We start from the raw sequence: 286795 nt of genomic DNA, 5'->3' as shown, positions 1-286795 counted from the left end.
GGCTCGAGGAAGGCGGCTGCCCTGGAGCCTGCGCATCTCCAAGGGGGGGGGGAAGGGTAGAAGAGTTGCAAGAACGTTTCTGATTGGTTAGGAAAGAACAGCTCCCAGAGGAGCCCTCGCCCATTGGCTCGGAGTTGCTAAGGCTGCGGGTGGAAGTGCAGGCCAGGCCTGGCTGGGCATCCTACAGGCGTCGGTCTCTGGGTTCCATCGTCTGATAAGTGCAGAAGAGCCGAATTTTCGAAATGGCGGCGTGAGGGCCCTCAAAAACTTGACAACTCGTCGTTCAATCCCAACCCCGCAGCGCCAGAAGCCTTTGTCATTAAGATTTTCTGAAAGAGCAAAGCAGCTCTGTGAGACTGGTTGGCTCTGGTGACAATTTGCTCCCCGTGGCGCCAGGCTGTTCTCTCAAGCACGCATGGACATACCTAGAATTAGCCTGTCAAAGGTAAAAGTCAAAGTTAATATTCATTTTACATCTTAACAACTTCCAGTAACTTCCAGGTTACGATGCATTGTGGGACGGTTCTTCTCAGCTCATTCAGGTTCTGGCGGGTCCTCCAAATATTCACACAATATAGCTATGTAATGGAATCATTATATGAGTGGGTACAACTGTGACACATCTCACTTAATATAGTTTCAGCTTTTCATATAAGAAAAGTACTTTTTTATTATCTAGGTTTTTTTTTTTTAATAATCTTACTTAGTTGATTAGGGTACAAAGGGTCAAGGGCTAAAGGAAAGTGGGTAATACCATTGTTTCCACACTAATGTCATTTTTCCCCTGTATCTGGGGGTTAGGGGAGAAACAAAGGGAAAAGCCCCACCCAGCCTCCCACACATCCCAGGTCTGGGATGTGAGGCGCGCTCCGAGAGTCCTGCTCAGGAAGTTTTGATGGTTCAACAGGTCTGAATTGCTGCCAATCTCGCTGTTCCAATCGTGATGAAACCTATTCAGAATCCACTGGCTGACAGTCTCTTCATGGTTGGGGTTCTAAGATCAGCAATTCAGTTGGAGGGATCTCCAAAGAAACTTTATCTAAGATGATCCCAAACCTGATTCTTGTGTGAGTTTGCCAGTACAGGGTCCGGCACCATCCGTCACCCCAATCAGTTTATGCTCATGCTGGTCGTTGTACTTGTTGGGTCAGTTCTGTTTCCAGCCCTGTCTTCCACTTGAACCAATGGATGTCGTAGTCCAGCTCGATCCTACCCACTTCATACTCGGTCCTCAAGCAAACCAGTGAGAAAAGTACTTCCTTTAGAGATGCAATGAATTCTATAAACCACCCATTAGTCTATTATTACTTCGTGTTGGTATATCCAGATACCATGCATAACATGGTCATTAGCATGAAATTTTTTCTTGTTCTCCCTATATGGTTTGGGCATGCTACAAATATTCAACCATTTTTTTGCTTCTACCAAATGACGAAATAAACATATCTGTGTAAGAGCTCTTGGTTTTGTCTGTTTGCTTGTTTTGATACTTATTTATTTGAAAACCAGCTTTACAGAGACAAAGAGGAGAGACAGAGAGTGAAATCTTCCATCTGCTGGTTCAAGTGGCCCCAGAGACTGGGGCTGGGTCAAGTTAAAGCCGGGAACCCTGAACGCCATGTGGGTCTCCCTTGTGGATGTAGAACCTCAAGTACTTGGACCATCATGGGCTGCTTTCTTAAATAGATTAGCAGGGAACAGCCAAAGCTTGAACCATTGCTCATACAGGATGAGGACATTGCAACCAGCAGTTCAATCCCCTGAGCCACCAATGCAACCCTCAGAACTGTTAGTTTTGTTATTTCATCAGATAGATTGCTAAATCAAAGAATACATAACTTGATTTATCTAATCATCTTCAACTACTAAATTCAATTATTGTTACGTACTTTCAAATGATTCTGTGAGCAGAAATCTAGTAGAAAACAATTTAGGATAAAAGGGCCATGACAGACTACAGTCCACAAGCCATAACAGGGAAGAGAGGAGGAGGCTTTGGCCTCTCAGAATGGACCAGAAGAGAAGCTGGCTTATATAAAGTTCCTGCTCAGGTGCGTTGAAGTAAATGCAGCAAGAAAAGGCTTCAGAGAGGGCACTCTATCCTGATTGGTTGATACCCCAAACTGACCTCAATTTACTGGTCAGATCTGAATGGCAAAAAAAAAGGGAAAGAAAAGAAAAGAAAGAAAAATGGAACCTTCGGAAGCCTCTCCATCTCAGCAACTGTAAGAGGAGCTTGCCTGGGCACAGAGCACAAGGTGGTTTTTTCCCTCAGGAACACAGCATAGTTAGTCAATGTGTAACTTCTGGAGAGCAAATAGCCACTTGGCTCAATTTGAACTCTAGGTCCATTTCCCACTTAAGATCTGTCTTGAAAGTCCCTTTTTTCCCAGGCTTGCAATTCCAAACAGCTTACTATGTGATATGTTCTTTTGGAAGTTTATATCTTCTTTATGAATAAATGTTTCAACTAAATGTGAGCATCTTAAGTGTTCTTGTTTATGACTATTTGGAGTTACTTCCGCCTCTACGGAGGAATTTTAAAACCTTTTGGACCCTGCCAAGGGTAAGTCGTCCCAGCTCCTAGACTTCTAAATGTTGTCTGGAGCCTACGTTCAGGTTCTCCCCAATGCAAGAACCTGAAGACACAGGTAAAGGTAAGCAAAGAAACGGAAGCTATTTGTGTCCAAAGCAAAGGTACACATTCAAGAGGGAGAGTGAGCAGCCCTCAATGAGGCTTGGGTCTGTTCCTTTGTGAAATCTGGGAACACTGGGCATGGTGGCTGGGCAGGATTTAACCAGACATTTATACTGGAACAAATTTGAGAGGCGATCTTGGGTTCCTCCGATTACCTGCTCTTTTTGGAAATCTCTTAAGTGTGATGGTTTCAGGACCATGATGAGAGCGGAATTGGCAGTCTTAGTGCTTGTAATAGAAGGACATTGAAGTTGGCTACAGGTCATGGCTGCCACAGAGTCTCCAGCCATGGCCATGTTGGTTGTTTTGAGCTGCAGCTGGTTCTAAGGAGCAGTGTCATGGAAAGCGCTGTTTTCTAATGCCTGGAAACCAGGAGTGGTTGGGTGGCTGCAGTGTGGGCTGGGCTACAGTGAGAAGCTGATGATGTTAGCTCTCATTGCTAGCTACCTCCTGGGCTACATCAAAAACACAGACAAGCTCAAGAGCTTAACTGATAGGCATTCAGGCCATGCAGGGCTGCTACTGCTTTGGCGAATAAATGCTATGGTTATTGCACTTCGTGTGTTGAATGCATTTTCTGTGAGATGTGTTCATATGACTTACTCCCTCATTATGCACTATGAGCATCTCCATATTTTTGCCACACAAACGTCACTTCATTGTGCAAAGCCCATAAACAACTGTGTGAAGGAAGGTACTTGTATGTAGGTTTCTGAAACAAGGCTCATCATTTCCTCTGAATATATTCCTCAAGGGGAAAGTACTGAATGGATTTTTAAAATGTTTGACAGGGAGCCAACATTGTGGCGAGGCAGGCGAAGGCACCATTCGTAACACCAGCATGCCCTGTGTGTGTTGGCCTATGTACTGGCTGCTCCACTTCCTATTCTGTTCCCTGCTAGTGTATCTGGGAACAGCGGAAGGTGGCCCATGAGGCCACTAGACCTCATGTAGGGAACCCAGATAAAGTTCCTGGGTACTGGCTTCAGCCTGGCCCAGCCATGGCCAGCAAATAGATGATATCTCTCTCTCTCACACACACACACATCACTCTGACTTTCCGATATGTAAATAAGTTTGCTTTTAAAAGGAAATATGTTTGACGATATACTAAGTTAAAAGATGCGTTATGGGGCCAACATAGTGGTATAGTGGGTTAAGCCACTTCTCACAATGTTGGCATCCCATATAAGCATGAGTTCAACTCCTGGATGCTCCAGTTTGAATCCAGCTCTCTGTTAATGTACTTGGGAAAGCAGTGGACGGTGATGTAAGTATCTGGACCACTGCAGGAGACACAAACAGAGTCCCTGGCTTCTGGCTTGCAGCCATCTGGGGAATGAAGCAATAGACAGAACTCGCTCACTCTCTTTCTCTCAGATATCACTCTCTGTATAGCTCTGCCTTCCAAATAAATTAATCTTTTTTTAAGTGAAACATCGTTTTAATTTGTTCTCCTTTATTGAACTTGAGCAATTTTGTGTTGATTAGCTTTTTGTTCTTTCCATATCCTTTAACCACTTCTTATTAAGATAGTTGGGTTTTTTCTTTGCAATCTGCTAGAGTTTTTTCAATATATTACTCTTATTTTGAAAATTTGAACTCTTTCTCGTATGTTTCAGTGATGTGTTTGTTATTTGTCCTTTTTTAATCTTTAGAAATTTTTCTTTTTGAAAATACAAACTGGATTTTTTGGCAGAGTTTAGTGTACACAGGTTTTGAAAAGACAGATTTATTACATCCAACATGTAGTTTTGAAATGTGTATGCATTGTGGAAGGACTACATGAAGATAATTAGCATGCATTATCTTACCTCCTGGGAGGAAGGATATGTCATGTGTCTCCTAATCTAGTTCAATGTGGCCTTTTGCATGTGTACATTTTGTGTTTTCCATGCAGCAGACTTTAACTGTAGGTAATAAATCAGCTGCTTCCCCTAGCGGATAACCATGCTGCAAACACCGCTTGCTAGAATGGATGAGAAAATGTTCTGTGGGTTTTAAACAACCCAGAGGATGTGAAAGGAAAGAAGGCCATCACCATTCTTCAACTAAAGTCCTGTGACACACAAGATGGATTACTGTCATTTATTCTTCTGTTTTCTGTCTGCAAAACCAGTTTTAAATAGAAGCCCCATTTTGTTCTTTTGTCAATTCCCTTCTTTCATAAAGGAGATATTTGTGTGGTTTCTGATGAGCCTGGAGGCCGCAAAACCACTATCTGACTGCAGTCCACATTACTTGGCTTTGCAGTCAATTATTTTCAGTCTCTTTCCATGTCTTTTCAACTTCCCTGGAAGCAGATAACTGATGCACAAGCTTTCCTTGCTTTTATTTTCTTAGATTTGTTGTGGATTCGTTCAGGTCTGTAAGCTCTCGTTTATTTCAAATATTTCAATTTCAGTCTTCTCAAAACTTAAGGCTTTCATTTTTATCCACTACTTGAGATTCTTATACCCATGATGCTCACACAGGTTTGAGATAATTCTTCCAATATGCATGTCAGAAAATGCATGGAAACCCAGAAGGGCACAGCACGCAGTGTTAAGGCAACGCATGTAGAATGCTCTAGGGCAGAGTAAGAAGGCAGTATGGACCTGTGTTCAGTCACGTAGTATCTTCCCAATAATGCAGACTATAATTGCTTGGAAAATCACAACTCACTTTGGCATTTTGGTTATTTTTACCAAACTCATGTGTACAATTTTTTCATATTATAAGTATTTATAAAAAACAGAAACCGAAACAGACTCACCCATGGATAAACATGCCTGTAACCCCACACATGCGTGTACACAGGATCATTCAAAAAATTCACACAAGGCACAGAATCCTTTAACTGTGTCTTTCACAAACTATTTGAAAGCATGCTCATTATCTACAGCACTTTTATCTCAGGGTTGACACAAGGTTTGTTTAGAGGAGCATGTGAAACATAATTGTAATTGTGCTTGATGTTAGGGAGTACTCAGTACATATTAGCTATTGCTATCATTATATGTAGTTATGTGTGTGCATAGCTACATGTAGCATGTAGCTTGGGTATAAGGAGCTTTTCTTAGCTCTCTCCGTTCACTGTCAAGTCAATTTTGTTCTTTACTTGGGTTCTTCTAAGATCTCTGGTTTCTCCCCTTGTTTCTTACTGGTTCTGAATCAAGGTCAGTCTTAACAAGAGGCCTGCGTTCTAGGCTTTCCAGGGATCGTGTGAATAACAACTGCTCACATATAGATGTAATGCTTTACGGCTTACAAAGAAATTGCCTGTCTTTGACTAAAATCCACATCATGAACAAAATAAAAAGTGGTATTTGATAGTCTCCATCTTGCAGATGATGAATTAGTTTCTTGGGATTGCCCAAAACAAAGTGCTATAGACTGCATGCCTTAAAAAAAAAAAAAGACACCTCTTTTCCTAAGGTTCTAGGATCTATTGGCTTAAAGTCATTGGCAATCGCCTTACAAATATTAGTGTAATAGAAATTTCATTTTAAAACAGACCACACAGAAGGTTACTAATGAACCACCTATTGGCTACACTGCTTCAATCCTATAAAATTCCCTTTTGCCTTCTAGAGAAGAACCTTTCTGACGTTCTAAATAATCGGTTCTTTGAACATATTTTCACTTGATTATTTGGCTTACATAGTAGCAAAAACTGGAGCGGTTTCCATGGATTTGCAAATAATTACCTGTCAGAGCTTCAGGCTCTCCCCAGGAATCCGGAGATTTTTTTTTCTGCATTTCCAAGTAAAACATTACAGAAGCATTATTCTGTTATTTTCTTGTTTTGTTTCTTACAAAATAGGCAACAGTTCAATTTAAGACAAAGGAAAAGAAGTAACAACAATATATTGACTTTTCAAGCAGCGGTTCAACCTAGTCACTGGATGTCAGATGTTCTTATCCTAGCAGTCGTGTCTCGGCTCAGTCCACGCACGTAACCGGAAGCAGCGCGCCAGCCCCTGAGCGTGGAAGCCCTGGGATGTGGCCCATGCCACACGACAGCCGGATGACAGTTTGCTTGTGTTCTGGATGCAGGGCAGCTTTACATGTTCAGGGTCTTTCTGTGGATTTTTTCTGTTATGCCTTTCTGCCTGTATTCATTAGAACTGCTCCCCGTGTGCAAAAGTTATTTTCCTTGGGCCCGGCGGCGTGGCCTAGCAGCTAAAGTCCTCACCTTGAACGCCCCGGGATCCCATATGGGCTCCGGTTCTAATCCCGGCAGCTCCACTTCCCATCCAGCTCCCTGCTTGTGGCCTGGGAAAGCAGTCGAGGACGGCCCAAAGATTTGGGACCCTGCACCCGTGTGGGAGCCACGGAAGAGGTTCCTGGTTCCCGGCTTCGGATCGGCGCGCACCGGCCCGTTGCGGCTCACTTGGGGAGTGAATCATCGGACGGAAGATATTCCTCTCTGTCTCTCCTCCTCTGTGTATATCTGGTTGTAATAAAATGAATAAATCTTTAAAAAAAAAAAAAAAAAAGTTATTTTCCTGTCTTCTAGTCCCATCTACCCTTTCTTATTGACTGAATTAAGTCTTCCATTTGCTTATTGTTTACACACACACATTGTTTTTATTTTTAATTGATATAAAATGAGTAGATTTCACATTTTTATGATAGATTTCGAAGCACCGCCCCTTCCTCCCTCTCTGTTTCCTTCCTCGTGATTGTTTTTCCCAAATTGTAACAATAGCCACATTCACTCACTTCACAGTAATAACTTTAACTTTCCAATATTTAAAAGTGTTATAGCAAGTTGAGGAAGAAGAAGGAAAAAAGAAAATTATATATAACAAAGGTAAACTAAAATGAAAATGGAAATCCTGCTATTACTCCTCAGTATTGATGCTTGCTGTATATGGCAGTTAATTTCCAGCACGCTAATCTCACTTCTAGAGATTACATTTTCTGAGCTCTGTGTGTTATTTGTCACATACATTTTCCTGATTTTTAAAGATTTATTTATTTTTATTGGAAAGTCAGATGTACAGAGAAGAGGACAGACAGAGAGGAAGATCTTCCATCCAATGATTCACTCCCCAAGTGGCCGCAACAGCCGGTGCTGTGCCAATCCGAAGCCAGGAGTCAGGAACCAGGAACCCCTCCAGGTCTCCCACGTGGGTGCAGGGTACCAAGGCTTTGGGTCGTCCTCAACTGATTTCCCAGGCCACAAGCAGGGAGCTGGATGGGAAGTGGAGCTGCTGGGATTAGGACCGGCACCCATATGGGATCCCAGCGCATTCAAGGTGAGGACTTTAGCCGTTAGGCCACCGCGCTGGGCCCCATTTTTCTGATTTTTAAAAAACTGTCGTATTATTGACTTGGGTAAGCACAGGAACCAGGGCGGGGGCCTGTCTAGGTGGGGTTATTTAGGATCACTCTGACTGGGCTGCAACTCCCCCTGGTGTACATGAGGGCCAGTTATGCAGTGGGCCGGGCTGAGCCCCAGCATCAATTGGTTTTCATAGAGTAAGCAGAGGAAGGAGGGCAGAACAAACTGATCAACTACCCCAGCGAAGCTCAACAGCAAATTTCTGGGCAAATGCAGACTCTAGAGTGGACTGTGTCAGCCTATGGACCTTGGAAGGATTTCCTTATCCTTGGAGCGGCGAGCTCAACACCTTTCAGAACTAGCAACCCCACTTCAGCAGAACCCGCAGAACATGCTCCACCTCGGAGACCGTGGGATGACATTGGGTACTGAGGAAGTTGGGAGGCTGGGTGTGGCCTCTCCCCCAGATACAGGAAGAAGAAAGTGTGTAAACAATCGTCTTGCCCACTTTCCCCTGATCCTTGACCCTTCCCAGCCTGATCAACTAGGTAACATCATCAAAAATATCTAAAATAAATGATTGTGACTTTGTGAGCACAATTACTTTATAATGACATCTTTGTGCAGCCTGGCAGGCAGCAGATAGGGTCCTGGCCACTCATGGGAGACATGTGGCGTTCCAGGGCTCATGTCTTCAGCCTGATCCCGCAAAAACTGCTGCAGGAATTTGAGGCATGAACCCGTAGATTTTTACCTGTCTCGCTGACTTCAGATAAAAAGTGAAAATAATGACCAAAATTTAAAAAGAAAATTCTTTTTAAAAAAAGCATGGGGCCCAGCGCGATTGCCTGGTGGCTAAAGTCCTCGCTTTGCACTGGCTGGGATCCTATGTAGGAGGAAGTTTTAATCCCAGCAGTCCTGCTTCCCATCCAGCTCCCTGCTTTGGCCATGGAAAGCAGCAAAGAATGGCCCAAAACCTTGGGACCCTGCACCCATGTGGGAAACCCAGAAGAGGCTCCAGGCTCCTGGCTTCAGATCAGTACAGCTCTGGCCATTGCAGCCACTTAGGGAGTGAACCATCGGACAGAAGATCTTCCTTTCTGTATATCTGCCTTTCCAGTAAAAATAAATAATTTTTAAAAAATCAAATAAATAAGTAAATTTTAAAAGCATGGTATTCCAGAGCATGATGTATCTTAAATTATTCAGTGAATATTTTGTTCAGACTCATTTCCAATGTTCTTGCAGAAATGCTACAATAAACATCAATGTTCATGTATTTTTGTATTATTGCTTGACAGTTTCATGAGAGTGAAAGGGAATTCTATGTGTAAAAATAGAGGGCATTTGGGGAACAAGAAAATGTCTCCTTTGCACTGCTAAAATTGCCTTCCAGAATATGGTACCAACCAAAACTCCTACCAATAGAATGCTTATGTCCCCACCCCCTACTATTTATGAAGACTGTTAGTTTTTAATGTGCTTTTTGGGTCACAGCAGTAAGAATATGTGTTTTAATTCTCCTTTGTTTAATTGCAAATGAGATGGAGGGTTGTTCCCACAAATTAACTGACCATTTATATTTGTATAAGTGATGGTTTTTGTTTCTATTTTTAATTTTTTATTATGAAAATTTGCAAATATGCATAAAAGTTGCACCATGTTTCAGCGATGACTAATACTTTTGCCAGTCCCAGACATCACATCATTAGATAAAGGTAGCAGAGCAGATTGGAAAATGTCGGTCAGGTCTAATTTCTTGAGTATCCAGAATTCTTGTGTATGGAAGTAATGAAAGCGCAGTTGCTGATTTGGCCACCAGATGGCAGAACCCTGGGGTGGAGAGTGGCGAAGCCAGGAGCCTGCTTCGGCAAGGCCGAGAGCCGGGGAACTTGCTTTTCCAATCCTGTTGGAGCAAAGGGAAGTTGGTTAGAAGCACTGTCTTAAAGCTCAGCGATATAATTATATGAGAGAAATATAGTTTATTTTGTTTCTATCAGAAAAATTATCTTTTTTGGGTTTTTGCTTTTTCTCGTTAATTTCATCATACTTAAGATCTCCAAAAGTAATTTAACTGGAATTGAGAATTATTCCAAATAAGTTTACACATGGAAATACATTTTATATTGGTTTTTTTTTACATTCTTAGCCAGTGTGATATAACATGAAACAAAAATCAATGCGAAGGTAACAGCAAAGATTTTTGTTTTATTCCTTTATAGATCATGATTGCGTAGTAGGAAATTGGAAATGAAATAATTTGTAGAGAATTTGACAAAATAAAGATCCAATTGACAAACCTAAGTGTGTCTCTCAGTCAGCGTTATATAGCCTTCTGTGCGAAGCTCCTACATGTCGCACATGAACCTTCCGTCCAGGAGTGGGGCCACCACTGCGGTGTGCGTGCTAAGGCAGGCATCAGCACCCTACATGGGCAGCCTTTCATGTCCTCGTTACTCCACTTCCATTTCAGCCCAGGCAAAGCAGTGGAAGATGGCCCAGGTGTCTGGGGCTCCACGCACCGTGTGCGAGACCCCGATGAAGCCCCTGGCTCCTGGCCCTGGACTGGCTCAGCTCTGGCTGTTTTCGCCATCTGGTGAGTGAACCAGCGGATGAAAGGCTTCTCTTTGTCTCTGCTTCTCTCTCACTCTCTGCAACTCTTTCAAAAAGTGATTAATGTTAAAGAGAGGTTTACTTGATAATGTTGGTATTACATAGATTGTCAGATTTTGATGACCTACAGAAATATATTTTTGCAGGATTAACATTTTATGTATCCTGTTGCTAACCAAGCTGCTATGAATTGTTTCTTTTTCATCTTCTTACTATAAAATCATAATCTCAAATACAGCATAAAATTTTTGCTTTTCCCTTTGCATTGCTTATTTCTCTTTTCCATTTCATATTTCTTTACATTGGCAAGAAATAACAAAGAAATATGAAAATTTTATAATGAATAAGTGAGATTACTAAGTATTAATTACTTAGATTTGACTACTTTAGTTGCCATGCATAATTGATTTTATTTGAAATAATTCTTCATTATGTCTGTTTTAAATTTATCATGTAATAAATTTTATTCATATAAATGGGTGTTGGCATGTTAGTATTTATTTACAGAATTCTATAATTTTTCTTGCTTAATCAATTGATGTGCTTGTTCTATTAAAATTTCCCTTTTATTGTCAGGGTTTTTTTTATCATTCTCTCTGATATTTATTAATATCTTTTATTAATTTGCTTATTTTATTATTTTGTGATTTTGTGATACAGTTCCATAGGCTCTGGGAACTCCCTTTCCTGCTACCCAAATCCCCTCCCCCCGGCCCCGGTCAGTTTTCCTTTATGCAATTAACTTTCGTTGACATCCATGATTTAAAGTTTTAATGTGTTTGGACTAGATTTCTGGAATTTTATTTGTTTTTTTTTTTCCTAAAATCACAGTAATATTTGTCTTTAAAATTTTCTTTTTTTTGGATATCACATCTTGATTGGATTACAGTGACGGAGCTATGTTTAACTCATTAAAAAACTGAAAAATATCCACATTTTCTATATTTTATGTTCTGAAATAAATATGTAATAATTTTACCTATTTCAATACTATCATTATTATATTTCTAACACGGTTCCAAAAAATGGCTTTTTTAAAATTTGAAAGTGCAAATAAATTTTAAATGCTGGTGTTATGGAAAAGATGTGTTATTATTCAAAACCTTAAAGTACCACTTTAAAAAAAAAAGGGTCATTTTCTCCATCCCAATATGTTAAAGACGTCTCTGCCAAATCCATTATAAAGTATTTCTGCCTGGGTGTGCTGTGGGTTCTACTGTTACATAAAGCAGACAGCAGCCTTTCATTTCTCAGCTGTTCTGCTCCATCATAGGAAGAATAGAATGATGTTTGGTGATGGAGCTTCTGAAATCGTACACCAAGTCAAAAGTTGCTGCATATTTGTTTTTGACAAGAGGCTATTGGATTTCTTAGGTGCTGGTAGTAGTGTTCAAAATAAGCCATTGCCTTTCTTACTAGCCAGTAAATTAAAACTATTTCAAAGAAATCTTGCTTGGGAAATAAAAAGAGGAAGAAAAAAAAAAAGGAATCTGACCCTTATTTTATCCAGTTGTGTCTCTTGCCTCTATAAGTAACTCACTACTTGAATCATATAAAGTACATGTAGTGGAGCCAGGGAAGCATTTGGCACAGCGATTAAAACACCACTTGGGAAGTCCACCACCTGTATCGGGCTATTTGGGTGCCTGGGTTCACTTGGTCCTGACTCAGCTTCTGACTTCAGTGTCCTGCTGATCTGTGTTCTGAAAGGTAGCAGGCGATGGCTCAAGTAACTGACCCCCTGCCACCCACATGGCAGACTCAGATTGAGTTCCAGGATCCTACTTTTGGACAGACCCAGCCCTGAGTTCTTGCAGGTGTTGAAGGGATCAAAGAGCAGAGAGAAAATAGTCTATCTCTCTCATTTTTCTGCCTTTTGAGTATATCAGTATGGGTTTTTTTGTGTGTTTTTCATTTGTATTGGAAAGTCAGATATTCACTCTCCAAGTGGCTGCAACAGCCAGAGCTATGCCAATATGAAACCAGGAGCCACACACGCAGGTCTCCCACATGCAGGTGCAGGGTCCCAGGGCTTTGGGCCGTCCTCGACTGCTTTCCCAGGCCACAAGCAGGGAGCTGGATGGGAAGTGGGGCTGCTGGAACAGGAACCAGCACCCGTGTGGGATTCTGGCACATACAAGGTAAGGAATTTAACCAGTAGACTACTGCGCTGGGCCCTTAATTATTATCAGTAATTTAAAAGACCTCTTTTGCAGCCGTGAGGAGGTGGCAAGCATTTGGTGCATTGGTTAAGACATGCCTCATGACAGCTGCTTCTCATGTCAAAGTGACCATGTTCCTGCCCTGCCCTCAATCCTGTTCATGTACACTCTGGGAGGCCACAAGAAATGGATCAAATAGTTGGGTTCTTGCCACTCACCAGGAAAACCTGAATTGAATTCTGACCTTCTGGCTTCAGCCTAACCTTGCCCTAGATGTTGAGAGTATTGGGAGAGTGAATCAGCCAAAGACACATGTCCTCTTCCTCCTCCTCCTTCTTCAGTGTGTGTGTGTGTGTGTGTGTGTGTGTGTGTATACAGATTTACAGAGAGAAGGAGAGGCAGAAAGAATGATCTTTTATCCATTGGTTCACTCCCTAGCTGGCCGCAACGGCCAGTTCTGAGAAGATCCAAAGCCAGGAGCCAGGAGCCTACTCTGGGTCTCTCAAAGGTGAAAGTCCCCAAAACTTTGGCCATTCGTCTCTGTTTTCCCAGGCCATAAACAGGAAGCTGGATTGGAAGTGGAGCAGCTGGAAACATGAACCTGCAGCCATATGGGATGTCAGCACTTGGAGTTGGAGGATTAACCAACTGAACCATCATGCCAGTTCTGGGAGATCTCTTTTTTTTTTTTTAAATATTTATTCATTTTATTACAGCCAGATATACACAGAGGAGGAGAGACAGAGAGGAAGATCTTCCGTCCGATGATTCACTCCCCAAGTGAGCCGCAACGGGCCGATGCGCGCCAATCCGATCCCGGGAACCTGGAACCTCTTCTGGGTCTCCCACGCGGGTGCAGTATCCCAATGCATTGGGCCGTCCTCAACTGCTTTCCCAGGCCACAAGCAGGGAGCTGGATGGGAAGTGGAGCTGCCGGGATTAGAACCGGCGCCCATATGGGATCCCGGGGCTTTCAAGGCGAGGACTTTAGCCGCTAGGCCACGCCGCCGGGCCCTGGGAGATCTCTTCTTATGAACATCTCTTCTATTTCTCCCTTTTGAATGACTTAAACAAATTTAAATTTTTTTAAATAGTGTGATAAATTTCAGATGAATCCTATTGATGAAACTTAATTGTAACCCTCCCATTTTCAAGTGGTCATTTGTCAGAAGGTGATGTTTAACAATTTTCTGCCATGATATAATCCTGTTTCTGTATATTCACTGTATTTCTGTGTCAGTTGTGGCTCCTGAAGACTTAAAATGTGGCTGGTGCAACCAAGGACCAATATTTTATTTTTATTTAATTTCACCATTTAAAATATAAGTCTGAATAGCCACATGTGGTTACTATATTGAATAGTTCAATTTCCCAGCATGGGAAATGTAGTCAAAATGACCACACTAAAAACTCAGATTAGGGGCCCAGCGGCATGGCCTAGCAGCTGAAGTCCTTGCCTTGAAGGCCCCAGGATCCCATATGGGCGCCGGGTTCTAATCCCGGCAGCTCCGCTTCCCGTCCAGCTCCCTGCTTGTGGCCTGGGAAAGCAGTTGAGGACGGTCCAATGCATTGGGGCCCTGCACCCACATGGGAGACCCGGAAGAGGTTCCAGGTTCCCGGGATCGGATTTGCGCGCATCGGCCCGTTGCAGCTCACTTGGGAAGTGAATCATCGGATGGAAGATCTTCCTCTCTGTCTCTCCTCCTCTCTGTATATCTGGCTGTAATAAAATGAATAAATCTTTAAAAAAAAAAAAACTCAGATTAGTATACCACTGAATGCTTGTTCATTGCACATAAATAAAATTCACTTGATGGTATTTTGGCAAATGAAAATCAGTATCAATTTCTGATCACTTCTCCAAAATTAGAGTCATATTTCAAAAATTTGGCTTATACTTACCTCCTGTCTGAGTTACCTTCTTTCCACACCTCAAGAAGTTGCTGCTTTTCCTATCATTGGCATATTTTTTCTTCTTTGTATGATTTCGTTCCATTTTTGTAATTTTTCATCCAACCCTATGGAATCTTTATTAGTTCATTTTCAAGAAGAAAGTAAGTGCTCTGTTTTAAACATTAGGCACAATAACTTTTCCATGTACAGACTGTGGATAATTATATCAAGAAAGTGATTATGAGTAAAAAAATGATTAAGAATAATTTGCGAAAACCTTAATGCTAATCCTAAGAGTAGGATTTGTGTTTTATACCACTGGAAATGCTTGTCGGAAAGGAATCTATTACTACACATGTATACTTCAGTACCTACACATTTTACATTTTATTTCACATTAATATAAAATCTTTTAGAACTGGAGTTTGTAACATTCCTGTGTATGTTGCTCTTTATATTTCTATAGGAATTATTTGAATATATATTTTAAAACTTTGGTTTCAAATGACCTGTTAGGATCTAGGAATTACTTCAGCCAAAAAAAAATTTTTTTTTGAAGGATTGATCTCAAGGGACTAATTTTAGAGAAATTGGAGTAACTGTTTGAATCTAAGCCTTTGTTACTTATTAAACTGTCATCTAAGTCATACTCCTCAATTTTCAGAATAGTAGCTACCTAAATATAAAAAGACAAAAAACAATTTGAAAAGAAATTGTCTGAGATTGGTAACCAGACATTGAAAACACTAAAATATTACACTGGTTGAATACTTACAGGTTCAAACTCAGGTTGGATATACCTTCTTTCTGTCATGGAAGGAAGCAGCTATGAACATTCTGAGTTTGATGGTGGAAGCCATGGCCCAGGGATGAGAGAGGTGGCCAGGAACTCTTCCAGAGGAGCAACAAAGAGCTTTTGCCTCCCTCCGACAGGGTTAGGGTAGCACCTTTATGAAATGTAACTTACTGGGCTGCATGCGATGCCTCAATGGCTCAATCTTCATTTTGTATTCACTGAGATACCATATGGGAGCCAGTTTGTGTCCCAGCTGCTCCACTTCCCATCCAGCTCCCTGCCTTTGGCTTGGGAAAGCAGTCAAGGATGGCCCAAAGCCTCGGGATCCTGAATTCAGTTGGGAGACCCAAAAGAAAGAAGCTCCTGGCTCCCGGCCTCAGGTCAACTGAGCTCTGGCCAAAAGTGTGGCCATCTGGTGAGTGAACCAACAAATGCAGAATCTTTCTCTGTCTCTCCCTCTCTCTATAAATTTGATCTGCCATTCCAGTAAATGCAAATAAATCTTTAAAAAACAATAAAAGAAATGTAACTTACTAGCTTGATCCTTATTAATAAATTAATGATACAAATTAATATTTTCATAAAATGATGTAACAGAAAATAACATAAAATGTTTAATAATCTTTATTTGTTTATGATTATCTTTTAAAATGAAGGTATTATTATCTCATTTTTATAATGGCTAAGGATTTTAAATAGTCTTACTTTTTGATCATTCCAATCATTTTCAGGAGTATTTTGTCAACTTCTGCACATCACTTTATCCAAGTGTTTTAAGCATTAATTTAGACATTATTAAAATATTAGACTTCTTAAAACATTACTTCTTTTGTATTTACTGTCTTTCAATAAAATGCTACTTTAAAAAAAAGATTTATTTTTATTAAAGTCAGACTTACAGAGTGAAGGAGACAAAGAGGAAGATCTACCATCCAGTGATTCACTCTCCAAGTGGCTGCAACAGCTGGAGCTGAGCTGATCCCAAGCCATGAGCCAGAAACTTCTTCCAGGTCTCCCATGCAGGTGCAGGGTCCCAAGGCTTTGGGCCATCCTCCACTGCTTTCCCAGGCCACAGGCAGGGAGGATGGGAAGTGGAGCCGCCGGCCGTGACTAGAACCGGTGCCCATATGGGATCCCGCCACATGTAAGGCAACGACTTTAGCTGCTAGGCTACCGCACTGGGCCCAGAAATGGGATTTAAACATAAGTCTGTTTTGTGGAAAAAAATGTGAAGCTTGTGTAACTGTTTTGTAATGCCTGTTTCTGTGAACTTTTGAGGACATCTCATATTTTCCTGTAAAGGTCCTTAGATAGTCATGTCTGCTGTAAATTAGAACTTCTTTTAACTACATATTTTAAAAAATATGTACTTACATAAGGTGAACAAATTTCATGCTTTCCACATTACAGATTTAAGGGCATAGTGATCCTTCCCGCCCTCCCTCCCCCCGGTCCACATCCCTCACCCAGCCTCCTCCATTATTTCTTTTTTTCCCTAATTTTTTACAAAAGCACACTTTCACTTCACTTCAAAATCACAGGCTTAATACTTCATGTAATTACATATTTTAAATTGAGTGTTGCTGGTACCTACTGTTATTTTATTTTACCTTATTTCTAAAAATTTTACTATTGTTCCCTAAAATGGAAGTTTATTATGTTTTCTATTTTATGTTTTAAGTTCTTTAAAAATGTGTTTATTTATTTGTATTTGAAAGGCATGTTTACAAAGAGGCAGAGAGAGACGTCTCTTATCCACTGGTTCACAGCCGAAATGGCAACAACTGCCGGAGCTAAGCCGACCTTAAAGCCAAGAGCTTCTTTTTTTTTTTTTTTTTCAGATTTATTTATTTTTATTGCAAAGTCAGATATACAGAGAGGAGGAGAGACAGAGAGGAAGATCTTCCATCCGATGATTTGTTCCCCAAGTGGCTGCAACAGCCGATCCAAAGCCAGGAACCAGGAGCTCTTCCAGGTCTCCCACATGGGTACAGGGTCCTCGACTGCTTTCCCAGGCCACAAGCAGGGACCTGGATGGGAAGCAGGGCTGCTGGGGCTAGAACAGGCACCCATATGGAATCTCAGCATGTTCAAGGTAAGGACTTTAGCCACTAGGCCAGGGCCCGGGGCCCAGCCAAGAACTTCTTCCTAGTCCTCCAAGTGGGTACAGGACCCGAGGCCTTAGAGCATCTTCTGCTTCTTTCCCAGGCCACCAGCTGGCAGCTGCATAGGAAGTGGAGTGGCTGGGACAGAAACCAGCACCCAAATGGGAAACCTAAGTTGCAGGGGGAGGATTAGCTGCCAGCTCCGCAATTTTTTTTTTTTTAAAGAGATCCAAAAAGAGCTCCACGTTGGTGGTTCACTCTTGTAGATTCTGCAACAGCAGGAATGATCTGTGTTGGGCTGAAGTCAGGGACTGAAAACCCAATCCAAAAAATAAGGGTGGCTATCTGAGCCATCACCACAGCTTCCCAGTATCTGCAGTAACAGAAAGGAACCAGAGATGGGAACTGAACCCAGGCCCTCCAACACGCTCAGTTTTCTTAATCAGAAATAGTACCCATTTGTTTCATGCATGCTATATTATCCACCAGTGTCTTAGACTCACGGAAATTGTGAGCACTGGTTTATTAAATATAGACAAAAGAATCTTGCCAGCAGAGTGAGAAGAACATTAGCAAATCACACTCCAGAATGTCTTCAAATCTGTTTAAAAATAGCAGTTGCTGCCTAGATTCAGGGATACACAAGAGGACTTCATTAAAGCAAAAGCCATTTTAGGAGTGTTCCAAATACCCTGCCGTAAACTTTTGAAACTTTTGCAAAGATCATTGATTCTGATGCTTTGAAGAGAGAATAAACATTTCCTTACTGATTGTATGAATGAAGAATTTGCTAAATGAATACAAGGAGTGATGCACTATGTCCTGATGATGATGAGCAAAGAACTCAAGGGAGAGATAAACATAAGGTAAAGATCTACCTGCATAAATGCATCATCTGTTCCCAAGAGAACTCAGGGTCATCGCAGGCACTCTCCTCAACGTGCACTTCCTCAGGGCAGGAAATCTCACCCTCGTTAGTTCCATGTGCATGGATTTGCCACCCCAAGTTCCTGATATGTGACACAAATGCTGGAAATAGTCCTTTGGACACATTTGTCAAAATGATGAAAATCTGGGTTGAACAGTGGCTAAACCACTGTTCCGGTTTCAGTTGGATACCTAAGGCTTCTATTGCCAGACCAAATACCTTACACACTGGCAAGTTACTAAATACTGTTTTATTAATAGTGTTGAAGTGACTTCCATAATTCATAACTTTAGTTCCCGAACAGTAGGCACATAGCTATTTGCATTACCAAAGGCCAAGGACTTTCAGTATCCCCACAACCACTTTCCAGCATGTCCAAGCCACACACTGCGTATCCCATGTATACGTCTGAAGCAAAAGCTTCCCTGTGTTAGGACTAAGAAGAACCGCATCAAACTTGGCTGCCAACAGTCTGGGGAAAGTATTGCTTTTTAGAAAAGGGTTAGCGGGCCCGGCGTGGCCTAGCGGCTAAAGTCCTCGCCTTGAAAGCCCCGTGATCCCATATGGGCGCCGGTTCTAATCCCGGCAGCTCCACTTCCCATCCAGCTCCCTGCTTGTGGCCTGGGAAAGCAGTTGGGGACGGCCCAATGCATTGGGACCCTGCACCCGCGTGGGAGACCTGGAAGAGGTTCCTGGTTCCCAGGATCGGATTGGCGCGCATCGGCCCGTTGCGGCTCACTTGGGGAGTGAATCATCGGACGGAAGATCTTCCTCTCTGACTCTCCTCCTCTGTATATCTGACTGTAATAAAATGAATAAATCTTTAAAAAAAAAAAAGGGTTAGCACTGTCTTCACACAAAACTTCTTGATTTTCTACAAAGCCCTGTTAGCTTTGTAAATAAATTTATAATCAGTCCAGTTTATCCAGTCAAGAAACTCAAAACCATCATGCAAAATTCAAAGAAATGTAATTCTGGGAGATGTTTATTGCCCAGGGATTAGAAAGCAGTTCCCACTCTGTATTTGCTGCGAAAGGTTACCGTATGGCCAGCCCAGTAACATCACCGGCACAGACACCATGTGGGCCAGAGCTGAATCATGGTGCCGGCCCAGAATGGCTTCTTCTCTCCCATCACTAATCCCTAGTGGCTGGATTTCACTGGAAGCCAATTCTGCAAGGAATATGGGAAATGGAGCACACAGGCTTCCAACTCTGAGGTTACAATATCAAGGACAGAAGGAAAAGTGGGACACTGAGGCAGTGGAAAAGTGACTGGCACAGTGATACCAGCAGCCATGGATGTGGATGTTACATAATGTTACATCAGTTGGATTTGGCAGAATGGACTGAGCACATACAAAACACTAAACATTCCCCTCCCCCATTCTTTTTGGGAAATCTTGCCGTTGTAGCTCACAAGGAACACGATAGGGAATCAAGGATGGTTGGGGAAGGGGAGAATTGGCAGTGCAGGAAGGGTCCACGACAGAAGCATAGATAATGAACTTGAGAGGCCAACATGGGTTTTGAAAGCCACTCTTATTTTCCCAATGAGAAAACAATGTGTCTTCAAACTTGTTGCTGAGGTAGGCCTACAACAATAGAAATCTTTCCTTTTGGCTAAGTAGCAAAAGCCAATAAAATTTGTAAGAAACCTCACTAATTATATGTAAAGTATTTGTTATAATGGAAGAAGAATGAGTCACCAACAAGGCAAAAGAGTTACGTACATTAGCATCCTTCAATGTCTTCAGACTAAGGGAAACAGCATAATAGAATTATGTTCCCAAATTAATATCCTTTCATATTTCACCCAGGCATATTCACCACAAGCATTTGTAAAAGTCTCATATTACCACCATCTGATACCTGCTGTGGAATCTTTCTAATCGTCCCTCTGTTTCCTCTACCCTCCCTGATTCATAAAGTGCTTTGTTAGCATTCGCTGGGGGTTTGTGGCTGGAATTCTATGACTCAAAGATGAGTTCATGCCTTTTGTGTCGGTTGGCTTGCAGCACATTGAACAAGCAGTGCTGGACAGGACGGCTGCTCTGATGGTAAACACGTAGTGATCATTTCAAAGATTGTTCTGAAAATTCTGCTGTGAAATAAAGCAAACGTAATTTCAAAAATTCTCAAAGATAAAGATATTTGTTACTAAAATGACTTTTCTGCTTGCCAAGGAAGTGTGGATATGTGTATATTCACTTAAAAAAAAAAAGACTTTTGAGACTTTTTTCACCCAGAATTATGAAATGGTTTGAATGATAAAAATTATAATCACTTTCTGCAATTTAATTTTTAAAAACCCACTTGATATCATCTAAGTGCATATTCTATAACCATCGAAAACTAATAATCATGACAATAATGAAACAGTCTCATATACAGGTATTTAGAATGTTTGTTTATGATCAAAGGAAGAATATTTCTGTTTGATAGTTTCCTTCAATTTGTGAAGAATTCTCCCCCTATTCTTCCGAGTCCCCTCAAATGGGCACTTATTTCTTGGTTAAACCTCCTAAGAAAATGCCAGACAGAGGAAATAATAGATTGAGTTCTGTTAGTATGTGTGGCTTACACTTTCCCTTTGCTTGAAGCAGATGGGGTGCATGTTCAAAGCACAGGTGTGGAGTACCCCAAGAGTAGCCAGAGGGGTTGTTTCTCGAAAGACGCGCCTTCAGCTCGGTTCAGGTGAAGGTGGGGCTGCACAGGTTATTCACATAGTGAAGGCCAGCACTGTGGCTTAGGAGTTGAAGCTGCCATCTGTGGTACCAGCATTCCATGTAAGCTGTGTTTGAATCCAGACTGCTCCATTTCCAACCCAGTTCCCTGCTAATGTTCCTGGAAAAGCAGTGGAGAAGGCCCAAGTGCTTTAGCCCCTGCACCCACCTGGGAGACCAAAAAGAAGCTCCTGCCTTCCCTCTGGCCCAGCACAATCAGTTGTGGCAACTGGAGAAAGAAACAGTGGATGAAAGCTCTCTCTCTCTCTCTCACTCTCTTTCTCTGTCTCTCTCCCTCTGTACCTCTGCCTTTTAAGCAAGAAGTAAATAAATCTTTAAAAAAAAAACACACACAAAAAAAACAAGAAAACATTTCCATTCCCATCATAGTTTGCAGAATAAAAGCCTCCAAAGATGTTCAATATGTAATCCTCTGATTCTACGAAAATGTTTCTTCACACAGCAGAAAGGATTGGCAGATGCGGCTAAGGCTCTTGAAATGGGAGATTCCCCTGGATTCCCCAGGCAGGCCGGGTCTGAACACATGGATGCTTAGCAGTGGGGGACCTTTCGCAACTGCAGTCACAGAGAGCTGTGACTGGAAAAAGAGCCAGAGGGAGATGCAGTTCTGCTAGCTTTGAAGAGAAAGAGTCCGTTGTATGAGAGGACACAAGAGGTCTATTTGCCTGGGCTGTCACCAAATAACCAGCCTCACATAGGAACTGCTCACAGAAAAGCCTTATTTCCTTGTGGCAAGTAAAGAAGACAGAGGGGAGGTATACTTCCATAACTAAACCGCCTCCCTGAGAAGCAGTCTGCACTGTTTTTAGGGCAAGGGTTAGCGGGTGACACGAGCTAGAAAAAGAGAGGAAGGGCTCTCCCACTCGTGTGTGAGCAGCATACATATGCATGCTTCTCAGAGGTCTACATTCAGGAAGTGGTGACAATATCCTCCCCTGGGGGGAGACTAGCTGCTTTAATCTGAACCTAAAACACTGAAAACTAATGTCTTGTGAAATGGTACTTACCTTTCCTATATTCATTGTGCTTTAAAAACAATCCTGTTGTTTTGTTTACTTTTACTGTAACTGTTACTAAACACTATACTACTGTGGTAGTACAGGGGAACAAGACAGGTGGGAAACCAGGGGGACAGGGAAGGGGAGGGGTGAACCTACAAAATTGCACTGTGTGGGGGAATAATAATAATAATAATAATAATAATAATAATAATAATGTTAGGGCCCGGTGCAATAGCCTAATGGCTAAAGTCCTCACCTTGCACGCACCGGAATTCCATATAGGCACCAATTTGTGTCCTGGTGGCCCCACTTCCCATCCAGCTCCCTGCTTGTGGCCTGGGAAAGCAGTTGAGGACAGCCCAAAGCCTTGGGACCCTGCACCCGCATGGGAGACCCAAAAGAGCTCCTGGCTCCTGGCTTCAGATGGGCTCAGTTCTAGCTGTTGCAGCTCACTTGGGGAGTGAATCATCAGACACATCTTCCTCTCTGTCTCTCCTCCTCCCTGTATATCTGACATTATAATAAAAATATCTTTTAAAAAAAAGATGTTAGACTCATGTACAATCTCAGCTGTCCTTGATCATCTGCGTCTTATTTAAACAACTTCAATTTTCTTGCTGATTGAAATTATAACTAATATGATTTTAATAAATAAATGTAGATGTAACCACTAAACTGATTTCTCACTTTGCTGGCATGCTGCAACCTTCATTGACCAAGGTCACAACCACCATATGGCAAAGGAGTCCTGATAGAGAGTATTTTGTGCTTAACTTGGTAAAGAAGCATGAACAATTTAAATAATTTCTATATTTAACCTGAGCTCATTGTTATTAAATGTTTATTTACTAGGGCACCAAAAATGCACTAGTTTTTTCAAATTCAACATTCAACCTATTGATGGGTAATACTGATACTGAGAGACCAAAGCTGTCAAGAGCATACTCTAGAGACACTAAAAAAAAGATACAGCCATTGGGTTTTTGTGCTTCATGTTCTGCTTTTCTATTACTCAACTGGATCATTTCTGCTTTTATTTTTAATATTTCCCTTTTTCTCACTTGCTTTTAAGAAATTACCTATTTGGGAGCTGACATAGCAAGCAAATGTATGCCTGTGCCACCAGCATTCCGTGTGGATACCAGTTTGTATCTTGGGTACTCCACTTTTGATCCAGCTCCCTGCTGATGGTCCGGTGAAAGCAATAAAAGACAGCCTAAAACCTTGGAATCCTGCAACCATGTGGGAGACCCAGAGAAACGTCCTACCTCCTGTCTCCCAGCTCAGAGAAGTTCAGGTCTGAATGTTGCAGTCATTTGGAGAGTAATTCAACGAATCAAAGATCTCTCTGGGGCTCAGTGCAATAGACTAGTGGCTAAAGTCTTTGCCTTCCATGTGCTGGAATCCCACATGGGTGCCAGTTCATATCCCAACCTCTCCACTTTCCATCCAGCTCCTCCCTGCTTTTCACCTGGAAAGACAGTGGAGAATAGCTCAAAGCCTTGGGACCCTGCACCCGCATGAGATGCCTGGAGGAGGTTCCTAGCTCCTGGCTTTGGATCTGCTCAGCTCTGGCTGTTGTGGCCACTTTACGAATGAACCAGAGGATGGAAGAACTTTTGCTCTGTCTCTGCTTCTCTCTGTAAACCTGACTTTCCAAGAAAAATATAAACAAACAAAAAAATGCACTAGATAAGGCAAAAATGAATAGGGGCGGGGGCAGGCTCATGGTGCCATGGTTAGGTTGCTGCTAGTGATGTCCATATCCCATGTTGGAATACCTGGTTTAATTCCTGGTTTCACAATTTACAGTCCAGATTCCTGCTAATGTGCACCCTGACAGGCACCATGGTAGTTCAGATATTGGAGTCCCTGTCTGACTTCCATCAGGCCTATTGCTGGCTGCTGCCAGAATTCGGCAAGTCCAATAAGGGAAGGATAATCGCGCTCTGTTTCTCAAAAGAAAATACAAAAACGGAGACCCGGTGTGATGACCTAGTGGATAAATTCTTGTCTTGCATGCATGGGATCCCATGTGGGTGCAGGTTCATGTCCTGGCTGCTCCAATTCCCATCCAACTCCTGCATGTGGCAGTGGAGGATGTCTCAAGGCCTTGGAACCCTGCACCTGTGTGTGTGAGCCCTGGAGGAAGCTCCTGGCTTCAAATTGGCTCAACTAAAGCTGTTGCAGTCACTTGGAGAGTGAACCAGTGGACAGAAGATCTTTCTCTCAGTTTCTCCTTTTCTCTGTAGATCTGCCTTTGCAATAAAAATAAATGAATCTTTAAAAAAATACATAAACAAAATCACAAAAAAATTTCTATCGATTCAAATTAATTTAAAATCTTAATTAAAAGGCAATTTTAAATTATTCTGATGAAACTGGCTTTTCCAGGTATTTACAGTAAAAGGATTTTAAAATTAAAAGTTAGATTTTACTAGCTTTTCTTGTGAAACAACCAACCTCCCACATCATAACGATCTGACCAAAAATTTTAACACCAATTTACATTTCTACTATTGGTGTATTTTACTGTTTTCCTAATACCTGATTTTCAGACTTTTTTTTTTTTTTTTTAACTAACACATTCCATTTTTCCGGCTCACCATCACTACTTCCTGATTCCATGATTCTCCTCATGGAATCCCCAAGGGCCATCGTCACCTTCCCACTATCATCACTTCCATCACCTTCTCTCTTTTCTACTCCTCCAGGTTTTATTTTCTGGTCCATTATTATAACACTCTTTTGCATACACTGTCAACTATCTTACCTCTCTCTTCTTCATGGTGTTTGTGGTTGAACCCCAGGCCCCATTAAATCCAGCACCCTCCCTGTGTCATAACCAGCAGCTAAGTGTGTCTGCAGAAAAGCAACCAGTTACACAGAAGACCCTCACTGCAGGTTGGTGACCCAATCCCCAGTGGGTCTTCTATTAAACCCTAGTACTCTTATCCATTTACTCTCTGACTCTCCTACAAAACTGTCCCATTTCTTCTCCTCTCTTCATTGCTGAAACATCTGCTGACCACTCTGCTAACTTTGCTTCTTGCTTCTCTGAGCACTTGCACAGCTACCAGTGTGTTCACTAGCCTAGCAGGATTAGTAGCCACATATTCTGCTTCTTGTCTGTTACTGTGGCTACCTTGTCCATCCTTCTTCCAAAAGCAACCCCTAAAGTTCCATCCCCTCTTACATTCTTAAGGTCCTTTCTCAATTAGAGACAACACAATAATAAAACACGGGTGAATGAATTGACCTAACATGTGAAACTTGAAATTACTCAAGAATGCATCCAAGATATTGTACTGGAGCCATTGGTAGAGTAGGGCTGTTATTTGCAGAGATTCTGTAAGGCTGTAGGAGAAGGCAGCTTTGCAGAGCACATGACAGAAAGAAAATAATGGGTTTGCACATGTTAAGTTTGCGATGTGCATTGATAGCCAAGCAGAGACGTTGAGTAAGCATCTGGCTGTGCAGCCTGGAGTTCAGGCATGAGATAAACATCTGTGAGTCATCAAGGTATACATGATATTGAAAGCCATGAGACTGGATGAGAACATTAAGGAAGTGAAAGATGATTTATTTTTTAAAAGAACAAGAAGAGGTCTGAAGACCAAACCCACTATAAAGCACCAAAATTCAGAGGGCAGGAACAAGGAGAAGTTGGACAGAAAAGACAATGAGGAAGGAGTGACTAGTGTGGGGACAGAACAAGTGTGGCAGCCTGAAAGCCAAGCAAATAAACTGCCCCCAAGTTCCAAAAATGGCTGTATAATTAAGCTGTTTAACCAGTGCAGACAACACAATGATTTGTCTTCCTACATCAAAATATATTGCAACTGACGATAATTGACACAAAATGCCAGAATTCTTATGCAAATGGTATTTTAGAATTCTTAAAGTCCATTAGTATGCAAATTACAGTTTGAATAATAGCTAAGTATCACTAGCAATCTCGGGATTTGGTTCTTTTCTACATTATTGATGCGAATGCTATTGTTCACCATCAGCAGTGCTTCTTCAAGGCCAGCACCACTTTCCTCTGCTGGCTACTGGGTCTACCACCGCTGTTATTCACGGCTGTGTGGCTCTCTCTTTGTACGCCCTTCGGCTGCAAGGAACTGCCTCTTCTAAAATTATGTATGACCGGAAGTAGCCCATGTCAAAGGACTAAGTGTGGCAGACCTAACTTGGCCTCCTTGACTCAGTTCAGGACACACTAAAGGTCCATTTCCCACCCCCTGAATTCCCCGGAGGATGAAAGAGACTGCAGCTCAAGTTTCACTGGGGTCAGCTTCTCCAGGGGTCTTTCTCCAATAAGTTTCTGCACACAACTCTCCCACCTCAGCATTTGTGTCTAGGGAACCCAGCTGAAACAACAGTCTACCAGAGAGGACACTGTTCTGCAGTACAACTGTGCCATTACAAGATAATGCTAGAAATTATTGTCACTATATACATATATCATTTGTTCTATATAATCCAAGATTTTTCTCATATCTTAGATTTGGCTGGTTGTGGTTGTAGTCAACTGTGCATTTTTTATCTAATACATTTCCAGAAATTGGTGGTGTTTCTAGAGGCTTGATTATATTGACTTTATTATTATTATTATTATTGTTATTATTATTAACTTATTTGCAAGTCAGAGTTACTAAGAGAGGGAAATAGAGTGAGAATCAAATCTTCCATCTGCTAGTTCATGTCCCAGATGACTATAAAAGGTAGGACTGGGCCTGACAAGTGAGAGCCTTCATCTGGGTCTTCCACATCGGTGCCAGGTGCCCGAACCCTTGGGGTATATCCCACTGCTTTTCCCAGGCCACCAACACAGAGCTGGATTGGAAGTGAAGCAGCCAGGAGGTAAACCGGGGACCATATGGGATGCTGGTGTCACAAGTCCAACTTTATCTGCTATGTCACAATGCCAGCCTCCAGATTCACCCTTTTACATCCAGTATTCTGAAATTCTCTCTACTTCTCATTTTCAACCTTGTAAAATGTAAATATCATGCGATGCTAATGGGAAAAGTCCAAGCTTCCCAGGGTCACAGCTTGCTTGTGAAGGCAAGTGCGAATGAATCCCCTCTGTGTCCCACCCCGCCGCTCACTCCTGCACACATGGTCTTGGTATCTGCAACCCCTTCCAGATACACACTTGGGACTGGGAACAATTAACTGGAAAGTCTGTTTACCTGTGTTTGCAGGACTTGACACCAGATGCCTTCCTTCCAAAGCAGAGAATGATTATTGTGTTCTCATCCAGAAAGAAGGCAGCAACACAAGCTCTAGATTATTTGCATGTAGAATCCCATGTTGTAACTAATTTTAAAAGCTATCCTGGCTTTCTTCTGTCAAATGGTTTGATTGTGGAGCATATTCTTTCACCGGCAGCTGGTATCTTCTAAATCAATTAATCAACATGCATTTATCAAGCACCTGCTGTGTGATCAACGTCATTCTCAGAGAATTCATGCTGATTAAATTCTCAGTAAAACAATTAGGAAGCTGTATCTGTTCTTGCTCTGCCCAATCCCAACCCCCCAGCTAATAAAAATGCATTCCAAAATCAAATAAATGCTCTTTTGATAACAATTTACTGTTTTGAATTATCTACACCGTGTTCCCCTCTGTTGAGAGTTGATAACAGTCTGGTCAATTATGATTTTTCTAAGCTAGTCAAAGCAGTTTTACATAAATGTATACATTTGTGCATAATTACATTCTATGTTTCTCCTTTTAAGGACATTTATTTGCTAAGGTTTTGCTCATTTGTTTATAACATTACAAGTAACAGAAACCAGCTTGCGCTGGCAAAAAGGAAAAAAAAAAAAAAAAGATTGAAAATACATTAGGCTGTCTCATGGAATCCGAAAAGCAGAACAAGCAACCATGAAGGGCAGAAGCCAAGCAAGCTCTGGGGACCTGGGCAACAGCTGCTCACAAACCTTCCCTTTGGAATTCTGCCACTAAGGGACTTAGTGCCAAACTTCAATCTCTGTTCAAAAATCAAAACTGGGGCTCAGGGATTGGGGGATGGACGAAGGGGAAATCGGATTGTCTCTGCTGCTCTGATAGGTGTGGTCTGACAGGGTCTCCGTGCTCTGGTCCTCCATGCCCAGTCCTGAAGCCACCAGCCACATGTGGCGTGGCACATGTGAAGGATAGCTAGAATGACTGAGGAAATACATGTTTACACTCCATTTAATTTTTACTAAGTTTATGAATTGAAGCCATACGGCTTATTTTTTTCCATCACACATAAATTTGTTATGTTTTTTTAGTTTTACACCTCACTTTGTTAAAATCTGCCATCTCAATTGAAATAATGCTGCCAGTGTAAAACACCCAGTGGATTGCGAAGACAGTATTTTTTTAAAAGGTCAAGATGTCTTGGGGCTGGCATTATGACAAAGCCTATGACAATGGCATCCCGTGTGAGTGCCGGTTCATGTCCGGGCTGTTCCACTTCCCATCTAGTTCCCTTCTCATGGCCTGGGAAAGCAGCATCAAATGCCTCAAATCCTGGGGCCCCTGCACCCGCATGGGACACTCAGGAAGCGCCTGGCTTTGCCCTGCCCCAGCTCTGGTCATTGCAGACTTAACGAGAGTGAACCAGTAGATGGCCCATCTCACTCTCTGTCTTTCCTTCTCTCTGTAACTCTGCCTTTCAAATAAAACTGAAACCAATCTTTAAAAAAAAAAAGTTGAATCATTTATCTACTCTTTACTTTTAAAAATATAGCTATTATTACTAGCAATATTACTTCTAGTAGAATATTTTGAAGTACGTATGTGGCACATGTGTTTCTGTTGGACCATAATGATTTTGTTAACTACCAACATTTTATTTCTAGAGACTAGGGGCAGTTCTGAAACACTGAATCAAAGTTCTGCACACAGCAACTGCCTCCAAGGGCTCAACAGGGACTTCTGGGACAAAGTAACGTACCCCATCATGGGGTACATCTTTTCAGCACATTTGACCACTTTGTTACAATATTCACAACATAATTAAGGACCATTGAAAGCATGTTAACTCTGATTTTAACATTTGTTGCTGCTGATATTCATCCAAGCAACAGTTTCTGACAAAGCCCCTCTTCTCAGGCACGGCCAACCCAGTAATGAAGACAGAGACAATTAACAGATACGGAAAGCATGCCCAGGCACTAAGAGATGCTCTGTGAATGTAATAGGTGTGGAAGAAGCATGCCAGGGAGTGCTTTCTAACTAGGTGATTAGGCAAGGACTGATTGGGCTGAGATGGAAAGCAGGAGCTGTGAGTCACGTGATTGAGGGGATTTGTTGAGTCTGTTTCAGAAGGCACAGAGAGCCAGGAGGAAGGCAGAGCAGGGAGGCAGGACGGGTCGCCTGAAGCCGGATCATCCACGGCTCTTACAGCAGTCAGTGTGAGGGGATGACCTTGTGCCGCGAGCAAAGAATAGTACCAGCTCATGCACATTTTTGTCAGAATTCCATACGTCCTCCAGTAAGACTCAACAATTTTATGACTTAGTTTTTCCTGTGGAAATTTTCCCTCCTGGTTATTTTAAGAAAGAACAAACTTCACCTCTGTTTTTATTTACTCTCTATATATCTTATGTGGAAAAAATAATTTCTTAAAAAAATATGGAAAAAAAATAATCAAAAAATTAAATCCAGAGTTATTTCCATTCTGAATTAATTTGAATTCTGGAAACTTTCTGTGCCCTCTACCCAAATAAAATGTTCGTATAATATAACTAGGGGATGGAACTATTTAGCTCAGAATATCAGCTTTTATCCATGGCAGAAGAATCCATAATGGTTAAGAAGTCTTTTAAAACTCTTTAAATGCAAAACTAAAAAACCATAAATCACTAAACTTCCTGATATGTTGATAGCCAGATATGGATGCAAAGACACATAAATTTTTTAAAGTGTGCTAAACATGTGCATCCAAGATATATGAGGGGTCTTCCAAAAGTTCATGCAAATGCATGTTATGTAGAAGCTATACATGTCTTTCAAAATGTATGCACCAAAATAAAGTCATTTTTAAAATTCCATTTGCATGAACTTTTTTTAAAAAAAAGATTTATTTATTTTTATTGAAAAGGCAGATGTACAGAGACGAGGAGAAAAAGAGAGGAAGATTTTCTGTCCGATGATTCATTCCCAAAGTGACCGCAACAGCCAGTAGCTGCACTGATCTGAAGCCAGGAGCCAGGAACCCCCTCCAGATCTCCCACATGTGTGCAGGGTCCCAATGCTTTGGGCCGTCCTTGACTGCTTTCCCAGGCCACAAGCAGGGAGCTGGATGGGAAGTGGAGCTGCCGGGATTAGAACCGGCACCCAAATGGAATCCCAGCACGTTCAAGGTGAGGACTTTAGCCGTTAGGCCATTGTGCCAGGCCCATAGCAACGATTTTTAAAGAAACTGTCTTGGTATAAGATAGCCTCTAGAGGTCAGAAAACGTATGTATTTAAAATTGCAAAGTGACTCTTACTTACCCCAAATTACCTGAAGTGTCACTCCTGGGAAGCGCTTTGGAGTTTTGCTGGCAAGTGTCCTTCTCTCCAGAGCAATCAGCTGGACGAGAGTCAGCCTTCGTGGTCCTTTGCTGTTGCTATGGTTCAGACTGCAATGACTGCATCATACCAATAATAAACTATAGTCACACTGCACTGTTATGTAACATGGGAACAAAGTCCCAACCCTGCTGATTGACATGGTGAAGAATAGGATTGTTGACTAACAGTCAACATGCTTTGTACTTCTTGCACTTCTCTCAAGTTTTGCTGCTGGGAAAACTTCATCCTGTTGAAAATATACAAACTATGTCTAGCTAAAATGTGCCAAACAAGCCATGGTGACTCCTGTGGAGCTCACATCACAGAGTAAGGAGCATCTTGACAACTTGTGTTGTTTTTGCTAATGAATAGTTTATCTTGAATATTAAAATGCCACATTCTTCATAGCTGTCATAGCTTAACTGAAGGAAATCATTTGTTTTAAAATTTGGGCAATGTGTGGTCTTGGATTGAATCCTGGAATAGAACATTATTGGGAAATTGGTGAAATCCTTATAGTCCAATGTGTAGTTACTAGTCCTATAACAGTACTGATTTCCTAGTTTTGGGGGAAAAAAAACCAGTCAGGTTAAGGTGTGTCTTAGCGTTGGATGACACTAGATGCAGGATATGCAAGGACTCTCTATTATCTACAAATTTCTATAAATCTCAAATAAATACTGAAGCAACAACAAAAAAAGTATATTTAAAAGACTAAAAAACGTTCAGTATTGTGGCATAGTGAGTTAAGTTGCTGCCTGCAACACCCTGGCTTTCCATTTGAATGCCAGTTCAGGTAGCAGTTGCTCTATCATCCAATCCAGCTCCCTGCTAATATGCCTGGGAAAACAGCAGAAATGACACAAGTCTTTGGGTCCCTACAATCATGTGGAAGACTTGGCGGAAGATTCTGGTCCCTGTTTCAGCCTGGCACAGAAATGGCTGCTGCTGCCACTTAGTGAACCAGTGGATGAAAGATCTCTCCCCTCATTCTGTAACTCAACTTTTCAAATAAATAATAACATTTGAGCAAAAAAATATATATATAACTCTTAAAGCAAAACCTTAGCACCATAGGGGCCTATGCCTACTAATCTGCCTGGGGTGCTGGCATCCTATATGGTGCTGATTCATGTTTGGGCTACTCCACTTCTGATCCAGTTCTCTGCTTATGGCCTGGGAAACTAGTGGAGACACGTGGCTTCCTCCAGGCTCCCAGCGTTAGATCAGGCATTTGGGGAATGAACCGGCAAATGGACCATCCTCTCTGAATTCTCTCCCTCTGCAACTCTGACCTACAAATAAAAGTAAATAAATCTTTAAAAGCTTAAAAACCTCAGCAGGGACTCCAGGGATCTGGATTAAACTCAGTTTGTGTGTAAACAACACAGAGAACCTGGATGCAAAACCATAAAGCCTAGGGACCAAGAATACTTCCAAGCAAGGAGAGTCAAAGCAGGCAGGAGGATCTTGTCTGAGGTTGGGGAATCCTCCAGGTTGAGAATGTAGGTATTCACTAAGTGATCAGAGAAGCCTAAAAAATAAGGTTTTAAAGATGTTTTGGGGGCGGGGGGAGTATAATTGTAAATGATGAATGTAACACTAAAGGAGGCAACTTATAAAGACACTTTTGAAATTGATTTAGACATGTGAAACGTTTGGAAACTGCTGGCTGACCACAACTAAGGAAGTCACTGAAGACCCATAGTCATGAGCCCCATTTTTCTGAGTGTGCTACAAGACTGCGGTGATGGTGATGTTAAAAGGAAGCCCTGCTAAGCTAGGAAAAAGGGACAAGTTCACTGGTCTGAAAGCCGAAAGGCAACAGTCCCCCAGGAGGTTGCTCAGTCTCCAGCTAGCCATCCAGAACAAATGAAGGCCAAGCAACAATGCTTCTGGACTTGAAATAGATGAACTTAGTGTTCCAATCTGAAATAGACACAAAGGAGGGAGGCAGAAAACACACCAGGGATTTGCAAGAGCCTGCAAAATAGGGAAGCCCCCCTCTTTCAAACAACTCTTATTTCTTGCCAATTATAATTAAAATTCATATGTGTGGCAAAAACACTACTCACTGGGATGCATTTAGGAGCAAAACACTATCCACTAGCATACAGTTGGGAGCAAAATACTACCCACTAGCATACAGTTGGGAGCAGGCTGACCATTATAGGAACTACAGGATGGGCAGAGCCAAGATCTGCAAGCTTAAGATAAGCTCTGTGGTGTTAGTGCCTCGGCTTCAGAGTCCCTAGGTACAAAACTGGCACACACACACACACACACACACACACACACACACACACACACAATGTTGAGATTTGTAGAGGGTTTTATTGCCGGAAAACCCAGCTTGAAAACAAAGTTCAAAGTTTAAGGCAATAGTTCCATAACCAAGACAATAAAGTTTGTGGTTAGAGTGGTGCCATCCTGAAATAGGCATGAGAGATTGGCTCCTCATAGGTGCAGATGGTTCCTGGTTCTTCGGTTCCGAAGAACTGATGTTATTTCTAGGCAGCAAATTGAGATGACATTTGTAGGGCCTTGAGAAGCCCCGTCTCCACCTGACCAAGACGAAAATACATGGCCCAAAGTTCCCCGAGTTTAAGACAAGGTAACCCTAGGGTGAAACTCAGTGGTGATCTACACATGTAGATGTGCTAAGTTGGGTTGGATACAATCTTGCAACTGTATGAATGGAAAGATAAGTGTATAAATAATGACAGAGAATTGTAGTCATACTCTATCTTAACTTGGCTGGCATCAGGCTATTTCTCCTAGTATCAGATCTTCTCATCTGGAACACATCATAACCTCACTGACTCTTAATATTCCATTCTCCAGATACTGTGATTAGGCTGGACATGGACATGTGATCCAAGCAGAACTGATCTGAATCCTTTTCTGGAATTAAAATAGAGACATTGGGAGAGAGAGGTCTCTTTCCACTGGGATCCCTGAAGCAGATGAAGTAAGCCTAGAGCTGTGGGCAACCTACTTCTTTGGCAGCCTGGAAGACTGAATAAAATGAGGTCACTACACAAAGGAGGTTGAGCTGAGAAATTGGAAGAGAGGGAGAGAAACCTGATGATATAATTTCTAACTGGGCATGAAGCCAAATCCATTCAGGAAGTATATCTCCTTTCTCCCCTCGATTTTACTCTTGTTGGCTTAAATTGAAGTTGCAGTTCTGTCCATTTCAACTGATCTTAGCACTGTTTTTATTTTTTTCTAAATATAGAAGTATTATATACTCACTATAGTACTATGGGAGACACTTGGAAAAATACAGACAAGTATTAAGAGGAAATCATCTGTTCTTTCATGCTTCAAGCAGAATCAAGGAAGCATTTTAGAGATTTTGGCAGCATTTTGAGTGCTTTGATAGTTGTGACCATGATAAATTTATTTCCCATAGCTATATACTAATTTTTCCATTTTAATTGATAACATTCCCCATGTTTTAAAATTATCTTATAAATATAATTTTTGATAATTTAAAAATACTAAAGATATTTTGGATTATAGATCTAAGAATATTTTCAGAAATAAATTTATAATTTCTGTTAAAACATTTTAAAAGCTCACTCCTGGTCTATTATTAAGGTGACTACAAGTACATACATATGAAAAATTTGTTGGGCCCAGCATGGTAGCATAGTGGCTAAAGTCCTCGCCTGGAAAGCCCCGGGATCCCATATGGGCGCCGGTTCTAATCCCGGCAGCTCCACTTCCCATCCAGCTCCCTGCTTGTGGCCTGGGAAAGCAGTGGAGGTCGACTCAAAGCCTTGGGACCCTGCACCCATGTGGGAGACCCGGAAGAAGCTCCTGGCTCCTGACTTTGGATCAGCCCCGCTCTGGCCATTGTGGCCACTTGGGGAGTGAATCATTGGACAGAAGATCTTCCTCTCTTTTTCTCCTCCTCTCTGTATATTTGACTTTCCAATAAAAATAAATACATCTTTTAAAAAATAAATAAAAAGAAGTAAAAATAAAGTCTATACCAGGCAAGGCAGGACAAATTGGAGAGCTCTCCTAGACAAGCTTTGACAGTGAGCAATTGGATGAATTATCTTAGCCAATGAACTTAGAAGGATTTCCTCAATCTTGGAGCAACAAAATCAACAACATCTCAGAACACTGAAACCATTTAAGCAGTATCCTTGGAACATGCTTCATATTGGGGACCCTGGGGTGGTATCAGTTGGCTATCTCCCATTCCCTGGTACTGATGCGATTGGGCTGCTGGGTGTGGCCCTCCCACCTCCTCGCCCCACTTTCCCAGATAAAGGAGGAAAAAGGAAATTGGACAGTTGTCTCATCCACTTTCGCTCACACCCAATCCTCCCCACCCTGGTTGGTAATCCACATAGGCATGCATCCTTCTAAACAACGCAATTATCATCAGAAATAAAATGATTTTTATTTTAAAAATAGTAAAATGAAGATTGTAAAAAATAAGCAAAATAATGGAGGAAGAAAAAAAAATTTTTTTTTTAAAGATTTATTCATTTTATTACAGCCAGGTATACACAGAGGAGGAGAGACAGAGAGGAAGATGTTCCATCCGATGTTTCACTCCCCAAGTGAGCCGCAACGGCCGGTGCTGTGCTGTGCTGATCCGAAGCCGGGAACCAGGAACCTCCTCTGGGTCTCCCACGCGGGTGCAGGGTCCCAAGGCATTGGGCCGTCCTCAACTGCTTTCCCAGGCCACAAGCAGGGAGCGGGATGGGAAGTGGAGCTGCCGGGATTAGAACCGGCGACCATATGGGATCCCGGGGCTTTCAAGGCCAGGACTTTAGCCGCTAGGCCACGCCGCCGGGCCCAAGAAAAATTTTTAAATGAAAAACATAAGTTTATTTTGGTGCAAAAAGTTTTTGAAATTTGTGCATATGGTGGGTGTTAAAAAAAAACATAAAATTGCATTTTATGTTAAAATTATGCATAAGTTTCAAAATGCTTAACCCAAAAATAAAACTATTTATAAATTTCATTTTCCATGAGCATTTTTGAAGCATCCTTGTCTTCAGCTATGGTTGAGTGTGCTTTGAAAATAAAAAATTTTATGTGTACACCAACATATTTCTTGGTAGATACACTGTATTTCAATAAAATGTTTTGAGAAACCATACTGTTTTATATGCATCTCTCCATACTGAGCATTATTTCTTTAAAATACCATTTTTTTTACCCTATGAAAATACTATGTAAAATAACATAATGTTTTCTAAAATGTTAGTTCCCATTTTTATGAACTGAACAAGTACAGTGCAGGGAAGAATGCAAATGAATATAATTCATTGAGGAAATCTTGCAATTGATTTGTTTTTTGTAGGATTAGTTACTTAAATTTCTGTTGTATGTTCCATCAAATTCATATATTTACTAATACTTTATTTTTAGACATTTAGGTTGTTCTCAAAATTTAGTTTTAATAAAACTGAAATATATATTCATTTATATCTTTCATCATGTTATGGGCTATTTTCTTTGGGTTGATTTCCAGAAACGATGTTACTGAATCAAATTTATTTAGTCATGGGCCAGACACAGTAGCCTAGTGGCTTAAGTTCTCGCCTTGCACACATATGGGCACCAGTTTATGTCCTGGCAGCTCCACTTCCCATCCAGCTCCCTGCTTGTGGGCTGGGAAAACACTCGAGGTTGGCCCAAAGCCTTGGGACGCTGCATCTGTGTGGGAGACCCCGAAGAAACTCCTATCTCCTGGCTTCGGAGTGACTTAGCTCTGGCCATTGTGGTCACTTGGGGAGTGAATCATTGATCTTCCTCTCTGTCTCTCCTCCTTTCTGTATATTTGACTTTCCAATAAAAATAAATCAATTGTTAAAAAAAGAGAGAGAGATTAAAGAGAGGGAGTTTAGTGAAGACTGTGGGAACTGGGTAAAGTGACCCCGAGTTCCTCCTTTTACTCCTGGAGCGAGTTCTTTCCTTCTCTCCTGATCTGTGGTTTTCTTGTGATAATCTTACCTGGCTTTGGCTACAGGGTAAAGCTGGCCTTACAGGTAGTTATATTTCTTGGTGTTTGAGAAGGATTAGTGTCAATTTCATTTTATAAATCTTTGTTAGGGAGCAGGCATTGTGGCATCTCCACCTCCAGTGTTGGCATCCCATATGGGTATTGACTCATGTCCCAGCTGTTCCACTTTTGGTCCAACTCCCTGGTAATGGCCTAGGAAAAGCAGTGGAAGATGGACCAAGTTCTTGGGCCCTTTCCATCCGCATAGGAGACCTTGATGAAGCGTCTGGTTGCTGGATTTGGCTCAGCCCAGCCCTGGATGTTGTAGCCATTTGGGAAGTGAACCAGCAGATGGAAGATTTCTCTTTCTGTCTCTCCACACTCTATATATAACTCTTTCCAATAAATGAATGCATTTTTAAATTTTATTTTTAATACTGTTAACAAAGTTGAGAGGGATGCATACCCTTGCAGGTCTCTGACAATAGTGGGGAGGATTGATACGTGGAGGAATGTGGGAGGTGCAAAAACTTCAGTTTCAACGTGCTGGTGGGTGCTGCAGCCTGATCCAGCCCAGCACACTCCCAGCCCCTGCTCCCATGAGTTACAGATGAGTTCTGTGGTTCAACCTGGTTCAGCCTGTCACCACCCCCCAGTTCTCCACAAACTAGAGGGCGCTGCAGTCCTGCAGAGGTGAGACTACAAGTCCCCTTCCACAATCTGCTCCCAGATCCACTTCTCTTACATCCTGGTGGATGCTATAGCGGAGACTGACATGGCCCTCCTCCATTCCGGCACTCACAAACAGGGCCTGCAGTCTATCCCAGCCAGTGGGCCAGGGTTGATGCTATTTAGCCCAGCCCAGTTATGCTCAGTTGGTGGGTGCCTTGTTCTGACCCAGACATGCCCTCTGGTTTCCCCCCCCTCAAAACTACTCCATCTCAGTTCCCTCACCTCGCAGTGGCCAGGTCTGTTGAAGCCTCCAAAGGTCAATCCTCCCCTATCAAATATGCTGTCAGCTGCTTCCAATCCAGTATGTCCCCAGACCCCCTTCCCTGGGCCATCTGCAGCCCCCAGCTCCACCTCCATCCCTAGCCTTGGGGCCAAGGTGGCATTTCCTGGCCAGGCACTCCCCACCTTACTCCAATATCTTAAAAAAAAAGTCTACACATACACACATATATACACACACACACATATATAGAATAGGCAACTATCCTGGCACATTGGTATAGTTAACACAAAATTGGCATTAACCAGGCCCAGAATGTGTTGCAAGTTGACCAAATCTATCCCAGAAACAAGTCAGAGGAAAACTCTATGAAGCTCAGAAGTCTTTATTCACTAGCCAGCGTTGACCAGTGGACTGTCCCATTCCACCCCACATGAAAGAGAGGAGCAGCTCTGATCAGCCGTGTTCAGGGGTTCTTAAGTAATGATCATCCAATTCACTAAGAAACTATTGGTACATGTGAATCATTGATCAGTCAAGCTTACATTAGTGCACACACAAACTGTCCAGTCAACTGTAGTGGAACACAGATACCCAGTTTAAGTTTCATACACTTTAATCCATTCAATCAGTAATAGTAGCGAACAACAGGTCGTATCAATTCTATTTACAGAAAACAATTTGCGACAATCAGCTTATTGCCTGAAACTACACAAGAAAATCAAGATCTCATCCTGGAATGAGATACTATCTTGTGATAAGCACTCCCACTCCCCTTTCAACATTCCAAAAACCCAAGGTTATGGCGAAGGTCAGGTTATGCACATGTCCCAGAAGTGTTTCAGAAGACTTAGTTTTGCTGTCACCATTTTTTATTGTCTGGGCTGTCACCAGTGCCCGCCAGCTATTAGTTGTTTTTCTCTTCGCAGTCTAACACTTGCTTAGGTACAAAGCAAACCTAGGCAGTTACCTCCAGCTGGGGAAACAAATGAATCTTTAACAAAATGTTCATTAGGATTCACTGAGGTTGCATCTGACTCTGAGCTTTTTTTTGTTGTTGTTGGGAAGTGATACAACTTTTTTTTTTTTAAGATTTATTCATTTTTTATTACAGCCAGATATACACAGAGGAGGAGAGACAGAGAGGAAGATCTTCCGTCCGATGATTCACTCCCCAAGTGAGCCGCAACGGGCCAACGCGCGCCGATCCGAAGCCGGGAACCAGGAACCTCTTCCGGGTCTCCCACGCGGGTGCAGTGTCCCAATGCATCGGGCCGTCCTCAACTGCTTTCCCAGGCCACAAGCAGGGAGCTGGATGGGAAGTGGAGCTGCCGGGATCAGAACCGGCGCCCATATGGGATCCCGGGGCTTTCAAGGCGAGGACTTTAGCCGCTAGGCCACATCGCCGGGCCCGTGATACAACTTTTTATATTAAGTCTATCTTGATTTTTCTATTCCTTTTTGACTCAGTTTGGGTAGTTGGTATGTTTCTAAAATTATGTTCATGGCTCCAAAAGCCATCAAATATGTTGGTATATAATTTTTTATTGTATTCTTTTAAATATTTTTTTTTATTTCTATAAGCTAGTATTTACCCCCTTTTGAAAATAATGTAACTGAGGGCCTAACATGCTTGTATGGGATGTTAGGCATCTCTGTCTGTGTCACCATCAAACCATATAGGTTCTAGTTCTTGTCCCAGGTGTCCCACCTCTGACCCAGCTCCCTGCTGTGGCCTTGGAAGGCAGCAGAGGATGACCCAAGTCCTTGGGTCACTGTACCCATGTGAAAAACTGGAAGAAGTTCCTGGCTGCAGAACGGCCCAGCTCCAGCCTCGTTGGCCATTCGGGGAGTTAACCTAGCCGATAGATCTCTCTCCCTCTTTCCTTCTCTCTCCTCTGTAACTCTGCCTTTCAAATAAAAGTAAACAGATCATTTAAAAACCATGTGAAAGATAATGAAATAAAAATTAAAAATTGAATGTTTTACTATGAAAATGTTCAAATGCATGCAAACATTAACAATATAATAAGCTGGTATATACTCTGCAAGATGAACAGTTACCCAAAACTTCTCGCGTTTCTTCTCATGTCTCTCATGCAACTTAGGAGTTATGAAAGGGCCAGGGCCGTTCTGTGTAAAAGTGAAGAAAAATCTTTTTTCTTTTTAAAAAATAAAAGGTTACCGGAGACTTTTTTCCCTTCCAGCAATCCCTCTGCTTCTTGTTCCAGATTAATTTTCCAATCAAGTTTCTCTTGCTATTGTGTGAATCTCAGCCAACTAGAGTCACCTGGGAGCTTTAAAAATTATGATGTCTGGGTCCTACTCCAGAAGTTTCGATTTTATTGGTCTGGAACATGGCTTGGGCATCAAGGGTTTTAAGTGATTCTAAAATGTTGCCAAGATGGGGAACTGCTACTCTAAGATGTAAGTGCCCCAATTTCTTCTACTTGTTATCTGTAATTTACCTGTGAGGGTATCTTAGAAGATATTTCAGACAGGGGTCAGCACAGTGACAAGGCCAAGTCTTTGCCTGTGTCACCATCATCCCATAGTCACTCATGCGTGTCCCAGCTGCTCCACTTATGATCCAGTCTCCTGCTAATGCGCCTGGGAAAGCAGCAGCAGAAGACCCAAGACCTTGGGCTTCAGGACCCACATGGGAGACCCAGAAGAAAATGTTTCAGACAACAAATGTAACGGCCCCTCGCTGTTGTTTTCCACAGCTACTGAAAAATGAGACTTACTGCATATCTGACCTGGGAAGGCCCTGAATCCCAAGAGGGAGGTTGGTTTGGTTGGAGAGAGGAACACACGCTGGGCCACAAGTCCTGCTGACTTCCGGCAGCTTCTGTTTGAGGCAATAGTCTCAGGGCGGACTGTACATTGGGACCCACTGATGCGATCTATGTGCCTCAGTTTTGCCTCCAAGATTCTGATTTAACTCTTCCGGGCATAGTGATCAATGCAGTATAGGCCAAAACCCCTTGGAGGGGTTGTGAGAACGGGAGTGGCTAAACACCAACGTTAGAATGTCTGATTCAGTACAACAGAGGTGGGGCACAGTAATTTGCAATTCTGGCAAGTTCTTGGGGAATGCTGATGTTGCTGGTTTGGGGACAACATTTGGTTTAGGGTAAGACTCAAGCATCAGACTATTGTGAAAAAAATTCTCCAGGCAGCTTTAATATGTAATTGTGGTAGAAAAATCCCTTCTGTAGCATTGCTTGTTCTTTAATTGTAGGAACAAAGAACTTGCAGAAAGCTGTCCCTCTTGAAAGAGGGCACTTGATATACACCAGCAAATTTCAGAGTCTCTGGGTTAAATACTCTGTGGTGGGTTGGACCTCTGCAAAAGTAAGGAAGGGTTGGATTCAAGTCCTAAATTTTACTTCTGCTCAGTTTCTAAATCATTTCTTTATTTTTTTTTAAATGTATTTTGAGCCCAGCACAGTAGCCTAGTAGTGAAAGCACTCACCCTGCACGCACCAGGATGCCATTTGGGTTCTGGTTTATATCCCATCCAGCTCTCTGCTTGTGGTCTGGGAAAGCAGTCGAGGACAGTCCAAAGCCTTGGGACCCTGCACCTGTGTGGGTACCCGGAAGAAACTCCTGGCTCCTGACTTCGGGCCGTTGCAGTCACTTGGGGAGTGAATCATTGGATAGAATATCTTCCTTTCTGTCTCTCCTCCTTTCTGTATATCTGACCTACCAAATAAATACATATTTAAATAAAAATCTTTCTTAAAATATTTGTTTATTTTTATTACAGAGGCATATTTACAGAAAGAATTTTCCATCCACTGTTCACACCCCAAATGGTCGTTAATTTCCAGAGCTCAGCCAATCAAAAGCCAGGAGCTTCTACCAGGTCTGTCATGTGAATGCAGGATTCCAAGGCCTTGGACCCAACTTCCTCCACTTTTCCAGGCCACAGGCCAGGAGCTGGATGGGAAGACAAGCATCAGGAACATGAATCAGTGCCCATATGGGTTGGCAGCACTGGCAGGTGGAGGATCAGCCAATTGTACCATCACGGTGGCCTTTAAATCACTTCTGTTTAGCCATAAGCTATTCACTTTTCTTTAAAGACTCATTTTATTTATTTGAAAGAGAGAGAGAGAAATATCATCCATCTAACTCCCCCAAATGATCACAGCAGCTAAAGATGGACTGGTGAAAGCCAGGAGAAAGCAACTCTGCCCTGATCTCCAGCACAGGTGGTAGAGGCCCACGCACTTTAACCATCTTCCATTGCTTTCCCAGGCACAATAGCAGGAAGCCAATTAAGAAAAGAAGTAAGGGGCCTAGAGCAATGGCTCAGTGGCTAAAGTCTCGCTTTGCACGCACCTGAATCCAATATGGATGCCGGTTCATATCCCGGCTGCTCCACTTCCCAACCAGCTCCCTGCTTGTGGCCTGGGAAAGCAATAGAGGATGGTCCAAAGCCTTGGGACTCTGTAGCACGTGGAAGACCCAGAAAAAGCTCCTGGATCCTACCTTTGGACCAGCTCAGTTCCAGCTGTTGTGGTGACATGGAGGATGAACCAGCAGACGGGAAGATCTTTCTCTCTGTATCTTCTCTGTGTAACTATCTTTCCAATAAAAATAAACAAAGCTTTATAAATGAAAACAGAAAAAGAGCAAGGCTGGGAAATACTATTCAGCCATTAAAAATAATGAAATTGGAACCCAGTGCAATGGCCCCAGTGACTACATCCTCGTCTTGCACATGCCAGGATCTCATATGGGCACTGGTTTGTGTCCTGGCTGCTCCACTTCCCATCCAACTCCCTGCTTGTGGTCTAGGAAAGCAGTAGAGGATGGCCCAAGGCCTTGGGACTCTACACAGAGGAAGCTCCTGGCTCCTAGCTTCAGATTAGCTCATCTCCATCTGTTGCAACAACTTAGGGAGTGAACTAGCACCTGGAAGATCTTTCCTTTTTCTCCTTTCTATAAATCTGCCTTTCCAGTAAAAATAACCAAACCTTAAAAAAATTTTCTTAAATAAGAATGAAATTAGGGGCCCGGCGATGTGGCCTAGCAGCTAAAGTCCTCGCCGTGAGCGCCCCGGAATCCCATATGGGCGCCGGTTCTGGTCCCGGCAGCACCACTTCCCATCCAGCTCCCTGCTTGTGGCCTGGGAAAGCAGTCGAGGACGGCCCAATGCATTGGGACCCTGCACCCGCGTGGGAGACCCAGAAGAGGTTCCAGGTTCCCGGCTTCGGATCGGCACGCATCGGCCCGTTGCGGCTCACTTGGGGAGTGAAACATCAGACGGAGGATCTTCCTCTCTGTCTCTCCTCCTCTCTGTATATCTGACTTTGTAATAAAATAAATAAATCTTTAAAAAAAAAAAAGAATGAAATTCCACCATTTACAGCAAAATGGTTCCAACTATTTTGCTCCCTAAAATAAGCCAATACCAAAAAACACAAATATCATATATTTTCTCTGCTGTAAAGCAATCTTCATGCAAAATGCAAGATCAATTGATACATAGTTAAATATGTATATACATATATTCATCTAGAGGAATTATATAGAGACTAAGCATGTTGAAAAGTGAAGATACGATGCAGTATGCATTTCTACTCCCAAATAAAAGATGAACTACAGTGAACTGTTAAATATATCTTGACAATATGATGCTGGACTTTCTGCCATTTTCTATACCTACAATTTCGTGTTATACTTAAATAGAATGATAGACTTGTGGCTGTTGCTGAAGAATTATACTATTGTAGTAATCTAAGGGAAAGCAATAGGGAGAGGGGGAACGGGGAGAGTGGAAGAAGAAATCCCTGAGCCTATGGAATGGTGTCATAAAAAATAAAAAAAAAAATTTTAAAAAGGAAGGAGGGCCCATACAGTAGCATAGCAAACTTATCTTCTGCCTGCAGGGCCAGCATCGTATGTGGGTGCTGATTTGAGTCCTGGCTGCTCCACTTCTGATTCACGTCACTGCTTAATGTCTGGGAAAGCAATAGTGGATGGCCTGAGTCCTTGTTCCCTGAACCCACATAGGAGAGCCAGAAAAAGCTCCTGTCTCTTAGCTACAGAGCGGCCCAGCTCAGGCACTGCAGCCGTTTGGTGGGCTTAGCAGCAGATGGGAGCTTTCTGTCCATTCGTCTATGTAATTTCACCTTTCAACAAAACGAATCTTAATAAAAAGGCCTTCTTACCACACAAAAACCAATGCATACGTTAATTATCATGATTATGGTATTTATTTCACAATGGACATGTGTTTCAAGCCACCAGATTTACATCTTAAATGTACTACATTTGATTTTTGTCAATTATATCTCAATAAAAGAAACAGGAGGAGGAGGAAGCGGAAAAAGTGGCACTGAACTATCCAAAATTATGGTTTCAACAATTTTCCCAACTCTTGCTGTTTTTCCTTCACTGCCTTTCTGTACTTGGGATATTTGACTTAAGTCAGTCACTATGAACAACAAGAAATGTGTATGCTTCAGATTGACTTTTTTACTAATATTTGTTTGAAAAATAAAGTGACATACAGAGAGGCTGATCTTCCATTCAGTGACTCACTCCCCAGATGCTGGTCACAGCTGAGTCTGAGCCAGGCTGAAGGCAGGAACCAAGACCCCCCTGCGGGTCCCTCGGGTAGATGGTAGCTGCCCAAGTTCCTGCACCACTGCCGGCTGCCTCTGGGGACCACAGGAGCAGGAAGGGACATCAGTGGTGGAGCTGGGGTGCTATGACTGTCTCAAGAGTTGTTTTAAGTCCCCCGTGTTTTAATGCTGATCCTTCAAACAGGAAATTTCACTATGACTTAAGATATTGTCACACCTAGACTTTAATCCACCTTATGTTTGTTTTCCTTTGTTTTAGGGTGTTTTTTTGTTTGTTTGTTTGTTTTGGTCTACAGCAGAGATACATGCCTAATTGCTGACATAAGAACTTTCTGGTTCTTTCTTCAAATTATTCCACTACAATAAAAACCTGAAGGTTTTTCATAAACAGATACAAATTAACACTGGTCTAAAAAAAAAAGGTGTCAGTATGACATAGCAGTGAATGCCATAACTAAAATAGATTTCTCAGATTAGTGCAATTAATTGAATCTGGAACTGGGGAAAAACAGCTTGTTTACACATTTAATCACCATCTACAGCTATGAAGGTCAGAGGTTTTCCAGATGAATGATGCCCCTGATAAATATATCTCTATCTTGTGGGCAATAAAATGATTCAACAAATGCCATATGCAGTGTTTAGCTCTCAAGGAGACCTACAGCCTAGTTGGAACGCATCCTATTTGCTGTGCCTACTGGAGGGCAGAATGAACAGATTGCCGGTAATAGTTTCCTCCACCTAGTGTCTGCCAGACATGAAGTGCCAGGTCAAGTACTGTCCACACAGTGTTGACACCATTATTTTTCTGCCTCTCTTTACTGAGAGGCTTCAAAGAGGAACAACATGAACAAATTCCAAGAACGCTCTCAGACAACAAGAAAGTGTGGCATTGCATCTGACCGGCACATGGCAATGATTAATCTATAGTGGTGTTCATTTAAAAGCAGAAGATGCGATCAGTTACAATGTTCAGTATTTATCACAGAAGTGCTTTGGTATAATAATTGGTAACTTTTGCCATGAAATTCTAATAGTCAATGTATTATGAAAAGGAATACATTGAAGCAAAATGATTGCTTTTTTATATGAAAGTTAATGGCTCCTTATTCCTGGTAATATTAAAACAGAAGTGAAACAGCAGGTGATACAGTCAAATTTCTACGAAGTGTTCTGGTTGGTTGCTGAGAATTGCAGTAGAAGTAAACAAAATAGACACACCACTGAGTGCGTGTGAATGACATAGTGCTTTGTTACTCAGAGTGTGGCCTGTACGTCTATGGAATCGACATCACTGGGAGTTTGTTTCAAAACTGCAGGTTATTTGGCCTCTTAAATCTGCTGGAATCAAAGATTCTTGAAACTACGATGAAGTCTGTTCTACAAGTACTCCACGCTGGCATCCCATACACATGCTGGTTCATGTCCCAGCTGCTCCGCTTCTGATCCAACTCTGTGTATGGGCTGGCTGGGAAATCAGCAGAGGATGGCCCAAGTCCTTTGGCCCCTGCACCCACATTGGGAGCCCAAAGGAGGCTTCTTGCTCCCAGATTCTGCTTGGCTCTGACTGTTGTGGCAATTTAGGGAATGAACCAGTGGATAGAAGACCTCTCTTATTAAAAATTTATTTTTCTTTGGGCCCAGCATGGTAGCCTCGTGGCTAGTATCCTAGGAGGGAGGTAAGTTGCTTTTATCATGTGTGCTAACCAAAGTTGCACAATTCCTCCTTTATAGTGTGCAGGTTGCTAGAGAGAATGTGGAACTTGGATTAGGTTTCTAAGAAAGACAATTCAAATAATGGGAAGGAACAAATGAATATATGGTGTGAGCAATTTACATAGTGGGTCCCAATGCATTTTACTTGTACATTTCCAAGGAAACCTGAACTCCTGGCACCATCGGCCAACCCATGGGTATATGGCCCTTGGAAAGTTCCTTCCCATTAAAGTTGATGATTTTGCTGTTTGCCCCTGAAGAAATGGAGTACATCTTACCTGCTTGTCAGGCTGCTTTATACAAACACCAAGGTCAATGATGTGAAGGTGGTTTCACTGTTAGAATCCTGTAGTTCAGTTTCCAGAATGTGTCGGGGTGCTTAGACCTCCTTAACAGCCAGAGACCTGAAGTGGTTGAGAATTTTGCACATGTCCTCTTCTGGGGACAAAGGATGTGTTGCGTGGCTGTGCACGTGCGAAGCCTTTAAAAAGCCCTATCTGATCTGCCTGGAATCCATTCAAGTGCTTCTGCTACTTCTGCCTCTTGTATTTTTATTTTTTAAGATTTATCATTTTTATCGGACAGTTAGATTTACAGAGAAGAGGAGAGACAGAGAGGAAGGTCTTCCGTCCGACGATTCACTTCCCAAGTGACTGCAATGGCTGGAACTGAGCCAATCTGAAGCCAGGAGCCCTGAGGCTCTTCTGGGTCTCCCACATGGGTGCAGGGTCCCAAAGCTTTGGACCATCCTGGACTGCTTTTCCAGGCCACAAGCAGGGAGCTGGATGGGAAGCGTTATCGCCAGGACACAAACTGGTACCCATGTGGGATCCCAGCACATGCATGATGAAGACTTTAGCTGCTAGGCTATCGTGCCAGGCCCCTGCATTCTGTTTTAATAAACCTTAGGCATGAGTAAATGCTGATGTTGAGCCGTATGAGTACTTCCAGTCAACTTAAGGTGGTTGTGGGGCCTGTGAAATGTATGGCATGTGACAAGACAGAAAATACACATCATTTTTTTGGCAGAAGCAAATATTTAATTTGGCAGGAAAAGTTGATTCTTGGGCCCGGCGGTGTGGCCTAGCGGCTAAAGTCCTCGCCTTGAAAGCCCCGGAATCCCATATGGGCGCCGGTTCTAATCCCGGCAGCTCCACTTCCCATCCAGCTCCCTGCTTGTGGCCTGGGAAAGCAGGAGAGGACGGCCCAAAGCTTTGGGACCCTGCACCCGCGTGGGAGACCTGGAAGAGGTTCCTGGTCACGGCTTCGGATTGGCGCGTACCGGCCCGTTGTGGCTCACTTGCGGAGTGGGGCATCAGATGGAAGATCTTCCTCTCTGTCTCTCCTCCTATCTGTATATCCGGCTTTCCAATAACAATAAAATCTTAAAAAAAATAATAATAATAAAATAAAGACACGTATTTAAAAAAAGGTTGATTCTTGATTGTGGGAATCTTGGTACAGAAATGAAGGGTTAATTGTATTATTCTTTAAAGTGTCCTGTAGGTATGAAATTTTTGAAATAAAAACTCGTAGAAAGTTAAATCGTATTGGTTAACTTAAGAAATGTTAGCAACTAAAAAGTTAATTGTCATGCGTATTCATTCACCTCTCTGTGTAGAATTATAGAATTTGTCATCTTAAAGGATGGTTTTACTGTTCCTGACTATTTAGTCAAATCTATCCATCTTTTCTTGTGTGCGTGTGTGTGGTTTTTTTTGTTTGTTTGTTTGTTTTGCATGTGATTTTTCCCAATCCATTTGACGAAAAGTTCCTGCTTTGGACAGATGGGGGCCCTGCATTGCTAGGCGGGAAGTGGGCATGAGACTGTGGTGAACGAGCCAAGATAATAATTACCCGGTCAGCTTCCTATGGCGTTTCTGGGTCAGTAGTGCCAAGACCAATAGGCTGGAGTCAGAATGCCAAAATCAGACAGGGCAACGAGAAGAGCAAGCTCTAATTCAAAGTTGATTGATCTAACAAAGAAGGCAAGGCCAAGAGCAGAGGGGGTAGAGTGGGGGACAAAAACGAGCCAGGAAAAATGTCCCCTTAAAAATACTGGAGACAACAATACAGTTGTTTTTGGTTTTTGGTTTTTTACTGACTGGTTCCTGCCACAGCTGACTGAAGGGAGTTGAGTAGTGGACACTAAGAAACTTTTCAATTTTTTTATTAAATATTTATTTATTTTATTGGAAAAGCTGATGTACAGAGAGGAGGAGAGACAGAGAGGAAGATCTTCGGTCCGATGATTCACTCCCCAAGTGGCCGCAATGGCCGGTGCTGCGCCGATCCGAAGCCAGGAGCCAGGAACTTCTTTTTGGGTCTCCCACGAGGGTGCAGGGTCCCAAGGCTTGTGCCATGCTCGACTGCTTTCCCAGGCCACAAGCAGGGAACTGGATGGGAAGTGGAGTTGCTGGGATTAGAACTGGCACCATATGGGATCCTGGGCGTTCAAGACAAGGACCTTAACCATTACACTATTGCACCGGGAGACAACAAGAAACTAATGGGTTTCCCACTAGCCTAAGATTGAATAAACATGCACTTACATTTCTTCTTTTTTTATTGTTCAAGAATTTGCATTTAGTTCTTTAATCTCTTTGGTTAGGAAATCACAAGTTCTGTATGGAAGATATCAGTTTATGTTACACTAGTTTGTTCAGGTTTTATTTATTTTTATTCTTAAGAATTTATTTATTCATTTCACTTGGGAGACAGAGTTAGATGAGGTCTTTCATCTAATGGCTCACTTCCTAGATGACTGCAATGGCCAGAGCTGAGCCAATCCAAAGCTCCTTCCGGATCTTCTGCATGATTTCAGGAACATGAGGACTTGGGCTAACCTCGACTGCTTACCCAGGCCACAAGCAGGAAGCTGGATGGGAAGTGGAGAAACCAGAACTGGAACTTCAACCAGCACCCATGTGAGGTGCAGGCACTGCAGGTGGGGGATTAGCTTGCTGTGCCACTATGCTAGCAGGTTTTTTTTTTTTTTTTTTTTAAGATTTTAAAATTTTTATCAGTAAGTGAGATATACAGAGAGAAGGAGAGACAGAGAGAAAGAGCTTTCGTCCGCTGATTCACTCCCCAAATAGTTGCAATGGCCAGAGTTACGTCATTCTGAAGCCAGCAGCCAGGAGCTTCCCCCGGGTCTTCCACATGGGGCACAGAGTCCCAAGGCTTTGGACCATCCTTGACTGCTTTCCCAGGCCACAGACAGGGAGCTGAATGAGAAGTGGAGTAACCGGGACATCAACTGGTGCCCATATGGGATCCCAGTGAGTGCAAGGCAAGGATTTAGCCACTAGGCTACTGCACCGGGCCTGCCTTTTGCATTTTATTAAAAGGAGATAGATACAGATATATATGAATGATATATATCACTGTATATGTGTGTGTGTATACACACACACACACACACACATATATACACACAGAGACACACAGTGGTGAAGAGCATGAATTCCAAAGTCATGTTTAAGTCCAAATCTTGGCTCTACCATATAAGAAGTATTAGCTACATTACTTAGTCTCTTGATATTCTATTTTCTCCTTTTATGAAATGTGGATGGAAATATTCCTTACTTCCAGCTACTGCACTCTCAGCAAGAATGGATATATTGGGCCTTCACAGTAGCCTAGCGGCTAATGTCCTCGCCTTGAATGCGCTGAGATCCCATATGGGTGCAGGTTCTAATCCCGGCTCCACTTCCCATCCAGCTCCCTGCTTGTGGCCTGGGAAAGCAGTCGAGGACGGCCCAAAGCTTTGGGACCCTGCACCCATGTGGGAGACCTGGAGGAAGTTCCTGGTTCCTGGCTTTGGATCGGCGCAGCACCAGCCGTTGTGGTTACTTTTGGAGTGAATCATCGGATGGAAAATCTTCCTCTCTGTCTCTCCTCCTCTCCATATATCTGACTTTGTAATAAAAATAAATAAATGTTTAAAAAAAATCTTCAAAGAAAATAACATTTTATCTAAATCTTACAAGACAACATGTCAATTCTTCAAGACAAGATGAGCAGTGGGGAACCTCTAGCCCATTGGTGGAGTAACATCCATGAAACCATGTAGTCTGGCCCTGCCAAAGTATCCACAGGTAGGATCTGAAAATCAATAAATTCATAGCAGGCTAATTTTAAAGCTGGTAATTTTCTATGGCCCATGAATAATGTTATAAACATCCAAATGGCCCTTGGCAGAAAACCGTTTCCACACTGGTTCTCCAGGATGATTTAAAATGCATTTTATACATGTGCTGCAATCATTCACAAGGTTCTCCCTTCAAGTCTTTTTGATTGCTTTTTAGTTCTTCATTATTACGTGCAACATTGCAAAAAAACAGCCTTCCTTGTTTGCTGTACGTATGTACATGTTTGTGTGTATCTCCTTTCCTCTGAGCAAATTCCTAGACCTGCCGAGTAAAAATGATGCACTTAAAACAAAAAAAGCAGGCCCGTGTGATGACTCAACAAGCTAATTCTCCCACTTGGAGCACAGGCATCCCAAGGGGGTGTCTCTTCATGTCCTGGCTACTCCATTTCTGATCCAGCTCCCTGTTTCTAGCCTGGGACAGCAGAAAAAGATGGATCAAGTCCTCGGGCCAGTGTCTCCATATGGGAGACCTGGAAGAAGCGCCTGGCTTTTGGATAGGCTCAGAGTGCCAACCTGAGTCTGGCTGCTCTGCTTCCCCTGATCCAAATCCTTGCTAAGAAATCAGGGAAGCAGGCTCTTTCCACCCTTCCACGAGACTCAGGGAGACTCTCAGGCTCCTGGCTTTGGCCTGCCCCAGGTCTGGGATTTGGAGAGTAACCTGGGGGATGGATGATTCCATCTCTTTCTGTCTCCCCCTCTCTCTCCCTACCTCTCCTCTCATCTCTCTGTCCCCTTGTTTTTGTCATTCTGCATTTTAAAAAAATAAATATTTTCAAAAAATTTCAAATCTGTGGAAAATTTTCATGAACAGTACAAAAGAACTTCAGCATGCCTTTCAGCTTAATTCACCAATTGACTTTCTCCATATTTGCTTCCCCCTCTTCAAATCATTTGAGAGTAATTGGCAGACGACAAAAGGATGTGCGTTTTAAAAGCTTTTGATTCACATTGCCAAAATGCAGTCCAGAAAATTCTGCCAATTTGCCTCTCTGAGCAGGGTGTGAAACCATGTCTTCCCCCAGTGGTGTGCTTCTTCCATTCCTGGACAAACACAGTCTTGGTCATGGCAGCTTTAAAATGTTACACATGACTACCTGGAGGGCCAGTCTTTTCTTCTTAAAAACTGTATTGACTAGTCATTCAGGTACATTAAAGAATCACTTCTGAAGAATCAAAACGTTTTTATGAAAAAAGTCTTTAGAAGCTGTGTATACATACTGGAAACCTTCATGATGAAAGTAGCATGTCTGGATTTTAACTCAAATACTACTGGGGAAAAAAAGAAAGAAAGAAAGAAAGAAAGAAAGAAAAAAGCAGGGAAAGAGGTAGAAATATATGAAACAATTTAAGCAAAGTAGTGATAATTGCAGACAGTAAGTCATGAGTCATACTATTTTCAGTATTTTTTTTACTGATTTTATTTATATAAGGTGAGCTAATTTCATGTTTTTCACAAGGCAGATTCAGGAGCATCGTGTTACTTCCCATCCTAACTTCCCTCCTGCCCGTGTGGCCACTCTCCTTCCTTATTTTTTCCTTAGTTTTTACAATGGCAGGCTTTCAGTTCACTTTATAATCACAGGCTTAATCCTCCATTAGCTTAGGAATTCAATAAATGGCAAGTAGAAAACCCCACTGCTCCTTCAGAGTACAGAAAAGAGGTTTATACAACAAGCAAATCGCACAACGTCAATTTTTCTCAGATATCTTGCACTTTTTTTAAAACTGTGCATTTTAGCTACCCCAAATCAGGGACTATTTTTGCTACTCTTATGTATGTTTGGCAAAATAAGGTAATTTCATATAGCAGCCAAAGCTAAGACATAGACCAAGCTCAATAGCTTCTGGTTTATTCTTTCCTTTCCTTTCCTTTCTGCTCCTCCCTCGTCTTTCTCCTTCTTATTCTCCTCCCCCCACCCCAAAAGCAGATCTATAGAAATTTTGTTGCTTTCTCTTCACTCATTCAGGAAGGACAGCATTGTATTATGCTTTTTAAAAATGCATTTTATTTTAAAAAATGCTTTTCACGGGTAACTACATACCCTAGAAATCCCATGCATGTTGATTTATGCAACTCTTACTTATTCTCCCTTACAGCTACAGTGGGTTTTTCAGTCATTACTGCAGGAGTTGCCTCTACATTATATTCAGCGTGGGGTTTTTTTGTTTTGTTTTAGTGAGAAATATGAAGTACATACATCCATTTATCAAAGTACACAGTTCACTGAACTTTCAATAAAACTGAATATACAACTGTGACCACACCCAGATTCAGAAACAGAATATTATCAGCATCCTCCCGAAGTTCCTGCCTGCTCTCTCCTCTCTCTCTCTCTCTGCGTTCCTCCTCCATCATCACAACTAACTACCATCCTACTTCTAAGAGCGAAGATTAGGGGCTGGCACTGCAGCACAATGTATTGAGCCTCCACTGCACTGTTGATATCTGCTGTGTGCCCTAGTTTGAGTAGCAGCTCAGTTCTGCCCCTGGTAGCCGTATAGGGCGTGAACCAATAGACACAAGATCCATCTCTTTCTGTCTTCCTCTCTCTGCTCCGCTCTAGATTTGCCTTTCAAATGAAAAATGAATCTTTTTTTTGAAATAAAGAGTAGTTTTGCCTATTTTCCTTCTATTATCAATGGGACTATACAATACATATTCATTTGTGGCTGGTTTATTTCATTCAATATTATATTGTGTGAATCATTCATATTGCTCTATGTAGATCACCCATTCTTGCCATTGTGTGAATATTGTATTTGTGCACTTTCACCGTGGACAGCATTTGAGTAGTTTCGAGCTTGAGGCAGTTACAAACAGTGCTGTCATGAACATTTCCACATATGTCTTGAAAATCCATATTTCTGTTGAGTATTATTTAAGAAAAGCTCATTGTCGCATGAGATACGCATGTGTTTGTTTTAAGTATTTGCTGCTGAACAGTATCAATTTACACTCCCACCAGAAATATGAGAGCTGCGTTTTCTCTACAGCCTCACCCCATTTGGTATTTCCATTTTAGCCTTTCAGGTGGGTGTATGGTGGGCAGGCCACTGTGATTTCAATTTACAGTTCCCTGATGACTCATGAGGTTAAGTGCCTTTTCATATGTTTATCAGTCATTTGTGTATCCCCTTTTAGAAAGTTTTTTTTTTTTGCCACTTTTCCTATTAAATACTTGGTATTGTTTTAAAGAATTATATATACATATTCTAAATTCTTACTGTCTTAGGTTGAGTTGCCCAGAAGCAGACACTGAGATGAGAATCCACGGCCAGGATTTATTAAGAGAGTGCTCCCTGGAAAAAATGATATGGACATGTGAGAAGCAGGACAAGGAAAGGGAAAAAACCATTCAAAAGTGCAATTTCAGACAAGGTTCCGTGGAGGGTAGCGTCAGTCTGACTCTACAGTATAACTCTGGAATGTTACTTAGGCCTCATGCTTAGTACCACAGTGAGACAGAGAGCTGGGCTTACAGACTCCTGATTCAGACACATGCTACAAAAAGGATGACAGCAGCTGGCATTGTGACGTCTCACGTTAAGCTGCCGTCTGTAATGTTGGCATCCCATGCAGGCGACGATTTGTGTACTGGTTGCTCCACTTCTGATTCAACTCCCTGTGAATGCCCTGGGAAAGCAACCAAAAATGACCCAAGTGTGTGAGTCTTTGTTTTCACATTGGAGACCCGGAAGAAGCACCTGGCTCCTGACTTTGGATTGGCTCAGTACCGGCCATTGCAGCCTCTTTGGGAGTGAACCAGTGGATGGAAGATCTTTTTGCTCTGTCTCTCCTTCTCTTTATAAATATGACTTTCCAATGAAGATAAATAAATCTTAAATAATAAAAATGGTTAAAATGGTAAACTTAAAATCTGTTATATGTGCTGCTAGCACCTACCCTGGCTGCAGAGTAGGAAGTCTGTAAAAGGAGGTCTCTGAATTGCTGCTCAGAAGAGAGGTGCCCGCACCCTGCACACCGCTGGCCCTACTCAGTGAGCTAGAAATAATTTCATGTTGTGCTAAGCCATTGAGTGTTGATGGAATTTTTTGCACTGTCATGCTGCATTCAAATTTATACGCTTGTGAACAAGCAAAACCATGAAATTTTAAGACTGTCCATTATATTTGCCTCAGCAAATAGATTTCTGAGAATTTGTTTTATAGAAATAAGCAGTGATATTTGTGAGCATTGTAGCATTGCTTATAATAGAAAAAAAAACATAGGAAATTAATTATCTGGCCAATAATACAAGACTTCATTAAAATTTTCCTATTGAATTCAAGTTGCATTCTAAAAGCTTAGCTTCTGGCATGCATATTCATTCTGATATATTATTAAACATATGATAAAAGAATAATATACATTCTGAAATCGTGTGTATGTATGTGTGTGACAGTTGGAAGTATTTAGTAGAAAAGAGGGTGGATGGAATTAAAAATTTTTCTTCTTTCATTTTTGCTTTCTCTCTATTGTTTTTATTATGTCTCTGAATTTCCTGGAGTGAAGACTATTTGTACAAGTCACTTATATAAATGTCATAGTTTTGTTAAAATGAATGGTACAGAATTTATCAAAATATGCAATAACAATTCAAGACAAAGATGTAAGTTACTGCACACAACAGTATTTTGTATAATACATGGTAAGTTCGTTTATACATTATAATCACATTTACCACATAAGCAATGCTTTGATTTGGTTTTTATCCTTTACTATCAGCATACTGTTGCAATAGGACTTATGAAGCAATTGAATTTAAGGAAAGGATAATAATAACCCAGAAAGAATAACTCAAAACCTCAGGATAATGCAACGTGTGATTTTAACAAAAGGCAGAGTGACGGAGTAACAGACAGACAGACGTTTTATCCTCTGGCTCACTCCCAGATGGTCACAATAGGCTACTCTGGGCCAGGCTGAAGCCAGGAGCAAGGAGCCAGAAGCCGGAACTCCATCCTCATCTCCCATGTGGGTCAAAGACATATGAACACTTGTGCTATTATCCACTGCCTCCCAGGTACATTTGCAGGGAGCTCAAATGGTTGTGAAGTACCTAGGACTCGAACCGGCACTCCAGTACGGAATGCAGATGTCCCAACAGATAACCTGCTCTATCCCCCAACACTCTGGTATGTGTGTTTTTATATTACCAAACTTAACAACTGCCTTCTACTGTCTCTTTGCCTCTCAAGTTAACAGAAAATAATAAACAGAAATATTTTTAAAATTCAGTGGTAAACTTGTGATCAAAAATCAGCACAAGTTTAAATTGTTAGAACTCTCTTAAAAGAGACTTTTGTTTGTTTTTTTACTTGCAGTCTCACCTCTTCTCTTTCTAATCCCCAAATATAGGGCTGCTAGAATTCTGTTTTGTTTTTAAAAGAAATGTGATATTGTTTTCCTGACTTAAAAAAAAAATACTTTCAGTTATTCCCTGTTGCCTGTGGGATAAAGGCCAAGTTCTTTAGTACAATGCTTGAGTTTCATCTCAACATGACTTCAACTCCGGTTTCTTTGCATCCACCTTTGAAAATGTCATTCTTCAGCCACGTAAAACCGCCACCTGGTTCTGTAAACGTACTGAACTCTTCTATACCTTGGCGCTTTGCTTCTATTGTTCTTCCACTGGAAATTCATTGTATTGCTCTTTGAAGGTCTGGTTCAAAAATCCTTTTCTTTGCAGACTTTCTTTATAGGCCATTAAAAGTGAAACCTTATTTCTTCCTCAAATAGTAGGTACTGGGTACATTGCACCATTTAGAATAATCAGTCTGTATTCCTAAGCAGATTATAAAGTCCCTAAGATTTCATGTGTCAAAAAGAAACATCTTGCTCATTTTTCTTAATCCCGAGAGCCTGGACATGTGTGTACACACTAAATGGACAAAGCCACTAATTAGCAAGTTAACACACTGGCCATCATGCTTTGGATAAAATCATAGAATCACACTATATCTAAGGCATGTGGATGGCACTACTCAACAAACCCAGGAAGCATCAGATGTGAAAAGATCGTTTTTGAAACATGTAGAAATCTTTTGGTGAATGTCAATTTCCTTAACACTTGTGAGGGATATTTTTTAGAAATTTATTTTTATTTTTATTGCAAAGTCAGATATACAGAGAGGAAGATCTTCCGTCCGATGATTCACTCCCGAAGTAGCCGCAAGGGCCAGTGCTGCGCCGATCCAAAGCCAGGAACCAAGAACTTCCTATAGGTCTCCCACATGAGTGCAGGGTCCCAAAGCTTTGGGTTGTCCTCAACTGCTTTCCCAGGCCACAAGCAGGGAGCTGGATGGGAAGTGGGGCTGTTGGGATTAGATCCGACGCCCATATGGGATCCCAGCATGTTTACATTGAGGACTTTAGCTGCTAGGCCGCTGTGCTGGGCCCATGAGGGATATTTTTGTAGTGTTAGTCAAGATGGAGATTCTTTATGGAAAAAGTACAGGGGTATATGTTATTCATAGCTTAAAAGCAGTCCTGGAAGCTTTCTAAGACAGGTTGAACTCTACGTCCCTGCTTCTTCTCTGAAGACAAAGTTAATCTACAATCTAGGTTTGCCCAATGTAGTCAGTATCTGTGTCTTTTTTTTATGTATTTTAAAAAATATTTTGATAATCTTTGCATAGTTAATTAGGGTAAAAAGGTTCAAGGGCTACAGGAAAGTGGGTAAAACTAATATTTCCACATTGTTTCCTTCGTGTATCTGAGGTAAAGGGGGATTTTAAGAGAGAAGTCCCACCCAGTCTCCCACCCACCCCAGGTCCTGGATGTGGGGCATGCTCCAAGATTCTTGCCCAAGTGGTTTTGATAGTTCACCAGTTATGAATCACTGCCAGTCTCGCCACTCCGAGCACGATGAGGTCGCTGAAGAATCCACTGATTGACAGAATCCATCATAGAGTCTCCATTTGCCCAGTATTTCGCTGCCAACATATAGGTGAGGTGGTTGATTGACTTGTTCTTTCTTGTTTCTTTTCTTGGCTAGGGTTCTGAGTCTGCCATTTCGATTGGGGAGATCCCCAAAGAGACTTTGTCTGAGTTATTCCCAGACCATTATCTGAGTCTTATTAATCCGTATACTCTGTCTTTTTTTTTTTTTTTAAGATTTTTATTTTGATTGGAAAGTCACATATACAGAGAGGAGGAGAGACAGAGAGGAAAATCTTCCATCCGATGTTTCACTCCCCAAGTGAATGCAACAGCCAATGCTGCCCCAATCTGAAGCCAGGAGCCTCTTCCTCCGGGTCTCCCACACGGGTGCAGGTTCCCATGATTTTGGGCTATCCTCAACTGCTTTGCCAGGCCACAAGCAGGGAGCTGGATGGGAAGTGGGGCTGTTGGGATTAGAACCATTGTCCATATGGCACCCCAGCATGCTCAAGGCGAGAACTTCAGCCGCTAGGTCATCGCGCCAGGCCCATATTCAATCTTTTCTACCTTTATGCTGACTTCGGCATTCAAGAGGACAATGGAAGAAGAATGAGGCATTCTCTTTGTGATTCTGCCTCAGACGTGAGTGCCACAGTATGTTTAAAAATACATGATGTATACGCCAGTAACGAGACACAGATGATGTTTTGTTAGAGGTGATCATCGCTATACCATCTGCCAGGTTTTGCAGTTGATTAGAAAAAAGAAAGAAATTAGTTTGGCAGGACTTACTCTTTACAAAATCATGTTGATTTTTGCCAATTCCACGTAATTTGATATGCTCTTGTAAACTGAGTAAGAGAAAAATGCTTTCACATTGTACGGCAGGGAAAACATGGTCACTGGCCTTATTACCTTTGTTATAACAACATGTATTGAAGCATAAGTTACGTGGAGCTGTAGTTAATATATGAGATGATAAAGGAGAAAAAGACAGCTGGTTAACCAGTTCAGAACTGCCAAACTCAGAACTGTTTGTAGCTACCACAACATAAGAGATATATTATTGTTATATCTTTAAACTAAAAAAAGGTGTTGAGCTCTGTAGCTAAGAGCAGGATGCATTCTGGGATTAAAACAGCCCAATCCAGAGGGTCATTTGGCCTGGTCATTAAGAAACTCGCATGCCGTAGGGCCCCCGCGGGGCAGCCTGGTTTCTGAAGTCCTTGCCTTGCATGTGCAGAGCTCCCCTATGGCAGCTGATTCGTGTCCCGGCAGTCCTGCTTCCCACCCAACTGCCTGCTTGTGGCCCAGGAAAGCAATCGAGGGTGGTCCAAAGCCTTGGGAACCCAGCACCCACATGGTAGATCCAGAAGCTCCTGGCTTCGAATTGGTGAAGATCTTTTTTCTCTGTATCTCCTTCTCTCCATAGGTCTGCCTTTCCAAGAAAAGCAAATAAATCTTTTTTAAAAAGAAAGAAAAAACAAAAGCCCCAATGCCACAGTGTGTGGATTTGAGATCTGACTCCTCTCTCAGTCTTAGTTTCCTAGTAATGTGCACCCTGGGAGGCAGGAGACGATGGCTCAAGCTGCTGGGTCCCTATCACCCATATGAAAGACTCAATTTGGATCTTCACCTCTTGGCTTATTACTGATCCAGGGAGATCAGTTTACACTGTTCCACATGATGAAATATTGCTCCTTACCTTCAGAAATGCTCATATAAATATTATATATCAATCGCCAAAAAGATTTCCTGGGAAATAAAAAGAAAAATCATAAAAAAAATTGTTCTTCACTGTCACTGTACTTTTAAGGTGTATTAATTACTTTGACAGGAAAAATGAACAGAGAGAATGAGAGGAGAGAGAGGGAGAGAAAAAAAGAATCTTCTACTGTTTCACTTCCCAAATGGCCGCAAAGGCCAGAGCTGGTCCAGGTGCAATGCAGGAGCCTGGAACTCTTACTTGGGTGGCAGAGCCTGTGTGCTTGGGCCAGTCTCCATTATTCCCAGGTACAGTAGCAGAAATGTGGATAGGAAGCGGAGCTGCCTGAATGCAAACCTGTGCTGCAATCAGCACAAGCAGCAGGTTCACTCATTGTGCCAGAACTGTGAGCCTAAATATGTTTATTTGAAACAATTTCTTATTTATTCTTATTTTTAAGATCTATTTATTTTTATTAGAAAAACAGCTCAGATTTAAGAGAGAAGGAGAGACAAAGAGGAAGACCTTCCATCTGCTGGTTCACTTTCCAGGTGGCCTGATCCAAAGCCGGGGGCCAGGAGCCTCTTCCAGGTCTCCCTTGTGGATGCAGGGTCCCAAGGCTGTCATCGACCTCTTTCCCAGGCCACAGGCAGCAAGCTGGATAGGAAGTGGAGCAGCCAGGACACAAACTGGTGCCTATATGGGGTCTTGGTGTGTGCAATGTGAGGATTTAGCCATTGAACCATCACAACAGACCCTCATTTGAAACAATTTCTTTAGTAGTTCACCTTTCCTGCTACTTAAAAATCCACTTTGTTAAGTGAAAGCCGTGAAACTATAATTATTTCAAAAACTCTTTCAATGAACAGGGAGTACTTATTGTAAAGCAAGACCTGCAGGGCACTAATAGCATATATTTGTCAGTTAAAAAGATTAGCAAATTGCTTGAGTTGACAGATCAATTACCAAACTGTGTACCATAAATTTTATGCAAGATTGTTAGATATTTATCTGTCCTCCCTGTTTCTTACATTCATTTAAAAAGATTTGCCATCGACTTGGTGCAGTAGCCTAGTAGCTGAAGTCTTCACTTTGCATGAACCGGGATCCCATATGGGTGCCGGTTTGTATACCAATTGCTCCACTTCCCATCCAGCTCCCTGCTTGTGGCCTGGGAAAGCAGTCGAGGACAGCCAAACTTTTGGGACCTTGCACCCACGAGGGAGAGTGGATGAGGCTCCTGGCTCCTGGCTTCAGATCTGCTCAGCTCTGGCCATTGCAACCACTTGGATAGTGAACCAGTAATGCAAGATCTTTCTCTCTGTCTCTCATTTTCTCTGTAAATTTGACTTTCCAATAAAAAAAAGAGACAAATATTAAAAAAAGAAAAGAATTGCTGTCTTGTGTGGCTATGAGAAAATATACTGAAATGGTTGTAGGTTGTCCCCTTTTCATGGTCCTGGAGCGTCACCTCCCATTCTCACGCTGTGTTTCAGGGATGGACCAGTTTAAACTGTGTTTCTTGTTCTCTGCTTCCCCTGGATGCAGTCAGAGAAGAGACACTGACCCTAAATTGGAGTCTGGCCATTTGTTTGCCTTTCTTCAGCACTGTGATTACAGCGGTGACTCCATACTCCAGGAGCACAAGTCCTGCCCAACAGATCTGCCACAATTCGAGATCTTTCAGGTCAGGTAGTAATTTCCTCCTCTGGCTCCATCATGCCACGTCTGGATGCTTCTCCATGTCCTCTTGGTTCTCTTAATCCCCCACACATGTCTAACTCATCTTTTAATCTCTCTTCAGTTAAACACTTTTAATGCATTTCCTGCTTGCTAGTAGTATTCAAGATTTCAAAAAGTAGTCTCATCCTCCCAGGGGCGGGGAGGGGTGTAATTCAGATGTAACATGCTGAGAGATGAAAAGCAATTTGAATTTTATCATATACTAAGGTAACAGAATTTAGCTTCTAAGCAATTTATTGACCACTTTTGCAATTCCAGAAGATGACTACAAAAGTTAGTTTGAATGTTTAGTTTGTTTATAAAGTTAATTCATGGAGAAGGGAGCAATTCTGTTCTTCAGTTTATATGCAGTATATTTAATTAATTTATAGGTTGATCAACTATAACCTGGGGGCCAAACCTGGTTCACTATATCCCTTTACAAAAGCACAGTATCATTACAACATGGCCAGGCCTTTTGCTATATGTACACCATAGTCTATGGTTAGAATTGAATGGTTGCAACAGAGAATTTACAGCCCACAGAGACTAAAATATTTAGTATGTAAACTTTTACGAAGAGGAGTTTGCCAATCTCTGAACTAATGAATGATATATTTGACATGCTGTTTTTTTTTTACCTCATTTAGATAAAATCTAAATATATACTCAATATGATTATCCTGCGCATATGGTAGCTGAATAAATAATGATTAATGAAGAAAGTGAGAACACACCAACACAAATAGAACTGTGAAACATGTCAGAACGAAGGCAGAGTCACTTCTGTCAAACCCCATCCAAAATGAGTAAGTAAAGCCTAGAGGTCATGAAGGCGTGGATCCATGCACATAAGCCTAACAAGAACTGTTCTGAAAGACGGCTGGAAGCACAGCCTCTGCAAGCCTATGCAAACTACTTCTCTGATGGCATCTGACAGCTATCTGCTTAGGCTCAGCTTCACGCCACCTTCATTTCTGATCCTTATTACCAAAAATTATTGTTTTATATTCAAAATTTTTTAAAATTTATTTTTATTATTTTTAAGGATTTATTTGTTTTTATTGGAAAGGCAAATATACAGAGAAAAATAGATAAAGAGAGAAAGATCTTCCATCCACTGGTTCACTCCCCAGCAGGCCACGATAGCCAGAATTAAGATGGTCCAAAACCAGGAGCCAGGAGCCTTTTTTGGGTCTCCCACGTAGGTGCAGGATCCCAAGACTTTCTGTCATCCTCTATTGCTTTCCTAGGCCACAAGCAGGGAGCTGGATGGGAAGGTAGGGCATGAGTTACAGCCCAGACATGCAAGGTGAGAAGATATAGCCACTAGGCTATCTTCCTGGGCCCAGAATTTCTAACACGTCCACATTGAGCTTTGCAATGTGCCCTGATTATTCCAAAATAAATAAGATTATGCTTTAGAGTTTCTGTTGACAAAAATTGCTACTTCAGCTACACTACAAACCCAGAGAATATATTTTTATTCCTCTATAAGATTTATTGGTCAAATTTTATATATGATCCTGGGAATTTCATGTCTGAGCTTTTAAAAATTGCCAATCTGGTAGATCTGCACAATAATATATTATAAATGTTGTTAATACAAATATATTTTATTTCTATTTATTGACTAATTCAAACTGAGGCATGTTAAACTTTTATCATTGCTCTATTTTCTAATGGCATCAGAAGAGTCACATAGTTCTTTCAAAGATTTTAATATTCCAGCAGCTTTATTTTTAAAAGATTTATTTATTTTTCTTGGAAAGGCAGGTATACAGAGAGGAGGAGAGACAGAGAGGAAGGTCATCTGTCCAATGGTTCACTCCCCAAGTGGCTGCAACTGCTGGAGCTGAGCCAATCTGAAGTCAGGAGCCAGGAGCTTCTTCTGGGTCTCCCACACAGGTCCAGGGTCCCAAGGCTTTGGGCCGTGCTTGACTGCTTTCCCAGGCCACAAGCAGGGAGCTACATTCCATCAGCTTATTAACCTCTGCATAGTAGAAGTAGAATCACACTTTTTTTTTTTAAGTTTCTTCTCTAGATGTTGCCAATTTTTTCAAGTAAAACAAGTATATTGTTTTATGGTGAGAAAAAAAATGTAACAAGTATGAAATATGGTTTCATGAAACATGGTTAACTCAATGAAATAAATATTATATATTTTCTTCTTAGTTTTAGAAACTAAAAATTCCTTAGCTTCAAAATTCATGGAATAGAGGGCCCGGCGGCGTGGCCTAGCGGCTAAAGACCTCGCCTTGAAAGCCCCGGGATCCCATATGGGCACCGGTTCTAATCCGAAGCTCCACTTCCCATCCAGCTCCCTGCTTGTGGCCTGGGAAAGCAGTTGAGGACGGCGCAGCACTGGCCGTTGCGGCTCACTTGGGGAGTGAAACATCGGATGGAAGATCTTCCTCTCTGTCTCTCCTCCTCTCTGTATATCTGACTTTGTAATAAACTGAATAAATCTTTAAAAAAAAAAAAAGAAAATTAGGAAATAAACATATCTAAATTGTAAACTTCTAAAAAAGTTTTGTATGATTTTAGGTTTTCAACAACAGAACAACAAATTCTGTACAATTTATCGGAATGTACATTTTTATATATCTTCCTACTGCTGTCAGCAAGAGTAAAAGATCCAATTATGCTCACATGTACTGTTTATCATTTGTGATTTGTAATATGGAATAGATCAATCTTTTCTACTGTTAGAAGTATTTGTTTTTATTCATGTTTACTTTTGGTCACCTGAAAGCCTGACAATTCTTTGTATGGCTAGTTTCTCACCGATTTCTATTAAATAGAATGCTGTGTGACAAACTAAAGTCATACCATGAACATGTTGTTATTATCATCAAGAATACCAGTTCTGTTGCTTTTATTAGGAGATCTTGAGGTCTGAGTCATGCTTTATCACAACTCTGTGGCCTGTTATTTTTCTACAGTCTTCACCATGAGGCTGGTGCTCATCACAAAGAGTATCTATCTGTTTTATTCGTGATCCATCATCTCTCTGACATAGACTAGATTCTGTTTCAATTAGGCACCCTTGCTGTCTCAAGGGTAGGAGGGGGTGGGTAAATAATAGAGAGGGGAAATAGGCTATCAAGCAGAATAAAGATTGCTAAGATTTATTTATTTTTACCTTCTAAAAATGTTTTGCAGTATTTGTCCTATGTGCACATATTTACTTTCTTCTTTGTCTATAAAGATTCCATTTGCCCAGTATCTTTTCTATTAACAGTATCTTAAGTAGGAATGAGTCACTGCCTATTGCATAGATTTAAAAAATTAAAGGACAAATAATGCAAGCATAGAAGTAATTACATGATAGTCACACCCGTAAGGTGCCTTTCATGGACCAATAGCTTTTAAGATTATTCTATGCCATACCATAGCAAACTAGCTATAGGAATATGGTAGCATCCCATTTAGATAACTTGAAACTAAGCAAAAGCATTACAAGAGACATTTCAGTCCTGTCAAATATCCATGAACGTCATACATGGGAAAGATCAACAGGCCTTCTCTCCAAGATTAATTCTGGGGAGGGGGGAGCTCTGGCCTAGTGGTTAAAACACTTGTTAAGACACCTGCAAACCACACTGGAGTACTTGGGTTTGAGACCCAGCTCCAACTCCAGGCTCCAGCTTCAAGCTAATGCAGACCCTGGAGCACAGCGGTGACAGCTTCAAAGGTCAGGCTTCTACCACGCATGCTGGCTTTCCCAGCCAGCAGCTTCAGCAGTCCAGGGAGTGAGACCTTGGATAAAAACACCCCACTCTCTGCCTCTTAAATATGCAAATGCAAAAGTCATTTTAGATATTAATGATTTTAGCTTGTTTTTAACAATCTTTGCATTTCTAGCACACAGTTGGCTTAGAAGCAGCGAATTTTAGTGGGAACTATAGATATGGTCAGACATAAAACAAAATAGGAAAACTATCTGAAGTAAATTAAACCTAAAAAGATAGTTGTTTGGAGCTTCTGAGTGAATTCTTGACCTTCTTAAGAGTCTCTGAATGTACCATTGTATTAAAAGCATAGTATAATCTTTTAGTAATTGTGATGCTGGAAATTCATTAAGAAAAAGGAAATTAATAATCAGTATATGCTGTCCAATGAACTGAAAGCAATTATGAGGTACTTTTTAGAGTTTCATGAAATCCAAAATCTTCCATTTTTATCAAAATTTCCATCTTCATTAAAATAAAGAATTACTCAGCTGCTGAAAGTAACAAATTCCATTATATATTTACTGAGAAACAAAATATTTTATAATATTTGTGAGTTCCTCTAAATTTGCTCTGGAAAAAAAAGATATATATTTGGCAAAAACTGTCCTGAAGGTCATTTATTTTATGACCTCACTGTCTTTGGGGGGAATTCTTTACTTCTTTTAATTCATTGACATGCAGTAATCTCTGGCTAAGGTCATGAATTAATCTGAAGGAAGACTCTTTGATCTGTTGTTGGAAAGTGCCCACCATTCCAAGGTGGGAAAAAGATGAGAACAACATGACTTAGGAGCAGAGCATGTCAGCCAGTAATGCCACTCAGAGCAAACTGGAGGAAAAAAGCAGAGCCTAGATACAGAGAAGCATAAAGAAGGAGTGGTCAACTCACTCAAAGGTAGGGGACAGCACTTAAATCCTGACAGATGAACGAGAGTTAGACTGGGTGGCCAGCAGGAAAGATTACAGATACTGTGGTCAAGAACGCAGAGAAGAACAACCACAGGGTATATTTTGGTGAATCTGAGTTGGTCCACTTTTCTTAGAACACAGATTCAGGGCATTCGACCAGACCAATTGATTTTGACCTAAAAGGAGGACTTCCTGTCTCTTCCCTGCCATCTTTTTCCAACTTTATTTTCTTGCACAGATAAGAGATAAGGCAGAGCTACAAGTCCAATGGCCTAACCAGATACTTGGAATGAAACCCGTGCACCTGTTTTACAGCAGAGGTATGAGATGTGCAAAGGCGACAAGCAGCCTGCCTAATGGATCTGTTTCTGTATTATGCCTTTAAAATCGTGTTGAGTGATTAAAATATATGCCTTCCACATTCTAAACTACTCTTTCTTAGATCAAGAAGGTCCTTTCAAAAAAATCTGAGAGTTTGAATTTCTTGATGACATTTATTAAGAACCTTGATGAGACTATAATGGTATTCTTTTTTATTTTTGAAGTAAGATATAATTTACATTCCATGCTATTGAGCCATTTAAGACATGTGACTCAATGGCTTTTGGTAGATTCGCAGAGCTGTGAATTTGTCACCGCAGTGGAGTTTATTATACTTTTATTTTCTCAGAAAGAAACCCTGTAACCCTAACGTCCTCCCTATTCCTTTCTTTCCCAGTCTCCCCATTCCAAGCAACCACTAGTATACTTACTGTAGATTTGTCTTTTTTGGACATTTCAAATACAGTTAATCATACAATATGTCATCCTTTGTTACTATCTCTTAGCGTGATGCTTTTGGAGTTTGTCCATGTTGTAACACATCTCAGAACTTCACTCTTTCATACTGCCAAACAGTACTTCATTGTATAGACATGCTGTTTCATTTATTCACTCACCAGCAGATGGCCATTTGGATTGTTCCTACTTTTTGGATATTGTAAACATGGTGTAGTTCAGCTACTGTATTTGTGTGGTTTTTTTACTGTACTATATTATGAATCTGATTAGCTTTCTAAACATGTACTTAAAATTTGTCACAAAGTTCGACAAAGGAGTCCAGTTTCTCGTGAACCTGTCACTTCTTATACTGTAAATCAAGAAAGAGGTGGGTAAAGGGAGATGGTTCTGCCTTTGGTAAGTGGGTAGTGTTATGTATGTAGATAGCCCTCAGGGACAAGCTTGCGTTGTAGCACACAAGGGAGACCCTCTCTAGTGATTTCTAAATGGGATTATGATCCATTCCAGCCATTTAGTGTCAAATTATAAGAGAGATGAGCAAATCACCTAGACCCTAACCAGATGGGTGTGATTGTTTTTAAAAGTCCTCTTCTGCTGGCTTTGATATGCTAAGAAAAGACCACTTCAGGAAAAATAAATGACTACAAAGTACACAACAAAATAGTTGTGCCCTTTGAAATAGTGGTGAGAAACGTCTTCCTAAGTGAAAAGAGGATAGGAAACTTTTGAATTTAATCTTAAAGGACGTTGCAATTCAAAGACCATTACGTTGTGTATAATGTATAGTCCCCCTTTTGCCAGACAGAGAAATTTCCTGATTGTACTCTTGAGATATTATAAAGCGTTTCCAAGACTGCTGTTAAACTAGGGAATTGTGAATTGGTATGTTTTCAAGTAAGTTCCTCCAGACCTCAGTCTGGTCTATAGTTTCCTGTTTTTACAATTAACTCCTCATGTTTCTTCTTGAGAGAGAGAGAGAGAGAGAGAGAGAGAGAGAGAGAGAGTGTGTGTGTGTGTAAAACCTAAAGATGGAAGCATCTGGGCCATCTGGCTGTAGAGGGGAATCCAGATTTCTTTGAGGGCTGGATACTAAATGTATATTGGATAAACAATGCTATCTTCATCCACAACTCTGTGCTAACCCTTCGGGTCACCATCTGCCCTTGCCGTTACTATTCTATGGGTGTTTTATCTCTGGATGAAGTAGGTGGCTCTGTTTTGGGATAAACTTTGGCATAGGTGTGGAAACCTCCATGGTGTCTTCTCAAGTTTATACAAGATTACAAAGTCACATGGCCATTTTGAGCACTGGGCTGCTACTGAATGCAATGCTTCCTTCTTGTTCACTCACACTCTCTCTGCCATTACCCTCCCGGTACAGAGAACTGTGACTAAGTCAGAGTCATCAAGAATAGAAGGGAAAGAATTCGAGCAACGGGGATGATTCAGGCAATGCAAGATCCTACTGTTCTCTCCTAGCCAAATGTCACCTGAAAACATCCTATTTGTAGTTAAGATCATTTCATAAGGACATGTATTTCTTTGCTTCCCAAAGCAAGAAGCTTGTTGGTTAACTGAAGCAGAAATTGCACTTGAAGTTTTCCCCAAAGATTTCTTACTTTTAGGGCGCTCATGAGGAAAACAATATCAATATCATAGAATATTTATTACAAACTACCATTTCATTGAACTCTCTTCCTATTCCTGCTTTACAAAAGAAACTGAAGCTGGGAGAGGCTTCGATGTTGCCTAACATAGGATGTTGTCTCACACAGCTGATTAAGTATTGACACCACGCGGGACAACTCCAGATCCCAAGCTCTCAACTGACTACCTAATTAAGATTGTGCTATTTCTTGATTCAGTGCTATGATAAAAACATTCTCTCTGCCGATTTAAAATAGCATGCAAGCACTCAAAGTAGATATTTATAAAGGGCACACACAGCAGACACTGTGAATCTATAATACTGCATTTTCTCCCATTTGAATTCCAAGAAAAAGATATTTTTTTCTCTTCGAAATGAAGAGTAGCATTTGATTTTGCTAGGGAACTGTTCAAATTATCTTGACAGTTCCAGTCGTGCATAGCATAGAGATTTATGGTAAATATGTAATCTTGTTTATTTGTCACCCAAGTTGGATGACTTCCAAAATGTTTCCTCTTCATAGCTTTTGATTTGTTTGGATTTTTTCAATGGCCAAATCGTCCTCCTCCTCTCCCCACTCCCCAAGAAAAAAATCTAAATCACGTTTGCTCTTGTCAGGGAATAGCAACATGCTGAAAGACAGATTTGGTTATTTAAGAAATCCTACTACATTCCACTTGCATTCACGCTTTAGCGTACTAGATGCTTTAAAAAAAAAGAACCAACTTGTGGCTCGCGTCCCTTTGCCCTTTGCTGCAGTGAATTCTGCCATTCCATTTTGCTGGGGAGCAAAGCATGCTTAACAGATCAAACTGTCCGAAAAAGCTGCCTGCATCCCTCATGTTTAAGACAATTTCGTTTCCTTTCCTTCACACATCAAAGACGGCACTCGGGGAGGAAATAAACCATAATTAGGCACGAGCGAGCGAGCAGACAGACCCCTTCCTTTGCCTTCGCCATCCCCGCCCCCCAGGCCCTGGCAATCATCCCGAGCGCTAGCGAGGCCGGGGCCACCGCAGCAGCTGCCGCGGGCGCGCGCCCGCTTCCCAATCTGGGCGGCGGCGAGGTCGGCCCGGGGCCGCGCTCTCCCGGGGGCGCGCTCATGCAGCGGTTTTTCTTCTCCCACAATCCAGAGGCGGCGGCGCGGGGGGGCGGGGAGTCGGCGGAAGGATACCGGCGCGGAGGGAGCTGCGCTACCCTTTGACGGCGGCCCGGCGGGCGCTGCTTGGGCCGCGAGGAGCGGGGTGTGATGCGGCACTGCGGTTCTGAGGCCGTTACTCCGGCTCCTCCAGAGAGGGCGGAGGAGGAGGTTGGAGCTCGGCGGTGATTTTGTGCCAGGGCTTCCCGGAGGCGCGCTGAAAAGGCTGGCGGGGCTCAGGCAGCCGGAGGTTTAGAGGCGCACATTCAAGCCCCCATCCCCCCGGGAGGGGAAGGGGGCTGGAGGCTAGGCGTGAGGGCGGCGGGGGAAAGGTGTCTGCTCTGGGGGAAGGGGCGAGCCCTGCCTGTCGGCGGCGAGGGGCTGCGGACAGGGGAGGAGGCTTCGCGTGTTGAAGCGGCTCAATGCCCACCGGTGGGTGGAACGTGGAGAGCGAAACGCAGGGGTCAAGCCTGGCGGCCCCTCAGAGCCCTTTCCGTGGTCTCTAACGCGGTGTTTCATTTAGCCCACATTGGGATTAATTCATTGAGGGGCAGTTCCGCTCGCCTGGCTCCTCCAGCCGCTGGGCAACCTTGACGGGCTTTTTGTCTTGCTGCTCCAGCCCCCTTTTCCCTTTCCTCCTCCTCCAGATGCCTTTTCTCTGCCCCTCCTTGCCCGGTACCGACATTTCCAGCGCAGGCTGCTGCTCTTGGGGGCTGTCGAAGCCGCTTCTCCGGCTTTCAGCTCGTTTCCCTCTGGGGTGTCTTTTGAGGAGGGAGACCCTGCCCCCTCTCCTCGATGGGTTTTTCCTCGCTTGCCAAAATGGACTTTAATTGATTTTTACATACTTCTGTTTGAACGTTTTGAGACCTATTCCCTAGGCATATTTTTTGTGGTAGTTCCTTTTTTTTCCCCCCAAACGAGAATCTGTAAAATGGAGAACGAAATCTTTACTCCCCTTTTGGAGCAGTTCATGACCAGTCCCTTGGTCACTTGGGTAAGTGGAGTGGTCTTTATTGTATCTCTTGCTGTGTTCTTGGTTGCTGCCTAGATGGAGGTGGGCGTTGATGGCCGTGTGATCTTCGTGTTGTAGGTGAAGACGTTCGGACCCCTGGCCGCAGGAAACGGGACCAGCCTGGAGGAGTATGTGGCTTTGGTGGATGGGGTGTTCCTGAACCAGGTCATGCTCCAAATGTAAGTCCTTCCTGCGTGACTCGTTTTCTTAGAGAAATAGTACACTGTGGACGTGAGGCTAGCCCCTGCTTTTGATGCGTTGGGAAGGAAAATAAAGGTGTTTTCAAGAATTGGAGGGAGTCCATGTATCGTAAGCACAAATGTACACCTATGAAAACTGTGGAACTTTGTGATGTGTTTTTTTCTCCCTTCTGACAAGCTTGTATTGTCATTTATTGTCATCAGTGCTGAGAGACGGAGCACACAGTGCCCTGGTTGGTACGCTGCTGAAGAGACAGAGGGAAGGAGTGAAATTCCACTGCCCTAAGGGAGAGGGAAGGCTTGACTGAAGTTATGTGCATTTGATGCAGAACCGTTTCTTGTTAACGTTTGTGTCCAAGAATACACTTACTGTTACACTCAAATTTGGGGGCTAGAATTAAGAACAGAAAAGAGATTTTGAGTCCACAGTTGGGATTGCTGAGAAGGGCTACCTACCGCTGTTATAATTCAGGTCTGGACTGTGGTTCTTTGCTTCATGTTTGAAACATCATTTCAGGATGTCCTTACTTTTGAACTGTACGTCACTGGAAGCCTTAGGTGACTGGATAGCCAGTGATTAGTAGACACATCTTTGTCTCTTACAGTGCTGGGTCTATATTAATATTGTTCTCACAGTGGGACATTGAAGGCATATTGGTAGCTGGGTTAGGGAAATAAAAACAGCTGTGTGTATTTCACTGGTGGTATTGTAACCCTCCACCCATTCAGGGTCCTTCAGTATAGTTTATCAAACTGAATTATTATTACAGTTGTGCTTAAGATGTTGAGTATTTAGCCTTATTCTTGAGTAGAATCTGATTACAAGAGTAGCTTGGAACTTTCGATTGAAAGACATTCTCATCTTTTATGTAAGTGCAAAATCAGTGCAGCATGAATCAGTAGTGGCTAACATCTAGACACATCTTACTCTGCTTTGAAAACTTTCCACAAAATATAGCCATTCTGTGTTTTATTGAAACTTATTTTTCTAGTTAGATTTTTCTGTTTTGATAAGACTAGACATTAATTCCACAAATTTTGTTTCTGTTAGAGTTTATGTGCTGAGAGTTTTTTTTTTTTTTCCTATTTTCTATATGCTGATTCCACTGGAAAGTATAATACTACTATATACTTTCTAAAAGTGCTGTGTTTGTATAGGCTGCCAAAGAAATGTTGATGCTACTTAAATGTATGCATGATATTTTTTTTTTGAAGATGAGTCAGTAATTATTTGTAGGCTTAGTAAATGTGTTATGGCAGCTATCCCGTGAAATTGTTTGTTTTTGAAATATCCTACTATTTCCCGAATGAAATGGTAAAAATGTTTAACTTCTATTTTAGGAAGCAACACATGACAGGAAGAGTAGCCATTATTGTAGAAATTCACCTTTTTCCGTATGTCTACTATTTTTTCAGAAAATTTGGACTTGCGTACTTACTTCTAAAACAAAAGTGCCTTTACAAAAATCTGCTCTTTAGTTTTCTATTTTAATGGATTTAAAAAACAGGATTCCTTTCCCTCCCTCCTCCCACCCACCCCAAATTGGAGTGTTTTGAGTTTTGAGTAGTTAACTAAGGTGCTAAAACAAGGATGTTGGCTTCTTTCCATTGCATATAGGTGCATTTTGAAAATAGTAATGTTCCAAAATAGTGGTTGCCGGGGAGTTGTTTTTTTGGGAGGACTCGCTCCTTTCCAAGCCTCAAATCGGCTAACATGTTTTCAGTTCCACTTCTGTTTGAAAGTGTTTTCAGTGTCCTAATTTTGTCCTGAATGACCTATATAAATTAAAGAAAAAGAAAATTCAGAGAAATAAAGAATGCTTTTGCGTCTTTCAAGAATAATTTGCCAAAATAAGATCACAATTTTATTTTAGTGGATTATTTAACTTTTAGGGCAGCAAAATAAACAGTGTTTTAAAAACTGTATTTTGGCTCCTGGTGCAGTGGTTCAGTGGCTAAATCCTTCCCTTGCGCACACCAAGATCACATATGAGTACCAGTTTGTGTTCTGGCTGCTCCACTTCCCATCCAGCTCCCCGTTTGTGGACTGGGAAAGCAGTCGAGGATGGCCCAGAGCCTTGGGACCCTGCACCAGTGTGGGAGACCTGGAAGACGCTCCTGGCTCCTGGCTTCGGATTGGCGCAGCTCCAGCCATTGTGGCCGCTTGGATAGTGAACCAGCAGACATAGGATCTTTCCTTTCTGTCTCTCCTCCTCTCTGTATATCTACCATTCCAACAAAAAATCTTTTTTTTTTAAAGGCTATATTTTGCTAATTTTGAAATTGCTAGGACCTTTTTTTGGTTAAAGTCTGCACGTATGTATTTGAAACAGTGACAGAGAGGGACAGACTAGGATCTTTCATCTACTGGGTTTACTTCTCAAATGGCTGCAGGGGCTGGGGTTGGACCAAGCTGAGTACAGGAGCCTGGAGCTCTGTTCACATCTCCCGTTTGGATGACAGGGGCTCAAGTACTTGCACCCTCAGCTGCTGCTCCCTTAGGTGTATTAGCAGCAAGCTGCCTCTGAAGCAGAGCACTCAGAACCAGAGCCAGTGCTACATATGCGATGTCAGTAGTAAACGTTGGCTTAACCTTTTGCCATACAGCAGATCCATTAGGATTTGCTTTACTACTTTATTCAGATTATCATTATTTTATTGGAAAGTCAGATATATAGAGAGAGGGGGAGAGAAAGGAAGATCTTCTGTTTAATGAATCACTCCCCAAGCAACTGTAACAGCTGGTGCTGCGCTGATCCAAAGTCAGGAACCAGGAGCTCTTCTGGGTCTCCCCATGCGGGTGCAGGATTCCAAGGCTTTGGGCCGTCCTCGACTGCTTTCGCAGGCCACAAGCAGGGAGCTGGATGGGAAGCTGGGCCACCAGGATTAGAACTGGTGCCCATATGGGATCCTGGCGTGTTCAAGGAGACGACTTTAGCTGCTAGACTATAGCGCCAAAGCATCTGTCTTTAAGTAATTTCTAGATTATATTTGCTTACAGTTTTGTGATTAAGAATCATTTCTTTTTTTTGGGCCCGGCGGCATGGCCTAGCGGCTAAAGTCCTCGTCTTGAAAGCCCCGGGATCCCATATGGGCGCCGGTTCTAATCCCGGAAGCTCCACTTCCCATCCAGCTCCCTGCTTGTGGCCTGGGAAAGCAGTCGAGGACGGCCCAATGCATTGGGACCCTGCACCCGCATGGGAGACCCGGAAGAGGTTCCTTCCTGGTTCCTGGCTTCGGATTGGCGCGTACCGGCCCGTTGCGGCTCACTTGGGGAGTGAAGCATCGGATGGAAGATCTTCCTCTCTGTCTCTCCTCCTCTGTGTATATCCGGCTTTCCAATTAAAAAAAAAAAAAAATGACATGCTTATACTTAAAAAAAAAAAAAAAAAGAATCATTTCTTTTTTTTAAAAAAAGTTTGTATATCTTTATTTGAAAGGCAGAATTAACGAAGAGGGGTGAATCTGCTGATTCACTCCCCAAATGGCCACAGTGGCTGGAGTTGGTATGGTGTGAAGGCAGGAGCTTCTTTAGGATCACCCACATGGATGCAGGAGGCCCAGGGCTTGTAGCATCCTTTGGCTACTTTCCCAGGCTGTTAGCAGGGATCTGGATCAGATGTGGACCTGTGCAGAGGATTGATTTCTTTTAGGGACTGACACGTGCAAGGCAAGGACTTTAGTCACTAGGCTGCTGCACCAGGCACTATGAAACTGTTGTACTTGGAGTGTGTTGAGGTTCATGGATTTGAGTCTTTTTTTTTTTCGTCAAATTTAGAAATTTTCCAGCAGTTATTTATTCAAATATGTACATGTATATTCAGTCCCTCATTCCCTTTTTTCCCCTTTCAGAAATCTGATTAGGCTGCTTGATTTTTTTTGTTAGATTTATTTATTTGAAAGGCAAAGAAACAAAGAGGAGAGAAAGGGAGTTCCTGATATTGTCTTAAAACTTAAGTTTGTTTTTCCCTTTTCCTGTTTGTTTTGAGTAATCTAGTGGGATGTCTCCCAAAGTTTGTTCATCTTTTATTTTGTGATGTAAGATCTTTTTGTTGTTGTTGTTAAAAAGGTTTATTTATTTTATTGGAAAGTCAGATTTATGGAGAGAAGGAGGAAGATCTTCCATCACTGGTTCACTCCCTAAGTGGCCCCAATGGTTGGAACTGAGCAGATTTGAAGCCTGGAGCCTGGAGCTTCTTCCACCTCTTCCATGTGGGTGCAGGGTCCCAAGGCTTGAGCCATCCTCGACTGCTTTCCCAGGCCACAGGGAGCTGGATGGGAAGTGGGGCATCAGAGATAGGAACTGGCACCCAGATGGGATCCTGGAACATGTAAGGAGAGGACTTTAGCCACTAAGCTACCATGCCGGGCCCTCTAATCTACTTTTGATCCCATCCATCGTGTTTTTCATTTCTGATGTAGTAATTAAACTTTCTGTATATTCTGTCTTTAAAGTTCTTGTGCTCTTTTTCTAATTTATTGGACATAGAGACTGTAGGTAAAACTGGTTTGATGTGCATGTCGCTAATTCAGTCACTGTCATATTTGGGCATCATTATAGAGTGTTCTTGCTTTCTACTTGATACCAGATAATTGAACTTTTACCTTGTCTTTGTGTGCTGGATATTTTTCTGTTCCATTAAACAAGATTTTGCGCTTTATTCTGGGATGCAGATTAATTACTTGGAAACAGTTGATCTTTTTTGGCTGATACTTCAGGCAATAATCTGGTAAAACCCTCTGAGTGCCCAGTGGTGGCCAAGGTAACTGGTGGTATTCTCCCTGATCCTTTTTGGTGGTCTTTTACCTATGCGGGGATGGCTCTACCACACATGCACATTAATATGTACTTAGCTGAGGATTTGAGAGCTAGCCTTGGCGGATCTCTATGTAGCCTTCTTCTCTCAGTTCCTCTGTCTTCTGTATGTTATTCATGTGTTTCTGGTCTCAGTTCCATCTCCTCGACACAGAAAGATCACATTGTGCTGCCTGGCTTTCCCCTTTGTTCTGTGGTCTAGGGACTCGTTATGGCAGTGCCTGGGAGTGATTCTTGGACTCTAGGTTGTTGCCCATCTGTCAGAGATCAGTGATCTTGGTTGTCTGTTCAGTACCCTGAAAAACATTTCATGTATTTTGTTTTCTCCAGTTTTTTCAGTTTGTTCCTGTTAGTACTCCATCTTGACTGGAATTAGAAATATGTTTATATATATATATGTATATATATACACATATATATATTCATATATATATGATAGATTGTTTGAAAGGCAGACTGAAAGAGGAAGAGATAGATTTTCTGCTTGCTGGTTCACTCCTAAAATAGCTGCAACAGCCACAAAGGAGGCCTGGAAGAAGCACCAGGCTCTTGCTTGGGCTTGGCTCTGGTCATTGCAGCCATTTGTAGAGGGAATCATATAGGGGAGTCAGGTTAGTTAAAAATGAATACAAGTATTGTCATGTAGAGTTGATAGCTTATTTAAGGGTTTTTTTTGTTTGTTTTTTGTTACAAAGTCAGATATACAGAGAGGAGAGGCAGAGAGGAAGATCTTCTGTCCGATGATTCACTCCCCAAGTGAGCGCAACGGCCAGTACGCGCCAATCTGAAGCCAGGAACCTGGAACCTCTTCCGGGTCTCCCACGCGGGTGCAGGGTCCCAAGGCTTTGGGCCGTCCTCAACTGCTTTCCCAGGCCACAAGCAGGGAGCTGGATGGGAAGTGGAGCTTCCGGGATTAGAAGCGGCGCCCATATGGGATCCCGGGGCTCTCAAGGTGAGAGCTTTAGCTGCTAGGCCACTGTGCCGGGCCTGCTTATTTAAGGTTTTGAAGCAACGTATATGTAGCAAGCCAGTCAGCATTTGGGTAACCAGTAATGCTTAGCTGCTCAAAAACTGACAAAAGTTCTATATGTTTTATTCAGAAGGTGGGAGGATTAAGAGTAGGAGAGATGAAGGAGTGAAGAGAGTGGAAAGAATACGTTAAGATCAGAGGGGCCTAGTAGAATTTGAAGTTTCTGGAGATTGTAATTCTGAACGTTACTTAAGGCCATAATTCATTGCTGACGGGAATAGATGAAGACAGAAAAGGAACTTCCTTCCTTATTTGTTAATAAGCTGTGATCTCTTGATTATTCTGAAAGTGAACATTGTAATTTTGAATTCAAATAGAAAGTTGGTCTTTGCCATTGTTATTATTCAAACGACAGAGATAAAGAACCCATGCTCCAGGCCCGGTGTGATAGCATAAACGGTTAAGGTCCTTGCCTTGAACATGCTGGGATCCCATATGGGTGCCAGTTCTAATCCCAGCAGCTCCACTTCCCATCCAGCTCCCTGCTTGTGGACTGGGAAAGTAGTTGAGGATGGCCCAGAGCTTTGGGACACTGCACCCTCGTGGGAGATCCGGAAGGAAGTTCCTGTCTCTTGGCTTCGGATTGGCGCAGCACTGGCCGTTGTGGTCACTTGGGAAGTGAATCATCGGACGGAAGATCTTCCTCTCTGACTCTTCTCTCTGTACATCTGCCTTTCCAATAAAAATAAATAAATCTTTAAAAAAAAAAAGAATAGCTTAAAAAAAAGAAAGAAAGAAATCACGCTCCTATCTGCTAGTTTTGTTACCAAACACAACAGTGGTAGAGGCTGGGCCAGACTGAAGCTGGGAGTCACCAAGTCAACCCAAATCTCCCACTTGGGAGGCAAGAACCCAGCTGCCTGAGTCACCTGTTGAAGAATAATTTTTTTTTAAAGATTTATTCCTTTTATTACAGCCAGATATACACAGAGGAGGAGAGACAGAGAGGAAGATCTTCCGTCCAATGATTCACTCCCCAAGTGAGCCACAAGGGGCCGGTCCGCGCTGATCTGAAGCCAGGAACCTGGAACCTCTTCTGGGTCTCCCACGTGGGTGCAGTGTCCCAATGCATTGGGCCGTCCTCAATTGCTTTCCCAGGCCACAAGCAGGGAGCTGGATGGGAAGTGGAGCTTCCGGGATGAGAACCGGCGCCCATATGGGATCCCGGGGCTTTCAAGGCGAGGACTTTAGCCGCTAGGCCACGCTGTCGGGCCCGAAGAATAATTTATTACTAGGAAAAAAATTCATAGTTGTCTTTAAATTTTATATAACCATAATCCTTGTTTTACTAATAAAAACGGGATTTGGGAAATATTTAAGTACTTTTTAGGAAATTTTTTTTAATGCGCTATGTTCTTTCCAGTAAAGAGTAGGAAAATAATTGAGCTTTGGGTCTTCATTGTTGATTAAGATCTATGTTACTACAAAGTAACTGGAGAATGAGAAATAATGGAGGAAGACCAATGGAGAGATGATATCCTTATGTGTATTTATCAAGATTGGTTTAGGAAAGTGAGCTCTGTTAAAGTCGTAGGTAGTGCAAGTGTTCAGAAAAAAAAGATGTTGAACTTTCCCTTATTTCAAAATTACTTTAAATGATGTCAAAACCCTTGTAAATTAGTGTTTTTATTGTATATATAATATACCCGTAGTGCTTCAAAATTATGTCTCGTTTTTATTAATGCCAAGTGTATCGATTATGCAAATATATTTTGATTAAGACAAATTGGTATTGAGTGGTGAGTGATCTTAAGCATGTATTTGAAAAAAATCTCCAGTTAGCTCTTTACCCTTTTACGAGTGGTGTGTCTGTGTGTATAAGTGAGTTAGACTTGACCTCTGGAAGTATAAAAGTTAGAGAAACCTGAAGGTGGAGAAAGTTAGATTTGAATCACACCGTGCAGACTGATACCAGTGATGAGGAGAGTAGGATTTCTAGGCTAGGGAAGCATCTTGAGGAAAAACCATAGTGAATATATTATTGGGAGATGAGATGAGACTAGCTTTAGTAGAGGATCCAAGCCAGGTAGTAGTATAATATAAAGGTGCATAAATGTGAGTGAACTATATAGATTATGGGAGATGTGAATTTAATATTATTTAAATTGGATATCACAGAAACTGGAGAGCCACCTATAACTCCTTGTTAGGAGATCAAAGTATTACTTTAAGAAAATCTCTTCTGTATCTTTTTTTTTTTAAAGATTTATTTTATTTTTATTACAAAGTCAGATATACTGAGAGGAGGAGAGATAGAGAGGAAGTGGAGCTGCCGGGATTAGAACCAGCGGCCATGTGGGATCAAGGCGAGGACCTTAGCCACCAGGCCACGCTGCCAAGCCCTCTTCTGTATCATTTTAGAGTTAATTTGTTCATTTATATTTAACAAGCATTAGTTGTGCATTGTTGTAAGTAGTGTGATTACATCAGTGAGCCAGTGCAGTTGAAATTGTAAGAGTGCTTGGAGCAAGTGTGGGAAATAGGCAGAGACAAGTGTAAAGGATGGCTCAGTGGTGGTAGATGACATTAAGTTTACCTGGGGAAGTACTATATCACGGTGAGCTATCTGTCTAGAGGAGGAGCAAATAAGAGGGCTTACAAAATAATTGATAGAATTCTCAAAAGAGTGAAAGATGATGGCAGAATTAAGGTTCAACATACTGACTTAACTGTGAGGATTCAAAGTTTTGTCTGTGTGAAGAGAAAGGGCAGAAAGCAATGGATAGTTCTCTGAGTTTTTCCCACCTACCATAAGCAAATTTGATTAGTTAAGAATGTACATTTTAAAAGCTCTGTATTGATCATTTGACTTTCTGAACACTCAGTTATCCATCAGCATTGCTGTTCACAGGTATATTCAAAATATTCTAAAACCTGTTATTTTTGTTTTCTAAAATGAATGTTCCATTTTATTAAACTGAAAGTCTTCAAAATGATGTATTTCTCTTGGACCATTTGTGGACCATACCGCAGTTTATTTAACTTCTTTATTAACAATTCCTTACCTTTTTGTTTGTGTATTTTTATTGATCCAGGCAAGTAACTAATTGAACCTTGGCTCACTTTGGGATTTCTTGAGTCTGTGTAACTGCCTGAATCTGGAGGAGACAATTCCCTAGAATACTAATTAAAGCAAGTATAATAAACCTCTGTGGCCCTGTCTATTTAAAGATAGGTTATAAAGGTTCCACCATAGATCAGTACAGCCCATTGGTTCTGTCATTCTTTATGTTTTCGTGCTGGTCATGTGGTTGACCACTACATAAATAACTGTTACATTATTTTATAAATGTACTGATTTGTGTCATATTAAGTCCTTAGACCTTTATAGCAAGAACAGAAATTGAATTACCTGATACTGTGGTTCTTACAATGTAATCAACAGAACCTAGTCACTAGTGACATTCAAGGTTGACTATCAGGTTAAAATTGTTTTCATCATACTGAATGTTATTATGGCAGATGTTTGACATAACATTTCTGATTCCCACCCCCCATAGTGGAGTTTCTGGGTTCAGTAGCTGGGCAGTGATGCTGCTTCTCTTGTGTTCATGACAACCATGGGCGAGATCTGAACTTAGCTCCCAGAGCAGATGGGCGTCAGCCAGAACGTTAGAGTGCTCTTGTGCTTACTTCCCCTTTGGGTCTGTCTGTCCTTTCCTGGCTCTCTGCAATTGAGTAGATAGAATATTTTAAAATATCATTACCTTTTTTTTTTTTCCTTTTTAAACCTGTGCTACACAAGTAGTGATGATACTCAAAAGCAAAGATGGTAAAACTGCTGACATGTTGGTATGTAATAGAGAATTGTACAGAATTGGATTAGTAGTTATTCTTTATATTGTGTGCTTGCAGCAAAAATAATCAGTCTCTTCAGCTTCACTTTCAAATGTCCTTGAAAAAGCAGTAAAAGCCACTTGATCCTTGAATGCATGTCTTTTTAATTTCTATGGAGCAAATTGGGAGGAGTGTAAAACAATTTTGCTGCATAATGAAGTGTGATGATTTATCTTAGAAGTACTCACATGATTTTTTGAGTTGTGGGCTGAATAAAGTTTTTACTTAGTGTAACATCATTCTAACCTGAAATAACAAATGACTTATAAACTGTGGCCATTCAGACTTGATATTGGGCAAACATTGCTTCAGAAATAAATGGAGTGAGCCTGAAGGAAAACAGCTGATTCTGTTTTTGTGAGTGACAATATTTTACTTATACAGTGCATGATCTTGGCAGTTTCTCAGTGTTTAAAGACTATGGATGAAACTGATGTTGATTGTTATGCCAACATTTAAAGATTTATGTAGTTCAGCAAATGAGTATTTTCCAAATGACCAGTGTTTAATGTTAAGAAGTCATGCGTTTGTATTAAAAGATGAATTCAACTTGTCACAGCAGTGAATTTTAATGTAAAACAATAGGAAAAGTTCATTGATATAGTCTTACCATCTACATTTTAACTAACCTTGAAGAAAGTTACCATACTAAATTTTGGAAGTATCAAAAAAAATACCAGTAATAATCTGAAAAGGCTGTTAAAATACTCTTTTTCTTTTTTTGATTTTGTGTTTTTGTAAAGTGAGATTTTCTTGTACTTCAAGCCAAGCAATATATAAAAACATACATAATGCAGAGCAGGTCTAAAAATCCAGCTGTCTTTTTTTTTTTTTTAAGATTTTTTTTTTTTTTTTAATTGGAAAGTCACAGTTACAGAGAGGAGAAACAGAAAGAGCTTGCATTTTCTGGTTCACCCCTCCACCCCCCGTAGCCGCAATGACTGGATCTGAGCTGATGTGAAGCCAGAAGCTTCTTCCAGGTCCCCTATGTAGGTGCAGAGTTCCAGGCTTTGGGCCATCCTCCACTGTTTTACCAGGCCACAAGCAGGGAGCTGAATGGGAAGTGGAGCAGCTGCAACAAGAATTGGAGCCCATATGGGATCTTGTCATTTGCAAGGGGAGGATTAGTCAGTTGAACCGTTGTGCCAGGTCCTAGTTGTCCCGTAATAAGGCAAACATTGAAGAATTTTTACAAAGATGTAAATGAATATTGCTCCCGACTAAATATTTTCCTGTTTTGGAGAAGATAGATATCATGAAAATGTTTTTTGTGTCAACATACTGTAGGTTGTTATTTTTTTGTATTAATGATTTTTCAAATTTAATTTTTATATCTAATACAGTAAATATGCAAGTATAGCCCATATGAATAAATGAGTCTCAGGAGCACGGGAGACGGGGTAGCAGTGGTATTTTGCATAATGGATTAAGCTACCACCTACAATGCCAGCATTCTATATGGGTACTTGTTTAAATGCATGCTGCCCTTCTTCCTGTTTAGCTCCCTGCTAATAGCCTGGGAAGATAGTGGTAGGTGACGCAAATGCTTTGGCTGCTGTACCCACATGGAAGATACTGAGGAAGCTCCTGGTTTCTGGCTTTGGCCTGGGCCCACCCTGACCCACCTACCCTTCCTTTCTTTGCTTCATTTTTCCTTCCTTCCTTTTTCCTTTACTGACTGGAGAATGTTCATCTCTTCACCTGAAGGAAGCACTTTATTATTTTTTTTTTTTAGTTTTTATCTTGAATTTTATGGTACAATCCTGTAGAGTCTGGAATTCTCCCCCTACATATTCCCACCCCCAATTGATTTTCCCCATATTATTACAGTAGTATAGTCCTTCATAAGGAGTTATGATTCCATCAGTCTGTTATTTAAGTGTCCCCTGATATTGCTGGTACAGACAATGTCAGACAGTCCATCATCCCATTATTTAGATATGTCCATCAGTTTCATTGGGAGTCCATCTTTGATTTGGAAGTAGGGATGCATGTTGCATTGTGTCCTCACATCTGGACATGGTAGTCTCTATTACTCTATCACTGTATGACCCTTACTTTCAAATAAGTAAATAACTTTAAAAAAAGAGAGAGGCAAAAGGGATTCTGGTATCTTAATATTTGAAGAACTTAATTTCCGAAAGAAATAAAAGGTAGGTCGTCAGCCATTTTATCCAGTTTAGAGAAACAATTAAATGTATCTATGTACATATATTGAATTTTTGCTCATTTTGCTCTGTGCTTAAAATTTTTAAATTAAAGCATTGCATGTGCTTGTAAATTCATTTATGTATTATCAACCCTATCCTGGGTTAAATAGGAAGTGTGAGATTTTCTTCAACTTTTGGAAAGGTAATTTAATTTAATGTGTCTAAAGTTGTAGTGAATACCAGAGGTCTTCAACAATTCATGGAGAAGTTATATTATAAAAAGGCTATTTTTGTATCCCAGAAGAATTTTTGCACCCAGGTAACTTTGTTTAATTCGTTTTTCTATGAGCCTTTTGAAACTCTCATGTATCTAAAAGGGGCCAAGTCTGTAATTTCTATGTGATAATTTCCCTGTTACACACTTCCCTCTCGAATAATGACTTGGAGCAGCTACTGTGAGGATCAAGTTAGTATATAAAAACATTCTGTAAATACATAAAATATTGTATTATTATTATGTTTTATTGTTGGCTATCCTACATAGTAATAGAGTTTGTGAGGAAGTGAGAAGAGGAAGAAATTAGATTGAAGGAATTAAAAAAAAAAGAAAACCACTCATTTCCCTAATTATACTCAAGGCTGAGATACCTTAGTTTGTGGATATCCCTTAATGGTAATGATATCTACCCAGCTAATTATTTTTCATAAAGTAAAAGTTCAGGTTTAATGTAAATTTGAAATTATATACATAAATTAGCTATTTTCAGTGTGTCATAGTGATATTCAAATGTTGTGTAGTTATATTGCAATATAAAATGCCTCAAGAATTAAAAAGTGTAGACAGGGAGTTTTAAGTTACTGTGGCATGATCAAAGCCTTGAGCCTAAGTAGCAGAAGCACTGAGGGTGCTTAGCCAATGTCAGTTAAGCGTTGTTACAGAGCAGATGGTCCAAGAGGACCCGTGGCAGTTCTGCAGTTGTGATGGAAGATCAAAAAGCCATTAAAACTATCAGATTTCTGTTTCTCAAACATATTAGTCAATGAATAAATAAAGACATGATCTTTAATCATACTAGGACCAGATCTTTAGAGCATTAGTGTTGCAGAATTGCTGGCTTTTTCTTCAACTTCTAATTTAAAATTTTTTGTGTATAATGGTAGGTAATACTATTATCTATGTATTATTGTAACTGGAATTAATGCAGCTTGTCATAAGTAGGCCACTTATAAATGCAATTGCTTGAGGGTCTTTTTCTGCCTTGTTGCATTTAACTTCTGGTTGGACAAATTTGAACTATATTGCTAGACCATTTGGCAGTAGTGCAGTTTTCATTTTTCATCTTATAAAAAGTGATTGATTTGAGATTGTATTGTCTCTAAAGCAGCTGTGTTTGATGAGAATTGGTCTTGCTCAAACTTACATGTAGCTCATCTCTTATTTTAGAAAAAGGCCTTTCCAAAAATACATTCTTTAAAGAAAACTATATGCTTTGAAAAAGTGCTGATCAAAATGTCATTGTTTTTGAGTGTTTGGAACTCTAACATTTTATGTAGTAAACAGAATGAAAAGCAGAATGTGTATAAAATAGGCCATATTCTTTTTAGCCCATATTCTTTTTAGAGAATTCAGGATTTGTACCATAGCCAATTTATTTAAATTACTATGCTGTGATTTTCATAATATTAACAATGCCTAAAATACATACAGGCATGTATTTTTTGCCTTTACAGAGGATGTAGTCTTTTCACATAAGAATTTTTATTGTTTTGTTTTCTGAGGCTTATGCTTAAATTTCCTGCATGTCTTTTGACTATGAATCCCTAATATCAGACTGCACATCTCGTTTGGCTTCATTAAATATGCTTCAGCGAGGTGAAAGACACAATTACAGATATTTTTTTTTTCCTAGAAGTAAAGAAAATGGACAGATTTAATGAAGCAAAAATGTGCTGTGAGTTTAAAAGAATTAGCAAAACAGTAATCCTCATTCCGTCACATCTCGGTTAATTTCTACAGAGTAAAGCTTTTAGTTTGTGGGATTTTTTGTTTTGTTTTGTTTTTTGTTTTTGTTAATTAACTACATAATATAGTGATAACATGCCTATCCTGGCATTTCTTTTTTTTAATTTTACTTTTTTTTATTATAATCATTTCATAATGCAGTTCCATAGGCCTTGGGATTTCCCTTATCCCCTCCCCAAGTCCCTCCCCGCTCACTGAGTTCCCTTATATCATTACTATAGTATAGTTCTTGTCTCCATGTGTTTTCAAGTCATCTTAGGTATTTTGACTTATTGGTCTCGAACTTCATTCCATTATGGTCTGAGAAGACGGTTGGTATAATTTTGATTTTTTAAATTTTTTGAGGCTTTTTTTGTGGCCTATAACATGGTCAGTTCTGGAGAAGGTTCCGCGCACTGATGAAACAAAGTGAGTTTAAAAGAATTAGTAAAAACAAAGTGTATTCTCTCTCTGTGGGATGAAAGGTTCGGTAGATATCAACTAAGTCTGTTTGCTCTAGAGTTTGGGTGAGTTCTGTTGTTTCTTTGCTGAGTTTCTGTTATTTGTATCTGTTCATTGATTTTAAAGGGGTATTAAGGTCACCCATTATGATTGTATTGGAGTCTATTTCTTTAAGTCCATTAATGTTTGTTTAACGTAGTCAGATGCCTTGGCATTTGGCACATATATATTTATTATGGTGATCTCTTCTTGTTGAATGGATCCCTAGATCATTATATGTATCCTTCTTCATCTCTTTTAATGTTTTTCACATCAATGTCTATATCATCTGATATAAGAATGGCTACCCCTGCATGTTTTTCCTTTCCATTTGCTTGGAATATTTTTTTCCATCCTTTCATTTTCAGTTTCCTCTGATCTTTGTTAGTAAGATGTGTCTCCTGTAACCAGCAGATAGATGGGTTTTGTTTTTTGATCCATTCCTCTAATCTATGGCATTTGGTTGATGAATTTAAACCATTTACATTTAATGTTAATATGGATAGGTGGCAGTTTGGTTCTGTCATTTTAGTAATGTGGTGCTCTTTGGTTGAGTCTTTTGTTGTCCTTTTAGTGGGATGTTCTCCACATTTGCCTTTGGTTTTGGTAGCTGCTATTCCTTTCCTCTTTCACTAGAACATCTTTGAGTATTAGCTGTAGGGCAGGTTTGGAGGACATGAATTCTTGGAGTTTTTCTTTATTGTGGAAGAATTTCATTTTCAAAGACAAAGGAGAGCTTTGCAGGATACGTTATTCTGAACTGAAAATTTTTTGCTTTAGAGTCTGGAATATGTCACTCTTTCTCTCCTGGCCTGTAGTGTTTCCTCTGAGAGGTCAGCTCTAAGTTTGACTGTGGTTCCTCTATAGGTCACTTGATTTTTTTCACATGCACATTTAAGGATTTTTTTTTTCCTTATGCTCAACGGAGGAGAGCTTGATTATCATGTGTCTTGGTGAAGGTCGCTTTTTGTCAACCCTGTTGGGAGTCCTGTGTCCCTCCTCGTATGTTGTTTCCCAGTTCTTTCTCTAGATTAGGGAAGTTTTTGTGTATTATTTTATTGAATACACCTTTAATCCCGGTTGCTGTTTCTGCATCTTCTGGAACTCCCAAAATGCTTATGTTGGGCCTTTTAATTGTATCTTTTAATTCCTGGATACTTTTTTTAGCTTGACCTAGCTCTGCTTCCAGCTTTTTGTTTAATTCCCCCTGGTGACAGGAAACATCTTCCAGTTCTGATATTCTTTCTTCTGCTTCATTCATTTTATTTTGTAGACTCTCCACTGTACCTTTAATTTGTTCCACAGTATTCTTAACTTCTGAAATGTGAGCTTTGATTTGATTCATTTCCTGTGTAACAAATTCTTTAAATTCTTTGAACTCTTGTATTTTGTGCTTCTCATTGTTGGTCAGAAGCTTTATAATAAGTTTTCTGAATTCTGTGTCCCCCATGTTTTCAATGTCTTACTCAGTTATCTCTGAGGTTGATAGAGGCTTTTGTTCCTTTACTGGAGAGTCTTCGGTAATATTCATTGTGCCTCTGTCTCTTCTTTTAACTTTTGACATTGCAATCCTATTTGGTGTATTTTTCTCCTTAGTGCAGATTTCTAAGATGTATTACCTGCAGAACTACAAGTCAGTTTTTATGTTTAATCAGTGTCCTGGGTTAGGAAGACGCCAGCTGTCCCAGATAACTGGTTTATAGGTAGCACTGATCTTGTCTAAACACACAAGATGATGCCCGGCAGAGCACTGCTGGAGAGCCGGGGCTGTTGGCTTTCCTATCCAGGGACCACACAGATCCTGCAGGATGCGAAGCTGGCGCTGTCCCCCCATGGGATCAGCGGGGTGTGACTATCTGGAAACGTGCCCACTCCGGTGTTTGATCCTTGTGCTGTTGGCTCAGACCTACCACCAGTCTACCCTGCGGAGTCTGCAGCTCCTTTTCCGTTCTTTGGTGGGCCAAAGTATTCAGCAGGATTGGGCAGTCCCAGCCTGCCTTCACCTTTTGAACTCCCCATGTGAACCCAAGCTCCCACCTGGATTCTGCAAGGGCTGATCTATGGCCACTGCTGGATCCCTGGTTTTCACTGTAGTCCGGATCACAGCTCACTGGTTGCTGGTGGGTTTTCTGTTCCCTGTAACACTGCTCCACCATCATTGCCTCTTCCCTGTGTCCAGGGGTTCTCCAGATACCTCCCTGTTGACATCCTGACCCCTGTCTTTTTCTGTAATCTGTGTTCTTTACCCTAATGATTGATTCTCTGTCATCTCAAACATGTCTGCATCCTTTGCTGCCATCTTGATTCTCCCTGGCATTTCTTAATTCATTCCTTTGGGCAGTATTAGTTGATTTCTTGATAATATGCACAACTTAGCTTTTTGTGTTCCATTTGTGTTTCTTTTTATTCTGTTCTTTTGAGATTGTTTTCTTGTATAGTTATTTATTAGCTAGTGTTTGCACTATTGCAGCTGTTTATTACAAAGCCCAATAGTATTTTTCTTAAAGTTATGAATTGATTTGCATAATTTTCTGTAAATTCATCCTTAAATTTTCAATTATTTTTCATGGGCATGAAACAAAGGACTTTTCTAGTAATTTCACCTGAGCAGTTTCTCTCGCATAAAAAGATGCTACCCTTGGGGTGAAAGAGCTTGTTTCCCATGATATTAGCTATGTCATATGACTCTTACTCAAATTTAGCAAGTGTTGAAAGGGAAATCTGACCTTTATAATTGAAATTCATTGTTCTCTAAATCTGTTTCTTAGTGGTTACTTAGATCTCCGATTCCATAAAGTTTGTGATAATAGAAAAAATATTGTGTTATATCCAGTAGTCATAACCACGTAGGATTTCTGGCAGATCACAGAAGCTTCAAATGTACTCTTTTCAAAGATTTTTTTTTTTTTTTTTTTTGGCACAGGGTAGTGCAGTTTTACAGAATCTAGAAAAGTTTCATCTCTATTTTTTTCTTTTTGAAAAGATTTTTTTTTTGGAAAGTCTAATTTATAGAGAGGAGATACAGAGAGAAAGATCTTCAATGCACAGGTTCACTTCCCAAGTATCTGCAGTGGCTAGAGCTGAGCCAGTCTGAAGCCAGGAGCCAGGAGCTTCTTTCAGGTCTGCCATGTTGGTGCAGGGTCCCAAGGCTTTGGGCCATCCTCTGCTGCTCTCTCAGGCCACAAGCAGGGAGCTAGGTAGGAAGTGGACCAGCCGGGATGCAAACTGGTGTCCACATGTGATCCTGGTGTATGCAAGGCGAGGACTTTAGTACTAGGCTGCTGCACCAGACCCTATCCCTATCTCTTTATGATCTCCATTGAAGTACTTTTCTTGCAACCTTTTGAAAGACTACCTTAAGTTGTATTTTAAAATTTTTCTTGGATTTCTGAGACAATTCATCTAATGTTATTGATTTATGAAAATTAAACAATTCCCTCTATTATTCAAAAGCATCTTAACTGATGGGAGTGGGGAGGACAAGAATGAATCATCTTCAGTTTAATTACTCACTGTGAAGACAGATTTGGGAATATACTCAGTGAAATGAAACAGTGATTTATTGTACTTATGGGTTTATAGATAATATTGCTGAAATCTTTTCTAACATTCTTTTTTTTCCTAATTGATTTCAGTGAGAGAACAGGTTAAAACAGAATGAAGGAGAGAACTCTAGAATGTTAATAAGATTGCTAGTGTGGACTATAATTTTGTGACTTATGGCAAAATTAGATATTTCTAAGTCATTTTTTAGGTCTACATGTTAATATATAAATTGGTTACAGTATGGGGGCGAGATATGTATGGATATTTAAATAGAAATAAGAAGATGGAAGAAGGCTAGAGAGGAAAGGTATTTACTCCGTGTGATTGCAGATCAATTTTACGTGATTTGATATCAGTACTCTTTTGTTAGTAGGAACACTGTTATTCTCTTCTCCCGGTGACAGTAGATTATCTAAATCAAGTCTTTACAAGTTGAATAATATGACCTATACAATTTGTTCTCAATGAATAATTTGCTAAAAAGGGACCAGAGTTGCTTACATGAGTTTTTTCCCTTCCATTTTCAATTTTTATAGCAGAATTTCCTTACGATGCTAGTTTTTAAATTCAGTTTTGAAGATTTATTTATTTTTGTTTGAAAGGCAGATTTGCAGAGAGGAGGGACAGAGACAGAAAGATCTTCCATCTGCTGGTTCAGTCTCCAGGTCACACAGTGGCCAGAGCTGGGCCCATCTGAAGCCAGGAGCCAGGAACTAGGAGCTCCTTCCAGATCTCCCACATGGGTGTAAGGGACCAAACACTTGAATCATCTTTTACAGCTGTATTTTCCCTCTTTTTTTCTTTCTTTTTCTTTTTTTTTCTCTCTTTTCTCCTCTCTTTCCCTTCCTGCCTCTCTCCTTCCGTCTGTCCCTATCTTCTTTTATTATTATTATGATTATAATTATTATTTTTTAGAAAGGTTTTCTGTGGCCTCGGAAAGCAGTAGAGGGTGGCCCAAAGCATTGGAACCCTGTACCACTGAGAAGAGGCTCCTGGCTCCTGGTTCCTGGCTTTGGATTCACTCAGCTCCAGCTATTGTGGTCACTTGTAGGGAGAACCAACAGATGAAGATCTTTTTTTCTGTCTCTCCTTCTCTTTGTAAATCCGCCTTTCAGTAAAGATAATTAAAAAAAAAAAAGATTTTATTTTTTGTAGGTCAGTTAGAAAGGAGAAGAAACAGGTTTATTCCCCAAATGCCTATCACAGCTGGGTCTGAGCCTGCCTCAAGCCAGGAGCCAAAAGCTTCTTCCAGGTCTCCCTTGTGGGTTAGTAGGAACCCAAGCCTGTGGGCCAGGTGGGCCTCTGTTCTCAGACCACTTGGAGGTGGTTGCTTTATACACTATGCCACATCGCTGGCCCCCTTGACTATGCTTTTATCTGTCCACTGTGACATATGATCTGATTTTTGTAATATGGTTTGCTTTTTTGTAAGTAACCAGTTACGGTCGGTGTGTTTACCTCAGAGGTTCACTTTTCCACTTGAATTCTGATTTGCCTTGGGCTGCTCTGACTTTAGTATTTCCCTTGTACTAACCATAAATCAGTCATCGTTTAGTTTTAGCCTTTCTTACTAAAATTCTCCTTTGTTGTGCAGATTTCAAATTGTGGTTTAAGACTCTTGCTCAACTGATATTTGAGATGCAAACTTCAGTGGGAAGTGTCTATTCCAGGCTGTCAAGTGAGTTGTCAGCTTGGAAATTTTCATAACTCTCATTAGAAAGCACCAGTTTTTAAAGTATTGTTCCCTGCTTGTCTTAGTTTCATTTATTTTTATTTATTCAAGCAGTGTATGTTTTAGAAAATGTACTAAATTTTAAAAGTAAAAATGTGATTAAGACATGTTCTTTACTATCAAGGATTTTACAGTGTGGTCAGTGAGAGACAAAAAACAATTTTTTTTTTAATTTATTTTGAAAATGCTGATTTTCAGAGAAGGAGAGACAGAGAAAGATATATTGTCCTCTAATTCACTCCCCAAGTGGCTGCAGTGGCCGAGCTGAGCTGACCTGAAGCCAGGAGCTTCTTCCAGGTCTTTGATGTGGGTGCAGGGTCCCAAAGCTTTGGGCTGTCCTCTGTTGCTTTTGCAGGCCATAAGCAGGGAACCGGATGGGAAGTGAAACAGCCAGAAAATGAACCGCTACCCTTACAGGAATCCACTGCTTGCAGGCAGAAGATTAGAAATTGAGCCATTGTACCATCCCCAAAATACAGTTCTTCTATGATGGAAATACGAACCCAGGCAAGGGAATAGAAGTTCTGTGGAGTAGGGCTAAGGAATTATATTCTCTCGAGTTTTGAAGATGATTATTAGAAACAATGTAACAATGCAATTAACATATTCACACATTAAGACAAAAAACCATATGGAAGTGTTGTAGGGTAAAAACTGGATAAAATTCAGTACCCTTTCAGGTATAAAATAGGAGTAAAAAGAAAGTTATCCTGAGAAAGGATATTTTTTAGAAAATATTATGTAATATTAGTAAATATTATGCATTAGTGGTAAAACAATTTTAAGACTGATTTATTTTAAAGATTTTTTTAAATTTTACAGGAAAAATGAAGTTTATATAATGGTTTTTGAGTGATTATTATTTTTGTATTTTGATAATATTTACATAGTTGATTAGGGTACAAAGGTTCAAAGGTTACAGGAAAGTGGGTAAGACCATTGTTTCCACATTTTTGTGTGTGTGTATCTTGGGGAAGGAGGGAGATAAAGGGAGAAGCCCCACCCAACCTTCCACCCCATCCCAAGGTTCGGGCATGGTCCAAGGGCACTGCTCAAGTGGTTTTGAATGTGCAGCAGTTCTGAATTGCTGCCAATCTCGCCATTCCAAGCACAATGAAATCTCTCCAGAATCTTCTGGCTGACATAGTCTACCTTAGAGTCTCTCTTTGCCCAGATCTTGAGTGCCAACACATGGCTGGGTAGTTGAATAGTTTGTTCTGTCCTCCATCCTCTGTTGTGGTATCAGGTGTCCTCTGCAGGCTCCTATGGACCACATATCCTCTATGTGCACTTGTATATACTGTCCACTGTTCCATCTGAGCCTCTGAGGAGGCTCAGCTTTGACACATGCACTCTATGGTCAGACCATGGAACCTGCAATTCTCTTCATGGTTGGGGTTCTGAGATTAGCAGTTTAGTTGGAGGGATCCCCAAAGAAACTTCGTCCAACATCCCAGACCTGATTGTTGCATGTGAATGCCAGTACAGGGTCCAACACAGTCTGTCTCCCCAATCAGCTTATGCCTATGCTGGTGGTTGCATTTGCTAAGTCATTTCTGCTTCCAGACCTGTCTTCCACATGAACCTGTGGGTGTTGCAGTCCAGCCCAATCCTTCCCACTTCATACTCAGCCCTCACACAAACCAGTGGGAGCTGCAGCCTAGTCGGGGTGACTCCCCAAAACCTTCACCAGGCCTGCACCCTACCCTGGTTCCCATGCTTGCCAGTATGTACAGCAGACTTGTCCAGTCTGTCTCACATCCCATTCAGCTCTTATACATGTCAATGGACATTGAAGCCTAATTCAATGCAACCAGCCCTACTGTCCAGCCCACACACATGCTGGCAGCTGCCGTTTTGTCTAGCCATGCCTGCCCCTATCCTGGTTTTCATGCTGTCCAGTGGGAGTGGTAGCTCAAGAGGGAGGTGTCCACTTTTTTCCTACTGGGCCACTTCCACCCCCAGATCTTGCTCTCTGCAGGTAGTTCTGCAGTTTAACTTGACAGAATTAGCCCCCAGTACCAGCCTCTGCCTGCTGATGCTGCGGCAATGCCCAACTAACCCTCACCCACTCTGATTTGTGCTTGCACCCGCCGAAACAGTCAGCCCAAGCAGGCTTTCCCTGATCTAGCACACATGAGGGCCATGAGTCTTGTAGCCCTGCCTACTCTGGTAGGCCCCCATCCCAACTCAAGCTCTCCAGTGGGAGTGGTGGTCCAGCAGGAGAACCCTCTCCATTCCCCCTACCGGCTTTTCCCCCTCCTCCACTGGTTTTCATGTGTGCTGGTTGGGTGCTGTGGCCCAGTCTAGTATGGCCCACCTCGCCTCGGCATTTGCCAGTGGATGCTGTAGCTTGGCCCAGCCCATCCCACATTCCAGCTCACATTGGTGGGGGTTACAGCCTAGCCCACCCCAGCCGGCACCCAGTGATAGCCCTAATGTGTACTGGTATGTGTTGCATCCAAACCTGGCACGACCCACGCTTTGTTTGGTGCTTGGATTAGCCAGTGATTGATGTGAACTTGTTAAGCCTGGTCCATCCCCAGCCTGTGCCAAATGTGTAATGGTGGGTACCTTTCCCTGGCCTGGTCTGGGCTGCTCCCTGTTGTGGTTCTTGCATTCACCTGCAGGGACTGTGTCCTGCTAGATGATTTGCCTAGGCTCCTCCATCAGAACCTCTCCCTATGCCAGACCTTGCGCATACTGGTGGGACCATGGGCCAGCCCTGCTTAGTCCACCTCCTGTCCTGACAGTAACAGAGGCCTTTCCTGACTGGCCTTCAATCCATTCCGGTTCTTACTGTTGGATGTTTCAGCCCAAACAAGGCTAATCCATACCAAGACACAGCTCATACATGACTCAGTAGGGGCACAGACCTAGCCTAGTCGATTCTACATCTACCCTGGTCCTCTGGAGCACCAGATGGTGCTGGAGTTTAGCCTGGCTCAGAGTGCCCAGCCCCAGTCCACACTTGTGCCAAGGGACACTGCAGCCATATCCAGACCAGAACGTAGCCCCCACTCTGGCCCCTGCACTCACCAGTGGGAACCCCAACTGAGCTAGGGTGTCCTCTTAGCTCCCCCAACCAGGCCTGTTCCCAGCCACAGATCATGCACATGCCAGTGGTTGCTCTGACCCAGTTGGCACAGCCCCTTACCTATCTTGGCCTTTGCCTTCGATGCTGTGTCCTGCCTTCGCTGGCTCATGCAAACCAGCCAGTGTAATAGCCTAGCTCAGCATGAACTGTACTCCATCCTGATTTCTGTTCTTGCTTGTGAGCTAAGGTTTGCTTGGGCCTGCCCGGTCCGACCTCTTCCATAACCAATCCACACATTAGCCAGCCTTTGGAGCTACTATGCACAGCTTGCCTGACCCCCAGGACTGGACCATGTGATCATCAGTGAGAGTTGTGACCCAGTAGGGGAATTTCCCAATTTCCCCCAGCTGACCCACTCCCAGACCCAGATCTCATACATGCCAGTGGGTGTTAGGCCAGTGCCCGGCAGAGTCTATCCTTCCATTTTGGCCTTGTATGAACTGGTGAACGTTGCAGCCCGGGTCACCCCACGCTCTGTATTAGGATGCATATTCAGCTGCTGCTTCCTTGACCTGGCCGACTGTTGTTGGTTCCTTTACCCGTGAGTGATGGCAGGTTCCATGGTCACACCTGGCTCAGCCTATCACCACCCCAATTTTTGAGCTAACCAGCGGGACTTGTATTTCCAGAGTTGGGCCCACACATCCCCCACAGACTCTACCCCCGGACCTGGTTCTCTCGCGTGCTGGTTAGTGTCTTGACCCTGCCTAATGTGACTCATCCTCTGTTCCAACACTCAGTCAGGTACTGGTCCCCAGCCCTGCCAGACAGGCCCCCAGACATAGCTTTCTTGTGGACTGGTGTGTGGCAGTCAGAGATGTTCTATATTAACAGCCAATCTGAGGACTCCCATGTGGGCTGGTGAATCAGTCTGGCCCAAATGGATCCTTTTTTTTTTTTTTTTTAAGATTTATTTATTTTTATTGCAAAGTTAGATATACAGAGAGGAGGAGAGGCAGAGAAGATCTTCCGTCCGAAGATTCACTCCCAAAGTGACCGCAACAGCTGGTGCTGCGCTGATCTGAAGCCTGGAGCCTGGTACTTCCTCTGGGTCTCCCACCTGGGTGCAGGGTTCCAAAACTTTGGGCCATCCTCGACTGTTTTCCCAGGCCACAAGCAGGGAACTGGATGGGAAGTGGAGCTGCCAGGATTAGAACCGGCACCCATATGGGATCCTGGCACGTTCAAGGCAAGTACTTCAGCTGCTAGGCCACTGCACCAAGCCCCCAAATGGATCTTAATGACTCTCCCCTCCAAACCACCGAGTCTCAGTCCCCAGGCTTGTCAGCAAGTTCCATGACCCCGTCTCTGTGAGTCACACAGGATTCATCCCTCACCTTCAGTCACATTGGCCTTATCCACAGATGTCCCTAGGAGGCAATTACATACTCTAAAAACCTTAGAGCTTGCCACCAGGCAGCCAGCAGGCAGAGCCCAAAGCCTAGGTCTTGCTCAGCATGTGGCAGCAGTGAGCATGACCTGAGTTCCAGGCATTGGGTCTGGCCTGGCTCGGGCTCACCCCCTAAATCCCCCTGCAGCAGCCACGCTGCAGAGGGCTTCTTTTGCCCCAGCCCCTTGGCTGAACCAAGATTATTTATATATTTATCTTTATTGGAAAGTCAGATATACAGAGAGATGAAGAGACAAAGAGGAAGGTCTTCCATCTAATGATTCACTACCAAGTGGCTGCAATGGCCAGAGCTGAGCCAGTCTGAAGCCAACAACCTGGAGCCTCTTCCAGGTCTCCCATGCGAGTGCAGGGTCCCAAGGCTTTGGGCTGTCCTCGACTGCTTTCCCAGGCCACAAGCAGGGAGCTGGATGGGAAGTAGGGCTGCCGGGACACGAACTGGCACCCATATGTGTTGAAAAACCTAGTATAGATACATAACTTGCACTTAATTATGAGCCAGGCACAGTCTCATGCAGGGATGGGGAACCTTCTTTCTGCCAAGGGGCATTTGGATATTTATAACAATTTGTGAGTCACACAAAATTATAAATTTTGAAAATTAACCAGTATAGAGTCATTGAATTTCAGGTTGCCTTAGCAGGGCCAGGCAGAATGATTTCTCAGGCTTTGGCAAATCCTCCCTGGTAGTCAGGCAAACCCAACTGGAAAGCATTCTTTGAAATAACTAGGCTCTAAAATGCTTCTCAGTATTTTGTTAATGGCCTTCAAAGAATGGCTGATAAACCGTTTAAGTCTGAAAAAAAGATTCATACTATTGGAATTCAGACTGTCAAATGCAAAGTGTCATTCTGAACTGAATCCACTTCTTCTGGAGAATTTCCGCTCGTTATTGGCACAAGTAGGAATACTTGAATCAGCTCTAATATTGTAATATGTAACTATTAATTCCAGATTTAAATAGTAACATTTATAGAAAAATGTTCAGATTCTGGTATTAGGTCAGAAAGTTCTTTTCAAGTCATTTAAGGAATACTATGTTGTTCACACAGCCTTTTAGCAAGTTTAATATTGCCCCATGGATCACCTTGTCTCTAGTAAATCATTTTAACTTTTGTCCTTCTATTCCTGTCTTATTTTTTTCTTGGATTGTTATTAGTGTATTTAGAAGTTACAGTTTTTAATTTGCTTTTAAGCTCATGCAGTATATTTTTTTAATGCTCATGTCACATTTTGTAGCTTTATTATCCACTTGGGTTTTGATAAAGTTTTCATTTTGCTACATATAATGTTCATTTTTTAAAAATGACTGTGTTTGTCACAGTTATTTTAGCATCCTTGGCTGCTATTTCCATGATCTCTTGTTTCTGCATCTATTTCTATTGACTTTTGTGACCATTTTCTTTTTGGATATGGATTATATTTTTGTTTCTGAGTATCTAGTAATTTTGTATTGTCAGACCTTGTGATCATTACATTGTGCAGTGTCTTCATCTTGACCGTTAAGGAGTGATGAATTTTGTTTGAGCAAGTTTCAGGTTACTTGCGATTAATTACATCCTTTCAAGGATTGTTTGTAAACCTTATTAAGGAGGCTGTTGAAAAGTATTTACACAAATGTTGTCCTTCTTACACCCCATCACTCTTCTGTGATCTCTGCTAAATGCTCTCAGTGTTGATTAAAATATATTCCCTGTTTTGTCTGTTCAAACCTGGACTTTTTCTCTTGATATTCTGAACTTTGGGAATTGGTTAGCTTACAGATTTCCTGCACTTTTTCTTGTAAAGGTTTTCGGTGTAAATGCACAATTTAGTATTTTGATGAAATCCTTAAAAGTGTATTTCTGGAGCTCTTTGTTAGTGTTACTGTTCCCTCTGGTAGTCTTTTGGTAAGTTTTAGTTAATCCTGCTTCAGATTCTGAGCTTTCTCTCCAGGTCAGTGCTCCTTGGGCTTTGCTGCTCTCTGGGCCTCTTTTCTGTGGAAGTTCTCCCTGCCTGCTAGAGTAAGAACTAGAGAAAACCAAGCTAAGGATTATAGCTTTAGATTATTAATTGTTCAAAGTCTAAAAACATCTTTTTGCATATGTTTTATCCAGTGTTCTAGTTCTTTGTGACAAGAGAACAAGTTTCCCTTCCTTTCTCCTCAAAGTAGCTACATCGTATTTTAGCTTGGTTTGCTTGTTCAACTTTATCACATTATTTATTTGTGAACAGTCTCGCTGTAGGTGATTAAACTGACCCACAGTTTGAGATGGATAGTGCGTGATCAAAGGGCAAAAAGGTGGTGCCTGCATGGTGGCTAATCCTCTGACTGCAGTGCTGGTGTTCCATATGGACAGCAGCTGCTCCACTTCTGATCCACCTCCCTACTTACAACCTGGGAAAGCAGTGGAGGATGGCCCAAAGCAGTGGGAGACCAAAGCTCCTGGTTCCAATCTTGAACAGTCCCCACTCTGGCTGTTGCAGCCATTTGGAGAGTAAACCAGTGAATGGAAGATCTCTCTTTCCTTCTCTTCCCCTGCCCCCCACTCCCAGTAACTCTAACTTTAAAGTAAAATAAATAAATCTTTAGAAAGAGAGAGAGGAGGAAAGAGAATATTAAAAAATAAAAGAATGAGAGGGCCCAGGTTTTGGGATGAAAGAATCATCCTGGAAATGCAGGCAGGAGCATGGTTGCTATAAAGCAGTCGCCCTCGGGCCCGGCGGCGTGGCCTAGCGGCTAAAGTCCTCGCCTTGAAAGCCCCGGGATCCCATATGGGCGCCGATTCTCATCCCGGCAGCTCCACTTCCCATCCAGCTCCCTGCTTGTGGCCTGGGAAAGCAGTCGAGGACGGCCCAATGCATTGGGACCCTGCACCCGCATGGGAGACCCGGAAGAGGTTCCTGGTTCCCGGCTTCAGATCGGCGCGCATTGGCCCGTTGTGACTCACTTGGGGAGTCAATCATCGGACGGAAGATCTTCCTCTCTGTCTCTCCTCCTCTGTGTATATCTGGCTGTAATAAAAGGAATAAATCTTTTAAAAAAAAAAAAAGCAGTCGCCCTCAAGAATGAGTGCAGAGGACTCACCCAGCTCGGTGCACTGTGTGGGCTTGAAGTTTCTGCATATACTTGAGCCACAATAAAACAAGTAATAGATTGAATACAGAAGCAAAGATGAGAACCAATGTTTTTAAAAATTAAAATAGGTTCTTTAAAGATATTTGCAAAAAAGAAAATGCCATTGTGCTTACTAAGTTCTTTTGTTTAGCATTTATTACCATATGGTAGATTTATTGTTTTTTATAACAGTTAGAAATAAGCAACTTCAAAATTTTGTCAGTTTTAACTTAATAGACACTCAGCAACAAAAGTGGTGTGCAAGTATCAGTTAAGATTGTCATTTCTATTCCTGAATAAAGGGAGGACTCCCAGTGAAACAGTTAAATATGCTTCAGTAATATGATAGATTTTCTAGCTGTCTGTACCTACAATGCCATGGTGCTCAGATTGAACTTGTAGCTATTGCTAGAGGAGTATACTGCTACTGCTTGTAATGACGTGGGGAGGGAAATGGGAGGCGGGTAGGGTGGGGAAATAAGGGGAATGAAAAAGGGAAATCCCCATACTCACAAAACTGTATCATGGAAAGTAATTTAAATAAGTAAATATCATTATAATAATAGTAATAATAGTAAAGGAGGAATAGCGAGGCCCAAATGTTTGAGAACTGAAATAAAGCACCATAGAATCAGATAATCTAAGGAAGGAATTGAAGGGATGAGGGATGTGATGGTCTATGCAAAAGGAAGATGGATTGAGCTGTTTTTCATTATTGGATAGATTTCAGTTTCTTGATTTCTCTGCATCCTTATCTGGAAGTGCCTATATCTAAATTCTGTGATCATGGGACGGGTCATGGGATAGTGTCCTGTCCAAGGAACTATCTAGGTTCCTACTTTTGGATATTTTGGACTTAGTCCTTTCACTAGGGTATCCATACTGATTCAATATCTGCTATTTCATTTGGTAGTGTCTTTGTGCATTACTAGTGAGATTGCTTTGTCCTAATTTGGAAGAAGCTCATACCTGTGTATGCTCAAGTTTTTCTTTTTTAAAAGAGTTGTTTGTTGGGCTTGGCAGTGTGTCCTAGTGGCTAGGGTGCTCGCCTTGATCCCATGTGGCAGCTGGTTCTAATCCCGGCAGCTCCACTTCCTCTCTATCTCTCCTCCTCTCAGTATATCTGAATTTGTAATAAAAATAAAATAAATCTTTAAAAAAAAAAGAGTTGTTTGTTTAAAATGCATAACGACATGGAGAGGGAAAGAAAAGAAGATCTTACAGCAGGTTCACTGCACACCCAGGCACTTCCAACAATCTGATGGGCCTGCCTGAAACCAAGAGTCAGGGATTCCATCCGGGTCTCTGACTTGAGTGACAAGGACTGCATACTTGGGCCAAATGGTGCTTTCCCATGTAAGTTAGCAGGGATGTGGATCGAAAGTGAGACAGCTGAGGCTGGAACTGTCCCTTTGAGATGGTTAGTGTTGCAAGAGGTGATTAAACTCAGAACTCTGGCTCCTTGCCTCAGAATAACTTTGTTTTGATGCCATGACTTTCATTTAAATTTCTCATTCTTGAATATACTTTCGCTGTTTTTCTTCCTTGCTTAATGTCATTTAAGAATCATTTGGCTATTTGCTTTCCTTGAATCTACAAGCCTACCCATGATAAAAGTAGAAACTGGTGGGCTCACCGCAGTAGCTTTAGTAGCTAAACTTCTCACCTTTCATGCACCGGGATCCATATGGGCACCAGTTCATGTCCTGGCTGCTCTACTTCCCTTCCAGCTCCCTGCTTGTGGCCTGGGAAAGCAATCTCAAAAGCTGAAAACCTTGGGACCCTGCACCAACATGGGAGACCCTGAAGACATTCCTGGCTCCTTGTTTCAGATTGAGTCAGGGCTGGGCTCCAGCCATTGTGGCCACTTGGGGAGTGAATCAGCAGATGGAAGATCTTTGTCTCTGTTATCTCCTTCTCTCTGTAAGTCTGCCTTAACAATAAAACTGAATAGATAAATAGATAAATGAATAAAAAGGTGACCTATGTTATTTACTTCATTTTTTAATTTCTCTGCAGTGTTGTCTGCTCAAATATAATCACCATTACCTACTGAAGAGAAATGAAATTTATTGATTGTTAGCCTGTATTTTAAATTATTTTTTAAAAGATTTATTTATTTTTATTGAAAGGAATATTTACACAGAGAGAGAGACAGAGAAAAATCCATCTGCTAGTTCGCTCCCTAAGTGACCTCAGTGTCTAGAGGTGAGCCAATCTGAACCCAGGAGCCAGGAGCTTCCTCCTTGTGTCAGATGGCAGGTGCAGGGTCCCAAGGCTTTGTGCCATCCTGTATTGCTTTCCCAGGCCAAAAGTAAGGAGCTGGATGGGAAATGGAGCTTCTGGGACACAAATTAGCACCTATATACAAGGTGAGGGTTTAGCCACTTGGGCAATTGTACAGGTTTCCATATTTTATTTTGGGTAATGGAATATGTGTAAGTATTCAAAAGCAATAGGGGGTTACTCATACCAGAAATGCAGAGAGAGAAAATAGGAATGAAGGATAAGAATAACATCTGACCAGGTTTTGGGGTTACCACTCTGGGAATATCAATTACATTTATATTATTTAAAAGCACAGAAACATGTCAAAATAATCATCTGCTGTTTTGGATCTTATGTGTTAATCAAGCTGAATATAAAATTTATTTAAGGAAAACAGCTATTATATGATTAGTTTTGGCTATCCCTAGATTGACAAATTAATTTCAAGGTAATTTTAAATAATTTTTTTAATATCTTGCAGAAACCCTAAATTGGAGAGTCAAAGAGTAAATAAAAAAGTCAACAATGATGCCTCACTTAGAATTCATAATCTGTCTATTTTGGTGAGACAGATAAAATTTTATTATCAGGTAAGTGAGCCCTCTTTTCATCTGGTAATTTAATAGCTATTTATATGTTCACGTTTTTGTATTATTTGGTAATCTGTCATATAGTAAATATAAAATGCGTAAATGATAATTATATGCCATGTTCTGTTTGCTGGACATAAAGTAGCAAATAGTTTGTTACTTATAAATATTAAAAATATAAGCAAGACTTCATGATTATCCAATATTAAAAATGATTACTGTATTTTATGTATTTTTATAACTTGTTCTCACTTTCCTGGAAAATTGCTTAGTGTAATACTTTGTTAACCTACTTGAATATAGCTTTGAAAAATGTATTTATTGCCTTTTGTTAAAACTTTAAATTAAACTGAAACTGGCACAATGGCTCAGTTGGCTAGTTCTCTGTCTCTATAAGCAGCAGCATTCCACATGGGTATCTGTTCATGTCCTGGCTGCTCCACTCCTATTCCAGCTCCCTGCTTATGACCTGGGAAAGTAGTGGAGGATGCTTCAAGTCTTTACGGCCCCTGCACCCATGTGGAAGACTTGGAAGAACCCCCTGGCTCCTAGCTTTGGATTGGCTGGGGCATTGCAGCCATTTGGGGAGTGAGCCTGCGTGTGGAAGATTTCTTTCTGCCTCTCCTCTCTGTAAATCTGCCTTTCCAACAACAAAAAAAATAATTCTTGAAATAACTATATATATATATATATATAATTTGTTTTTAATATAAATATAATACATATATTTAAATATAAGTATAGTTTTAAGCATTTTTAAAATTTATATATAATTTATGTATAATTTTAATTTTTTTAACTGATTTATTTGAAAAGCAAATAGGCAGGGTCTCCCATTTTCTTATCTACTCCCCAGATGCCTGCAGTTGCCAGAGTGGGGCTGAGCCAGCCCAAAGCTAGGTGCTGGGAACTCACTCTGGGTCTCCCACTTGGGTGACAGAGACCAAACCACCCGGGCCATTGCCTGCTGCCTCCTGGGGTATGCACTAGCTGGAAGCTGGAATTAAGAGTTGAGCTGTAACTAAACTCAGGCGTTCTGAGTTGCAAGTGTTCTAATTGGCATCACAACCACTCTTCCAAATACCTGCCCCCATATTTCACTTTTTAAATGTCACCATTCAGTATACCTCTGAGAATTACTGTGGTTTCATTCTACAGATTTTTGTATAGTATATATTTATTACTAAGTTTTATGGTTTTGTGAGACAGAACACCAAGATACCAGCTCACTCCCCAGGTGTCCACAGCAGTTGGGGCTAGGCCAGGCTGAAGCTAAGAGCTAGGAACTCAGTCCAGGTCACCTACTGGAGGGGAAGAAGCACAGTTATGTGAGCTATTACTGTTACCTGCCCAGAAGCTGGGGTCAGGAGCTAGAGTTGAGTATTGAAACAAGATATTCTGGGGGAAAAAAGAAAAGAAACAAGATACTCTGATGTGCAATGTTTCTCTTAACTGCTACGGTAAATTATCGAGATTGTGGGTTTTTTTTTTTCTTTTTTGCATTTTTTTATTTTCTGCTATGAATTATTTTACTACTTCATGATTTTAAATTTCCAAACAGACTGTTTCATGTTTCAAATGCCTTGGATTTTTATCTTAGGTCAAAGAAGGTGATTTGTGTGATATTAAATATATTTGTTTTTGTAACACTACAACTTAGATATTGAAAATTCTTTTCAAGTAAAGTTTCTTTATTTCAAGCCATGTTTGATTTTTCTCTCCTGTGTTTTCTTATGTTCTTTTTTTTTTTTTGGTATCACTTTATTAGTGAAGTATATCCTTCCATTGCTTCTTTAGAGAGGGATATTGATAAGAAAATTTCTTACTGCTAATTTGTCTGAAAACAGCTTTATTCCACCCTTACTTACTCTTGACAGATAATTTTGTTCAGTATGCAATTCTAGGTGTTTGGCAGGTTTTATTCTTTCTCTGGATTTCTTTTGGCCCTGAAGAAGTCAGTTATCAGTCTAGCAAAAAAACTTAAAGCGAAAAGTCCTATCAATGCTTTCTGGGCTTTTTAAAAAAAATATTTATTTATTCATTTATTTGAAAGAGCATCAGAAATGAGAAAGGGAAACAGAAGAGAATCTTCTGACTTTTGGCTCACTCTAAACACGGCCGTAATATCCATGGCTGGGTCAGCTGAAGCCAAGAGCAAAGAACTCCCTCTTGATCTCCCACGTGGGTGGCAGGCAGGACTTCAGGCACTTGGCCATCTGCTACTCCCTAGGTGCAGGCTCAAATCTGCACGTAGCAAATGAAGACTTAGCCAGTTACACCACAATGCCAATCTTGACTTTTTCTTTAAGATTTTATTTATTTGAAAGAGTTTCACAAAGGAAGAAAAGGTCTTTCATCTGCTGGTTCACTCCCCAAATGGCTGCACTGTCTGGGCTGGGCCAGGCCAAAGCCTCCCTTGAACTGCTTTTAATAGCGTTTTTGTCAGCATTGCCTCTTTCCTATTTATGATATCTTTCTGTTAACTTCCATGTTACTCTATCGTCTGTGTTTATTAAAATTTTTAAAATACTGTCAAATCTTCCGTATTCTGAGTAAATGTTTTAGAGCTCTGTAGTTTACTAATTTGGTCCTCATCTATGTCAAATCAAATCATATTTAATCCATTGATTATATTTTTCATTTTTGCAAGCTCTCTTTCATTCTTCTTTTAATTTTGTTCATTCTTTAAATTCCTTTTTTATAAGAAATTTAAATTTAGATTTAAGACTTAAATGTAGAGTTCAGATTTAAATTTAACATAGATTTTATGTTCAGTAATTCTCAAATCTGAGGTCCATGGTGATCTTTTTTTTTTTTTTGAAGATTTATTTTTATTGCAAAGTCAGATATACAGAGAGGAGGAGAGACAGAGGAAGATCTTCTGTCCGATGATTCACTCCCCAAGTGAGCCGTAACTGGCCGATGCTGTGCCAATCTGAAGCCGGGAACCAGGAACTTCTTTCTGGGTCTCCCATGTGGGTGCAGGGTCCCAATGCATAGGGCCGTCCTCAACTGCTTTCCCAGTCTACAAGCAGGGAGCTGGACGGGAAGTGGAGCTGCCGGGACTAGAACCAGAGCGCATATGGGATCCCAGTACATTCAAGGCAAGGACGTTAGCCGCTAGGCCACTGTGCTGGGCCCCCATGTTGATCTTTGTTTTCACTTTGTTTTCTATGTTTTTCTTGTGGTGGTAGTGGGACGGTGGTGACTCTGGAAGTGGCATTTGTGTATTTTAATGGTAAACTCATTTTTTTTTAATATTTTGAATTTTTGAGTTTTATGTTACAATTGCATGGGATCTGGGTGAGGTAATTTCTAAAGGAAACGTTGTTTAGAAATTCTGTGGCCTATGGGAAAAAGAATGCATTGCTCCAGAGAGACTTGTTTTCTTTTGTGCAACCAGCCTTTTTTAAAGTTTAATTCATTTAAGCTTTTAATGTTATTTTAGAAACCATACTGATATACTGAATAAAATTAGAAAAAGCAGAAAATACAGTTCCAGGGCTAGGAAGTTACCGCTATTTTCATCAGTATATAGAGATTTCTGGACCTCTTTTTTTCACCCTGTATTTGTGTATTAATACGTTATGTGGGTTGTGTGTATCCATGTGTGTTTACATTGTTTTCTTGAACCAAGACCACAGTTGTGCAGGTTCTTGGGAAATCCCTACTAAGGGTCAGGAAAATCAGTTTCCACCTTGTCTTCTCTCGCAAAGTTAGCTTTTGTCTTTTAGTCTTTTAATTGAGGATTTTTTTTTTTTTTGGCTCAATGATATACTTTAAAACATTTTTTTAGAAAACTAGATTGCAGTGGCAATGCTGTGGCATAATTGGCTAAGCCTGTGCCTGCAGTGCCAGCATTCTAAATGGACACTAGTTGCAGTCCTGGATGCTCCAGTTCCAATCCAGCTCTGTTTATGGTCTGGGAAGCACAGTGGAGGATAGCCCAAGTTTTTGGGCCACTGCTTCTGAGTGGGAGAGCTGGAAGAAGATCCTGGCTGCTTGCTTCAGGTGGCCTAGCTCTAACTGTTGTGACTATTGGGGAAGTGAACCCACTCTTAGAAGATCTCTATATCTCTTTCTTTTCTTTCTCTGTAAATCTGCTTTCCAACTAAAGATAAATAAATACTTAAAAAAAAGCCTAGGTAGCATTTTCAGATTGTTCCTTTCCATTTATAGTCTTCCTGCTTGCCAAAACCAGAAATGTGTAAGTAACATTTGTTTTAATAATCATTATTAATACTTGCCCAATATTCAGGCTCTCATTTTTCTCCAGTTTATTTTTATGAGTAAGGTTTTATGCTGTATCTGTTTGGTCCTTTACTTTTATTTTAAATTAGTGTTTCTAGATATTTTAAACAAAAGATGAGAGTCACTCCCTGGAACAAGATTCATCAGTTTATCATTAGCAGATTGTTTCATGTTGTTTAAGCAGGGAAACTCTTCTGTTAGAAATCTTGGTGTTACTCTGGGGGAAAAGATCAGAAGTAGGAGAATTCCTGTATTGTGTACGTTTCTAAGTCACTTCCAAATTGTCTTCAGAAATAGATGTTCTTTTTGACAGTGAATTATGAAATAATTTTTTTTCCATGTGTATTTCCACTATAGACATGATCTGGTGAAATACAGATTTAAAATCGACAACATCCAAATTAACACAATATTGTCACCTGTTAAACTGTCTATACCCTGGGGACTGGCCACTTGTTACCTATTAAACTATCTGTTTCCTGGGTACTGGCATTGTGGCACAATGTTACTGCTGCCTACAGTGACATTCATGTAGAGGCTAGCTTAAGTCCTGTTGTTCCAATTCTGACCCAGCTTCCTGCTAATGCACCTGGGAAAGCAGTAGAAATGACTTTAATGGTTCAATCCCTGCCACCACATGGGAGACCCTCACAGAGTTATAGGCTTCTACCATCAGCCTGGTCCTGCCCTGGTTGGTTTGACTATTTGGGAATTACCCAGTAATTGAAGCTCGCTCTCTCTCTCTCTCCCTCCCTCCCTCTCTCTCTGTTTCTCCCTCTCTGTAACGTGAGTTTTCCTTGCAGTACAGTAGCAGCATGAACTTGAATTTATATAAACTTGTGTATCAGTAAAAAAGAGATTTAGATGATCAGTTACAAAACATGGGGCAGGTATTTGGCTTAACTGTTCATTTGATAGTATCCCCTGTAGGGGTACCTAGGTTTGAGATTTTGCCTCTGACTCCCAGCTCCAGCTCCCAGCTAATGAGACCTTGGGAGAAGTGGTGATGGCTCGAGTAATTATAGTGCTGCTCTTACAGTGAGGACTGGATTGAGTTTCTGGCTTCTGATTTAATCATGGACTCTTGGAGAATGAAATAAGTGAATGGAAATTCCTGCTCTGTCAAATAAATAAAAAATTAACTATATGTTTTATATATATATATATATATAACTATATTATATGTTATATATATAACTGTATGTAGTTATATATATAGTTAATTTACCGTTTCTGTGGAAAAGTTAAACAAAACACAACTAAAAACTAAAGAGAGTAATGATGAAATTACCTCTAATAAGTTTCAGAGCACATCTATTCTTACTTCACTGTACATCATCTCTCCAAATCCTTTGTTACTACTTTTGTTAATGATGTTAGCCCTCTAAAACTTTCTAAATTGTCTTCATGCTAGAGTAGAACATTTATGTACTGGTGAAATTTTATTTAAACTGTCCTGAAAATGCTGAAAATTTTTATCTTATCTTCATCTCCACCTACACCAATACTTCTTTTATTCCTTGCTTTTTTTACCCTTATCAAAAACATTATCAAAAACATTTTTAACACTTATCAAAAATATTTTTTAACTACTACTAAAATATAATTCCACAAGAAGAAGTATCTTTCTTCACTGTTGTGTTTCCAGTGTCTAGAACAATATCTGACAAGTAGTAGACACCTGGTAAGTATTTGTTGAGAGAATGACTGCCCCTGTTTTTCTTAAAACAATCTTCTCTTTCAGGTATTAGCTAATTCTTTCTTGATGTACTTTATCAAAAAATAGGGAGCTTTATCACTTAATTAGCAAACTAAAGTATCTTTGCTGATTTATATGTGAGTACATGTATCATCATCCTTGGCTTGTCAATGTGTTCCTTCTATTTAATACAGTCATATTTGTATTGGGTGTAATGTGTCTGCTTTTTTCAATTCAATTAATCCTTAATGAAGAACATCTTTAGACATGAGGGAAGTCTGAAATGATGAAATTACTCTGTTACAATAGCAGTTGATTTTTAGTCTCTGATCTCTTTCATGTTGTATACATTTTTAAATATGAGATTGAGATAGATAAATAAAAAAAGTTTTACAAAAAATATGGATTGTATCATTGAAAAGCCTCTCTGGGAACCAAATGGAGGTTATAGAAAAATTTGGTTTGTAAAAATTTGTATAGGATTCAGTTACTCTCCTCAGTATCAAGACATTCAGAAATAATGCCTGAAAATAGAGTAGAAGCAAAAAATCTTCTTTCTTGCTTAATAACCTTATCTGTTTGTGAAACTTTATACTTTTGTTTCACTTCCTGCCATCCCCAAAAAGCATATTGATGATAAGTTGTGGAGTCCAAATGTAAGCCCCAACTTACACACTATTAGACATTTAGATTCTGCTGTATTTTAATTGAAATGGAGGTCCTAATTTGAATTTAGCAATTTGTCATCATCCAAATATAGTTACATTTTATAGCATAAAGTCATACTATATTAATACACGGGATCATTCATGTTACCACATGGAGAGAGTATATTAAGCTTACTGTCGTCTTTTTAGGAAGTTGACAGTATCAGGAAATGGAAAAGTGCAGAGGAAGACTGTGGAGCTAAAAAGTAGTAGACCACATTTTTCATGTTTGTTTTTAAGATTATGGTGTAACATGCGTACAGAAGAGTGAAAAGTGAACGTTTTAGCTTGATGAATATGCATTACCCATAACAGCTACTATTGGATATGTTTTTATAGGAGACTTTGCAGCAGTTGATCATGATGTCATTGCCAAATGTGTTAATCATTGGCAAAAATCCTTTTTCTGGTAAGTATTGAAATTTGCATATTGTAGTATGTTTTATCTTAATGTAAAGCTATAATATTTATTAAGAGCTTACTTACATCAGCCTACTAGATTTCCTACAACCAAGTAAAAGTTGGAGGTGATGCTCCATTTTACACACTGAGAACAAGCTTGGAATATTTCTAAGTTGAGCCGTAAGTCCAGTGATTTTTTTTTTAATATTAAACTCATACTTTTCTGTGATGATTTTGGAAAACTTTCTGTCTTGATTTTATTTGAAAAGGCATAGAGAGAGAGATCTTGAATTTAGTGGTCCACTCCACAAATGCCTGCAATGTCTAGGGCCAAAGGCAGGAGCCCAGAACTCAATGTCTTCTAGTATGGTGGTAGGGACCCAAGTACTTGAGCCTCCTGCTTACTTAGAATGTTCATTAGGAGTCAACCAGAGGAGCCAAGATATAGATAGGGAAAAGACATGCTGATCTTGACTAGGGAAAGCAAAGTGGAGAGAATACATTCCTTGGGAAGAGTTGAAGGGAAATTTTCAGTGGAAATTCTACAGAAAGTGGGGAAACGTGGAGAAGCATGGCCAGTATAATAACACAGCAGTGAACAGATACATCATGCTAGAGAATGGACAGTCGTGTAAGGCTAGACTGCAGTACCCCAGCAAATGCAGGATCTGGAACTGGGAGTGGAGCTAGTAGGGGAACTATGGACACTCTTCTTGAGGGCTGCTACTCCTACTGGTGAGCTTGAGAGCCAGGGGATAGGTTGGGCTGGATAAGGTGATAGCATCCACCAGCATACATGTGTGCTGGGTCTGGGTATGGATCAGGTTATGCTAACCCACAGCATCAGTTGGTGTGTGTGAAAGCTGGATGAGACATATTATAGACCATGCTGGATCGTAGTAATTGTCAGCACATGAAAATCTGGGACAGGGCATGTGCCCATGGTGGTTATTGAGGGTCATAGCAGCCACTAGTGTGCGTGAGGACTGGGCCTGTAGTGAACTTGGCTGGGCTAGGGTAGGCCACTGTACCCATTGGTTCAAGTGAAAGGTAGGGCTGGGGATAGACCTAACCAGGCAGCAGCATCTACCTGTATGTGTGTTGGCTGATGCAGATGATGGAATGAACCTGACCCCGCACTGGCTAACACAAGAGTCAAGTCTGAGATCATCCCAGGCAGTGTTTCTTGGGGGACTCCCCAACTAGATGGCTAGACTCAAATCCTGGCCACAGGGAAAATCACAATGTATGTGGTTTAATTTTGGAGTGCATATATTGGGTCTGGGCCTCCTCAGTTCCTGATGCCCAGGCAATAAAAAAGCATACACAGATGTGAGAACATGGCAGCCAGCTCATGTAGGCCAGTAGAGAATGTTGAGTGCCTTGTCAGAGGATGGAAAGCAGAACTGGCTGGGCAACTCTTCCGACCAAGCTTTGCAGAAATTATCTGGGTCTGTGGTTGCACTAAAGTGGTTTTTGTCAACCCATAGACCTTGAAAAGGCTTTCTCCACCCTGGAGCAACAAAGGTCTCAGAACTATTAAATCCACTTGAGTAACACCCTTGGAACACTCTTCCCCATATCATAGTCTCTAAGGCAGAATCATATGACCATCCTCTATCCCTGGGTGCTGATGTAGTTTGCCAGCGAGGAGTGACCCTCTCTCCCTTTCTCCACCCTTGCAGATACAACAGAAAAAGAATAAAGAATTGAAACATTTATCTCACTCACCTCCCTCCATATCTCTACCCTCTCCAACCTTAATCTGAGGCCCACATGGGGCATGCATTCCTCTCAACTATGTAAACCATATTTTAAAAAAATAAAATTAGAAAGAAACTGGCAAAAGACAAGGAAAGGCATTTTTCAAAAGGTGAAATACAGATTGCCCACCAACACATAAAAAAATGCTGAAATTCACTAGTTATCAGGAAAATAAAAACCATAGTGAGGTTTTACCTTACCCCAGTTAAAATGGCTATTATGCAAAAATTTGAAAAACAAAAAACAGATGCTGGTGAGGATGTTGTTGAAAAGGTACCTTAATTCACTGTTGGAGGAGATGTAAGCTATATAATTATGAAAGATAGTACTGAACAAAATTTCTCAGAGATCTGGAAATGGATTTACCGTATGACCTAGCCATCCCAGACCTGGGAATTTATACAAGTGAAATGAAACTGGCTTATGAGAGTTATATGTTCAGTCATGTGTGTTGCAGCTCAATTTATAATAGTTAAGATATGGATGAGGGAACATCAGAGCCTATGAAACGATGTTATAAAATGTAATGCAATAAAAGAGTCATATATATATATATATATATATATAAAGATCTTAAATCAAACCAGATAAATATCAGCAGATAACTGGATAAAGAAAAAAAATATATAAATACTACCAAGTGGAGCTTCCGGGATTAGAACTGGCGTCCATATGGGATCCCGGGGCACGTTCAAGGCGAGGACTTTAGCTGCTAGGCCACGCTGCCGGGCCCCAAGTACATAATTTTTTGAAAAAACAAAGTGTGGTCCATGTTCTAGAAGTTGTCATGATTTGTTTATAGACACACAGATTCCTAGTAATTTTTATATAATGTTGCATATAGAATGTAAGAATATTAAGACGTATAAAAGATGGAGCTATTGATTATTCTTAAAATTGGCAAATTCGTTATGGGGGGACATTGCATTGGTAGTTTGGTCAAGGAAAACTAATTATAAGTGTTGGAGCCTTGCTAGGAAATTTGATTGTTTTACTAGTGATATAAAGAGGTGGAAGAGAGAATAACAGAAGTTAAGGTGAAGTAGTTTATGTGTGTGTTTTGAGGGGGATGGTAATTAGCGTGCCTACTATGGCTAGAAAGTAAGTTGTTTGGTAGGAACAGTTGTCAAAAATGAAGGGTTGAACTTCATGATACACAAATTGGTGTAATGGTGAAAACCTTGCCCAAAGAAGTAATTTTTTTTTTTTTGCCAATTGAAAATTTTAAGAAAATATTAATTGCATACTTTTTGGGTGGTACAGTGTTCTCACCTTGTTACATACATTTATTTCACCAGCCTCATTTTTTTTTTTTAAAGATTTATTCATTTTATTACAGCCAGATATACACAGAGGAGGAGAGACAGAGAGGAACATCTTCCATCCGATGATTGACTCCCCAAGTGAGCCGCAACGGGCCGATGTGCGCCGATCCGATGCCGGGAACCTGGAACCTCTTCCGGGTCTCCCACGCGGGTGCAGGGTCCCAATGCATTGGGCCGTCCTCAACTGCTTTCCCAGGCCACAAGCAGGGAGCTGGATGGGAAGTGGAGCTGCCGGGATTAGAAGCGGCGCCCATATGGGATCCTGGGGCTTTCAAGGCGAGGACTTTAGCCGCTAGGCCACGCCGCCGGGCCCCACCAGCCTCATTTTAATACATATGTAGGGTTCTGATATTTATGAACTTATTCATAAATAAGTTTTGACTGACTTTATGACATATCCTTATGACACACAATTAAAAGTACACAATAGTACAATTGAGCCCACAATGTCTCCAAACATCCTGTTATGTGCCCACTTTTGTCATGGAATTTGCCCTAGTATAAGTAATGTTTTCCTTAAGAAATGGCTTGATAATATCTTGCAACTGATGGCAATCATGGAGGTACAAAGAGTTTGTTTACCATGCAACTCGAACTGTTACAACACATGATATGACGCATTCTAGTTTCTCACCATAGAAAGCAAAAGTATATGCGGCATCTTCTAAAGGGAAACAAATGTGAACCCCTTCAAAATAGCCTGAAATCTCAATCTTATACTGGCACTTCTGTTTAGGGAAAGAAAACAGTTTATAAAGATAAAAGGATGTTTCTTGTAAAGGCCTCTGTTTGTAGATTGGCTGAGCTGCCTTGATCCCTTTCACTGCCCTTTAACAAAAGAACAAAAAACAATTGAATCAGCACTAGGTGAAGGTGACAGTAATTAATGTATGGCTTGATTATAAGATTTAGCAAAGAATCTATGTTATATGCTTTTATAAGATCCTTTTATGATCTTTTAATTCTGTAATCTTAGTATTCTAAGCAATATTAGTTTGTTTGTGTTTAGTAAAAATTGATTTTAAGTATAAGTAAATCATTTGTCACTTAACCACATACACTGCCAACCATGGAGTTCCTGGCTTCAGCCAGGTGACTCCAGGTTTCAATGAGTAATGATTGTTGAAAATGTTTTCCTTAAAATTGTTTTTTGTATTCTTTTAATCATGATGTAAAAATGAAGCAATTGGATATTGTACAAAAGCTTGTGATGATTTGTGTATAAATAAAGAAGGCAGCTTCTTTATAAACTTAAACTTAATCCTTTAGTTAAATTGTTGTGAATATTATCTCCAGAAGTGATTTTCCTAGTGTGAGAGTTCAGAGGAAATGTGCTTACCAATTGTTTTTTATTTCAGAGCAAGGCACAGAAGAAGTTAAAAAGCTACTTTTACTTTTACTAGGTTGTGCAGTTCAGGTAAGTCCAAAATATCTCTTTGTGTTTTGTTTATTTTTTCAGACTTTAGTTTCTGAAAGACTTCAGGATGGACTACTGATCTTCAAGTTCTATTTTTGGAAAATTTTTAACAGCTCTGTAACCCTCTAAGGAAATTATGCTAAAGAAAAGCTGTTATTTATTACAAAATTTAGTCTTATTATAACATAGTCATGTCATTGAAAATCTTTGTCATTTAAATCCTTAATTATTATTTTTACTATTGTGTGACTTTTATTAGCCCCAAGTTTTCTGAGTTTATTTAGCTTTATCTTTAAAACCTCCCCTTAAACACTTATTTATGTTAGCATGAATGTATCTTTTGGAGAAGGAAATAAGGGTCAACAAAAAAAGAATTTATGGAAAGTGCTTCAGGAGTCTGTCCTGTTATATTGACTTTGGATCTGTGAATATCTAATGATACAAGGGAATTTCAAAAAGAATTCATTGGGTGGAGTCGCGGAAGTGAAACCACTGATTAAATTAAGCCGCTGCTGAAGAAGCCTTCATCTGGAGGGTCTCGGCTCTCGTTCCCCCGCTCGTGTTTATCCATCCTCCTACTAATGCACTGGGAGACAGCAAATGTTGAATGAAGTACTCGGATTCTGGCTTCCTGGTGCATAAGTCCCCTGGTTGGGCAGGCTGGCTCCTCATTTCAGTCTGAAGAAGCCTTTGCTGCTGCTTTGGGGAGGTAACCTTCAGGTGAAAAGTCTCTCTCTCATAAACACATGCACGCACACACACTATTTTTCTTTCTCTGTGTCGCTCAGCCTTTCAAAAACATAGAGTAAACGAAAATCATAGGAAATTCACATTAACTCCCATTTTTATTTTTATTTCTTTTAGTTAGAGAGGAAGAGCAGGGTTAGTGTGGGAGGGACTCCTATCTGTTGTTTCACTTCCCAGATTGTTGATGCGGCATATGTAACAGGGACCCAGTTACTCAAACTGTCAGCACCTTTCCCAGTTGGGAGGCTGCTGGAGTCAGGTGGTGTCCTCTAGTGTGAAGCCCAGATACTCCAATAGAAATGGGACAGAGCATGTTAACCACAAGGTTTTCACATTATCTATTTTGTTTTTCTTCAGATTTATTTATTTTTATTGGAAAGGCAGATTTAGAAAGGAGGAGACAAAGAGACAAAGATCTTCCACCTGCTGGTTCACACCCTAAATGACTTCAATTGCTGGGACTGAGCCAATGCAAAGCCAGGAGCTAGGAGCTTCTTCCAGGTCTCCCACTTGGGTTTAGTGTCTCAAGGCTTTAGCCCATCTTCCACTGCTTTCCCAGACCACAAGCAGAAAGTTGGATCAGAAATGAAGTAGTTGGGACACAAACTGGTACCCATATAGGATGCCATTGCTTTCAGGGGAAGATTGAGTCATTGCTGCAGTTTCCGTTTATGTGTGTGTGTGTGTGTGTGTGTGTGTGTGTGTGATTTATTTATTTATTTATTTATTTATTTATTTATAATTGGAAAGGCAGATTTACAGAGAGAAGGAGAGACAGAGGGGAAGATCTTCCATTTGCTGCTTCACTCCCCATGTGGCCACAACAGCCAGACCTAAGCCAGTCCTAAGCCAGTAGCCAGTAACTTCATCCAGGTCTTTCCACACAGGTGGAGGGTCCCAAGACTTTGGGCCATCCTCTACCACTTTCCCAGATCACAAGCAGAGAGCTGGAAGGGAAGTGTACAAGCCGGGATGTGAACCCATACCCATATGGGATCCCAGCACAAGGAAGACGAGGCCTTTAGGCACTAGGCTACTGCATCTCCATTTTATCTTTTAGTTAAATTTTTCCATGTTATGCTTTAATTAAATTTTTCCATGAATGTTTTGAGGCCTGTTCTTAGCAGGTATGGTTTCTTTTGTGACTCTTAATATCAGGTATTATACCTTTCATTGTTTCTCTCATAACTTTTCTCAAATAAGGAGATTGATGTTTATATAGGTTGTTTATGATGTTAACTAAATTAGAACAGTTGTGAAAGTCAAAGAAGGTTTGTTAATAATTAACGGTGAAACTTCATATATAAACTGGAATTCTCTAAGGTAAACCAAAGTGATTAGTAAGTAATATTGCTAGTAGACCAAAGAACCTGTTATAGTCTAACTTCAAAACCTACTTCATTTAATCAGCCAGTTTTTAAATGAATGAATGATTGCATTATTGTTTTGAACTATCTTTTTTTGTTGTTTTAAACATATTTTTATTGCATTTCACTTTTTTAATTAATTACATTGCATTATGTGATACATTTTTTATGCATTGGGATTCCCCCAGCCCCTTCCACACCCTCCCCCCACGGCGGATTGCTCCACCTTGTTGTATTTCCATAGTTGAACTATCTTGATTGTTTGTGGAATGAAGTTATTTAGAAGCAAATAGATAGTGTGAGTATCAGTGTTTATATACCTATGCCAGAAATGACACATTCCTAAAATGTTGACTTTTAGAGCTGATATGTTGGGACCTATATTCCTTTTTTTTTTTTTTTAAGATCTATTTATTTTTATTGGAAAGGCAGATATACAGAGAGGAGGAGAGACAGAGAAGAAGATCTTCCGTCCGATGATTCACTCCCCAAGTGAGCGGCCAGGAGCTCTTCCGGGTCTCCAACGCGGGTGCAAGGTCCCAAGGCTTTTGGGACATCCTCAGCTGCTTTCCCAGGCCACAAGCAGGGAGCTAGATGGGAAACAGGGCCGCCGGGATTAGAACCGGCGCCCATATGGGATCCTGGTGTGTTCAAGGCCAGGACTTTAACAACTACGTTATCGTGCCTGGTCTGGGACCTATATTGCTATTCTACTTAGGTTAGTAAAGTTTCATCAGGTGGATTGTATAACTGTTGACTTCTTTGTTAAATATTAAGATAAATTTCGTATTTGTAGTCATTGATACATTGAATTGCCATCAGGACACTGATTTAGAAACAGAAACTTAATTTCAGGCTTTTTTTTTTTTAACTGTTTTTACTTTCAAAAATATCCTCTGTTGCTGAACTGGGTGACAGTGACAGCTTAAGTCTGAGTGTTACTGCTGGCTGCTAAATTTGACAGAGGGAAGATGAATCAAGGACCTTTTAATGAACAGTTAAGTTAAAAGTGTTAAAATACAAAGTTATCATTATTACCATTTGAAAGAGTAGCAGCAACAAAAAAGTCTGTCAGATCTGAGCCAGTTCTTTTCATCTATTTTTTTGTAACTCAAATGATAATATTTGTAATGTTTGAAAATAAAACTTATGTCATGGAATAGTGTTTCTACAGACTAAAGCTTTTGGTAGGTTAACTTGCCCAGCTTCTTCTAATTGTGTCACTGGGTGTTTCCTAAATAAATATTTTGAAGATTCAGTTTCATTTTTATTCAAAAGGCACAATTGGTGAGTGGGTGGGATGCATAGAGATTTTCCCTCCATGTGTTTACACTCTAATGGACACCAGACCATAGTTGGGAGCCAAGAGCCTCTGGATCTCCCATGTTGATATTTGAGCCATTCTCTGATGCCTTCCCAGGCACATTAGCAGGGAGATGGGTTGGAAGAGGACTTAAGTAAATTGGAAGCGAAGCAGCCAGATTTCACATCAGCTCCCATATGGGATGCCAGTATCGCAGGTAGCAGTCTTGCTTGCAGTGCTACAAGGCTAGCACCCTCCTAAATTTATCAATAATTTTTAATATTAATGAATGTTGGTATTCATTTTTTAAAGATTTATGTATTTTTATTACAAAGTCAGATATACAGAGAGGAGGAGAGATAGAGAGGAAGATCTTCCATCTGATGATTCACTCCCCAAGTGAGCGCAATGGCTGGTGCTGTACCGATCGAATACCAGAAACCAGGAACGTCCTCCAGGTCTCCCACACAGGTACAGGGTCCCAGAGCATTGGGCCGTCCTCGACTGCTTTCCCAGACCACAAGCAGGGAGCTGGATGGGAAGTGGAGCTGCCGGGATTAGAACGGCACCCATATGGGATCCCGGCACGTTCAATCCGAGGACTTTAGCTGCTAGGCCACGCCACCAGGCCCTGGTATTCATTTTTTTTAAAGTTTATTTTTATTGGAAAGTCAGATTTACAGGAGGGGGAGATAAAGATCTTCCATCTGTTGGTTCACTCCCCAAGTGTCCACAACAGCCAGACCTAAACCAGTCAGAAGCCAGGAGGTTCTTTCAGATCTCACACAGGGTCCCAAGACTTTAGGTCATCCTCTGCTGCTTTCCCAGGCCACAAATAGGGAACTGGATGGAAAGTGGTGCAGCTGGGACACAAATTAGCGCTCATATGGAGTCCTGGTATGTGTACAGCAAGGATTTAGCCACTGAGTCATTGCTCTTGGCCTGATAAATAGAGGTGTTCAGTGGGCATATTTTGCTTAATGAAACATTTAGAAGAAAAGATATCAAATGTAAATTTCTTCTCATTGATGCACAAAATTAAATGCTGCATAATGTGAAATAAGGACTAAGTTAAGTCTTCTTTCTAAAATAGTGTACATTAAGGTTGATAGCAATTAAAGATTTCAAATGATGTCAGAAATTCCTAATTTTTGTATAAGTGTATGTCCACTTTACCTGTACTCTATATAATAAACTAGAAAGAGTTTATAATGTAAATGCTGTTTCAGGTGATTATTGGCAATGAGAGGAATTTTATTTGAGTGGACTAAGGGTGCAAAAGAAGGTACAGAATAGAAAAGTTGTGTAAAAGAATAGTAGCGAAGACGGGAAGTATAACCTATCAGGATCATAACTCGTAACTCATAGACAGCAGACTTGAGTCAGCATTAGACAAAAGCAAAACTACAAAGACATGTGGGGGGAATCAGGAGCAATCCTAACAACCTCTTAACAGGAGGTCATACGCATAGAGCAGGGGGGGCACCCCAGAGTGGAGCAGGGGGACAAGAGGAGGCTTGTATCCCAACCCTGAAGACTCCCAGAGCCTCACCAAGGACTATCAGTACGAGCACCGAGGACTACATCCCTATTGCCATGGAGACCATGGGGGAAATGGAGTGCCTTCAGAGGACAAGGACTCTGAGGTCACCCACCCCCATTTGGATCTACAATGTGGGATGGAAGAAGCCCAATTCCTGCCTTGCAGGATCCAGGGTCATTGGAACGACAACCAGGATCCCTGGCGGTCCGCAGAAAAGAAGAACAGTAAACTTCCTTCCGAACTAGGGAGAGGAGCTTTCTCTGGCCCTTGCCTGCTTCCAACTTTGGGTCCCCACCCTCTTTCGTAAGGACCATCAGGATTGCTCCAGAAACTCCTTATAACAAACAAACAAATGAACAAACAAACTAGAATAGATAGACAGAACAACTAGGAATGCTTAGAAACAGACAGGAAGCGGCCAGCCAGGATGCACTTATAACTCACTGGGTGGGACACAAAGATCAGTTACTCCTCTCTGGGGTGTTGAGGATTTCTCTGCACACCCCTCCCAAAAACGTTCACCTAAACTGTTGACATATGTCCTGTTAAAATTTTTGAGTTAGACTACCCTAAAAACAACCAGGTTCAGCAAAATCATGCTTCAATGCTATACAATGCTAAATACTAACATTAAAATAGACAAGAGACAGCTGAATAGCAATCTGTAGCCATTTTAAGGTATATAGAACATGGTTGAATATAAACCAAAATTGAAATGTCTATGAAGAAGTCACAGGTTGTGGTTGAGAACCTGCATTTCCCTAGTTACATATTGGCTAATCAATACCATGTCAAGTAATGCCATAATGTCGTAAATGGTTGTAAATATTATGTTGGGTTTTTTACTTGATTGGGATGATACTCTGCTGGTTCTACCTTCAGACCAGAGATAGTCTCACCAAGAAGCCATTGAACTTACCAGGACAATAAGATGATGGACTTTATGATTGGTCAAAACCTCCAATGAAAGAATGTCAACTGAATTTGAACTATGGGAATGCAACAAGGTGGAGCAATCCACCGTGGTGGGGGGGAGGGTTTGGGGAGGGGTGGGGGGAATCCCAGTGCATAAAAAAATGTGTCATATAATGCAATGAAATTAATAATAAAAAAAAAGAATAGTAGCAATAGGCATGGATGTTGTATTATAAATTAAGTTGGAAAATCATGGTGATTTTTGAGATTTTTAGAATAAAGCAATGTGGAGGGAAATTTCAGAATTGAGGGGAATTTATCATTGCTTAGCCTTTAGGAGAGTAGTGCAGCAGAATGTGTCATTAAAAAAAAATTTTTTTTTAATTTATTTGGTTGACAGATGGAGCAAGCTCCCATTTGCTGGTTTATTACCCATATGCTTGCAGTGGCTGGAACTAGGATGGGCCAGACTGAAGCTAGGACTTGGGAACTCAACCCATGTCCCATGCAGATGACAGTACCCAATAGTTTGAGACATTAGTGCTGCCTCCCAGAGTCCATGTAAGGAGGATGCTGAAAACCAAAGCCCAGACCAGACCAGGAGATGATTAGCTGTATTCTGATCTGGGATGTGGACAGGTTATGTGCTAAGTCAAATGAATACCTGCTCCGGTGAAATCCATTAATGTAAGAGTAACATGGCTGGAGTTGCTAAAGGGGAATCTATAGTTAGTAATCAATATTTAAGAGAGGATAGGTTTCGCCAGCTTAGGAAATAAACGAAAGATTAAAGGAGACCGCTGAACTGTGTTCGAGCTTATCAAGAAACTGAGGGGGGCACGCTAAGATGCTGCTTGGAACACCTGTATCCCGTATTTGAATATTTGGGCTTGAATCTCAGCTCTGCTCTTACTGGGAGGCAGCATGTGATTCTCTGCCACTCACTTCAGAGATGCAGGTTGAGTTCCTGGCTTTCACTTCAGGCTGGTCCTCCCTTGTCTGTTGCAGATATTTTGGAAATGAACCAATGCATGGGAGATCTACATGCATCTGTGTGTGTGTCTGTCTCTCTGCCTTCCTAGCATATAAAATAATTTTTAAAAAGAAAAATAAAAGGGCTAAAAGTATATTTTGGCCTAGCTTTTAAAATGCTAGTTAGGACACCAGCTATTGAAATGCCTTGGTTTAGTACTGGTTGCATTCGCAAGTCTAGCCTTTTTTTTTGTCCAGAAGAAACTCCTGGCTCTGGTTTTGGACCTGCCCATTTTTTGGCCATTTGAGGAGTGAAACAGAAGATGGAATCTCTCTCCCCTTTCTACTGTTTTCTCTAATTCTCCGTTTCAAATAAAAATAAAAGAACTCTTTAAAAAAGAGAAAAGAGAGATCAGACTGGAGTATTGACAAGGACAGGATTGGATTATCAAGGACTACATTTGCAAATTTGAGCTCAAGTTTTATCCTGTGGGCATTTTGTAGCCACTGGTATTGATAAAGTGAAATGTGTAACAATCAGAATATCCTAGCAGCCGTTTTCTGTGATTACATGAGTAATTAAAAACCTTTGTTGATACTAAAGAGCCTCCAGATCCTTCCAGACAGGAAACTGCTGTAGAAACAGATCAGGCATCAAGTACTATGGAACACATTCTAGAATGCAGCCTCTATTACAGGAAATATGTAATAGGTTAAAATTTAAGTGTTCCATTTAATACTATGGTAGTCATTTTAGCTGTTATAATTTTATGTGTATGTAGAAATGACAAGATAAAGGTTGCTGATGTGACGATAGAAGCCAGGAATTCTGTGACCCCTCCCCCTCTCAGTTTGCAAGAGATGTTTTAGTTGGTTATTTTATATATGCTACAGCTGTACAATTAGAAATCAATGCTTAATGGCTCTCACAAAATCAATCAGATGTAAACTAAACAAAAAAAACTTTGTTTTTTTAAAAAATATTTATTTATTTATTTTTAAAGATTTTTTTTTTTTATTATTATTGGAAAGCCAGATATACAGAGAGGAGGAGAGACAGAGAGGAAGATCTTCCATCTGATGCCTCACTCCCCAAGTGAGCCGCAACGGGCCGGTACACGCCAATCCGATGCCGGGACCAGGAACCTCTTCCGGGTCTCCGACGCGGGCGCAGGGTCCCAAAGCTTTGGGCCGTCCTCGACTGCCTTCCCAGGCCACAAGCAGGGAGCTGGATGGAAAGTGGAGCTGCTGGGATTAGAAGCGGCGCCCATATGGGATCCCGGGACTTTCAAGGTGAGGAGTTTTAGCCGCTAGGCCAACGTCCCCAGGCCCTAAATATTTTTTTTTTTAAAGATTTATTCATTTTATTACAGACAGAGAGGAAGATCTTCCGTCTGATGATTCACTCCCCAAGTGAGCTGCAACAGGCCGATGTGCGCCGATCCGAAGCCGGGAACCTGGAACCTCTTCCGGGTCTCCCACATGGGTGCAGTGTCCCAATGCATTGGGCCGTCCTCAACTGCTTTCTCAGGCCACAAGCAGGGAGCTGGATGGGAAGTGGAGCTGCTGGGACTAGAACCGGCGCCCATATGGGATCCTGTGGCGTTCAAGGCGAGGACTTTAGCCGCTAGGCCACGCTGCCGGGCCCCGGGCCCAAAATATTTATTTTTTAAGTGGAAAGTCAGAATTACAGAAAGAAAGATCTTCCATCCACTGGTTCACTCTCCAAGTGATTGCAACATCCAGAGCTAAGCCAATACGAAGCCAGAATCTAGGAGCTTCTTCTGGGTCTCCCATCTGGGTGCAGGGTCCCAAGGCTTAAGGCCGTCCCTGACTGCTTTCCCAGGCCACAGGCAGAGAGGAGAGCTGGATGCAAAGTGGAGCAGCCAGGACAGGCACCCTTGTGGGATCCTGGCTTGTTCAAGGGGAGGACTTTCAGCCACTAGGCTACCATGCTGTGCCTCCCACTTACTCTTCCCCCCCCCCCCACTTATTCTTAAACTTACTGTCATTCCATTTCCTCCAAAATCTGAATTTCTTTCCACAAGTAGGAATTTGTACATTTTTGATCATTTAAACTATACTATATCTTCCTAATACTTTAGTTTTTGTAAGATGTAGAACTTCCTGCACTCTTGTGTTTTGTTGAATTGTGTAGTAATAAAAGTAGAATGTTACAGTTTGATGAATATGTAAAGTACATAGCAAATCCTTTTAAGCTTGTTAGTGATTAGAGTCAGCTTTTCTTTTGTTAGGGTATTTTGTTCACTGCCGAGGTAGTTTGGTGATTGACCCAGGAGATCATTCTAAGTGAGACAAGGCAGTGCTGTCTATTTTGTATGCACTTCTCATTCAGTAGCTACAGTTATATTCACAGTTGGATTGCAGCTTAAGAGTTGTAGACTGAGGCAGAGAATAAGATGCATGTTAAATTGTTAATGAGTAGTGACAGAAAGAAAAAAGATTTTGTTTGCATTTGAGTATTTTTAATTTATAAAAAACTTAGAAAATCCCACAGTAAATAATTGCTGCCTTTATTCTGTTTTGCTACATGTGTATTTAAAAATACATGATTAAGTTTTTGCCTTTGGTAATTTTGTTATGTTAAAAACAACATGTTTATTTTTATTACTTTACAAGTGTTGAGCTGGGTCACAAAAGTGAGTTTCTTAGGATTGATAGAATGAACATTTGAGAATGAATTACAAACTTGAAGTAAAAATTGCTTAATTTCTTTTTTTCCGAGAAGAAAGGCTGTGTTGTTTAGTGATAACCAGAGTCTAACTGAGAATGTTGGCTGTATTCCGAATTCTTCCACTGACTCACTGTGTTTTTTGGCAAGTAACTTGTCCTCCCTGAAACAAGTTCTTGATTCTTTACTTCTCTGAAAAGTTAGCCTAATATTGTACTGACCTCAAATCAGTTGTGTAATACTTTCTCACTTTAGAGCTTCTCAGCATAAAAATAGTATACATTTTTAGTTCTTGCTTCTTAAAATAAATATTGCTCTATCGTGGTCTGTATGTGGTGAGTATATCAGAAACAGTTTAAATGTAAAATAAAACCTTTATTGTATTTTCCAAAATGTAGCCAAGCCTAATAAAAGTTTTTGCATTTTAAGGACTATTTCCTCAAAGTATGAACAATTATTTATTTATTTTAGTGTCAGAAAAAAGAAGAATTTATTGAAAGGATTCAAGGTTTAGATTTTGATACAAAAGCAGCAGTTGCCGCACATATTCAAGAGGTAAGGATCTGTAGAGAGTTTTTTTTTTTTAAAGATTTATCTATTTTTATTACAAAGTCAGATATACACAGAGGAGGAGAGACAGAGAGGAAGATCTTCCGTCCGATGATTCACTCCCCAAGTGAGCTGCAACGGCCGATGCGCGCCGATCCGATGCCGGGAACCAGGAACCTCTTCCGGGTCTCCCACGCGGGTGTAGGGTCCCAAAGCTTTGGGCCGTCCTCAACTGCTTTCCCAGGCCACAAGCAGGGAGCTGGATGGGAAGTGGAGCTGCCGGGATTAGAACTGGCGCCCATATGGGATCCTGGGGCTTTCAAGGCGAGGACTTTAGCCGCTAGGCCACGCCGCCGGGCCCTGTAGAGAGTTTTAATGTACTTTTTAATAAAACTCGTCATTTTATTAAACTTGAATTCATTTGTGTATCTTCCAAAATATTTAAAATAATGGAATAAGCAAGAGTAAATCAAGATCAAATGCAACAAAACCTTGCTTTTATACAAATTATCTTCTCATAGTTCCTTAAATAAATCATTTTATATGTGCTAGTAACTGCAACTGTATTGTTGCCTGTATCTCCGAAGACTTAGGGAGAAAGTATTATTTGAGAAATGATGTATTCATTGTTGTTAGTACAGAATGAATTGTACAGCAACTGAAAGCTTCTGAGTAGAACACTGCTTGTGAGTAGGACTTAACCGTGAGGTAGGATGATAAGCTCAGTAGTATGTCACTCCTGATTTTCTTGTGAATTGGCATAACAATTTTTGTTGAAGATATTACTTGAATTATGAATGTTTGAATGATATGTAGCTTGCATATAAAACTTAAATCTAGGATATGTTGTGGAATGTTGAAAAATTGAAGTTAATACAATGTATTGAGATTGATTTAAAGCTTTCTATATCTGCACTTGTGCTTCCAGTCTTACAAAGGCTTTTTAGAATTATATTAAATTTTACATGTTGATTGGGAAAATAAAATAACTTAAAATCACTCTAAATAGTATAAAATAAGTATTTAAAATAGTGTCTCTGTAAATGTTAGTGTTCTATATCATTTTAGTTAACATTTGTAGAGCCCAAGCATCTTGTCAGCAACTTTTTCACAGTAAACATAACAGTGCTTTATCAGTTTATTGGTAAGCTCTGATTTTATATTTCTGTATCCTTGTGGTTTTACTTTATTTTGTATTCAGTGCTAAGTATTGCAAGTAAGATAATTTGCCAGTCATTGAAGTGTGATTTTTGTGTATTTAATTTGAGTAGTAAAAAGTGTCTTTATATTGGGAATGCTTTTAGGTTTCTGTGACAATGTTATTTTCCAAATCTGCAAAGACTTAGCTAATGATTAAATATAAAAATGCAGTTACATGTACATGTATCCTAAAACATTAAGAACTTTTAGTTTTTGAACCTACATACAAGTTTAAAGTCTTATCTAAAGTCAGTACTTTATTAAATCAGCTGTCAAATATATCAGTATTACTTTCCCTAAGAAATACCTTGAATTAAAAGTTTTGTTGACCAATAAATGAATAGTAATTCATTTTAAAATTATATTTAAATGATATAGTTAAATTATATTATAATATATATTATGTTTTGTGTATAATTTATAAAATGGATATAATATATCAAATTATATTAAAATGATTTTGTTGTTTCATCATTATTTCCACATGATTTCAGGTTCTTCTTTAGCCTTCATATTAGCTTTCATATTTTAATTTGATGAATTTGATATGATTTGAGCTACAATTCTATAATGAAATAGATTTTTAAATATTAGCCTTTGTTATTGTGGCTTATTGTGGTTGCTTTTCTAAAGGTAACTCATAATCAGGAAAATGTATTTGATCTGCAATGGATGGAAGTAACCGATATGTCTCAGGAGGACATAGAACCCCTCTTGAAAAATATGGCATTGCATCTAAAAAGACTTATAGATGAGAGGGATGAACATTCTGAGGTTTGTATATTTCTTTCAGTATATTATGGAAGTTTGCTTTCAGAAAGAATATATAATGGCTGTAAAAGGTTTAAATTGATGTTTTTTCCCTAGGAACACATAATAAAATATAGTTGTTCATTGGTGTCTGTGGGTCACTGGTTCCTGGATCCTCCCAAGGCTTCTTAAATCTGTGGACATTCAAGACTGTTCAACTGTATAGTGTTTGTATATAACCTGTATACATTTTCTCACATACTTTAAATTATCTTTAGGTTTTTGTAATACCCACTCTAGTATGAATGCTATGTAAATAGTTGACGTGGTGTATTGTTTAGGGAGTAATGAAGATGAGAAAAGATAGTGTACATTTGAGTACAAACACAGTTTTTTCTCGTTGAATATTTTTCATCCAGTTGGATCCAGCACTGTGAAACCAGTGGATATGAAGAGTTGATTTTACTGTCTTTTTTATTTTTTAAGGTTTTTATTTATTTTTATTGGGAGGTCAGATACACAGAGAGGATGATCTTTCATCCACTGATTGACTCTCTAAGCAGCCGCAATGGCCGGAGCTAATTCTGATCTAAATCCAGGAGCCAGGAGCTTCTTTCCAGGTCTCCCTTGTGGGTGCAGAGTCCCAAGTCCCTGAGCCGTCCTCGACTGCTCTTCCAGGCCACAGGCAGGGAGCTGGATGGGAAGTGCAGCCGCTGGAATGAGGAATTAGAACAGGCAGCCACATGGGAACTCAGCATGTGCAAGGCAAGGGCTTTAGCCACTAGGCTACCGTGCCGGGCCCTGTCCTGTCTTTTTTGTGTGTTTCTGAAATACAGAAACCAAAAGGATGTTTTTGAATTCCAAAATGGTAGTAAATGGATTGTGATTAGATTTTGTTTTTTCTGTTTAAATTAGTATCATTCTGCTTTTATTCCTGTGTGCTTTTCAAGTCATCCTCTCAACTCTGGCACTGCATAGAAGTGTGAAACTGAAAATGTAGTTGATGTAAGTGCAAAAGTCGTAGCATGAAGCAAAGAATTTGCTTAAGTTTAATTTCTTAGTTTTATTGCTGCATTTTGTGGTTGGAAAAATAAGTATTAATAAAAGAACAGGTGTTCTAAATAAAACGTCTCAGAAGTTCTGAGGTTTTTATAGTTAGTATGAAGAAATGTGTTACAAAAAGAGTTATAATAAACTTCTTTAAGAATTCATACTACTTTTTAAGAAAGAATTAAATTGCATTGAATTCTGTGTGTGTACTATGAGACTGTTTATGATTTTGGAGAAGTCCAGACTTCACGCATGTGGTATGGTGGTGAGTAATACTTTCTTAATATTGAGCCAAAGTACTGTGCCATTCAGATGAACATAGCGCTTTGATTTGGTGTTCCATTTTACATGTATTGAGGTAGTCTTTGGGGCTTTTTTGTATAGAGATTGATATGATTTATCTTGGAACCAGTGGAAGACTATTTTAGAGAATTACCTAAAAATTTTTTTTCTGAAGAAAAATTTCATAGCTTTATAGAATATGTTCATTTCTGTTGGAAATTTTTCATTCTTTTCAATTGTTAAGAGAGAAGAAAAATAAACGAAATTAGTATTGTAGAACAGTAGTTAATGTTTTAAAAAGACATGACAGTGAGACCACCCAAGGAAGAAAAGAGAATTAATCAAAAACATCAAACTTAACCTGATATACCCAGTTTGATTTTCAACCTAATTTTTAAATTGTACACTGAATTTCTTTTTGTTATAGTGTCTTCATGCTTTACTCATTTTCTGGGAAATTCATCTGTTTGTTTTTCAGTTTATTAAAGGTATTGCATAAGATGTCTTCTAGCTTCTGTACTTTAATGTAACCATGGGCATATAGAAATATTTTTGTCTCTTTGTCTCCCTGAAACTCGCTCTTCTTTTTTCTCTCCCCTCTCTTCTTCTTCTTCTTCTTCTTCCTCTTCCCTTTTCTCTGTAACTCTTTCAAGTAAATAAAAAATAACTCTTTTGAAAGTAGGGCAGCAGGTATTCGTGAGGTGCCGGTATTGGAGACAGTGGATTAACCAAGTGTGCCACATCATGTCACCCACCCTAAGCTTATCTAACATCTGGACATTGGCTTTGGGGTTGATCATTTTGTGGATTTGATTCCTGATGATTCTCTTGCTGCATACCCTTTTCTCTCTTGATTCTCAACCAATTCATATCAGTTGTCTCTTTTAGTCGCAGTGTCGCTGTGTTATACCTGTTTGTTTGTTTTGTTTTGTTTTTGCAAAGTCAGATATACAGAGAGGAAGATCTTCCATTCGATTCACTCCCCAAGTGTCCGCAACAGAGCTAAGCCGATCCAAAGCCAGGAGCCCGGAGCCTCTTTCTAGGTCTCCCACACAGGTGCAGGATCCCAACGCTTTGGGCCGTCCTTGAATGCTTTCCCAGGCCTCAAGCAGGGAGTTGGATGGGAAGCAGAGCTGCCCAGACATGAACCAGTGCCCATATGGGATCCCAGTGCATGTAAGGCAAGGATTTTAGCTGCTCAGGCTACTGCACCGGGCCCTACCTGTTGCTTTGTAGCCTCCTCTTCTGCCTGCTGCCAACTCTTTTTCTTTCATGCAAGTACACACACACAACTTAAATTTGGCCCTTTGTTTGGCAAGTAATGTACAATACTGTCAATTTATATCAAAAGAAGTATATCTGGATATGCTGCCAAAAAGTAGACCAATATAGAGAGCTTCTTGTATAATTCAGCTAAATTGAAACAAGTTCTTAAATTTTCCCTCTTTTTGCTTTTTTCCCCTTTTGTTAAAATTCTTTCTCTTTAGTCTAAAAAGTATGCAAATATGTGTCATCAGTTCATTTAAAAATTTCTGTTCAATTTTTAAATTATCTTTAAAAGTATATTTGAGAGTGCGGTATTCTAGTGGCTAAGGTCCTTACCTTGCACATGCCAGGATCCTGTATAGGCACTGGTTCGTGTCCTTGTAGCCCCTTTTCCCATCCAGATCCCTGCTTGTGGCCTGGAAAGCAGTCGAGGTCAGCCCAAAGCCTTGGGACCCTGCACCCATGTGGAAGACCCGGAAGAAGCTCCTGGCTCCTGGCTTCCGATTGGCTATGGTTCTTGCAGTCTCTTGGGGAGGGAATCAACGGACGGAAGATCTCTGTCTCTTCTCCTTCTGTATGTCTGACTTTCCAATAAAAAAACTAATAATCTTTTTTAAGAAGTATATTTGAAAGGCAGACAGAGCGTTCAAGGCGAGGACTTTAACCACTATGCTGTAGCGCCGGGGCCTCTAATTCTAGTTCTTCTGTTTCTAATTCTTACAATACCTTTGCCTATATCTATGATTATGCAGAGGACATTTCTTCATTCGTCTCATCATGAGTTTTTTAAATGAAATCTGTAATTGTCTTTTTTCCTTAGGATTCTTGTATCTATTTATATACTTTCATCATATATTAATAAACATTTCCCTTTTTTTTTGCAAGATCTTATGCTAGAGTGCTAGAAGGAAAGCACTGACAGTGTTTCAGAAAGAAAATCAAATAGTACAGCATAAAAGGGAAGTTGTTTTAATGTAATTATCTGTAATATTGAAAGCAGTAAAGATGATAAACTATATAGTGTATATGTATATAGAATATTTTATAGTATTATACATACTATAATGTACTGCCATAATATACTAATTTAAAGAGACAAGACTTTCTTGGAATTGCCAATTGTAAGGTCAGAAAAGGCCTATGAAATTAGTTTTCCTGATTATTTTGGAAAGGTGTAGAATGCCTCGAAGTCAAGCTTGTGTCACTCTACTCATCATGGGAAATACCTCTAGAATCTCTTAACTATTAGTATCACTTTCCTCATTTTAACAAGTATCTTGCAGCACAAAATATTTTGTGCTTGTTCATTGGCATCTGGAAGTTCTTGAAGCTTCCATTTCACCAAACTGCTAGGTTTTCGTTTTCCATTTTGTGATTACTTAGTTTAATATGTCTAAGCATTTCTTGTTGTGCCCAGTATATTAGTGGATAAGATGAGCATTTGAAAGATTATTTTTGCATTATTCAGGAAAAACTATGCTACTTGTAAATGAAAAATATGAGATAGCATTTAATTAAGTACTAATTTATTGCTGCATGAACAATCATCTTGGGGGGTGGGGAGTGTCCCGGTTGTCAACATTTCAAGACTGGTAACTAATAGAAAGAGGACAGTTGAAAATGGTTCGTAAACTCTGTGGTAGGGCTGTGCAATTTTTTTTCCCTGAGAACTCTATTATTTAGAGCAAAAGTAGGGATCTGATGCTAAATAAGAAAAAATATTATTAAAGTCAAACTTGATTTTTAATTCCTGGTGTGCCTGTCATTGGTTGTCATTCAGTATATGTGATACTCAGTTTCTTACATGTGTAAAATAGGCATAATATCTCTAGGGCAGAACCTGCATCAGATAGTGGCATGATAATGTTTAATTGGAAAGTGTGACCTTTAAAGGTTTATTTGTAATTCCAGATTGCATATGAGCTCTAGAGTAGCTGGGAATAATCTAAGGGCAGTAAAGGGGGCATGCCACAGAGCAACAGTTGTTTCCTTTACTGGAGAAACCTATTGTATCTGTTGAATAGGGTGTGGCTATGGGGTTGCAGAGAGAAGAGAAATTGGAAAGTCAGTCTTCTATGGAACATGAACCGACTGGAAACTGAAAATTTGTTTTTATAACTGTCGACAGGAAGATAAAACTTTTTTTTTTCATGGTATGGTTCCATTGGCTCAGGGATTCCCCTTAAACCATCCACATGTCCCCTTCCCCTTACTAATTTCCCCTCTATTGTTATAATAGTATAATCCTTCAACAACAGTCAAAAGTCCATCATTCTGCTACTTTAGTGTATCATGACGTTGTAGGTATAGACGATGGAAGAAAGTCCAAGATCTTATTGTCAAGATAAATTTAACATGAAATGTTTCTCTAGGAAAAATAAATGAAATTTGAGAATGATTTTTTTAAAAGTAGCAAAAACATGTAGTGATTCACTGGTAGAGTGGAGATGTAAGACTTTGTGATGGAGATACAAAACAAGCATAATGGTGCTATGTTTCCAAAGTTCCCTTCATAGTCTGTCTAGAGTAGCAAGACAGTTGAAATTGTAGAAGAAAATTTCTGCTCGAGGTTTGAAACAAAGACTGAGAACTTGGTTTTGTTTTTTAAAAAGAGTTTACCAATAAAGGAAAAGGGAAGGGAATATTAGCAGAACTGAGGCCAATTTTGCTTGAGGGACACCTGTGGATTAAAGAGCCACTGGAGTTCACAGTTTAAGGGCAAAAAAGAGCAGTATTTGTGTTCCCTGGGAGGTTCTGTGGAGAAAAGAAAGTAAGATTTGAGTTAGCAGGTGTTTAGCTTAACAGTTACAACACCTGTTAACTACAGTGAACTCCCTGGGTTTCCTTTTTGGCTTAAGCTCCAACACCAGCTCCCTACTGATGCAAACCCTGGCTGTCTTAACTGGTTTTCTGACTCACAGATACCTGGGTTGTGTTCCCAGCTTCAGTCCCAGCAGGTGGTGTGGGCATTTGAGGAGGTGAAACAATAGAAAAGGGAGTGCTGTCTTGCTCTTACGTCTTCTCTCTCCACCTGGTTTTCTGTTCCTCTCAGATAAATAATTTGAAAGCAAAATAAAATAAACTTTGAATTGGAAAGCAGATTCGAGCTAGTGTGGTATGGTAAGAGATGATCTGCATAGGATATGATGCTGGAATACCAGTCTGAAGTCTTGGTATTGTTTTGGCTAGTTGTATGGTCAACAGTTAACCTCTGTGCCTAAGTTATCTGACCTACAGATGAAAGATTTGAACTAAATTTCTGAGTCTTGTTAGGTTGCTCTAGAAATTGTCCTGCTAGAATTGGGAAGTTACAGAAGGCTGTCTGATTATGCAATGATGGCAAGCTTGTATGTCTTGGCTATCTAATGGTAATCATCAACTGCATGTGACTGTTGTACACCTAAAATGTGGCTAGTGTACTAGAACAGAATTATCAGCTCTTAAACCAAGTAACCACTTCTGCTACTGACTACTGTATTGGACAGCACAAGTTTGAAGCAAATCACCCTTGTGTTCATTTCTTTCCCATATTAGCAATTGTTATCCCTTTCCAATGGTTGCTGTCTACCAGTTATGTTATTACAGTTAATTTCTTTTGTTAAAAGACAAGGAAAGGAATAATATTCATTTTTGTTCTGGTGTCAGTGTCAGTATTTCATGGCTGAACTGCTGAATGACATTTCAAAAACTGAGAGTTTGGGGCCACCATTGTTGCATACTGGGTAATGACAACCATCTGGGAGTCTGCATTTAATATGGATGCCAGTTCGAGTTGCGGTGCTCCACTGCTGTCCTTCCTGCTGTTGTACCCAACCAAGTAAAGTAGTGGAAGATGGCCCAAGTGTTTTTGGCTGCTGCACCCACCTGCCAGAGCCATTAGAGTCAGCAGATGAAAGATCTCCCTCTGTTTCTGCCTCTTTGTAACTCTGCCTGTAAAATAAACAAAAATAAAATTTTTTGAAAGAAAATGACAACTAAATATTACTTAGATGTTGTAATCAGTGAAATCTTTTTCTTGTTATGGTATGACACTTAGAGTCAGTGTGTTGGTGTGGTTAGTTTGCTGCTATGTAGAATATTAAAAGTGATTCTCTGTGTTTGTTTCTATAATTTCTTAGACTATTGTAGAGCTCTCTGAAGAGCGAGATGGTCTTCATTCGCTACCCCATGCGTCCTCATCTGCACAGTCCCCCTGTGGTTCTCCGGGCATGAAGCGAACAGAAAGTCGACAGCATCTGTCAGTGGAGCTGGCAGATGCTAAGGCCAAGATAAGAAGGCTTAGACAGGAACTGTAAGTTGTTGATTTTAAGATTCATTAAATTTATAAAGATACAGTGGTGACCTAGACAGTATTTTTAGGCTGTGGAATATAGATCAATATAGAGTTGTGTCAAAGTTTTCACTACAGTTTGTCAGCATGAGAAAAAAATGAGACTGGCACAAGGTCTTTGTAGTGTTAAATCTTAGCCATTTAAAGGATGCCGTTTAGTCTTGATTTGTGTCTTTCTTTCTAGTGTTAAAATGTTCTTTATTTTCTGAAGTTGTGTTTTTTCTTTAAAAAATTGGAAGACTCAATAATTTTTTATTTTTAAAATTCCTTGAAATCCAAAATACTGGGATTCATTGATGTAGAACAGTAACTTCAGCTCTTCTAAAACTAATGTTATAGAAGACTGAATTTTTGGTATTAACTGTACCTTCTGTATACATTAATTGAATTGCCTGAGTCATTACTTAATAACATAAAGATAAATGTTAAGATTTAGTTAGTAGTGATGAAATTATATTTAACTTTCAAACATCATTGCAAAAAATGTGAGTATAAATGTCACGTAAGTGTTTCTTGGTAACTGTAAGATATGAGGTAATCCTGTGGAGATTCTGTTTTATCTTTTAAAAAGAATATAGGGTTTTTTGTTTGAAAGCTTTTTCTTTCCCTTTTTGTGTGTGTGTGTTTCCTGTTCTTTGGGTTTTTCTTTAGCGGGGGAGGGGAGGAAGAAGCAGGTTTCTGTAATGTAAGCATTATCGGATAGATTTTCAGTTTAAGCCTTAAAACTACAATTAAATGTGTTGATTATTTAAAATAGTTAAAGAAAAGTGGACATGCAAGGTAGAAAAATATTACAGTATGGAGAAAATTTTGAAAACATAAAATGTGGTCTTTACTTGTGGATGTCTGTGTTATTAAGTATCTAGTGAACTGAATACGCCCAGGAAATTCTATAAACAGCTGCACCAGGAAAATTAGGGAGGAGATTGCTGTTATTAGTTTGACTGGCAGCTAATGGATAGCATAAACAGTGAACACTAGTCCGTTCCATATAATTTAGCACAATCTTCTCTAGTCTTTAGATAAAGCATGCAATTAGAATTTCAGAGATGGCTGTGAATTCCCTTAACATTTTGCACTGTATTAGAATTCAGTTTTTACATAAAATTTACCTGACCATGGAGTGTATTAAAATGTCTGACAACTTAGGGAATTGATAAAAATTGAGTTACATATTTACTAATTGGGAAATATAAGTGAATTTGTAAGGTATATAAAAATAAGTCAGATACTGTGAGTATTCCCAGTAACTAGCATTTCACCAAGTATCATCTAATACTCTTGTCCTTGGGAAATGTTTTTCTTCATGACTTTGTTATTTTTATTGCTTATTTTAAATCTTTTTATTGTCTTTACTAATGTGAGCAAACTACAGAAATCTTGGACAAAAATGGTCCAGGTTGCTCTATGCCTAATAGAAGTTATGTAATAAATAAGTGTAGTAAAAAATGTAAATTAATTGAGTGCTCATTCCTGGCTGGTATAGCTTAATGTAATTTTTAAAATTTACAAACACAGGGAAAGTAAAATTTACAGGTTAGATGGAAGAAGTAATTCATTGTAGATTTTGCTTTTTTATGCAAAAGTTAATTAATTTCAAGACATTTTCATCACCCCAGAGAAAAACCTCAGACCCATCAGCTTTCACTCACTATCCACATAGCCTAAAGCTGTTGGCAGCTTTTTCTTTCCATAGATTTCCCTATTTTGAATTGAACACTCTTACGTGTGGAATAATATAGCGTGTGATCTCTTATTTATCATAGTGATTCCCTGGTTCATATTGTGGCATATATCACTACTTCATTACTTTATTATTATTTTAGAGAAAAAAAAAGAGAGAGAGAGAGAGATCCTTTTCTAATTCACTTCTCAAGTACCTGGAACCACTAGCCCTGAAGCTGGGTTCGAGCCAGGTCTTTCATGTGGGTGGCAAGAATCAAATTACTTGAGCCATCATCAGTACCTTCTATGATTTGTGCTCATGTGATGGGAGTTAGAAAGCAGAGATGGAAAGCCGACTCAGTGACTCCAGTGTGGAAGATAGGCGTCTTAACTCCTAAATGTCTGCTTCTTTATGACTGAATTATATTCATTGTCTTGGCATACCAGATCCTGACTATATGTTCATCAGTGAATAAGTTTACCAGTTATATCTACCCTTTTGGGTCTTATTCATAAGGATACTGTGACCGTTTGTATGGACATGCCTTGCTAATTCTAATGTATGTGCACTGAGAAATGGACAACATTCAATAATATGAATGTGATAATGCCACTGAGTTATACTTCTACACATTTTTAAAAATTTATTTTTATTGGAAGGATTTACAGAGAGGAGAGACAGAGAGGAAGATCCTCCATCCACTAGTTCACTCTCTAAGTCACTGCATTGGCCAGAACTGAGCTTATCTGAAACCAGGAGCCAGGAGTCTCTTCTGGGTCTACCATGTGGGTGGGCCATTCTTCACTGCCTTCCCAGGCCATAAACAGGGAGCTGGATAGGAAGTGGGACACCGGCACACAAACTAGGCCCCACATTTATAAATTTTTAAATGGAAATTTTATACTTGTTACCAAAATTTTAAATATTAAAGACATTCAGTTATTTTAAAAGGGAGATTATAAGAAGTATGTAAATCAGACGGTAATAGCTTGTTATTTAAGAAGGAGACAAACCGTTCAGTGGAAAGTTAAGGATATGGCTTGAGCTAACAGTTCACAAAAGCTGACATTTTAACAGCACACATATGGTAAAATAGCTATCACTTCATAGCATTCAAAGAAATACAAAATAGAACAAGAATTGTGAGGTTTTTCATTTTCATGTTTCATTATATGGCTCCACCTCCCCATGTTTTTCACATATTATTATACTAACTAGTGTAGTCCTTCAGCATATCATTCTCCGTATTATCAAACCAGCGTAGTCCTTCAGCAGCAGTCACAAGTACATCATTCTGAAAAGTGTTTCAGAATGATTCAGTTGTTTTGGCCTGACGTGGTGGCCTAGTGGCTAAGGGCCTCACTTGCACGTGCCAGAATCCCACATGGGCACCGGTTCATGTCCCCGCCGCTGCGCTTCCCATCCAGCTCCTTGTTAATGGCCTGGGAAAGCAGTCGAGGATGGCTTCAAATCAGCTCAGCTCTGGCTGTTGCAGCCACTTGGGGAGTGAATCAGCAGATGGACAATTTTCCTTTTTGTCTCTCCTTTTCTCTGTGTATCTTATTTTCTAATAAAACACAAATAAAATTTTTAAGAAATTATTCAGTTGGTTTGTATTTAGGTGCCTTTATCCTCTTCTGCTTTATCACAAGTTGGTAATGACCTTTCTGGAAGGCAGTCGGACAATATATATCAAGTATTTTTTTTCTTTTTTTTAGAAAGTCAGATATACAGAGAGAAGTAGAGACAGAGAGGAAGATCTTATGATTCACTCCCCAAATGGCCAAAACGGCCAGTGCTACACCAATCCGAAGCCAGGAACCAGGAACGTCTTCCAGGTCTCCCACACCGGTGCAGTGTCCCAAAGCTCTGGGCCGTCCTCGACTACTTTCCCAGGCCACAAGTAGGGAGCTGGATAGGAAGTAGAGCTGCTGAGATTAGAACTGGCGCCCATATGGGATCTCGGGGCGTTCAAGGCAAGGACATTAGCCACCAGGCTACTGTGCTGGGCCCTGTATCAAGTATTTTTAGATCCTTCTTGAAACACAGGATTTTATGTATAATGGGTTTCTTTTGTAAAACATTGATTATGGTGAAAAATGAAATCTACTTAATAAATTCTGGTTCCTCTATCAAAAGGTATTTATTTAATTTTTTTTTTGAAATTAGTATTTTTTATTTGATTACTGTTAATGTCCTCTGACTACATTCCTGCTGAGCTATGGTGTTTTTTTTTTTTAAACTTTTTTTTTTTTATTTTTGGAAAGTGGGTAATACCATTGTTTCCACATCAATATCATTTTACCCTCTAGCTGGGGTCAGGGAAAAAAAACAAAGGGAAAAGCCCTACCCAACCTCCCACCCATACCAGATCCCCAACGGGAGGCGCGCTCTGAGGGTCCTGCTGATACAGTTTTGATAGTTCATCAGTTCTGGATTGCTGCCAGTCTCTCAGTTGCAATCGCAATGAATCCTATTCAGAATCCACTGGCTGACAGTCTCTTCATGGTTGGGATTCTAAGATCAGCAGTTCAGTTGGAGGGATCTCCAAAGAAACTTCATCTGAGATGATCCCAGGCCTGATTCTTGCCCGAGTTTGCTAGTACAGGGTCCGACACCGTCCGTCGCACCAATCAGCTTATGCTCATGCTGGTCGCTGGGATTGCTGGGTCAGTTCTGTTTCCGGCCCTGTCTTCCTCATGAACCAACGGGTGTTGCAGTCTGGTGTTTTTTTTTTTTTTTTAAGATTTATTCATTTTATTACAGCCAAATGTACACAGAGGAGGAGAGACAGAGAGGAAGATCTTCCGTCCAATGATTCACTCCCCAAGTGAGCCACAACGGGCCGGTGCTGCGCCAGTCCGAAGCCGGGAACCTGGAACCTCCTCCGGGTCTCCCACGCGGGTGTAGTGTCCCAATGCATTGGGCCGTCCTCAACTGCTTTCCCAGGCCACAAGGGGAGCTGGATGGGAAGTGGAGATGCCGGTATTAGAACCGGAGCCCATGTGGGATCCTGGGGTGCTCAAGGCGAGGACTTTAGCCACTAGGCCACGCCGCCGGGGCAGTCCAGTTTGATCCCGCCTACTTCACACTCAGTCCTCACGCAAACCAGTGGGAGCTGCAGCCTAGTTGGGGTGACTCCCCATAACCCCCACCAGTTCTGCCCCCTACCCTGGTTCCCATGCTTGCCAGTACGCACCCCAGGCTTGTCAAGTCTGTCCCACATCCTGTTTAGCTCTCACACGTGTCGATGGGAATTGAAGCCCAGCTCAACCCAACCAACCTACTATCCAGCCCACACACCTACTGGCAGGTGCCCTTCTGTACAGCCACCCCTGCCCCTGTCCTGGTGTTCGTGCTGTCCAATGAGAGTGGTAGCCCCGAAGGAGGTGCCCACTATTTTCTCTTCTAGGCCACAGCCTCTCCCAGATTATGCACTCTCCAGGTAGTTCTGGCATTTGATGTGACAGAATTAGCTCCAAGTGCCAGCCTCTGCCAGCTGGTACTGCAACTAGCCCAACCAACCCTCACCCACTCTAGTTTTTGCTTGCACCAGTAGGAACGGTCAGCCCACCGTGGCCCTTCCCTTATCTAGCCCACATGAGGCCCACAGGTGTAACAGCCCTGCCTATTCTGATCTGCCCCCATCCTGACTCACGCTTTCCAATGGAAGTAGTTGTCTAGCAGGGGAGCCCACATTCCCCTGTCAGCTCTGCCTCCACCCCTTGATTATCACATGTGCTGTTGGGGCGCTGCAACCACATCTGGTACAGCTCATCTCACCTTGGCATTCCTTATTGTGTACTAGTATGTGTTGCAACCGAACCTGGCTCGGCCCACACTCTGTTCTGGCGCTCGGACTCACCAGCGGGTGATGTGAACAGGTTCAGCCTGGTCTGCCCCCAATCCATGCCAGGTGTATACCAGTGGGATAATTTCCATAGCCTGTTCTGGGCTGTTTGCTATTGTGTTTCTTGCACTTACCTGCAGGGACTGTGTCCTGCCAGAGTTGTCCAGGCTCCTCCAGCAGAAACTCTCCCAGTGCCAGGTTTCACGCATACCAGTGGGTCCATGAGCCAGCCCTGTTCAGTTCACCTCCTGTCCTAGCAGGAACAGTGGTGTTTCCTGACTGTTCTTCAACCCAATCTGGTTCTTATTGTTGGATGTTCCAACCCAGCCATGGCTCTTCCATACCCCCATACAGCTTACACATGACATGGTTCAGTAAGGGCTGAGACCTAGCCTAGTCTCATACATTTCCCCTGGTCCTGCAGAGCACCAGATGGTGTTGGAGTCTGGCCCGGCTTGGTGCTTCCATTCCCAGTCCACACTTGTGCCAAGTGGGATTACACTCGTATCCTGATCGGAATGCAGCCCCATTTATAGCCCATGCGCTCATTGGTGGGAAACTCAACCCAGCTAGATTATCCCCTTAGCTGCCCAACCAGGCCTGTTCCCAGCCTTAGATCTCGTGAAGGCCAGTGTTTGCTATGATTCAACTTGGTGGAGCCCCTCTCTTGTCCTGTCCCCTTAGATGCTGTGGCTTAGCATCCCTGTCTTACGCAGATCAGTAGGTGCAAGGACCTACTTGGCATGACCTGTGCTCCAACCTGATTTCTGTTGTTTCTTGTGAGTTAAGGTTTGTTCAGCCCTGTCCATTCTGTCCCCTTCCAGTGGCAGCACGGCCCACCCCACATCCTGTTAAAGGATGCACTTTCAGGTGCTGCTGCCTGGACCTACCCTGACTGTTTTGGGTTCCTGCACCCGTGTGTAATGGCAGGTGGCATGGTCACATCTAGCTTAGTCCATCCCAACCCCAGCTTGCGAGCTAACCAGGGGAACTTGTATTTCCATAGGGTTGGGCCCACACAGCCCCATAGAGTCTACCCCCAGACCAAGTTCTCTCGCGTTCTGGATAGAGTCTTGACCCTGCCAAATGTGACCACTCCACCATTCCACCAAACCTTTGGGTAATGGTACCCATCACTGCCAAAGAGGCCCCCATCCATAGCTTTGGTGTGGGCTGGTGTGTGACGATCAGTGATGTTCTAGGAAAACAGGCCATTTCTGTATTCCGAATTGGGTTGGTATATCTGACTAACTGTAATTGTCTCCTGGGTACTTCCTTCCAAACCACTAGGTCTCAGTCCCCAAGCATGCCTAAAACTTCCATGACCCTGTCACTGGGAATCAATCACCCAAAATTCACTACTCACCTACACTAAAATTGGACTTAGTCACGGGTGTCCCCAGGCAGCAAACATATCTTAAAAAACCCCAGAGTTTGCCACCGGACAGCCAGTAGGCAAAGCCTGGCACCACATGGTGCACTGGCCGCCCTGGGTGAGGCCGAGGACTGGTTCACTGCCTTGTGGCAGTGTCTTTGGCATGAGCCCCCAGCATTGGGTCCGACCCGGCAGGGGCACCCCCCACAGCCGCCACACTGTGAGGAGCGGCACTTGCCCCCAAACCCAAGGCCTGAACCCCTCGGTATTTATTTCTTTAAGTATTATGTATAAGGTGAGTGTTGGACCTAGCAAGTATGACACTAGTTAGGGTTGCCTACATTTTGTATTAGCGAGTCTACATTTAAAGAGTAGCTTCACTCCGTTTCACCATTCCACAGGTTATGACATTAGTAGGGGGGTCCTTGTCAACTCACATGGGAAAACTTGTTTTGAGTTTGAGTTCCAAGCTTATGTTTTTTTGTGTTGACTAAAACTCCAGCCATTGCAGGCATTTGAAGAGTGAATTCTTATCTCTCTGCATCTCTGCCTCCCAAGTAATTTCTTAAAGCCTTGAAAGCATGTTGCTTTGAAACATGAGAATATGAGGAGATAAGAGCTGTAGGTCATTTTATATGATTTTTACCTTTAATTATTAAACAGTAGGAGGTAGAGAACTAGATAATGGAGGCTTACTTTGAGGATGCTGAGATGGAGATAAATAATGGTAGAAGTAAAGCAATTAAAAGACAATAAAAAGACTGTTTAAGGACGTTTATAGAGTGTAATACAGAAGCCAATAGAACTGGAAGTGCATAATTTTCTTTTGCGCCCATTGTGAATTTTGAAACTTGTTGGGTGCTCCTTAGAGATATCAGACTTGGAATTGCATGGTTTAGAAAATCTTGTGGCTTAATTGCCTTGATTACACAGAGAGAGATGCAGAAAGAGAAGAGTGGAGTAGGAACAAAGCGGGTGGTGGGATAGGCAAAGTGAAGGAGAGAAATCACATTGTGAACTACAGGGATGTGATTCACTGACAAACCTTTGGAGAACATCGAGGTGAAATTTGATTTGTGATATCTGATATAAATTTGTAACATTGCTTTCTTTTTCTCCCTGGGGTGGAGTTATTGCTGATAAGTGTTCAATTAATTATTTGGTATTGGTAATTAATGTTTTCATTAAATAGACAATTAATCATAGCTTTCCAAAGCAGTAAACTTGTTCTTTAATCAGTATATTTTTGCATTTCAGGGAGGAAAAGACTGAACAGTTGTTGGACTGTAAACAGGAACTTGAGCAAATGGAAATAGAACTAAAAAGGCTACAGCAAGAGGTTTGTACCCAGAACCATAATTATATAAGGCCATCAAGTAATTTAATTTTTTTCCTTTTTAATTTATAACCTTTATCCACTTTATATAAACAAATAAGGTAGCTAAGACTTAAAGAAATTGATTAATTTTTCCTCTTCTCTTTCTTCTTTTCAAAAAAATGCCAGAACCAGAGTGTTCATAGGACTGGAGAAAGCCCAAGTTTGTTTTTGTTTCTTTGTTTTACTTTTTAATACATATATATTTTTGGTTTCTGTGACTGTGGGAGCCAGAACACCTATGTATATATTGTGAATTGTACCATTTGTTTCTCCCAGGGTCTTTGCTCTCTGATGTTGTTTTAGATTAACACATATATGACAGAATGCTTTTTAATTTTTCACTCTTTCCCTACTAAATCATATCAGACCATATATGTTTTAAGAATTACAGTATTTTTTGTTTTATTTAAGGCCTTGAATTGAAAGTATTCAAAAGCTTACTTCTTTAAATCACTTTATTTTTCATTTTTATTTAAGAATGGTGTGTTAGCTTTTTAACTGATCATTAGTAAGAATCAGTATAAGGCTGCACACTTGTTTCTTCACTTTGCTTCCTCTAAGTTAACATTTTTAAATGTGGGGGAAACTCCTTTTGAGGAATTATAAAATGGAACCTTCCTTTTGAGTGATACTGAGAGTCATGGTCATGGGCTGTTAGTGTATGTATTTCCTGTAAAAGTTCCCAGTTCTTCTGGAATTAAGACACCTGTTAAAAAATGAACGTGCATTCTTTCATATGGATAATGTCTTTTTGTGTTTACCGTATCAGAAATAAATACTGAGAGTTTTCAAATTCATTTGAAAAAATGTACAAACAAAAAAATTTAAAAATAAAAAATATTAAAATACTGTTACTGTTAATATTTAGAACATGAATTTGCTTTCGGATGCTCGTTCTGCAAGAATGTACCGAGATGAATTAGATGCACTTCGAGAGAAGGCTATCAGAGTTGATAAGCTTGAAAGTGAAGTCACCAGATATAAAGAAAGGCTACATGACATTGAATTTTATAAGGCAAGAGTTGAGGTATGTTGTGTAATTAACCACTTATGGTGCTTTTTCCCTTAAGAGTTGAGTTTTCAAAATGTGTAAAATATACTCTCTAAGTGAGAAAAACTGTTGCAATGTTGAGTAAATAGTAAATACATTCAGGGTTTAACTCATGGTAGATCAGCATTATTGCTTAAACGTTTTTACAAAGGACTTTTTGGACAGGCTTGAACTCTTCCATTCCTTTATTTAACGTTTAAGTAGGACAGACTTCTGAAGACCTTATCTTTGTGACTAATAAATTTAAATATGCCCTGACAATTTAATGTAAAATGACAGCAGTATTATTCATTGTAGTGTCAAGACTGAGCATTTTGTTTACAATAGCGTATATGGTCAAAATGATTAGTTATCCCTACTAATCTTAGATGTACTCCTAGAAGTAAAAGCAAAATATATTTCTGATTGATACTTAATTGAGATAAAAAGGTATTAATTAAGAAATTATACAAGGGGAAGAGTTTGTCGAGAAACGAAATTAAAAGATAATGTGCATTGTTCGTGGATTCTTTTTAAATCTGCTTTTACATATGAAAACAAATTAGAAAAAAAATATTTTCTGCTCTTAATGGTTACAGAGTTAGACGAAGTTGAGTTTCGTATAAAAGATTTAATCGAATCAAATTACCCATACCATTCTTCATAGAACTGGAAAAAATGATGCAGGAGTTCATCTGGAAATACAAAAAAACCACGAATAGCTAGAACCATCCTGAAGAATAGAAATTTAACAGGGAAGATCACAATTCCAGACCTCTGGACATAAGATAGGGTGGTGGTTATTAAAACAGCCTGGTACTGGCAGAAAGAGAGGAGGATCAATGGAGTAGAATAGAAGCAGCAGAGGGGAACCCACACAGACACAGCCAAATAATCTTTGACAGAAAATCAGACGACAATCCAGGGAAATTGGAAGGTTTCTTCAATAACTGCTGTTGGGATAATTGGTTGATAGCCTGCAGAAACAAGAAGTTAGACCCACATCTTTCACCTTACACTAAGATCAAATATAAATGGATAAAAGACCTAAATCTACATCCAGAAACCTTCAAACTTTTGTAAGAAAATGTTGGAAACACCCTGCAAGATTTAGGTGTAGGCCCTGATTTCCTCAAAAATCACCCAAAGCAATAGCAATCAAAACCAAAATAAACAAATGGGACTACATCAAACTATGAAGCTTCTGTACAGCAAAAGAAACAATCAACAAAATAAAAAAGCAACCCACAGAATGGAAGATTTTTGCATACTACATAGGTGATAGGGGGATAATCTGCAGAATATACAAAGATCTCCAGAACAACTAAAACAACAACACAAACAAACCACTCAAGAAATGTGCACGGGAAATGGGCAGACACTTCACAGAGGAACAAACCCAAGTGACAAACAAACATATGAAAAAATGCTAAAGCTCTCTGGCAATAAGGGAAATCCAAATTAAGCCATCAGTGAGGTACCACCTAATGACAGTAAGAATGGCTCACATACGAAAAACCACCAACACCACTTGCTGGCAAGGATAGATAAGAAAGCTATGGTTCATCTACTCCATGGAATACTACTCAGTTATTTAAAAAAAATGAAATGCATTTCTTCGTGGCCAAATGGGCCCAATTGGAAACCATTATGCTAAGGGAAATGAACCAGTCCCAAAAGGTTAGCTACCACGTTTGCCTTAATTTAAGATGAAATTATGTCAATCCTAAAAATAATACCTGTAAATTGTAACTTTTTTACACCCTCAAACAGCCTGTATCACACGCAATAAGATACTGTGATGTAACCAATGAACCAGTAATCATTGAGTGACAGACTGCTTATGAACTACATCAAAAAACTGAAAAGCTTGATATGCTTTTAATACCCTATATTATTATGTAATGGGTCAGGAGAGCAGAGAAATTTTCCACTTTCTTAGAGTGTGTGAGGAAGATGTTAAATATGTTAAATATGTTAAATATAATCTATCAAGATTGTACAGGTAACTTGACAGCAAACCCGAATCTGCATTAAACGTTAGCAAAAACTATAAAGATATACAGTGCTATCCAAGAACAATGCTGACAGTCTCTTAACATATGCACAGAGTAGGAGGGGACCCCAGAGCGGAACAATAGGACAGGAGGAGGCTTGTATCCTAACCCTGGAGACTCCCAGTACCTCACCAAGGACTATCAATATGGGCACCAAGGACTATATCCCAACTTGCCAAGGAGACCACGGGGAATTGGAGTGCCCTTGTAGGCTGAGAACTCTGAGGTCAACCATTCCCTATTGGATCTCCCACACGGGATGAAAGAAGCCCAGATCCTTCCTCACAGGATCTAATGTCACCAGAACAACAGCCAGGAGCCCTGAGCAGTGCTCAGAAACAGAAGAACAGTAAACTTCCATCACGACTCAGGAGAGGAGCTTTCTCTGGTCCTTACTTAGTTCCAATTTTGGCTCCCCAGCCTCTCTTGCAATGACCATCAGGGTCGCTCTGGAGCCCACCTCCCCACAAAAAAAAATTAGATCAGATAGACAGAGACCAATAAGGAAAGCTTAGAAGAGTCAGGAGAAAGTCAGATTGGACTCCCATATATCTTACTAGTTAGAACACGAAGATCAGTTACTCCTCACTAAGGTATTGATGATTTCTCTGCATAGCCCTTCTGAAATTGTTCTGTTCCTCAATGGTTAGCATATGGCTTATTAGAGTTATAAGCCTGTTTGGACTATCCTAAAATTCGCAAAGTTCAGTAAAAGTCATGCCTGAATACTATAAGCTGCTAAATATGAAAATGAAAATAGACACGAGGCAGCTGAATAGTACCCTATAACCATTCTAAGGAGTATAGCAGCCAGTTGTATATAAACTAGAATTAAGATGTCAATGAAGTAGTTACAGGATGTGGTTAAGAACTTGCATTTTCTAGCATATTGGTCACTCAGTACTATGTTAATTAACTTCATGATGTTGTTAATTTCCATGTTTCTTCCTGTTGTTGAAGTTGTGTAGGGGTTTTTCATTGGAGGGGATGATATTCTGCCAGCTCTACTTTGAGACCAAGGATGGTCTCCCAATGAAACTGTTGAATTTATCTGGACAATAAGATGCTGGACTCTGCATGGTCCATGGCAGCAATGAAGGAATCATGACTGGATATGAACTTTACTACTGTAACAATATGGAGGAATTCAATATGGAGGGGAGAGCTTGGGGAATCCCAGAGCCTATGAAACTGTCATAAAATGAAATTTAAAAAAAAGTCTTTGCATTCCGTTAGTTACCTAATTGTCTATAAACAGAGGAGCTTCTGATCAGTTTTAATGTAAGAAGGAGGAAATATGCAATATCAAGAAATTAAAACGTAAGAGAAACTCAAGAATTTTTCGCCTGATAGTTAACAGTAAATATGCCCAGTTGGGCTGCAAATATAAAGTGCATACTAACTGTTTGTTAGTTACTTATATGTATGTATGTATGATACTTTCAAAGGATCATCATGTATTCTGCTGTCTTAATGTTCTTTATTTAGATTTCAGTTTAAAACCACAGGCACATAACTTATCAAGATAGAACTGAGGGCATGTACTTTCACAATATAGAGATTTTTAAGGATTTCCATAAGATATTGTATATTTCTTAGTAGACCCATGGAATATGGTTTATCATGAACCCAAAGTTCAAGTATTTTTGTTTTTATCATAAATACCTCAATCCCTTTGCTGTGAAGATGAGAAAAATCTTGAAATTTAGTTGGTGAAGTAAGTTCTGATCCTGTGGAGACTTGTGTCTTAAATATGTTAGATTACTTGAGTGTAATTTCTCATCCTTGGGACTAAGAAGCTTAAATAGACCCTGACAATTTCATTTTAAATTATGCTAATATCACTCTTCCTAATATAAGGGCTTAGTATTTTGTTTCATAATAGCTTAAATTGTGGGGGCCAGACCAGGAATGAAGGCACGAAAACATTAGCTTTGTTTTCTTGTACTCAATAGCTTTAATGTTGCATGTAACTTCTAATATGAACAGCTTGGATTTTTATGAGAAAGATCTTTAAAAATTTAACATAACAACACATTTATTACAAATAGTCTGTTGAAATATTTATAGGAATTAAAAGAAGACAATCAAGTTTTATTAGAAACAAAAACCATGTTGGAAGACCAACTAGAAGGAACTCGAGCTCGTTCTGATAAATTACATGAATTAGAAAAAGAGAATTTACAACTGAAGGCCAAATTGCATGATATGGAAATGGTAAGTTTTATAGGCTTAAATCAATGACATAGCTGCAAAAGAAAAATATTTTTAGATTCATCTTATTTTCTCTAAAATGACAAAGATGTCTAGTATCCCTAAGTTTTTAACAAAAGACAAATAGGCAAATAAGTTAGATATTTCCAACTTCACAAGAACACAGGAATAGTAGAAATTTCTGTTTTTGTCACAGTGGATTATTGCTTAATTTTGTTTGTTGCTTTCAGGATCACAGTAAAGCAGCTGTTGTATAAGCATGTTTTTGAAAATATAGAAATAGGGGAGTGTGTTAGGTTAAGCCTCCCTGCTTGGGATGCCTATATATTGTATCAGAGTACCTTGGACCAAGTCCCACTGTCTCCTTCCAGTCCAGTTTCCAACAGTACACCCTGGGAGGCAGCAGGTGATGGTTCAGGTAGTCGGGTACCTGCCAATCATGTGAGACCAGTTGGCGTTTCTGGCGTCTGACTTCAGTTGGGCTCAGCTCCACTGCCGTAGGCAATAGAAAAGTGAAGGAGCATATAGAGAAATACAGTCTCTTACTCTCTCAATCTCATTCTGCCTTTTAAGTTTTTTTTTTTTTTTAAGCTGTTTGCTAAGATCTAGGGTTGAGTCAAAATTCTTTTGTTATATCATCAAGACAATGTGTTCTCCATGAGAATGATGTTCCCAAACATTTCTTTAGCATGATGTCAAACTTTGGAATAATGTAGTGACCAATAGTAGTTACAACTAATGATAACCTTCAAAGTGAAGTAGTAAGGAACAGACACCTATACAAATATTACTCAGTTTCTGATCATAAAAGTTATGAGAAGGACAGATATTAGGTCTAAGAATTAAATCATCTCATATTAAAGGGCCAAGTTCTGGCTCCACTTTCTGAATCCAACTTTCTGCTGCTGCATACCATGGTTGTAGCAAGATGTGGCTTAAGTGATTGGGCTACCTACACCCATGTAACAGATATTTATTGAGTTCTCGGCTGCTGGCTTTGACCTGACCTAAACTAGTTGTCTGCATTTGGGAAGTGAAGCAGCAGATGGGAGATCTCTGTCTTTCAAAAGATAAATAAATAAAAATTTTGAAAGTTACTGGCACAATGGCTCCCCTCACTGGTTCTCTGCATGCACCAGCATCCTTTATGGGTGCCAGTTCATGACTTAGATGCTCTACTTCCAATTTGGCTCCCTGCTTGTGGCCTGGAAAAGCGGTGGAGAATGGCCCACAGCCTTGAGATCCTGCACCCACGTGGGAGACCTGGAGATTCCGGGCTCCTGGCTTTGTACTGGCTCGGCTCCAGCTTTTGCAGCCATTTGAGAAGTGAATCAGCAGGTGGTGTGTCTCCTTCTCTATGTAAATTTCCTTTCAAATGAAAATAAACCTTAAAAAATAAAAATTATTAGCTTAAAATTATACTGTTCCTTAGCTTTTTAAAAAAATCTCTCTACTCTGCTAATAAAAAAAGGAACGTGATATGGATAGAAAAAAGATTGAAGAGTTAATGGAAGAAAACATGACTTTGGAAATGGCACAGAAGCAAAGTATGGACGAATCGTTACATCTTGGCTGGGAGCTGGAACAGATATCCAGAACTAGTGAACTCTCTGAAGGTATTCTCATTTTTGTTTTACTTAAATAGATAACAGAATAAGTTGTATTTGTGTTGAGGTTTCTATATATTTTATTGAATTCTTTATTTTGCCTAGCTAGAGTTATTTTAGAAAGCCAGCTATCTGCCTCAATATTGTTTTACACTGTACTACATTATTTATGCTTCCTTAAGTATGGTCCTTACCTTTGCATGTCTACAGTTTATTTTTAAATATGATAAAGGATTTGATTGTTTTGTTTAAGCATTATTTTATATTAATATAAAAGGCTATGATACCTATTAATTAATGTAAGAAATATACCTATCTAGTAAATAGAACACGAAGTTGTATTAGACATTCAGCATATTCTTTCACTGCAGGAGAATTTAAATAGCAAAACAAAAGATAGCAGGAGATTTTTAGATGAATATGTACTCCAAGGAAGTCAAGGATCTGTATGACTGTTTTACTAAAATATAGTCTCCATTATGAAATTATTCCTGCAAATCAGTCCAGCTCAGTTACATCCCTGTAATACTGGAACTCCCAAGTACTAGCATTGTGGTGCAGTAGGTTTAACTCCTGGCTGCTGCTCTACTTCCAGTCCAGCTTGCTGTTTATTCACCTGGAAACACCACAGAAGATGACCCAAGGCCTTGCACCCCTGCACCCATGTGGGAAACCTGGACGAAACTCCAGGTTCCTAGGTTTAACCTAGCCCTTAATGTTGCACACGTTTGGGGAGTGAACCATATGGTGAAGGTTTCTTTATATATCTCTGTAACTGCCTTGCAGATAAATTAATATAAATAGCTGTTTGTTTAAAAAGAAAAAGCAGGTAAAATTGCTGCCTGCAATGCTAGCAACCCGTATCGGTGCCAGTTCCCTGATAATTTAGTGACTGGGAATGAGCAGCAGATCTCCCAAGTGTTTGGGCTTCTGCCACTCATGGGAGACCTGTAATCTGTTGTGTGCTTGAAAATCACTAAGAAAGCATATTTTAAGTGTTCTTAAGACAGCACAGGCATCCCATCTAAGCTCCATTTAAAGTCCTTTTTGTTCCGCTTCTAATTTAGCTCCCTGATTATGGCGTGGGAAAGTAGCAGAGGATGGCCCGCCCAAGTACTTGGACCCTTGCACTCACTTGGGAGACCTGGATGAAGCACCAGGTTCCTGGTCCAGGTGTGACTGCTATGAACCAGTGGATGGGAGATTCCTCTGTCTCTTTTTCTAAAATTTTCAAATAAAAATAAATAAATCTTTAAAAAAAAAAAAGCTTAGAGTCACGCGTAGTAGTGGCTGGAGTCCTTGCCTTGCATGTGCCAGAATCTCATATGGATGCTGATTCTTTTTTTTTTTTTTTAAGATTTATTTTTATTTTTATTACAAAGTCAGATATACTGAGAGGAGGAGAGATAGAGAGGAAGTGGAGCTGCCGGGATTAGAACCAGCGGCCATATGGGATCAAGGCAAGGACCTTAGCCACTAGGCCATGCTGCCGAGCCCAGATGCTGATTCTAATCCCGGCAGCCCCACTTCCCATCCAGCTCCCTGCTTGTGGCCCGCAAAAGCAGTCAAGGACGACCCAAAGCGTTGGGACCTTGCACCTGCGTGGGAGAACTGGAGGAGGTTCCTGGCTCCTGACTCCTGGGTTTGGATTGGCTCAGCTCTGGCTTGAGGACAGAGGATCTTCCTGCTTTCTTTCCTCTGTATATCTGACTTTCCAGTTAAAAAAAAAAAAAAAAAAAGCTTGATTTGACCATTCAGCAATATAAATGCCCCGAAATTATGTTTTGCAACATAAGTAAAATGTATCAGTAGTGACAGCATTACAACTATGTGAAAAGTGATAAAATTACAAAGTTAAAAAAAAGTGTTCCCCTCCTTCCATTATGGCAGGAGATTTCTCTTTCTGTCTTAGATTTCCTTGGGTCTTACCTCCCTTGAAGCCCCCTCCTGTCACCAGGGCGGGAGCTGTCTTTCTCCCTTTCCTAAATAAATCCTGCTTTGCAAACTTTAAAAACAAAGTGCTCAATATATTTAAAATGTAAAGAATTTTATGGAGCCTGTGATGTGGCATAGCACATAAACCTGTTGCCAGCAGCACCAGCATCACATGGGCACTGTTCAAGTCCTGGCTGATCATTTCTGATCCAGCTCTGTGCTAATGTACCTGAAAAGTGTTAGAAGATGGTTCGTGTCCTTTGACCCCTGTTCCCACATAGAGAGGAGAGCTGGAAGAAGCTCCTAGGTGCCTGGTTCACACTGGTCCAGCTTCAGCTGTTGGGGCCATTTGTGCAGTGAATTCAGCAGAAGGAACACCTCTCTGCCTCTCTTCCTCTTATCTAACTCTGCTTTTCAAGTAAATAGGTAAATGAGTTGTACAATCCTATGAACTTGGAGCTCAACTGAAATCATTTGATAAAATAACGAAGTTTCACATTTCAAAGACAAAAAGACTTAAGGCAACTAATGGAATTTAGAATCTCAATTTTCAGTAGAAAAGTAGCTACACCATGACTAAAACAGTATCTTTTTGTTTTGTTTTGTAAAGATTTACTTGTTTTTACTGGAAAGTCAGATATGCAAAGAAGAGAAACAGGAAGATCTTCCATCCACTAATTCAACCCCCACATGGCCAAAACAGCCAGAGCTGAGCCGATCTGAAGCCAGGAGCCAGGAGCCACTTCTGGGTCTCCCATGCAGGTGCAGGGTCCCAAGGTTTTGGACCATCCTCGACTGCTTTCCATGGCCATAAGCAGGGAGCTGGATGGAAAGTGGTGCCACTGGGACATAAACCAGTGTCCACGAGGGTATCGCACAAGGCCCTAAAACAAGATTTTGAAGTAAAAACTATTATGCTTTCTTGACTTACACTGTGGAGTTTGCTTAAGTGTGTAATTCTGAAGAGATTGTATACCTGTGTGTGTGTGCATATAATGTGTGTTGCTTTGCTTTTTACACAGGAGAATTTCAAGCATGTGCAGAAATTGCAGGTTTAGTAATGCTGTACAATGTCTTTATCCTGTTCCCTTCTGAAAATGTAGGATTTTAAAATTAACCTTAAGTAAAAAATTTCATTTTATAAACCCTAGTATTTAATGAGTAAAGTATTTAATGAGTCTGATATTATAAGATCAAAAATAATTAGGTTTCACTTTATGTAAAGCATTTACAGAAGAAAACAGGTTTCCTTTTTAAAACAATTTAATGCAAAAATTTAATTATGAACACAATTATCTTGGCAAAATAGAGCAGATGTTGTTCTATGCACATATATTTAGCATGAATTTTTTTTACCTAAAAGACAGTTTTTTTAGTATAATTTACATTCTGCCTTGAGTTTCTCAATCACACTAGGGCTGTTTCTCAAACTTTCTGCTTAATTTTTTTTAATGTGGCATAGGATGTCTTTTTTTGTGAGTGAAGAAAGTATTTATTGTCTTTGTGGCAAAACAGTGCCATGCTGGCTTCTCATAGGGGTGCTGGTTTGAGTCCTCACTGCTCCATTTCTGTTTCAGCTTCTTCAAATGCATCTGGGAAGGCAGCAGAGGATGGCCCAAGTCCTTGGGCCGCTGCATCCAAGTGGGAGCCTCAGAGGAAGCTCCTGGTTCATTCTTTCTCTCTGTGTGTACTTCGGCCTTTCAAGTAAATAAAGTTACTTACTTCAAAGGCAAATGGAGAGAGGGAGGCAGGAGGGAGAAATCGTCCTTCTGCTACTTCCCTTTTCCCATGGCTTCAGTGACAGGCTTATAAGCAGGGCTGAGCTGAGAGCCAGGAACACCATCCTGATTTTTATAGGGCAGGGACTCAAGGACTTGGAACTTCCTCCACTTCCTTCACAGGTGCACTAGCAGGAACTAGATCTGAATTGGAACAGCTAGGACTTAATTAGCATGCCAGTATGGGATGCTGGTGTTGCAAGTCGCACTTCAGCTGACTGTGCCACAGCCCTGTACCCACTTTAAAATGAGTGGCAATGACCCTGTGAGGTACACTGAACAGTAATTGTGTTTATTAAAATAACCTAAGATTCATCAATGTCAAAGTGACTTGGTCATTGTCAATAAGCTACTGTCTCGTGGAACTTAGAATTGAAACCCTAGTGTAAATTTTTGTTTTCTGCCAGCATTCTATGAAGTTCAGAGTTTAACTTTTTATCTTTTCTCTTCTATTGTGTATTATATATAATCACATATATGTGTGTGTAATATATATTAAATTTAAGTACAGGCATTAAATCATAAAAAGTAGTCAGATTTTTTTTACTGATGGTGTGTTTTCCAATATTACAGCACCACAGAAATCCTTGGGCCATGAAGTGAATGAGTTGACATCAAGTAGGTTATTGAAGTTGGAGATGGAAAATCAGAGCTTGACAAAAACTGTTGAAGAGCTTCGTAGTAGCATGGATTCAGTAGAAGGCAACACTTCCAAAATACTGAAAATAGAAAAAGAAAATCAGAGGCTGAGTAAAAAGGTAAATAAAAATGTAATAATTATTGTAATACTTAAAAATATGTACAAAAGTATGATTAACGCATGTATTGTTCTTTTTCTAATGTACCATTACTATGATTTTAATTTACAAAAGTTTTTAACTGCGTAAGTAGAAATTAATAACCCTATACTCGTTTTTTTTTTAGCTTCAGCAGTTATTAACTTGTAGACTATCATATTTCATTTCTAACCGTTGTCTGCCTTCTTGCCTACCAGCTTCACAGTCAGTTTGGAGCAAGTCTTAGATTTTCCTGTACATCCTAGACAACATAGTTGACATTTCACCAATAAATTTTTTTTAAAAGATTTATTTATTTGTATTGGAAAGGCAGATATACAGAGAGAAGGAGAGACAGAGAGGAAGATTTTCTGTCCAATGGTTCAATCCCCAAGTGACCACAATGGCCAGACCTGATCCAATCCAAAACCAGGGGCCAGGAGCTTCTTCCGGGTCTCCCATCTGGGTGCAGGGTCCCAAAGCTTTGGGCCGTCCTCGACTGCTTTTGCAGGCCACAGGCAGGGAGCTGGATGGGAAACGGGACCATTGGAGTTAGAACCGGTGCCCATATGGGATCCCGGAGCATTCTAGGCGAGGACTTTAACCACTGCACTATCACGCCGGGCCCACCAACAAATTTTTGTAGTGTATATCCCTTTAAAGTAATCAATTTTGGGTTACCAGCATTGTAGTGTGGGCAGGTAAAGCCGCCATCTGTTACACTGGCATCTGCTATAGGCCCCAGTTCAAGACCTGGCTGTTCCACTTGTAGCCCTAGCTCTCTGCAAATGCCCCTGAGAAAGCAGCAGATGGCCCAACTGCTTGGGCTTTTGCACCCACTTGGGAGCTCTAAAAGAGGCTCATGGCTTCAGACAAGTCCATTCCAGCCATTATGGCCATTGGGGAATGAACCAAAGGATGGAAAACCTGTCTCTTCTATTTATTTTTATTGCAAAGGGAGAATTACAGAGAAAGGGGAGACAGAGAAAGATCTTCCATCCACTGATTTACTCCCCAAATGACTGCAGCAGCTGGATCTGAGCTGGTCAGACATCAGGCGTGTCTTCTGGGTCTCCCTTGAGGGTGCAGGGACCGGAGAATTTAAGCCACCCTCTGCTACTTTCTCACGTCTTAAGCAGGGAGCTAGATTGGAAGTGCCAACAACCAGGACTCAGAGTGGAGCCTATGTGGAATGCCTGCTAACCCATGGCGCCATTCCCTGAGAAAATTGTAAAAGTAAGAAAAAAGTGACATAGATAAAAGTTTTAATGTCATTAAAATATTAATGTCATTAATAAAATTTTTAATGTCATTAAAATATTAATGTCATTAATAATTAATTAAAATTAAAACTTTAATGACATTAAAATAAGAATTCTAATGTCATCAAATTTTAGATCATTATTTCCATTTAACTTATTCTCTTTATGATCTTTGCTTTTTATGTTTTGTTTTAAATTTGAACCCAAATCGGATCAGTATAATCAGTTCATCTCTGTATACCCAAAAGTCTATTTTATTTTAGTTGATTCTATGAATACATTTATTTTTTATTTATATTTTTGTTGGAAAGGCAAATGTACAGAGAGAAGGAAAAACAGAAATATCTTCCATCTGCTTGTTCACTCCCCAAATGGCTGAAATGGCCGGAGTGGAGCCGATCTAAAGCCAGGAACCAGGAGCTTCTTCCGGGTCTCCCACACAGGTGCAGGGCCCCAAGGCCATGTGCCATCCTCAGCTGCTTTCCCAGGCCGCAAGTAGGGAGCTGGATGGCAAGTGGGACAACCAGTATAGGAACCAGTACCCGTGTGGGTCCCGGTGGATGCAAAGCAAGACTATTGCATTGGACCCTTTATTTTAGTTTTTATGTTCACTTTTTTGCTACTTATTTTTCTATTAAGGGTCCTTTGTTACTTTTCTACTAGTTTTTTTCCCACAATTTAGATTTTGCTGATTGCCTCCTTCTTGTCACTTAACAAGTTATTTAACCCTGTATTCATTATTATCTAGAGGTTTTTATAAGAATTATTTGCATTTCAGTCAGTAAGTAATTATCTCTTGTCTCTCTTTGTTATTTGACGTGACAACCAGTGCTTACCACTGCTGATGAAAGACTGAGATGGCAGATTTATCATAGCATCATTCCTTCATAGTTTAGTGGTTGAATTAATGACAGTAAAGGAACAGCTCACATGGGAGAAAACAGAATTAGTGTTTCTTTCCATTTATTTACCTCTTTCCAAATAATGAATTGCTTATTATAAATAATTAGTAGGATTGCTTTAGTATAATGGATTCATAGGTTAAAAAAATTTGAAATGCTTTAGTCCGCTGTGTTCTTTCAGCATTCCAATTTGAATTAATAAGAGCCTCTTTAACAACTGTCGGAGAGGTTGCTTCTTGTCTTTTTCACTAAGATCAAGTGTAAAAAATGTCAGAGATGCAGATTGAGTTCAAGGTTCCTGGGTTTGGCCTAGCCCAGCCCTGGCTCAACACTATTGTAGGCATGTGGGGAGCGAAGCAGTTGATGTCTGTTCCTCTTTCTACCTTTCAAATAAATAAAAGTTTAAAATATTCAAAGCTGTTTCTTGAATGCTTATGATCTGTACTTCATAGTTCTTGGAGAGCAATTGTTTTCTGCCATGACAAAATATCGTGAGCTCATCTTTAACATTTCCTGTCCTGGAACTGGAAGCCCATGTTTCTTACGGCGGGAAATGGTATTTAGAGACTAAGGCTTAGTGTTATTAAACCTGAATTTTAATTAGGCTTTAGTTGAACAGAAACGTCATCATAGTTTTTAAGTAGGAGAATCAGGACTTTGGTGCTGTCATCATAATTGAGCTGATAAGGTGTAGTTCAGTTGTGAAATTACAAGTCTAATGAATTTTTAATGAGTCTAACATTTTTTTTTTTAATTTATTAAATGAGGGATGTTTAGGTTGAACCCTGATGTAATAACCAATTTGCTTCTGTCTGTAATGGGAGAGCTGGATTAAGTAGTTATTGACAGCTAAAAGCTTCTGAGACATTAATGTTACTGACTAAGATTAGTGACTTGATGCTTTGAGATATTACTGGAAGAATGTTTTACTTGTGAAATTATCTTCCATTGATGTTAAAAGTGGAAAAGTTCACCTTATTTAGAATTCTTCACGTTTGACTTAACATTTAAACCTGAAGAATTTTAAAAGTAGGAGTTTTTAATCACATGGTCTGAAAGTTATACAATAATGGGAACATTGGTAATTTAGAGTATTTGTAGCTTGAATTTGCTGTAACAGATTGAATACCTACCACAACTAATACTAAAAACATATTGTTGGAAACAAATTTAAGCCTAAGATAAAAAACTTCATGGTGGCTTTTTTCATTTTTCTCTAGCATTGTTTTCTTTTTTCCCTTCTTACCCACTGAAATTCCTTGGCTATCATTAAAATTTTACTGTATAACTCCATTCAAGCCAGTTTGTCTTCAATAACATATGTACGGTTGCATGTAGCACGTTGTTTTCATTTAGTCAGCTGGATTTGCCTTTGTATTTACAAGATAAACCTTATTATGTATACAGATGAAAAGATAGTCATATCTGCATATTTTGTATAACTTGCTAATATTATCATGGAATGCTACTTGTTTCCTATTCTGCATTCTTAAATTTCACCATTTTGTACATTAAAACTGTATCTGACTCTTTTGTTTTGACATGTTTCTAATCATGAAAAATACTTAATATATTGTTTTGTAATTTTATCTTCTTCTAGGTCGAAATGCTTGAAAATGAGATCATTCAAGAAAAGCAAAGTCTTCAAAATTGCCAAAATTTAAGCAAAGATCTAATGAAGGAGAAAGCACAGCTTGAAAAAACAATTGAAACACTTAGAGAAAATTCAGAGAGACAGGTTCATAAATTTCTTTCTAAGAGAGCAATATGTTTCAAATATGTTAACAAAGGTTGTTTTAAAATGTGTGTAAATGTTGATATGGCATTAAAGGACATTAATTTAGTAGATATTTTTAGATTTTAAAGCAACTATAACAGTCTGCCCCTTTCTCCCGGTTTGCCTCTGAGGTTTTAGTTTTATTCGACCTCAGCTGTATTTTGAAAATATTAAGCAAAAACTTCCGGAAATAAGTGCATCATAAGTTTTTAAATTAGGTGCCATTCTTGGTAGTGTGGTAAAACCTCCTAACATCCTATTTCATCTTGCCCAAGACATAAATTGTCCCTTTCTGCTACACAGTACACTGTATGCCACCTGGCTGTTTGTCACTTAGTTAATCTCTTACCAGATGGACTGTTGTGATATGACAGTACCTATTTTCAAATAACCCTTAATTTATTCAATCATAATCACCGAGTACAATATTAGAGGTGCTTCCAAAAGCAGCTTTTTTTTTTAAAGTATGAAAGTAAAGTTCTTAATAAGGAAAGAAAAACCAGGTGTGCTGAGATTGTCAAGGTCCATGATAAGTTGTTGTTATTAATCTGTTACTATGCATACTTGTAAAGGTTTTTATCAGAAACACTTATGAATAGAAGAAAATAGTACATGTAAGTTTGAATTCTGTTTAGGCATCCAGTAGAGTCTTGGTGCATGTTTGTTTTCTAGCCTATGTATTTTAGAAAAGTTAGAATAATGCTTATTTATTCAATTGCCAAAATGCTTACTAATCATCCACTATAAAATTTTTCAGTGCCTTTTCTTTCAACTGTTTTTGGAGTGGTTTTGCAAAATGTAACGTCCCTGAGTGAGCTTAGGCAGAAATATAGCTGTACTCTGATCATACTAAGAGAGAAATGTGGTAACAGCATTCATTTGTAATGTTTCATATTTGCTTTCCAGTGTTTGTCATTCTTATTTTATGTCTCAGGAGGGTAAGAACTGGATAAATTAAGAGATATATCATTTTAGAATTTCTGTTTTTCACTTGTTTTATGTTGCCCAAGATGAGTCTCCAGACACCTATAAAAATGCAGTTTTTCTGGAGCTTCAGAACAAAATTCTAGCACTAACATGAATTTCTATTTTAACAAACTCCTCAGAATTATTTAACACACTAAATTTTGGTACCTGTTACATTAGGTTAATGCTGTAAATTGGATGAATTAGTTTTTCAATTGTGTCAATAGTTAATTTTGTTATTTTAATATTCTGTAGTTTGAATTCTTTGGGCGGGGAAGAGTATATTCTATAAATAGCATATCCTCCATATACCTGAGAACTCACTGTGGTATAAGCATTGTAAAAATTATTTAATGAGGTGAGTTGACTTACTGGCTCATCAGGCTAACCCACCACTTGTGAGTCCTGACACCCATATGGACGCAGGTTCATGTCCTGATTGCTCCACTTGCCATCCATCTCCCAGCTTATGGCCTGGGAAAGCAGCCAGAGATGGTTCTAGTCATTGGGCACTCTCTATGTGAGAAACCCAGAACAAGTACCTGGCTCCTGGCTTCAGATCAGCTCAGGTCTACTCCAGCTATTTCAGCCATTTGGGAATGAGCCAATGGCTACAGGAGCTTTTGGTCTCTCCTTCTCTCTATAAATCTGCCATTCAAATAAAAAGTAAGTCTTTAATGAAAGTCTAACCTTATGTCCTGAGGGAGGTATATGCATTTCTGTCACTTGTATTCATACTTGAGTTTGAAGTATGTAATTAGACATTCTTTGAATGCTTTAGATTGTAAACTCCCAACATACATAAACTTTATCACCTAGTTGATACATGTACACAGTGATCTCTGGAACTAAAAGATAAAAGTATGTAGCACATTTTATTTTCTTTTTGTCCTATTAATTTTTGGAAGTTAAAGCCATGTAGTTAAAAATACTTAGTTTTGCTCCTATTATTTTAATTGTTTCCTTCTTTTCTGATTTAGATTAAAATATTGGAACAGGAAAATGAACATCTGAATCAAACAGTGTCTTCCTTAAGGCAGCGTTCACAGATAAGTGCTGAAGCAAGAGTGAAAGACATTGAAAAAGAAAATAAAATTCTCCATGAATCTATCAAGGAAACAAGTAGCAAGTTGAGTAAGATTGAATTTGAAAAAAGGCAAATTAGAAAAGAATTGGAACATTATAAAGAAAAGGGAGAACGAGCAGAGGAAGTTGAAAATGAGTTGCATCGTCTCGAAAAAGAAAATGAATTGTTACAGAAAAAGATAACTAACTTGAAAATTACTTGTGAAAAAACTGAGGCCTTAGAACATGAAAATTCAGAGCTAGAAAAAGAAAACAGAAAACTGAAGAAAACTTTGGATAGCTTTAAAAACCTAACTTTTCAGTTAGAATCCCTTGAAAAGGAGAATTCCCAACTTGATGAGGAAAACTTAGAGCTGCGAAGGAATGTGGAGTCTTTGAAGTGTGCCAGCATGAAAATGGCTCAGCTGCAACTGGAAAACAAAGAACTGGAAAGTGAAAAAGAGCAACTGAAGAAAGGTTTGGAACTCATGAAAGCTTCTTGCAAGAAAACAGAACGCTTAGAAGTTAGCTACCAGGGTTTAGATACAGAAAATCAGAGACTTCAGAAAGCTCTGGAGAACAGCAATAAAAAAATCCAACAGTTAGAAAGTGAACTACAAGACCTAGAGATGGAAAATCAAACATTGCAGAAAAACCTAGAAGAATTAAAAATATCTAGCAAAAGACTAGAACAGCTAGAAAAAGAAAATAAATCACTGGAGCAAGAGACTTCTCAGCTGGAAAAGGATAAGAAGCATTTGGAGAAGGAAAATAAGAGACTCCGTCAGCAAGCAGAAATAAAAGACACTACATTAGAAGAAAACAATGTGAAGATTGGAAATTTAGAAAAAGAAAATAAATCTCTATTCAAAGAGATTAGTGTCTATAAAGAATCTTGTATTCGTCTGAAAGAGTTAGAGAAAGAAAATAAGGAGCTTGTGAAGAGAGCAACTATTGATATAAAAACATTGGTTACCTTACGAGAGGTAAATATCTTACCTACGTTTAAGGCAAATATCTTGTATACTTTTAACTCAAAGCTTCTTTTGAGCTTTTTTGTAACTCATCAGTAATTTACATCCTTTTTGGTTCAGTATGATTTCAGGATTAAAACTAAAAGTAGTTTTCAAGTTTCCTACTTCTCTTGAACTTGAAAAGATGTATAAAAATTGTTTTAAACAATAGTGGTAAGGTTTACTTGAGGTATTTCAGTTACTACATTACAATTTTAAACTTGGATTTCAACATAATATTATTTGATTAAAACTCTTACACGTAATATTATTGGAAGCAACACAGTGACCCATTTACTGGATGCTGCCAAGTAGTAGGTTAAGAACATCATGCAAGTTAGTATGTTTACAACTAACCTTTTATAGGCATTATCTCCATTTGTCAGTTTAGAGAACTAAAGTGTGGAAACACTCGGTACTTCTCAGGAACAAAGAAAATACATCAGTGACAGATTTTAATTTCTATATTTAAGCCTTAATATTCCAATTCCAAAGCTTTGTGAGTTTTGACCTGTAAACTGGAGAATGCAAATCAGAGTAAATTTAAAGGTCAACACTGAACAACTAGTAATTTCTTGGATTAATGTATTTAGAAGAATTAAAATGTATGGGACTAGTCAGGCAAAATGTTCTCAGAAACAAGTTTTGGCTCTTTTTAAAGATTTTTTTTTCCCCATCCCTTTGGAATACAGGATGTTATAACCTGTTTGGTTCAATTTAAAACAGCATCCTAAGAATAATCATGTTGGGAAATCTTGATTTCTGGTAAATAGGCGTTGAGAGGAACCTTGTTGATTTTTTTCCTGTTGTTCCACAGTCTTAGAAACATGAACACTTGGTTCCATTTACCTGAATGTCTGAACAGCCCCTAGTCCTGTAGATCAGAACCTTAGATTTTTCCACGGGAAGAAGGGGGAGTTATTGTCAGGGAGGGATGTTGTTTCTAAATATGCACTAGAGTTCTAGCGTATTATATTTTACAGTGAATTACTCTGTGAATTTTTTCCTCACAGTTTCAAAGCTTAAGTGTGTGTTCACAAGAGTCTCTCCTTTTTATACTTTTTAACATTTGAGTTAAAAAAGTTTTAGAAAAAAGAAAAGGGGAATATGTTTCAGCTAGGATATAACATTGTTGGGTAACTCTTTTTAATGAGGAAGGAAAAGTGCAACATTTCTGCTTTCCCATTTCAAATTATGTGTATTTGTGTATGATAGTAATTGCAGCCTCGCCTTGCTTTCTTAGATGTTTATGTTCTTGATTTTTAATGTGAGTTGTGCATTCCTCTTAAAATAAGGATTTGGTGAGTGAAAAATTGAAGACTCAACAAATGAACAATGATCTTGAAAAGTTAACTCATGAACTTGAAAAGATAGGGTTAAATAAAGAACGACTCTTACGTGATGAGCAAAGTTCTGATGACAGGTGAGTATGGGGTCTAATTTGGCAGCCACTTGAAACTGTTGTTTTGTTTGGACATGAATATTCTCATTTATGCATTTCACCCTGTTGCTGACAGTTTTCTTTAAAAAAAGATCTATAATAAAGAAAAAATCTATTGGTGTAAGAAAATTTAAAATATTATATAAGTACAATTGCAGAGCAAGAAAACATACTGCTTAGATAACAAGAAATCAGAGCCATCTTGCTTGTGAAGATAGAGTAACATATTAACACCCAAAGAAACTCCCTGTCCTGACATAGTGTGGTTAATCAGATTTCTTGTTTGAATCATGTATTTAAACACCTCAGTTCTTTAATTATTTTGTTTACCAAAATGTAGACTTAAAGAGTAATGGAGGAAAAATATGTAACAAAGGAAAGTATAGCAAGAAGCAATTAAGGTTTGAAAAACTGTGTAGAAGACTAGGTCCTACCACACAGATTAAAAACAAAACAGAACTCGTATGCCCTTTAATTTTTAAAACTACCAGTATACATTTAAGGGAATTTCTATTCCTCAGTGATAATTACAGTCTACCAAAGAGAGTTGAACTGATTTTTGGACAGACTAAAATCTAACATTCAGCTATTTGGTATGTAATCTAGATGTGAAATCATTGGGATGTTTTTAATTATGAGTGATGTTTATTTTATTATCTACTCATTACTTTTCTTGTTTTTTAATATCTATTATATGTTATTTAGGAAGAAATAATGCTGATTACTTGGGATATAATATAATTTTGAGAATATTCAAAGACAATAAAATAGATTGGTATTTTAAAACAATTAGTTCTATAGTGAGAATAAGTTAATTAAGGTATTTATTATAGCATTCACATTAAGTGTAGGAATCATTATTAGGTTAATTATAGAATTATATCCTGACAAACTAGCTTAAAGAATCAGAAGTAAATAGCCAACTTAGTTGACTTCTAATATACTGGATATATATCGCTTTTTTTTTTAATCTAAACTTCATTGCCTGATACACATAAGACACTGTGTACTGCATGTTGTTTTTCTGTTTGTTTGTTTTTAAGATATATTTGTTTTTATTGCAATGTCAGATACTCAGAGAAGAGGAGAGACAGAGAGGAAGATCTTCTGTCTGATGATTTACTCCCGAAGAGGCCACAATGGCAGGAGCTGAGCCAGTCCAAAGCCAGAAGTCAGGAGCCTCTTCCAGGTCTCCCATCTGGGTGCAGGATCCCAAGGCTTTGGGCCATCCTCGACTGCTTTCCAAGGCCATAAGCAGGGAGCTGGATGTTAAGTGGAGCAGCCAGGATTAGAATCAGTGCTCATATGGGATCCCGGCACATGCAAGGCAAGGACTTTAGTCACTAGATTACTGGACTGGTCCCTGTACATTCCTGGCAAAACAAAGCATATAGCCACCTTAAATAACTCTGATAAAAATTAATAAACCCAACTCTCGTTGGGCTCTTGATATCATATGATATACTTTTTCATTCTTTAAAATGTGTATATTTTATTTGGAAGTCAGAGAGAGAGATCTTCCTAAATTGGCTACAATGCCAGAGCTGGTCTGGTCCAAAAGTGGGAGTCAGGAGCTTCATCCGGGTTTCCCAAGTGGGTGCAGCGGCCCAAAGACTTGAATCATCTTCCACTGCTTTCCTAGGCATCTTAGCAGGGAGCTGTAGTGGACGTGAGCATTTGTGACTCAGATCAGTGCCCATATGAGATGCCAGCATCACAGGCAGAGGTTTTAACACACTAGTTGCACTGGCCCCTTGATACCCCTTCTTAATCTTACTTCATGCAATTAGCCAATTTTAATTGAGTTCTGATTAAAGAAATAATAATCTTCAGCTGTATCTTGAAGAATGATGGAATTTACAAGGTGGAAATGATTGGAAGGGGCTTTGTATGAAAACAAAAGCATATGCATGACAACAAAAGTGTGTTGAACAATTTCTAGAGTAATAGAAAAGTGGCAAATTTTGAGACAGAGCAACCTGTTAGCAAGCTATTGTAGTCTACAAGATATATACATTTATTATTCTCTACATATTTTTGTATAATGGAAGATTTAGACATGGAGATGATGTAGGTAGATGTTAAAATGCAGCTACGGAATTAAGAAGTTAATAACTGTGATTGAATCTGGTAGAATCAGGAAAGAAGTGTTAAGGAGATGTTTAGTGTTAAGGCACTAAACCGGCTTCTGTCTCAGACCGTGTTAGCCTTTCTAACACAGAGAAAATAAAATTCCACAGATATAAATGTGCTTAGTGTTTCATCCCTTCCGTCTTGGAATTTATGTGTAGCAGTCTCAGATGAAGTACCTAAGTCTTAAACTCAAGCCTTTATGTTTTTCTAATTATTTACTGTAACTTCCTTTGGAGATACAACTTACTAAAATACTTACCCTTGTCGTCAGGGAATATACAGTGTGGTTGTGAAATAAAATAGAATGTACAAGTAGTTAAATGCAGCAAAATGAATTCACTGTTGGAATTCTGAGCAATTGGGATCATCCTTTTATAACAGCGCTTTTCTCTTCTTCTTCATTGCAGTTGTTTCCTAGGGTGATGTTCACAACTCTTACCCATTTATTCTGCATGCATTCCCATCTCTCATCTTCTCAGAAATCTTTATTTTTCTCTGCTTACTATACATCTTTATCAGGATAGTCCAGGGGCATTCAAAGCATCACAAATTCAGCATATCCAAATCAGATTTAGTAAATGCTTTAAAAATATATGCTGACATTAGCAGGTTACAAAATTAGTAGGCTTTGTTATCTATATAGTAAACTTAAAATATGAACGAGCAGAAAGTATTTACATATAAATTGATATTAAGATATAATGTGAGAAGTGGGATAAAGAATTAGGTGTAAGAAATGGGTTCATCACAATCCATGATTTATGATACATTCTTCAACTATGTTGAAGTACTGTCCTGCTTGTAACAAAAAAATCAGTAAGTCACTCATATACCATTCACATAGGTAACAGGGATAATGTGAGGTCATATATATCTGTCTGATGCCACTCAATCACAAGTATCCTGTGTTATATTATCTTATGCAAGTAAGTTACTATTTGCCCTGAAGACAGTCTTAAATGAGTTTTAAGTGTTAACTGTTTGTGAGTCTTTAAGTAAGTACTATGCTTTATTTATTACATTCACAGGAAGTGCTTGATAATTCAAACAGTTCATCTACTTCTGTAAGACTATCAATTCTAGACTTTAACAGGAATATTTTGGATTTTAGATATTTGCTATAATTTTTTGAACATTAATTGATGTTTTATAAAATGGAAGCTGTGATTTAGAGCTCTGTTTACTCAGTTATTTTTGTTGATTCATAACCAGAAAGAATTTTAAAGGAGCAGTTGGACAATAAAAGACGGAAACTAATTTTAATTTTGAAAAAAAATGACCTTCAAGCCAATCAAATTTGTTTAATTTAATCTTGAAACTTTTTGAGTTTTGCAGTTAGTCTAGCAGTTAAGGTTCCTGTGTCCTATATAGGTTTTGTGCTTTGGTTCAATACCTGACTTCTGTTTATTATTCCAGTTTCCTACCAGTGCATAAGCCTGGAAAATCACAAGTTATGAGTCAAGTATTGGGATCTCAGAAACCCTCATGAATGACCTTGATTGTGTTCCTGGCTCCTGGTTTGGACTAAACCTGGTCCTTTCCTCTGCAGGAATGTAGGGAGTGCACCAATAGTTGTTTGCTCTCCGTTTCTGTCTGTCTCTCTGCCTCTTGAATAAGCAGTTGAAAACAGGAAAGACTTTTTAAAAGATTTGTGATAGTATCTGTTATCATAATCAACTTTAAAAACAATTTCACTGATGAGCTGTACTTTATACTTGGATAGTAGGTACAAACTTTTGGAATCAAAATTAGAATCTACTCTTAAGAAGTCCCTTGAAATAAAAGAAGAAAAGATTGCTGCTTTAGAAGCTCGATTAGAAGAATCCACAAATTATAACCAGCAGTTGCGCCAAGAACTTAAAACAGTAAGTGATTTTCTAGGAAATAATTTTAATTATCTGTTTTATAAATATGAACAGAGAAGTGTAAATAGTAAACTGAGATGCAAACATTTTGATAGTCTGTATCGTTTTTATCAATCAGAGTATGAAACGGATGTTTGTCATTTGGATAAGCTATAACTTATTCAGTCTTTACGTGTGTGATGTCCCTTATCTAGTTAGAACATATCAGAATTGTAAGGGAGAGGAGAGTGAAAGGCAGGCTTATTTCTCTGAGAAAACTCTATAAAGTGTAATACAGCTACTTCCTGTTGAGATTTCCAGTAAGATTTTGGTAGAAATAAAATTTGTGAGGATATCAAGTCAAGTGAAATCAAAGAAAGCAAATGCTATCACAGATTTTAGGTCTTCTCTACAGCTGTTTCTTGGGATATTTGGAATTAATTAGTGAAATGAAAGAGAGAACTCTGTTTTCCTTAAGTGAGGAAATTTAAGTTTGAAGAACATACCCATTCCATAAGATTAGTAGTCATTCCCTTCTTTGTCATCTCTGCAATGCCAGTAGGAATGGTCTTAATGTCCACTAGATACAGATATTAATAACATTACTGCAGGCCGTATTAGAACCATTGTGTTCCTAACACCGCAAGAAATTAAGTAAATATCAGGACAGTGTCAAGTGTCTCTTCACACAGTCAGCCTGAGAGTTGGCTTCGCACTACATGGCCAAGTGCAAGGAAGATTAACATTGGGTATGTGTCAGAGCTGTCCTGGCTTTGAGATCTCATATTCCATAACAGTTGTAATGTGTACCAATTCCAAAGACAGAACCCCATATAAAGCATAGCATTTTGGAGCTAATAATATTCAAGAGAAGTTGGGATATATGATTTTCTGTTAAGTACTTGTAGTTCTAATATGGCATGCTCATATTTTCTATAAGCATTGCTTGTTGCATGGTATAAGAATGAAAGGGGGGAGGGGATTTGGGGTAGGGGTAAAGGAAATCCCAAGGCTTATGGAACTGTATCATAAAATTATGATAGTTTTTAAAAAAAGAATGAAAGGAAAATAGTTAACAAAGGACAAATTTCTCATGCAGAAAGGGAAAAAATTGTGTTCATTGTCTGCTGATACCGTTATTGTTGCTTGTCATAGTCCTTTTTGGGAATGGATGGGAGGATTGGGAGTGTTCAGGCAGTTTTTTAAAATTCATGGGAAATTCTTTTTTTTTTTTTAAATCTTTTATTGTATTGTTGTTGACAATCTTTACATAGTTAATTACAGTTAAAGAAAGAAAAAGACAAAAAAAAAAAAAAGGTTCAGGGGGATAGGGAAGTGGGTAATACTATTATGTCCATATTGTTTCCATCATGTATCTGAGGTAAAGGGGGATGTTGAGGGAGAAGCCCCACCCGGTTTCCTGCCCACCCCAAGTCCCGGATGTGGGGCACCTGATAGATCACTTGCCAATCTTCACGTTTTGTTCCATCTTGGCATCTTTTTCTTCAGTCTTACTATTTTCTGTGTCAACTGTAGTAATGATACTAGTTCATTGCTGAGTAACAGGCTTTCATAAGTGTTTTTGTTTGTTTGTTTTACTAGGTATTAACTCTTTTGAACATTTCTGACAGGATTGGCCTACTGAAATGGCTCAATTGGCTATTCCTCCCCTTGTAAGCACCAGGATCCCATATGGGCTCTGGTTCATGTCCCAGCTGCTCCATATCCCAGGCCCCTGCTTGTGGCTTGGAAAGCCCCAGAGGATGGCCTTGGGACCCTGCACCCACATGGGAGACCAGGACAAAGCTCCTGGCTTCAGATCAGCTCAGCTCTGACCATTGTAGTTTGGGTGTGATAAACATGTTAGGATATATTAGTGATCCTGGATATATATGATAGCAATAAATTTAAATTAAAAATAATTAAGTTGGAGTTGGCAATATGGGGCATGTAAGATGAGTATGTTGTTAATGTGATAGTTATAAGCCAGTAGTTTAGCATATCCAGCAATTTTTTTGGCATGTTTGCAACCTACTTTAAGAGAGCCTTTTCAAAACTAAAAAATCTTAATAAATATGTGTCATTAGATGGCTCACTCCTTATAAAACATAGTACTAATGTCTGGATCAAGATTTTGTAAAGAAGTCATTTTTATTAATGTAGTCAATTCAAGGCAGCATATTTTTCTTAAAAGGCAAGACATACATAGACATCTCTTTAAGTATAGGTATCTTAGCACTAATTATTGACATATGTTTTAGTCTTTTTATTCACATAGAAATATCTGAAACTTCTAAGTTCATTATAGGTAATTCTATGAAGAGTTGTTAGTATTTAGCCACCTGTCTAGTTCATGTGTTCTTCAGTACCATTTCTTACCACAAAAAGTAGAAATAAAAATTGCAGGGCATAGTATAGAAGCAAAGGGAAGGTTTGTTTACTATTTTCTCTAAGGAAGAGATTTACATTTTGAATCATTAACTGTTATAAAGGGATTTGTACATGTTGTCACATCTTTTTTCAAAGTGGCTCACAGTAACCAGACTGATGCACAGTTTGATTAATTCTGAGAAATATTACTTTAGTGATTTTTCTCTCATTAAAATATTTTAAATTTTAGGTGAAGAAAAATTATGAAGCTCTCAGACAGAGGCAAGATGAGGAGCGGATGGTGCAGAGCTCTCCTCCATTGGCTGGTGAAGATAATAAATGGGAACGAGAAAGTCAGGAGACAACCAGGGAACTTCTCAAAGTTAAAGACAGGTTAATTGAAGTAGAAAGAAATGTAAGTAGTCTTAAATTTTTAGCAGGAATGAAGTTCTTCAGAAATACAGAATTTTTATATTAATCTGACAAACATTAGAAAAGTTGTCTAATTTGGTTTTGTAGTTTTGCCCACTTTACACTTTTTTGACTAAACTACGTAATATTAAATGAATGAATCATGTATTTTTCTTCCTCACTCTCATATAAATCCATCAGCAAGCATTGTTGACTCTACATTAAAAGTATGGCTTCTAATTCTTGTATGTTTGCCAATATTATTTTTAGTAGTTTAGCACTTTCTCATTGCAGTGTTGTTTCCTGAGATAATCTTTCTACTGTCACCTATTTCCTCTATTCATTATAAGCTATAGGAAATCCAAGCTAAAGTGCTAAACTGCAGTAATATTTCACATTTACAAGTGAAAATTGGTCCACCTCTTTGTGTCAAGCTGACATATATAAAGCGTTAGTGTTCCATGTTATAGCATGTTCCGTGTATAGCATGAAAGTGAATGTTCTGATATAAAAACCATGTTGTAATTCAGTATTAACTTTTTGTGCATTGTACTGTAATAGACATTTTGTGTATTAAAGTAGTATTTCTGTTATGTACTGGGGATTTTGTTGTTGCTTATGCCTTTTTAAGATTTTCACTTATTTTATTTGGCAGAGAGACAGATAATGGCAGAGAGAGAGATAAACAGAAGGAGAGAGAGCTTCCATCCACTGGTTCATTCCCCCAAATTCCCACAATAGCCAGGCCTGGAGTGGAGCCAGGAACACAGAATTTGATTCAAGTCTCCCAAATGGGTGGCAAAGACCCAAGCACTTGAGCCACCACCTGCTGCACCCTAGGGTGTGTATACCTAGCTGGTATCAGAAGAGCCTGAACTTGTACTTCATATTCTTATAGAGGATGTGGGCATCCAGAGCTGACTCTTAACTACTGTGCCAAATGCCCACCTTTGTAAATAATTTTTGATGCTGATCGATTTTTATGAGCTTTCTTAAAAATGTATTCATTTATTTTGAAAGAATTACAGAGAGATAGGTTTTCTACCACTGCTCAAATGGTTGCAACTGCCAGAGCTGCACCAGGCAGGAGCCACGAGCTTCTTCTGGGTCTCCCACATGATTGGTAATTGGGCCATCATCATCCTCTTTCCCAGGTAGCTTTATTGGAAGCAGAGCAACTGGAATATGAACTAGCTTCATGGGATGCTGGTGTGTGAGGCAATGACTTTACCAGCTATGCCACAATTCTGGCCCCATGAATTTTTATTTATATCTAATCCAGACATATAAAATCCATGACAAGCATTTTAACGTCTGTCACACTAAATATAATGATCTGTATAAATATTAGTGATCTAAATATGACAGGTCTGTGATCTGTGTAGTAATTCACCTGTTTGACTATAAAATTGAAATATTGCCATATGTGCTGGAAGAATTGAAATGCTGTTTCATTTGGATGTGCTCCAGAGTGCTATAGTTGAATTAAAGTTTTAGTGAGTGTTTTATGTTGGGAAAAAAAAAACAACTAAAGAAAGTAGTTACCATCTGTTAGGTCCATTATGGACTAAATTTTTAAACAGATGGTTAAGATTGTTCCTGTGAAAATACTTCTAGGTTTTTGTGTTTAGAAAATACTTTAGTTTGCTGCTACCCTTGGGAACACCACCCACTTCTGTATGCATTTGCTTTGGGTAAATTAAGAAAGGCACACCTTCTTTGTTGAACATTTACTACTTTTGATATTAAAACCATGCAGCTGACGACTCCATTCTAGTGGAATACTTAGGACATTACAACACATACAGGTGCCACAGCATGTTAGGGCTTAATATCATATATGATATAATAATATAATATGATATAATAATATAATGTAATATTGTCTCTTAGATTAAGTTTCTATTTAAAACTTAGGATAAAGGTAGAGCACAATGGGGATTTTTTTCTCTTAATATTATTGGGGATGTTTTGGGGAAAATTTTTATAGTGATAATAAATGTTGGCTATATAATGTTACAAAAACATTTGATATTGCCCTTATCTTCAATGCGTGTGTGTTGTTGTTGTTTTTTAATTAAGAATGCTACACTCCAAGCAGAGAAGCAAGCATTGAAAACTCAACTGAAGCAACTTGAAACACAGAACAATAATTTGCAGGCTCAGATTCTTGCTCTTCAGAGGCAGACAATATCATTACAAGAGCAGAATACCACTCTTCAAACACAGAATGCCAAGCTACAGGTTGTAATGTGATATTTTGGAATTAGGCGGTCAAAGTCTTGAATTGTGCTATTGTAATAAGTGACATTAGATTTGGAAACTAGAAAAAATATAAAATATTTTATGGCTATTTCAAGTTTTCAAACATCAGCCTTTTGTTAAATATCAGAGCCTCTAAATACTAGTCAATGAATCCACTTTAATAAATATAATTTATTTGTGCCATTTGAACAAATTGATAACTAATCAGAAACAAACCCTTGTTTAGGGTATGGTTCCTGTATACTATTCTTTATTCCATTCTTCTGTCTTTTTTTTTTTTAAAGATTTATTTTATTTTTATTACAAAGTCAGATATACTGAGAGGAGGAGAGATAGAGAGGAAGTGGAGCTGCCGGGATTAGAACCAGCGGCCATATGGGATCAAGGCGAGGGCCTTAGCCAGCAGGCCACGCTGCCGAGCCCATCTTCTGTCTGTCTTAACAGCATAGCTATTATACAATAATACAACATACAACTTGTATATTTCAAAGTATTCATCTTTATACTACTGCTGTTTTTTGAAATAGAACAGTTAGGGTGCTGAAAGTACAACTTTGAAAGCTCAGTCAAAAGATTCCTCTTAGAATCTGAAAGTTCTTTCAGTTAGCATTTTCCAATTTTAATTTAAGCTCTCAAGAAAATTTTCGTAAGTAATTTTTCAGGTTTTTTTGAAGTATTTATTTATTTGAAAGAATCACAGCGATAGAAGGAGATAGAACCATTGCTGGTTCACTCCCCAAATGGCCTCAGTGGCCAGTGCTGGGCTGATTCAGAGCCTGGAATTTCTTCTGGGTCTCTCTCATGGGTGGAGAGGCCCACACACTTGGACCCTCTTCACTGCTTTTCCAGGAGCATTAGCAGTAATCTTAATTGGAAGTGGAACAGCTAGGACTCCAACCAGTGCCCATCTGAGATGCAGGCACTGCAGGAGGTGGCATAACCTATTACGTCAGCATGCCACCCCCAATTTCTGTGTTTTTTCAGCCCCAGGATATAGAAATGATAGCTTAGCATTTCAAATTTTATAAGTAAGTACAAATGATTGCCAGTCACATTTCATTGTAAGTAAATTGAACCCAGGAGATACACATGTGTGTTTGTGTACAAGAATTTCCATGGTGGTCTATTTGTAGACAAGAGCAATGTGAAATATTTTCTCATGTCCGATAACAATATACATTCTTATAGGTTGAAAATTCTACACTCAATTCCCAGAGTACTTCACTTATGAACCAAAATGCACAACTCCTAATCCAACAGTCTTCTTTAGAAAATGAAAATGAATCTGTAATCAAAGAACGAGAAGACCTCAAATCTCTCTATGATTCTCTGGTCAAAGATCATGAAAAGCTGGAACTTCTTCATGAACGGCAGGCTTCAGAGTATGAATCTCTCATCTCAAAACATGGAACCCTAAAGTCTGCCCATAAAAATCTTGAGGTGGAGCATAAAGATCTTGAAGACCGGTAATTTGTTATGTTTTATTATGTCATGAATTTAAAACCAGTTTTCTACAGGCATTATGGTACATTTTATATATTAACCACGTTCAAGATATTATATTAAAAATTTATGTAACTTTATATGTATTTATGTGACACTTTATAATAAATTTCTTGTTTCCTTCATTTCTGAAGTATTTTGTAGAAATACTATAAATCAAATACCTGACATTTTTTTTTTTTTCCAGTTACAACCAGTTACTAAAACAGAAAGGACAATTGGAAGATTTGGAAAAAATGCTCAAAGTAGAACAAGAAAAAATGCTGCTTGAAAGTAAAAATCATGAGACAGTAGCTGCTGAATACAGGAAACTTTGTGGTGAAAATGATAGGTAATAAATTAATATGTATAAATGTTAATGCTGTTTTATTCCTTGAATTGGAAGTATGTAGTAATTGTAACCATAATTCGGACTTCAAATATTATTTATTTTTTATTAAAGATTTATTTATAGTTACTTGAAAAGCAAAGTTACGTAGAGAGGAGAGATGCATCTGCTGGGTTACTTCTCACATGGGTGTAACGGCCACGACTGTGCAAAGCCAGGAGCCTGAAATGTAGTAAAAACTTGAGCCATCTTCCATTGCTTTCCTAGGCCATTAGCCTGGAGCTGAATCGAAAGTGGAGCAGCTGGGACTAACCAGTGCCCATGTAGGATAATACACACATCATATATACACATACTTCAGGCAAAGGCTTAACTGACTACACCACAGCATAAGCCCCCTTTATTTTATTTGTTTGTTTTATAGTAAATAAACCTTTTAATGATATTCTGCTGCTGACAAATGCAGTTTTATTTTGTTTGAATCATAAGTATTTTGGGCCCCAGTATGCCAATAAATAAGAGTTCTATTTGGGCCATCGTACCAGGCCCAAAGAAAGAGGGAGAAACAGAGATCTTCCATCCCTGCTGCACTCCCTAGTGGCCGGAATGGCAGGACTGGGCCAGGAGGAAGCTAGGAACCAGGAATATCATTTGTATCTCCTTCTTGGGTAGCAGGGGTCCAGATGATTGGACCATTTTCTGCTGCTTTACCAGGCCAATTTGCTGGGACCTGGAGCATCCAGGACACAAACCAGCGCTTACAAAGATACCAGTGTCACAGGTTACCATTTTACCTGATTTGCCACAGTGCTGGCCCCAGAATCTTGATTTTTTTTTCTTTCTTTTTTTTATTAATTACATTGCATTATGTGACACAGTGTTATAGGTACTGGGATTCTCCCACCCCTCCCCAAACCCTCCCCCCATGGTGGATTCCTCCACCTTGTTGCATTACCACAGTTCAAGTTCAGTTGAGATTCTTTCATTGCAAGCATATACCAAGCATAGAGTCCAGCATCTTATTGTCCAGATAAGTTCAATGGCTTGTTGGGGAGACCATCTCTGGTTTGAAGGTAGAGCTGGCAGAGTATCATCCTGATCAATTAAAAGTCCCAACATAACATCAACAACAATTTATAACATTGTGGAATTAAATGACATAGTATTGAGTAACCGATATGTTAAAAAAAAATGCAAGTTCTTAACCACATCCTGTGACTTCTTCAATGACATTTCAATTTTAGTTTATATACAACCGGGTTCTATACACCTTAAAATGGCTATAGATTACTATTTAGCTGTCTCGTGTCTATTTTCATTATAGTATTTAGCATTTTATAACGTTGAAGCATAATTTTGTTGAACCTTGCTTTTTTTCGGGTAGTCTAGACTGGCTTATAACTCTAACAAGATATTTGTCAACAGTTGAGGGGCAGAACAGTTTAGGTGCAGAACAGTTTTAGGAGGGGTGTGCAGAGAAATCTTCCATAGCCTAGTGAGGAGTAACTAATCTTTGTGTCCCAACTAGTAAGGTATAAATGAATCCACGCTGTCCGTTTCCTGTCTGATTCTATGCTTTCCTTGTTGTTCTCTGTCTATTCTAGAGTTTTTGTTTGTTTCGAGGGATTTCTGGAGCGATCCTGATGGTCATTGCCAGAGAGGGTGGGGACCCAAAGTTGGAACCAAGCTAGGAACAGAGAAAGTTCTCCCCTCCCTAGTCCCGAAGGAAGTTTACTGTTCTTCTGTTTCTGCGGACTGCTCAGAGTTCCTGGCTGTTGCAGAATCTTCACTTTTAAGAAGTGTATTATAATTTTTGTAAGCCAACACAGATTCTTTGAGAATTTCTGAGATTCTGAATCAGGACCATTCTGAGAAAATTTGTTTTGTTTGACTTGCTATCTTGTGTGTGTCCCTGATCTTCATGCCATAAGATTGGAATCTGCAGGGCCCGGTACGATAGCGTAGCAGTTAAAGTCCTCATCTAGCACGCGCTGGGATCCCATATAAGCACCAATTCTTATCCCGGCAGCCCTGCTTTCCCTCCAGCTTCCTGTTGTAGCCTGGAAAGCAGTCAGAGATGGCTCAAAGCCTTGGGACCCTGCACCCACATGGAAGACCCTGAGGAGGTGCCTGGCTTCAGATGGGCTCAGCTCCAGCTGTCGCGGCCACTTGAGGAGTGAATCATCAGATGGAAGATCTTCCTCTATGTCTCTTCTCTTTGTATATCTGCCTTTCCAATTAAAAAAAAAAAAATCTTTAAAAAAAAAGATTGGAATCAGCAAACCACAAATAGTTCAGCAGGCAAATGCAGCCTGCAGTCTATTACTGTGTAGCTCTTCAATGAAGAAAATATCACACAACAGCTCAATGGCTAAATCCCCACCTTGCAAATGCCAGGATCCAATATGAATGCCAGTTTATGTTCCAGCTACTCCACTTCATATCCTGCTCCTGCTTATAGCCTGGAAAAGCAGTAGAGGATGGCCCAAAGTCCTGGGGCCAGAAGAAGTTCCTAGTTCCTGGCTCCTGGCTTCAGATTGGCTCAGCTGTGGCCATTGCAGCCATTTGGGGAGTAAACCAGCAGACGGAAGATTTTACTCTGTCTCTCCTTTTCTCTGCAGATCTACCTTTCCAATAAAAATAAATCTTTAAAAAAAGGGGGGGATGGGAGTTGAAAGGGAGTGGGGAAAGAAGGATGATAGCCAGTCCTTTACAGAAAAAGTTTGTCAGTCTCTGTCTATAGTGATTCAGTGAACCTTACTATGAAACTAAATTAGTGGAATTTAAAGAAAAAGACTAGTGCAATTAAAATAACTGGAAATTGCATAAATAGAAGTAATTTGCCACAACTGTAGAAATCACAACTGTGATTTGTGTTAAATCTGTCAGTTATCAATCAATATACTAGCATAGTATTTCATGATTAGTTTTTTCTTGCTGATATTTGTTTCATGTTGAATTTTAGAATCTTTGAATTTTTTTATGAAATCAAGACTGTACTCGTCACTTTATTTTAATAAAAATTGTACATTTTCTGTGACATAATTATTATCTTCATTCACCAACATCTTTGAAACCTTAAGGAGTCTTTTCCAAAGAAAGACAATCAAATTTTTATTTTTTTTTATTTATTTTTTATTTATTTATTTTTTTTATATATAATCCATTTTATTGTATTGTTGTTGACAATCTTTACATAGTTAACTATAGTTGAAGGAAAATCAAGAAAGAGAAGGAAGAAAAAAAAAAAAAAAAAAGGTTCAGGGGGATAGGGAGGTGGGCAATGCTATTATGTCCATATTGTTTCCATCATGTATCTGAGGTAAAAGGGGATATTGAGGGAGAAGCCCCACCCGGTTTCCCGCCCACCCCAAGTCCCATATGTGGGGCATGCTCTGAGATATGTGCTCAAGTGGAGTTAATAGTTCTCCAGTTATGAGTCACTGCCAGTTTCGCTCGATGAGGTGGTCCACTGATTGATATGGTCCATCATGAAGTCTCCATTTGTCCCATATTTCGCTGCCAACATGTAGCTGAGATGAATGATTGTCCTATTCTGTCTTCTGTCTTTTCTTGGTTAGAATTCTGAGTCCAGCAGTTCAAGTGGGGAGATCTCCAAAGATACTTTGAGGTATTCCCAGACCAGATTCTTGTATGTTCTAGCAAGCACAGGGCCCGGCACAGTCCATCACCCTGATCAGCTGGTGGTTGCAATTGCTGTGTTGGTTCTGTTTTCAGTCCCGAGTTGCACTGGAACCAATGGGTGTTGCAGTCCAGTCTGGTTCGGCCCTTACATCAACCAGTGGGAGCTGCAGCCTAGTCGGGGCGACCCACAATAACCCCCACCAAGCCTGCCCCCTACCCTGGTTTGCCAATTTGTGTAGCAGAAGACCAGTCTGTCCCCCATCCCATTTGGCTCTGGTACTTGTCAATGGGTATTAAAGCTTAGTTCTATCTAATCGACTCAACCATCCAGCCCTCACAGATGTTGTTGAGTGCCTCTGTCTAGCCATCCCAGCCCCCGTCCTAGTTTTCATGCCCTCCCACGGGAATCGTGACCCAAGAAGGGGGAACCCACTTTTTCCCTCCCAGGTCTCTCTGTCCCGGTTTATGCACTCTTTAGGTGGTCCTGTGATCGCTTCTCGGCCTTTTGGCTAAGATCAAGTGTAGAATCAAATTTTTAAACACTGGTTTTTACAGAAAGAAACTTGATCACTTTAGTAACTGGCCAAACACTCTTTAATATTTATTAAATATATCCAAGTGTTATTTATAGCTTGTCATGTTGTACAAATTGCAGGGGCTGGCATCGTGGTCTAAGACTCCACCTGCAGTGCCAGCATTCATGTGTGTTGTTTGTGTCCCAGCTGCTCCACTCCCAAACCATCTCCCTGCTTATGGCTTAAGTCCCTGGGTCCCTGCATGCATGTGGAAGACCTGGAAGAAACTCTGCTCTTGTTCAGATGGACCCAGCTCAAAATGTTTTAGCCATTTTGGAAATAAACCAGAGGATGAAAGACCTCTCTTTCTGTCTTTCCATCTCTCTGTAACTCTACCTTTCAAATAAAAACAAATAAGTAAGGGTGTTAAAAGTTGCATTAGATGCTATTAAGAGAATCTGTATCTCTATTATGACTTTTACATACAGGTTGAATCACACATATAACCAGCTTTTAAAAGAAACTGAGGTATTACAAACTGATCATAAAAACTTGAAAAGTCTTCTTAATAATTCTAAACTGGAGCAAACAAGATTGGAAGCTGAATTTTCAAAACTAAAGGAACAATACCAACAGCTGGATATCACATCCACAAAGCTGAATAACCAATGTGAGGTGAGCTTTAATAAGTTTAATCTTAAATTTCTGTCCTTAGGCAACTAACAATGTCCAAAAAGTAAGTAACTGTGCTAAAGAAACAATAGCAATATACATTTTATAGCGTGTTTCTGAAAGTTTTATCATAGGCAATTGAAATTTGCAAGTAATTCAGAAGAACCATTAATTTCAACATTTCTTGCTATTAGTCTTAAACCTATAAGTCCAGATGTATCGAGAATTATGAATGATAAAAAATGTTTTTACCTGGTATGAAATAAATCAATGAAAGAAAAAAATCTTTTGAAAGTACATACATTGAGTTTCCCCAAAATGCTGAGAAAGTATTGGGCAATTATTTTTCCTATGATTTATAAAAGGTTAACAGTAGTGTGCTTCCAGAATGGTAGCATGAAGAACACAATCAGTTGACTCCCATGAAACAATACAGTTAGACAAAATTGTCAAAAACATTTTAGAATTCTGGAAATCAAATAAAGGCAGACAACTGTGGTTGTCTGAGACATTTTTATGTTGTGAATTCTCCTTCTTGATTCTAGTACCTGGGCTTTCTGACAAGGCACAAGGCAAACTGGGAGGCGGGGTAAGGGGGAACCAGTAGCTTTGCTACTGTGAAGACCTGATTTGATTTGGAAAAAAGCAAAGAACAATCCCCATGTGGAGTATTGTCAAAGCTCAACTCTCAGTTAAGCTGAGGTTGAAATATTGGTTGTGTCAAAGCAGACCAGTGAGGTAGTCAGAAATTTAAAGTGTGAGACAACCACAGTAAACATGTCACTGGTGATCTGGAAGGTTGCTCAGAAAAAAAAAAAAACAGGCCCTATTTTTCATTCCTGACTGATTTTCGCAATTTGAGTCAAATGTTAACCCCTGGATTAACATAAGTCATAATTTTAGTGAGGTGGGAAAATTGATCTGTGATGTAGAGGTCAGGATAGTACTTAAACTTAGGAAGAGATGATGACTAGAAGGTAATACAAGGAGTATTTCTGGATTATAGTTACTGTTTTGTTGCTCTCAGTAGAGTTTAACATTGGCATTCTCTGATCACCTTTGAGTTGTTTGTTTAGCTTTTCTGTATGTTTTTTATTGTTAATCATTCCCAATAATTCTGTGTAATAATCAGAACTTCAGAGATAATGACTAATGAATATGTCTTTCAGGTTTGGCTAAAAGGGTATGTTGATCCACTCACTTGTTTTGTTTCTGAGTATGTGGTTAACTGATACAGCCTAGCTGGGCTTTGGTCTCCTTAGCTGGAATCCATCTTCTCTGTTCCATATGGTTTCATATTCTCCTGTGGGGTTCTAATAGACCGAGGAGAAGCACACAAAGCCTCTTAAATCCTAGACTTGAATCTTCCACATTAGACATGTTTTCTGCAACCTTCTCTTGTTCAGGGGATTTAAAATCTGAGAGGAAGGAGGCTTACATTTGGCACAAGATATTCAGCCAGTTTACAGTGTCCACATCCAATAGTGAAGTGCCACTTCAGGTCTTCATTACTTCTGATCCAACTCTCTGCTCATGTGCCAGGAAAAGGAGTAAAAGATGGCCACTGGCACCACAGTGGGAGACCTGGACGGAGTTCAAAGTTCCTGGCTTTGGCTTGGCGCATCCCTGAATGTTTGTGGTCTTTTGGGAAGTGAAACCATTGCAGGAGCTGGATCAGAAGTGAAGCAACCCATACTCAAACCAGTACTTACACAGGGTCACAGGGTGCTAGCATTGCAGTACCACCCCAGATTCTACTTCTTGAAGGGAAGAATGACTAGTCACAATACCATAGCATAGGTACAGAAAAGAATAAATACATCCAGTTTTTCAGTCTACCATGTTGTATTTTGGTGTAACTATATAAAGATAAATAAATCGAACATGGTACAGTACTGACAGTTATTAGATATTAAGTGATTGTTTATAATATTCAGTCTGATTTATTCTTTTGGAGGGAGCATTGAGAGGTACGTGTTACTTATTTGCCTTCTTTTATTTTTGTTTTTTAGTATGGATTTCTGGGCTCCACTCTTGATCTACTGTACTTGAATGGTGGGGCCCAGAAATTACCCTAAAAGAGATGTTGAAGTCACTGCTTTAGCATGTCCAATTTCTCTGACTTGAGACTGATTTCCAGTTTCTTCTATCTACTTATAAAACATTCCATGTTGTTAGCAGCTGAACTCTCAGCAGAACTAATTGGTAATGTATCAACCACTGAATAAATTACCTGATTCTCGCTGATCTAACCTTAAAAACTATACACAAATCTTTTAGTATTTCCTGAAAACAATGGTTTGGTTGAAGAATGAGATTTAGTATCTACTGTATGCCATAAGCATACTACAAACTACTTTTCAAATATTATTTAATGCTTGCAACAACCTTGGGGAACAAGTAGGATCTCATTTTGTAGAGAATTGACTTGTGTAACATTTTTTAGCTTCTTAAATTAAGAACTAGATAATCTAGTTCTTGGGCTATATGTTTTGTTTTTTTTTTTCTTTTTTTATGTTTACATTCTTTTTTAATTATTATTATTAATTACTGTGACACAGTTTCAAAGGTTCTGGGATTCCCCCATCTCTTCCCCATGCCCTCCCCCCATGGTGGATTCCTCCACCTTGTTGCAGTATTACAGTTCAAATTAAGTCAAGATTGTTTTGTTGAAAACATATACCAAGCATAGAGTCCAGCTTCTTATTGTCCAGATAATTTCATCAGTTTCTTGGGGAGACCATCTCTGGTCTGAAGGTAGAGCTGGCAGAACATCATCCCATTCAATTGGAAGCCCCAGCACAACATCAACAACAATATACAACATTATGGAATTAATTGGCATGGTATTGAGTAATCAATACATTATAACAGTGCAAGTTCTTAACCACATCCTGTGACTACTTCATTGACCCTTCAATTTTTGTTTATACACAGAACCGGCTGCTATACATGTTAAAGTGGCTATAGGGTACTATTCACCTGTCTCGTGTCTGTTTTCATTTTAGTATTTAGCAGTTTATTGTGTTGACGCTTAATATTGCTGTACTTGGTAGGTTTTAGGATAGTCTAAACTGGCTTATAAATCTAACAAGGACTTTGTCAACAGTTGAGGTGCAGAACAGTTTTAGGAGGGGTGTGCAGAGAAATCTTCCATACCCTAGTGAGGAGTAACTAATCTTTGTGTCCTATCTAGTAAGGTATATGTGGATCCTCTTGGGCTATATGTTAAGCAGTTTATTGTGACTTGATATTTTACTAAACTTGATTTTTGAGATTTATTTACTAATTTTAGATCTGATGTTTTGTGAGACTTGAGAAAATACATATGTAATGCATATAACTGAGTGCTGTCACTGTCATTAAAAGTCAATAACATTGTCATGAAAGTGTATTCAACTAATAATGCAAATAGTGAAAGGCTAAAGTATTAAGTACTTTGTTTTTTCAGATGTTTCAGATGATTTGTTAAAGGTAAATTAAAAAAAAAAAAACTTTGTGTTTAAACAGTTGCTAAGTCAACTTAAAGGAAATTTAGAAGAAGAAAACCGACATCTGCTGGATCAAATTCAGACATTAATGCTACAGAACAGAACACTGCTGGAGCAAAATATGGAAAGCAAGGATCTTTTTCATGTAGAACAAAGACAGTACATGTAGGTACCAAATCATTTTATAAACTGAAATACTATGATTTTATCATTGGCAAATTCAGTGGCAAATCCATTGTTTACAGACTTTTTTGTTAACATGTTTTTCAAGTGCTTCTTTATAGACATTATGCTGATAACCAGAAAGCAAATGGTCCAGTAATTCTGTAACAGATATATGTGTTAGGGACCTTTAAAATACAGCAAGTAGAAGAATACCTTACTTTAGGAAAAACAAAGTGGATGAGACTTGTTCTGAGACTTAATTTTTCAATAGCAATTTACTTGAGACAGCACACCAAACCAAGTGGAGAGGCATTGCGTAAACATGGAGGTTTGAAGGAAGTATGTTATGGTGTGACATTGAATTTACAAATTAATTGTTCTTGTTGAAGCAAAATTGGAAGAGGGAAGAGCAGTGGAGAACTGTAGTTAAACACTCGGGAATCAGTTCATAAAGGTGTTTCTGTGTTAGGCATTTCAGATAATACTGTAAGAGATGTGTGAGAGACTTGGCAGTGCTTAATTATTGAGGGGTTATGTCTCTCCTGAGAATGGAGCAGTGTGTGGTAAGACTCAAGGGTTTGAGTGGTGTATGTTAAACTGTCATTCTCCTTCACAAAAATTCTCTTCTTTTGCTCTGCCTAAATGGAAAGCACCTTGCTGTAACAAAAAATAGCACAGACCTTAAATCAGCTGTTTCAGATCCTACTTTTTCCACTCTGTGACCATATGCAAGTCATTTCATTTCTTTGATCTTTAACTAACTACTTGTCCAAAATCAAGATTATATCTTCCAGGGTTATCTAAGGAATAAATTTGACAATATGTCTGTGCCTTTCAAAGCTGATACATATTAGATAGGGCACATACAAGTGAAACCAGAATACATTATACATTTTTCAGAAGCATCAGTTTTTATTAAAGATTTTGAGACTGGGAGCATTATTTCTGTATTAATACACAGGTATAACATGGAGCAAAAGGCATTTTGCATGAACTTTTAAGGTAAATGTAATATCTCAAAGACATTTGACATCTTTGGCTGGTCACTTTGGACTGCACTTTTAGTCTTTGCAGGGGTATATATTCTTTACCCTGTGCCATAAGTACTGTCAATTAAGAATCCCTAAGCAAGGCCAGCACCTTGGCATAACAGGCTAAACCTACATCTATGGCACCAGCATCTTATATGAGCACTGGTTCAAGTCCCAGCTGCTTTGCTTCTGATCTGACTCCTGCTAATGGCCTAGGAGGGCAGCAGAGATTTGCCCAAGTCTTTGGGCCCCTGCTCCCCTGTGGGAGACCGGGAGAGGCTCCCTGCTCCTGCCTTAGGACCAGCCCCCCACTCCCCCCAAAAAAACAAAAAAAAAAACAAAAGGAAGTAACCCTGAGTATATGCAAAACCTCTTGGTGTTTGAGGTTCCTCTGCCTTAGGAAGAAGGATTATTCACAAGTAAGACATCTAAATATTTTGACCTTTGATGACGAATTCATTTGCAGGGTTTCAGTAATCATGGTTATATAGTTTCTTTTTGTTGTTGCTTTTGGGCTTTTTGGGTTATTTTCCTTTTTATTATTATATAGTCTATTGGTAAATTATTATTCTGACTTTGAATTTAAATTACATATCTTTATTTCAGGCATTTCTAGTTGAATGCAATCCTAATAGGAGTGACAGTGGGTAGTAGTTTGAAGAATTTGGAAATTGTTTTTATTTCCATGAATAAAAGTTTAAAAAAGAAATAGGAGCTGTGGCCTTATCTACAATAGCCCTCACCTGTAAGCTGCTCTGCAGACTTCATATTCACCCAGATAGTTAATGATAAAAACACGGGACATGTGGTGTTTTCACAACAGTGTAACTGTTGACATGTCTTCACAAAGTATCTTATGTAGAATCAATTCCTCTTGGCTTCATAATCTTAATTCAGCCACTTCTGTCTACTAGACTACCACATTATTGCATCAAGCCTTTCTGATATATCCTGTTCCATGTACCCTATGTAAACATTTCATAGCATCAGTTTGCACTGAAATTTCTGATACCTCTGATTCCCCATGAAGCACAATCTAGACCTGACTCCCTCACTCAGTCCACTTAACCTATATACAAACTTAACTACTTGGTTTACCCTCTTGTCTCTCATTTTTTTAAGATTTTTTTTGATGTTTACATAATTAGGGTGATAAGGATCAAGGGCTACAGGAAAGTGAGAACATTATTTCCACCATTATATTCTCTTTTTTTCCTTTCTTTATCTCAGGGCAGGGGAGAGATAAGTGGAGAAATCACACCCAGCCTCCCAAATGCCTCTGTACCCTGGGATGGAGGACAGTCACCTGACACCATGCCAGGGTCCCCAGTGTGGGACATGCTCAAGAGAGTCTGATAGTTTAGCAGTTCTGAATTACTGCCCATCTCGCCACTCCAAGCACAGTGATATCTCTCCAGAATCCACTGGTTCATACAGTATGCCGTAGAGTCTATGTTTACCCAGATTTTCACTTCCAACACTTGGCTGGGCTAGTTGATCAATTTGTTCTGTCTTCCATCCTCTGTTATGGTACCAGGTGTCCTCTGCAGACTCCAGTGTATTACCATATCCTCCATGTGCACCTGGATATGCTGTCCACTGCTCCAACTAAGCCACTGAGGAGGCCCAACTCTTACACATACACTCCATGGTCAGACCATGGAACCTGCAATTCTCTGCATGGTTGGGGTTCTGAATCCAGCAGTTCAGTTGGGGGATCCCCAAAGAAACTTCATTTGGGGTGATCCCAGACGTGATTCTTGTGTGTACATGCCAAGGCACAATCCGTTGCTCCAATCAGCTTAATGCACATGCTGCTGATTATACTTGCTAGGTCAGTTCTGTCTCCAGCCCTGTCTTCTACGTAAACCAATGGGTGTTGCAGTCCAGTTCGATCCTGCCCACTTCATACTTGGCCCTCACGCAAACAAGTGGGAATTGCAGCCTAGTCAGAGCAACCTGCAGTAACTCCCACCAGGCTTGCCCCCTTCCCTGGTTCACGTGCTTGCCAGTATGTACAGCAGACTGGTGCAGTCTGTCCCATATCCCATTCAGCTGTCATGCATGTCAATAGGCATTGAAGCCTAGTTCAACCCAACCAGCCCCACTATCCAGCCTACACACATGCTATCAGGTGCCACACTCTGTCTAGCCATGCCTGCCTCAGTCCTGGTTCTCATGCTGTCCAGTGGGAATGGCAACCCAAGAGGCAGGTGCTCTCTCTTTCCCTAATAGACCCACTCCCACTCCTGGATCTTACACTCTTCAGGTGCTTCTGCAGTCTACCTTGACAGAATTTGCCCCCCATGCCAGCATTTACCAGCTGATGCTACAGCAAAGCCCAACCAACCCTCACCCACTCTGGCTTTTGCAAGTACCAATAGGAACATTCAGTGCAGTCTGGTTCTTCCCTGATCTGGCTCACATGAGGCCCACAGGTGTTATAGCCCTGTCTGGTCTGATCTGCCCCACATTCCAACTCTCATGCTCACCAGCAGGAATGGTGGTCCAGCAGGAAGTCCCACACAGCGCCCCCTTCCAGGGTCTCCCAACCCTCTGGGTCTCACGTGCTGGTTGGGGGCTACAGCCCGGTCTGACCTGGCCTGCCTCATCTTGGCATTTGCCAGTGGGTGCTCTAGCCTGGCCGAGCCCAGCCCACCCCCAGTTCAAGTTCACGCTGGTGGGGGCCACAGTCTAGCCCAGCCAAGCCAGCCTCCAGTCCTAGCCTTCATGTGAACTGGCATGTGTTGCAGCCCAGTCTGGCTTGCCCCAGACCTGAGCCAAATGTATGCTGGTGGGTACCTTTCCCTGGCCTGGTCTGGCTGCTCCCTATCATGCTGTTGCCTTCACCTGCAGGGACTGTGTCCCAGCAAAGGAGTTCCCAAAGTTCCTCCATTAGAACTTCTCCCAGTGCCAGATCTTGTACCCATCGGTGGGTCCATGGGCCAGCCCTACTTAGTCCACCTCCTGTCCTGGCAGGAACAGTGGCTTTTCCTGACCAGCCTTCACTCATTCCAGTTTTTACTGTTGTATGTTACAACCCAGCCAAGCCTCGTCCACACCCAGACACAACTCACATATGGCTCAGCAGGGAAAGAGACTTAGCCCAGCCTGTCTAACACCTACCCCGGTTCTCAGAAGCACCAGTGGGTACTTGAGCCTAGCCCAGGCTGACATACCCGAGATCCAGTACAACACTTTTGCCGAGGGATACTGCAGCCATGTATAGACCAGAGAGCAGCTCCCACTCAGGTGCTTGCACTCACCAGTGGGAACCCTAACCCAGCTAAGACATCCCCTTGGCTTCCCAACCAGGCCTGTTCCCAGCCATAGATCTTGTGCATGCTAGTAGTTTCTGTGACCCAGCTTTGCATAGTCCCTCCCCTTGCTTGTCCTTTGCCTGTGGATGCTGCAGCCTAGTCTGACCTGGCCTGCCCCCAGGCCCAACTGTTGCTGATGGGTGCTGGTGGATGACCTGGCCCTGCTCAGTCTGCTCCCATCCATGGCTCATGCAAACCAGTAGGTGTGACAGCCTAGCCCAGTATTACCCATGCTACATCTTGGTTTCTGCACTTGCCAGTGAGCTAGGGTTTGCTCGACCTTGCCCAGTCCACCCTATTCCAAAACTAACCCAAGCATTTGCCAACAGTTGGAGCTACCTTGCCCAGCTTGGCTGACCCCCAGGCCTGGACCACATGCTCATCAGTGGGAGCTATGACCCGCTAGGGGAGTTTCCCATGTTCCCCCACTCAGCCTATACCCAGTCCCAGATCTCACGTATGCCAGTGGGTGCTAGGCCCTTGCCTGGCATAGCCTGCTCCTCTATCTTGGCCTAGTATGAGCTGGTGAATGTTGCGCCCCAGCCCACCCCACGCCCTGATTTAGGATGCACATGCATGTGCTGTAGCCTGGACCTGCCCAGACTATTCTCGGTCCCTGTACCCATGAGTGTTGGCAGGTTCCATGTTCACACCTAGCTCAGCCCATCACCACCCCAATTCTTGAGCTGGCCAGCAGGACTTGTATTTCCTCAGGGTTGGGTCCATGTATCATCCACAGAATCTACCCCCAGGCCTGGCTCTCTTGCATGCTGGTTAGTGTCATGCCCCTGCTTGATAATGACCCGTCCCCTGTTCCGACATTCAGTCAGGTACTAAGATCTAGCCCTGCTGGACAAGTCCCCAGCCCTAGCTTTCATGTGGACTTGCATATGGTGGTCAGCAGTGTTCCATGTTAACAAGCCCAATTCAGGATTCCCATGTGGTCTGGTGCATGAGTCTGACCCATACAGATCGTCCAAGCTCTCCCCTCCAAACCACCAGGTCTCACTCCCCTCACTTACCTGCAAGTACAATGACCCTGTCGTTGGGCATCCCTCAGCCTTCATTCCTCACCAACACACACAGTGGCTTTATTCATGGATGTCTCTAGGCATTAATTACAAACCCCCAAGACCCCAAAGCTCATTGCTAGCTGGCCATCAGTCAAAGCCCAGTTCTGTTGGTACTCTGGTCACCCACAAGCCCAGGATTCACCCACCGCTTGGCAGTGGTAGATGGGGAACTAGGATCCCCAGCAGGAAGCCTGGCCTGGCAAGGATTCTCCCAGCCACACAGTGGCTGGGAGATTCAGACACCCGCGCCTCCAGATTTACCTGGACTCCACCCACCAACATGGCAGCAGTGGGCCCTGTCTCTCCTTTTCAGCTCTCCAAAAATGCGATAGCTTTTTTCTTTGTAAGGATTTTTAAATTTTGATCCTTCTGCTCTGTTGGATTGTAACAGGATATGTAGAAGATGCTTCAGAAAGTTGATGGAAAATGTAAGTAAAACATAGGTTTATTTGGGTACAGAAATTTTTGAAAGCCATGCATATGGGGGATCTTAAAAAAAGTTTGTGGAAATGTATATAATGCATGAAATTCAAAAACCTTTGAAGTATCCTGGTATGTCTTCTCCAATATAGTATATGCAGAACTACTTACTAATTAACTTTATATATACCTCATGCCTTTCTCCTTGTAAATGACAACTGGGTGTTTGTTACATAGTTTCTTTGGCATTGCAGTTTTTTAGAAAGATCACTCTACTTTGGTTGATGATCGTTGATAGTTCTCTATTATCTATTTTATCAAGAACATAAAAATGAAACTAGAATGTGATAAAATTCGTGTTCTCATGCATTGCTAGAGTAAGCAAATAATTCTCTGTAACTAAAATAGGCCTAAGTAATTGTACCAAAAAGGACAAGATGTGATTGCAAGATTGTTTATTGTATGTATAGTTGTAAGCAAATACCCAGTATTTTTTCTTGTATATAATAAATCATATTTCTTCATTCTAAAAGCTGTTTAAGTTACTAAAGATCCAGTAGTGAGGAAATAGTTAACATTGGCTTTTGTTTGTTTGTTTAATAGCTGTAAAGAAATAGAATTTCATTGTATGATGATACTATAGGTTGGATTTTTTTTAAAGATTTATTTATTCAAAAAGCAGAGTTACAAAAAGAGAGATGGAGAGACAGAAAGAATGAGATCTTCTATCTGCTGGTGTATTCTCCAAATGACCACAGTGTCTGGAGCTGAGCTGAAGCAAAACCAAGAGCCAGGGGCCTCTTCCTGGTCACCCATGTGGGTTCAGGAGCACAAAAACTCAAGCCATCTTTGGCAGTGTGGCCTAGTGGCTAAGGCCCTCGCCTTGATCCCATATGGCCGCTGGTTCTAATCCCGGCAGCTCCACTTCCTCTCTATCTCTCCTCCTCTCAGTATATCTGACTTTGTAATAAAAATCAAATAAAAAAAAAAAAAAAAAAACTCAAGCCATCTTATTCTAATTAGCCAGCACATTGGCAGGGAATCAGATTAGAAGCAGACCCAGGAAGATTGGAAGCGAAGCAACAAGATTTCAAATCAACTCCCATATGGGATGCCGGCATTGCAGATAGAAGCCTTACTTGCAGTGCTACAAGGCTAGCACCCTCCTAAGTAAACTTTAAGAATTTTTTTTTAGAATTGAATGGATATTGATACTCATGTTTTAAAACTTATATTTAACTTTACTAGTGAAGTAAATTAGAGCTTAATGAAACATAAGAAATGACATCAGATGTAAATTCCTTCTCACTGATGCACAAAACTGAATGCTGCCTAAAGCAACATAGTAAAGACTTTACCTTGTATGGAGTCTTCCTTCCACAATAGTGTACGTTGATGTTGGCATGCAATTAAAGGAGAAATTTCTTATGATTTCAAATATTCCTGATTTTTCTATGAATATATGTTATGTTTACCTGTACACTATATAACCAGAAAAGAGTTCATAACATAGATGCTATTTCAAATGGTCATTGGCAAGGTGAGGAATTATATTTGAGTGGACTAAGGATACAAAAGAAGTTGTGGAATAAGAAAGTTTTGTGACGGAATAGTAACAGTATGCATGGATGTGATATAAATTAAGTTAGAAAATAAAAGTGATTTTGAGATTTTTAGAACAAGAAAGTATGAAGGGAAATTTTAGAATCAAGAGAATTTGTCATTCTTTAGACGTTAAGAAAGTAATGCAAAGACCTGGAAGAATGTGTCATTAATCTTTGTTTTTTTTTAGACATAGTTTGTATGTGCTGGTTCATTCCAAATGCTTGCAGTGGCTGGAACTGGGCTAAGCAGTGGGAATCTGAACTGGCCCCTTGGAATTTTTTATTCAAATAAACTCTATATCCCTTTAAATAAACTGCAAAATTTTTTGAAAGATTGATTTATGTTTATTGCAAAGTCAGATTTACAGAGAAAAGGAAAGACAGAGAGGGAGATCTTCCATCCTATGATTTACTTCCCAAGTGACCGCAATGGCTGGAGCTGAGCTGATTTAGAGCCAGGAGCCTCTTCTGGGCCTCCCATGTGGGTGCAGGATCTAAGGCTTTGGGCTGTCCATCCTCTACTGCTTTCCCAGGCCACAGGCAGGGAGCTGGATGGGAAGTGGAACCTGCTTGCAAGGGGAGGATTAGCTACTTGAGTCATTGGGTTGGGCCTTGTGTATGTTTTGAATGATTGAATTAAATAGTCACAAAGGAATGTCATTCATAGCTGTATAAAACATGGCACATGTCCTAAAATGCAATTTTTTGTTCTTACAGAGATAAGTTAAATGAATTAAGACGGCAAAAGGAAAAATTAGAAGAGAAAATTATGGATCAGTACAAGTTTTACGATCCATCTCCTCCGAGGAGGTAATAGTAATGAAATTATATGATTGTTTCTTTTGGGAAAACAAAAAAGTATTTCTACTTGTGAAGACTTGTAAGTTTGTGAAGGATTGTGTTTTATATTTGAGACTAATAAATTTTTGTGATTATTAGGAGAGGCAACTGGATTACTCTAAAAATGAGAAAATTGATTAAGTCTAAGAAAGATATTAACCGGGACCGTCAGAAATCTCTGACATTAACACCTACTCGCTCAGACTCCAGTGAAGGCTTTCTTCAACTCCCTCATCACGATAGTCAGGACAGCTCTTCAGTAGGTTCAAACTCTCTCGAAGACGGCCAGACTCTGGGGACCAAGAAAAGCAGCAGTGAGTGCTTCAACTCTTTAAACATAGTATTATTGTAGGAACTTTTTATAATATTTCGTATATGAAAAAAAACTTCAGTTTCTTGAGAGAATAGTTGATGAATGGCATTGGTTTTACTTGCACATGATTTTAAAATTAAATGCGTGCTGTTATACTGTACTGCCAAATGATACCCAGATAGTGGTATTTGGCCAAGCAGGTAAATTTTATGGAACACTGAAAGAACCAGCCTAATTCTGCCGCTTGCTAGTTGTGTTAATGTGGTGAGCCTTTTATATTTGCTTCATATTCACAGGGTGATTGTGAGGAGTAAGTGGAAAATATAGAAACAGTTCATTTTCCTAATTACCTATAACCTAATCAGAGTAAGGCATTTTATCGTGAGGTTTTTGTTTATGTAATTAGATTCTGTCAAATTGGAGCAAATTTACATTGGAGGAAGCAAAGAAAAACAAGTATAAATATGAAGAAGTGTTATTCGGTGATTTGAAAATACTTGAAAGTTAGGAAAATTATGAAGGAATTGCTTATTAAAGGATCTTTTAAAATTAAATACAAAGATTGGGATATGTGAATCTGTATATAAGCTTGTGACTTAATTTTTATTACAAATTTGGGAGCATCACAACATGCCCTTTACAACTTAAGTCATTTTATTTTGGTGCTAATGTGTTCAATTTAAATAGGAAGAACTAAGAAAAAGCCTGAAGAAATGTATTTGAAGAGGAAATAATTCAGTACCTTAGTATTCCTCTTTGAAAATATCTAAGAAGTTGACAGCTATCATTGTTCTTATAAAATATGTTAACAGGTTGCTTTGAATACTATCACATTATCACTAGTACTGCTACATTTTTTAAACACACATGCCATTCTTTTGAAATGTCAGGTAAAAGCAGTTGCTTCTTCCTTCAGGAATAGGCTTCATATGGATGACTAAAAGCACTCATAAAGTTATGCATAATGTTTTGGTCTTAGGTGAGCTGTCTCTGAAAGGACATTATTTTAGAGTGTTAACTAGTAGACTTAGAGGCAATGTTTCGGAATACACCTGTAGCCATCTAAAAACTAGAATCAACTGACAACAACAAGTAAACATACACAAGAATACACCGCCTTCAGATTGCAGTTTACAGAAGATTATTGTCACCCAGAGACTTCCTGCAAAAAGTCTGTGAGCAGTTACTGTGAAAAGATCATCAAAGTCTCTTTAAAAGGTGGCACATAAGTTAATTCATCTACTACCTTTACATATAAAATTTTCTGGCATCTTATTGAAAAATAGTACTAGGTATATACATTTTTAAATTGAAAATAATTCAATTCAGGTGTGAAAACAGACAAGAAAGGCACAGCAGTGTTTGTTGGTTTTTTTTTTTTTTTTTGAAGCACAAATTAGTTATTCTTCCAAACCTCTGTTGAAACATTCAGAAAAATATTGTACATAAATTAATATTCTTTCATACACAAGTTTCCCATTTTTAAATTACAGAAATAAGCACAAAAACCTACAATACTAATTTCCCTTAATTGAAATATGTTCTTTGGGAAAAGAACATTATGATCTGCAAACCAAATACTATGAGAAAAATCACATTCCACCCCTGCAAAATGTGAAACATCTTTTCTCCTGAGCATTTTGGAAGAGTGTCTGTCTGTCAGTAAAGCAGTCTTTGGAAAACAGTTGGAAACAGAAAAAAAAAAGTGAACTAGACAACATGTGCATGCTGCAACCACTCAACTTTGTTTTAGCTAAGTGTCCATTTTTACATTGCTTTCAGTTCATTTCTTTTTAATCATTGAAAACAGTTGTGTTTATCAAGTTTGGCAAGAAATAAGTCAGATTAAAAGCTTCAGTGACTCATGATTGTTCCTAGTACCAATCAGATTTGAAAAATTGTATGCCTATTGCAATCTCTTTAATGAATGACATTTGTCAGTTTATCAAAAATGCTTTGATTAGTATGTCAAACTCTGCTGAATAACATCATTATTAAGGCTGTATATGATATGTTCTCAAAGTCTTTATGCAAATTGTTTTCCTATTCTAAATTACATTTCTGAAGAAGTGCCGTGATTTTCTTAGTTGAGTCTTACTAAAGTATAGCTTAGGAATGGTTAGCAGCTAGTGAACACTAAAATTTTCATCTAATGGGAGTGATAATCCTCATTACAAAAATAGAAAAGTTTTCTCAGTGCTTCCTTTGATTTTCTAAGATTTCCCAGAAGCTCTTCAAAATATTTAAAACCATCGCATCTGTATTTCTCTCATTTTGGATTGTTTAGGGTGCCTACGACTTATTACTTTTGTCAGAGCTCAGTGCTAATAGTTATTATCATTGTCAAAAATACTCCCTTTTTTCTGCTTTCTCCCAAACAGCCCTGTGAAGAACAAGCTTATTATTTCTTATCTTTAAAAGACTGGTTGAAAGCATATGTATATATAATGCATCATACTCCAGTTTAAAGCAGTATTTTCTTAGTGAGATTTTTTTAAGCATTCCTTGGGCACCCTAATTTTTGTTGTGTAAATTATTAATTTTTGTTTATGTAAATGCTAAAATAGAATGTGCATTTCCTAAATTATTTTTTTTCCAAAATAAAGCCTTCCTATTTAAAAAAAAAAAAGTTAAAAACAGAGCCTTGGAAAACTGTACATTTCATCATGTACTGTCTGGCCCACCAGAAACCTTAGTTTTATAAGTTTAAACTTTGATCCCTCTAAATAACTCACTCCTGTTTTCATAGGACTATAGCAAATCCAAGTTTTCCAAATATGTGTTCCTCATCATTGTCTTCAGTGCTTTCCCAAGTATTTCAAAGTATCAAAGCACATACTTCATATTTCATTATCACTCAGCAGCATGAGAATAACTTTAGGATAGCATACATAGCTGAAACTCAAAACATTCATTTCTGTCCTTAATTTCAACATTTAACTGCCATCTGTTCTTCTTCCTTTTTTCTTTCATTTCCCTGTTTCTGTTTTTCCTCATGCTCTGACATTAAAGTGGTTGCACTGAAAAGACTGCCCTTTTTGAGGAACAGACCGAAGGATAAAGACAAAATGAAGGCCTGCTACCGTCGTTCCATGTGTAAGACTTTATGACAGTTCAGCTTCTTTCAAATGACTACACTGACTTCCATTACTAATTTTTCACTAACCTTTCTCTGGACTGTACCAATTGTCATAGTTTGCAAAGTGCAGTCTTCCTTTAATACAAGGAGCTGGAAGAATTATTTCAAAACTAGCACTATATGTATGTCCATTTATATATATACATATATATATGCATATGTGTAATCACATATGCAGTTTACTGGTAAATTTCCAGTGTTTCTAAAAGCTGATAAATACTATGATTTTATTTGCCATAGTTTTTTTTCCCAAAGAAATTTACTTAAGGAAATTTACTTAAAGAAAATATAACAAAACCTTTACCTTTAGTATTAGGAATTTATTTCCTTAATTAATCAAATTAAAGCAATAAATAAAATGGCCTATAACCCTTGAAAATGTTTGTCATTCTTTATATAGCAATATCCTGGGTTTTCTTTTATGAAGTAGAATGGGTAATTACATAATTGCATTAAATATCTATCACTTTGGATATCTCTTTCAGGTTTTTAATGAATGGTATACTTACTTGATTCATAAAATGAATAATTTCTTCAGTAACCTGCTTTGACCAAGGACTTTTTCATTTTCAATAATGATGCTGTATAAGAACTGCTCTCCATCTTACTTTTATTCATTCCATTTTTGTTCACCAGCAAACTACATTATGCAGTCTTCTAAGTCTATTGCACATCATTGCGCAAAAGCATGGCAATTATACATAGTAAAATTTCTTTGTCTTTTAAAGGGGGTGGAGGTGGGATAAAAGTGATTACTGAAATATGTTATGAACCTTTGGCCTACTTATTTCATTCAACTGAATGAATGCATGTTATAATTCAGAAGGCCTTGTAGTTTCAATTTTTATGCCCATTTGCATTAATTCATAAACAAAACCCAGATCATTTGTAATACGAAATAGAAATAAGAGCAAATACATTAACCATGCTGATTCATTTGCTTTCATTTGCATCCCAGCCATGAATGACCTGGTGCAGTCCATGGTCCTTGCAGGACAGTGGACAGGTAGTTCTGAGAATTTGGAGGTTCCTGATGATATTTCAACGGGTAAAAGGAGGAAAGAATTGGGAGCTATGGCCTTCTCTACTACAGCCATCAACTTTTCAGCTGTCAACTCTGCTGCAGGCTTCAGATCCAAGCAGTTGGTTAATAACAAAGGTATAGGCCGTCTGCTGTTTGCACTGTGGTGTCATTGTTGGCAACAGGAGTTTTATTTTCACTTTGCCTGTATACTTTATCTTTAAGCAATAATCTGAATTATAAACACAAAATCTCATTCTCATCAGGATTTGATTTGGAAGAATTTTTTAAATTTTGAAATACTATACAAATAGTTAAAATCTTTCCTAGTAAAATGACCAAACAAGAAACGAGGAGAAGAAACCAGGTAAAAAATGGAAAAAAAATAAGAGGAAGTGAGGGAATGACCTAAGTAAAATACACATGCACACACGTACAGCAAAAGCTAAAAGCATTACACCTTCAAACAGAGAACTGGACCATCCCAAACTATGACTTTTTTGTAGGGTCCTGGGGGACTTTGTTTCATTGCATCTGGTGTTTTTCCTAAGCAAGTCAACTTTCATCAGAGCTATTCTTTCTTGTTCCCATGTCCCGTTGCTGGTTGAGTTTAGGAAGCATATTAAACCAAGAAATAGTATACATGATTGAGCAAGAATTTCCATATATAAATAAGATTTTATAATAGAATTTTTGTTAAAAGTATTTTATATCCATTTTGCTATTTTATGTAGATACCACATCCTTTGAAGACATAAGTCCACAAGGTATTAGTGATGATTCTAGTACGGGATCAAAAGTTCATGGTAAGAGATAAACTTAAGAGTACATATTAAGTGCAGAGTGGAAATGCTAACACTCTTACACTAAATAGGTGAATGTGCATTGCCAACTAGCATGTTTTCTTCTATCCTTCATCTCATAGTTACTTCTACCATTTCTTCAAACCTAATACTCACTGGTACCCCTATGTTCTCCGTTTTAACTAAAATCATTATAAAGTATGCCTGTACAATCATAAAAGGTTAATTTTGTTATCAGTTTTATGAGATTGAAATTATGAGTTAAATTTTATCATTGGTTTAAAAATATTTACTTTATGGGTCCAGCATTGTAGGTTAAGCGTCCACTTGTAGTGCTGGTATCCCAAATGGATGCCAGTTTATATCCTGGCTGCTCCACTTACCATCCAACTTCCTGCTAATGGGCCTGGGAAGGCAGGAAAAAATGGCCCACATACTTTTCCCACTGCCACCTACTTGGGAGACCTGGAATAAGCTTCAGGTTCCTGGTTTTGTCTTGGCCCAGCCTCAGTCATTGTAGCCATCTGGAGAATAGATTATCGGTAGGGAGATCCCTTTTTCTGTCTCTCCCTCTCTAACTCTGCCTTCCAAGTGATAAATATCTTTTTTTTTTAATTCTGAAGAATGAACTTTAAGCAATAAAATTTTCTGCAATATCTTCCTAACAATTTTTAACTTTCTATCTGGAAAATCATATAGCATCAAACTCAATTATTAATAATCTGTAGATAACATGTTAAATGCATTTCATTTATAAGAAGAACTTTAAGAAATAACAGAAGATAGTGTTAATTGTACAGTTGTTTCCCTTGAGCAGGTAGCTGTTCATGTTCTCCCTCCTCGTGGTACCTCTGCAATGTGCAGGGTTCCTTATCCAGTCTGTTGTGAGTGACCTGATAATCAGCACTTTCTATAGACTTGGAGAATGAATCATTCTATTCAACTGAGCAGTTCTGGTCCTGGTATCTAGCTAGAAATCATTTTCAAATTCATTGTGCACTCCATCTGTTCTCTTGTTCTTTGACTCTCAACTGTTGTTTCTGACTTGTCGTGTCTCTTACTGAACTAACTAGAAATGCCTTTGCTTTCCTAACTCCCTCTGGGCATGCTCAGCCTGTGAAAGTGTGCATGATTGCTTCCTCAAAGCATTCTACCATCAGAATGTAAAATTCAGTGTCATCAGCTGGAATTTTATCACACTGTCTCCTGATTTTTTCATTTAGCTTCAAGACCAGCCAGCCTTGATAGTGGCAGAACATCCACTAGCAATAGCAATAATAACGCTTCACTACATGAAGTCAAAGGTATGCTGTAGGTCAATTTATTAATGTTCATCCATTTTCACTGCGTAAAATTGAGAGATGGATGAAGTTTTTGGGGTAAGGTATGAAATCCACATCAATCTGTGCTCGAAACAGGATTTTGAACACTTATAGCTCTTACATTGTAATACAAATGTATTTCAATGTATATAAATGTAAAAACAGGAGCAGTTGTTTTGGTGTCATTTTTCATAATCACAGATACAGCAGTGTTAATATTTCAAAATTATGTGTAGGTCCTTATTTTACTTTTTGTCTTTAACATGAAAATACTTGTCATTGATTTTCTCTTGTGTGTTCATTGGTATGACATTGCTTACAATTTAGAAATACTTAATTTATCCAAAAAGTAAGAGGAAGCATATTTATTTAAGAAGCAATTGCATATGTGTATGTGTGTTGAACAAGAGCTTCATGGATGCATATAGCTCCACACAAATGATTTCAAAATTTATTTTCCTGAATTTTTAAGAAAGCATTCCAAGGTGAGGTTTTTATATAACTATGTGGAAACTTTAATGCCTACTCAGATTCTAGAATTGTTTAGACAAACTGTTAAAGTTATTCTTGGTAATCAAACTGAATAGCAGGAAAAGGAATAGAAGGACATCAGGTAACAATTATCGAAACACATTATAAGAACAAGTGCTGCTATTTTGTGCTACAGACTGTTTTTAATTATAAAATTATTTTGTCTCATTTGTAACTATCATTAATTCTTTGACTGTTGCAGTGATCTGAAATAACTGATTTTGAGAAAGGTTCATCTTTTCATTCTTATAATCACAATTTTTATATCCAGCAGAAAAATTTTTAAAGAAAGAATAATGGGAACTGTTACAGTTAGATAGGAAAACGTAGTTCGGATGTTCTGTTGCCCAGCAGAGTGACTGTAGAGAATATACTATACTTTTATAAGGGGAGTTAGAAGAAAGGATTTTGAGGATTTTCACCATAAGTTATAATGTGGAATAATGTAACAGAGGGCATATTCTTTCATGACCCATTTGTTGTGATTAGGAAATCATGACAATTACTTATTCTGTATTGTTATACTGTATAATTTGCTATTTGTCAAACTGAATAGTGGGAAAAGGAATAGAAGGACATCAGGTAACAGTTATCGAAACACATTAGAAGAACAAGTGCTGCTATTTTGTGCTACAGACTGTTTTATGAACTGTATAGAGAACTGGAGGAGAAGGACTGGTCAACTCCAAATTGAAAAGACAGGCTTATTATCTTGGTTTGGTAACTGTGTCAGATTATTTCATTGTATTCCATGTACAAGTATTACATAGGATTTTGTACAGTTTATTTATTTATTTATTTATTTCTTTATTTGAAAGTCATAGAGCAAGTGAATGAGAGAATCTTCCATCTGCTGGTTCAGGTCCCAGGTGGCCTTAATGGCCAGGGCTAGCCTAGGCGAAAGCCTGGAGCCAGTAGCTTCATCCAGGTCTCCCATGTAGGCGTCATGGCTCAAGCATCTGGGCCATCTCCTGCTGCTCTCCTAGACCAGGAGCAAAGAGCTAGATTGGAAGTAGAGCAACCAGGACATGAACTAGCACCCACATTGGGTTGCTGGCAGCACAGGACACAACTTTCCCCACTGTGCCACAACAGTGGTCCCAGTAACAAATTTTTAATTAAAAACTAACAAAATAGCCCAAGCTCTTAGAATGGCCTAGATCATGGGGAATTTTATTCCAGAACCAGCTACTTTCCATTTTATATAATTGCCCAACCTCAGTTGGTAACTTCTGTTCCCAACATTGAAAGCAGAAATAAGCAAATGATTCAAGCATTAAGGTAAAATACCACATATTTGATTATTTACATTTTTAAAAATTTTAAATGATTCCTTAAGGATGAACATAGATATCTTCAAATAAGTTATTTGAACTTAATAAAGAGACAAATAATTGGAATTTTTGCTTTTATGACAGTCTTCAGTCTTAAAGTTCTGAAATAATGTAATGATAATATAAGCACACTCTAATTTGTGAGATAATTTACAGTTATTAGAATCTGAATGCTAAAATTGTATGAGTCATTTATTAACTCATCACATGCATTGAGTACTTGGTTTATATGAGTTTCTGAATGTGGTAAGGCAGTTTTGCCCTTGTGGAACTTAGAATATTTGTCATTTTGACAAATTAAGGAAGCTAGCTACAGCAGATAATTGTAATACACTCTACCAAGCATTTGTAAATAAAGCTCGAAAATGGAGATGGAGTATGCTATGCATAGATGGATAACCCAGTCAACAAATGTTACTACTTCTGTGGTGGTAATTTCATATCTGTTATTGAAGTCTGAATACACCATTTACTCCAAAAGCAGGTGCTGTTAATAACCAAAGCAGGCCACAAAGCCACAGCAGTGGAGAGTTTAGCCTGCTTCATGATCACGAGACTTGGTCCAGCAGTGGTAGCAGTCCAATCCAGTACTTGAAAAGACAAACCAGATCAAGTCCAGTGCTCCAACTCAAAATGCCTGAAACAGCAGAAGGACGAGCGTATCACAAGATCAAGGCTGGTTCCCCTGGAAGTGAAGTGGTTACTCTACAACAGTTTTTGGAAGAAAGCAACAAGCTTACCTCAGTACAGGTTAGTTTTATCTGTAGTGACTTTGATTTAGCTGAACATAATTACATTTCCATTTTTTTTAAGAATTTGATTAATTAAACAGCAAAGGGAAAAAGAAAGAGTTCTTTTTTATCTGCTGCTTCATTCCCCAAAGGGCTGCATATTCTGAGTCCATGCCAGCCTAAAACCTAAAGCCCAGAACTTCAGCCTGGTCTTCCATATAAGTGGCAGGGGCCCATGTAGTTGGGCCCACTTCTGCTTTCCCAAATGCATCGGCAGGGAACTGAATTGGAAGTAGGGCGGCCAGAACTGAAACCAGCCCAGTACGGGATGCTTGCATTACAAGAAGCAGCTTAATCTACTGCACCATAGTGGTGGCCCCAGCTAAATTTCTATGACTGAACTTATGTTTTCCAATTAAGGACCGTCAGGAGATAATAGCAAATTTATGTTATATAACGTAATATATTGGGAAAGTAAACACAAGGCTTTATTCGCTCATGTGCTTTGATTTTTTTTTTTAAACAGATAAAGTCCTCAAGTCAAGAGAATCTTTTAGATGAAGTAATGAAAAGTTTGTCTGTCTCTTCTGACTTTTTGGGAAAAGACAAGCCAGTTAGCTGTGGCTTGGCCAGGTCAGTAAGTGGAAAAGCCCCGGGAGACTTCTTTGACAGACGGACAACTAAACCCGAGTTTTTGAGACCTGGTGCTCGAAAGACTGAAGATACCTGCTTCATTAGTTCTGCAGGAAAGCCTACACAAGGCACTCAAGGGAAAAAAAAATTAGTAAAAGAAACTTCTATGTCACGACAATCAAAAGATAGTAATCCTTATGCCACTTTACCTCGCGCAAGCAGTGTGATCTCTACTGCTGAAGGAACTACACGAAGGACAAGCATCCATGATTTTTTGACCAAGGACAGTAGACTGCCTGTGTCAGTTGATGCTCCATCATCTACTGCTGATAGCAACAGCACTGCAGCACATAGTGAGTACCGTTTGCGCCAGTGGTCCTCTCACGCGCTTTGTGGTCCGACAAATATAGGTTCTCATATACAAAGTGATTTAGCTATAGAAAAGCCTGAGTCTCCACATGCTCAGGCTAGAAACTCAAGAACAAGCCAAACTTTTACCACCATTAATATGCCTAGTGATGTATTTGGAATATCAGCTAAAGATAGTTTAGCATCGTTTACTGTGTTTCATTCATCTCAACCATTTTTATCACTAAACACAGAATTAGTAAGTAACATAAGCGGGTTGCCTCCCAGGCCAGTCAGCAGAGTAACTGATCAGGATAAAAGTGCATGGAAAGAGGATGCACAGTCCTGTGATAATAAGATCCCTCGCAGCAGTAACCCAGAGTCTTGTGTAGATGATAATAACCTTACCAGTCCTGCATGCCTCTATCCTGATGACGCAGAAGCTGCATTGTTGGTTTCTGAGGATAATCAAACTGTGTGGTATGAATATGGTTGTATATGATCAAAACTGCACAATTTATTGATGTCATTGATATGCAATGTGCTTTTATAATCTGATTTGAGGAGCTGTTGGAAAATACTTCTTGGCTAGATTTACACTCTTATTTTGAAATGGTTGCATAGTGTTCAGCTGTATGCAGTGGCATGTATTTACAAATATGAAAGTGTAACTAAATGAAAGCCTGCATGAAATATTAATTGCATTGTATATTTTCTGCATGTCATTAGCAATCGTAACCATATATGCTCTTTTTTTCGTTTTTGTTGCCTGAATAGGTCTGTTGTTTTGCTATGCAGAAGCATGTTAAAATAGTTGCATGCTGCATTACCAAGCCATATTATCTTTTCTGCTCCCAAGAAAGAATGTTTTTTAATCCTTTCCTCTCTCATCCTCCCTCACTCTTGTTCATCCCACTATTTTATTTCCAGAAATGTGCACTTCATATTGCATTTCTGTGCATTACTATGGAAAGTATGTGAGAAGATGCCATCTCTTTGCTGTTTAATTATGCTATCTATCATGTTTTACTTTCAAAGAAATCATTAATTCAAAATAACACCTCATGTAGCATATATTAATAAAGCCCATATTTATAAAATGTGCTCAGATTGAAGCCATTGTTAACACTTACAACTTTAACTTTATTCCTAGAAGACACCGTCAAACATAAATGTGATTTAAATAGACTAGGAAATTATTGCTAATTCTGTTCCTTCTTTGTGCTTTCCTTCATCTAATACAAAATCTCAAATGCCATCTTCAAGATGACTTATTTACTTGCAGCTAGCATAACAGTTTTCTAGTCTTTTTTCTATAGTGTCAAAGAGCAATAAAATCATATTCAATATGTTGGAAAGTTGTATTTTTACGTCTGTTCAAAAAGGGTAGCAAGTTTGGAAATTTACAAAGTGGTAGAAATTGTTTATATAATTTTAAATTAAATTATTATTAAATTACATATGTCTGTCCTTAGAAGTTTTACATTGTGCTAAAATTTAAAATTCACATTTAATGACCACTTAAGCAAATAAGTATTTGGGTATAACAAATTTTAGCACTGAAAATAAAAACTGTTTAACTCATAAAAATTAGAGGAAATAGTTTATAACTCTGGACTCCAGTGACATAAACTTTAAACTTAGATTTCTGGTATGTATAGCATTTCTAAAGTAAATGCACTGAACTTGAAACCCTATCTTCAAGATTAGTGGGGGGGGGGGGGTGGAATCTCAATAACAATTCACTTCTGAATGAGTGTATCTTAGTTCCCTTTCTAGGATGTTTTAGACTTTGATGCACTCTCATTATTACCAATGATAAAACCTAGTCTGGTATCTGGAAGGAATATTTTGAAATGCAACTTTCTAAATGAGAAGGAAATTAGCTTATACTTGTTACATTAAATTTTTATTCTTATTATTGGACCAAATAATTCTTAATCATATTTTTATGCTTTTAAATTAAGCTGGCCTGTGCTCACTTGGGCAGCACATATACTAAAATTGGAACGATAGAGATTAACATGACCCTTGCGCAAGGATGACATGCAAATTTGTGAAGCATTTCATATTAAAAAAAATTAAGCTGTCCTCTTGCACTTATACAAGATATGGGGTACTGTCATGTTCAAGGCGAGGACCTAAGGCACTAGGCCACTGTGCCAGACCCTCCTGAAAATTCTTAAAAACCAGCATACCAGTCTCTAAATGAAACAGTTATCTTAAAAATTATTTTAAAGGGCCCACCATGATAGCACAGCAGCTAAAGTCCTCGCCTTGAATGCGCCTGGATCCCATATGGGTGCCAGTTCTAATCCCTGTGGCCCTGCTTCCTCCAGCTCCTTGCTTGTGGCCTGGGAAAGCAGTCCAGGACAGCCCAAAGCCTTGGGACACTGCACCTGCATGGGAGACCCGGGAGAGGCGCCAGGCTTCTGGTTGGCTCAGCTCCAGCCGTTGCAGCTGCTTGGGGAGTGAATCATCAGACAGAAGATCTTCCTCTCTGTCTCTCCTCCTTTCAGTATATCTGCCTTTCCAATAAAAATAAATCTTTTTAAAAAATTGTTTTTAAAGCTGAAAATGAGGCAACTTTGACACAAGTGAGCAGCCATACTTCCTTCCTCCAAAAAAAACATCACAATGAATGGTCCAGTTTCCCAAAGGATTACTTGGAAAATTAAAGATTCAGTACCCTAATTCTCTAAGCAATGAAGCAGAAATAGCTTTACATATTCCTGGCCTAAGATTCTGGAAACTATGCCCATAGCATTTTTGTGATATTGTAAATGTATTTGTTAGGCACTGGGTTCCTCTAACCAAAGTGAGTTTTAGCTATAACCAATGCTAATTTGTCATATATCTTGACGATATACCTCAACCCTAGGTTTCTGAGCTAAAACTACAGACATTTCATCCTAAATGTTTCTGCTGCTGTATGCAATATGCAAGATCACTTTTTACTTTAAAACTATATGGTACACACTTAGTAAAGTATGTAAACATAACTGATACTGAAAGGGAAAATTTATCAGTAAAGGTTTTCTTAAACAGTTTAAGCTTTCTGAAAATTCTTCATTTATATCTTTGAAAATGACTATGAAAATCAGTCTTTTAAGTAATGAGATGCTTGGCACATTCATAAGCTTCCCAATTAGTTTTCTTCACCTTGCCCTACTCAGAACTCTGTAGTTTCTTATCTTCATGACTTGTGTTGTTGACCTTTGATTAAATAACGTGAAATGCTTTTCTCCTGCAGATGTGGACAAAGTACAAGAAAGCAGAAATTCAAAAAGCAGGTCTAGGGAGCAACAAAGCTCCTAATTCTATTACCCACTACATGACATGTGGGCCAAGTGGTGAGTTTACTACTTAAAATACAAATGAGATCAGTCTCATTTATATAAACTAACCAAATAAAGTATGAGAACAAGTGCATCTTGCATTAACAGATGTGAATATCGCTTGCTTCACTGGTTGAATTTCTTACTAGTGAAAACATGGTTACATGGTTGCCACAGGTTTTTTCCTGTTAGTACAGGAGGAAAAAACATTTTAAATATCTTTCTCCCCTCCCCCCCAGTTTAAAAATTTTTTTACTGATGATTAATATTTTAGGAATTACTTTTTTCGTGTGGTGTATTACTCCCCACAATTATCTTGAGAACTGTTGAGAATGAACTAAGAGTCACTCAAAGAAAAATTCTGATTTTCTGTCACTCTCTCATTCCTGTAGAAATACTTGATGCATGCTGTTCTTATAGTGGCTGTTCTGTATATCTATCCTCAGTCTTACATTTTCTTCTTTCTGCCTTCCAACTAAATACAGAGAGAAAAGTGTCCTTCAGTTTCTCAGTGTGAAGCCTTTAATTCTGAAGTAACAAGACACCTAGCAACTATAGAATCATTTTTTTAAAAAATCTTTGAGACTTAATTCTTCGTGAATAGATCAGGCAAGAAATACAAACCTTCATTCCTTCCTTGAATCAAGGAGCACTACTGGATTCAGCTGCCAGAATTCTTAGAAGGTTTTAGGACTGTATTATACATTGTTCTATTAAGATCTACTGAATAAAGGACATTCTCTCGCTGAGGACCATGTGTTTTAAGTGTTTCAAGAAGTACTCCAAGAACAATCTGCTTCTTTCATCATTTGTTTATCAATTATCCATGTTTGCTTAATGCTTCCGCTAAAGATTAGCCAAAATTTAGCCATTTATATTTAGTTGTGTAAATCTAAATTAAATGCTGTAGTATTTTGTGGAATGTACTATATATCAAGACACAGAGAAAATTGTTTGGCATGTCAGAGCCTTATTTGGTTAACAGACTGCATGTGTTGCTAGTTTCTTTTTAAGCCAGTTATTTTAATGCACAGATTATAAGGTAAACCTGGAAAATCAATGAGATAGGAGTTATACAAACTTACAGATATTCTCTTCATATTCCCCATCAAACAACACTAAGCATTCATACATGAGCCTAAGGTAAAGTGTTTTCTGAAACTTTTTTTAGTCAGATTCTTTTCCAGCAAATAACATCCCAAGATAAAGCTGTTATGTTTTAACCCATTTATGTATTTGATTTTTTTACTTGAGAGCTGACTGTTGCTTAAGAAGTTTTCTTATGGCAAAAATAATGTAAATAATTTACTATAATCTGAATTTTGCCAGGAACTCATTTAGTATTAAGTTTATCATAAAAATTTGTTTTTGTCTTATAATATTAAAGTTGATAACTGTTATTGGTACTTTTGAAATATTTGTATGCATTTGTTACCTTAAACATTTGGAAGAAGCACAAAAAAGTAGAAACATCAATTTTTTAGTATTTTCAATTTTATATCACAGTTTTATTTTCTTATGAAAGGCAAAAAATGTACTGATACTTATTAATGCAGTTTCATTATTTAACATGAATAATCTTTAAGGCCTAAAATAAGGAAATACTAACTTTTCTAAATTTTAACATTGCACTTCTTAGGCTCTCATTACCAGCTCCAGAGAAGTTTTTGGATTAATTCCATTTTTTCGTTATATGTTATTTATAAGTGGTGAGTTTCATCACTCACCTGGTAGCCATGAGAAAAAGTCAGGCTTGCTGTGTGTGTGTGCATATGTGTGTGTCTGTCCGTCTCTCTCCCTCTCTCTAGGCCAGTAGCAGTATTATTGTGTTCATGCTGACCTTTGGAAAGGCCATCATTAAAAAAATAGAGACAGCATGATCAGTTGGCCAGAAGTTGAAATGGAAGTTAGAGAACTTGAATTTAACTCAGTGCCATTAATAACAAGTTTTGCCACCAAGTAATGCTGTAAAGTTAAATCACCTTGAAACTGTTAGATGAAAGGTGCTATATAAATGTAAGTACAAAGGCTTCTTGCTAAAATACAAATATTTGATAACAGAAATATTAAAAATCTGTTCTCTAAACTTTGAAATATCTCTTTTACATCATGGCTCCCTGATTCGCAAGTATCAAATTGGCAGTGAGTATCAATGGCAATCTAGAGAAACTTGCATGTAAAAACTGTAAATTCATTTTTAGGTAGGTAAATTGAAAATAAATGTAGAAATTATGTTTTAACTAAGTACAGTTATGTGGTAAGTTAGATTTATATTAACTAGCATCTAATTTGCACAACTAGGACATGTCCCAGGCTAATTCCTGAAAGTTGAAATGTAATGAGGTGGCCCAGTGAGGGTGAATGCTTTCTGTCACAGCTTGAGCTATCTGTCCAGGACACGATAGAGAACCTGTTAAGTAGCATGTTACGGCTTCAGTTAGAAAATGATTAAGGATAGCCTGTGAAGTATTAACTCCACGTAGAATTATTTGAATCCAAGAAGAGACAAGTTGGGACTGCAAGAGTACCAGTTCTCTCGATCCTCTTTTTCATGTCATTTCAAGACAGAATTAGATAACAACCATGTGAATATTTTACTTTCTCTAAGATAATTTCATAAGCAAACTTTGTCAGAGCCACTTTTCCTTTATGTGTTTGTACCAAGCAATTATAGTGAAACCAACTGGAAACATGCCACTTCCCTTACATACTTTTAATATCTGAATTCTAAACACCAAGACCCCAAGGAAATGCAAGAATTAGATATACAAGGTAATTGTTTTAGCCCATGCCTCTGATAGTGCACCTAACAATCTGGCTATTTGGAAATGTATTGGTGTAACTGTTTGAATTGATGATTACCAAAGAGTTCTCAAAACAGGTTCGTATGTAGCACCTTTCATGAAAGGCACAGTAGCAGCCTATTTAAAAATCACTGTGTACATCTTGGAATTACAACCATCCCACAATGAAGTAGCCTGTACTGCATCAAATCTACAATTGCAATGGGGAGTAATAATGTTTGCTCACTTTTGTATTTCAAGTTGCCTTTTATGAAAAATTGGTGAATTGTTGCTTTTCCCTCCAGCTATATTTAGTTCTGAGATGTATTTTTTTTTTAAGTCTTGAATGAATAATACAAAAGGAGCCCCTTTTATAGTATAAACGTTGATATACATATTGAGATATCTGGACAATGAAAATGCCTTAACAGGAATGCTTATGGATAATGTTGCACTTATAATACCCTTTAACAAAACGTAATTTTAAATATTTTTTGTGTTCTACTAAGGGTTCTCTTTTCCCATTGTTTTACTGTTGTACTTACAGCTGTTAGTAAATATCAGATCAGTTATCAAAACTGTAACATTTCCTTTAAGATTAATGCAATTGAGGGTTTTGGCGTTGAATGGCAAAATCTTTCTTACTTAGCAATACCTAATACCAGCCATAGGAATCTTTAACATCTGACAAGAGACAACATTGGTTGGTTGATTTCTTTTTAAAGCATTGTCTTTCCATTTTAGTTTTTACTTTGTTTCTCAAAAAATTATGTTGGGTTAAAATCCATTTATCATACTAATATAAAAAGAAATAAAACAAAGAAGTGATTTTTATATCAAGTGGTTAGTAGTCATTTAAAAATCACAATGTGCTCTTAAGCAAGTGTTATTCCTTCATTCCTTTCCCTTTGCTCTGGAGAATTATTTTCAAATACAACCCATAATAATGTTGTTCAGATTAATTTGTCCTGATCATTTTGAAGTGAGTGTTAAATTTTTGAGGTAGAGAATCTGATACTCCCCAAGGCATTATTCACTCTACTGTTCTGAGTGTTCTACAACGACCCCTAGTGGAGGCCTGAAATCACAGTACTGAACCCAGGGCTCACTGTCTTTTCCTGTACATACATATCTATGTTAAAGTGTAAAATATCAATTAGGCACAGAAGATTAATAGCAGCTAATAAAAATTAACAATTATAAGTTCTGTAATGTGATCTCAAAATATCCTGCTGTACAGTACGCACCCTTCTGGGGACATGGAGATCAGACAGTGCCCACATGATGGGAGGAAGAGGTAAATTGCTGACACAGCATTATGCCACTGTAGTGATTGGAACAGAAGCATTACCATAGGACAGCTCATTTAATAAGCAGGATGGCTGAGTGGTTAACAGGTGCTGCATGCATCAGATCTGCTGAGCACACGGATGATTTACCTTCTAAGAGGGAAGGAATAGGCTGGTATGAGATTGCATCACTATTCAGTACAAACTTTTTCAGTTGCTTATTTCTAGCATTTCTCACTTATTTTCAGAATGAGCTTATTCTGGGTAACTTAAGTGACAGAAGGTAAAAACCACAGATTAGAGAGAAGTAGTAAAATAGACTGTTCACTGAAGACTGAGGAGGTAACTGGTAATGCATCTTTGAGAAAAATCATTCCAGATATCTCTATACCAATAGTTAGAACAGAGATGCCAAGTCCTGATGTCTGTAACTGTAATCCTGTATTTTATTAGCAAAGCCATCTAGAATTGCCTTACGCAACAGAGCAGCTAAAAATGAACATGGAATCTTAGGATAAAGTATTAGCTATAATATTACTCCAAAATGGCAATTATTTTTTTATTATCAACTAGGAAAAGAGGATTCTTCTCTGCTAATACTTCATGTGACTGTACTAAAGTAAAATGAGAATTTTCAACACCACAAAAGGAATCTTCAGCTTCTGCCAGATTTTCAACTAATGAAGATTTTGTTTGAATTGGAGTAAGGTGGGAAAATGTCCTATTTCATTAGTTTCTTATCACCTTTGTGAAGACTCCACATTACTGTTTCAGATGCAATAATTGAAAGGGTCTGAGTGCAGTCAGTCATACCAGAAACAGGATAATAAACTCGTCTAGAGAGAAGAAAGTTGTATGAGTGAGTTCACGTTTCTAACTTCTGAACGAAGACTGTTCATTTCAATGGCATAATAATGTATATCTGCTAGTGAGTTTCAAAATGTAATTTTAATAGTATGATTGTGACATAACATTTTTCATCTCCAGTTTTTCTAGATTTAAACTTTGTAAAGATATATTTTTCACAGCTTATTTTTCACAGGGAATAAAATAAAAACCAACAATGGTTTAACAACAAATGCCCAACAGTGGCAAGTGTTGACCTATGGCCCCATGATTGCTTGTATTATCTTGCTGGGGAGTTTTTACTCCTTAGTCTTCATTTCCCAAAAATAAACATACATTGCTATATTTGTTTTCATTTTTTCAACTGTATAATGTACACTATCATGTATAATTCTATACATACTGTTTTGTAAGTTGTTTTTCTCCCCAAGTATAATAAACATCCTAAATACTTAAGCCAGTTATTCTTAGAAGTATCCTTAATTGTTGAAGGCATTTTTGAGTATTTGTTATAGGAAACAGGGAACAGAACCAGTGACTAACCATAAGTACCTCAATACATCTTTAAAGAAAGCCATTTCAAAGGGAGAATGACAGAGCAACAGAGATCTTCCATCTGCTAGTTCTGTCCAGACGACCCCCACATGTGAGGCTGAGCCAGTCTGAAGGCAGGAGTCCAGACTGCCCCAAGTCTGCCCCAGGTGGTAAGTGCCCAAGTGCTGGACCCATCGGCTGTACCCATAGGGCACTAGCAGGGAGCTGAACTAAAAGCACAACAACCAGCACTCAGATAGGGGGTGTATCAGAGGCAGCTGCTTAACATGCTGTGACACACTAAAAATAAAAGCTTTCAGTAGGAAATGACCTTTTAAAAGTGATTTCATCATTTACCAAACCCAAGAGTACTACTCCTTGCACCTTACTTTTTTTTTCTATAAATTCCAAGTAAAAAAGTTTTCAGAAATAAATTTATTCCAAAGTACCCTAATTTTTTTCAAAGTTTAATATTATGGGATCATGTCCTGTATTCTTCACAAACGTGAGAAAATCTTCAGGGCTTAATCCCATGGTAGCAGCATTGGTCATTGGATGGAAGTATACTTTTTCATGTCCACCTTCCAGAAAAGCAGAATCCAGAACAAATTTCACATCTCCATCATCACAGAAGAGTGCCAGGGGTGTGGCACAACCTTGGCCAACTTTCAGTTTTTCTAGCATTGCCGTTTCATCAGCAAACCGCAGATTTCCACTTCCAACACCCAACTGCTTGGCAAGGTCATTTAAATTAATTTGTCTGTCATGAAGAACTGTCACCAACCAATGGCTTTTTTTCTTTTTATCTTTAAGAAATAAGTTCTTACTATGTGCTCCTTTCAAATGTTGGACATGCGGCATCATTTCTTCAACTGTGAACACCTATAAAAATTACATAAGTTTAAAATATAAACTAACACAAAGTACATACATGTGTTTTTCTTGCTGAGTGAAAAACAGTACTTACTGTCCTGAATTTCACAAGCAGATGTCTGTACCATTATGCAGTATAAGCCATAATTATTTCAGTCACTCATGTATGGCTACTTCAAGCAGTTTTCTTGGGCCAATTTTTACTGTGGTCACCATACCCTCATCTGCCTAAGAACCTTTTGTTTTTAATTTTAGATTTACAGTAATGAAAATTAGCAGCCTTCCACTCCTGTTCCTTTACATCCAGTATTCCATTTCATCCAAACTGGGTAACAATTTCCAAATACATGACTAAGACCCTGGACTGTGCGCAGTTTAAGGAGGGGAGTGTATGTCCATGTGGAACAGAGATCACAAAATTTGGTTCTGTAAAGACAAGGATTATTTTAATAAATTTATTAGAGGGGCCAGCACATTGGTCGAACTGGCTAATCCTCCACCTCCAAGCATTGGTATCCCATATGGCTGCTGATTGGTGTCCCAGCTGCTCCACTTGTGATCCAACTCCCTGCTTGCTTGTGGCCTGGAAAAGCAATGGAAGATGGACCAAGGCCCTGGGAACCTGCACCTGCATGGGGGCTAGTAAGAAGCTCCTGGCTCTGAATGATCAGTTCAGCTTCAACCTTGCAGCCATTTGGGTAGTGAACCAGTGGATGAAGATCCTTCTCTTCCTCCTCTATATAAAACTGCCTTTTCAATTGAAAAAAAAAAAGCTATAAAACAAATTTTATTTGAAAGGCAGAGTTGTGGAGGAAGAGACTGATCCTTGTGCATCATTCCCCAAATGGCTACGATGGCCAGGCCAAAGTCTGAGGCCAGGTATCCCACAAGGGCTGCAGGAGCCCAAGGTCTTGGGTTATCTGTTGCTTCCCATCCCCTGCCACACACACACATTATTAGCAGGGAGCTGGAACCAAAATGGAACAGCCAGGACTCGATTTTTTTAAAGACTTTTACTGTAGTTTATTTGAAAGGCAGACTCTTCCCAAATGCTGGTCCGTGGGCTGAATGCCCACAGCAGCCAGGGCTGGGCCAGGCAGAACCCAGGGGCTCTATTAGGGTTTCACACCTGAGTGAGAGGGACTTAGACTGCGGCCTGCTGCCTCCCAGGTTGCCCATTACAAAGCTGGAATAGAGGGTCGACCTGTACGGAAAGGTGGTGATTTTTACGTCAAGAGATCCAACTGATCAAGGCAGCAAAATACCGGTGGCCACTGCGGGTTTACTGTATGCTCCTTGGTGACTGGATGCAGATGCAAGCAGAAAAAGTAACATCCAACACCCGTGTAAGACGCACAGATTCTCTACTTGTTGCACTAGCTATCAAGATGGAATCACCTCCTGAGGCAAATAAGTCATAATGTCCCATGCTCAGTGGGGAGACCTCTGCTGTCCCTAGGGTCCCAGGAAGTCCTCTGCCAGCACCCTTCCCGCTAGACTCCTTAGGTAAGGAGCTGGGGACCCCTCCTCCCCCGTACGAACACCGTCCGAGCGGCAACCCCCTGTCAGGCGGGGACCTCACCTCGGGATGCTCTACGACCTCGGTGCGGATGTCCAGGGCGCGGAGTCGCTGCTCCAGAGCCGCTCGCAGGTCAGCGCCCGCCATGTTGCTGCCGTCGTGGCGCGCGGCATGGGTAGTGGGCGCGGCTTGCCGCGGCTGCGCAGAGGGGATTCTGAGGCAGAACCCGCGGCTGGTGCGTCCCCGTCCGTTCCAGGCTGCCCGCTGGAGCAAGGCACCTGAACCACTCAACAGCGTATTGGGATGGGTAGCATGCTGGGAAGGAGCAAAGTGCCTGTCATCCCCTAAAGCTTTTCGAGATTCATCATTACATATTACCTTTCCCTGCCGTTTTTGTTATTAATCTTAGCTGTGCCAAACATGACTCACTTTTCCACGGGCATTTTCATTACCTTTTGTGTGTTTTTACCTTTTTCTGGAAACCCTAACTCACCAGTGGAGCAGGACCTTAAATTACACCTTACAGTCGCATTTAATGAATTCAAGGAAAGCTCAAGTCCCAAAGGAAACGGAGGTACACCTAGGGACAACTAGCTGTAGCATAATTTTGGTTAATTTCTGGGCTGCAGAGTGAAAGCAGGAAAATACTGAACAGAAAGTCTGAATCCTGACTCGGAACCTGAAGAAAGGGCTCGAATTCAGAGTGGACTTTGCAATTTGACACATAATAGGCAATTTGGGGCTGTCATTGTAATGCATCAGATTAAACTACCACCGGCTATGCCACCGTGAGCACCAGGTGAAACCCTGGCTGCTCCGCTTCTGATCCAATAGCTTGCTAACACAACTGGGAAAGCAGAGAGGATGACCCAAATACTTGAATCTTTAGGTACCTGGGAAATTGCATTGGAATGGGATTTGTGGCCATTCAAGGAGTGGACCAGCAAATCACAAGCCTAGAACCAGGAACTCCATCCTGGTCTCCCACATGGGTGCAGAACCCAAATACTTGAGCTGTCTTCCATTGCTTTTCCAGATGTTGTAGCCATGCCCAGCCTATTCTGTCCCCAGTTGAGAATTCCTTTGTTAAAGTGCAGTCCCTGCAGGTAAGCACAAGAACCAAGGCAAGATCAGGCCAGGTGGCAGTACCTACCAACACACGTTGGGTCAGGTCTGGGGGTGGGCCAGGCTAGGCCAATTCATAACACCCACTGGCAGATCTGAGAACCAGGATGAGGTGCAGGACAGGCCAGGTCAGGTCAGGCTGCAGCACCAGCCAGTTCACATTAGGATGGCAGCTCCAATCAGTGCAAACTGGAATGGGAGCAGACTTGGCTGGGCCAGGCTACAGCACCCACCAGCAAATGTCAAAGTGAGATGGGCTTGCCAGACTGGGCCACAGCACCCACCAGCACACATAAGATCTGGGGGTGGGGAGGAGGTACAAGTCTGGTAGGGGAGTCCTGAGGATTGGACCACTGCTCCTGCTGCTGAAGGTGAGAGCTGGGACTGGGGCAGACCAAGTTAGGCAGGGCTACAACACTTGGCTTATATGTGAACTGGGTTACAGGGAGAAAAGTGGTGGGGGGTGCTAACCAATTGTATCCAGTGGTGCAGGTATAAGCCAGAGTAAGGGCAGGCAGGTTGGGCTTTGCCGCAGCAGCAGCTGGCAAGTGCTGGAACTGGGGGCAAGTCCTGTTGAGCTAGACTGCAGAATCACCTGGAGAGTGCAAGATCTGGGTGGGGAGTAGGGTCCAGTTGAGAGGCTGTGGGCACATCTCTGATGTGCTGTAACTCCCACTGGTGAGCATGAGAACCAGGACTGGGAGTGGGCCTGACTGGACAGGCAGTGGCACCCGCTGGCATGAGTGTGTGCTGGAGGGTGGAGTCAATTGGATTGAGTTAGACTTCAACACCCAATGATGTGTACAAGATCTCAATGGGATGTGGGGCAGACTGGACCAGTTTGCTGCACATGCTGGCAGGCACAGGCACCAGAGCTGGGAGCCATTCCAGTGGGGGTTATTGGGGTTTGCTCTGACTGGGCTATGGCTCACCTTGGTGTGCATGAGGGCTGAGCATGTGGTGGGCAGGGCTGGGCTGAGCTGCAGCAACCACTGGTTTGCAGAAGAAAGAGAGCAAAACAAACTGATCAACTACCCCAGCGAAACTTGACAGCAAATTTCTGGGTGGAGACTCTGAGTTGGACTATGTCAGCCAATGGACCTTGGAAGGATTTTCTCATCCTTAGAGCAGTAATTATCAACAGCATCTCAGAACTATCAAAACCACTTGAACGGAACCCTCAGAAAATGCTCCGCATTGGGAAGCCTGGAATGACATCAGGTGGCTGTTTCTCCATTATCGGGTACTGAGGCAATTGGGAGGTTGGGCGTGGTTTCTCCCTTCGTATGCCCCCTCCCCCAGGCACAGGAAGGAAGAAGAAAAAGAAAATGTGTAAACAATTATTTCGTCCACTTTCCCCTGATCCTCGACTCTTCCTACCCTGGCCAACTATGTAACATCATCAAAAATAAAATCTTTTTTTTTTTTAAAAAAAGCAAAAAGTATGTAGGTGTTAAGATGTCAATGAGGAGATGAAAGAATAGTGTTACAGGGACACTTTAACAGCCCAACGCCATATGCAAACTGGCAGGCAGTGTGTGTGTGGCAGGAGAGGGACGAGGAGGTCAGAGGAGTGGAAGGGGGTGGAGAGGGGAATCCCTGAAAAAATGGTGACAGGGATGGGCCTGCAGAGAGCAGGCAGTGCTAGAACAAGGCTATCCCAGAGCACTTCCTGGTCCGTGGGATAAAAATCAGTAAATAAATTTTAAGTTTTTGGAAAACTGAAGTTAAGGGATAATTTTATGTAAAAAATTTGAAATTAATTTTCCCCCATAACACCTGCAAGCTGTGAAGTTTTTGAAGAATTCTTGTCTTTCCACACTCGACATTCAAGAATGAAAATTTGACCTGTTGGAGAAGGTGTTTGGTACAGTGGTCGTGTGCCTGAGTGTGAGTGCGGTGCTTCCAGTTGAGCTTCCTGGTAACACCCAGCCTGGGAGGCAGCAGATGGAGCTCAGAGAGGGCTCTTTGCCAGGAAGCTTCGCTTTGGAGCCCTGGATACACAGATGCTGCTCTCAGCCCCAGGCTGTTTATAAACAGCCAATGAGCAGCACTCAGTAGGGCCCAGGACTGCAGAAAAGCATCAGGTGGGCAAGACCTGCGGGGAGCTGGCCTTCAGCTCTTGCCCACAGACTTCTGGACCGCTAATGCCGAGAGTGGAGGGTTAGCTCTGGCATTCGTGGATGACACGTAGGCAGCTCCACAGTAACTCAAGACAACAAATTCTGGGCCTAGTGTGATAGCCTAGTGGCTAAAGTCCCCACCCTTAACATGCAGGCAACCCATATGAGCAATGGTTCTATTCCTGAAAGCTCTGTGTCCCATCCTGTGGACTGGGAAAGCAGTCAAGGATGGCCCAAAGCCTTTTGCACCCGCATGGGAGACCTGGAAGAGGCTCCTGGCTTCTGGCTTCGGATTGGCTCAGCTCCAGCTATTTGGGGAGTGAACCATCAGATGGAAGATCTTCCTCTCTGTACATGACTGTCCAATAAAAAAATAAATAAATCTTAAAAAACAAAAGATTCCTCATCCAAGATACTGTGACACAGTGCATAGTAGTGGGCCCACCTTCGCATGTGACTAAGGATGTCTCTTCAAATCTAACTTTTCAGAAGATTTTTATAAGCTATATATATTTTAAAGACTTATTTTTTTTAATTGCAAAGTCAGATATACAGAGAGGAGGAGAGACAGAGAGGAAGATCTTCCACCTGATGATTCACTCCCCAAAGTGACTGCAATGGCTGGTGCTGCGCCAATCTGAAGCCAGGAGCCAGGAGCTTGTTTCGGGTCTCCCAGGCAGGTGCAGGGTCCCAAGGTTTTGGGCTGTCCTGGACTGCTTTCCCAGGCCACAAGCAGGGAAGTGGATGGGAAGGGGAGCTGCCAGGATTAGAACCTGTGCCCATATGGGATCCTGATGCATTCAAGGCGAGGACTTTAGGTGCTAGACCATGGCGCCAGGCCTAAAAAACTATATTTTTATCAGAATGGCAGAGTTACAGAAAAGAGAAGGGAAGAGGGAGAGACTGTTCATTGGCTGGTTCACTCCCCAAATTGCTGCAGTGGCTGGAGTGGGGCCAGTTCAAAGCCAGAAGCTTCTTCCAGGCTTCCCTTGTGGGTGCAGGGACCTAAAAGATTCAGGTTATCTTCTACTACTTTCCCATGCACTTTATCAGAGAAGTTCATTGCAAATGGAGCAGTCTGGCTTTGAATCCGTGCGTATATGGGATGCCAGTGTTGCAGGCAGTGACTTAACATGCTATGCCACAATGCCAGCCTCTCATTTGTTGAAGTAAATGTTTTAAAATTTGACTTTTAACAGTAGAGGTACATATTTATCATAGCAGTTAAGATACTACCTAAGTCATCCACATGCCTTTTGTACTGCCTGCATTTAATGTTCAGTTCCAGCTCCAAACTCCAGTTATGCGTTAAAGCAGAAACTGGGAGGAAGTAGTTATGGCTAAAGTCCCTGGTTCTTGCTACCCACATGGGAAACTTGGATTGAATTCCCCGCTCTGGCATTGGCCCAGCACCAGCCTGGGGGCATATGGGGAATGAGCCAGCAGATAGGAGATCTCTGTCTGTCTCTCTCTTTTAAAGGTTTTGTTTATTGGAAAGCCAGATTTCCAGAGAGGAGAGACAGAGACAAAGATGTTTCATCTAGTGGTTCACTCCCCAAGTGGTTGCAACAGCTTAGCTGCGCCGATCCAAAGCCAAGAGCCAGGAGTCTCCTCCAGCTCTCCCACACGGGTGTAGGTCCCCTGCCTTTGGGCCAAAACACAAACCGAGGCCCACATGGGCTGCCGACGCTGCAGGAGTACGATTAGCTGATTAAGCCACCACGTGAGCCCCAAATGCTTATTTCTAAAAGAAAACACAGTCCTCTTCTCATCGTGTCAAGTGCTTTACTGTCACCGTCCCTCGCACTCTTTCTGGTTAGGAACCAGTGTCTTTCAGGCACATTTCTCGCTAGCTTTCCCTCAGAAAAGGCTCTAGTGTACCAGGGATTGGGCGGGGAGCTGCAGGAGCGTCGAAGCAGCGAGGATGGCCCGGCGGGGCTGACGGGAGCCGCCACCCGCAGCCCGGTCCCCGGAGGAAGGAAAAGGCAGACGGGACCGGAAGCCCGGAGGGAGTGTTTACGGGGCGGACCGGCCCGCGGGAGCCGCCGCCCGCAGCCCGGTCCCCGTGAGGAAGGACTGGGCGGACGGGACCGGAAGCCCGGCGGGGAGTGTTTACGGAGCGGACTCGCCGACTCCCCTACTTCCGGGTCTGGAAGGTGATCTTTGGGGCGGGTAAGAGAATCCCGCGACTTTCTGCTGGTGCCGCGTGAGTGGACTCCTTGGGCCGGGGCCGGCCCGGTAGCGTGCAGTGGGGTCCTTGGGCCGTTCTGGTAGCGTGCAGTGGGGTCCTTGGGCCGGGGCCGACCTGGTAGCGTGCAGTGGGATCCTTGGGCCGGGGCTGACCTGGTAGCGTGCAGTGGGGTCCTTGGACTGGGACCTGGACCTGGTAGTGTGCACGGTGCTGTGACGCGCTGTGTCTGGACTTGGGTTTCAAGGGAACTTGCCCTGGTGTCGTTCCAGTGGCTCCTGAGCTCTTCTCAGAAGAATTCAGGGCTCCCGGCTTCTGCTTTCAGTCGTTTCCGCTAATGCAGCCGTGTGTTTCCAAAATCCTTTTTCCAGGCTGCTTGCCAAGACTATCCAAGCGACGAAGCTGCACCCTGCAGGAGCTGTTCACCCAGCTGCAGCGCTGACTGCCGAGAGCTAGCCGGACGTCCCTGGCGAAGGTGCCCTGACCCCTCTGCACCCCGTTTCCTTTTGTGCACGTGAAGGGCTTGGGGTAAATAGCAGGGTGCCTTCGTGCCATGTTAAGTCTCCACACTTGAGTTTCTCTCCAGTCGGCTCCATCCCATTATTCTGTGTGTGTGTGTGTGTGTGTGTGTTATGACTTCACACTCATTTAAAAGTAATCCCCTAAGGAATCCTGTGCTTCTAGAGTACTCTGCTTTGGTTTTTTTTTTTTTTTTTTTTTGAGATTTGTTTATTTTTATTGGAAAGACAGATATACAGAGAGGAAGATCTGCTCTCCACTGATTCACTCCCCAAGTGGCCACAACAGGTGGAGCTGAGCTGATCCAAAGCCAGGAGCCAGGAGCTTCTTTCGGGTCTCCCACACGGGTGCAGGATCCCAAGGCTTTGGGCTGTTCTTGTCTGCTTTCCCAGGCCACAAGCAGGGAGCTGGATGGGAATTGGTGCCACTGGGATAAGAACCTGCGCCCATATGGGATCCTGGCATGTACAAGGCGAGGACCTTAGCCATTGGGCCAACGTGCCGGGCCCTGCATGTACAGTTCTTGAAGTGTTTAAATACATGGTTACTATTGAAAGAATTTCTAAAATCTTAATGTACTTCTTAGAAATTGAATCACATGTATTTTAATATTTACTTAGAGTGTTAGATCTGGGAGTAGTCATTTGGCATAACAAGATGTTGAGGTACTGGGGCTGTGTTGTGGTATAGTGTTTAAAAACACTGTCACCAATGCCAGCATCGCTTTGGGTACTCATTCATGTCCTGGATACTCCATTTCCATTCAGCTGCCTGCTAAAGGCCTTGGAAAAGTAGTGGGAGATGAACCAAGTGTGTGGGTCCCCCTGGTTTGTCCTGGCCCTGCCAAACCACTGGAGCCATCTGTGGGGTGAGCCAGCAAATGCGAGATCCTTCTCAGTGTCTCCCTCTGTTTGTAACTCTGACTTTCAAATAAATAAGTAAACGAATATTTAAACAAATGAAAAAGATGCTTTGGGCCCGGCTGAATGGCGTAGACCCTTGAATGCGCTGGGATCCCATATGGGTGCTGGTTCTAATCCCGGCGGCCCCGCTTCCCATCCAGCTCCCTGCTTGTGGCCTGGGAAAGCAGTCCAGGACGGCTCAAATCTGCACTTGAGTGGAAGACCTGGGGGAAGAGCTCCAGGCTCCAGGCTCCTGGCTGCTCCTGGCTTCGGATTGGCTCAGCTCCGTCTGTTGCGGCCACTTGGGGAGTGAACCATCGGATGGAAGATCTTTCCCTCTGTCTCTCCTCCTCTCTGTATATCTGCCTTTCCAATAAAAATAAATTTATTAATTAAAAAAAAAGGTGCTGTGGTACCCCAGTGGGAGCCTTGGATCAAATTCCTGTCTCTTGCCTCTTTTGTAGGCATTTGCATAGTGAGGCATTAAATGGGAGTGGCCCGCTCTCCTTTCTCTCTTCCCCTTTCTTCCTTTCTCCCTCTTTTTTTTTATTTTTAAAAAGTGATGACTGTTAAATGTATAAAGAAAAACCTCAGAATTATCTATAAGTAAACAAGATAGTGTCTTGTAAATATTTCTAACATAAATGCAGTGATTTATCAAAGCATATAAATCATAATTTGAAAAACAATTTTAAAATATTTTGCTAATGACAAAGAATATACATCATTCCATTGCTTCCTTATTGCCTGGTATTAGGAAGGACATTTGTACACATGTGTTTTCTTTTTACAGGGAGAGTGGAAATGCCGCCCACTAGAGACAAGTAACTCACTTGGAACACTTCGAGTGCACACCCACTCTGAGCAGGTCCCTCCAGGGCTGTTTTCTTCCCTAGTCAGGTACCTTTCTTGCTATATCGTTGTCTGTTTCAGTTACCTCTTTTCTTTTGTGTTTTAATGCTTGATCAGGGCCATTACATACATATAGGGGATGTATGAGTGCTATGAGTGCTGGTTGGAATTCCAGTTGCTATTTCCCAGCCCAGCTCCCTGCCAGCACACCTGCAAGCAAGGGAAGATGGCCCAGCCCCGGCCACCCCAGGGGAGTCCATGCTGGAGTTCCCAGCTCCTGACTTCAAGCTGGCCCAAGCGGGACCACTGCAGCCATTTGGGGGTTGAACCAGCAGATGGAAGATCTCTAACTCTGTCTCCTCTCTCATTCTGTTTTCAAATAAATAAGTCTTTAAAAAATGGATGTTGATCGAGGCTTTTTTGTTTGGTGGTGGGGGAGAGATTTAGAGAGAGAAAAAGGCAGAGAGTGCTCCCGTACACTCATTACTCCTCATGGGCTCCTCAGATGCTCCGTCACTCCAGGCCTCATGCTGCGGGGAGGGGGAGAAGCCTGACTACTTAAGCCATGAGCACTGCTTCCCAGGGCTGGATGCAGGCCTGAGCCCAGTGTCCACCACTGGGCACTCCAGGATGGGGCGAGGGGCTCTCAATCAGTTTCTTAACCACTAGGCCAAGTGCCTTTCTTTCCTTGATGAAGTGTTTTTGAGAAGTGAGTAAAAGGAAATCTGTATAGAAGAGTCTAAGAAGACCAAGACCACCACTTACAAATTTATTATTCATTCAAAAAGCCCATTAAGTTTCATAATTTATAGGAGGAGTGGCGTGCGTTATTGCAGTGAGAATGCCACCCTGGGTTGTAATTAGTTATTACATCTCGGTTGCCTGAGCACTGGAATCCTTTAAAGGCAGTGAACTCTGTGTGAAAGGGACCATGGCTTATGAAGTTTAGATTCAGCAACATGAAGCACAGTGCTTGGAATATGACTCTTGGGAAACATTTACCAACATTATGTTGGTTGTTCTTGGCTTTTTTTTTTTTTATTGGAAAGGCAGAGCAGGTTTACAGAGAGAAGGGAAAACAAAGACTTTCACCCACTGGTTCACTCTCCAAATGGCTGCAATGGCCAGAGCTGAGCTGAGCTGATTTTTAGCCAAGAGCCAGGAGCTTCTGTGTCTCCCCATGGGTTCAGGGTCCCAATGCTTTGGCTTATCTTTTGCTACTTTCCTAGACCATAAGTAGGAGCTAGATGGGAAGTGGGGCAGCCATAACATGAATTGATGCCCATATGGAATCCCAGCACTTGGAGGTAGAGGGTTAGTCAATTGAGACATCACGCTAATCCACTAAGGGTAATTTTTGTAATGTGGGCTACTCTACTACATTCCAGAATCTTTCCAGAAAGCAGGTTCCCTTGGGTCTGAACAGATTTATCTAATGGGCCATCATGCTGGGCTCTGTTGACTTTTAAGGACTGAAAAGCTGAAGAAATGTGGTCTTAAGGAGCTGGTGCTGTGGCTTACAGGTAAAGTCAGTGCCTGTGGTGCTGACATACTGTATGCATGCCGGTTCATGTCCTTACTGCTGCAGTCCACATTCCTGCTAATATGTCGGGGAAGGCAGCAGAGGATAACTCAAGTCGCTGGGCTCCTGCACCCATGTGGGAGACCCGGAAGAAGTTCTTGACTCCTGGCGTCTGACTGGCAATTTTGCCTCTTGGAGCTGTTTGGAGAGGAAGCCAAAAGAGTCTCCCTCTGTGTCTCTTTCATGGATGTGTATACTGTTTCAAATGACTAAGAGACCTTAAAATTTCATCTTGAGAAGAGATAGAGGATCTGGGAGGCAAAAACTTTTACTGATGAGTTTTATTGGAATTTTCTCTCAGTAAGCTCTTATTTCAAGGATAATATGTGAAAGACATTATTTAATCAGTACTGGTTGCTTTCTTCCCATTATAAAGTGTTTTTCTGGAGGAGGTGTGATGGGGAGAGGGACGTTAGCATGAAATGAATCTCGATTGTAGCTGGAGGAAGCATATGCAATGATCAAGAAATTAGATGACAGACCAATGAATACAAGCAGGTTGGAATGACAGAACCTCAGGAGGGAGGGGGCTGTAAGAGGGTTACAGGTGAAGGAAGGTATGTAGCATGTTAGGAAGATTTGTGTTTTTTAAAAAGAATTTATTTTTATTTGAAAAATGTACAGAGAGGAGAGAGAGAAATCTTCCATCTGCTGCTTTACTCTCTAGATGCCTGGAGCTGAGCCAATCTGAAGCCAGGAGCCTCTTCCAGGTCTCCCATATGGGAGCGAGGTCCCTAGGCCTTGAGCCATCCTCTGCTGCTTTTCCAGTCATAAGCAGGGAGCTTGATGAGAAGTGGAGCAGCCAGAACATGCCCGTATGGGATGCCGGAGTTGCAAGGTGGAGGATCAGTCTGTTGAAATACTGTGTCAGCCCCAAAGTTGTGCATGAAAAAAAGACCAAATAAATATGTTTATTTAAAAACAGAGAGAAAGACATCTTTTATCCACTGGTTTATTCTCCAGGTGGGTACAGTAGCTGGATTAGGCTGAAAGCAGGTGTGAGGAACGCCTGGGTCTCCTATGTGGATGACAATGCCAGAGCAATGGAACCATCTAATGCTTCCTTCCCAACCACATTCGTAGGAAGCTGGGCCTGAAGCTGAGTAGCAGCAGCTCAACCCAGTGCTTCATGTCACCTGTGGAAACCATAAGCACCAGCTTAACCCTCACCACAGGCACTTCAAGTTGTACGTTGAATAGGCAATAATGGGGAGTCATTGCAGTGTGTTTAATTAATTGATAAATGATGAGATCAAATTTACATTTTGGAAAATTCACTGTGGTTGTTGATACAGCAGTTGATTCAAAAGTGAAAGAAGGGGCCCAGCACAGTAGCCTAGCAGCTAAAGTCCTCACTTTGCATGTGCTGGGATCCCATATGGGCACCAGTTCTAATCCCAGCAACTCCACTTCCCATCCAGCTTCCTGTTTGTGGCCTGGGAAAGCAGTTAAGGATGGCCCTAAGCCTTGGGACCCTGTCTCTTCGAGGGAGACCCGAAGAGGTTCCTGGCTCTTGGCTTTGGATCGGCTCAGCTTTGCCGTTGCTACCATTTGGAGAGTGAATCAACAGAGGGACCTCTTTGCCTTTCCTACTCTCTGTATATCTGCTCTTCCAGTAAGAATAAATAAGTCTTGTTTAAAAAGTGAGGAAAGGTAGTGCTTGTGTTTGTGTTTGAGTCCTATCATGGTAGTAACTGTAACAGTAGTAGCAGCTACAGTTGGGAGAGTACTTGGCTTGGTGTGAAATGCCATCTCTGGAGTTTAAGCTCTTGCAGGGCAAGAACCACATTTCACTCATTGTAGTACAGTGCTGTACACATAGTAACAGCAAATCATAACCATATGTCATTTTTAAATCTGTCATGTTTTTCTAGGAGGAATATGAGCCAGAAGCTGTTGAAGTTGGAGAACGTGCTACAATTGCACACTGTTTGTAGACAGCTGCATGTCCTGGGTCCAAGGAGAGCGTCGGCCAGGTGGGGCCGAGGCTGTGGCTCCGCTCCTCTGGCCGGGACAGCGCAGCGGTACGCCTGGCCCCAGAGGGGAGACCTACTCCTCAGGACAGCTTTATGTCAGTATAGGCTGCTGGTAACAAAGAAGGTAGTTGGAGATTTCTCTTGCTTCTTGTATTTCTTGGTCTGAGGTGGCAGTGACTGGGCCTGCTCAGGAGAGCGTTGTGTCTAAAGAACCTGTTTCTTAGGGTTATGCTTCTGACAGTGGCTCTTTGGGAGGAAGTGATGTTCCAGCTAGATGGTGGGTCCTGCTGATGAGTTGGATTACTTGGAAATCAGAATAACAGTGAATTCAGGATACTGGATTTCTGTTTTAGTCTAAGGTTTAGCTGCTGTGGGAGTGTTTGTTGATAGCACCAGTAACCATGATTATGGTAGATATTCCAGAATAAACCTCAGTTACCACTTAAATGCCTTCTTACCTTCTTGCTTATCTCTCCATCTGTGGAATAGGAAAAAAAGCCATGGAAACCTCAGTTACCTTCAACGAAACCCAAAAAGGAGATAGAAGTATGGATTGGAATGACTGTTGAGGAACTGGCTAGAGCAATGGAGAAAGACGCAGGTAGGCCAGACAGTCGGACACGGGAGAAGTGGGAACACGGAGGACCTGAAGTTTATTTGCCTTGGGATTAAGGCGTTCAAGGAGAAAAAGTGGACTGTCACTTCACAAAGATGTTAAGTGGCTTCCATATGTTCCACTTGAGATCATAAATCCTGACAGTTTCTTGATTTTGCCAAAGGTAGTTCTCTGATATCTTGCTTCTAGTAAAAGTGGTCAGATTTTCTCATATTAAAAAGAAAAAGATCTTCTTATCCAAATTAAACTTTTTTCTGAGACATTTTATGAGCTGTTGGTCCCAGGTTTTTGTTTTTTTAAATGTTTGTTTCCAGCTACTTGAAAGGCAGGGTAGCAGAAAAAAATTTTTTTTGATCTGCTGGAACCCTTCCAAGTTCCTGAAGTCGCAATGGCTGGGCTAGACTCAAGTCAGGAGCAAGGATTTAAGTACCTGAGTGACCAGTGGTGCATTGTAAGTGTGCATCAGCAGGAAAGTGGAATTGGAAGTAAAGCTGGGATTGAAAGCACACTTTCTGATGTGGAATGTACCAAGGAACATCTTAGTTGCTATGCCACATACCTGCCCTAGGTTTTGTGGTTGCTTTGCAGGTGGAAAATGTTAAGAGAATAAATATATACAGCTACATCCTTTGAAATGTTTCCAAAGAAAACTACACTGATACAATTGTATAAGTAGGGCCCGCAGTAACCTAGCAGCTATGGTCCTTCCCTTAAATGCGCCGGGAACCCATATGGGCACAGGTTCTAATCCCAGCGGTCCCACTTCCCATCCAGCTCCCTGCTTGTCGCCTGGGAAAGCAGTCGAGGACGGCCCAAAGCCTTGGGACCCTGCATCTGTGTGGGAGACCCAGAGGACGCTTCTGGCTTTGTATCGGTGCAGCACTGGCCATTTTGGCCTCTTAGAGAGTGAATTAATGGACAGAAGATCTTCCTCTCTGTCTCTCCTCCTTTGCCCTGACTGTGGCAGCTAAATGGGAAGAGAACCAGCAGATAGGAGATCTCTTTCTCCCATTCTGCCTGTACCTCTGCCTTTGGGCCCCGGACGGCAAACAGTCTTCTCCCATGGGACACTCAGATTAAGATAAACCAAGAGAAGGAGTGGTGTGATGGTGTAGTAGAATGATACTCCATCTGCAATGCTGGCATCTCATGTGGGTGCCAGTTCTAGTCCTGACTGCTCCACTTCTGAGCTAGTTCCCAGTTAATGGCCTGGGAAAGCCACAGAGAGTGGTCTAAGGCCTTGGACACCTGCACCCATGTCAGAGACCTGGAAGAAGCTTCTGTGACCATTTGGCAAATGAACCTGCAGTTGGAAGATATCCCTCCTTTCCTCTGTCTCTCTCTCCCACCCAATACTAACCAGGCCCAAACCTGCTCAGCTTCCAAGATCAGACGAGATCGGGCGCATTCAGGGTGGTATGGCCGTAGACTGTCTCTCTCTCTTTGTGACTCTGACTTTCAAATGAAAAATAAGTCTTTCAAATGACTTTCAAATGAAAAATAAGTCTTAAAAAAGAGAAAGAGAAATGCCGTAAATTAGGGATTTGTGTGTCTGGATTGGTGGGGCCTGGTTGTGAAGCGCTCACCAGCACACTGCCGAGCAAAGTGTTCCTTTAGCTTAGTTGTGTCCTGCTCTTGTGGTAGGATTTCGCCTGTTCAGGATCATCAGGACTGGTCATTGCATCTCACCCAGAACATAACTGAAAATCAATTTTGGAAAACATTAGGTGTTTTGGAAACCTGAGGGTCCTGAAGTAGAAATGCATCAGGTAAATAGTTGAGTTGCTTAAGGCATTCCTGGTGATACAACTTCATTATCAACGCAGATACATTTAATTATTATCCACAGAGAAGTTGGCCAAGATAATAAAACATTAAATGAGAGAATAAGTATTTTTCCTGTACTTCAGAACTTTCTGGATACCCTAAATAGATGCATAATAAATAAATTGTGTTTGTATTCAGTAATATTTTCTATATGTTTGTATATATGCTGTCCATTATTCATGAATTTTATATTTACAAATTCATGTATCTCTCATGTATCTCTCACTCACAAGTCAATGGTCAGGCTGCTTTAGCTGATACTGTTCAACTTGGATGAGATGATGAGATTTTGAGCTGCCTGAAGCCCTGTTTCTGGCTGAGATTGATCTAGGTGATGCAATGCTTTCTTATTTTGACTTTTTATTTTATTTTATTTTTAAAGATTTCTTTATTTTTATTGGAAAGGCAGATTTACAGAAAGAAGGAAACACAGAAAGATCTTTTATTCACTGGTTCACTCTCCCAGTGGCTGCAACGGCCAGAGCTGAGCTGATCCTAACCAAGGAGCCAGGAAACAGATGCCATTTTTATGGTCAATTTATTACCCTATTTTATGAGTATTTATGCTTTTCATAGGTACTGTTACTGCTTAAATGATCTTTTAGTGTAGTACCAAAGTGCCATGTTCCTAAGTGCAGGAACACTCACAGAAAATACCTGTCTTTGATAGCATGTTCAGGCTTCACTGGTAGTGCTACTGGCTGTGAATTCACTGTTAATGAATCAATTATGTACAAGTACATTTATAAATTGTTTCAGTTGTAAAAATATTATATATAAACCCATTGTTGAAATATTTGGCTTGTAGGAACCTAACCTATATATTTCTCCTCACAGCAGTGATTCGGTATTTACTTTTTAATATTTGTGGTGACTTCACAGAATATATTCAAATAACAAGAATTTTTCTCTATGCATACATTAAGATATGCATGATATATGTCACTGCAAGATTTTAAGAAATGAGTTAGAGGCCAGTACAATAGCTCAACTAGCTAATCCTGTACCTGCAAGCACATATGTCCCTTATGAACACTGGATTGGGTCCCAGTGGCTCTGCCTCCCATCCAGCTCCCTGCTTGTGGTCTGGGAAAGCAATAGAGGACATCCAAGGGCCTTGGGACCCTGCATCCGCATGGAAGACCTGAGGAGGTGCTTACTCCTGGCTGTGGATCTGCGCAGCACCGGCCGTTGCTACTGCTTGGGGAGTGAATGATCGGACAGATGGTCTTCCTCTCTGTCTCTCCTCTCTGTATATTTGACTTTGCAATAAAAATAAGTAAATCTAAAAAAAAAAAAGCAAACTTTATAAACGTATTTATATATAACATACAACTTAATGTACTGTTGATGTCAGATGGTTTATGAGGTACATAAATATATATGCAGAAATGAATATGTAGAAATAATATGTATTGTAAAGATTGTAAAGATTTTCTTTTATTTCCATCAGATTACGTATATGAAGCTCTACTGAACACTGCTATTGATGTCGATTCCCTAGAAGCAAACTCACGTTTAGAAGAAGTCTGGATCAAAGAAGTGATTAAAAAGGCAGACATGAAGTTGAAGTGGAGTAAATTAAAGCAAGACAAAGTCAGAGAAAATAAGGATGTAGTAAGAAGGTAAAACCATGTTTTCTGGCAAGGAGAAGTTGTGTAACTTTACACGTAGGTTTTAGTGGAAAGCTGTACGCTTAAAGTAAACTTAAAAAACCAAAAAACAAAAAAACCTTCATTTTTTAAAATAAAATGATGTGTGGATATAGGTAAACTTTTTTCAAAGTGCCTTAAAGCATCAAAAAGTATGTTATTTTTATGAAAAACTCTTAAGACTAAAAAAAAAATCTGAGACTCTGTTCTTCATAGTTTAAGCATATACATTGTCTGAACTTTATAATTTGGTCATATTCTGATCATTGTTAAAATGATGCTAATTATAAATAGAGATTCTGTTGTTATTGCATGTGTAGAACAATAATAAAAGAAATAAAAGTTGAGTGTTGAATCTCATTGTTAATTGTAACACACAGAGATAACTGCAAATTATTCATAGGGTATAAAGTGTTTCTGATATTGAAGACATGAAATTCGTTTGCTATTAATTGTAGGCCCCCGGCAGATGCAGCCTTATTAACCCCAAGGTCCCCAGTTGTTACTATCATGGGCCATGTTGATCATGGGAAAACGACGTTACTTGACAAACTTCGAAAAACTCAAGTGGCAGCAATGGAAGCTGGAGGCATCACTCAGCACATTGGTGCCTTTCTTGGTATGAATGCAGATTACCTCCAACATGCTTGGGAACCCCACTTGCTGTTTTATTAAACCACACATCAGTATGAAATATTCAATTTCAAAGTAAGAGAGAAGGCTAAAGCTTAAGTCCAGTGGATTAACAAAATGTATAATGCCATTTGTCATATATTCTTTTTTTATCATATATATTATATAAGAAATAAATTGTGTTACCTTTTTTATTTTACTTTATTTTCAGTTTAGTATAAGTCTAAAATTTTCATTAGTGAATTGTATCCACAAGACGTCCAATACTAGATTTTGTTGATGCTATTACTAATTAAATAATACCTACAATTTACCCAGCACTTAGCTTCTTTAGCACCATGCTGAACGCCTTGTATGCCTTACCTTTTTAATCCTCACAACAATGTCCTGAGGTACATACTCATGTTCTTACTTATACAAGATAGGAGCTTGGAAACTCTTCAGGTTAAGTAATTTTCTCAAACTAATTTAAACCCAAGGTTGTTGGATTGAAATCAAAAGCTGTTAACTGTATACCGAAGTGGCTTTTTTTGTTGTTGTTAAAGATTTTTTTAAATTTTTATTGCAAAGTTAGATATATAGAGAGGAGGAGAGACAGAGAGGAAGATCTGTCCATCCGATGATTCACTCCCCAAGTGGCTGCAATGGCTAGAGCTGAGCCAATCTGGAGCCAGGAGCCAGGAGCCTCTTCTGGGTCTCCCACAGAGGTGCAGGGTCCCAAGACTTAGGACTATGCTTGGCTGCTTTCCCAGGCCACAAGCAGGGAGCTGGATGGGAATTGGTGCCACTGGGTTTAGAACCTGTGCACATATGGGATCCTGGCATGTGCAAGGCAAGGACCTGAACTGCGAGGCTATCAGGACCCTCAAAGTGGCTTTCTGAGGTTCTAGGTAGTTGTGTGGCCATGATGTGCCATTGCACGGGTGACACCCTATACAACTATTCATCTGTTCTGTCTGCAAAAATATGTTTCAGAATGGTTAGGAAATTGGTCATAGGCTGGAAATGTGAAGAATGTTAATTGGAAATTACTACATGGAAGTTTTTTCAGATATTGTATAACTTTTCATTATGAGGGCATGATCTGTGTATTCTGATTAAGATTAGTGGAAGAGGGCCAGGCATGGTAACCTATCAGCTAAAGTCCTCGCCTTTAACACACCAGGTTTCCATATGGACACTGGCTCGTGTCCTGGCAGCTCCACTTCCCATCCAGCTCCCTGCTTGTGCCCTGGGAAAGCAGTCGAGGACGGCCCAAAGCCTTGGGACCCTGCCCCCATGTGGAAGACCCAGAAGAGGCTCCTGGGATCCTGGCCTCTTTGGATCGGCTCAGCTCTGGCCGTTGTGGTTACTTGGGGAGTGAATCATCAGATGAAAGATCTTCCTCTTTTTCTCCCCTCTTCTATGTATATCTGACTTTGCAATAAAAATAAATAAATCTTTAATAATAAATCTTTAGTGGAAGAAATAAAAGTATTGATACTGTCACATACTGTTTTTCCTAATAAGGGTTCTTCATGTTCTTGGATTTCTGTTTCCACAGTCTCTATGCCTTCTGGGGAGAAGATTACCTTTCTCGATACCCCAGGCCATGCTGCTTTTTCAGCAATGAGAGCCAGAGGTGCCCAAGTCACTGACATCGTCGTATTGGTTGTAGCTGCAGATGACGGCGTGATGAAACAGACTGTGGAATCTATTCAGCATGCCAGAGATGCTCAAGGTGCAGTGTAGCTGACAGATACCTGTCAGCAAGTTGTTTTATTTTTTCAGGACCTGTTAACATTCACAGTTCCAGGGCTGTTTACATGTGCTCATTTATTCTTCAGAGCAATCCCAATATTTTTATAACTACTTTATAGATAAACCTCAAAGACAGTTGTTTTCCTATTGACTTATAACTAATAGGAAGAGACTTAGGACTTGTAAACCACAAGTATAATCTTTTCTCTACTATGACTTTTGTTTTAAACTTTTTATCATCAAAAAAAAAATTTTTTTTAAAGATATCAAAAGTAATGGGCCCGGCGGCGTGGCCTAGCGGCTAAAGTCCTCGCCTTGAAAGCCCCGGGATCCCATATGGGCGCCGGTTCTAATCCCAGCAGCTCCACTTCCCATCCAGCTCCCTGCTTGTGGCCTGGGAAAGCAGTCGAGGACGGCCCAAAGCATTGGGACACTGCACCCGCGTGGGAGACCCGGAAGAGGTTCCTGGTTCCCGGCATCGGATCGGCGCGCATCGGCCCGTTGCGGGTCACTTGGGGAGTGAATTATCGGACGGAAGATCTTCCTCTCTGTCTCTCCTCTGTGTATATCTGGCTGTAATAAAATGAATAAATCTTTAAAAAAAAAAAAAAAGATATCAAAAGTAAGAATAGTTACAGGTATTTTGCCCAGTAAGGTGCCTGTGTCCCCCGTCTGAGTGCTGGGCTTAGATTTTGGCTCCTGGTTTCCACACTCTGGCTTCATCACAAGCTGGTAAACGTAGGTGATGATCCGAGTAGCTGGGCCTCAGACGTGCTCATGGCAGAGCTGGCTTGCGTCTCTGCACCCCAGCTTAGGCCTGGCCCAGCCCCTGCCCAAAGGGCTGTGGGGGAGTAGACCAGCGGAAGCGAGCTCTTTTTCTCTGCCTTGCTCTGTCTCTCTTCCTCTCAAATAAGATTTAAAAAAAAAAATAGAAAAGAATAATGAGCTCCTGTTCTTATCAGTTGCATCATTAAAGTTTGCATAGTGATAGTGTTATTTTTATTTATTATCTGGAATTGTTCTCACTTCGCAATCATCTGCTTTGAATAAGTTTTGTTTGATGAAGCAGATAAAATTGAAAATTGTAGAAATTCTCTGAGTCAGCTTCTGTCTTACTTATTTTTCTTAAATCTGTAATCCAGGCAAGTATCTGACACAGTGATTAGCAGGCCGCTAGGGCTGCAGTTCTGGTTCTGCTTCTAGTTCCAGCTTCCTGCCAGGGCACACCCTGGGCAGCGGCAGGTGAGGCCTCAAGCAGTGGGGTCCCTGCTGCCCACGTAGGAGACCCAGGTGGAACTCTGAGCTTTCAGCTTCAACATGACCCGGCTGTTGTGGGCATTTGGAAAGTGAACCAGTCTCTTTCTTCTTAAAAAATAGTTAAAAAAAAAAAAAGTAAATAAAAACTAAGCTTAAAAAACAGAATGATTTTCAAATGCTTGTGATGACAAATAGCACAAATATACATACTCTGTGCTTTCATTTTTATTCTGTTATGTCCCTGCAGGTGTCACCACTGAAAATATGTACCCAATAGAGTAGGTTTTATTTCCCAGAACTATGCTAATTAGAGGGAAAAAAATAGGATTTGGAATCCCTGATCTGGCCTGACATCTTACAGTGAGAAGGCCACGTAGCCTCAGTCAGCACACCGCCTGCTGTGCTTACAGCTAAGCTGCAACTTGCTGCCTTTGGAACCTGCATCTTCAGAGTTCCAAGGTTACTCTCTCCCCCCGCCCCGGCTTTTTTTTTTTTAATTGTTTAGGTTTATTTATTTGAAAGCAGACTTACAGGACAGGCAGCCGCTTTAACTGCTATGTCACAATACCATTCTCTCTCTGTTGTTTTTAATTCTTCAGGAAAAAAAAAATGTTTTTAAATGGGTTTTGGTGTTAATATTAAGTGGCACATAGGGAATGATTCTGGCAATAAGTGACAAAAGGAATACAGGCATAAATCTACTGCAGATTGTGTGGCAAAGCAGTTGAGATGTTTTAATTGGTGTTATGCTTCTTGTACTTATTCTCGTGGTCTCCATTCAATTCCAATTCATAAGCACAGATTGTATTTTTTCACAATAATAAGTCATGGAAAGTTAAGGATCTTTGGATATCTTTTGCAATTTCTATTATTTTAGTACTTAACAAAATTGTGAAGCTGGTGAAACTAGAGCATTATCTTTCTGAATTTTGTTTGATATATTTAACAAGAAGGTGTATTTAGTTAATAATGGCAAGAATATTATAGGATATTTGACTTATTTGTTAAGTAAATGTTTATTGTGAGCCTGCTATGTGTTGTTCACTGAGCTCGGTGTGAGAATACAGTTGCTATAAACCTAATAGAAAATTTTGCTATAGTGATGCTTAGTTTCAATCCAGGATGAGATATTTGGTTTCACAATGAGTTAATAAAGCCAGGAAAAATAGTCATGTTATCTGATGCTATTGAATCAGAATCTTCCCTTGATTCTTTTTGTTGGTTTTGATTCAGGACTACTGGCAGCATTTCTCTACCTAAAAATATTATTTTGGGGGTGGGTGGTCACCTTAGGTTTCTATTCTTGCATATGGTTTCCTTTTCATGTAGAAAACAGACCGGAGTGTTATAACTCTAAAATAGGTCTGTCAGACCTTATCTTTTTCTCTCTTTTTTATAAGATTTGTTTGTTTTTATTGGAAAGGCAGATTTACTGAGAGAAGGAGATACACAGAGAAAGATCTTCCATCCACTGGTTCACTCCCCAACTGGCCACAGTGCCCGAAGCTGAGCCAATCAGAAGTCAGGAGCCAGGAACTTCCTCCGGCTCTCCCATGTGGGTGCAGAGTCCCAAGGTCTTAGACCATCCTCTGCTGCTTTCCTGAGCCACAAGTAGGGAGTTTAAAGGCAAGTGGAGCAGTTGGGACACAAACTGGCCCACATATATGATCCCAGCGGATGCAAGGCAAGGATTTAACCACTAGGCTATTACGCTGGGCTCCAGACCTTTTCTTACATAAGTATATCCACTGAGTTGGAGAAAACCCGAACAGGTGTGTGTCATTTGCTGTGAATACCTGGACCTAAACAAGCCCTCATTTGCCCTTTCTTGGCTCTTTCTCTTTCAGTTCCTATTGTCCTTGCCATAAACAAATGTGACAAAGCTGATGCTGATCCTGAGAAGGTGAAAAAAGAGCTGCTGGCTTACGATGTGGTGTGTGAAGATTATGGAGGTGATGTGCAAGCTGTGCATGTCTCTGCACTGACGGTGAGTGTGGGTGCCATGGGGACAGCAGTGCTGGGAGAGGAGTGCTCTTCCTAACGGCTATCTTGTGTTAACCCCTGCAGAACATTACAGAATATGTATGTATGTGTGTATTACAAAAGAGAGAAAAAGGGTGACCTCTTGCTGTTTAACTCCCCAGATGGCTGCAATAGCCAGAGCTGAGCCCATCCGAAGGCAGGAGTCAGGAGCTTTCTTTAGGGTGTCTCATATGAGTGCAGGGTCCCAAGGCTTTGGGCCATCCACAACTGCTTTCCCAGACCACAAGCAGGGAGCTGGATGGGAAGTGGGGCAGCCAGGACAGGACCTGGTGCCTAGGTGGGATCCTGGCGCATGCATGGTCAGGATTTAGCTACTGAGCCATCGTGCTGGACTCACACATTGATTATTAACTGCTGCTTCAGACTCTGTCCCATATGAAGGAACGTTAGCCAGTACCGGCAGTGGCCATCCTGTAGAAAAATATATCCATGTGTCCTTTGTAAGATTTGTCCTTGGGTCAGGGTTTCTTGCTGACTCCATCCATTTATTCCTTGGTCCCTTTTTCCTGCTTTTTTTTGCTTAAAGAGAAAAGTGCAGTTAATGTCAAGGACCATGGCTTTCTGACATTGGGATTTATATTTATAGATAATGTTTATTAATATGTAGTAATAACTTTCATTGTTGTGTTTAAGGGTGATAACCTGATGGCTCTGGCTGAAGCAACAATTGCTCTTGCAGAAATATTAGAACTGAAGGCAGATCGCACTGGTCCAGTGGAAGGAACGGTGATCGAGTCCTTCACAGACAAAGGAAGAGGGTAGGACTGCTAAAGTGCTTGTTTTATAAAATAGTTTTATTCCAACAGTTTTATGATTTAATTTATAACAGTGTATTATTTTATTAAGTTATTGTTTGTCTATGAATAGAATTTTCAAAGCATTTGTTTTCATGAAGGGTGTTATTTTAGTAGCACACAGAACACTCAAAATCAGTTATTGTCAGCAGCCGTAGCAACCCTCTGTGATGTATGCATACAGGGCGGTATTATGCAGCCTTTGAGGAAGAAGGGGATCTTGGCTCAACGTGAATGAATGTTGGGGCAGCTACTTAAATCATATCTGGATGACTGAAGTACTTCACTTTTTAAAAAATCTTTTCCCTAGATTTTTCCGCATTGTTAAAGTCTCTTAAATAGATTAACATGAATTGGGTTGAAATATCACTTGTTACATTTTAGGGTTTATAAATTCTTTATGAATGACCTTTGCCGTACATACAGAATTGAAATGCAGTTCTTTTCTTGAATACTCCTACCTGACTGTAGGAGAGTTGTGGAACTACTGTGAGCAGTCTCCTAGCAGTCTCTGAGTGTCTTAGGTGCATCCATGGGGGTGAGACAGAAAGTGAACTGGGATTCTCTCAGAGCAGTCTGCTTCCTGCTCCCTTCCTTAGCATAACCTTCTAGAAGTGGTTTTACGTTTTTTGTGGCAAGAGAAATGTAGCATTAAATTTTTTACATTAACTGTTTTTCAGTGTACAGTTTTATGAAAGGTTTCTAGGACTTTTTCATTTCCCAAACTGAAACTTTCTAAACCTGTTAAAATGCACTGATTTGCCCTCCCCATGCCTTTGACAGCTTTCTCTTTGATATTTTTATTATTTTGCCTATGTTCATGAATAGAAACATATAGTGTCTGTCCTCTTGTGACTGTTTTATTTTATTTAGTGTAATGTTGTAGAGAGTCACACACGTTGTGGCCTAAAGCAGACATCCCTCCTTTTTAGGGCTGCATAGTATTCCCTTGAAGATAATGTCACATTTTGTTTGAACAGAGTATTCATTCATTTGGTAACGAACTTTTGGGCCACTTCCATTTCTTTGCTATTATGAAGAAATCTTGTTATGTCATGAAAAACTGCTTAAGAAATTGAGAAGGGCATTAGCCATGTGTATTCATATGTCTGTTAATATTTTAGCCTCATTGAGTTATCTCTGTTCTAGGTAGTAGAATGACACCCTCTCACATGGACAATATATGCTCTTGTTTCCACTTTAGCCCTGTTACTACAGCTATAATTCAAAGAGGAACTTTGAGGAAAGGCTCGATTCTAGTTGCTGGAAAAACTTGGGCAAAAGTACGCTTGATGTTTGATGAAAATGGAAAAACAATCAGTGAGGCCTATCCCAGCATGCCAGTGGGAATTATTGGCTGGAAAGACCTTCCTTCTGCAGGTGATGAAATTCTAGAAGTAGAATCTGAGGTACATCCAGCTTCATTTTCATGTTAGGTATATTGATGTCTACTGTTGGTAAATTCTGGATTATAAAGAACTGACAGGGGGAATCTGTCAAACTGTGTTATTTTATTTTTCAGTATTTGCTCATGTATTTTTAACTACTTGAGTAACAAAAAGGGTGAGACTGAGAAAGAAAGACCTTCATTCTATTGACTCATTCCCCAAATGGCCACAGCAACCTGTACGGGGCCTGGCCAAAGTGAGGGCCCCAAAAACCCACCCCAGTCTCCCACGTGGGTGGGAGGGATCCCAGCACTTGAGCCATCGCCTTTTCCTTTTTTATAGATGGGGGCTACAACGAAGCACATTTCCATCTGAGGCAGCAGCTATCCTGTTGTGCTGCAATGCCCACGTCCCCATTTTTTCTTTATTTTTGTTTATGTGAAAGTCAAAGTTACAGAGGGAGAGAAAGAGAGAAATAGAGAGAGAGAGAGAGAGAGAGAAGTCTTCCATTTACTGGTTCATTCCCAAATGGGGCTGGACCAGGCCAAAACCAGGAGCCAGGAGCTTCATCTAGGTCTTCCATGTTGGTGACAGAGACCCAAATACCTGGGCCATCTTTCACTGCTTTTCTTAGGCCATCAACAGAGAGTTGGATGGGAAGTGGCGGAACAAGGACTCAAACTGGTACATCACAGGTGCAGGCTTACCCTGCCAGTGCCACCCCACCTCCCCACCATGGCATTTTAATAGTTGGCTACAAAATTATTATTTCTCTAAGATTTTATTTCTGTGTTTATTTCAAAGAGTTACAGAGCGAGAGAGGCAGAGAGAGAGAGAGAGAGAGAGAGATCTCTACACTGGTTCACTTCCAAATGGCTGCAACAGCAAGGATAGGGTGAGGCCGAAGCCAGGAGCCAGGCGTTCTACCTGAAATGAAATTGATGCAGGGGTCTAAGGTCTTTGCCATGTGCATTAACAGGGAGCTGGTTTGGAAGTGGAGCAGCCAAGGAGACCCCCAATGTGGAGACCCCAATGTCTACAAGGAATACCATCACTGCCGGCTGCTTAACCCTCATGCCACCATGCCAGCCCTGTAGAATTATTTTCCTGAAATTTTCAAGTAACTTCAGCAATGCATTATTTAATAAACTGTCAAATGAAAGTAGTGATTTCATATATGATTTAAACAAATTTCATAATGAAGGGACATACGAAACCTCTAACAGTTACTGGTGTCTGATTTTATTAAATGACACTGATTTTTTTTCGCCTCTTGTTAAGCCACGGGCACGTGAAGTTGTTGACTGGAGGAAGTATGCACAAGAGCAGGAGAAAAACAAAGATGACCTGAAGATAATAGAAGAAAAGCGAAAGGAACACCAGGAGGCCTATCAGAAAGCCCGTGACAAGTACGGCACTTTGCACTGGAAGGAGAGATCTTACATGAAGTACCTAGAAAGGAAGGAGCAGACATACCTCAAGCAGAAGGAGAAACCAGGGGGAGACTCAAACGTACTTCCTGTGGTCATTAAAGGTATCTCTTGATGATTTTACCTTACAGCTACGCTTTTTAAGTATAGATATTTATTCTCAAAATTTCTTTGGGCCTTTAATTGAAAATTATCAAAGTATGTCCTGAGTGAACCTTACTTGCTGATTTTGTTGTAAATTTAAGGGTTTTTTTTTTTTTTTAGTAATTAACATTTGGCTCATTGTGCTTTATCAAGTTAAATAAGTATAATGCTAAACCCCAATAAAAGTGGAATTTGTGTAAATGTCATTCCTGTGGTGGCTTTATGCAGATTGTTGTCACTGTGGGGTATGTTATTGCTTACATGTTAGCCTCACGGTTTTGAACTGTCACTCTATGTAGGTGATGTGGATGGTTCTGTTGAGGCCATCTTGAACATTATGGCTACCTACGATGCTTCCCATGAGTGCGAACTAGAATTACTTCATTTTGGAGTGGGTGATATTAGTGAGAATGATGTGAACCTCGCCGAAACATTTAATGGTAAGTATTCCTCTTCCTGTATGTTAAACTGTGTTGCCGAATCCCGTTGGCAGCCCTTGGCTTCTGTATTGATGCTTGGCTCCTTGCAGCTGACATACGCAGCAACATGGCTGTTCCTGTGTAGTCCAGCCCTGATCAGCAGCTGAGTCAAACAGGATGTACATTGTTGTAGTCATAATTCTGCAACCTTGGGGAACTGTTTGAAAACCCAGTAATGTTTCTTGTTTGTTTCAAACATTAGTACTTACCTCTCTAGCCCTCTCCTCCCAGGTCTTGGTTCTCTGTCTTTTATTAATTTTAACTTTTGAGTGTCCCTAACTCTGTAATCAGCATAGCCACTACTTGCATTTATCTTTTACTTCTGGCCACCAATTTTTGCTAATTGAAAGCTTTTAAATGCTTAGAAGCCGACATCTGTATTAGTATAACGCGGTGTACAGAAAGGGGTCTCAAAACTGTCATTGTAACCCAGTTCAACATCTGATGAAAAAAACGTGTATGTGAGATCAATGAATCACGGAGATCTGGTAAGTTGGCTTACATTTGGTGTCACCCTTGCTGCTGAAAGGTGTTGCCAGCCATGCTGAGGAATGCAGTGTATGTTAAGCTACACTCTGTTGTGGAAACAACATCTTGAATGATTTCTTGATAGTAATCATTACTAAGAATGATTTCATAATGGTTTGGCATTATGGTGTTTTTCTCTTGATTAAACTGCTTTGGTTAACTTTGTTAAGTTTGTTGAATGCAAGAACGTTTTGCTTTTTTTTTCTCCCAAAATAGCTGCAGTTAAATGCATTTTTGTTGTTTGCGAAAATTACTAGTTTGATGAAACTGTTAATGCTGTAACTGCCAGTGAAGCTGCTGTCTTAGGTCATCTTAGCCACCTGAATACTTACCTATAAACCACAAAAATGGCAGGAAACGTGATTATAATATAATTGTAGAATTGTTATTAAATAATACAATAGTATTTGCTTGTTTCTGTGGTGTAAAATCAGAGCTTTGTTCAGGATACTGCCTTGTACTTATGGGCAGTTAATGTTCCTAAAAGGAAGGAATGAATTTCAAATTATAAAAAATTTTCCTCGTTTAATAAGACAACATAATTATAAAATTCTTTCATTAATTTATAAATGTACTAATTTTCTTAAAGATTTATTTTTTGTTGGAAAGGCAGATCTGCAGAGGGGAGAGACAGAAAGATCTTCCATCTGCTGATTCACTCCCTAGATAGCTTCAGTGTCTGGAAGCAGGAGCCCATTCCGGGTCTCCCACGCAGGTGCAGGGTCCCAAAGCTTTGGGCCGTCCTCGACTGCTTTCCCAGGCCACAAGCAGGGAGCTGGGTGGGAAGCGGAGCAGCCAAGACATGAGCTGGTGCCCAGCACTTCCAACCAGAGGATTAGTCAATTGAGCCATCGTGTTGGCCCTCAATGTACTAATCTCATAAGAAAAATGAATTTTTTTCCCCTCCACCTGTTCTTTCTAAATTTACAAAAAAGGAAATAAAACTTGAGATTTGAGTTTCTTCTTGAAAGACAAATCATGTTCATATTTGTGCTGCTTTATTGATTGTTTCTGCTTGCCAGGTATTGTTTATGGCTTTAATGTGACTGCAAGCAATGTTATCCAGAAGGCAGCTGCAAAAAAAGGAGTAAAAGTTAAAGTTCACAAAATCATTTACCGGTTAATTGAAGATTTGCAAGAGGAGCTGAGCAGTAGATTACCCTGCTCGGTGGAAGAACACACAGTAGGTAAATGCTCGCCGACTCACTTCTGGCCATTCATGTCTAAGTGCTGCAAGCACAGCCTGACAGCAAAGTGCAGCTGAAGTGTGTTTCACTTGCAAGTGTATTCTTGTTCCAGTACATGTTTTTTTACAGAGACAGTGAAAGTGATCTTCTACCTGCTGGTCACTCCCTAGAGGACACAATGCCTAGGATTGGGCCCGGCTGAATCCAGGAGCCAGGAGCTTTTTGCACATCTCCCACTAGGATAGTAGGGCCCAAGGACTCCCTGCTTTTCTCCGGCTGTGGCAGGGAGCTAGATTGGAAATAGAGCAACCGGGACTCACACTCAAACCGTCCCAGATGGGATGCTGGCATTGCAGGCGGCAGCTTTACTTGCTATGCCACGATGTGAGCCTTTCCAGTATGTATTTTGTTTTAGAAAAGATAAATACTGTCAAATGAGACTTTGTTCTAATGTTGAATGTGTTTTCATCAGCTGCCTTCTGTAACACATGCTTGGGCTTCAAGGACACAAGGCAGATATGCAATGGGATCTTGCCCTCAAATTTAGACACTAAAAAATAGTAAAAAAAGAAAAGAAAAAAAGTTTTAGGAACTCCGCTAAACCCTTACTGAGTTCATCGTGTTTAATTTTGCCCTGTTTGTCTTATTCCTCCCCCATGGTATGTACACACTCAGTTGGCTTTTTACTGGATGATTTGAAGGTAAGTTTGAGATCATGTGCTCATTTAGTTCTAAATGGGAAGGTACCTCAAAAACTGTGGAAAATCAAATTAAAAGAGAATTTACTGTGGTACAAAAAATATTGACACACATACACACACACACACACACATATATATATATATATATATATATTTTTTTTTTTTTTTAAAGACAGAGGATTCTCAACTGCTTGTTCATTCTTCAGTCAGTGGTTGGGCTTGAGGCTGAAACCAGCAGCCAGAAGCCAGGAAGTCAGTGCAGTGCTACCTGGCTGGCTAGAACCCTGTGACATGGGCCAGTACTGCTGTCTGCCAGGGTTAGCAGAAAGCTAGAGTCAAACTTGAGTGACCCAACCAGTAACATATTTTTTAGTAAAATTTATTGAGGCCAATGCTGTGCTCAACAAGATAATTCTCTGCCTCACAATGCCAGCATCCTGTTTGTGCCTTGGCTGCTCCACCACTGATCTAGCTCCTTGGGAAAGCAGCTGAGAATGGCTTAAGTCCTTGGGCCTTTGCATTCATGTGCGAGAAACTCCTGGTTACTGCCGGATCAGCTCAGGTACAGCCATTGCACCCATCTGGGGAGTGAACTAGTTGATGGAAGACCAGTGTCTACTTCTTTCTGTAACTGTGCCTTTCCAATTAGAAAAACAAAACTTTTTTTTTTAAATTGGAGAGGCACAGAGGTCGGTATTCCATCTGTTGGGTCACAAAGGGCCGCATTAGCTGGAGCTGAGCCTATCTGAAACCAAGAGTCCAAGTGCTTGGACCATTCCTTGCTGGTTTCCCAGGCATGTTATAGCAGAGAGCAGAGTTGGAAGTGAAGCAGCTGGGACTCAAACTAGTGCCCATGTAGGATTGTCATGGAAATGTAACATGCTGTGTCCCAGTGCTGACCCCTCAAGCATTTTTCTCAAAGACTTATTTATTAGAGAACTCCCCAAATGGCTGCAACAGCCAGTACTGGGCCAGGCTGAAGCCAGGAGCTTCATCCAGGTTCTCACACAGGTGGTGGGGTTCCAAGCACTTGGGCCATCGCTTTTCCAAGCTGGACCAGTGAGGACTAAACCAGTGCCAATATGGGATGCAGTTGTCGTAGGTAGTACCCACGGTACCACAGTGATGGCCCCTAGTTGGTATTATTCCTATAGCCTTATGTAATCTTAAGTTATTCAATTTATATTTTTGACCTTTACACTTTTGATGTATACAGGCCAGCAATTTTGTATAACGTCCCTTAGTTTGAATTTGCCCACTTCCTCATGATGAGATCTGGTTTTACATTTTTGGTCCACATGCAGATTTATGTTGGATTTTTCTGACATGCCATGCAGTCATGCGGAGATCTGTTTGTAAGCGAACAACAGTTGTAAAGCAGCCTACTGAGTAAGCACAGCAGTCAGAACACCAACACAGCTCCCAGGCTGTAACAGCACTGTAGTATGTTACTGCATTACTGGAATGTCTTCCAGCCAGTGAAAAAGCAAGTCAGTAATTGATACAGTTTATAGGTGATCAGACCAAATCAGGTCATGTTAAAGAGAAGCAGTGAAGGAAAGCTGAAAATGAAGCTTTCACATAGCCAAGTGAAATAAGAATTCTCATTTGTTTTTATTCCTAATCTTGGTCAGGAGAGTATCTGGGTAAATCAGTGTTTTCAATTTCAATTTGTTTTCTCACACCTTTAATGCTTGCACTCTAGAAAGTCTTCTCAGAATCCTGTTGTGAATTTGTTCTTTCTAAAGGTGAAGCTTCAATACTTGCTACCTTCTCTATAACAGAAGGGAAGAAAAAAGTGCCTGTCGCTGGCTGCAGAGTCCAAAAGGGACAGTTAGAAAAACAGAAAAAATTTAAACTAATCCGAAATGGACACATCGTTTGGAAGGGTAAGCCAGTCAATCTATTTCTTGCTGTCAGTCACCAGCTCGCGGCATGGAAACACAGAAGCCTGTTCCCTTACTCCCAGCGTCCACACAGGCCATTTCTTGGCTCCCATGCAACTGTGGGCTTCCTCTACCTCCCTTTTACTCCCATCATTTTGTAACTTAATGTTTGACATGCTCTTTTACCTTGTCTTTTTTCACTCCAGTCCCCAGTCTTAGATATAATCCCCATCCACCTTAAAACCGGTCACATCTTGTTCAGAACAAATTGTTTATCAATATCTAGACCCAGTTAGCATGAGGACTCCAATGATTTCAATACAAATTTAATACTAAACTGTATGGCATGTAGTAGTTGCTTACCATGAGTAAACTAACCTTGAATTGTTTTTTTAAAGGCTCATTAACTTCACTGAAGCACCATAAAGACGATGTTTCGACCATCAAAACTGGAATGGACTGTGGTCTTAGTTTAGATGACGAAAAGGTAGAATTTAAAGTGGGAGATGAAATTGTTTGTTATGAAGAAAAGGAAGTTTTAGCCAAGACTTCTTGGGATCCAGGATTTTAAATTCTATGGAAACTAAGTGGCTCAGGAAGGACTGACACACTGGCATCGGAGTGCCTGGGTCGGAATCTGCCCAGGTGCCCCTGCAGGACAGCAGGGCAGGTGCTGCTCTTGGATCCCTGCCACCCTGACCAAGGGCGAGCCAGTTTCGGGTTCCTGTTAGCCTGCTGCACTCTAGCTACTGAGGGTATTTTGGTGGGCCAGTGGATAGAGGATCTGCCTGCCTTTTTGTATAAAATCTTGCTTTATGCTATTTTCTTTGGTTAAGAGGGTCTCTGACACAGCACCGAAACAGCAGATTTTAAGATCTGCCTCTCTCTCTGTATTTCTGCCTTTCACATAGTGGCAGGCATTAAATGCTGCCTGAAACAATCTTAATTTTTAATTGGTTCTTTTGTATTCCTTCTGATTAAGCACCCATCTTTAGCATACAGCATTCAGCCAGAAAGGAATGGTCTGACTGGCATCCAGTGAGCACAGACAGGGCAGTTCCCACTATACTATGGGGAGGTCCCCTCAAGAAGCTGGCATGAGGTAAAAACAAGATGTTTCCAAGTGGCTGAAACAACCTTTCCATGCAATGACTGAAACAACCTTTCCATGCAACACACCACATATCAAATGTTGCACCACCCAGAACACAAACCCAGCATTTAAGTTCCCGAAGTAAAAGTCAACAGTAAAGTGCTGGTTAGCGTCTTTTATTGATTCCCCATACAGTTACTTGTCTTCAGGCTTGTTGAAGCAGTAGGTCAGACAGCACTTGCCGCAGTAGTGCCTGTCGAAGTGGCTGGCCATAAACACGCCGGCACCGCACTCGTCAGAGGGGCACTCGCGACGCAGGCGGCTGATTTTACCGTTCTCATCCACCTGCAAAGTGCAAAGCTGCATTCAGAATTTTCTTCAACACACCAGAGCATCTTAGGTGGCTAAACCACCCTGGCAGGAGCCCCTGGCTACACACTGGCCAGCTCGTCGTGGCCATTTAGGGAGAAGAAAAAGCGGGCTCACCTTGTAGTACTTGAGGACAGCCAGCTTAACTTTCTTCCTCTTGTGCTTGTTCTTCTTGGGAGTGGTGTACGACTTCTTCTTCCTTTTCTTGGCACCACCACGGAGTCTGAGCACCAGGTGCAGCGTGGACTCCTGTGAATGGGACAGAACAAACCCGCTTTCACACTGCATTGAAAACAGGCAAGTAACACCATACACCTTCTAGTACAAAACAACACAATACTATGGGGGGAACCCCTGCTCCATAGTATGTCGTTCTTTGGCTAGCTGTCAAGATTGAAAGAAATGAATTCAAGGGAGAGGCTGTAAAACTAAGTGTGAGAAAATACACCAGGTTGGCATAGCAGTCACCCCAGCACCTGCCATTTATCCCACTTTTTCCACATCAACATTCCAAAACAGGTCCCCCCTCAAGGCTGCTCCTTTCCCATTCATACCTTCTGAATGTTGTAGTCAGATAAAGTTCGGCCATCTTCCAGCTGCTTGCCAGCAAAGATCAGTCTTTGCTGATCCGGAGGAATTCCTAATGAAGGGGGGAAAAAAAACCCGAAAACCTAAGATGCCAGAACAAGGTCATTTGCCCAGGCCTACAGATAATCCAGAATAGCAGGCATCAACACCCGTCGCCCAGCGTTTTATTACAGGCCAGACAGCTCTGAATGTGCATTTGCCTTATCACTTCTTGTTGATTCTCCAAATTAACAGGTAACAGGCAAGGAATTAACCTGGCCGAATTCACCCAGATGGAACCCACTGCACGGACCCCCATCTAGGCTCATAACCATGTGTCTAACCTGTCATTTCACACTGTCACGTCATGTCTTCCCACTTGTTACTCCATCTTGTCCCACCCTACCCGAGCTTTACGCCTGCCTTCTGCAAGAAGGCATGCTGCCCACAGAACGCTACTCACCTTCCTTATCTTGAATTTTGGCTTTTACATTTTCTATCGTATCCGAGGGCTCAACCTAGAAACCGTGAAATGCAAGCACGTTGGTTACGCAGCACGCTCACATAATCCCATCGGACTGCTAACCACACAGTCGAAACGAATGCAGGCGTGCAGCCGGTCCGAGGCAGCCTCCCCCGCCGCCGCGGACCCCACGTGCTCGGGCGCGGCGCCTCCTCCCGCCGACACGTGCAAAAAGCGCAGACCCCCGGACCCTTGCTTGGCCAAGCTGCCCTGCGTCCCGAGCAGGGGCCCGGAGGCGCAGGGGAGAGCTTCCCCCGAGCCGCGCCCGGCCCGCCCTGCCCTCCCGGACCCCGCTCGGGCCTCGGCTTCCGCGCGCCGCCCGGCCCGTACCTCGAGGGTGATGGTCTTGCCCGTAAGGGTCTTGACGAAGATCTGCATCGTGGCGGCGGCCCCACCTAAGAGGGAGGACAAGGAGAGGCGGATCAGGCCGAGGCCGCTGGCAGAGGGGGCCGCGGAGGCCGCGGGCCGGAGAGCCGCCGAGGAGCACTCACTCACCGCAGATGGCGGATCGAAAAGGAGCAGCTCGGCCGGCCCCAGGGCCTTCCCGGCACCCCCGGCGCACGCCCCGCCCCCGAGGCGGCCGCGGCAGGCGCCTGATCGCGGGCGCGCCGGCTGCCCCGCGAACCTCACGTCTGACAGTCACCCTCAGAATGCTCGCTAAATGCTGTGTTTAAAACTTATAGTGGTTTTAAAAGTTTCCCCTCTCCTCATAGGTAACGTGGCTAGGAGAGTCTTTAAAAGGAGGCGGGCCCAGGGGAAAGGACCCCGTGACAAAAAAGGAGGAAACGGAAGTGTATTCTGGGAGTTGTAGTCTCCCGCCCTCGTGCGGGCTGGACTACTCGTCCCAGGATGCAGTGCCGCCCGCCCGGTTCCTCAGTTACTACGTGCCGAGTCGGTGCTGGCAGGAAGGGCGCGAGGTGAGGCCTGCCCAAGGCCCTGAGGCAGAGTCGGGCTTCGGGGGTTGGGAGGCGGCCGCAGTGACTAGGAGGAAAGCTTTAGGGGCGCAAGGAAGCAATGTCGTGTCAGAAAGCGTGGTAGGAGAGGCAGGCGGGGCGGGCAGGTGAGAATGGGGAAGGAGGGCACGAGGCTTCCCGCACCTGGAGTCTCTGTCGCCAGCCTGTGTGTGCCCAGCCTGAGGAAGACGATGTGCGTTTACGCCCCTCTTGAGGGTGAAATGACTTAACCTGTTGAAATCTCTAAGTTTTTCAGTCGTATGGTTCTCGGGCCACCTTCTGCTCCTTCCCCAGCCGCGTGAGCAAAGAGCTGGGTGGGAACTGGAGCAGCGGCCGCGGGGGCCAGCGCCCATGTGGGATGTCGCAGTTGCTGACAGTACAGATTAGTTGTTTCATTATAGCATTTACTAGAACCTGTAGACTTGTACTCAGTGTGTCCCTGCGTGCCTGTTAGGAACGAACGGTAATGTTAGTTAGCTTATGTATCTCACTGGCATTTTGCAAATGCTCAGAAACAAACACCAAGCGTGCTCTAGTTGGAGAGCACCACGGCTCATGTGTGTTCAGTGCAAGCCCGACTGTTTCTGTGTGATGGTCGGTTATCCCGCCAGTATTTGAGTTCCCGCTGGGCTAGGCACTGTCATGCTCTGGCGTGTGTAGGGGCGGGTATTCCTGGTCTTCCCAAGCTTGCAGCATACAGAGGAGACAATATAAGCAGGTACCCTGTAGTACAGTGTGGCTGAATGGTAGTACCATAATAGGCAAAGTGCAACCCCACCTCCACCCCCCCACCCCCCGGGAGAAAACAGGCTGGTGGTACCTGACCAAGTTCAAGGGAGTCAAGGTAGCTTTCCTGAGGCCACCTAGACCAAGATCTGAGGATGAGTAAAAGCCAAATGAACGTGCATACTTTGAGGCCCAGAAGGTCTGTGGGAGAGGTTTTTGTTTGATTGTTTTTTAATTTGATTCCTGAATTTTTTATTTACTTATTTTTATTGGGAAGGCGGATACATAGAAAGAGCTTCCATCCACAGCTTCACTTCCCAAGTGGCCATAATGGCCAGAGCCAAGAGTTTCTTCCTGGTCTTCCATGTGGGTGCAGGGTCCCAAGGCTTTGGCCATCCTGGACTGCTTTCCCAGGCCACAAGCAGGGAGCTGGATGGGAAGTGGACCAGCTGGGATATGAACCAGTGCCCACATGGCATCCTGGCACATGTAAGGCGAGGACTTTAGCCACTAGGCTACCACACTGGACCTAGGAAGGGTTTCATAAAGTAAAGGAAGACGCTAAAGTAAGAGAACCAGTTTGTGGAAATTGAAATGAGGGGTCGGGAGGACAGGAACAAGAGAAGGACAGATTTGGTCAGAGAGGATAAGAGTTCAGGTTCCCATTGGGCCTTGTAAGACCTATGAAGCCAATTGGTCTGGCCCTGCTAAGGTCATCACAGGAAGGACTTGGAACTCCATCAATGTATAGCAGGCTCGCTTTGTGAAGTTGGCAATTTTGTATGGCCTGCAACTGACATTGTCATTGTGCAAATGGCCATTACTGGCCTATGTAGAAGGTTTCCCCACATCTGCTAGGGTGTTACTAGATAATGCAGAGGGACTTGGGTTTTCTTGAAGGACCACTTGGTCCCCAGAGATCCTTACACTCATCCTTTCCTCTTTAGTTTCATCTTGAACCCTTTGAAATTATGTGTAGTCCATCTTTACCACTAGATTACAAGCTTGCAGGAGGCAGAGACTTTATCTGATCTATTGTTGAATCGCTAGCTTTAAAATACTGCCTGGTGCTTAGTAAATGCTCAATATTTACTGCTTCAATGAAGAATAAATGGGGCGTGGCACGGTAGCTTAGCAGTTAAAGTCCTTGTCTTGCATGCGCTGGGATCCCAAATGGCCAGGGAAAGCAGTCTAGGACAGCCCAGAGCCTTGGGACTCTTCACCCCTGTGGGAGACCTGGAGGAGGCTCCTGGCTCCTGGCTTCAGATAGGCTCGGGTCTGGCCATTGCAGCCGGTTGGGGTGTGAATCATCAGATGGAAGATCTTCCTCTCTGTCTCTCCTCTCTGTATAGCTGCCATTCCAATAAAAATAAAATAAATCTTTAAAAAAATGAATTTCTCATTTAGGAAGTCTGGTAATCTATTGTTTTTTGGAACTAGTTTATATTTCTTTGTTAGATTGACTTATTATCCAGATTAAAAAAAATAAATAAATTCGGGTTTTTATTTTAAGGCATAAGGACATTTTAAAACACATGTTGTTCCACGTTCAGAGACTGCTTCTGCCTGCCAGTTGACTTCCCAGGTAGCCGCAACAGGCAGTGCAGTCTGGCTCCCACGTGGGCAGCCAGCAGCCATCAGCCATCGTCTGCTGCCTCCTGGGTACACGCTGATGGGAAGCTGCCTTAACCATGTTGGAGCTGGGATTCGAACTGGAATATGAGCATTCCCAGTGGCAACTTAACTGCTGTGCCAAATGCCTGCCCCCCACCCCATTTGAGATTTAAAAATTCTAAAGTATTTTGGCATTTCCCAGCCTGTGACCGTTAAGTGATTCAGCAATTGGGGATATCTGTCATACTGACTTCCCCTCTCTGTCAGTCTGCCTTTCAGAGATAAAGGAATCTTTTTTTTAAAGCTGACTAGTGTTTTGGTTTAGTTTTGTTTTTGATGATGTTTACATAGTTGATCAGAGTGGGAAGGAACTGAGGGTTAGGGAAAGTAGGTGTGATAGGTGTTTCTGAATTTTCTATTTCTTCCTGTATCTGGGGGGAAGGGAGAACATAGGGGAGAAGCGATACGCAGCCTCCCCATCACTGCATTGACCAGTGATGGGGAACAGGCTCCCAAAATCAACCCAGGATCCCCAATATGGCGCATGTTCTGAAGGTTCTGCCCGAGTGGTTTCACTAACTTTGTTTTGCTGTTTCGCTAGTTTTGAAATGTCAGTCTCGCCTATCCAAGGGTGAGGTGCCCGTTGCAATATCCGTGATTTGACATAGTCAACCTTTGCTGTCATCATTTAACTGGGGTAGTTGTCCAATTTGCTCTGTCCTCTTTCCTCTGCTGTGATACCAGATGTCCTCTGCAGGACCCGATGGGCTGCCAGATCATCTGGACCAGCCATCCACTGCTCCTTCTTTTTCATTGAGGAAGCCCACCTTTGCCACATGAACTCCATGGTCAGACCACCAGTCCTAGATGTGACACGCCCCCATCTGTGCCATTGCCAGACACCTGCAAGCCCACACACCAAGTCTCCACAAGCGTGCTCTGGGCAGCCAGTGAGGTGCTCCTGGTGTAATTGGTGCCTTGGGCTGCCCACCCAGGCCCCCTCATGCCCAGGACTCACAGACCCAGCACCCACCAAACAGGCAGGCCCAGGGACTTGGGCCAGGCAACCCAGGCCCCATGAGACCCTTGCTCCCAGGGCTCATGGACCCAACACCTACCACACCCAGACTGATATGGCTCACCTCACCTCAGCATCCCTAATGTGAGCTGGCTGGTGTTGCAGCCCAACCCAACCCAACTTGCAACCTGTCCTGGTTCTCAGATCTGTCAGTGGATGTTATGAACTGGCCAAGCCTAGCCTGCCCCCACCCTTGCCCCACCTGAGCCAGACCTGAGTCCGTATGTGTCGGTGGGTGCTGTAACCTGACCTAGTCTGGGCTGCTCCTGCCCTTTGTTCTTGCGCTTACCTGCAGGGACTGTGTCCTGACAAAGGAGTTCCCCAGGCTCCTTTAGCAGATCTCCCAGTAACAGATCTCACACACACGGGTGGATTCTTGGCCGAAGTTGAATTAATCTGCCTCTTGTCCTGGAAGGAACAATAGCCTTGCCCAACTGGCCCATACCCAAGCCAGTTCTTACTGTTGGGTGTTACAGCCCAGCCATACCTGGTCCATGTCCAGACATAGCTCTCACGTGGTTTTGTGGGAGCCAAGACCTAGCCCAGCCTGTTCTTCACTCACCCTGGCTCTCACAAGTACTAGTGGGTGCTGGAATTAAGACCAGTCTGGTGCTCCCCAGACCCAGTCTGCACACATGCCAAGGGGAGCCAAGTCCAGCCCAGATTGCTGCTTCTATTCCAGCCTTCATGCTCACCAGTGGGAGCCCCAATGTAATCAGGGCATCCCTTTAACTTCCCAACCAGGCCTGTTCCCAGCCCCAGGTCTCGCGCATACCAGCGGAGACTACAGTTCCACAGGGGTGAGACTCGCTGGTGGGTACTGTGATGTAGCCTTGCTAAATTGGCCCCAGCACTAGTTTTAGTGTGTACCAGTGGGTGGTGTTCAGTGGTGGTCGATGCTACCTACCTCAGCTCAGGTCTGCCATGTGGGCTGGTGCTTTGGTCTGACCCTTAAAGGTCCTCCCGTTACTCCCTCCAAACCACTCAGCCTCAGCTCCCTCATTTACCTGCAGATACAGTGGCCTTATCGATGGTTTTCCCTCTGTAGTCCTCCCTCACGTGGGTGTGAGCAAGAACCCATCCTGAAACCCCCAGAGCAAGCGCCTGCCAGGCTGCCCCTCTCCCAGGACTGTGTCATGCATCTTTTTTTAAATTAACAGAAATGTTTAACAGTGGGGAAATCGTTAAATTTGTTAGGAATATTATGCCATGAAACATGCTATCCTTGTAAGTTATATTTAAAAAAATAAGGTGGACTGAATATAGAGTTTGATCCCAGTTTTTATAATCATAAAGGTGATATGCCAAGGTACTGAATAGTGATTATCCTTCAGGCTGGGGCAGGCTTGCTTGCTTGCTTGCTTTCTTAATTTTTTGATTTCTTTCTGGTTTATATTCTTTGGCATATATATTCCAGATTGTGTAGCATGAATATGTAGTTCTGTAATTGTTGGAAAAGTGAAAATGTTTGGTTTTATGGGACCTTTTTCATTTCCCCACGTTATTATTGTTATTTTTTTTTCTGTATCTGGGATAAGGTGAAAGAAAAAGGGAAAAGCCCCTCACAGCCTCCCACCCATCCCAGGTCCCCAAAGTGGGGCATGCTCCAAGGGTCCTGCTCAAGTGGTTTTGATGGTTTAATGGTTCTGAATTGTCAGTCTCACCATTCCAAACATGATGACATGTCTCCAGAATACCCTGGCTGACATAGTTCACTTTAGAGTCTCTGTTTGCCCAGGTTTTTACTGCCAACACATAGCTGGGGTACTTGAACGATTTGTTCTGTCTTCCATCCTCTGTTGTGGTACTGGGTATCTTCTGCAGGTTCCTATGGCCTGCCATACCCTCCATGTGCACCTGGGTATGCTGTCCACTGCTCTGTCTGAGCCTCAAAGGCAGCTTAACTTTGACACTTGCACTCCATGGTCAGACCATGGAATCTGCACTTGTTTTCATGGTTGGGTTCTGAGATCAGCAGATTAGTTGGAGGGATCCCCAAAGAAACTTCACCTGAAGCGATCCCAGACCAGATTCTTGTGTGCTTGCCTGTACAGGGTCCTGCACAGTTCATCGCCTCAGTCACCTTGTGCACATGCTGCTGGTTATAATTGCTAGGCCAGTTTTGTCTCCAGCCCTATCTTCCACATGAACCAATGGATGGTGCAGTGAAGCCAGATTCTTCCCAGCACACACTTGGCTCTCACACAAACCAGTGGGGCCTATAGCCTAATTGGGGTGACCCCCAATAACCCCCACCAGGCCCGCCCCCTGCCCTAGTTCCCATGCTTGCAAGTATGTGCAGCAGACTGGTCCAGTCTGTCCCACATCCCATTCAGCTCTCGTATACTGCAATGGACATTGAAGCCTAATGCAACCCAACCGGGTCCCCTATCCAGCCCACACACACGGTGGTGGGTGTCATTCCGTCTAGACACCAATGCCCCAGTCCTGGTTTTCATGCTTTTTAGTGAGAGTGATAAACCAAGAGGGAGGTGCTCACTATTTCCCTCCCAGGCCACTCCCACTCCCGGAACATGCACTCTCAAGGTGGTTCTGCAGTTTAACTTGACAGAATTAGTCGCTGGTGCCAACATCTGCCAGCTGATGCTGTGACAAAGCCCAACCAACTGTCACCCACTCTGATATATGATTGCACCAGCAGGAACAGTCAGCCCAGCCTGGCTTTTCCCTGATACAGCTGACATGAGACCCTATGTGGGAACTTTTTAAGTAATCCCAAGGTTCTAGTTGATGTTAGTGTGACCAGATCTTCGGAATCAGCTTCAGTTGAATAATGATTCTTCACTAAAAAGCAATGTAATGCATCTATCTAATCCTTAGCTGTTTCATATAAAAGATGAAAATGATACAGTTTATTAAAAACTAAATGTGTAAGTTATAGGCATTATATGGTGGTGGCTGAGACTGGGCCAGGCGGGTGCTAGGTTACAGGAATATTTGTCCTTGCTTGTGTCACCAAGAGGCTTACAACTAGATTTCACACCTGCTGCCGAGTGCTAACCTTATGTTACCGAGTGCTGAGCTAAACCTAGGAAGCCGTTGCTTTTCTGATATGTGCGAGGGGCTGTGCTGGTCCATAAAAGCAGACCTCTGAAATAAGTGGGATTTGGCCTTTCTCAGAAGGATAGCTCATGACAGCAAAGTAGTATTGATTTACAAGTTGAACTTTTCATCTCAGCAACAGACTCATGGAAGTTTTTATTTTCTGCTTCAAGCACATTTTGGGGATCAATATTTAATTTTGTCAAAACTCTGTACTAATTTATGTTTTTTTTTTCCTTTCAGGATTATCATTTTATTGCAAAAGCCAGTCAAGATTTAAGTTTCCTCTGGTGAACCAGTGTGCAGATCGTGATTTATGGCAGTCCAGGCAATCAATAAACATGCAGTTCTCCCTCCTATCATTAGTAGCAGTGACAAGGACTTTCTGGAAAATATGCAAAGATACATAATTACAGAAACTGAAAGAGTGGGCTGCAATGAGGAAGGACCTGCTGATGAATATTACACCATATATCGCACCGTTTTTGATAAGGTATCATTATGCTTTTAAGACAATGAAGTGTTCATGAGGTTGGAGATAACCTGTCTTGACAACCAGGTACCCCTGCCTTGGCAGCATTATTGCTTGTTTGACTGATCTGCATTGTCAATTTTTAGTTCATCCAATTTGTCAGTAAGGGATGGTAAGATGTATGTAGTTATGGAGTTACATTGGTCGTACACAGCTGTCAATCATTGTGTCAGTTAGTTTAGTTTAGGAGCAGGCAGTAAGTGTTTGGCTGACAAACTGTGCCTTGACAGTCATTTGGACCCTTCCATCTGAAGATACCACTTACCTTGTTAGGAATTAGGCCTTAAGCAATAGTGTGTTTGTGCCCTGTTTTGGATTTGTCAGTTCGTTAAAATGTTGGTTTATATTTGATCTCACATATTAAACCACAACATCATCTACTTAGAGATCAAGTTAGTTACGATAAATAAGGTTTGACTGGGCTTAACATTCGAAATGTGGAATTCATATTAGGAAATGCTGAAACACAAATGAAAAAAACACTAAAATTAGGAAATGCTGTGGCTTTATGTAACATGCTTTATTATCCTTAAGGTTTTATAAGTGTTCTTTTTTCTCACTTATAAACAATTGAAGTTTTTGTATCAATACTATTTTTTGTCATCCTCCCTTGGAAGATGCTGTGAGAGAAAAAGGAAGTGAAATACACAGCATTTTCTCCTTGCCTAGAAAAAATGCTTATCTTAAGATTTTTTTTTTTAGAGATTTATTTATTTTTATTGGAAAGGCAGATTTACAGAGAGAAAGTTCGTCATCTGCTGGTTCACTCCCCAAGTAGTCACAATGGCTAGAGCTGAGCTGACCCAAAGCTAGGAGCCAGGGGTTTCTTCCTGGTACCCCATGCAGGTGCAGGGTCCCAAGGCTTTGGGTGGTCCTCTTCTGTTTTTCCAGGCCAAAGCAGAGAGCTGGAAGGGAGGTAGAGCAATCAGGACTCAAACCAGTGCCCGTTTGGGATCCCAACACATGCTAGGTGAGGGCTTTATTACTAGGCTACCATGCTAGGGCTTTACGTTACAATTTTAACAAACCGTTGGTCTCTGAATAGAACAGTCCTTGGCACAACAGGAACTCAGTCTTTTATTTATCTGTTAACTATTAGACACAATGAGTCTTATTTCTTCTCTAGAAACCTTAGTCCTTCACTCTCAGGAAAAGTGATCACAATGCAGTGATATGTGCCTACCAGTAGAATTAAAGATTGGTACATATCACTAAGAATATAAAATAAAGAAACAAAATCTTCCTTTCCAGTCATTATCTTTTAGAATTAGTACATTTTAAATGTTCTAATAAGTCATATTGCCTTTGGTGTTTTAGTTATTAACGAAAGTATTGGGTGAATGTTTACATAAAGGTAATATAGTGTCTTGAGTAGATTTCATAAATATCAGGAGTCACACCAACACCCTGTGTGGAACAGGTCCCAGCTGTGATGTGCTTCTCTTTGCATCCCAAGGCTAACACTTGTCGGCATCTGTCATACACGGAAACTGTCTGCTTTATATTAATAGAGTTATGGTGAGATCATTTTGGAGATGTTGGTGAATTTAATTCTTGGAGAAAACAAATGAAATTATAAAATATTTACATATTCCATCTTAACTAGTTGTACATTACATAATTTAACATTGAAAAGAATTCCATCTTTCAGGATAGGGAGGCAGTCTGAAATGGTATTTATTTGTTACTGAGAGAAGCTTTTCTTCCAGCTTCTCACAGTCGACCTTCTTCATTTTCATGTCATTCCAGCACATTAGATTGTTAATGAGCTATTAAGTACTGACTTCTGTGACCTTCTCACCTTACTGGACTAGTTGGGAAGATATAAGTTTGCATCTCTGGGTACTTGGAACTGGAGAATAAATACCAAGTAATGTTTAAAATGGTGTAGCCTGGAGACTCAAGGCCAGAAGGGCCTGTGACTCATCTACCCAGATCTTCCTGACTCTGGTATTCTTTGATGAGTGGTGCCTTGGCTTGTGTAGCCAGGAAGAGTGGATCTCTGTCTTCTGCAAGCATCAGGACTCTGCGAGTGGCTGGCTTTGTGTATTCCTGGTAGCCTTTGTACAAATAGATTTAGATAGGAGCTGGGAGAGAATGGATGGCAGTCATCTTCCTCAGGCTCTGGTAGCAAATAGGAGCAGTTGTAGTGTGTGTTTGTTTTCCAGTTTAATAGAAACCTTAATGCTAATGTCTCACACTCCAGTGCTTGCAAAGGGTAGGAAGATAGTAGAGTTAATTAAGAGAATAAGGAACTGTGGGATTTGTGGTAGAATGCAGAGCCAATCTAAAAACTCCATTATTAACTGCCACTAAGGAAGGGGAATTCTATGTTGATAGACTTTTTTCAGTTTGCAAGAGAAGCTGAATATATGGTTTTAGGATAAAATTTGCAAATTTTTAAATATTTTGTGGGCCAAACAAAATTGCTAGCTCTATGCTACTTATAGTATGCATATTCTGCTTTAATACATTTTCTTGACATTCTTGTTAATTAATTAATTTATTTGAAAGGCAGAGTTACACAGAGAGAGCAAGCCAGAAAGATGTCCGTCTTCTGGTTCTACTCCCCAAATGGCCACATTCCCACAGCTGGGCTGATCTGAAGCCAGGAGCTTGTAGTGTCTTCTGGGACTCCCAAGTGGGTGCTGGGGCCCAAGGACTTGGGTCATCCTTGACTGCTTTCCCAGGTGCATAAGCTAGGAGCTGGATTGGAAGTGGAGCAGTGGGAGCATGAACTGGCACCCATATAGGGTGCTGGTGCTCCAGGGGCAGCTCTACCTCCTACTCCCCAGCACTGGCCTTGAATCTCAACAGTTCCCATGAGTGTTTGGAAGTAACATTTTTCCAGCTAACAGACATGGGAGGTAATCATATCACTACAAGCATATTACTAACCCATACTGGCACTAGCAGTCCATTCTATTACTAGCTCATAGTATCTACTCCAGTGGTGCTCAACAGATACCTACTCAGTAAATGCTAGTTATTTTTAGTTCCCAGTCATGTTTGAACTAGCTGAAAGTGTTTAGATTTCTAATTGCTGATCACTTCATTTAAAAAATAATCTATATGTTCTTTGCAAAGATTTTGATCCATTGTCTTTTAGAAAAAAATCTGTACCATAGGCAGAAAAATCATATTTCAGGTAATTGACTATGTCACTGCATACAAATCCATTCTTACTTCAATCAAAAAAGAATATGATGCCTTTATTGAGACAATAAAGAAAAGGAAAAGAGCTTCATTTTATCTTCATGGAAAACTTAAAGTTTTGGCAGCAGAGCCTACCACTTTCGTGTATCACAGGAGGAGAATAACACAGCTTAAAGCAAAGTAAGTACATTAGTAAGCAACCTGGTCAGTGCTGCTTGTGCCTTAGCAAGGGCAGCTAGTGTAGCATGGATTAAGTGGTCTTTTTTTGTTTTTATAGAAATTTTTTTCTATTTTTATTTCTATTTGAAGATTTATTTATTGGAAAGGCAGATTTACAGAGAGAAGGAGAAACAGAGAAAAAGATCTTCTGTCTGCTAGCTTGCTCCTCAAATGACTGCAGTGGTTGGAGGTGAGCTGATCCGAAGCCAGGAATCAGGAGCCTCTTTCAGGTCTCCCACATGGTTGCAGGGTCCCAAGGATTTGGGTCATCATCTGCTACCTTCCCAATTGACAAGCAGGAGCTGGATGGGAAGTGGAGCAGCCAGGAACTGGTGCCCATATTGGATGCTGGCACTTGAAGGTGGAGAATTAGCCAATTGAGTCATTATGCCAGCCTTGGTTTTTGGTCTTTTTAGTTTATTTATGCAGCCATGTTTTCCTTTTTCTGTTAATATCTCCTGTCAATGTGAATTAACTGCTGTTTTGTTTTTAACTTGTTTCAAGTAAGAAGTGGTGATTTTATTTGATAATTTTCCAATACCTCCTCACATAACTGGAGATGGGTTGTAGTGTCATAATAAAAGAAAGGCAGCCAGGTAATCACTCCAGGTAATACCTTGCAGGGAAGATTTGAAAATTTTTTGATTGCTATATGAATTAAAAGACTTAATCTTTGACACACAAAGATTGTGAAATGACAAAATGCTTCCTATCGTAAGTGTTGTATTTTAGGTGTTGGTAATTGTTGGAGAAATTGTCTTTATAGATCATTTCAAGTCAACTTGGAAACTTACGTGAAGCACGACATCTATTCTGGTAGTATGCCTGGCTAGATGTTGTGATAAACCTTCCTTTCAATGGAAAATGCTACAGAAATGATTCTCTAAAAGCAGCAGAGATCTGACCAGCCAGTGAGAGCTTGACAAAAGAGAAGCTAAGTGCTGAAACTGTTTTGGATCCAAGAACATTTTTATAAGATTTATTTATTTTTATTGGAAAGGCGGATATACAGAGAGAAGGATCTTCCGTCCGATGGTTCACTCCCCAAGCAGCCGTAACAGCTGGAGCTAAGCCAGTCCGAAGCCAGGAGCTTTTCTGGGTCTCAATGCGGGTGCAGGGTCCCAAAGCCTTGGGCTGTCCTCAACTGCTTTCCCAGGCCACAAGCAGGGAGCTGGATGGGAAGGGGACCAGCTGGGATATGAACCAGCGGCCACATGGCATCCTGGCACACGAACCAGCGCCCACATGGCATCCTGGCACATGCAAGGCGAGGACTTTAGCCACTAGGCTACCAGACTGGTCCCAGGAAGGGTTTCATAAAGTAAAGGAAGACACTGAAGTAAGGGAACCAGTTTGTGGAAATTGAAATGAGGGGGCTGCCGGAATTAGACCCGGCGACCATATGGGATCCCAGGCATGCAAGGCAAGGACTTTAACCACTACGCTACCGTGCTGGTCCCAATCCAAGAACCTTTTTAAAAAGTAGGAGCATAAGTTTCAGGCTCTATCGTGGCATGGGAAATAAGAGATCAAGAGTGTAGTTTACCAGGAAACTTTCCCCAAGTAAAGCTAGAGTGAAAAAGGGCTGCACCTTGGCAGGATGAATAGGAGGCTAACTGTTCCACCCCTGGGAACTGTGTAAAAAATTACCTTCTGCTAAGCAGATGGCTCATGAATACCAGGGGTACTTTTTTTTAGTTGATGAAATGTTTTAAAATTAAATGGTGGTCATTACACAATTCTGTGGATAAACTAATATTTACTGCATTATATGTGCTTTACAGAGTAAATGTTAAGGCATGTGAATTATAATTCAGTTAAAGCTTATCCTGTAAAAAGGCAGGATAAAGTAAGAATATCATAATACCATGTCAATTCACAGCTCTGAAAGAGCAGATCATATGGAACAGGGATCATACTTAAAGAGACCATGGCTAAGAATTTTCTTGAACTGGTAAAAGATACCAATTCACAGATGTGCTGAAACCCAGGGAATCCCAAGCATGCTAAATCCTGAGAAACAGTCAACTAGAGCTGTCATAGTGAAGTTTTCCAAACTCAGGATTATAGAAGTAGCATATACAGAAGCAGCAAGACTCTTATGGGGGTAACTTAGACAAACATTTTCTTCATTTCTGCTGTTTCCCTTTACTGATTTTCCATCCACTGACTCACATCCTTATCCTTGTTTTTAAATTCTCACTTGTCCATGCAGTGTTTGAAATTGAGCCTGATTTTCTCCACTATGTGAATCCACTTTACAGTCCCTAGGAACATTCCATGGCTCCTTCTTGAATAAAATCTTAGTGGCTGTGCTTTACAAAGTGTCATGAGTCATTTTCTGTAACAATGCCTAACTTATTTTAGTCTGTGATTTCTTCCCTGGGCTAATATAACTAGGGAGTAAACTTCAAATCATGCCTACAGGAGGTTGATGTTACTTTTTGTACTTTGACAACTGCATTGCTGGATGAACTGAGTTTATCTCAGCCAAGTGCTGTGCTTCCTCTACCTCTAGGATCAAAATTAGCAAGTGGTGATCGTCAAAGCTGTCAGGTCTAATCCCTGGGAGCCGTGAGTGTTAATCTAATTTGGAAAAGAGGTTGTTGCAGCTGTGATTAAATTAAATGATTTGGAGCAGGCTTTTGGCACAGCTGTTACAATGCTGCTTGGGACGTGAGTACCTGGGTTCAAGTCCCAGCTCCTATCCTGCTTCTAGCTTCCTGCAAATGCATTTTGCCTCAAGGCAGCAAGTGAGAATTCAAGAACTTGAGTTCCATCATCCCCGTTGGAGAAGCATTTTGAGTTCCTAGCTCCCTGCTTCAGCCTGGCTAGCCTAGCTCCAGCTGTTGCAGCTATTTACGGCGTGAACCAGTGGATGGGAGATCTCTGTCTCTTCCTGCCCCTCCACCTCTCTTAGTGCTTCTGCCTCTCAAATAAATTAGTACATAGTTTTTTTTTTAATTTAGAATTTTGAGGTAGGGAGATTATTATTTTTTAAAGATTTTCTTTTGAAATTGGAAAGGCTGATATACAAAGAGAATGAGAGATAGAGAGAAAGATCTTCTGTCCTCTGGCTAACGCCCCAAGTGGCTGCAACAGCTGGAGCTGAGCCGGTCTGCAGTCAGGAGTGAGGAGCTTGTTTCGGGTCTCCCACGTGGGTGCAGGGTCCCAAAGCTTTGGACTGCTTTTCCAGACCACAAGCAGGGAGCTAGATGGGAAGTGGAGCAGCTGGGGCACAAACAGGCACTCATATGGGATCCCAAGGGATGCAAGCAAGAATTTAGGCACTAGGCTACTGCTCTGGGCCCAGATGTAATCACAAGTGTCCTTACAAGAGGAAAGCAGGGGGAGTTTTTCCCCCAGGCAGAGGGGATGTAGTCAGAGGTGGATGTGATGAAGCCCGAGTTTGGAGGTTGGCAGGAATGGATTCTCCCTTGATGCTCAGAAGGAAGCATGACCCTGACTGTACTTGGTGTGGGCCAGTGATACCAGTTTTAGACTTCTGACCTCCAGAACAGTGTAAGAAGAAATTCATGTTGTTTGACAGCAGGTTTATAGTAATTTGCTACAATGCTGTAGGAAACTACACAATTACAAAAATAATGTTTAGATTGCAGAAGTAATTTTCCACTAAAAGGAATGAACAGTGCTTTTTGGCCAGATTATCATGTTCAGCAGTTGAAAATTACTAATAGGTTTAAGAACTATAGTAGTAGATTTTTATTAATGCTTTGAAAGAAAAATTTTCATTTGTGAGACATTTTTCATGGCATTGCTTTTTTTTTTTTTTTTAAAGATTTTATTATTATTGGAAAGCCGGATATACAGAGAGGAGGAGAGACAGAGAGGAAGATCTTCCATCCGATGTTTCACTCCCCAAGTGAGCCGCAACAGGCCGGTACACGCCAATCCGATGCCGGGAACCAGGAACCTCTTCCGGGTCTCCCACGCGGGTGCAGTGTCCCAAAGCTTTGGGCCGTCCTCGACTGCTTTCCCAGGCCACAAGCAGGGAGCTGGATGGGAAGTGGAGCTGCCGGGATTAGAACCTGCGCCCATATGGGATCCCAGGGCTTTCAAGGCGAGGACTTTTAGCCGCTAGGCCACACCGCCGGGCCCATGGCATTGCTTTTTAAGCTTCTACCTACTCCTAGTGGTTCAATATTATAATTAGGCAAAATGAAGTAATAATTTAGCATGTGGTTTTTTTTAAAGATTTATTCATTTTATTACAGCCAGATATACAGAGAGGAGGAGAGACAGAGAGGAAGATCTTCCGTCCGATGATTCACTCCCCAAGTGAGCCGCGACGGGCCGATGCGCGCTGATCCGATGCCGGGAACCCGGAACCTCTTCCAGGTCTCCCACGCGGGTGCAGGGTCCCAATGCATTGGGCCGTTCCCAACCGCCTTCCCAGGCCACAAGCAGGGAGCTGGATGGGAAGTGGAGCTGCCGGGATCAGAACCGGCGCCCATATGGGATCCCAGGGCGCTCAAGGCGAGGACTTCAGCCGCTAGGCCACGTCGCCGGGCCCGTGTTTTTCATTTTAAGATTTATTTGTCAGGGTCTGCATTGTAGCATTAGTAGCTTAAATCCACTGTCTGCCAAACAGACATCTCATACAAGCACCAGTTTGAATTCTGGTTATTCCACTTCAATCCAGCTCCCTGCTGATGCAGTGGAAGATGGCCCAGGTGCTTTGACCCCTGCACTCACATGGGACATCTGGAAGAGGTGCCTAGCTTTGGGCCTCAGTTATTGAGGCCATCTGGGGAGTGAACCAGATGTTTCTCTCTCTAACTCCACTTTTCAAATAAATCCTTACAAAATCTTAGAGAGAGGGAGAGATCTTCCATCTGCTAGTTCACTCATCAAATGGCTGCAACAGCCAGGGCTGTACGAGGCTAAATCAGGAATCAGGAGCTTTTTCCAGATCTCCCACAAGTGTACAAGGGCTGAAGCACTTGGGCATGTTCTGCTGCTTTCTCAGGTACATTAGCAAGGTGTTGGATTAGAATTGGAGTAGTTGGAACTTTGATCAGAACCCTTCTGGGATGCCAGTACTGCAGGTTCCAAACCAATCCGCTGCACCAGATTACCAACCTCCTAATTTATTTTGGTCTGAGTCATAATTTTAGGATCAAGTTAGTTGAATGCAATGTAAAAGCTTTTCTGTTTCTGGCTTTCAGAATGAGAATTATTGAAAACAATTCTTCTAAGATCCAGTCACAAATAGATCAAGCAAGACAGCTTAGGGAAGCGTATTATACAGAAGAAACAAAATATTATACTTGCTCTAAAGACCCATCAGCATGTATTCCAGGTACTGTATTTCACTTAAAACATTTGGAAGAAATCCCAAGTGTGTCCAGGTATTATTATCCATTATAGAAAGGTCATGCAAATGTGCTGATATGTGTGCATCTTCCAAGTGTATGTTGTGTCCTCATATTTAAGGTTGCAGGTAGATGCAAGGGAAAGAGAAAAAGTTCAACCACTCTAAAAGATGAAAGAATTCCAATGTGAATGGTTTGTATGAAGTAGAATGCAGTGACTGTTAAAGTACACTTTTGCATCACCATGAGCATCAAGTGGATACCTACACACACGTACAATGTTCCAGTCTTGGTGGTTGAGTCCAGCAGTCATGTTTTTGGTTTTGTGGCTTTTTTTTTTTTTTGCTTAGCAAATTCTGTAGGTAATTTTGATGCATTCTAATGTTTGTAAACCACTGGCATAGTATGGGAAGATTTTAGAGTGTCAAGTTCTGGTGAACACTGTTGATACATGTTGATGTCAACATCTTCTCATCCCATGTCTTGAAGATGATACCTTTAACTACGTTTCAAGAAAGTGGGATGTGTCTAAGAATTCATCTAGGATGTTAAGAAGTTTAAAAAATTAGTTTAAATTCATATGATAGATGACTAGAGGAATTACAAATATTACTCCTGGAGAAAAGAAAGATTTTAAAAATAGATAATCATATTCAAACAAATGTTTATAAAGTTTATTTAAATGGTAAGGAGATCCCAGGCACACACGGGCCATGTTCAGGGATGGCAAGGGAAAGATGGGAGAGAGAGCTTTTTCTGCCCTTCATCCTGTGTCTGGGCATAGAGATCACCGCTTCATGGTGCCATGCCACATGAGAGCCTGGGAGGGGAAGTGGTTGTGTGATACTGTCTGTCATTTCCCCACCTCTTCACCCAGCTACTCACCTATTTCCCTCCCTGTTGCTGCCTTCTCCCTGCTTGGGGGAGATACATTCTGGAGGTAAGGGCATTTGATTGACAAATAGGCAGGTGAGACTTACCCGGGGCCGGGGAGGTGTGACTTCCAGTTCCTGAGCCCAAGCCAGCTATCTAGATTTGCAGTCCTTAATCTTTTTTTTTTTTTTAAGATTTATTTTATTTTTATTACAAAGTCAGATATACTGAGAGGAGGAGAGACAGAGAGGAAGTGGAGCTGCCGGGATTAGAACCAGCGGCCATATGGGATCAAGGCAAGGACCTTAGCCACTAGGCCATTGCTGCCAAGCCCTGCAGTCCTTAATCTTGAAGGTTGCTGAAGGATGCAAAATTCGTATCTTCTCTTAGTTACTTTCTGCTAATTAGAGGCATAGGAATTGCCTATACTGGGTTCAGAAATCTCTTATCTAATGGATCCTTCTCAGAAGCCAGAGAATTTCTGCTCAGTGCCAATGGTTTTGTGCCCCCATGTCCTTGTCATTGTTCTGAGAAGTCATTGGCTTCTGAGGGGTGGGCTGTCTGCCTTTCATGTGCGTCTGAGTATGTGCTTCACCTCAGCAACCAAGATGTCCCAGTCATAACACACATTTGCCAAGGCCTGAGATTGGGCATTCTGAGATACCCGAGGTCATCAGGAAAGGGAAACACAGGCTATTGGCCAAAGCCAAGAGGTATTAGTGAGTGCTGCGGCCTAGGCCAGGAAACCCCAGGATCGCACCTCTTCAGGTGTCCCCTGCATGGGTTCTCCTCAGCCCCGCTTTTGCATGTACCATGAGTATAATGGCCTGGCCCAAGGTGTGGGCCATGTTACCAGCCCTCCCCCCCCCACCTTTTTCCCATTTTTTTAGTTATATTTTTGACAATCTTTACATAGTTAATTAGGGTAAAAAGGTTCAAGGACTACAGGAAAATGGATAAGACAATTAGTTCCATATTGTTTTCTTCATATATCTGAGGTAAAAGGGGATTTTAAATGAGAAGCCCCACCCAATCTCCTACCCACTCCAGGTCCCAGATGTGGGGCATGCTCCGGGATTCTTGCTCAAGTGGTTTTGATAGTTCAACAGTTATGAATTGCTGCCAGTCTTACCACTCCAAGCATGATGAGGTCGCTGAAGAATCCATTGATTGACATAGTCCATCGTAGAGTCTCCATTTGCCCAGTTTTTCACTGCCAACATATAGCTGAAGTGGTTGATTGACTTGTTCTGTCTTCTGTCTTTTCATGGTTAGGATTCTAAGTCCAGCATTTCGATTGGGGAGATCCCCAAAGAAACTTTGTCTGAGGTAATCCCAGACCAGATTCTTGTATGTACTGGCAAGTACAGGGCCCGGCATAGTCCATCACCACGATCAGCTGGTGGTTGCAATTGCTGGGTTGGTTCTATGTTCAGTCCCAACTTCCACTGGAACCAATGGGTGTTGCAGTCCAGCCTGCTTCTGCCCAGCACATACGCGGCCCTCACATCAACCAGTGGGAGCTGCAGCCTAGTCAGAGCTACCCACAATAACCCCCACCAGGCCCGCCCCCTACCCTGGTTTGCCAGTATGTACAGCAGACTAGTCCAGTCTGTCCCCCATCCCATTTGGCTCTCATACATTTCAATGGGTATTGAAGCCTAGTTTCATCTAACCAGCTCTACTATCCAGCCCTCACGGTTGTTGTTGGGTGTCTCTCTGTCTAGCCACTCCAGCCCCTGTACTAGTTTTCGTGCCTTCCCGTGGGAGAAGTACCAACCCTTCATGCCACCCAGCCCAGCCTGCCCCCAGCCCTGGCTCAACATTCAAAAATTTTAAAGGTTTTGGCTTATGTTTGTCTAGAGGCAAAATCAATAGATGGAAAATATTTTTTGAAAAAAAATTATTTGAAAGGCAAGGAGAGGATAGTGCACATAAATATACATGCAGGGTAGGGATGGGGCGATGGTAAGAGAATGAGAGGCAGAAAAAGAGAAAGATAGAGATCTTCCATGCACTGGTTCATTCCCCAAAAGCCTGTCACAGCCAGGGTGGAACCTGGAATTCAGTCCAGGTCTTTCACATGGGTTGCAGTCTCAAGTGCTTGAACCTGGTTAGCAGCAACCTTTACGGGTACACATTAAGAGGGAGGTACACATTAAGAGGAAGCTAGAATTGGAAGTGCATCCAACACTCAGACCCAGGCACTCCTGTAAGGTATGTTGGTCCCTGTTGTGGCAAAGCAGGTGAAGCTACTACCTGCAGTGCTGAAACCTTGGTAGTGTGTACCATTTTGTGTCTGGCTGCTGTACTTCCCATCCAGTTTCCTGCTGATGGCCTGAGAAAAGCAACAGAGGAGCCCAAATCCAGTGATGCATAGGGATTTTCTGGGAGTGGTGATAAGATCACAGGTGTTTTTTTTTTTTTTTCAACTGCTAAGGTCTGTATGTTGTCAGAGTAGTCACAGCACTAAATTATCATTGATGACATTTAAAATTGCTAGCTATTTACAATTTTACACTGGTTCTACTTATATTTTGTAAGCTATATGTACATGCTACCAACCATTTCTGAATTTTTTTTTAAATAAGGTTTGGGGGCCCGGCGGCGTGGCCTAGTGGCTGAAGTCCTTGCCTTGAACGCGCCAGGATCCCATATGGGCGCTGGTTCTAATCCTGGCAGCTCCACTTCCCATCCAGCTCCCAGCTTGTGGCCTGGGAAAGCAGTGGAGGACGGCCCAATGCTTTGGGACCCTGCACCCGTGTGGGAGACCCGGAGGAGGTTCCTGGTTCCCGGTTTCGAATCGGCACAGCACCGGCCGTTGCGCTCACTTGGGGAGTGAATCATCGGGTGGAAGATCTTCCTCTCTGTCTCTCCTCTCTGTATATCTGACTTTGTAATAAAAAATAAGTAAATCTTATAAAAAAAAGAAATAAAAAATTTTGTTCATTTGAAAGGTAGAGTTACAGAGAGAGGAGAGAGAGGGTTAGAGAATCTCCATATGCTGGCTCCCTCCCCAGATGGCTGCAACCAGCTGTAGCTGGGCTGAGCTGAAGGCCAGGTTTCCTGCGTACATGCAGGGGTCCAAACACTTGGGCCATCTTCTGTGTGTGTGTTTTTTTTTAATCCAGCATAAAACTGGACTGAAGACGAAGCAGCCAGGATGGTGCCTATGTTGGGTGCCGGCATTGCAGCAAGAGGTATAATATGCTATGTCACAGTGCTGGCCCCTTTGAATTATATGTTGTTGTAGCGAGCATCTGACCTATCTGGCCAAGATTTACTGTGTAGCACAAGGTTCCCACAAATGGCTTAGCCAGTCTGATCTTCCTTTTCCTACAGGCCTGACTCTCCAAGAATCCGTCAGTCTCGAAGCACTCACTAAACACATGAAATACCTTGAAAATAAATACGCAGAACTAAAGCAATCTATGTCAGTAGACTATATATCAGTTCAGAAGAAGGCTGATTTAGATGAAGAAATGATTATGCTATTGAAACGGCGAGATATAGCTGAAAATCTGAACAAAGAATTACAGTTTGGGTATGAAAGCTTTTTGGGTGTGTGTTGCTCTAATAGTCTGCCATTTGATATTAGATTCATGTGTTGATTTTTTTATCTTTCTAGTCATCAAAAACTACAGATTATTTCTAGTGCATTTAACTTATGGATGAAATCTGATATGAGCAGTTCCTTTCCAGATTTTGTAGAGCAAATTCAGAAAACCAAAGATTTATATGGTAATTTTTCAAAGATTTCATTTTATTTTTTGAAAGGCATGTTTGCAGAGACAAGGAGAAACAGAGGGAAAGATCTCCCATTCACTGGTTCACTCCCTAAGTTGCTTCAGTGGCCAAAGCTGAGCCAATCTGAAACCAGGAGGCTCTTTTGGTTTCCCACACAGATGCAGAGTTCCAAAACTTGGAGCCATCCTCCGCTGCTTTCCCAGGACGTAAGCAGGGAGATGGATGGGAACTGAAGCATCTGGGACATGAAGCAGCGCCTATTAGGTTGTCAGTGCTGCAAGGTGAATGAGTAGCCAGTTGAGCTATTGTGTTTTGTTTTTTAATGTTTTATTTTATCTTATTTGAAAGAGAGAGAAAGAGAAAGACAACAGGGAATTTTCCATTACAGGTTTACTCCTCAAATGGCTACAACAGCCATAACTGGGCCAGGCTGAAGCTAGGGGCCAGGACCTAGTCTTCCAGGTCTTCTCTGAGTGGATGTGGGGCCATCCTCCTCTGCTTTCCTAGGCACTTAAGTAGGAAGCTGGATCTGAAGTGGAGCAGCCCGAACTCTAACCAAAAGCCATAGGTCATGCTGGCATCATGGGCAGTGGCTGTATCTGCTTCCCCCACAACTTCAACTCTCCCACGTTTTTTATTAATTAGCATACGTAATGGAAGCTATTTTATTTGTAGAAAGCTATAAAATGGGATTTTCCTAGGTTGAGCTTCAATAAAGCAAAAATATACTTATTTGAGCTATCTTTTTATTTGTAAGTTTCTTTCTTCAGCACTGACAGTTAATGGGTAAATAGACTTGGTGAACCACAGAGAATATAATTGAGAATAAAGGGGAAAGGCCCAGGGAGGCCATTCAGTTTAGGATGAAGCTGATAGCTTTTTGTTAAGCATGTATTTTTGTTCTGTTTTTCTATTGATAAGCCTTAAATGTCTTCCAGTAGCGCTTTCAATGTTTACAGGTGACCAAGGTGCTGCTGAGGAATTACTGGAAGATGATCCAAACCAGGCCAGAGAAGCTGAGATTGTGCTTTACTACATTGAAAGGCAATTTCCATGTTTTGCTTTGTTTTTAGAGAGAGAAAGAGCTCTTATCTGCTGCTTTACTCCCCAGTGCCTACAGTGACTGGGGCTGATGTGGGTCTGGGGCCAGGAACCAGGAACACACTCCAGGTCCCATCCACAGTGGCAGGAGCCCAGCCACTAGGCCGTGTCTGCCGCCTCCTAGGGCCCTCATGAGCAGGAAACTGAAGTCAGGAGCTGGCGTGAACCCAGGCACTCCCATTTGGGATGTGGGTATCTTAACTCCCACGCTAAGCACCTGTTCTGAAAGGCAAATATTTTCAAAGCTTTTGATTTTTCATGTTTAAATGACCATTTTAGCCACTTGGTACCTTTAAAAAAAAAAAGATTTAGTTTACTTTTATTGGAAAGTCAGATACACAGAAAGGAGGAGAGACAGAGGGGAAGATCTTCCATGCAGTGATTCACTCCCTTAGTGGCACAATGGCTGATGCTGAGCTGATCAGGAGCCAGGAACCAGGAACCCCTCTAGGTCTCCCATGTGGGTGCAGGGTCCCAAGGCTTTGGGCCGTCCCTGACTGCTTTCCCAGGCCGCAAGCAGGGATCTGGGTTGGAAGTGGGGCTGCCAGGTTTAGAAGCGGTACCCATATGGGATATTAGTACGTGCAAAGCGAGGACTTTAGCTGCTAGGCTACGGCGCTGGGCCCAGTAGTACCTTTTTTTTTTTTTTTTTTTTTTTTTTTAGTTGGAAGGCAGAGTTACAGAGTGAGAGGGGGAGAGACAAAGAGAAAGAAAGAGAGATCTTCCATCTGCTGTTTCACTCCCCAAATGGTGGCAATGACTACAGCTAGGCCCATCCAAAGCAGGAGCCAGGAGCCAGGAGCTTCTCCCAGGTCTCTACATGAAAGCGCAGAATGAGTTGGGTCATCTTCTATTACTTTCCCAGGCCATTAACAGGGAGCTAGATTGGAAATGGAGCAGCTGGGACTCAAATAGGTGCTTACATGGGATGTCAGTGCTGCGAATGGCAGCTTTACTCACTATACCACTGCACTAACCCCACCATTTAGTATCTTGATAAAATATAATCTCTAGTTTTTCAAAATGTTTATTCACTTTATTTGGTTCATTTGAAAAGCTGGGTGACAGACAGAAGTCCTCATCCACTGATTCATTTACCAAATGCCCACAGTAGCCAGGAGCCCGGAACTCCATTAGGATTTCTCGCATGGTTGGCAGGGACTTGAGCTGCTCATGTGCAGCCTCGAGGCTAGACTGGAAGTGGCTTTGCAGGAATCATCTCAAGTACTCTACTATGGAATGTGGACATTCCAAGTGGCAGCTTAACCTGCTTTGCCACAATACCCACCTCTCTGGCTTTGGTAATTTTAAAATTCTGATTTAGTGGGGAAATTAGAATATAAACTATACAGGCATTTTCCCCCGTATATTCTTTGTAGTAAACATTGGTAGTCTGAGTTTTTCAGAAGTGATAAGAGGGTTATAATGTTTATACAAGTTTTATTTGATATTTTTGCTGTCAGTCTGATGTTGCAAACCTTTTTAATTACAGGTTTTGTTTTTGATTTTAATGTTACATAAACAAGAACAAAGCAAACACAAGGATACCTTAGTGAATCAAGCACGGAATTCCTTTTATAAAATCCGTATTGATGTTTTCTTCTCTGGCTTGCCTACCTCCTGGATGGTTTCTTTAAATTCATTATCGAGTGAAAAGATTGGCTTCATTTCCAAGTCTCTCTCCCACTGCCTTTTCTGTTCTTTCTGTGATGGGTCTTTGCTTCGCTCCAAGGGCATGGGGCTAGTCCAGGGAAGGGGTGTAAGAAGGAACACCAGTACGTAGCTCCATTTTCAGATAGAAAGCTTTATGTTACTATTTCAGTGGAATTTCACCTGTGAGGCTCTACTCTCATTTGTAATACCATGTAATTTGTTTGCCATAATTTTAATTGTGGTGTAAGGGCTAATTTGGCTGCTTTAAGAATATTTTATTTTTGATCATGTTTGCATGGTTGAGACAGATGCATGCCCATGTGGATCATCGATTAGGATGGGGAGGGTCGAGGAATGGGGAAAAGCAGATGAGGCAATGGCTTCCAATTTCCTGTTTTCGTCTAGTATCTGGGAGAAGTGTAGAGAGAAGGGGAGAGGGCCGCTCCCAGCAGCCCAGGTGCATCAGTACCCACTAATGAGGGACAGCCATCTGGTGTCATCCCTGGATCCCCAATATGAAGCATGGTCCAAGGATACTGCTGAAGTGGTTCTGATAGTTCTGAGATGCTGTTGATTTTGTTGCTGTAGGTTTGAGGAAATCCTTCTAAGGTCCATTGGTTGACATAATCCACCTTAGTCTCAATTCGCCCAGATGCTTTTCCAGGAGAGCTGTCCATTTTGTTCAGCCCTCCATGGTCCTAGATGTCCTCTGCAGGCCTCAGTTAACTGGTTGTCATGTTCCCCATGAGCATGTTGGCATGCCGTCCACTGCACAGGCCTCTGCAACCATGGAGACCCAGTTCTGAGACATGCACTCCATGGTCAGACCATATTTCCTTTGATTTTTACTGTGGTTAGAATTCTGAGTTCAGTGATCCAGTTGGAGGATGGGGCACCCTGCCTTACTCTTGTGTGTGTCAGCCAGTGCAGGGTCAGGCTCAGTCCATCACCCACATCGGCCTACACACACGCTGGTGGTTGCAGGCACCTGGATAGTTCTGTCCCCAGCCCCATCTCATATGCATAACAACGGATGGTGTGGTCCAGCCTAGCACTGCCCACCACACACTCTGAAGAGCTAATTTGAAAATTTAGCTAGTATCTTTTCTTCTTGTGTTAGCTTGCTATTATTTACATGAGAGCCTGATGCCTTGGAAACCCATGTAGTCTTAGGAATAGTGAAGAATCTCTTTTTTTATTTTCCGAAGATTTTTATATATTTTTATTTGAAAGGCAGATTTTACAGAGAGGTGTTACATCTGTTGATTCATTCAGTAATTGGTGGCAACACCAAGAGCCAGTAGCTTCTCCCATGTGGGTGTAGAGTCCTAAAGAAATGGGCCATCCTCCCTTGCTTTCCAAGGCAATAAGCAAGGAGCTGGATTGGAAGTGGAGCAGTCAGGACATGAACCAGCACCCATATGGGATGCTGGTGCCACAGGGTGGAGGTTTAGCCTAATGTCACCACACCAGCCTCAGGATACCTCTTGATCTCCAGTTTAACAAACCCTGTTAAGTTAATATGTTCTCTAGGCTCAGCTTCTCTGAGATTGCTCTTCTTTATTCCACTTCACCTTCATATATGGGTGTAAGATATATTCAGAGAGGGCCCGGCACAGTAGTCTAGCAGTTAAAGTCCTTGCTTTGCATGCACCAGTATCCCATATGGGTACCAGTTTGTGTCCTGGTAGCCCTGATTCCCATTCAGCTCCTTGCTTGTGGCCTGGGAAAGCAGTCCAGGATGGCCCAAAGCCTTGGGACCCTGCACCCACGTGGGAGACCTGGAGGGGTTCCTGGTTCCTGGCTTCAGATCGGTGCAGCATCGGCCATTGCAGCCACTTAGGGAGTGAATCATCAGACAGAAGATCTTCCCCTCTGTCTCTCCTCTTCTCTGTGTATTTAACATTCTAATGAAAATAAAGTAAAATCTAAAAAAAAAAGAAGATACAGTAAGAGAAAAAATCTGAGGTTATTTTAAATTCACTTCAAATTCTGTCTTTCCATTCTGTATGGCTGGTTGTGAATGCTATCAGAATAAAGTATGCATCAAGTTCAATGGCAGCTGGCAGTAAAGAGTTTTATTCTGAGACTTAAAAAAAAAAAACCCAAAATATTAGAGAAAGAATTGGTGGAACATCTTTATAGAGTGAATGAATCCAGTTTATTGGAATTGCCTTTTAGTTTTCTGTATTATGCCACTGTATTTAGTCTGTGTTAGACTTAGCGGTTTTGTTTTTTTTTTTTTTTTGCCTGTACTGTTAACAATGCATTATGACATGCAACGGCCACAGGTTCAATGAATTAATCTCACTTGGTGAATATAAAAAAGCAGCTTGTTTTGCGGCAAACAGCCCTAGAAGAATTCTTCGAAACATTGGCACGATGAATAAATTTAAAGGTAAGTGTCTCTCTCAACCATATATATGAATGCAAATTATACTCTCATTCCCCCACCTCTTAGAGACTGGAAAGAGCATTAAACTGAGAGACTGAAAATCCAGAGTCCCACCCTGTCTCTGTCAGCAGTTCAGTTTCTTGAGCTGTAATGTTAAAGAGTTTGATTAAATTTTCTAAATTGATTTATGGGGTCTTTTAAGTACATAGAAATATACAGAAATATGTTCACACCCAGGTCTTCATTATAAAACTTAATACAGAGCCCGGTGGCGTGGCCTAGCAGTTAAAGTCCTCACCTTGAACGCCCCGGGATCCCATATGGGCGCTTGTTCTAATCCCGGCAGCTCCACTTCCCATCCAGCTCCCTGCTTGTGGCCTGGGAAAGCAGTCGAGGACGGCCCAATGCATTGGGACCCAGCACCTGCGTGGGAGACCTGGAAGAGGTTCCTGGTTCCCGGCTTTGGATCGGCGCAGCACCGGCCCGTTGCAGCTCACTTGGGGAGTGAATCATCGGACGGAAGATCTTCCTCTCTGTCTCTGCTCCTCTCTGTATTTCTGACTTTGTAATAAAATAAATAAAATCTTTAAAAAAAAACTTGATACAGGTTAATGTTTTGTCAAATGTTCCCCACATCCTTTAAAAGCAGCCTTCTTGTGGTAACTTGATATGCACATAATGTGCAACTAGGTAAGTAATCTCTTTTGCCACCCTCTCTCTTCCACGTCCTCTTTCTCCTAGCTGCTAGGCAGTTCAGTCAGCTTGCATTCACCTTAGATGGATTTGTATGTCCTGTAATTTGACATAAGTAGAATCATACATTGGGTGTTTTGATTGTGACTGACTTAATTGCCTAACACCTAAACATTTTCAAATTCATGTTGTTGAATCTATCATTTTTTAAAATTGATGAATAGTATCTTGTCATGAGAATACCAGACCTTTATCAGATAGACATATAGTTTACAAGCATTTTCTCCTGGTTTTCACTCTCTTAACAGTGTCTAGAAATAAAAATTTTATTATTTTTAAAAGATTTATGCATTTTTGTTGGAAAGGCAGATCAAATTTATGGAGAGAGGGATTCTCTCCCCAAGTGACCACAATGGCCAGAGCTAAGCTGATCTAAACCCAGGAGCCAGGAGCTTCCTCTGGGTCTCCCATGCAGTTGCAGGTTCCAAGGCTTTGGACCATCCTCCGCTGCTCTTCCAGGCCACAAGCAAGGGGCTGGATAGGAAGTGGAACAGCCAGAACACAAACTTGTGCCCAAATGGGATCCTGGTGCTTGCAAGGTGAGGATTTTTTTTTTTTTAAAGATTTATTTTTATTACAAAGTCAGATGTACAGAGAGGAGGAGAGACAGAGAGGAAGATCTTCCATCCAATAATTCACTCCCCAAGTGAGCCGCAACGGGCCGGTGCTGCTCCGATCCAGAGCCGGGAACCTGGAACCTCTTCCGGGTCTCCCACGCGGGTGCAGTGTCCCAATGCATTGGGCCGTCCTCAACTGCTTTCCCAGGCCACAAGCAGGGAGCTGGATGGGAAGTGGAGCTGCCGGGATTAGAAGCGGCGCCCATATGGGATCCCGGGGCTTTCAAGGCGAGGACTTTAGCCGCTAGGCCACGCCGCCGGGCCCAAGGTGAGGATTTAGCCATTGAACCATTGTGCCAATCCTAGAAATTTTAAATTTTATTGAAATTTGTGAATTTTTTCCATTATAGAAGATTGTTTGAGTGTCATACCGAAGAAATCTGCAACAAATCCTGAAAGATTCTTCTCTGTGTTTTCCTAAGAATTTTATTAATTGTTTCACATTCTGAGTCATAGCTGCTTCTTTGCAAGTTTATTTTTATTGAATATCAAACATTAAGATTTTTACTTTGCTGACAAATTAAATATTCATGTATTTGTAAATTTCTTAAGAAATGATTGGTCCCAATAAGCAGAAAGTAAAAATAAAAAAAAAATGAATCATATTGCCTTCAGGAATATAGACAAGGTTGTAAATAATCAAATCCCAGAATGTCAATCTTGCTGATTTCATTCCATTTCGATAAATTCTCAGTAGTGGCATGGCTGGGCCATGTGGTAGATCAATTTTCAGATTTCTGAGGAATCACCATACTGCATTCCATAAAGGTGGTGCTGGTTTGCATTCCCACCAATAGTGGTACCCACCCCTCTTCTAGTCACTGAGCAGCTTTCGAGTAGGCTTATGCAGGGGGCAAGAAAATCCTAACTCCACATGGGCACTGGTGGTCTAGCCTCCGAGGTGTGGCAGATGCCCTAATTTGCTCTAGTTGACTGCTGTTAGTCTGCATTTTACAGCCTCACCTCTCCCCGCACCCTGTAATCATTCAGGACGTATTGCGTTAGGGTTCCCTGCGATTTTTCTTCCCTGCTTCTAGTGGCATATACCACGGAAAACCCTCTCCTCTCAGCTGAGACCAGAGTTCTTGGGGAGGACGCTAAGGCCCTGCCTGCCCACCCACCCTGGAATGTCCTTCACCCTTGAACATGCCATCTTGTCCAGTTTGAGTCAGCTCCTGCCTTAACTTCTCTTCCCTCACTCTTTTCTCTTCCCTTTACATTTTCCAGGGAAATGTTAGTCACTGGTCTCTGCTGTCTAAGTCCTAAGACAGCCCTGTCTGGCTCTTCTCTTAAAATTTCCTTACTTCCAACCAAATAAAAATTTGGAAAATACGATATTCTCTGTTTAGAAAAGGAAAATAATTTGGTGGATTAATTCCAGATTATGTGATTCCAGATTAAGTCAACTGTCAGTGTTTGTGCATAATATACACACATATATGCTTATACACATACATAGTTTAAATCAGTATGAATTGTCTTGTGACTATGTGATTGGGATTCTATATTTGTTCACTAACTGAACATGCATATAAACTTCAAGATTTCAATTTGCCAATTCTCATTGAATTATTTTTAGTATTAGAGCATGCCAGAGTAAAAATGCAGTTTTATGTTTATAGCAGTAGAGTTTTATATGGAATTTTTGAAATTTATTTTTTTGAAAGTGTCTCTGTCATACCCACATACCACCCACAAAGAGAGGGAGAAAGAGAGAAATCTGTTTACCTTGCTGGATTTTTCCTTGAATGCCTGCAACAACCAGAGCTGGGCCATGCCAAAAGCAGGAGCTTTTGACTCCCCTGGGTCTTGCACGTGGGTGGCAGGTCCCAGCGAAAGCCGTTAGCTTCTGCTTCCCAGTGGCTCTTTCGTAGGAGGCTGAAGTGGGGAGGGGAGCTGAACCTTGAACTCAGATGCTCCACCATGGGATGTGGGCACACTGAGTGACATCTTAACTGATGCATGAACACCTGACCTGCATGAAGAATTTTATTCTCTGTGTTTGCAGCTGCTGTTGTTTTCTGTGTTTAAATTGTTTCTATTTGATTGTAGTAGATAAGCACCATTAACAGGCAATTCCTGTGGCTAAAAAGAAAAGAAAGTTATTCTGCATAGTTCTGGCGGCCACAAGCTGAGGTCAGGTGTCAGTAGGTTCTCTTGGGGGTCTCCAAAGGAAACTCCCTTCCTCGCCTCTCCCATCTTTGGCTAGCATCAGCCGTTGTTGACATTGCTGGGCTTGTGGACAAATCACTTCAAGCTGCCTGTATCTTCATATGGCAGGGATAGTAATATTTAGTCATGATCAAAAATGTAAAGTTTATATGTATTAAAGTTTATGAATATGTAATCTTTAGGTTAAGGTTTTAGAAAATGCAAAGAAATTAATATAGTGATATGAAATAAGAAAAAGGAAGTTATCTCTTAATGTGTTTAATGCAGAAACTTTTCTTCTTTCTGTAGCTGTTGGAAAAATTAGAGGAAAGCCTTTTCCATTACTCTTATTTTTTGAGGCTATCTTTAGCACAAGTCATGCTTTTAGACAACCTGTTGATGCAGAGCTAACTCTGGAAGGAATCAAATGTGGATTATTAGAAAAGCGGCTTGATTTGGTTACCAATTGGGTCACCCAGGAAAAGTAAGCAAAGTTTCCCTTTTAACTTAATTTTGGCTTTCAGTTAATGAAGTTATTTATTCTCAAAATTTTAACAATTTTCTTTTCAGTATAGTATTGAAGCATTTACTTTAAGACTGTTGCAGGTAATCAGTTGGAAAGTATTTATTTAAGTATTCACAGAGAAGTGAGGCACAGTCACAGCGAGTCCAGGTCAAGAGTTGATTCATGATAGTTTAGTGGAGGGTGGAAGCTAAGCAGCAAGGGTAGGAATGGTGGCCCCTGTCTCTGCTGGGTGGGAAAAGGTGGGACCCTGCTCCAGCAGGCTGTGAGGACTTGGAACAGAAAGACGCAGGCACACCTGGAAGCAGGAAGCAGGAAGACCAAGGCGGCAGGCAGAAAGTGGCTTCTTGGGGCTGGGTCTCAGTTGTTTAATTTAGGAAATGTCCTCTTCATATCTATAATTGCCATTTCTCTCTTTGCTTCCTTCTTTCTTTCTCTGTCTGGGATCATTTCTATATCTTGACAGGGAGCAGCAGAAATGGTTGGAACTTGAAGACATCATAGAAAGTGCTTGTTCTTTCCCAACATCTGTAATACATACTGATGATTCTTGACCCACTCCACAGTGCTAAATATTAAAATTTAATTATTTTTTAAAGATTTACTTATTTTTATTGCAAAGACAGATATATATAAAAAGAGAGAGAGAGGAAGATCTTCCCTCCGTTGATTTACTCTCCAAGTAGCTGCCGTGGCCAGAGCTGAGCTGACCCAAAACCGGGAGCCTGAAGCCTCTTCTGGATATTCCACGTGGGTGCAGGGTCCCAAGGCTTTAGGCCGTTCTCAACTGCCTTTCCAGGCCACAAGCAGGGAGCTGGATGGGAAGCTGGGCCACAGGGATTAGAACCGGCGCCCATATGTGATCGTGGTGCATTCAAGGTGAGGACTTTAGCCGCGAGGCCACCACACTGGGCCCCTAAAGTTTAATTCTTATACAGTTCCTTGACTGTATAAATTGAGAAAATACCACTGTTTTTAGGGATACTATACTAGGAGCAAGTCAAGGAAATTAACTTTGCAAATCCAGCCCTATAAATGACTAAATACTAAGTGTTGTGCATGATTTTAGTAACTATATGCTAGTTTACTAATGGGGTTAAACGTGTCTTAGTTTACCAGTGAAGATAAGCATAGCTCCTCTGTATTCTCCACATCCCATTTCAGAGGTCCTTGCAAGAGTCACTTTTGAGTGGGGAACTGGAGTGAGGAGAACCCATGAGGGAATGAGGACATTCAAGCAAATAAAAGAAGGTTGTGAGAAGGTGATGGGTTGGGTACAGTGTTGGAAGCTCCTAGTCCACTTCCCAGCCCTGGTGCACCAGTGTCATGGTGGTAACTATTAAAGAAAAATAATGGTACTGGAGGCTGGTATTGTGGCATGATATATAAAGCCACTGCCTGCAACACCAATGTCCCATAAAAGTGCCAGTTCATGTCCGAACTGCCCCACTCCCATTCCAGCTCCCTGCTAATGACCTGGGAAAGACAGAAAAAGGTGATGTAAGTGTGACCATGCAACATGGGAGATGACGACACTCCTAGCTCCTTGCTTTGCCTTGGCCCAACTCTGGATATGATTGCCATCTGGGAGTGAGCCAGTAGATGGAAGATTTTTTGTGTCTCTCTCTCTGTCATGTCTCTGTCTCTGTAACTTTCACTTTCAAAAAATAAATAAAAATTAAAAAAATAAAACAAAAGTAATGATTAGTGAAATAAATACTAAAATAATGGTATTTTCATTTCTCTCTGGTATTTGAGTTACTACCTAGAGTAATTATTTGTCTAGCCTTGAGAAGCATGATTACAGGTTCTAATGTCTATATTATGGTATTAAATTATAGAAGTCAAGGACTTGCTTAGGTACATAATTTTTTTTAAAGATTTATTTTGTATTTTTATTACAAAGTCAGAATATACAGAGAGGAGGAGAGACAGAGAGGAAGATCTTCCGTCCGATGATTCACTCCCCAAGTGAGCTGCAACGGCCAGTTCTATGCCAATCCAAAGCCAGGAACCAAGAACCTCTTCCAGGTCTCCCACACGGGTGCAGAGTCCCAAGGCTTTGGGCCGTCCTCGACTGCTTTCCCAGGCCACAAGCAGGGAGCTGGATGGGAAGTGGAGCTGCCGGGATTAGAAGCGGCGCCCATATGGGATCCCAGGGCGTGTTCAAGGCGAGGACTTTAACTGCTAGGCCACGGCGTCAGGCCCTTAGCTACATAATTTATTGCTATATATTTTTTAAATTTTTTCTTACTGAAAGGCAGAGATGAACAGAGATCTCCCATCTGCTGTTTCACTCCCCAGATGCCCTCTGCAGGTGGGCTGGGCCAGCTTGAGAGCCTGGAGCTCAATCTGGTTTTCCCATTTGGTGGCAAGGACCTAAGTACTTGAGTCACTCTTGCCTTTAGCAGGAATCAGGGACTTGAGTTGGAACTTGAACCCAGATGCTGTGATACAAGATGTGGACATCCTATCACTGTGCAAAATGCCCACTCCATTTAACAAAATAATTTATTTGTACTCAAAGTTGCCAACTGCCTACTGATTTTAGACCCTTCTCTTTGTTACCCACCTCAATAAGCACAGAAACCTTTGTTTACAGGCTGTTTAGTAAGCATCCATTCTTTAGGCTTCTCTGAATCTCATTTTTATGTTTTCAGCATTTTGTTAGATGTGTACAGACATCAATATTATGTGAGTACTGATTTTTTTTTTGAAAGATTTTATTATTATTGGAAAGCTGAATATACAGAGAGGAGCAGAGACAGAGAGGAAGATCTTCCGTCCGATGATTCACTCCCCAAGTGAGCCGCAACGGCCGGTTCTGCACCAATCCGAAGCTGGGAACCAGGAACCTCCTCCGGGTCTCCCATGCGGGTGCAGGGTCCCAATGCATTGGGCCGTCCTGGACTGCTTTCCCAGGCCACAAGCAGGGAGCTGGATGGGAAGTGGAGCTGCCGGGATTAGAACAAGCGCCCATATGGGATCCCGGGGCGTTCAAGGCGAGGACTTTAGCCGCTAGGCCACGCTGCCAGGCCCTGAGTACTGATGTTTTATAGCTGTTAATTAAAAATACTACTAAAGCACAAAGTTCCCTGCAACCAGTAGTTAGAAGTGATACGAAGATGTTCTTTTGGCTTATATTAATAGTTTCCAGGTGGAGTTTCTAAAATGATATTTAGATGACTCACTTTACTTGTCCATGAAGATTGCCCAATTCTGTATGATAAGTAAAATCTATTAATTGGGTCATCTTAAAAGAATTTTCCAGTTCTTCCAGCAGACAGAGTTATTTCCATTCCCCCTGTTGGACCTTACAAATCTGTAAGAAGCTGATGAAATGATAGTGCCGTCACAGTCTGTTTTCCTTCAAGTACAAATGCTTGCAAGATGTGTCACCAATTATGAGATGGAGTTATAGTTGCTGTGTTTAACCAGCATTGAATAAAATCCTACATCACACAGGGTCAGAATTTAAATAACTGCTGAGAAACATACAAAATTACAAAGGAATCTGTGTACCTTACAATTTTAAATCCTATCAGAATTTTCAGGAGAGTTTTAACCTTATTTGTAGGATTAAAAAGAAAACATCTAAGATCACTTTTGCCAAATGTCTTCTCCAGAAGGATTGCGTGCTTTTTTGGTGTTAAATTGCAATATGTTTAATTTCTCTTTCATCATTAGTGCCTATTGGCATTCTTACAGGCCATACAAAATGTGGTTCCACTGTGCTGAGTTTTTATATGCTTTGGCCTTAATCACTGATCAAGAAGTCTCTCATGGGTGCCTTATTGATCTTCTGGTTCTAGGCTAACATTGTCTGAGAAAGCAGGGGATGCAATTTATGATTACGGGGAACAAGATACTTACAGCAAAGCCAAGTGCTTGGCTTTAGCCCAGATGATCTATAGTGAGTGTGGCCAGCACAAGAAAGCTCTACTCTGCCTATGTAAGCAGGGACAGATTCACAGGGCCATGGAGTATATACAATTCAAGGACTTTACTTCCGGTAAGTGAAAAACCTGCTATTTGAATACATTCATTCAAATTCTAGGCTTTAATTGTAACAGTGCTTATAATATCAGGCTACTGTATTTTGATTGTTTGTACCCTAAATTCCTGAATTAGTTTAATCCCCTAAATCTTATGTTAATGGCATTAAGAGCATAGAACCTAATCTGAACATGGTTTAGAGGTAAGATCTTTGGGAAGTAATTAGAAAAGGTTATGACAGTGGAGACATCTTGATTGAATTCTGATAGCTTTATCATGCAAGGAAAGGAGACCATAAGTGTGTGCTTTTGCCATGATGTGATGCAATGCAGTGGACCCTTGTCAGAACCTTGTCATGCTCTTTGGACCTTGTATCTTCAAAATTGTGGTGTTGTTGTCTGCCTAGACTGACTAATAAGGCATTTCACTAGATTGACTAATAAGCAAGCATTATTTCATTTTAAAAAACCTTTTAATTAAAAAATGTTTTTGTTCTTTTTTTTTTAAACAACTGAAGTTGTATTTTTTATTTGAATGTAGACCGAATCAACAATAACTATTTCCTGTGACTTAACGTGCCGTAAAGTTTCCACTTAGTTACAATTTTTTTTTCTATTCATTTATTCATTAATTACATTGTATTACATGACACAATTTCATAGGTACTGGGATTCTACCCCCTTCACCCCAAACCCCTCCCCCATGGTGAGTTCCTTCACCTTGATGCATAACCACAGCTCAAGTTCTGTTGAGATTCCCTAATTAAAAGCTCACACCATACAGAGTCCAGCATCCCACTTGTCCAATCAAGTTCAACGGCCTCTTAGGGAGGCCCTCTCAGGTTTGAGGGCAGAGCCAGCAGAGCGTCACCTCAATCAATTAGAAGCTCTAACATATCATGAGCAATAATCCAGGTACGATGAGACTGGTGCAGAGTCCACTGATTGACATAGTCCATCTTAGAGTTTTCCCTTGTCCAGTTTTTCGCTGCAAACATATAGCTGAGGTGGTTGATTGATCTACTCCATCTTCTATCTTTTCTTGGTTAATGTTTTGATTCCTCCATTTTGTTCAGGGGAATCCCCAAAGAAACTTTGAGGTGTTCCCAGTCCAGGCTCCTACATGCACTACTAGTAAGCACAGTGCCCGCCACAGTCCATCACTCCGATCAGCTGGTGGTTTTAACCCCTGGGTTGGTTCTATTCTGAGCCCCGACCTCCATTGGAACCAATGAGTATTGCAGCTCTTCCCGGCTCTGCCCATCACACACTTGTCCCTCACCTAAACCAGTGGGAGGTGTGCTGGTTGGGTGCTGCATTCCCTATTGGCACAGGCCATTTCACCTTGGCATTTGGTGTTTTGTACTGTTTTTATCGCAACCAAACCTGGCCAGGCCCCCAATTAAAAAAATATTTGTAATACATTATTTACATAGTTGAGAATGATGCAGAGGAGGAAGGGGAGGGGGCCACGCCTTGCTGGTAAACTATATCAGCATGCTGGGATAGGACACAGTCCTTTGATGATACTTTGGAGACCCTTATGTGGGGAAGAGTGTTTCAAAGGTGTTACTTGAATAGTCTTGGTAGTTGAGAGATGTCAGTGTCCTAGGGTTGAGAATCTTTGTGTATCCACAGACCCAGGAGTGTGTTGCAAAGTTTGCCCAGATCCAACCTGTTCTGCTTTCTGGCCTCTGACAAGACAGTTGATGTCCTGAATTGGATGTCATGTCCCCCGTGTGCATCTGGACATGTTGTCTAATGCATGGGCATCAGCAACTGAGGAGGTCCAGTCCTGGCACATGTACTCCAAGTTCAGGCCACACATGCTGTGATTTTCCCTGTGGCCAGGGTTTGAGTCCAGTGATGTAGTCAGCAAGTCCCCCAAGAAACCTCACCCATGGTGACCTCAGACTTGACTCTTATGTGTGCCAGCCAGGGCAGGGTCAGGTGCAGTATACATACTGATGGGTGCTACAGCCATGCCCAACCTGATCCACCCACAACCCTGGCTCTCCCATTCACTAATGGGAACTGTAGTCCAATAGGAGAGTCCCTAGAGTTCTACCAGCCCCGGGTATTGTGCATGCTGGTAGGTGATTTCACCCAAGCTGGCATGGCCCACCCACAGTCTCAGCTCTTGCTGGTGAGTGTTGCAGCCTAGCCTAGCTGAACAAAGTCTACACCTTGTCCTGGTTCTCATGTGTGCAAACAAGTGCTAATGCCTGGTCCGCCAGCCTGTACCTAGACTCAGCCCACACAAACATTGACAAGTGCTGTAGACTTGCCTGGCCTGGTCTGTCCCCAGCCCTGGCTCTTGTGTTTCCCAGTTAGAGCTGCGACCTAGCGGGATAGTTCCTCAAATTGCCCAATCAGATCTGCTCCCAGCCCCAGATCTCACATGTGCCAGTGGGGGGCAGTGGCCCTGCTTGGCGTAGTCTGCCCTCAATGTTGGCCCCTGCATGTGTTAGTGGGTGCTGCAGCCTGGCCCAGCCTCGCCTTCTCCCAGGCCCATCTTCTGCAAGTGTTTAGGTGCTTGTCAGGTCAGTTCTGTGGGGTCCAGTCTGGCTTGGCCCATCACCACCCCCAGCTCTCCATGTAAACTGGCAGGTTTTGCCATTCCACAGAGGCAAACCCACAATTCCCCTATAGAAGGTGCCCCAAGATTCAGTTCTCTTATGTATTTGTGAGTATTTTAGCCCAGCCTGACATGGCCTATCCACTGCTCCAACACCCATGGGCAGGTACTGTGGCCTAGCCCAGCCAGGTATGCCTCCCAGCCCCAGCTTTTGTGAGCCCCAGCAGGTGGTGGGCAGTGCCATTGAACCAAGTCCAGGTCTCCCATATGGCAGGTACTTGGGCTTGACCCAGACATGCCCTCCAGTTTTCCCCCTCTATACTACTACATCTCAACTACTTTGTCTACCTGCAAGTGCAGTGACCTGGTCCATGGAAGACCCCAAAAGTCATCCATTCCCTGTCAAACATGCCCTCAGTTGCTCCCACTCCGGTATATCCTCAGAAACCCTTCTCTAGACAAACTGTGACCCTTCCCTTTCCCCCCCAACCGTCCCAGGGCCCAGGGTGGCATATCCTGGCCTAGAGTTCCCCTACTTCCTCCACTTATTTAAAAAAAAATACAAAGAAAAAGAAGAAGCATTTATGCTGGCATAGCTGTTTACACAGATTTGGCATTAACCAGACCCAGAATGTATGCCAGCTACTTGCTGCTTTTCTCCCAGCAGTGCAACACTTGCCTAGGTACAAGACAAACTAGGCAGTTGTCTACATCTGGGGGAAATATGCATTTTTAAAGATAAATTTAGTTGGTATGCTAGAGCATGCTGCAAACAAGAGTTTTTAAAAATATATGAATTTATTGGTCATATTTGTTGTTCTGAACTGTAATGTAAATATTAGAAATGAATTACTGAAAGAATGTTTATTTCAGAATTACGAAATACACAAGTTAAAATTGGGCAGCAGAAAATTGTAGACCTGTGTTATAAATTCAGTTAAAGAGCAACCTTAATGTACAGGCAGTTCTCACACCTCCCCGTCACTCAGACTTGCGCCAATCTTAATTTGAAAGCTAAATATCCCAGTTACAAGAATGTGTAAAGTAGAATGAAACAACAATTTTAGATCACATTTTTCAGGAAAATGAATATTTTACAGCAATGAATTTGATCATTTTTAAGTGCTGAATTGACTATTGCTTAGATTCTGTATATTTCTTAAAGTGACTAATTTCTTCATTTAATAACAGCATACCCAGACCATTATTGTGCTGATAGCTACACTTTTTACCTGCATTATTGCACTTACTCTTCCTGTTAACTCTGTGAAGTAAGTTTTATTATTATGCCTATTTTATAGATAAAAACATGGACATTTACATAGAAAGGCAAGCAATTAGTCTGTGGTTACACACAAGATGTAGCATACAAAGTATTACTCAATTGGGCCCAGTGAGATAGTGTAGCAGTTGGGGTCCTTGCCTTGGGCACGCCAGGATCCCATATGGGCTCCGGTTCTGGTCCCAGCAGCCCCGCTTCCCATCCAGCTCCCTGCTTGTGGCCTGGGAAAGCAGTCGAGGATGGCCCAAAACCTTGGGACCCTGCACCCACGTGGGAGACCTGGAAGAATTTCCTGGGTCCTGGCTCCTGGCTCCTGGCTCCGGATTGGCTCAGCTCCAGCTGTTGTGGCTGCTTGGGAAGTGAACCATCAGACCAAAGATCTTTCTCTCTGTCTCTCCTCCTCTCTGTATATCCAGCTTTTTTTTTTTTTAAAGATTTATTTATTTTGTTACAAAGTCAGATATACAGAGAGGAGGAGAGACAGAGAGGAAGATCTTCCGTCCGATGATTCACTCCCCAAGTGAGCCACAACGGGCCGATACGCGCCGATCCAAAGCTGGGAACCAGGAACCTCTTCCAGGTCTCCCATGCGGGTGCAGGGTCCCAAAGCCTTGGGCCGTCCTCGACTGCTTTCCCAGGCCACAAGCAGGGAGCTGGATGGGAAGTGGAGCTGCCGGGATTAGAAGCGGCGCCCATATGGGATCCCGGGGCTTTCAAGGCGAGGACTTCAGCCGCTAGGCCACGCCGCTGGGCCCCAGCTTTTCAATAAAAACAAATAAATCTTTTTTTTTTTAAAGAGAAAGTAGAAATCAAACTTGGTCGAATGAATTATATATTTTATTGTTATTTAAGTGTGACAGTGCAGTTTCTGTGTTTCTCTTTCCTTATGTAAAAAATACATGTTCATATTCATGAACTGTAAGATTTAATTACCCTTTTTAATTGAATGGAATATGAACTTTCTTTGCTGATTACAAAATTCACATAGGTGCAAAGAAACAGGATTGACTCACTCATGTTATATTGTTCCTCTAGGAGTGTATTCTACTCTATAGAAATTTTATCTAATAATTAAGTCATAACTCTCCTATAGAGTTAGAATCCTGCAATTTAGCCTAAGAATTTATTTAGCAGTATGTCATAAGATGAAAGTTATATAACCAGAGAAAATAGGCATTAAAAGATAGAAATAGTGTTTGAAAAACCACTTTGCTTATTTTCCTTTTTAATGAGAAAAAACCACAGCTTTCCAAGGTGTTATCCTTGACCCTGAGGAACAGATTGACTCTGTTAATATCCTGGTTTCAGAAAAAGGGTCTTTTCTCTTTTTTAAAAAAAGATTTATTATTATTGGAAAGCCGGATATACAGAGAGGAGGAGAGACAGAGAGGAAGATCCTTCATCCGATGATTCACTCCCCAAGTGAGCCGCAACAGGCCGGTGCGATGCCAGGAACCAGGAAACTCCTCCAGGTCTCCCACGCGGGTGCAGGGTCCCAAAGCCTTGGGCCGTCCTCGACTGCTTTCCCAGGCCACAAACAGGGAGCTGGATGGGAAGTGGAGCTGCCGGGGTTTTAGTTCCCTTTTTTTTAGTGCTATTTTTTAAACTTATAAATGTAAATTGATGATCTACATACAATAGAAAAGACCGGCCCTGGCGGCGTGGCCTAGTGGCTAGGGTCCTCGCCTTGAACGCCCCGGAATCCCATATGGGCGCCGGTTCTAATCCCGGCAGCTCCACTTCCCATCCAGCTCCCTGTTTGTGGCCTGGGAAAGCAGTTGAGGACGGCCCAATGCATTGGGACCCTGCACCCGCGTGGGAGACCTGGAAGAGGTTCCTGGTTCCCGGCTTTGGATCAGCGCGTATCGGCCTGTTGCGGCTCACTTGGGGAGTGAAACATTGGATGGAAGATTTTCCTCTCTGTCTCTCCTCCTCTCTGTATATTCTGGCTTTCCAATAATAATAAAAATCTTTAAAAAAAAAAAATCCAAAACAACTCAGAAAAATCCTTTAAAAATTTTGTTATAAAAGCATGGTTCTCATCTATAGTTTAGAAGTGAACATTGTTTTTATTTTTTTCTCAGGTAATTATTTCTAGAATAAAGATGAAATAGTTTTTGTTCAGCTCCCTCATTATCATTAAGTAAGAGAATATTCTAACCACCTATCAGAACGGGCTTACTCTGGATCTATACGCAAACACACACACAAACATATACATCGTATGTATGCACATCAGTATGGAGGTATAAATATATACATGGAACATGTAATAAAATATGTTGAATGCATACTACATACAAATTTGTGTGTGTGTATTTTGAAGGGACAGCACTATAGATCAGGAAGGGCATAGACTGGGAATAGGTGAGAAAGTCCTGATTTATACTATGTGTATGGTTCAGGGAAATACCAACAAAGTCTCTTAAATCTATTTCCTTACATGTAACATGAAAAGGATAATATATCACTCACTCTGAATAGTAAAGGCAGTGAATTAATATATGTAAATTCCCAGCACAATAAATTTGTTTGGTAATTACTGCACAGTAAGTATGTTTGGTGTAGCCCCCAAAGGTTCTCTGGTTTCCCTTCTCTAAACACCTGGTCTCAGCCCCCTCATTTACTTGCAAGCACAGTAGCCTGGTTGGTGGAAGTCCCCCAGAAGTCACTCCTTACCTGTCTTGTTTTCCCAGCAGTCCTCCTTCCTACACATCTCCAGATTTGCTTCTCTGAGTAATCCACAGCCCCCTATGCCTGCGAGTGCACAGATACCCAAGCCCAGTCCTCTGGCTGTGTGCCGTGCCAGCCTGGGGCCCTGTTTACCTATCCAGGACCCAGATATACTCATGTGAGGGTCCCTAGACACCCTGTCTGCTGGTGTGCTGGCATCTTCCCATTCACATATCTTTAAAAAAATAATTAAAATAATAAAATAGAATAATAAAATAAAAATAAATAAAATAATACAATAAAATAAAAAAATAATTAAAAAATAGAATAACCAACTATGCTGGCACACTGGTATAGTAATACAAGTTTGGCATTAACCAGGCCTAGGATGCCCGCCAGCCACTGGCTGCTCTTCTCCCAGCAGTGTGGCACTTACCTAAGTTCATTGTAACCTAGACAGTTGCCTACAGCTGGGGGAAATGTAGGTAATTTCATATGACATGAGCATTATATACTTGAATCTTATATCTTAGAATCTTCAAACTGGAATTCTTTTTTTTTTTTTTTTTTTAAGATTTTATTATTATTGGAAAGCCGGATATACAGAGAGGAGGAGAGACAGAGAGGAAGATCTTCCATCCGAAGTTCCACTCCCCAAGTGAGCCGCAACGGGCCGGTACACGCCAATCCAATGCCGGGAGCCAGGAACCTCTTCCGGGTCTCCCATGCGGGTGCAGTGTCCCAATGCATTGGGCTGTCCTCAACCGCCTTCCCAGGCCACAAGCAGGGAGCTGGAAGGGAAGTGGAGCTTCCGGGATTAGAACCGGCACCCATATGGAATCCCGGGGCTTTCAAGGCGAGGACTTTAGCCGCTAGGCCACGCCGCCGGGCCCAAATTCTTTTTTTTTAAAAAGAATTATTTATTTTTATTGGAAAGACAAATATTACAGAGAGGAGAGAGAGAAAGATCTGTCCGCTGGTTTATTCCCAAGTGGCTGCAATGGCCAGAGCTGAGCTGATCCGAAGCCAGGAGCCAGGAGCTTCTCCCAATTCTCCCATGTGGGTGCAGGATCCCAAGCTTTGGTCCATCCTTGACTGCTTTCCCAGGCCACAAGCAGGGGGCTGGATGGGAAGTGGGGCAGCTGCGATGTGAACCTGCGCCAATATGAGATCCTGGCGTGTGCCAGGCCAGGACTTTAGTCACTAGGTTACTGTGCCAGGCCTAGAACTGGAATTCTAAATACTTAGTATTTTTTAGAAGGAAATTATTTGCTCAGAAGGAAAGACTTGCTCAGTACACGTTGATCTAAATAACAGTTGCAAGATCTGTATTATTACTGTAATAATACTGTAGTGTTACTGTAATAATACTGTAGTATTATTAGATATAACCTCAGAAATTATCTCCAATCATAGCACTTTGTGATGCGAAAGCTGAATTTCAAAAAATTGTCATATAGGTAGATTTTCAGTTAGGTATCCTGATTGAGATGTATATGCTTTTTATACATCACATTTCTTTTCATGATGGTTATTTTGCATTTTTTCTAGTATTCTTTGTTATGGATAGTTTCCCTTTGGTTTAGGCTATGCTGAATCTAATTTTGAGAGTGTAGGAAGGTCTGGAAAAAGAAGTATTGATGGATATAGTCTGGCTCCAGTCTTCAGTTGATTTATCATTTTAGGATGTTGAGATACAGTTTTCCATTTTTGCTTTCAGATGACCTGATACAGCTAATAACGTTATGTCCTCAAACTGAATTAATCCAGTGTCTGACTAAAGAATGGAATGGAAAACCACCGTCTTTATCTTTCAGTCTTGCCGTGCTTCATCTGTTCTCTGTAGACATGAGAAAGACGGGCATGACGCTACTTCAGCAAATAAATACAGGTGGGAAAGGTAAGTAGGATGAAATGTTGTGGGTGAAATAGTAGCAGGTTATTCATGGAAAGGCTCAAGAAGATTATTTTTGAGTTAACTCAAGTTTTCCTTAAAATTCTTTCTTAATAATGCTAACTTAAAATCTGAAAATATAAAGATTATCATGTCAATAATAATCTATTGACAATAGTATGAATTTCTTTTTTAAAAGATTGATTTGATTAATTTATTGATTTTAAAGGCATATTTGCAAAGAGAGAAGGAGAGACAGAGATCTTCCATCTGCTGGTTCACTCCCCATATGGCTGCGGCAGCCAGAGCTTGGCCAGTTTGAAGCTAGAATGCTGGAACTTCTTCCAGGTCTCCCATGTGGGTCCAGGAAACCAAGTACTTGGGCCTTCTTCCACTGCTTCCCCAGGGAGGTTAGCAGAGAAACAAATAGGAAATGGAGCAGCTGGCTCTCAAACCAGTGCTCATACGAATAACAGCACCAAAGGCAGCTCTGTGTCACAACGCTGGCCCTGATTTTATTTGTTTCAAAGATAGAGTTACAGGGAGAGAGGATACACACACGCACACACACACATATATAAAAATGTGTGTATACACACACACACAGACACACACACACACAGAGAAGTCTCTATCCACTGGTTCACTTCCAAAATGACTGCAGCAGGCCAAAGCCAGGAGCCAAGAGCTTCATCAGATGCTCCTACTTGGGTGCTGAGCAAAAGCTCAAGGAGTTAAGCCATGTTCTGCTGCTTTCCCAGGCCACAAGTAAGCAGTTGGATTGGAAGTGGAGCAGCCAGGACTTGAACCATGCCCATATAAGATGCCTGCATTACAGGCAGTAGTTTAACCTGTTATTCCATAGTGCTGGCCCCAGTACAAGTTAAAAAAAAATTACGAAACCTGGAGGAATGTCGTAATAATGATGACAGCTAACAGTTCTAAAACTTCACATATATTAACATGTGTATATTTTAGTAGTCTTTTTTTTTTTTTTTAAAGATTTTATTATTATTGGAAAGCCGGATATACAGAGAGGAGGAGAGACAGAGAGGAAGATCTTCCATCCGATGTTTCACTCCCCAAGTGAGCCGCAACAGGCCGGTACACGCCGATCCGATGCCGGGAACCAGGAACCTCTTCCAGGTCTCCCACGCGGGTGTAGGGTCCCAAAGCTTTGGGCCGTCCTCAACTGCTTTCCCAGGCCACAAACAGGGAGCTGGAAGGGAAGTGGAGCTGCCGGGATCAGAACCGGTGCCCATATGGGATCCCGGTGCGTTCAAGGCGAGGACTTTAGCCGCTAGGCCACGCCGCCGGGCCCATTAGTAGTCTTTTAATATGTGTTTTAAATGACATCCATGTTATTTAGAAATAAAATGTGTATATTTTAACTCCTGAACCAAATGTATACATATGTAAATGCAATCTTCCCTCTGAATCTAGTACTACAATGGGATTGAGGCTAATAAATCTCACCCCTCTCCTTTATTAATGTAATATAGAAACGTCTGCAGACAACTTGATTTTCTTTAAAAAAAAAAAAAGAAATTTATTTATTTGAAAGGCAAAGTCACCGAGAAAAAGATCTTCCATATACTGATTTATTTACTCCCTAAGTGGGGGCAGGAACCTGGGCTGAGCCACAGCAGCTGTAGCTGGCCCAGGCTGAAGCCAGGACCCAGGAACTTCTTGATCTACCGCATGGGTACAGGTGCCCAAGATCTTGAAGTGTCCTCTGCTGCTTTTTCCAGGCCACAAGCAGGGAGCTGGATGGGGAGTGGAGCAGCTGGGACACGAGCTGGTGCCCACGTGGAATGCTATCATTTCAGGTGACAGCGTTACCTGCTATGCCACGATAGTGGCCCCAACAAATTGATTTTAAATCCTTTGAGGTAAAAGGACAAATGGCAAATTACTTGAAAGTATATTTGGGAATCTTATGTTTTGAAATTATTACTGCAGATATCAACTAAAATATTTGATAGAAAAATAATTGTATAAATAGCAGTGTTGGCAGTGAAGCACAGTAAGTAATATGGGTAATAAATAAGATCTGAGCTCCATAAATTGTTAGACCCCAAGATTATTGTAATTGTTTTTCAAAAGGTAAGTTACCACTCCCTGTGCAACATAAACAGTTAAAGAGGAAGGCAATTGCAGTTGAGAAAATAGAAATGAGGTAGACACAAGATAAAGTGGGACATCTCGGGCAAATTGCAGGAATTAATGTGGCATAAACTTTTTAGCTGTTGCCCATATTCATGTTAACCAGCACTGCTTCAAAACCAGGAAGCAATGGCATGACCCAAATGCAGAAGTTGGTATGTGACAACCTCAAGGATACCCTTAAAGCGCACTGTTCTGTGGCCTTCGACCATTGGCCAGCTGTGGACCCTGGCCCACAAGCCTCGACATTGGCCTTGGGCTTTTGCCCACCTTCAGGCCATTGCCTACAGTTTGACCTTCATCTCTAGTGCCAGCAGTCTGTGAACTTAAGAGTTCAGACAGAGTTGACCCTGCTCTTCTATACCAAGTCATGTTGTGTTTTTTTTCCAAACTGCCTGTAGCATTCAGTAGTATTAGATTTCTTCAAACAAAACAAAACAAAACATTTTATTTCCTTTAGAAAAATATTTGTAGTAGAATTCATCAGTAAAAAGTTTTCTTTAAGAAATAGGTGGAGGACCTAGCGTAGTAGCCTAGCGGCTGAAGTCGTTACCTTGTATGCGCCAGGATCCCGTATGGGCACCAGTTCATGTCTTGGCTACTCCATTTCCCATCCAGCTTCCTGCTTGTGGCCTGGGAAAGCAGTCGAGGACAGCCCAAAGTCTTGGGACCCTGCACCTCATGGGAGAATTGGAAGAAGCTTCTGGCTCCTGGCTTCTGGTTGGTTGACCTCTGGCCGTCGTGGCTGCTTGGGAAGTGAATCAGCAGACAGCTCTTCCTCTCTATATCCCCTTCTCTGTATATCTGCCTTTCCAATAAAAATAAATAAATCTTAAAAAAAAATAGGGTGGAGATTTTGCCAGAATTCCTTAAACCCTTAGGTCAACACTACTGAGGTATTTTAAGAATTTCAAGGGACATGGAAACTGAACAGATAGGTTCCCAGTATTTTGGGTGGTGTGTTATAGACCAGTTTTTGGATAAGGATAGCTTACATTCTTCACTTGCTGAGCTCTCCGCCTTGCAGCCTTCAACATTTGCTACCTTACCAAGAAGGAGGTGCGTGGAGGTATTAGAATGTGAAAATGGCAGAGGTTTGAACTGAGAGATGAAGAGATTGCAGGGATAGAAGAGAAGAAGGTGAACCAAGCAGTCCATATGTTATCTCATTAAACTATGGGACTCAGGTAGAGAGGAACAGGAACTGGGTTGCAATTATATTTCTTTCTATTTTTTGCAAAATCTCTAATTATGGATTTATCAAATAAGTGCCATAGAATGATATGTATTTTCCTTCTCAGATGCTGTAGAACATCTTGTGATAAGTGATTCATTTTGCTCCGTGGAAAAGTGGCAAGAGATGGCAAATATATGTTTACAAAATGGCTTTGAAAAGTTATCCAGTGACATCATGTCCATTCTTCGAGCCCAGGCTGGAGTTACAGAAATTTCTGAAAAGGAAGATACAGTCAATTTAATGGAACATGTATTTTGGTAGTTCTGTATCTTAACCAGTTGAGGGCGCTTGTATGACATTTTAGTGTGTTGGTTGGACGATCTAGCCTGGCATAACTCACTTTTGAATAAATCTAGAGTATGAAACTCTCAGAAATAAATCATACTTCTTTTGTTGTGATGACATTTAGGTTTGTCCTTGAAAATATTTATTTCCCCCATTTGGTCACTTCTTATATCAAATCTTGATAAAAAATCTAAGAATATAACTTGGTGAGTTACTAGTGAAAAAAAAAAAAGGGAGAACAGAACAGAGATCCCTCTAACTTTAGACTGAATTTAGATTTATTGATGTGTTTGAATGTCAGAGTTATATAGATAGAGGGGGAGAAACAGATGGGGGTCTTCCATCTGCTGCTGCACCACCCCAACCCTCAAGTGGCTGAAGCCAGGAGCCATGAGCTGTATCCAGGCCTCCCATGTGGATTGAGTCATCTCCTTCCACGACGATGACTACTGCTACTGCAAGCCATTAGCAGGGAGC

The 286795-nt window shown here is 40.9% G+C and overlaps 5 protein-coding genes, 1 non-coding gene and 1 pseudogene across 20 annotated transcripts; 5 read left to right on the top strand and 2 right to left on the bottom strand.

Annotated features, from left to right (window-relative positions):
- The first annotated feature begins 68795 nt into the window (after positions 1-68795).
- On the top strand, positions 68796-202495 carry CCDC88A (coiled-coil domain containing 88A). Of its 9 annotated transcripts, none has more exons than XM_058667810.1 (33): positions 68799-69692; positions 69789-69889; positions 99876-99984; positions 106981-107050; positions 111491-111549; positions 121560-121643; positions 123471-123611; positions 130304-130476; positions 138664-138745; positions 139653-139811; positions 143942-144088; positions 145557-145701; positions 149979-150163; positions 153946-154083; positions 156069-157139; positions 158462-158589; positions 162467-162605; positions 165205-165369; positions 167448-167609; positions 168819-169096; positions 169321-169464; positions 174110-174296; positions 177804-177949; positions 186115-186207; positions 186337-186551; positions 189563-189646; positions 190648-190848; positions 191445-191516; positions 192737-192817; positions 195182-195450; positions 195958-196417; positions 199666-199765; positions 200236-202495. In XM_058667810.1, the coding sequence occupies exons 1-32, from the start codon at positions 69630-69632 to the stop codon at positions 199728-199730; spliced, it is 5616 nt and encodes a 1871-aa protein (XP_058523793.1). In that variant the 5' UTR covers positions 68799-69629; the 3' UTR covers positions 199731-199765; positions 200236-202495. The 9 variants fall into 9 exon arrangements, with proteins under 9 accessions (XP_058523788.1, XP_058523789.1, XP_058523786.1 ...); XM_058667809.1 differs by having other exon boundaries at positions 68800-69692; positions 162464-162605; XM_058667803.1 differs by lacking the exons at positions 199666-199765; positions 200236-202495 and having other exon boundaries at positions 68797-69030; positions 69346-69692; positions 162464-162605; positions 195958-198091.
- On the top strand, positions 173596-173736 carry LOC131481073 (U2 spliceosomal RNA; annotated as a pseudogene).
- Positions 198387-198488, top strand: LOC118760731 (U6 spliceosomal RNA). Its single transcript, XR_004996957.2, has one exon. It is a non-coding gene; the product is annotated as a U6 spliceosomal RNA (small nuclear RNA).
- Positions 202496-205478: 2983 nt separating the features above from the next.
- LOC101530677 (prolyl-tRNA synthetase associated domain-containing protein 1) lies at positions 205479-207808 on the bottom strand. Its single transcript, XM_004580295.3, has 2 exons — positions 207658-207808; positions 205479-206084 (listed from the first exon to the last, which is right to left on the bottom strand). The coding sequence occupies exons 1-2, from the start codon at positions 207739-207741 to the stop codon at positions 205653-205655; spliced, it is 516 nt and encodes a 171-aa protein (XP_004580352.2). The 5' UTR covers positions 207742-207808; the 3' UTR covers positions 205479-205652.
- A 5172-nt stretch (positions 207809-212980) lies between these two features.
- On the top strand, positions 212981-237753 carry MTIF2 (mitochondrial translational initiation factor 2). Of its 2 annotated transcripts, none has more exons than XM_058667802.1 (16): positions 212981-212998; positions 213402-213505; positions 215245-215351; positions 218760-218985; positions 219351-219462; positions 222758-222929; positions 223415-223575; positions 225133-225309; positions 228434-228573; positions 229263-229387; positions 230628-230832; positions 232093-232345; positions 232685-232825; positions 234415-234579; positions 237029-237169; positions 237565-237753. In XM_058667802.1, exons 4-16 carry the CDS (start codon positions 218767-218769, stop codon positions 237735-237737), a joined length of 2184 nt encoding a protein of 727 aa, XP_058523785.1. In that variant the 5' UTR covers positions 212981-212998; positions 213402-213505; positions 215245-215351; positions 218760-218766; the 3' UTR covers positions 237738-237753. The 2 variants fall into 2 exon arrangements, with proteins under 2 accessions (XP_058523785.1, XP_058523784.1); XM_058667801.1 differs by having other exon boundaries at positions 212997-213014.
- Positions 237754-238419: 666 nt separating this feature from the next.
- Positions 238420-240286, bottom strand: RPS27A (ribosomal protein S27a). The gene is made up of 6 exons (XM_004580130.3): positions 240214-240286; positions 240049-240113; positions 239659-239713; positions 239183-239268; positions 238746-238877; positions 238420-238604 (listed from the first exon to the last, which is right to left on the bottom strand). Exons 2-6 carry the CDS (start codon positions 240094-240096, stop codon positions 238455-238457), a joined length of 471 nt encoding a protein of 156 aa, XP_004580187.1. The 5' UTR covers positions 240097-240113; positions 240214-240286; the 3' UTR covers positions 238420-238454.
- Positions 240287-240548: 262 nt separating this feature from the next.
- On the top strand, positions 240549-286437 carry CLHC1 (clathrin heavy chain linker domain containing 1). 6 transcript variants are annotated; one of them, XM_058667796.1, is made up of 12 exons: positions 240549-240635; positions 247396-247645; positions 250833-251020; positions 256249-256382; positions 260611-260812; positions 260897-261009; positions 261975-262059; positions 266061-266167; positions 269995-270169; positions 274021-274220; positions 282457-282636; positions 286098-286437. In XM_058667796.1, the coding sequence occupies exons 2-12, from the start codon at positions 247469-247471 to the stop codon at positions 286292-286294; spliced, it is 1758 nt and encodes a 585-aa protein (XP_058523779.1). In that variant the 5' UTR covers positions 240549-240635; positions 247396-247468; the 3' UTR covers positions 286295-286437. The 6 variants fall into 6 exon arrangements, with proteins under 6 accessions (XP_058523779.1, XP_058523778.1, XP_058523780.1 ...); XM_058667795.1 differs by having other exon boundaries at positions 250794-251020; XM_058667797.1 differs by lacking the exon at positions 260897-261009 and having other exon boundaries at positions 250794-251020; positions 260611-260829.
- The last annotated feature ends 358 nt before the right edge of the window (positions 286438-286795 follow it).

Source organism: Ochotona princeps, chromosome 8, assembly GCF_030435755.1.
Source record: "Ochotona princeps isolate mOchPri1 chromosome 8, mOchPri1.hap1, whole genome shotgun sequence".
In the NCBI taxonomy this organism is placed as follows: domain Eukaryota; kingdom Metazoa; phylum Chordata; class Mammalia; order Lagomorpha; family Ochotonidae; genus Ochotona; species Ochotona princeps.
The sequence above is the reverse complement of the archived record's forward strand: the minus strand, read 5'-3'. Positions and strand labels throughout refer to the sequence as shown.

What these genes read in the sequence shown, in the direction of transcription:
- CCDC88A (XM_058667803.1), top strand. Translation starts at nt 69,630, where the DNA reads ATGGAGAACGAAATCTTTACTCCCCTTTTGGAGCAGTTCATGACCAGT. An exon ending in AACCAGGTCATGCTCCAAAT is followed by an intron (nt 69,890 to 99,875) that starts GTAAGTCCTTCC and finishes AATATCTTGCAG; the next exon opens with AAACCCTAAATTGGAGAGTC. An exon ending in TTTATAAGGCAAGAGTTGAG is followed by an intron (nt 139,812 to 143,941) that starts GTATGTTGTGTA and finishes AAATATTTATAG; the next exon opens with GAATTAAAAGAAGACAATCA.
- LOC101530677 (XM_004580295.3), bottom strand. Translation starts at nt 207,741, where the DNA reads ATGGCGGGCGCTGACCTGCGAGCGGCTCTGGAGCAGCGACTCCGCGCC. An exon ending in AGGTCGTAGAGCATCCCGAG is followed by an intron (nt 206,085 to 207,657) that starts GTGAGGTCCCCG and finishes TAATTTTTATAG; the next exon opens with GTGTTCACAGTTGAAGAAAT.
- MTIF2 (XM_058667802.1), top strand. Translation starts at nt 218,767, where the DNA reads ATGAGCCAGAAGCTGTTGAAGTTGGAGAACGTGCTACAATTGCACACT. An exon ending in ACTTCCTGTGGTCATTAAAG is followed by an intron (nt 232,346 to 232,684) that starts GTATCTCTTGAT and finishes CACTCTATGTAG; the next exon opens with GTGATGTGGATGGTTCTGTT. An exon ending in TGGACACATCGTTTGGAAGG is followed by an intron (nt 237,170 to 237,564) that starts GTAAGCCAGTCA and finishes GTTTTTTTAAAG; the next exon opens with GCTCATTAACTTCACTGAAG.
- RPS27A (XM_004580130.3), bottom strand. Translation starts at nt 240,096, where the DNA reads ATGCAGATCTTCGTCAAGACCCTTACGGGCAAGACCATCACCCTCGAG. An exon ending in GCAAGACCATCACCCTCGAG is followed by an intron (nt 239,714 to 240,048) that starts GTACGGGCCGGG and finishes CACGGTTTCTAG; the next exon opens with GTTGAGCCCTCGGATACGAT. An exon ending in CTGTCCTCAAGTACTACAAG is followed by an intron (nt 238,605 to 238,745) that starts GTGAGCCCGCTT and finishes TGCACTTTGCAG; the next exon opens with GTGGATGAGAACGGTAAAAT.
- CLHC1 (XM_058667795.1), top strand. Translation starts at nt 247,469, where the DNA reads ATGGCAGTCCAGGCAATCAATAAACATGCAGTTCTCCCTCCTATCATT. An exon ending in AACAAAGAATTACAGTTTGG is followed by an intron (nt 260,813 to 260,896) that starts GTATGAAAGCTT and finishes TTATCTTTCTAG; the next exon opens with TCATCAAAAACTACAGATTA. An exon ending in GAAAACCAAAGATTTATATG is followed by an intron (nt 261,010 to 261,974) that starts GTAATTTTTCAA and finishes CAATGTTTACAG; the next exon opens with GTGACCAAGGTGCTGCTGAG.